At 41.6% G+C, this 288358-nt stretch overlaps 6 protein-coding genes across 8 annotated transcripts; 3 read left to right on the forward strand and 3 right to left on the reverse strand.

Moving 5' to 3' along the window:
* Positions 1-10412: 10412 nt before the first annotated feature.
* On the reverse strand, positions 10413-11492 carry LOC137279133 (zinc finger CCHC domain-containing protein 12-like). Its single transcript, XM_067811609.1, has one exon. It carries the CDS (start codon positions 11490-11492, stop codon positions 10413-10415), a length of 1080 nt encoding a protein of 359 aa, XP_067667710.1.
* A 4683-nt stretch (positions 11493-16175) lies between these two features.
* Positions 16176-47075, reverse strand: LOC137278709 (gelsolin-related protein of 125 kDa-like). Its single transcript, XM_067811223.1, has 6 exons — positions 46939-47075; positions 36847-36946; positions 35458-35916; positions 24130-24267; positions 19041-19301; positions 16176-18708 (listed from the first exon to the last, which is right to left on the reverse strand). The coding sequence occupies exons 1-6, from the start codon at positions 46939-46941 to the stop codon at positions 18671-18673; spliced, it is 999 nt and encodes a 332-aa protein (XP_067667324.1). The 5' UTR covers positions 46942-47075; the 3' UTR covers positions 16176-18670.
* Positions 47076-54501: 7426 nt separating this feature from the next.
* On the reverse strand, positions 54502-159738 carry LOC137278710 (ankyrin repeat domain-containing protein 6-like). Of its 3 annotated transcripts, none has more exons than XM_067811224.1 (11): positions 159659-159728; positions 98248-98302; positions 97152-97276; positions 94757-94852; positions 85850-85948; positions 85147-85245; positions 77482-77610; positions 73118-73216; positions 70934-71032; positions 68944-69045; positions 54502-55540 (listed from the first exon to the last, which is right to left on the reverse strand). In XM_067811224.1, exons 3-11 carry the CDS (start codon positions 97266-97268, stop codon positions 54911-54913), a joined length of 1470 nt encoding a protein of 489 aa, XP_067667325.1. In that variant the 5' UTR covers positions 97269-97276; positions 98248-98302; positions 159659-159728; the 3' UTR covers positions 54502-54910. The 3 variants fall into 3 exon arrangements, with proteins under 3 accessions (XP_067667325.1, XP_067667327.1, XP_067667326.1); XM_067811226.1 differs by having other exon boundaries at positions 159663-159704; XM_067811225.1 differs by lacking the exon at positions 98248-98302 and having other exon boundaries at positions 54508-55540; positions 159663-159738.
* A 22-nt stretch (positions 159739-159760) lies between these two features.
* Positions 159761-231398, forward strand: LOC137278712 (survival of motor neuron-related-splicing factor 30-like). Its single transcript, XM_067811227.1, has 7 exons — positions 159761-160029; positions 170655-170720; positions 195579-195742; positions 202461-202548; positions 226404-226474; positions 228250-228376; positions 230906-231398. The coding sequence occupies exons 1-7, from the start codon at positions 159976-159978 to the stop codon at positions 231050-231052; spliced, it is 717 nt and encodes a 238-aa protein (XP_067667328.1). The 5' UTR covers positions 159761-159975; the 3' UTR covers positions 231053-231398.
* Positions 231399-259601: 28203 nt separating this feature from the next.
* LOC137279134 (ankyrin repeat domain-containing protein 50-like) lies at positions 259602-260851 on the forward strand. The gene is made up of 2 exons (XM_067811611.1): positions 259602-259635; positions 260046-260851. The coding sequence occupies exons 1-2, from the start codon at positions 259602-259604 to the stop codon at positions 260849-260851; spliced, it is 840 nt and encodes a 279-aa protein (XP_067667712.1).
* An 8355-nt stretch (positions 260852-269206) lies between these two features.
* Positions 269207-270456, forward strand: LOC137279135 (ankyrin repeat domain-containing protein 50-like). Its single transcript, XM_067811612.1, has 2 exons — positions 269207-269240; positions 269651-270456. The coding sequence occupies exons 1-2, from the start codon at positions 269207-269209 to the stop codon at positions 270454-270456; spliced, it is 840 nt and encodes a 279-aa protein (XP_067667713.1).
* Positions 270457-288358: the final 17902 nt, after the last annotated feature.

Below are 288358 nucleotides of genomic sequence, written 5' to 3' on the forward strand. Positions count from 1 at the left end.
ATACGTGAAAGGTTACGATCCTAACAAACCAACCAATCACATTCTCTACCTCGACGCAAACAACCTGTACGGCTGGGCCATGAGTCAGTATCTACCTACAGGGGGATTCGAATGGGTACCCCACGTTGATGTTATGGGGATTGCACCAGATTCGAACAAAGGTTATATCCTCGAGGTTGACTTAGAGTATCCCAAGGAATTACACACATCGCACAACAGCTACCCCCTGGCCCCCGAACGTATGAGGGTTAACCCAGACTGGATGTCTGAGTACCAACATAACTTGTCAGGTGGTCGTGTGACAGACGTTGAAAAACTCGTGCCTAACTTAATGAATAAGACCAAGTACATCGTTCACTATCGCAACCTACAGCTGTACCTGTCGTTGGGTATGAGGCTGACCAAAATACACAGGGTGCTCATGTTCGACCAGAGTCCATGGATGGAGCCCTACATCAGAATGAACACAGACCTACGAAAAAAAGCCACCAGTGATTTTGAGAAAAATCTCTACAAGCTCATGAACAACTCGGTGTTTGGTAAGACTATGGAGAACCTGAGGAAACGCGTGACCGTGAAGCTGGTTCGGTCGAGTGAGGAAGACAAGCTCAGGAGATTGATAGCCAGTCCGGCATTCAACCGTAGTAAGATATTCACAGACAACCTGGTTGCCCTACACATGAAGAAAAGTCACATAAAATTCAACCGGCCTGTTTACGTGGGGATGAGCATCCTCGATTTATCCAAACACCTGATGTACGACTTTTACTACAACGAGCTCAAGAAACAGTACGGCGACAGGTGTGAAGTGCTGTACACTGACACGGATTCCCTGCTGATGGAGATTCGAACCGAGGACGTGTACGAGGACATGAAAAAACACCTCGATTTATACGACACCAGCGATTACCCTAAGACCCATGCCATACACAGTACGGTAAATAAAAAGGTCCTAGGTAAGATGAAGGACGAGTGTGCTGGCACGCCCATAGCCGAGTACATAGGTTTGAGACCTAAGATGTACTCCATACTGAAAGCCGACAATAGTGAGATCCGGAAGGCTAAGGGAGTTAAGAAGTATGTGGTGAAACAACACATCAAACACGCCAGATTCAAGGAAGCCCTGTTCAAGACCCGTACCTTTAGGCATAAAATGAACACACTTAGAAGTGATGGACATAAGATATACGGACTGACTATAAACAAGACGTCCCTGTCGCCTATGGACACGAAACGTTGGATAGCTATTGATGGGATAAACACATATGCATATGGACATGAAAAAATTTGAGGCTATTTACTACAGCCCGCGTGGGTACTGGAAAGGAGCTAGCGCAGTAGATAAGCTAGCTAAAATAGCGCGAGTACCCCCGGAGGAAGCCAAAGCGTGGCTTGAAAAACAAGCCCTGTGGCAGATCTATTTGCCGGCACCACGCTACGTGCCTAGAAGGAGGTTCGGTATTAACATAGCTAATAGCGTTCACCAGGCAGACCTACTGTTCCTACCCCACGACAAGAGGTACAAGTATGCCTTAACCGTAGTGGACGTAGCCAGTCGTTACAAGGAAGCCGAACCCTTGACCACGAAAGATTCGGCCCAGGTAGCCAGAGGATTCGAACGCATATACAAACGCAGCCCGCTGACGTGGCCAACAGAGCTGCAAGTTGACCCCGGACGGGAGTTCATGGGTGCCGTGTCACAACTGCTAGCCAAACACGATACAAAGGTCAGGCGTGGCACGGCCGGAGCCCATCGCAGCCAAGCCATAGTTGAGAGATTTAATAGGACTTTGGCTGAGCGCTTGTTCGGCTATCAGTATGCTAGGGAGATGGCCACCCCTGGAAAACGATCGACTGAATGGGTCACGAGGTTACCCAAGGTGGTGTCGGCAATCAACCATGAAGTCACCCGTCTCACCGGTAAGAAACCGGCAGACGCTATCAAACTAAAATCAATAGTTGCAGAGTCGGCCGCTCCATTGCGTGGGAAGGAGAAACAGATACCAGATAGGGCCCTAGTGAGGTATCTATACCAGCTGGGGGAACACGAGGGCGATAACCGTAAGCGAGCCACCGATCCTATATGGTCAGTCAAAACTTACAACATAGATAAAGTGGATATGAAAGCCGACGAACCTAACTTGTACTACTTGAGGGGTGGGCCGGGTAGGGGATTTGTAAGAGAAGAATTATTGATCGTACCGTACGGCACAGTGTTACCTCCTACCAACACAAAGTAGGCATAGTAATTACCGCCAACTTTTTTGTAGTAGGGGTAATAGTAGCAAGAGCTAATGACCCAACCAAAGCCTTATTTACTAAATAAGGCTTTGTAGAGACATTTCTTGAAAGTGGTCCAGAACCCCTATTCCCTATACTACTCCATTCGTATTGAAGTCCCTGTACAGTGTGCCAAGATAATATTGGATGACAACACATTCTGGCCAGAGAACGTGAACTGCAGAGAAAGGGTTCCCCGGAATACATGGTACTCTAATGCTAAACACAGCGGCGAGAGTGAGTATTGACCATGATGGCTCATCTTGCAACTCTGACCATCAATGTATGTACACTGATGACCCTACTTAACCTAGCGACATGGAACATTCGTGGTATAAAACATGGAACGCCTGAGCTCTGCAACAAACTAGGCATATGTGACGTCATGCTGGTTACAGAGCACTGGCTTGACATGGAAACATCACAGTCTATGGAAACTCTACACGACAACTTTAATGTGTATTCTAAAACCAGTTGTGACTTAAACCAACACCAGCGAGGTTATGGAGGTATAGCCATATTTGTACGAAAAGGCGACTGGTGTAAAGTGACCCTTATCGACACCCACTACAACTGCCACATACTGTGTATCAAACTGCACATTTGTACCAGTCATGTGTACATACTTGGGACAAGACTGCCCTCAACTAAGGTTCTAGACAGTGTGTACTATGAACAACTGTACTATGTTATGGAACTTTATGATATTCTGTCTCAAGAATACCCAACCTATCTTCTAGGGGACTTTAATACTGATATCAGTCATGGTATTAATATGAAACCCAGGGCTAGGTGTTTATTACGACTGCTTACTGAACGCCACCTCTACTCTGTGGTTCCACTTGATGAGTCCAAATACACCTTCCACAGTAAATGTAACAAAGTAAAAACATTAATTGACTATGTGTTTATAGATATTGACTCACTAAGCAGTATTACTGGATATGTCATTGACACTAGCATTCCATATAACATTTCAGACCACCTACCAATACTTGTCTGTATGCTTCTTCCAGCTCATGTTGGGTACTGTCATGGAGAGAACTTAAATTGGACTAAGGCAAGCGAGACTGACCTAATGTTGTATCGATACGAAACAGAAAACTACTTTCGTGACACTGAAATTAACACTACTCATTTCGAGAACAATGAGGACTACATAGAGTACTATTGTGACTATATCACAGGCTCCTTACATGCTTCTGCTGCATGTAGTATCCCTTCCACACGCTTTAGACCCTATCTTAAACCTTACTGGAAGGAAAATGGTCTTAATAATCTGCATGAAGAAATGCGAAATTGTTGACGTCAGTGGGTTACAAATGGGAAAGTGAGAGACAAAAACGATGCTGCGTATGCAAAATATAAGGAAAGTAAACGGCTCTTTCGTAAAAAACATCGCCATGCAAAACGGCAGTCATCTAAAAACAGATTTGATGAAATCTACGAAGCATCAGAAGTAGATGTTAAAGAAGTTTTTAAAATTACAAAACGATACAAACGCTACAAGGGTAATACTGAAAAACTTACCTATGAATCTCAAACTTGTTACAAGGGGAAGGATATTTGCAGTCTGTTTGGACGCTACTTGCATTCACTAGCTACTCCTTGCCCGGATGTAAAATGTGACTATGTACATGCCCAGAATGTGAAAGATCGAATTTTAAATATTGTAGCAACAGATGATATACAGAACGACGCCGGGTCGCCTCTACAATGTCCATTCACTGAAGACGAAATCCATTATACAGTAAAACGACTTAAAGAATACATCCCTAAATCATTTTCTTTAGGACAAATTCTTCCAATACACTTAAGGGCCACGGTAAACCAAAACATGACCCCGCCAATTATAGGGGAATAACTATGACGTCTGTATTAAGTAAACTCTTTGAAAGACTTCTCCTTAACAGAATAGAGTCCTGGATAGATTCTAAGACAGAATTCCCCCATCCTCTGCAATTTGGGTTTAGGCGTCACTACGGTGCTGAAACGGCCGTACTTACGTTAACAGAAAATATTGCATATTATAACAAAAGGATGTCGCCTGTATATTGTGCCTTCTTAGATAACGAAAAGGCATTTGATCGGGTATGGCTTGATGGGTTATTTATTAAACTGTATGATATTGGAATTACGGGTAAACTATGGAGAATACTAAGACTCTCCTATAGCTCCATGAAATCATGTGTATGCTTTGAGGGATTTAAATCGGATGTATTCCCCGTGAATCAAGGAGTAGGTCAAAGTAGAGTAATGTCATCCTGGCTCTTCACATTATTCATTAATGATCTCCTATACGAACTCGGGAATTCAGACTCAGGTTTAACCCTGCCATGGGGCAAATGCCCTGGAATACTTCTTGCTGACGACACTACTTTGATGAGTTCCTCTACCAAAGGCCTGCAAAATCTCCTCAGTGTCGCTGAAAATTATGCTCATATGTGGCAGCTAAAATACAATGTCTGCAAGAGTGCGGTTCTACACTTTGAATGCCTAAACGATAACGTTAAAACCAATAATGTATCAATTAGTGATGTGCATGTTCCACACAAAAAATCTATTAAATATGCAGGTGTATATATAAGTACAGGCAAATCATCACTTGAACGTACTAAATCTGCATGTGAAAAGCTACGAGTGCTCATGAACACTAACCATAAAAATGGCTTGTATTTTGGTAGTCTTAACCCTATATCTGCAGCACGTATCTGGGAAAGGGTGATCTTAGCATGTGGCCTGTATGGATGCAACGTATGGGGCAAACTTTCTCTTAAAGAGCATGAAATGCTCGAAGTTGTACAACGACAATTTTGTAAAAACGTTCAGGGATTACACAAACGCGCTCCCAGTATTGTTGTACTGGATGCCATTGGGATTATGCCACTACAGTGCTACATAGACAAAAGAGCATTCTACCTGTTAGGAAGGTTATGTAATGCAAAGTATAACTATGTTTTTATAGTAATGTTTCTAGTTCGCCTTGGCCAATCCATGTGTTCGGATAGCTCTACATGCAACGTATGTAGTAGAAAATCCCCGATATATAATATGCTGCAACTTGTACATAAGTATAACCTAAACGATATACTAGCAAACTATATCAATAATAGTCAACTTATTAATAAGGAAACTGGTCCAGGGCCGTGAATGATGCCATTAAATCTCATAGAGACAATCTATTCTATGTCCATCTTAACTCCAGACTAAGTCTGTCAAGATATGTTAATATAAAATCCAGTAAGGAACATTATCTCTGGATGCTAGCCACAGAGAAGAATGACCAGTTCACTGACATTGCAAGACTTGTATTCTATGGATCAGCTGAAATAGTTTCAAGAGAATGTTATTGTAAAACTGTCGCCAACGATATTGTAAAGCACGTGTTTATGTCATGTACAATTAATATGAATGACAGAAATGAACTCTATATGTGATATTTTAGATGTAGATACTTTTATTAAGATCTGGGATCAAGATGACGATGTTATTCTTGCATTTCTACTCGGTGGATGTCCAATAGAATGTATTATGGAACTAGAGAGGGATGTGTGGGCAAACGTAATAATTATTGTAAGCCGTTTTATAAGAAATGGCGACACTTGTTAAAACACGTGTATGTACGTGAACAATCCTGACTGAAACACCCATTCATCATAATCATTTAACGTAAAATATATCATAACTGCACACTGTAATCTTCATCCAACTGGAGGAAATAAAAATTATCTATCTATCTATCTAACGTATAGAGATGCGTCGTCTGTAGCTACGTCAGGATCATCACTTATAACGTAGAGATGTGACGTTTGTAGCAACGTCAGGATCGTCACTTATAACGTATAGAGATGTGTCGTCTGTAGCTACGTCAGGATCATCACTTATAACGTATAGAGATGCGTCGTCTGCAGCTACCGTATAGAGATGTGACGTCTGTAGCTACGTCAGGATCATCACTTATAACGTATAGAGATGTGTCGTCTGTAGCTACGTCAGGATCATCACTTATAACGTATAGAGATGCCCATAACAGTTTGCTAATGAGTCTGTAGCCGCCTCAGACTGGAGTGGTATGTCTACAGTTGTATCAGTCTGCTATGGTATGAAATTAGGTGTATCAGTCTCCTGGTATGCCTGCAAATGTATAGGCGTTTTCATGCATGTCAATAGGTGCCTCAGTACTGGTATGTCTATAGACGATTCAGTCTGTACCGGTATGACTACAGACACATCAGCGTGTTCATGTATGTCTGTTGGTGTATCAATCTGTTCATGCATGTCAATAGATGTATCAGTCTATTCTGGACCGTCTGTAGGCGAATCACTCTGCTTTGTGTGTCAACCTGTTGTGGTAAATACTTGGATGTGGTATCTAATTTCCTTCTAAATGTATTTTCCGTGGTATACCAATAGGCACTTAAAGTTGCATTGATACAAATTGTGTGAGATTATGCCAGGAGGACTCATCCTCTTCATCATTCATGTCTTACTGTATTGGCGTATCCGACGGTTTATCAGATTGTGCTGGGGATATCCAGGGACGCGCCGTGTGGCTCATGTGTAACAGACTGATATGGTCTGATATGGTCAGCGGTAAGTGACCAGCGTGTGTGTGTGGCAAAGTCAGACTGAATTAATTCATCTTCTTCTGCGTCGGACCAAGGTCATTATGCATACAAATTTAAAAACAGAGAACTAAACTAAAGCTCTGGGTAATATCACTCTCTGAATTTGATAATAGTAACATTCAATATTTAATTAATTAAGCTTCAACTTTAGATACTGTTGGCAAATAACTTTTATACTGACAGCACCCCTTGTAAGTGAAGTACAAGTATCCTCCCACGCTGATGTGTCTTATAATTAATGTTACAGCTGGGATAAAGCGCCAAGAATCACATGACTCGCTGTAGGGGAGTGAGGGGTGGTTTATTCAGTTCATATTGGTAATCGTAAGCCCTGGAATGACGTAACATTCTTATTAAAATTTGTACAATACATGATGTTTAGCATAGGCAGCACAAGCAGTTTACCACAATAAATGCTGTAATCCAACAATGAAGTTATTCAACAGAACTGAGCAAGTGAAATAATTACATGACACATTGGTTGTACCACCAAGGGAAATAATTCATGGTCCAGTAACTTAGTTTGCCCAAGAAACTGTTAAACTTAGCAATATGTACACATATATTGCTAGGCAATAAAGTTCACAACTATAAAAACATACAGTCAGATAAATATTTGATAACCCTTCGTAGATACTAGAAAACTGTACATAACAAATAGACATATGTGGACAAATGAGAATACATCTTACCCATTTGTGGAATACAGCCTAGTATGTGATCTTGATAATCTGGACCATGTGTTCACATGTGACCTGCCAAGTGCAAACATCATTTATCATTGTGACATCACATTCACAATCCTGTTTGATGATCTCCATTCATACAATGCAAAGAAACCCATTGCATGCATAAACTCAGGGAAAGCTGAAGACAATGGAAGCAGATACCAATCATTCAGAAATATAATAAAACGCTTTCATCTATATCTCTGCTCTCCACTCACAAAACAAACAATAAACCTATTGCACATATACATCTAAACAACCGTGAACCATGGTTGTAGAAAAATGAAACAATACTTGCAATACTGTTTGATTTTACACCTGAGCTATAATACAATACGACATGAACTTTGGGTTTAAACATAAGTTATCACCTTTGTCTAGTTTACAACATTACCATATGTTACAAATTACCAAATAACATTTATAATGTAATTAAATTAATGAAGTTATTAAAAAATCCAATGCACTTGAACTTAGCATCATGTTAAAGTATCAAACTGACCTGTCTGATGAAAACTACAGCTGTATGCCTGGGGGACCTTGTTCCTTGTTGTTGTACTGTGCTATATTGAAGTATTGTTAGATGAGTACCCGGATTGGTGCATAGGAATTATGGGAATTTTTAAAATTAGCCAATTGGGAGCTATAAACTAGGGTCATGTGATACACAATATTCCAAAGTGAGACAATACTCTTGATCCAGCACTTTTCTGAACCACAAATGCAATAGAAACTTTTCAGAAGAATAAAATGCATCTGGAATACTTTCCATACCGTACTAAATGTCAGTATGATTGACATATGCATAAAACCACAAACTTTAGAACCAACCTTCCATATTTTTAGTGACCTTTTTATGACTTATATAATATTTTTCTTCCTATTTTCTTTGTAAAGAATAAAACACTGTAACACCAATTTATATAAGATAGTTATAAAATAGTTCACAGCAAACAAACCAAACTGATTTATGAAAAGCATGAAAATATCACTGCTACACACTACCCTCCTATCAAGTAATGACGTCATCGTCATCACTCAATTATCCTTGACAACCGACAAAAGAACATCTGATACTTTTGAGGGTAATGTGTAGTATGTTCCACTGGTTGCAAGATGTTCCAAAAACCTTGCTTTCTCCAACCAATCTGGTGGTCGACCTGCTTGTGACATTATAAACTCGCCACCAGTTTGCCATGCAGGTTTCCGCCTTGCTCGAGCACAACGTCATCAACATGGAATAAACTACCTTCATCCTGTTTCTTTGTTGTCATCTGTTCAACTTCAAAACCATTCATGTTACCTGTGAGAGTATCAGTGCGTGTAACAGACAAAATGACTTCATCTTCATCATCCTGTTGTTGCAGATTAGTCAGGCTGGTCGGAACAGTTTGAGGCCGGCTTCTTTTCCGCGGTTTTGGTTGTGGTCTGAGTGGTCCTGCGTCCACACTGCCAATGGGAAGAAGGTGATTACGATGCAAAGTTCTTATCCGACCCTTTCCACCCTCAGGTTCCACAACAAATACCGGTATAGTAGGGTTTGGGTGGTCTCTGACAATATAAGCATCCTCTTCCCATCGGTCCGCTAGCTTATGCTTACCGTCAAATGCAAGAGCTCTCACTAGCACTCTATCACCAATATGTACAGCTGCTCCCCTTGCTCTTTGATCATAGTGCTGTTTCTGTTTTCCTTTAGACGTTTGAGTGGTATTACGAGCTATTTCATAGGACTTTTTCAGTCTGCCACGAAGAGACTTTGTATAGGATTGCAGTGACTGGTTCGTGTGCCCCCTGTCAATCCCAAATGCAAGGTCTATAGGCAATCGGGGATGACGTCCGAACATCAAATAGAATGGAGAATACCCAGTAGTTTCATGCTTGGTACAATAGTATGCATGAACTAGAGGAGACACGTGGATTTTCCAATCCTTCTTTGGTTCAGGTTGAAGAGTACCCAGCATGTTCAAAAGTGTTCTGTTGAAACGCTCAGTTTGACCATTGCCTATGGGATGATATGGTGTTGTTCTTGACTTCTTCATTCCGGTAATAGCACAAAGTTCTTCTATCAAACGACTTTCAAAGTTGGCACCTTGATCCGAATGGATTCGTGCTGGTAGACCATAGTGTACCACAAAATGGTTCAGAAATGCTTCCGCTGTTGTACGAGCAGTCATATTTCTAATGGGAATGGCTTGGGAATATTTAGTGAAGTGATCAGTGATCACAAGGACGTGCTGATAGTTTCCCTTTGAAGGTTCCAACGTGAGAAAATCCATAGCAACTAGTTCCAGTGGATAGGTGGTTTCAATGTTAACTAAAGGAGCTCTTGTATTAGTTGCTGACTTTCGACGTAAACATCTCTGACAATCCTTGACCCACTTTTCAACTTGGCTGGTCATTCCAGGCCAAAAGAACCTCTCTCTCACCAAAGCCATCGTTCTGTCACGTCCTAAATGACCCATGTTATCATGAAGACTTCTGAGAACGTGTGGACGGAGATGATAAGGTATTACCAGCTGTTCTGTAAGCTCATCATTTGTAGTAGTTATTCTGTATAACACACCTTGCTTGAGTTTCAGATTGTCAAAACTGCGAGATAGGGCTGTAAATTCACTAGACTGCATATATTCATGCCTTGACTTCCGTCCTGTTCTGATCCACTTGATGACATCTGCCAGGGTTGGATCATGGAACTGTTCCCGTCTCCAATCCCTTGGTGACATGTTCTTCAGATTCTGACTTGCGTCATCAATGTCAGCTAACTCCGGGGACATGCTTAAACACTCAACATAATTGGATGCAGAAGCAGAAGCAGAGAGAAATTAGATCTGCCTGGACGAGGGAATGAGCCTCGATTAGATATGCCTGTTCCTCTAACTCTGGAAGGAGACGGATTCTGAGCTACTGAGGGAATGCTAGCTAGTTGCTTTTTAATGGCACCAAAATCTGATGTTAATTGTTGAACCATGCCTTTCAGCTCCTGGTAATCTCTGTCTGAAGAATTAGAAGCCATTTTAGAGGGGATTGGCTTCTTAGGACATTCTTGGGGTTTCCTCTGATTCAACTCAAATTCAATCCTCCTAATTGCTACACGCAACTCATCAAAGTCCTCAATAGTATCATACTTGTGACCAGACACATCCTTCAAACTTGGTTTTAGACCCTGCCAGAAAACACTTCTAAGAGCTTGATTAGTTTTGCTAGGTGATGACTTGCTACTCTGTATAGCCTTAGCATATAGGTCTTCAAGCCTGCAACCCCAAGACGAGACATCCTCTTCTGCCATCTGTTTAGTACTATAGAATCTTGCCATTAGGGATTCACTTTCCTCACAACTACCATAAACACTTGCAAGTTTAGCTAACAATGAATCAATGGTAGACTGTGGACCTTGAAGTGAAGCTACCTTACCAGCTTTTCCCTTCAGAGAACGGTGCACTGCCTCAAATATGACATTCTTAGGATAAGCACTCTCAACCAAGAGACACTCTACCTCATAGCGCCACAGATCGTAAGATGCTTCACCTTTATCAGCTTCACCAAAGAAGGATGACAATTTAGGAGTCTGACTTAAAGTAACCACTGATTTACTATCAGGCTTGAACCCTTTGACACCTACAGCACCCTCAGGGTTAGACTGATAATCACCTGGCAATTTCCCTATTGACTTTAAGTAGGAAACCATCCAATCCTGAAAATGTTCAGGGCAATCCACCACAGGCACTGCACCCATTTGCTTCAACGTGTCACTAAGACCAGTAAGACATGGATCACCTTCTAAATCTGGCACTGCATCTGACCCTTTTAGATCAACCTGTTCTGGATCCTCCTCCTTGATACCTCCAAGTCCCTCCATGCCTAGAGGACTGGTATATAAAAAAAAAAACAGCCGACAAACCACAAAGGACACTCACCAATTTGAATGGTATTAAAAACGACCCCTTAAATGAGACAACCAAAACTTAAAAGTGGGCTCAACTGTACAGACTTGGTATCATGTGAAACATTAATTCAGCAGAGGGTGCCTAACTACATCAGCAACAATTAGTTTACTATAGCAGTAACTTACCTAAACTAGAAAGTGTTACTATGGAGTTAACACTACATTGAATTAGTTAAAGTGACTAAGTACTGTTTTAGGTATTGAGGTACTTAGTTAATATAACCCAAGTTTGGAGCTGATATTTAACTAATTAAGACATGGCAGTAGGAACTGAGTTAACTAACCAAAGATCACCGAAGGACTTTACAACAAAATCTCTGCTCAAGCTCGATTCATCATGCAATCATCCAGTCATGTCACCAGATGAACATACATAAACTACACATTACAGAGGCAAAGTGAACCTATAAAGCAAACATGGACAAAATCTGGCAAATCTTGTCAACTACTAAATTACTGTTATGTTTCACCACCCCTAAAATAGACAAACATCACAATGTTAAGATACAGGTATATGTACGAAAACATACTATAAATCAGATGAAGTACAATATCACAGAATCTGTAAATTGCTAGTACCACAGATCAACATCTCTGTAGGCTGCACTGCTGCACTGAATCCGTTATGTTTATTCAGACATCCGAGGGCAAATACCCTGTAAACTTTGCATGGATATATGAAAGATCACAATATGTAAGTAAGTGTCACAAGGGTATACACGTATATCACAGAGTCATCTGTACCATTTATGAGAAGAAGGGAGACAGTTGAGTACACATACATCATGGTCACATGAATATGCACATTAAAATGATAAAAAAATAAATAAATGCATTGATAACATAGCTTTCCTATCATGATTTCACAATTAAAACCACAATGAGTTTGAAACATAAACTCATCAATTTTGGTTAAAATAAATAGCAGAAACTATATTTAACACGTTCAGGTTTTACAGGCAATAACTGCTCACCCAGCTAGAAGACGAAGCTGCTCCTAGATGCGAGATAACCGATGGTAGCCTGCCGTCAGAATACGTCACTACAACATGAAACACAAGAACCTAAGCACAAGCACACACAGGAGAATATCATAGTATCAACACTCATCACCATAGCGCGCACAGCATACACGCTCGACAACCATACACATGAGATGAAAATATAGAAAATAACAAATGCTATGAAAGCCATACACACTGCACAGCCTAACTCGTTTTTGCGCAACATAATTACATCTTCTAACTGCAAACTGTATATAACAGACGTTTATTATCTAAAACTTTATTTTATACATAACTGAAGTAATACAACCTAAACTATAAAGTATTTCACAGCAAAATGCAACTAACCTGGTGACTTCTCCAACTCTACCTCACATCATCAGCTCTCAGAATGCAGTGAAAACCACGAGACACGAGATATGATCATATCAAAGCAGATCACCTCATCAACCAGTCAAATCTTCCGTGTGGACAAAAATTCTCAAACATGAAATGCACGTGAAATGCAGGTTAACCTGGCCTACCCAGAAGAAAAACAATACTGTTGGCCACAAAACTGTATGACACCAAGAAATGCTTTTGTACGTTCGAGGTCTTAACGAACGCTACGGAGCAAATTGTGTACAGGAAGTGGAGAGATTTGGTGGTGGGGTGGGAGTGCCATGGTTCGGAGTTGATATCTCATACAGTGGCAGGACAGAACACATTCAGGTCCAGGGCAAATTGACAGCTCGACGTTACCGTGATGAAATCATCAGGCCTTCCTTTCATGAACCCCCTGAACGTCATCTTTCGGCATGATAACGCTCGGCCGCATACAGCAAGAATAACGAGGGATTTCCTTGCCCTGAACAACGTTCAGGTTCTTGATTGGCCCTGACAAATTGACGAATTGGATCGTCGTGTGCGACAGCATGACCCTCAGCCATTGGTCATGACGTTACATACTCTGTTTGTGGCCTTAGGGGAAGAGTACCAACTCATTCCCAAGCACTTCATCCGGAGTCTGACCCAGTCTATGGAACGCCGATGCCAAGCAGCCATTGGTACTAATGGTGGCCACACAACATACTGACTGCTCTGCGACCTTGATCTTGGAACACTTGTCATTTGTGACGTGCAGTTTCTGCAGCATTGGACCGTTAATGTTCATTCAGGTTTTGTTCATGACTGCGCTGTATTACTGAACCTTATGTGTATAAACTGGTAACAATTTTCAGCTATGCATTTCTTTCTTGAGTAGCATATTTGGGAAATTGGTTGCTGTACATCTTAAAGAAAAAAATCTATCTTGCAAGGAATGAAGTTTGGTTGCAGGATAAAGTTTGTTATGACCACATATAGTTCTCAGAGCATCGCGATGTAAATGATTGCTCAGGCGTTCTGTTATCCCAAATATGCTAACAATAGTCAAATCTTGGCAAGATATACGACTTATACATTATATAATATTACTTAAAACACCTCAGACAACTGATCACAGGGCGAACATTACGGACAATATCATTAATGTGATCATTCCATGTACAATCGAGTGGAGTGTTAATCCTAACTGTTTATTACTTTTGACTCCTTTAACGATTGTTCTCGCCATTAATAAGTTCGGTTTAGATTTTCGTGAAAACTGGATTGTTTTCACTCTATTTGGACGAAATGTAACCTGGCACTTTGTGAAATTCTACCTAGGTCATTGTTAAGACAGGTAACGGATGGATCGTCTATGATAACATATAATGAGGTGTTGTCCAGAAGGAGACGAATGTTACTTTCAGTATCACATACAATATCATTGATGTATATGAGAAAACGAAGCTGTCGAAGGACAGAGCCCCGATGTACTCCTGCTAGTACAGTTTTCCTGTCAGAAACTTCTGTCGCCAAACTGTACTGTCCGAGTCCTCGGAACTGTCAGTTGAAGTGATGCTGAATACCCCAACGATCTGGCTGGTTCATTACTTGCGGATAAGGTCCTCAAAACATGATCGGGTTTGGTGATATGTGGCTTTGAACACAAGCATAAGAATTTTGTACTCAATGCGGTACTGACGTGGAATCTAGTGGAGTTGTTACAAGATTGGTGTAATATGTTCATGCTTGCAAATAGGTCTGGCTGCCAAATTCTGAATTCGTTGTAGCTTGACTAAGCACTGTTGACTGGAAACATATGGCTAGGAATTGCAGTGGTCCATGTGTGAGGTAACAAATGCATGGATTAGAGTCTTTGTTGTCTCAGTGCGGATATACCGTCAAATTTGCCCGATGTTACAAAGACAAAAGTATGCAATTTGGCATACTGCATCAGTGTATTCGTTCATAACTAGCGAAGATTGGGAGATGACACCAAGATTCCTAGCTTTTTCCCTTCGTTGGACCAAACGGTTCCCGATTTGTAGACCTGGGGTTTATAATCGAGGAATCATATTTTGGAGCTAATGATGATGTAACTTTCAGCCATCCAATGTCGAATGTCCTCAGTACATGTTGGGATTGACTGAAGAGCATCTACGGCTGAAGAGGGGGCAAGAGGTCTAAATCCAATACATATCTGAGTATTATCTGCATACAGATGAAATGATAGATTGTATATGGTGAACAAAAGAGGTCCAAGGACTGAACCTCGAGGAACTCTGTACTTCAGATGATGACGTCTTGATTTGGAGCCATGTGTAATCACAGCCTGGTATCGGTCAGTGAGATAGCGCTACCTTGGATGCCAATGCGCTCTTCAAGCAGGGAGGGGAGGATACCATGGTCGATGGTATCAAGGACCGCAGAACCACGACTTCACTGAGAAGATCGTTCTGTACACGGAGCAGAGGGGATTCCCTGCTGTGGCCACTTTTGTAGGCTGATTGTAGGTTGGAGAACTTCTGGTGATGCAGCCGGCTAGATGCCACGGCACGCTCAATCAACTTTGAGAGGAAGGGTACATGCGATACGCACCGGTTAATTGCCCGTTAACTGCTGCCCGTTGTACTCTAGTTTCTATGTAACTTTCAAACCATTTTAATAGTGCGCCTTGGATATCACAAATTTTCAGTTTATGAATAATTCCTCTATGCCAGACCTTATCAAAGGTTTTACTTATATCGCAGAAGATTGTTCTAACCTCTTTTTCTTTGTCAAGAGCTTTAGCTATGAAGTTATACATGTACAGGAAGGTTAACTGATTTGTTGTGAAGTATCCTGGCATAAAACCCGATTTCAATTTTGTCATTTAGTCAGCTGATATGTGTAGATCTACTGTGTGACTGAAACATACCTGCTACGCTGTTGTGTTTAGATCTACTATGTGATTGAAACATACCTGCTACCTTCTCATGTTTAGATCTGCTGTAACTGAATCATGGCTGCTACACTATTGTGCTTGTATCTACAATGTGATGCAAACATACCTGATGCACTGTTGTGTTTAGACCTAATATGAAGTTTAACATAGCTCATACAGTATTGTGTTTATATGTACCATGTGGTGGAAACAGCTGTAACGCTGTTTTGTTTATTAATCTTTTATTCTTGTCAACACAATCGGACACTCGTCCAATGATACTTAAGGCTGGCAATTCTCAGCTCTTTAGAAAGTGAAAAACGCTTTTGCTCTTTTGTGATTTTGCGATTCTTTATTGAAATTGTAACTAACACACACACACACACACACACATATATATATATATGCATATATATATGCATATGTATATATGTGTGTGTATGTATGTATGTATATATGTATGTATATATGTATGTATATATGTATGTATATATATGTATATATATATATATATGTGTGTGTGTGTGTATATATATAAACATAAACAATCCCTTTAATATATATGTGTGTGTGTGTATCATCATCATCATATATATGTGTACATACATACATACATACATACATACATACATACATACATACATACATACATACATACATACATACATACATACATACATACATACATACATACATACATACATACATACATACATACATACATACATACATACATACATACATACATATCTGATGTTGAAACAAAATAGAAAAGGTTGTGATGGTATTATTGCGATTAGAAAATAATCATACTAGACAGATATGGCCACTGGCGTACAGTGTGAACCCTCACATCTCCCCTGTTACAAGGGTGGGATAGTTTCTTTTGCAATGAAACTACTGGGAATGTCTCACAATGAAAGTTGGAGATTCCTGTGATGATCGACGCCGCTCTGGACTACCACATGCACCAGTAATACATTGCCGTAATAATTCGCACGTTGATATTTCACTTGACAACGGTTTTACGTGATACTAAATAGCTTAATTAATAATATCCCTAAGAGGTGAAAGGAATGTCGGCACTGGAATAACCTACCCATGGCTTATGTTGTGTTTTCTGACATGGAAGTTCACTCTCGCCATATAAACTCACGAACCAAGTTTGGATAAGTCGCGTCACATGCTGATATGTTATAGTGTTGGACTGACAGGACGAAATACGCTCCATGTTGATCCTTGTAGTCACAGGTAAACACAACAGGGACAATTTCATTGCACACAGCGCATTGGGACACTTGTCTTCTTTAGAGCATCGTATCAGGGCTATTACCAACTTCCTCCGACACCAAAACGGCACTGGCCTTTCCAGTTGGACACGTGTAGGGAGACAATGTCAACGTCGAAGTTAACCCACCATTTTCAGTAACCTTCATGCTGCTCTGATGCGACATGAGCGATAATGCTGCATACTGCCCAGCAGATCTGATGATATTCCATCTGTCAGTACGATAGGGACCTGTATGTGAGAGTTGGAATCAGCGTCCATGGTATACTCATAAGTGTGTATACATGCTTTCCCCAAGTTCACTGTGGTAGGAGAGACGGCAGAGATCTGGACACGGGAGAATGTGATATAGACTGTGTTAAATTACAATAACTGGGACATTTTATGCTTCAGCAGGCCAAAGCGAACTAACCCCTGTATCGCATGACGTTTTTAGTCAAGTTGCAACTGCAGTCACGTGATATATGACGAAGCATGCGTAGTATACATATTTTACCACATCCTGTTGTTTTTCTACACTCAGGTACCAACCCTTCGGCTGCTGCACTGCACACTTGAGGAAAAAACCGCCGCTGTTAAAGTATATACAAATACGACTTCAGTTTAGCAGTACATTGCGTATATCACTGATTACAGTATATTGGACTATATATAACACACATTCATGAACAGACACATGGTACAGATAAGGTTAGATGTGTGCCGAAGTCTGGTATTTATATTTTGACATTTTCGGAATTTTGACAAGCGATCTTTACTGTACAGTTAAGTCGCATTTAACAATTACCATAGCATGATCTGATGGATCTCTCCTGAATTGCGACTATTGTTCATGAGCTGGTAGATCTCTTAGAGATACCGACTATTGTTCAAAAGGTAATGGATCTCTCCGGGATAACGACTTGTCCAGGATGTTGCGGTCTCTCAAGCATAGTGACTATTGTACAGGGGGTGGCGGATCTCTCCTGGATAGCGACTATAGTTCAGGAGGTGGTGGATTTCTCCGTTATAGCGACTATACTTCATTAGGTGGCAGACATCTACGGGATAGTGACTATAGTTCAGAAGATAGTGGATCTCTCCGGGATAGCGACAGTTGTTCAGGGGGTGGTGGATCACTCCATGATAGCGAATATTGTTCAGAAGATAGTGGATCTCAGGATAGCGACTATTGTTCCAGATGTGTCGGTCTCTTCATTCCATTTGATCTCTCGGGGATAGCGACTATTGTTCAGAAGGTATTATATCTATCTGGGATAGCGACTATTGTCCAGGATGTGGCGGTCTCTCCAGCATAGCGACTATTGTCCATGAGGTGCGGATCTATCCGCGATAGCGACTGTTGTCCGGAATGTGGCAGTCTGTCAGAGATATCAACTATTGCTGTGAATGTGACAGGAACGTGGCTATTGTTCAGAATGGGATGGGCCTCTCCTGAATATTGAGCACTGTTACAGAAAGTGACGTTGCCCAGGGGTGAAAGTGAAGTTGATGAATACAATGCGCTGCAGATGGAACGTCACGTGACTCCCTATGAACTGTCACGTGCAATCAACATTCTTGCGAATTCTGCAAAACAAGAAAGTGCATATATATTCTGCTAAATATAACACAGAAAAAAGAAGAACGTCAGTTTGCAATTGCATGATCATATATCTACCTGTCATATATGTTGTCACATCGTGTTTGTTGACGTGTGTTGGTTAGACCTACATGGTTGTAAAATGTGTTGTTAGATATATCTAAATGTTTGTACACATGTGTTGTTTGATAGACTTAGATGTCTCTACACGTGTGTAGTTTCACATACCTAGATGTTTGTGCATGTGTGTAGATAGACAGACCTAGACCTGTTAGTACAATGATATGTATTTTTGACAGGACTGAATGCTTCTACACACCTATTCTGTCGACCATGCCGTTGCCGTTTCTGTCTAGGTCGGTCACCAAACTATGGAGATCATCTTTTGTGAGGCAGCTCTCGTCACGCTGCAGACTGACTCGCTCCATGATCTGCTGCACCTTGCGCAGTGGGATCTCCTCCTGATCCCCGGGGAACACTTTGTTGATGCAGTTTACTATCTCTGTCTCCTGTTGTTCCAGAGGCACGTCATGGGCCGCGTGTAGGCGACAGAACTCCTCAAAGTTAACTGTACCGTTATCTGGAAAGATATACAAAGTAAAAAACAAAGGAGAGGCACATTGACACATCCTGTTTTGAATATTCTAGGACATAGAACTATGCTGTTGGTTCATTTCATCCTCTCATACTACAGGATCATTCCATCCGCTCATGCTACATGATCAATGCATCCTCTCATACGACAGGTTTATTCCATCCTCTCATACTACAGGTTCATTCTATCCTCTCATACTACAGGATGATTCTATCCTCTCACACTACAGCATCATTCCATCCTCCCATACGACAGGATCATTCCATCCTCCCATACGACAGGGTCATTCTATCCTCTCATACTACAGGATCATTCCATCCTCTCATACTACAGGGTCATTCTATCCTCTCACAGCTACAGCATCATTCCATCCTCTCATACGACAGGGTCATTCTATCCTCTCACCTCTCATACTACAGGATCATTCCATCCTCTCATACGACAGGATCATTCCATCCTCTCATACGACAGGATCATTCCATCCTCTCATACGACAGGGTCATTCTATCCTCTCACCTCTCATACTACAGGATCATTCCATCCGCTCATACTACAGGATCATCCCATTCTCTCTTACGACAGGGTCATTCCATCCTCTCTTACGACAGGGTCATTCCATCCTCTCATACGACAGAATCATTCCATCCGCTCATGCTACAGAATCAATGCATCCTCTCATACTACAGGTACATTCTATCCTCTCATATTACAAGGTCATTATTTCCTCTCATACTACAGGGTCATTCTATCCTGTCATACTACAGGATGACTCTATCCTCTCACACTACAGCATCATTCCATCCTCTCATACGACAGGATCATTCCATCCTCTCATACTACAGGATCATTCTATCCTCTCATACTACAGGTACATTCTATCCTCTCATATTACAGGGTCATTCTATCCACTCATACTACAGAATAATTGCATCCCCTCATACTACAGGGTCATTCTATCCACTCATACTACAGGATCATTCTATCCTCTCATACTACAGGATCATTCGATCCTCTCATACGACATTATCATTCCATCCTCCCATACGACAGGGTCATTCTATCCTCTCATACTACAGGATCATTCCATCCTCTCATACTACAGGATCATTCTATCCTCTCACAGCTACAGCATCATTCCATCCTCTCACACTACAGGGTCATTCTATCCTCTCACCTCTCATACTACAGGATCATTCCATCCTCTCATACGACAGGATCAATCCATCCTCTCATACGACAGGATCATTCCATCCTCTCATACGACAGGGTCATTCTATCCTCTCACCTCTCATACTACAGGATCATTCCATCCGCTCATACGACAGGATCATCCCATTCTCTTACATTGCAGGATCATTCCATCCTCTCATATGACAGGGTCATTCCATCCTCTCTTACGACAGGGTCATTCCATCCTCTCTTACGACAGGGTCATTCCATCCTCTCATACGACAGAATCATTCCATCCTCTCTTACGATAGGGTCATTCCATCCTCTCATACGACAGAATCATTCCATCCGCTCATGCTACAGGATCAATGCATCCTCTCATACTACAGGTACATTCTATCCTCTCATACTACAGGATCATTCTATCCTCTCATACGACAGGGTCATTCTATCCTCTCATACTACAGGTACATTCTATCCTCTCATATTACAAGGTCATTATTTCCTCTCATATTACAGGGTCATTCTATCCTCTCATACTACAGGATGACTCTATCCTCTCACACTACAGCATCATTCCATCCTCTCATACGACAGGATCATTCCATCCTCTCATACTACAGGATCATTCTATCCTCTCATACTACAGGTACATTCTACCCTCTCATATTACAGGGTCATTATTTCCTCTCATACTACAGGGTCATTCTATCCTCTCATACTACAGGATGACTCTATCCTCTCACACTACAGCATCATTCCATCCTCTCATACGACAGGATCATTCCATCCTCTCATATTACAGGGTCATTCTATCCACTCATGCCACAGGATGATTGCATCCTCTCATACTACAGGGTCATTCTATCCACTCATACTACAGGTTCATTCTATCCTCTCATACTACAGGATCATTCCATACTCTCATACGACAGGATCATTCCATCCTCTCATACGACAGGGTCATTCTATCCTCTCACCTCTCATACTACAGGATCATTCCATCCGCTCATACGACAGGATCATCCCATTCTCTTACATTGCAGGATCATTCCATCCTCTCATACGACAGGGTCATTCCATCCTCTCTTACGACAGGGTCATTCCATCCTCTCTTACGACAGGGTCATTCCATCCTCTCATACGACAGAATCATTCCATCCGCTCATGCTACAGAATCAATGCATCCTCTCATACTACATGTACATTCTATCCTCTCATACTACAGGATCATTCTATCCTCTCATACTACAGGGTCATTCCATCCTCTCTTACGACAGAATCATTCCATCCTCTCTTACGACAGGGTCATTCCATCCTCTCATACGACAGAATCATTCCATCCGCTCATGCTACAGAATCAATGCATCCTCTCATACTACATGTACATTCTATCCTCTCATACTACAGGATCATTCTATCCTCTCATACTACAGGGTCATTCTATCCTCTCATACTACAGGTACATTCTATCCTCTCATATTACAGGGTCATTATTTCCTCTCATACTACAGGGTCATTCTATCCTCTCATATTACAGGGTCATTCTATGCACTCACACTACAGGATGATTGCATCCCGTCATACTACAGGGTCATTCTATCCACTCATACTACAGGATCATTCTATCCTCTCATACTACAGGATCATTCCATCCTCTCATACGACAGGATCATTCCATCCTCTCATACGACAGGGTCATTCCATCCTCTCATATTACAGGTTCATTCCATCCTCTCATACGACAGAATCATTCCATCCTCTCATGCTACAGAATCAATGCATCCTCTCATACTACAGGTTCATTCCATCCTCTCATACTACAGGGTCATTCCATCCTCTCATACTACAGGATGATTCCATCCTCTCATACTACATGATGATTCCATCCTCTCATACTACAGGTTCATTCCATCCTCTCATACTACAGGGTCATTCCATCCTCTCATACGACAGGGTCATTCCATCCTCTCATACGACAGGGTCATTCCATCCTCTCATACGACAGGTTCATTCCATTCTCTCATACGACAGGTTCATTCCATCCTCTCATACGACAGGTTCATTCCATCCTCTCATACTACAGGATGATTCCATCCTCTCATACTACATGATGATTCTATCCTCTCATACTACAGGGTCATTCTATCCTCCCATACTACATGATGATTCCATCCCCTCATACTACAGGGTCATGCCTTCGTTTCACACACAAGGACCATACCTTCGTCTCTCCTAGCAGTTTCACACCATCTTCTCACCAATCTGGTTCAGACTTTTCTGACACAACAAGTTCACTGTCACATACCAGGTTTATTACTTCCACTCACACATCAGGTTTATTACTTCCACTCACACACCAGGTTTATTACTTCCACTCACACACCAGGTTTATTACTTCCACTCACACACCAGGTTTATTACTTCCACTCGCACACCAGGTTTATTACTTCCACTCACACACCAGCTTTATACCTTCGCCTCAGGTTCGTTCCATCCTCTCGTTGTCCATGTTCATATCTTTGTTTCACATATTTCTTTCATCCGCAGTCTCCTATTGTATAAACCAAAGACCCCCCCCCCCCGACACACACACACACACACACACACACACACACACACTGTATTAAAACCAATCTCACACTGTATTAACACCGACCTCTCACACTGTATTGACACCGACCTCTCACACTGTATTGACACCAATCTCTCACACTGTATTGACACCGACCTCTCACACTGTATTAACACCGACCTCTCACACTGTATTAACACCGACCTCTCACACTGTATTAACACCGACCTCTCACACTGTATTAACACCGACCTCTCAAACTGTATTAACACCGACCTCTCACACTGTATTAACACCGACCTCTCACACTGTATTAACACTGACCTCTCACACTGTATTAACACCGACCTCTCACACTGTATTAACACCAACCTCTCACACTTTATTAACACCGACCTCTCACACTGTATTAACACCGACCTCTCACACTGTATCAACACCGACCTCTCACACTGTATTAACACCAATCTCTCACAAAGTATTACCACCGACCTCTCACACTGTATTGACACCGACCTCTCACACTGTATTAACACCCACCTCTCACACTGTATTAACACCGACCTTTCACACTGTATTAACACCGACCTTTCACATTGTATTAACACCGACCTCTCACACTGTATTAACACCGACCTCTCACACTGTATGAACACTGACCTCTCACACTGTATTAACACCGACCTTTCACACTGTATTAACACTGACCTCTCACACTGTATTAACACCGACCTCTCACACTGTATTAACACCCACCTCTCACACTGTATTAACACTGACTTCTCACACTGTATTAGCACCGACCTTTCACACTGTATTAACACCGACCTCTCACACTATATGAACACTGACCTCTCACACTGTATTAACACCGACCTTTCACACTGTATTAACACCGACCTCTCACACTGTATTAACACTGACCTCTCACACTGTATTGCCATCCTCTCACGACAATATGTATAACATCTGTTCACACTGTATTGAGGCCATCCTCTCAGTGTGTGTAACCAGTCTCAACCAATCAAAGTCCTGTCTCTGACAGATGTCGACTGATCCACTGCCTACCGTCTTTGTCAGCCTCGTCGAAGATCGCCTGTGCATCAGCAGATGTAGGGTTGTGTCCAGCACACCGCAGGAGTCGTTTGAACTGCTCGAAGTTGATTCGATCGTTTTCTGAATGGATCCTGAACATGTAGCGGAAAGCTGCAAATAGACAGCATTAAGGTCAAAGCATTAACAACCCTACCGAAACACGGAGCATCCGAACGACACTAAATCAGTAATAGCACTGTGATTCAATATCAAACAAAACAAGCACCGACATTTTATCGAAATATATAATTTGGAAGTCATAAGGATTTTGTTTCTTAACAAAGACGGAAAAATCGATATGATGTATTATGTACGGCATCGTGTGCTGGAGCGAAGACACTGATTAGAAATAGATCCCGATCAATGTACTTCTATGATTTGTAATTAACTTCCTGATTGTGTTGTCTTATGTCTGGATAGGTAGCCAGCAGTAGGATATCCATTGACTGCTGGAGATACCTTCCATTGGTAACTAATATTCAAAGTAAAAAGTTCCAGGGGAATTATTGTCCAAGGACATGTTTATGCCAACTGCAGATTCTGGTCTCTTTTATATGAATATTCTTTTTCCCGGACACTAAATGGCCCAAAGGCAATCATACATAACACGTCAAGACAGCTGTAAGGTCTCTGCAGCTTCTAGGGCATATTCGTTCTGTTAAATTTGCCCTGAAAGTTAATTTCGTAGTCTAGTGAGATGATTAACTGGCTTGCACTTGTGAAAGTTGTATACGTTCTTCTGTAAGGTGGTTAACACGCCCTTCTGTTGTTAAAGTTGTATACGTTCTTCTCTTAGGTGGTTAACTCGCCCTACTGTGGTGAAAGTTGTATACGTTATCCTGTAAGATGGTTAACTCGCCCTACTGTTGTGAAAGTTGTATACGTTCTTCTGTAAGGTGGTTAACACGCCCTACTGTTCTTAAAGTTGTATACGTTCTTCTCTTAGGTGGTTAACACGCCCTACTGTGGTGAAAGTTGAATGCGTTATCCTGTAAGATGGTTAACTCGCCCTACTGTTGTGAAAGTTGTATACGTTCTTCTGTAAGGTCGTTAACACGCCCTACTGTTGTTAAAGTTGTATACGGTCTTCTGTAAGGTGGTTAACACGCCCTACTGTTGTTAAAGTTGTATACGTTCTTCTCTTAGGTGGTTAACACGCCCTACTGTGGTGAAAGTTGAATATGTCATCCTGTAAGATGGTTAACTCGCCCTACTGTTGTGAAAGTTGTATACGTTCTTCTGTAAGGTGGTTAACTAGCCCTACTGTTGTGAAAGTTGTATACGTTCTTCTCTTAGGTGGTTAACTCGCCCTCCTGTTGTGAAAGTTTTATACGTTATCCTGTAAGATGGTTAACTCGCCCTACTGTTGTGAAAGTTGTATACGTTATCCTGTAAGATGGTTAACTCGCCCTACTGTTGTTAAAGTTGTATACGTTCTTCTGTAAGGTGGTTAACACGCCCTACTGTTGTTAAAATTGTATACGTTCTTCTGTAAGATGGTTAACTCGCCCTACTGTTGTGAAAGTTGTATACGTTCTTCTGTAAGGTGGTTAACTCGAACTACTGTTGTTAAAGTTGTATACGTTCTTCTCTTAGGTGGTTAACTCGCCCTACTGTTGTGAAAGTTGTATACGTTATCCTGTAAGATGTTTAACTCGCCCTACTGTTGTGAAAGTTGTATACGTTCTTCTGAAAGGGGGTTAACACGCCCTACTGTTGTTAAAATTGTATACGTTCTTCTGTAAGGTGGTTAACACGCCCTACTGTTGTCAAAATTGTATACGTTCTTCTGTAAGGTGCTTAACACGCCCTACTGTTGTGAAAGTTGTATACGTTCTTCTCTTAGGTGGTTAACTCGCCCTACTGTTGTGAAAGTTGTATACGTTATCCTGAAAGATGATTAACTCGCCATACTGTTGTGACAGTTGTATACGTTACCCTGTAAGATGGTTAACTCGCCCTACTGTTGTGAAAGTTTTATACGTTCTTCTGTAAGGTGGTTAACACGCCCTACTGTTGTTAAAATTGTATACGTTCTTCTGTAAGGTGGTTAACACGCCCTACTGTTGTTAAAGTTGTATACGTTCTTCTCTTAGGTGGTTAACACGCCCTACTGTGGTGAAAGTTGAATACGTCATCCTGTAAGATGGTTAACTCGCCCTACTGTTGTGAAAGTTGTATACGTTCTTCTGTAAGATGGTTAACTCGCCCTACTGTTGTGAAAGTTGTATACGTTCTTCTCTTAGGTGGTTAACTCGCCCTCCTGTTGTGCAAGTTTTATACGTTAACCTGCAAGATGGTTAACTCGCCCTACTGTTGTGAAAGTTGTATACGTTATCCTGTAAGATGGTTAACTCGCCCTACTGTTGTGAAAGTTGTATACGTTCTTCTGTTAGGTGGTTAACTCGAACTACTGTTGTTAAAGTTGTAAACGTTCTTCTCTTAGGTGGTTAACTCGCCCTACTGTGGTGAAAGTTGTATACGTTATCCTGTAAGATGGTTAACTCGCCCTACTGTTGTGAAAGTTGTATACGTTCTTCTGTAAGGTGGTTAACACGCCCTACTGTTGTTAAAGTTGTATACGTTCTTCTCTTAGGTGGTTAACACGCCCTACTGTGGTGAAAGTTGAATGCGTTATCCTGTAAGATGGTTAACTCGCCCTACTGTTGTGAAAAGTTGTATACGTTCTTCTGTAAGGTGGTTAACACGGCCTACTGTTGTTAAAATTGTATGCGTTCTTCTGTAAGATGGTTAACACGCCCTACTGTTGTCAAAATTGTATACGTTCTTCTGTAAGGTGCTTAATACGCCCTACTGTTGTGAAAGTTGTATACGTTCTTCTCTTAGGTGGTTTACTCGCCCTACTGTTGTGAAAGTTGTATACGTTACCCTGTAAGATGATTAACTCGCCCTACTGTTGTGAAAGTTGTATACGTTACCCTGTAAGATGGTTAACTTGCCCTACTGTGGTGAAAGTTTTATACGTTCTTCTGCAAGGTGGTTAACACGCCCTACTGATGTAAAAATTGTATACGTTCTTGTGTAAGGTGGTTAACACGCCCTACTGTTGTTAAAGTTGTATACGTTCTTCTCTTAGGTGGTTAACTCGCCCTACTGTTGTGAAAGTTTTATACGTTATCCTGTAAGATGGTTAACTCGCCCTACTGTTGTGAAAGTTGTATACGTTCTTCTGTAAGGTGGTTAACACACCCTACTGTTGCTAAAATTGTATACGTTCTTCTGTAAGGTGGTTAACACGCCCTACTGTTGTTAAAATTGTATACGCTCTTCTGTAAGATGACTAACTCGCCCTACTGTTGTGAGAGTTGTATACGTTCTTCTGTAAGGTGGTTAACTCGCCCTACTGTTGTTAAAGTTGTATACGTTCTTCTCTTAGGTCGTTAACTCGCCCTACAGTTGTGAAAGTTTTATACGTTATCCTGAAAGATGATTAACCCGCCCTACTGTGGTGAAAGCTGTATACGTTATCCTGTAAGATGGTTAACTCGCCCTACTGTTGTTAAAGTTGTATACGTTCTTCTCTTAGGTCGTTAACTCGCCCTACAGTTGTGAAAGTTTTATACGTTATCCTGAAAGATGATTAACTCGCCCTACTGTGGTGAAAGCTGTATACGTTATCCTGTAAGATGGTTAACTTGCCCTACTCTGGTGAAAGTTTTATACGTTATCCTGTAAGATGGTTAACTCGCCCTACTGTGGTGAAAGCTGTATACGTTATCCTGTAAGATGGTTAACTCGAACTACTGTTGTTAAAATTGTATACGTTACCCTGTCAGATGGTTAACTAGCCCTACTGTGGTGAAAGTTTTATACGTTTTCCTGTAAGATGGTTACCGCGCCCTACTGTGGTGAAAGTTGAATACGTTTTCCTGTAAGATGGTTAAGTCGCCCTACTGTTGTGAAAGTTGTATACGTTATCCTGTAAGATGGTTAACTCGCCCTACTGTGGTGAAAGTTTTATACGTTATCCTGTAAGATGATTAACTCGCCCTACTGTTGTGAAAGTTGTATACGTTATCCTGTAAGATGATTAACTCGCCCTTCTGTTGTGAAAGTTGCATACGTTATCCTGTAAGATGGTTAACTCGCCCTACTGTTGTGAAAGTTTTATACGTTATCCTGTAAGATGATTAACTCGCCCTACTGTTGTGAAAGTTGTATACGTTATCCTGTAAGATGGTTAACTCGCCTTACTATTGTGAAAGTTGTATAAGTTATCCTGTAAGATGGTTAACTCACCCTTCTGTGGTGAAAGTTGTATACGTTACCCTGTAAGATGGTTAACTCGCCCTCCTGTTTTGAAAGTTGTATACGTTAACCTGTAAGATGGTTAACTCGCCCTACTGTGGTGAAAGTTTTATACGTTATCCTGAAGGATGATTAACTCGCCCTACTGTTGTGAAAGTTGTATACGTTTTCCTGTCAGATGGTTAACTCGCCCTACTGTTGTTAAAGTTGTATACGTTCTTGTCTTAGGTGGTTAACACGCCCTACTGTGGTGAAAGTTGTATACGTTATCCTGTGAGATGGTCAACTCGCCCTACTGTTGTGAAAGTTGTATACGTTACCCTGTAAGATGGTTAACTCGCCCTACTGTGGTGAAAGTTTTATACGTTATCCTGAAGGATGATTAACTCGCCCTACTGTTGTGAAAGTTGTATACGTTATCCTGAAAGATGGTTAACTCGCCCTACTGTGGTGAAAGTTGTATACGTTATCCTGTAAGATGGTTAACTCACCCTTCTGTGGTGAAAGTTGTATACGTTATCCTGAAAGATGGTTAACTCGCCCTACTGTTGTGAGAGTTGTATACGTTCTTCTGTAAGGTGGTTAACTCGCCCTACTGTTGTTAAAGTTGTATACGTTCTTCTCTTAGGTCGTTAACTCGCCCTACAGTTGTGAAAGTTTTATACGTTATCCTGAAAGATGATTAACCCGCCCTACTGTGGTGAAAGCTGTATACGTTATCCTGTAAGATGGTTAACTCGCCCTACTGTTGTTAAAGTTGTATACGTTCTTCTCTTAGGTCGTTAACTCGCCCTACAGTTGTGAAAGTTTTATACGTTATCCTGAAAGATGATTAACTCGCCCTACTGTGGTGAAAGCTGTATACGTTATCCTGTAAGATGGTTAACTTGCCCTACTCTGGTGAAAGTTTTATACGTTATCCTGTAAGATGGTTAACTCGCCCTACTGTGGTGAAAGCTGTATACGTTATCCTGTAAGATGGTTAACTCGAACTACTGTTGTTAAAATTGTATACGTTACCCTGTCAGATGGTTAACTAGCCCTACTGTGGTGAAAGTTTTATACGTTTTCCTGTAAGATGGTTACCGCGCCCTACTGTGGTGAAAGTTGAATACGTTTTCCTGTAAGATGGTTAAGTCGCCCTACTGTTGTGAAAGTTGTATACGTTATCCTGTAAGATGGTTAACTCGCCCTACTGTGGTGAAAGTTTTATACGTTATCCTGTAAGATGATTAACTCGCCCTACAGTTGTGAAAGTTTTATACGTTATCCTGAAAGATGATTAACTCGCCCTACTGTGGTGAAAGCTGTATACGTTATCCTGTAAGATGGTTAACTCGAACTACTGTTGTTAAAATTGTATACGTTACCCTGTCAGATGGTTAACTAGCCCTACTGTGGTGAAAGTTTTATACGTTTTCCTGTAAGATGGTTACCGCGCCCTACTGTGGTGAAAGTTGAATACGTTTTCCTGTAAGATGGTTAAGTCGCCCTACTGTTGTGAAAGTTGTATACGTTATCCTGTAAGATGGTTAACTCGCCCTACTGTGGTGAAAGTTTTATACGTTATCCTGTAAGATGATTAACTCGCCCTACTGTTGTGAAAGTTGTATACGTTATCCTGTAAGATGATTAACTCGCCCTTCTGTTGTGAAAGTTGCATACGTTATCCTGTAAGATGGTTAACTCGCCCTACTGTTGTGAAAGTTTTATACGTTATCCTGTAAGATGATTAACTCGCCCTACTGTTGTGAAAGTTGTATACGTTATCCTGTAAGATGGTTAACTCGCCTTACTATTGTGAAAGTTGTATAAGTTATCCTGTAAGATGGTTAACTCACCCTTCTGTGGTGAAAGTTGTATACGTTACCCTGTAAGATGGTTAACTCGCCCTCCTGTTTTGAAAGTTGTATACGTTAACCTGTAAGATGGTTAACTCGCCCTCCTGTTGTGAAAGTTTTATACGTTTTCCTGTCAGATGGTTAACTCGCCCTACTGTTGTTAAAGTTGTATACGTTCTTGTCTTAGGTGGTTAACACGCCCTACTGTGGTGAAAGTTGTATACGTTATCCTGTGAGATGGTCAACTCGCCCTACTGTTGTGAAAGTTGTATACGTTACCCTGTAAGATGGTTAACTCGCCCTACTGTGGTGAAAGTTTTATACGTTATCCTGAAGGATGATTAACTCGCCCTACTGTTGTGAAAGTTGTATACGTTATCCTGAAAGATGGTTAACTCGCCCTACTGTGGTGAAAGTTGTATACGTTATCCTGTAAGATGGTTAACTCACCCTTCTGTGGTGAAAGTTGTATACGTTATCCTGAAAGATGGTTAACTCGCCCTACTGTTGTGAGAGTTGTATACGTTCTTCTGTAAGGTGGTTAACTCGCCCTACTGTTGTTAAAGTTGTATACGTTCTTCTCTTAGGTCGTTAACTCGCCCTACAGTTGTGAAAGTTTTATACGTTATCCTGAAAGATGATTAACCCGCCCTACTGTGGTGAAAGCTGTATACGTTATCCTGTAAGATGGTTAACTCGCCCTACTGTTGTTAAAGTTGTATACGTTCTTCTCTTAGGTCGTTAACTCGCCCTACAGTTGTGAAAGTTTTATACGTTATCCTGAAAGATGATTAACTCGCCCTACTGTGGTGAAAGCTGTATACGTTATCCTGTAAGATGGTTAACTTGCCCTACTCTGGTGAAAGTTTTATACGTTATCCTGTAAGATGGTTAACTCGCCCTACTGTGGTGAAAGCTGTATACGTTATCCTGTAAGATGGTTAACTCGAACTACTGTTGTTAAAATTGTATACGTTACCCTGTCAGATGGTTAACTAGCCCTACTGTGGTGAAAGTTTTATACGTTTTCCTGTAAGATGGTTACCGCGCCCTACTGTGGTGAAAGTTGAATACGTTCTTCTGTAAGATGGTTAAGTCGCCCTACTGTTGTGAAAGTTGTATACGTTATCCTGAAAGATGATTAACTCGCCATACTGTTGTGACAGTTGTATACGTTACCCTGTAAGATGGTTAACTCGCCCTACTGTTGTGAAAGTTTTATACGTTCTTCTGTAAGGTGGTTAACACGCCCTACTGTTGTTAAAATTGTATACGTTCTTCTGTAAGGTGGTTAACACGCCCTACTGTTGTTAAAGTTGTATACGTTCTTCTCTTAGGTGGTTAACACGCCCTACTGTGGTGAAAGTTGAATACGTCATCCTGTAAGATGGTTAACTCGCCCTACTGTTGTGAAAGTTGTATACGTTCTTCTGTAAGATGGTTAACTCGCCCTACTGTTGTGAAAGTTGTATACGTTCTTCTCTTAGGTGGTTAACTCGCCCTCCTGTTGTGCAAGTTTTATACGTTAACCTGCAAGATGGTTAACTCGCCCTACTGTTGTGAAAGTTGTATACGTTATCCTGTAAGATGGTTAACTCGCCCTACTGTTGTGAAAGTTGTATACGTTCTTCTGTTAGGTGGTTTACTCGCCCTACTGTGGTGAAAGTTGTATACGTTCTTCTCTTAGGTGGTTAACTCGCCCTACTGTGGTGAAAGTTGTATACGTTATCCTGTAAGATGGTTAACTCGCCCTACTGTTGTGAAAGTTGTATACGTTCTTCTGTAAGGTGGTTAACACGCCCTACTGTTGTTAAAGTTGTATACGTTCTTCTCTTAGGTGGTTAACACGCCCTACTGTGGTGAAAGTTGAATGCGTTATCCTGTAAGATGGTTAACTCGCCCTACTGTTGTGAAAAGTTGTATACGTTCTTCTGTAAGGTGGTTAACACGGCCTACTGTTGTTAAAATTGTATGCGTTCTTCTGTAAGATGGTTAACACGCCCTACTGTTGTCAAAATTGTATACGTTCTTCTGTAAGGTGCTTAATACGCCCTACTGTTGTGAAAGTTGTATACGTTCTTCTCTTAGGTGGTTTACTCGCCCTACTGTTGTGAAAGTTGTATACGTTACCCTGTAAGATGATTAACTCGCCCTACTGTTGTGAAAGTTGTATACGTTACCCTGTAAGATGGTTAACTTGCCCTACTGTGGTGAAAGTTTTATACGTTCTTCTGCAAGGTGGTTAACACGCCCTACTGATGTAAAAATTGTATACGTTCTTGTGTAAGGTGGTTAACACGCCCTACTGTTGTTAAATTGTATACGCTCTTCTGTAAGATGACTAACTCGCCCTACTGTTGTGAGAGTTGTATACGTTCTTCTGTAAGGTGGTTAACTCGCCCTACTGTTGTTAAAGTTGTATACGTTCTTCTCTTAGGTCGTTAACTCGCCCTACAGTTGTGAAAGTTTTATACGTTATCCTGAAAGATGATTAACCCGCCCTACTGTGGTGAAAGCTGTATACGTTATCCTGTAAGATGGTTAACTCGCCCTACTGTTGTTAAAGTTGTATACGTTCTTCTCTTAGGTCGTTAACTCGCCCTACAGTTGTGAAAGTTTTATACGTTATCCTGAAAGATGATTAACTCGCCCTACTGTGGTGAAAGCTGTATACGTTATCCTGTAAGATGGTTAACTTGACCTACTCTGGTGAAAGTTTTATACGTTATCCTGTAAGATGGTTAACTCGCCCTACTGTGGTGAAAGCTGTATACGTTATCCTGCAAGATGGTTAACTCGAACTACTGTTGTTAAAATTGTATACGTTACCCTGTCAGATGGTTAACTAGCCCTACTGTGGTGAAAGTTTTATACGTTTTCCTGTAAGATGGTTACCGCGCCCTACTGTGGTGAAAGTTGAATACGTTTTCCTGTAAGATGGTTAAGTCGCCCTACTGTTGTGAAAGTTGTATACGTTATCCTGTAAGATGGTTAACTCGCCCTACTGTGGTGAAAGTTTTATACGTTATCCTGTAAGATGATTAACTCGCCCTACTGTTGTGAAAGTTGTATACGTTATCCTGTAAGATGATTAACTCGCCCTACTGTTGTGAAAGTTGTATACGTTATCCTGTAAGATGGTTAACTCGCCTTACTATTGTGAAAGTTGTATAAGTTATCCTGTAAGATGGTTAACTCACCCTTCTGTGGTGAAAGTTGTATACGTTACCCTGTAAGATGGTTAACTCGCCCTCCTGTTTTGAAAGTTGTATACGTTAACCTGTAAGATGGTTAACTCGCCCTCCTGTTGTGAAAGTTTTATACGTTTTCCTGTCAGATGGTTAACTCGCCCTACTGTTGTTAAAGTTGTATACGTTCTTGTCTTAGGTGGTTAACACGCCCTACTGTGGTGAAAGTTGTATACGTTATCCTGTGAGATGGTCAACTCGCCCTACTGTTGTGAAAGTTGTATACGTTACCCTGTAAGATGGTTAACTCGCCCTACTGTGGTGAAAGTTTTATACGTTATCCTGAAGGATGATTAACTCACCCTACTGTTGTGAAAGTTGTATACGTTATCCTGTAAGATGGTTAACTCGCCCTACTGTGGTGAAAGTTGTATACGTTATCCTGTAAGATGGTTAACTCACCCTTCTGTGGTGAAAGTTGTATACGTTATCCTGAAAGATGGTTAACTCGCCCTACTGTTGTGAAAGTTGTATACGTTATCTTGTAAGATGGTTAACTCGCCCTACTGTTGTTAAAGTTTTATATGTTATCCTGTAAGATGATTAACTCGCCCTACTGTTGTGAAAGTTGTATACGTTATCCTGTAAGATGGTCAACTCGCCCTACTGTTGTTAAAGTTGTATACGTTATCCTGTAAGATGGTTAACACGCCCTCCTGTTGTGAAAGTTGTATACGTTATCCTGTAAGATGGTTAACACGCCCTACTGTTGTTAAAGTTGTATACGTTATCCTGTAAGATGGTTAACTCGCCCTACTGTTGTGAAAGTTGTATACGTCATCCTGTAAGATGGTCAACTCGCCCTACTGTTGTGAAAGTTGTGTACGTTATCCTGTAAGATGATTAACTCGCCCTACTGTTGTTAAAGTTGTATACGTTATCCTGAAAGATGGTTAACTCGCCCTTCTGTTGTTAAAGTTGTATACGTTACCCTGTAAGATGATTAACTCGCCCTACTGTGTGAAAGTTGTATACGTTATCCTGTAAGATGGTTAACTCGCCCTACTGTGGTGAAAGTTGTATACGTTATCCTGTAAGATGGTTAACTCGCCCTACTGTGGTGAATGTTGTATACGTTATCCTGTAAGATGATTAACTCGCCCTACTGTTGTGAAAGTTGTATACGTCATCCTGTAAGATGGTCAACTCGCCCTACTGTGGTGAAAGTTGTATACGTTATCCTGTAAGATGGTTAACTCGCCCTACTGTGGTGAAAGTTGTATACGTTATCCTGTAAGGTGGTTAACTCGCCCTCCTGTTGTGAAAGTTGTATACGTTATCCTGTAAGATGGTTCACTCGCCCTACTGTTGTGAAAGTTGTATACGTTATCCTGTAAGATGGTTCACTCGCCCTACTGTGGTGAAAGTTGTATACGTTACCCTGTAAGATGGTTAACTCGCCCTACTGTTGTGAAAGTTGTATACGTTACCCTGTAAGATGGTTTACTCGCCCTACTGTTGTGATAGTTGTATACGTTATCCTGTAAGATGGTTAACTCGCCCTACTGTGGTGAAAGTTGTATACGTTGCCCTGTAAGATGGTTAACTCGCCCTACTGTTCTGAAAGTTGTATACGTTTTCCTGTAAGGTGGTTAACTCGCCCTCCTGTTGTGAAAGTTGTATACGTTATCCTGTAAGATGGTTGACTCGCCCTTCTGTTGTGAAAGTTGTATACGTTTTCCTGTAAGATGGTCAACTCGCCCTACTGTGGTGAAAGTTGTATACGTTACCCTGTAAGATGGTTAAGTCGTCATTCTCTTGTGAAAGTTTTATACGTTATCCTGTAAGATGGTTAACTCGCCCTTCTGTTGTGAAAGTTGTATACGTTATCCTGTAAGATGGTTAACTCGCCCTACTGTTGTGAAAGTTGTATACGTTATTCTATCTTACAACGTTCTATAGTCGGTCTACTACTATCTGAATCAGGAATAATATTTACTTACTTTCCAACTGGTCCTCGGACAGATTGAGTTCCGAGACAGAACCATTTTCAACAATCTGTCGGTGAACAGCAGATTCCTGCTCTAGTGTCGCCTCCTCAGACGTTTCCTGCTCTGGTGTCACTTCCTCAGCGGCTTCTTGCTCTGGTGTCACTTCCTCAGCAACTTCCTGCTCTGGTGTCACTTCCTCAGCTTCCTGCTCTGGCGTCACTTCCTCAGCAACTTCCTGCTCTGGTGTCACTTCCTCAGCAACTTCCTGCTCTGGCGTCACTTCCTCAGCAACTTCCTGCTTTGGTGTCACTTCCTCAGCGGCTTCCTGCTCTGGTGTCACTTCCTCAGCGGCTTCCTGCTCTGGTGTGTCATTTGCAATAACTTGAGCAGTTTTCTCAGAATTGACGTTTTCTCCGCTGACTTTGTTCTCCGCTCCTTCAACGGGCTGAGTCTGACCACCCTCCAGAGATGCTGCAGAAAATCATAAATCAAGAGTCTGAGCCTAGTTTCACTAACCGATCGTAGCTAATGCCGCAAGTCTATGCTTAGTAGCGAAGTTAAGATCCCCTTAGCTCTACGATAGCTTTGTGGAACAAGACCCAGGTACATGTTCTGCGAACGTCTTTTTCTCGGTGATCATTCATCATGGCTATACATGCAATAAACACCCATTATGTGTATAATTTTGCTTTCCGATATACATGGCAATCTTAAACGTAACACACCTAGATGACTTTGTACCTTCCGCCTTTATGGTTGACATGACGTGACGACCAGCATCTTTGATTGTAAGGCATGGTCTATCACTCTGATAACCCTCTATTGAATGCAGTGACTTCTCACACTTTTTGTTTGCATGAAATACCCGTCTCTGGTTATTGGTGTATTGCTAAGGGAAACGACAGATTAGGGCTGTGACGGATAACTGGTTTATCCTGGACGGGTGAGTGAAAAGCTGGACGCGGGTAGCCATCTCAGTACCTGGTCTCGTTATGATCATGTGACTATATAATGTGACTAATAGATTAAAACCATTTAATATGTGATTCTTTTATTGTTAAAGTTTGCATTGTTGTTGTTTTTAGATTCAGACATCACTTACAGTCCCCTATTTTGAGTATTATACATGTTTAAGATATTCAGCCTCCGAGCTGAAGACTATACTGCCAGAGTCGATGTCAGGAATCAGCATACCGTGTATCATAGTAGGTAAGGTAAAAAGGATGTCCCCGAGAAGGAAATTTGGACCCGTTCCAGCCCTTTTACACATCTTGTTTGTTTGCATACGAAAACGACCAATCCTGCTCCTCTGGACGCTTGACTACCCTGTAAGATTGAATTTAGTCATTACCCACCCTGTTTACCAACCCGTGGCTGCTACCGAACTGACGGCTTACATACGTTGTTGAGTGTCCGCTGCTCCAACTTGACCGACTCCATCGTCGGGCCGGTCGGTCTGACTCGCCGCCAGCTGGGTCACATCCTGAGTGTCTTGGTCTGCCTGCGTTATAAATACATTCGGTGAATTCACGTGTCAGGGTTATAGAAAAACTTATCGGAAATAGTAAAACATCACATGGTGATGGTGTGTGGAGGGGTTAGTTAAAAAATACTGTGATCGTGTAGCACACATAGACCTTGAACCTGACGGTTGCTTGCTCCAAGTATCAGTTCTATGTTCTTCTTTCAACGATAACAGTAATGGCTGCATAATCTGTTACCAAACGGCTATATGTACTTCCCTGACATTTCTGTGTAACGGTTGTATGTACTTCCCTGACATTTCTGTGTAACGGTTGTATGTACTTCCCTGACATTTATGTGTGACGGTTGTATGTACTTCCCAGGTCCCGGGGTAGAATAGGCCTTCAGCAACCCATGCTTGCCATAAAAGGTGACTATGCTTGTCGTAAGAGGCGACTAATGGGATCGGGTGGTCAGACTAGCTGACTTGGTTGACACATGTCATCGGTTCCCAATGCGCAAATCGATGCTCATGTTGTTGATCACTGGATTGTCTGGTCCAGACTCGATTATTTACAGACCGTCGCCATATAGCTGGAATATTGCTAAGTGCGACGTAAACCTAAACTCACTCACTCACTCACTGTATGTACTTCCCTGACACGCTCTGTTACCTATCAAGCAACGGTTGTTCTACACTCACCCTAAATGTCACGATTGTATGTACTTCCCTGACATTTCTGTGTGACGGTTGTAGGTACTTCCCTGACATTTCAGCGTGACGGTTGTAGGTACTTCCCTGACATTTCAGTGTGACGGTTGTATGTACTTCCCTGACATTTCAGTGTGACGGTTGTATGTACACCCTGACACGCTCTGTTACCTATCAAGCAACGGTTGTATATTCTACACTCACCCTAAATGTGACGGTTGTATGTTCTTCTGATACCTATCAAAGTAGCAGCTGTATGATCCTCCCAGACCTTCGATGGTTCCGTTGTATATTCTACTCTGACCATTCAGTTCTTCTGTTACTTAACAAAATAATGGCGGTACGTTTTCCCTCATCTTTCAGTGTTTCATGTTCTTCACTGTCTCTTCAATGTAAAGGTAGTGTGGTTCTCCCTGAGCTTTAACGATTCTAGTTTCTTCCTGCCGATTAATGTAACAGTTGTATGTTCTTCCTGGAACTATCGGAATGACGGTTGCATGCTCTTCAAGGGCCCTTCTGTGTGTAGATTATCTGTCATTCACTGAACTACCATTATGATCTTACTGGCCGTTCAGTGCGAAATGCTATGGGTTTTTTTCTTCATTTTATGTTTATCTATGTTTATCTAAAAGCGATCGCCAGTGTATCTCATCTCAGAGCGATCGCCAGTGTATCTCATCTCAGAGCGATCGCCAGTGTATCTCATCTCAGAGCGATCGCCAGTGTATCTCATGTCAGAGCGATTGCCTTTGTATCTCATCTCAGAGCGATTGCCAGTGTATCTCATCTCAGAGCGATTGCCTTTGTATCTCATCTCAGAGCGATCGCCAGTGTATCTCATCTCAGAGCGATCGCCAGTGTATCTCATCTCAGAGCGATCGCCAGTGTATCTCATCTCAGAGCGATCGCCAGTGTATCTCATCTCAGAGCGATCGCCAGTGTATCTCATCTCAGAGCGATCGCCAGTGTATCTCATCTCAGAGCGATCGCCAGTGTATCTCATCTCAGAGCGATCGCCAGTGTATCTCATCTCAGAGTGATTGCCAGTGTATCTAATCTCAGAGCGATCGCCAGTGTATCTCATCTCAGAGCGATCGCCAGTGTATCTCATCTCAGAGCGATCGCCAGTGTATCTCATCTCAGAGCGATCGCCAGTGTATCTCATCTCAGAGCGATTGCCTTTGTATCTCATCTCAGAGCGATCGCCAGTGTATCTCATCTCAGAGCGATCGCCAGTGTATCTCATCTCAGAGCGATTGCCAGTGTATCTCATCTCAGAGCGATTGCCTTTGTATCTCATCTCAGAGCGATCGCCAGTGTATCTCATCTCAGAGCGATCGCCAGTGTATCTCATCTCAGAGCGATCGCCAGTGTATCTCATCTCAGAGCGATCGCCAGTGTATCTCATCTCAGAGCGATCGCCAGTGTATCTCATCTCAGAGCGATTGCCTTTGTATCTCATCTCAGAGCGATCGCCAGTGTATCTCATCTCAGAGCGATTGCCTTTGTATCTCATCTCAAAGCGATCGCCAGTGTATCTCATCTCAGAGCGATCGCCAGTGTATCTCATCTCAGAGCGATTGCCTTTGTATCTCATCTCAAAGTGATTGCCTGTGTATCTAATCTGAAACCCACTGCCTCTGTCTCTCATCTGAAAGCGACTGCCTCTGTATCTCACTTAATGCGATTGCCTCTAAAAGTGAAATTGTTCTTTGGCCACAGATCAGTGGAAGGACTTCAGTGCTATCAGCCTGTCGCCCACGTCCAGCTTATCAATATACGACCTGCTTTATAGCCGACTACAACAAATAACTCCTCCAGTGGTGTACAGCTCTCCACGCCAGGGCGTTGTCGACATTCAAGACCCTTCAGAGCGGCGTCCACCCTGAATGTGCTGTTAAAACATTGTCTTGTCAATATGCCCCTCCTCACAGTGTCATGCAGATCTACCTATATCGGATGGAAGGTCTTAGGATCCCTAAGCAGCACGTCTGACGTGTGAGGAATGTGGTGGCGATAGGAGCACGTTACAAATGAAAGTCATATGCGCTCTGCGGGAGATCATTTCAAAATACAGGGCATATATAAGTAGTATACAACAAAATCCTCACGTATATAGAAAATGTGTATCCTCAAAACATCCAGTTTCTATATGGGTTACCCATTCACAACATACAGGGCTTCAATAGAAACATTCCGCCGTATGTATAGATCACACTGCACACACGAGTACCTGTCTCTCGTTCGCATTGCTTATCTATCTCACCCGAACACATGGGTAGTTTATATCACACCCACAGATGGGCAGTCAATGTCACACCCATACATAGGTAGTCTATATCACACCCAAATTTGGGCAGTGAATGTCACACCCACAGATGGGTAGTGAATGTCACACCCACAGATGGGTAGTGAATGTCACACCCACACATGGGTAGTCTACATCACACGCACACAGGGTAGTCTACATCATACCCACACATAGGTAGTCTATTCACATTCATTCATTGCACGAGTGTAGTTTACAAACCTCTGGTGGAGATCACACATAGTTTCTCGAGTTCCTCTTTTATGCACCGTTGATAAAATACTCATGGAGTTTGGATTCAATAGTTTTGTGTGGCTCGCACAAGGAGATGTTTATGCTTATTGCAACGGATGTTGTTCTCCTCCCTCACAGGTTTTATCAGAGAGCTGATCCTGAGGTTGGTATTTATAACATGGTGGTAGTTTAGAATTCCGCATACTTATCAGTGCCGTAAGTAATCGTCACCTCACACCTACCTCACATAGTATTGCCTTCAACGGTCCTGTTCTGGCTTTCATAAAACCGTTCAAGGTCTACCTTGTCACTCTGCACAGTATTGCCTTCAACGGTCCTGTTCTGGCTTTCATAAAACCGTTCAAGGTCTACCTTGTCACTCTGCACAGTATTGCCTTCAACGGCCCTGTTCTGGCTTTCATAAAACCGTTCAAGGTCTACCTTGTCACTCTGCACAGTATTGCCTTCAACGGTCCTGTTCTGGCTTTCATAAAACCGTTCAAGGTCTACCTTGTCACTCTGCACAGTATTGCCTTCAACGGTCCTGTTCTGGCTATCATAAAACCGTTCAAGGTCTACCTTGTCACTCTGCACAGTATTGCCTTCAACGGTCCTGTTCTGGCTTTCATAAAACCGTTCAAGGTCTACCTTGTCACTCTGCACAGTATTGCCTTCAACGGTCCTGTTCTGGCTTTCATAAAACCGTTCAAGGTCTACCTTGTCACTCTGCACAGTATTGCCTTCAACGGTCCTGTTCTGGCTTTCATAAAACCGTTCAAGGTCTACCTTGTCACTCTGCACAGTATTGCCTTCAACGGTTCTGTTCTGGCTATCATAAAACCGTTCAAGGTCTACCTTGTCACTCTGCACAGTATTGCCTTCAACGGTCCTGTTCTGGCTATCATAAAACCGTTCAAGGTCTACCTTGTCACTCTGCACAGTATTGCCTTCAACGGTCCTGTTCTGGCTTTCATAAAACCGTTCAAGGTCTACCTTGTCACTCTGCACAGTATTGCCTTCAACGGTCCTGTTCTGGCTATCATAAAACCGTTCAAGGTCTACCTTGTCACTCTGCACAGTATTGCCTTCAACGGTCCTGTTCTGGCTTTCATAAAACCGTTCAAGGTCTACCTTGTCACTCTGCACAGTATTGCCTTCAACGGTCCTGTTCTGGCTATCATAAAACCGTTCAAGGTCTACCTTGTCACTCTGCACAGTATTGCCTTCAACGGTCCTGTTCTGGCTATCATAAAACCGTTCAAGGTCTACCTTGTCACTCTGCACAGTCTATATATCACAGTATATTTTCAGTCTATAATACCCCTAAAACACAAAATAATCACACTATTAATGTCACACAGCATTTTCTTCATTACCAGCGTCAAACATAATTGTCGATATTATCTATATGATATCACGGATTATAGAGTCGATATATTCTAAAATGAAATGCTATACAAACTATCTCAAATTGCACACCCATATTATATATATCACACACCACGCACTCAATACAATCTGTCTCACATCACACACCCATATTACATATATCATAAACCACGCACTAAATACAAACTATCTCACATCCACACACATATATAATTTATTACTCGCCCGTTGAAGATGCTGCAGTGTAATATTTTCACTTCAATATTACACTAGTGTAAGACCGCTTGACGTATGATGTCAAAATGGTTCAAAGGTGTGACGTCACAATGCTAATGTTGATGTCTCGAGTTTACTAGACCTTGCTTGACTTGAAAGCTGAGTGTCCTCCCACTATAGGCAATTTCGCCGCAGTTTCTGTCAATTTATGTTGGCGAGTAATAAACAGAATACTAAACTCGCTTCCGTAAAATACCATTTTCATTAAACACATTAATGAATAAAAATGGTATTACACGGAAGCGAGTTTAGTATCCTCTATAGCTCACACAACATAGCATATATCATCTATCTCACAAAACACAGCATATATAATCTCTCTCACAAAACATAGTCTATATCATCCATCTCACAAAACATAGTCTATATCACCTATCTCACACAACATAGTCTATATCTCAAGCAACACAGCACATATCATCTATCTCACACAACACAGTATATACCATCTATTTCACACAACCTCGTATATACCATGTATTCCTCCCTACATAGCCTATTCAACTATCTCACACAACACAGTATATACCATCTATTTCACACAACCTCGTATATACCATGTATTCCTCCCTACATAGCCTATTCAACTATCTCACACAACACAGTATATACCATCTATTTCACACAACCTCGTATATACCATGCATTCCTCCCTACATAGCCTATTCAACTATCTCACACAACACAGTATATACCATCTATTTCACACAACCTCGTATATACCATGTATTCCTCCCTACATAGCCTATTCAACTATCTCACACAACACAGTATATACCATCTATTTCACACAACACAGTATATACCATGCATTCCTCCCTACATAGCCTATTCAACTATCTCACATAACACAGTATATACCATCTATTTCACACAACACAGTATATACCATCTATTTCACACAACCTCGTATATACCATGTATTCCTCCCTACATAGCCTATTCAACTATCTCACACAACACAGTATATACCATCTATTTCACACAACACAGTATATACCATGCATTCCTCCCTACATAGCCTATTCAACTATCTCACACAACACAGTATATACCATCTATTTCACACAACACAGTATATACCATGCATTCCTCCCTACATAGCCTATTCAACTATCTCACATAACACAGTATATACCATCTATTTCACACAACACAGTATATACCATGCATTCCTCCCTACATAGCCTATTCAACTATCTCACACAACACAGTATATACCATCTATTTCACACAACACAGTATATACCATGCATTCCTCCCTACATAGCCTATTCAACTATCTCACACAACACAGTATATACCATCTATTTCACACAACACAGTATATACCATGCATTCCTCCCTACATAGCCTATTCAACTATCTCACACAACACAGTATATACCATCTATTTCACACAACACAGTATATACCATGCATTCCTCCCTACATAGCCTATTCAACTATCTCACACAACACAGTATATACCATCTATTTCACACAACCTCGTATATACCATGTATTCCTCCCTACATAGCCTATTCAACTATCTCACACAACACAGTATATACCATCTATTTCACACAACCTCGTATATACCATGTATTCCTCCCTACATAGCCTTTTCAACTATCTCACACAACACAGTATATACCATCTATTTCACACAACACAGTATATACCATCTATTTCACACAACACAGTATATACCATCTATCTCACACAACACAGTATATACCATCTATTTCACACAACACAGTATATACCAACTATCTCACACAACACAGTATATACCATCTATCTCACACAACACAGTATATACCATGTATTCCTCCCTACATAGCCTATTCAACTATCTCACACAACACAGTATATACCATCTATTTCACACAACCTCGTATATACCATGTATTCCTCCCTACATAGCCTATTCAACTATCTCACACAACACAGTATATACCATCTATTTCACACAACCTCGTATATACCATGTATTCCTCCCTACATAGCCTATTCAACTATCTCACACAACACAGTATATACCATCTATTTCACACAACACAGTATATACCATGTATTCCTCCCTACATAGCCTATTCAACTATCTCACACAACACAGTATATACCATCTATTTCACACAACACAGTATATACCATGTATTCCTCCCTACATAGCCTATTCAACTATCTCACACAACACAGTATATACCATCTATTTCACACAACACAGTATATACCATGTATTCCTCCCTACATAGCCTATTCAACTATCTCACACAACACAGTATATACCATCTATTTCACACAACCTCGCATATACCATGTATTCCTCCCTACATAGCCTATTCAACTATCTCACACAACACAGTATATACCATCTATTTCACACAACACAGTATATACCATGTATTCCTCCCTACATAGCCTATTCAACTATCTCACACAACACAGTATATACCATCTATTTCACACAACACAGTATATACCATGTATTCCTCCCTACATAGCCTATTCAACTATCTCACACAACACAGTATATACCATCTATTTCACACAACACAGTATATACCATGCATTCCTCCCTACATAGCCTATTCAACTATCTCACACAACACAGTATATACCATCTATTTCACACAACACAGTATATACCATGTATTCCTCCCTACATAGCCTATTCAACTATCTCACACAACACAGTATATACCATCTATTTCACACAACCTCGTATATACCATGTATTCCTCCCTACATAGCCTATTCAACTATCTCACACAACACAGTATATACCATCTATTTCACACAACCTCGTATATACCATGTATTCCTCCCTACATAGCCTATTCAACTATTTCACACAACACAGTATATACCATCTATTTCACACAACACAGTATATACCATGCATTCCTCCCTACATAGCCTATTCAACTATCTCACACAACACAGTATATACCATCTATTTCACACAACACAGTATATACCATGTATTCCTCCCTACATAGCCTATTCAACTATCTCACACAACACAGTATATACCATCTATTTCACACAACCTCGTATATACCATGTATTCCTCCCTACATAGCCTATTCAACTATCTCACACAACACAGTATATACCATCTATTTCACACAACCTCGTATATACCATGTATTCCTCCCTACATAGCCTATTCAACTATCTCACACAACACAGTATATACCATCTATTTCACACAACACAGTATATACCATGTATTCCTCCCTACATAGCCTATTCAACTATCTCACACAACACAGTATATACCATCTATTTCACACAACCTCGTATATACCATGTATTCCTCCCTACATAGCCTATTCATCTATCTCACACAACACAGTATATACCATCTATTTCACACAACCTCGTATATACCATGTATTCCTCCCTACATAGCCTATTCAACTATCTCACACAACACAGTATATACCATCTATTTCACACAACCTCGTATATACCATGTATTCCTCCCTACATAGCCTATTCAACTATCTCACACAACACAGTATATACCATCTATTTCACACAACACAGTATATACCATCTATTTCACACAACACAATATATACCATGCATTCCTCCCTACATAGCCTATTCAACTATCTCACACAACACAGTATATACCATCTATTTCACACAACACAGTATATACCATGCATTCCTCCCTACATAGCCTATTCAACTATCTCACACAACACAGTATATACCATCTATTTCACACAACACAGTATATACCATGTATTCCTCCCTACATAGCCTATTCAACTATCTCACACAACACAGTATATACCATCTATTTCACACAACCTCGTATATACCATGTATTCCTCCCTACATAGCCTATTCAACTATCTCACACAACACAGTATATACCATCTATTTCACACAACCTCGTATATACCATGTATTCCTCCCTACATAGCCTATTCAACTATCTCACACAACACAGTATATACCATCTATTTCACACAACACAGTATATACCATGCATTCCTCCCTACATAGCCTATTCAACTATCTCACACAACACAGTATATACCATCTATTTCACACAACCTCGTATATACCATGTATTCCTCCCTACATAGCCTATTCAACTATCTCACACAACACAGTATATACCATCTATTTCACACAACACAGTATATACCATCTATTTCACACAACACAATATATACCATGCATTCCTCCCTACATAGCCTATTCAACTATCTCACACAACACAGTATATACCATCTATTTCACACAACCTCGTATATACCATGTATTCCTCCCTACATAGCCTTTTCAACTATCTCACACAACACAGTATATACCATCTATTTCACACAACACAGTATATACCATGCATTCCTCCCTACATAGCCTATTCAACTATTTCACACAACATTCCTTATTATCTCACCCCGCATAGCCTGTATCATTTATTTTACACAAACTGGTCTGTTTGTTCTACGTCAGCCCATACAGTTAATCTTATCTCTATCTTACCACAGCATAAAGCGTTTGCTAATCACGCCAAAGGCCAGAGTTTGTCAGAAGAAAATGCAACTGTGTAACAACAGTTAATTTCATTCTGCACGCACGGATAAATACCCTACGTAATAACACGATTTCTACCAAGAAGCGTATGTATTGTTCACGGAGGTCGCTTCCCCATGGTAAACAGCCACACTAAATCTCATCACATAGCATCTCGGGTTTTATTGTCGGAGTTTACGAGGCTGCTTATATCAATGTTAGTTTCGACTGCAGTTACTATAGGTTATGCAGAAATCTTCCGAACTCAGCCATGGCGAATAGTATATACATCAGCGATATGCAACATGTTACATGTATCAAGACAGTAACTCAATCTCACTGCCATTCCAGGCGTGTGGAGTCGCCTGCAGCACCAGTTGTTCACAAGTCAGTGTTGGAGACCTACATTCAAAGATCGATCACGCTGATCAGGTATTACACGGCGTACAGTTGGTGCTGTTGAGACAGTTTATATCGAGTCCAACAAAAACACTTCCGACTAAACTAGCATAATATTCAACAATTAAATCAGTTGGTCAGTTTACTGTGGATATGTTTGATTTACAATGATCAGGCTACTTACCATACTGACTGAGACGATAGTCGGTAGAGTTGAACTGGTCGTCAGCTGTGTATGTTTGGCGATCGAAATACACAGAGTGGGTAACGAGGGCCACAGGGCCGTTCCCCTGCATGGTTACTATGTTTGTTGTTAGAGGCGCTGCACGACAGCCTCTGTTGAGCATACGGCCTGTGTATTTGGGCAATGGGGTCTGTAAACTTTACTGTTGTACGACCGGTTGCCTGGGCCGCCTGGAGTCCTGTTAGTTTTAACCGGTGTCTACGGGTCTAATAACTATCATTGTACGCAGTCAGGTAGTGTAGGGATATAGCAAGAATATGTTCGAGTAGTGGAGAAGTAAATTTACGGGTAGTTGCCTGAAACAACGTCGGATAGTGAAATGGTACAGGTTCAGATAGGAAGGTGGTACATAGAGAACAGGCGCGTGGTCATGTAGTGGAGTACATCGTCGGGTAGTGAAGGATTCTGGTAGTGGAGGGGTATATCGTCAGTCAGTGGATGGATTCATTGTCAAACAATGAAGAGGCGCGTTGTCAGGTAGTGGATGTTTACATTGTCAGGAAGTGAAGGGTTATTATAGTGTAGGGGGATATGGTCGGGTTGTGTATGGATACATCGCTGGGTTGTTTGGGGATAGATTGTCATATAGTGGAAGTGTATATAGTCGGGTAGTGGATGAATACATTGTCAAGAGGTGAAGGGGTACGTTGTCAGGTAGTGGATGTTTACATTGTCAGGTAGTGAAGGGTTGGGGGATAGGTAGGGTGGGGTAGACAGTCAGGTAGTGAATGGTTCTGGTACTAAACAGATACATTGTCAGGCAGTGAATGGGGTAGCTTGTAAGATGGTAGATGCATGCATTGTCAGGTGGTGGATGGACAGATTGTCAGGTAGTGGAGATGAGCGTTGTCGGGTAGTGAGGAGTATATCGTCGATAGTCTATGGATGCATTGTCGGGTAGTGGAGGGTTCTGGTAGTGGATGAATACATTGTCGTGTAGGGAAGGGGTCGGTTGTGAGACACAACCCATCTCAATGGCCCCATGACGTTGAGACACAACTCATCTCAATAGCCTCATGACATTGAGACATGACGCCGAGGCATAACCCATCTAAATACCCTCATGACATTGTGACACAACCCGTCTCAATAGCATCATGCCGTTGAGACACAACCCTTCTCAGTGGCTTCATGACGTTGTGAACAACCCATCTCAATAGTCTCTTGACGTTGAGACACAACTCATCTAAATACCCTCATGACGCTAAGACACAACTCATCTCATGACGCTGAGACACAACCCATCTAAATACCCCCATGACGTTGTGACACAACCCGTCTCAATAGCATCATGACGTTGTTACACAACCCATCTCAATGACCTCATGACGTTGAGACACAACCCATCTCAATAGCCTCACGACGTTGAGACACAACCCATCTCAATAGCCTCACGACGTTGAGACACAACCCATCTCAATAACCTCATGACGTTGAGACACAACTCATCTAAATACCCTCATGACGTTGAGACACAACCCGTCTCAATGGATTCATCACATTGAGACAAAACCCATCTCAATGGTCTCATGACGTTGAGACACAACCCGTCTCAATGGCCTCATGACATTGAGACACAACCCATCTCAATAGCCTCATGACGTTGAGACACAACCCGTCTCAATAGCCTCATGACGTTGAGACACAACCCATCCCAATGACCTCATGACGTTGAAACAAAACCCATCTCAATAGTTTCACGATGTTGAGACACAACCCATCTCAACAGCCTGATGACGTTGAGACACAACCCATCTCATGACGTTGAGACAGAACCTATCTAAATACCCGCATGACGTTGTGACACAACCCGTCTCACAGACCGCATGACGTTGAGACACAACCCATCTAAATACCCGCATGACGTTGAGACACAACCCATCTCAATAGCCTCACGACGTTGAGACACAACCCATCTCAATAGCCTCACGACGTTGAGACACAACCCGTCTCAATAGCCTCATGACGTTGAGACACAACCCATCCCAATGACCTCATGACGTTGAAACAAAACCCATCTCAATAGTTTCACGACGTTGAGACACAACCCATCTCAACAGCCTGATGACGTTGAGACACAACCCATCTCATGACGTTGAGACAGAACCTATCTAAATACCCGCATGACGTTGTGACACAACCCGTCTCACAGACCGCATGACGTTGAGACACAACCCATCTCAATAGCCTCACGACGTTGAGACACAACCCATCTCAATAACCTCATGACGTTGAGACACAACTCATCTAAATACCCTCATGACGTTGAGACACAACCCGTCTCAATGGATTCATCACATTGAGACAAAACCCATCTCAATGGTCTCATGACGTTGAGACATAACCCGTCTCAATGGCCTCATGACATTGAGACACAACCCATCTCAATAGCCTCATGACGTTGAGACACAACCCGTCTCAATAGCCTCATGACGTTGAGACACAACCCATCCCAATGACCTCATGACGTTGAAACAAAACCCATCTCAATAGTTTCACGACGTTGAGACACAACCCATCTCAACAGCCTGATGACGTTGAGACACAACCCATCTCATGACGTTGAGACAGAACCTATCTAAATACCCGCATGACGTTGTGACACAACCCGTCTCACAGACCGTATGACGTTGAGACACAACCCATCTAAATACCCGCATGACGTTGAGACACAACCCATCTCAATAACCTCACGACGTTGAGACACAACCCATCTCAATAGCCTCACGACGTTGAGACACAACCCATCTCAATGGCCTCATGACGTTGTGCAATCGTGAGTTTCAAAGTACCTTTAACATTCGCGTGCTTAACGCGACTTATCGAGATGCACAAACACAACCCGGTCATCACAAAACGTAGCCTATGGATGTGTTCAATCGAACTCGCCAATCACTGTGTCTACTAGCATTTATATTTATTTACATATCTAGTTCCAATACAGTATTCATTTCTCACGTGGATACATTCCTTGTGGCTAGTGTATTAACTGTTTTGAGACTAGAGATTCTGATGAAGACAGTTGTGAGGGGATCTCTTGGGCCTAATGACCCCTGTCTGTTGAGAAACTTCGTATTGTTTCCAGTTCCTTATGGTCCCTAATGTAGAAGGTGTCGCGGTCAATGTGCTACTGAAAGGAAAGTTCGACAGATAAAGCTTTGTCACGTGAATATTAGAAGAAAGAAATAACATGCTACTTGCGGTGATGTTACTTTTTCTTTGGTAGGTATTGTCCCAGAGTATTTGTAATATTGATCAGAACTGTGACTTTGATGGCATTGCTGACAAGATGAACATTTCTGAACTTTCAGGTAACCCAGATACCCATGCCACTCGCAGAACCCAATATAGCTGTAAAACAGTGAAATACGAAAACCAGGTTCAGCGTTCTGAAACAAGAAATATTTATTGGTATGGTCAAAGTTCTCTCGCATTGAAGCCCCATGAATTTCCTTCCTTACCAATGAGTGGAATTTGTTCGGAGAGTAACTGTTGTTCACTATAGTTGTAACTTTCTGAAAGGTCATTACCTGAATATGAGCCAGTCTGTTACGTCATTGTAATTATGTAGTAGTAAATAAGGAACTAAGAAATGCAGCAAAGGTTGCGTTACCGTAGCGTTGTAGCCGAACGCAACATCCAATGACAATGAAATTCCACACGATGCATTACCAACACGTGATGCATGTGCGCACTGACGTTAACCTTTGTAAACGTATTGGAGAACTCATAAATACCTAATGTAACAGAGCGGAACACATGCTGAAAAATTCTTCCGAGGCAGTATCTTGATGAATAAACAAAATGGAGAATTGTGGGGATGACAGAGGTGGGAGCACATCATTGTGTCAAGTTGCCCGAATGTAAGGTAAATCAAAATGACTAATTTCACGCCTGTGGGACAAGTGCCGTCAAACAGGTAGGGTTGCAATGAGACGAGGGCGCGGTAGACCAAAATCAACACCTCTACAAGATCGCCTCATTATATTAATGGCCCTGCGCAGTAGGTTCAAATCAGCACCTGCCACCTATAGGGAATTCCGTACAATCACACACGGATACTTCCCACTCAACCGTTGAAAACCGGCTCTATCATAGGCGCCAAGTTTGGCATGGGCTAGGCAGCATCAACGATGGGGGGTTATGGTTTTGGCTCAGATTCACAGATGGCAGAAAACGTTGTTGGCGCCGTAGCGGTGAGCGGTATGCCAAACGGCAATTATTGACCATGATCTATATGGAGGTGGTAGTGTCATGGCAGGCGATCAGTCCTGGTCATCGTTAATGGATCCTTGACTTTGCGTCCTGTCCTGGCTCCACTAGCTAGAATCCTCAGCAGGATTTTTCGGTTCCAAGATGATAATGTCACATCGGGCCCAAAGTGTCACAGCTTATCTCCGACGAGAGGACATACAGGCACTGGACTAGTCCTTTAAGTCCCCAGACCCGTCCCCAATTGAACATGAATGGGACATTCTCGGTCAAAGTGTGAATGCCAAGGACCCTGTCCCCGTCAACCAGTGGGGCCCAGCTTGGTGCAGCTCTTCAGGAGGAATGGTGGGCAATATCACATGCATCCATCCGTAAATTAATCAACAGTATGACATCAAGGTATCGTGAATGTGTTGCCCAACATGGTTGACACACCAGATGTTGAACATCACGCCTAAAATTTATTTAGTGGACATTCAGACCAATTTCACGTTCACTGTCATTTCATCAGTTCACTTATTTTGTGTGGGTAGTATTTAATTTTGTAGTGATAAACTAGATGATTTTAAAATACAATTCTTATGAAAAATGTCTTTGTAATTTCCTGATTTCACATTAAAGTCTTTTGCATGTTTCAGATTGTTTCTTCAATTTGACCCTTGACGGGGTAAAAGTGTGACACCTCCTTGCATTTGAATTCAGTGTGACACTCACAAAGGAAAAGATAACGATTAAACAACAAAATCAATATAGGTTTGGTCAGTGGCAAACTGGCAAGTGTTAGAAATCTACATGCACGTGTGTGAGGCATGTTGCGTATTTGGCCATAGTAATAATAATAATGATAAGCAAGATTCAGGAAAAACATGGAAAAAAGCGGACCTCGCATTTGAAATGTCTCGCTTGCATCCAAAGTACACTGTCGTCAGGCTTCCCGTTGTTCTCAGTGCCCTTGGTTTGGTACGTCCTGAACTCTTGGTGCACATCAGGAGAGTTCCCGGGTTCTCCAACGGGAGCACAGCCCTTCTGACAATCGGGTTAAGGCAGAAGTCTGCAGTTTGGGGAGCCTTCATATTCTCTGGAAAGTACTTGGTGTGTCCGACTAGGCAGCATTTCCTGGGAGAAGTCCTATTCACTGTCTGGTCTGCGAGTTGAGGGGGCGAGGGCCCTAAGCTGATGATGAGCCTTACCAGCTTGACTGTGCCAGGATCACCTGAACTCTCCCTGCTGCATTTCTGTCTTAATCTGTAAAACATAATAATAGGTAGCTAATGATGGATCGATCAAGTTACAAGGGGAAGGAGTTATTGAGCATCTTGTGGAAGATTGGGCCTACACCTCTCTTAGAATGCATGTTCGAGACAAGCACCAGAATGGTCAGATTCTTCATAAACATCTAGGCCGACGATAAATCTTGTTTAAAAAAATTCTGAAGTTCAGCACTGAAAGCTCGAAACAAAGTCAAAGCCACCAATACTTCAGTTACGCCAGTCCTGTCCTATTCCTTTGGAGTAACCGATTGGACAAAACAAGACATCCAACAGTCGTGACCGCCTGACCAGAAGGATCATGTCTTGATAACAGATCCCACCACCCTGGTGCCTCTCTTAATCGTTTATATATGCCAGTCATTTCTGGAGGTCAAATATTGATTAATGCTGATTTTGTCTTCACGACAAAAAAATGATTGTTTACTTTTTCACATATATATTTTTCAGATGCTCCTCTGGTGATGCATGTTAAGACGATAAACACAAGGAATTCCACTGCTATTTTAAGCATGCCAAGGATGTTTGGCACAATCTGAAATTTTGTTGATAGTGATTTCCTGCTGGACAGTACAGCGATTGGAGTAAACCAGGTGAAATCCCTTATGAAGTCTGCTCAGAGTCTGTCCTTTGTGGAGAAGCTTTCTGAGAAGCCATTGCAACGTGTGTACCTGCAGTGTGTGGAAGAGAACAGCAATCAAACCGACTCCTTCACCTGGTTGAAGTCGTCTGGTCTTAATTGTGAAACTGAGCGCTTCCTATTGGCAGCTCAACACCAGTCACTTCCCACTTGCAATCGCCAGAATGTTAATATGAAATGTCAATTCTTCAATGAATTTACAAACACTGTCCAACAACTTTTCAGTGGATGCAACTCCTTGACACAAACAGCATTTGCTGTCTGGGCTGCATGTACAGGAGGCAAAGGCCCCGAGCTGATGATGAGCCATACCAGCTGACTGTGCCAGGATCACCCAAACCCTCTTTGCTACATATTATCTTTAATCTGTAAAACATAGTAATAATGTGGGCATTTGTTATGTGCTGAATTCCATACCACAGAGGGGCGTGCTCAAACACTACAATCAGATTATTATTACTCCGAATAAGCCAAGCTGCCTGTGAGGCGCTAGAAGGTTAATAGTACGTTAATGACTTATCCTCACCTGGTACCCATTTTCTGCAGGATGAACAGAGGCAATTTTGAATAAACTCACTTGTCTAAGGTGAGACAACATGTGTCTTGTGCATTGTTGTGGGGAAGGACTGAAGTCCTATAAACTCTCAGGAATCAAGCTGCTGGTCACCCACTGAGCACTGTCCGCCCATCAATGCTTAACTTCATCTGATTGTAATCTGAGCTCTATGACAGGACCACACACTACCACTGATATCTGCTTGGAATGAAAGGAACTACTACTAATTGAGTTAATAGGGAAGGAATTAAACTTTACACAAAATACCAACATGTTTCAATGTAAATTCTTACATTCTGATCAAGCTTAAATTGCATTTTGAAAATCAATAATGACAGTCAAAAACATTTAATGCCTCTTGGAGATCTCTTGGTAGTGAGTGGCATCTAATATATGTAGTTTGGGACATCAGTTGAGTGTGAGCAACACTTGCTGGGCAGTGGCAAACTTAGCCCAGGGTCAGCTGTCACCATTTCACATGCCTGACTGAAAGTTAGCTCAGCATAATAGAGGGTTTGCTGCCACATCCCCTAAAAACTAATGCAGGGTCAGCTGCCACATCACCTAAAGCCTAACTGAGGTTTAGCACCCACTGCTTAACTCGGGGCTAGCTGACCCAGCCCCTAAAATTTAACTTTGGGATTGTTGAAAGACCATCACAACCACACCTCCGAAACAGCTGGGAGAAGTTGAGAAGTTTCCAGAGGTCCACATCTGTAAACTTTGGCTACCTTCCAGAGGACCACATGCCAAACCCAAGACTAGCTGTAAACTCTACATCACAAACCTTGTATGCAATTTGTTCAATGAAATCTTGAAGACACCCGAAACATTTTCACCACATGTATGTTTTATTAATCCAAATTTCAGAGACAATAAAACACTTAGGTTGGATAGTTGGATGAGTCACTCAGATTCATATCAATACCTGCAAATGAGTAAAAAGAGAGATCTACATTCCTTATATTGTACAAATGTCTAAAACTAGAAGTGTTCACTCAAAATATCACATATTCTTAAGCATGTAAAACATTATTTATATTCTTGAAACAAAATGAACATTATGTACAAGAAGCAATAAGTGACAGGATTTGGTTGAGTGATCATGTTGCAGGATGGCCGATTTGCCACGAAGGACATCTATCACAAAACTTGAATCGCATGATGTCAATTTTACAATGCATTTGTACTCAGCAGGTTTAGTAAAACAATGCTCCATTACACGCCTGTGACGTGTCATATCTTAGTTTCCCTTTTTTGCGTGTCTTGCTGGTCGTTTTTTTTATTATGATTCTCCATCTTACACTCTGGCACGATATGTAGGCCCTTTCCTTGTTGAGCAAAACCTTTTTCTGACTCTCCTTCCCCTTCCACAGAGACACATGTATCTTCATACATTTCCTCGATATCTCCTCTGCTGCATTTACTAACATCAACATGGATAGTTGAAATGTCTGGTCTTGAGGATCTTTGATGATCAGTACTTGGGAGTGATGCATTTTCAGCATTAGTATGACAAGGGTCTGGTCTTACAGCATTTTGATTATCACTGCCCAAAGTGTCTGGTCTCGGGGAATCTTGTGGGATGCTGTCTCCACCATCCAGTTTTGATGTCTTCATGTCTTCAGGCCTGTTCCCAGCCTGCCTGCATTTATCATGCCTTGCTGCTTGTTGTAGCTTCACTGTTGTCTGATTGATCTTTTCAATCAGAGAAGCAAGGTCACTCTGTTTTGATGGACTCAGAGGTGGTGAGAGTTGCCCTTTTTCAACTAGACCATGAGGCCCCAAATTGCTGGGTGAGTGGTTGAGGCTAGATGTACTACAAAAGCTTGTTTGTGAAAGGCGATGTGAGGAATCGGGGACATTCTGCAAAGAATGAGAAACTCATCTTTATGTACACAACAAAATCAAATTAACTGAAAGGGACAATGCAAAACACAACTTTGCAGATTCTGACAGAAACTGATGCATTAGAAATGCTACTTTCTTTGTTAAAAAATGTTCAACTTGATAACAATTTCTGTATGGAGCCTTATACCATTATCACTCTTGCTTGACAACACTATAAGTATCCACACTGAAATGAACTTGCATCATATGTAATAAAGAAGTTGTTATCCATACAAAATCTTACTTTCTTCTTATGCATCAACTTCTAATAATGCCAATCAAATAAATGTATATACAAAGCCAAAGTCTACACACAAACAGCCCTGAGTGTATCAGCAAAGGAACCAGCCAGTGCATGCCCATCCGCTCTGACTGGTATCCCAGCTGCTCATTTTTGAGAGTAGTAAACCGAAGTACAAGGTACTGCACCTTTGATTTGCAAATGGGGCGGTGGGGTAGCCTAATGGTTAAAGTGTTCGCTCGTCACGCCGAAGACCCGGGTTCGATTCCCCATATGGGTACAATGTGTGAAGCCCATTTTCTGGTGTCCCCCGCCGTGATATTGCTGGAATATTGCTAAAAAGCGGCGTAAAACTAAACTCACTCACTCACTCACTCACTGATTTGCAAATGTACGCTTATGATTTTGTGTATTTGTTTTTTTCACAATCAGCAGTGTATATTACATGTCAAGAATAAATGATAAATGTGGTATAAACATGTTCATTGTTTGGTTGCATCTAATCTTTAAGTATGCTCCATGATGACATGTCTGAATGTACCCTTTGCAGGAAAAGGAAGATGTATGTTTGTGTTTAAGGATTAGTGAAGCCTTATCATCTAGCCTCATGTAAGAATGTCGAGTTTTGATTGGTCCACGTGACTCTGATAAAATACCATGTACATCCATCACAATCCGCCAGTGCGAGTATAAAAGTCGTATACTCCTGCTGCAAAAGTCATATCGCCCTGCTACGCCTCGGTGACGATGCGAAGTGAGAAAAGCGTGCCTTCAATAACGAGTGGTGCATTGGTCAAACGATCAGCTGGTTTCAACATGGCAGCAAGTCGATTCGATGCGTGTTGTTTTGTTTTGATTTAGTGAAAACATTCAGATAGATAAATGAGTTATCACATCGTGTCTCGGGAAATATGGGGTTTTATCAGTCCTTCGTAAGGTTGTGAGAGAGGAACAGTTAGTATGTAGGAAGAGAGATATAATTTTAGTTTCCAATAAATTCAATATTTATAATTCATAGACTTTATCCTAAAAATCATGTAATATTTATGGTACATTTGATATTTTATACTTATCCTGACTCATACATTATTGCTTCTTCCTGATTTCTTCCAAGGTACAGTGGCAACCTCTGTTCTTTTCTTCTCTACTGGACAGTCTAAAAATAGCTCACCCAAATGGTTCTTCCCTTCATTAGCCACCATCCCATGTGATCACTAGCTAGGTGTCACTATCTCCAAAAATGCCCTACCATGATGACTGCAGCCAAACAGAGTATGAGAGGGGACGGTTGGGAGGGCCTTCAAGTCATGAGTCAGGATAAGTATAAAATATCAATTTTATAATAAAAAATACATATTTTCCTTATTTTGACTCATATACTATTGCTTCAATCTGACGGACAGGTGGGGGGTCAGTCACTTATTATGATCACTGTTTGACCCACCTCTGTGAACTCCTATCCAATCTTCTTTTCACACTATGTCTGTAGATGATGGACAAATTTTAAAAGAAGTGAATCCTAAGATTTTGCAGATTTTAAGATTCGCATGGAATTAGATACCTGATATCTTGAAGTCTATGTGATCATGGGCAAGTAAATATCAAATGGCTGGAACTGTCAACTGCTATGCCACAACTAACAGGCCAAACTGATGGATATTGGACACATCTGTACCAGTGTTCCTCCGGTACTGGTTTGCTAAGACAACATCCTTCCCTGATGTGTCTAAACGAAGCAGTTACCATGCAGGTCTAGGGTGAATGAATGGCTCTCACTTCATGACCCACTTCTGGACAGATCCTTTCCTACTGCTTTGTATGCCCCCAGGATTGCTGCTTTCAACCAGAAGGAGAATGTCGTTCTGGAAACGTCTGTAGTTGTACCAGGTGATAGAGGGATGATGAGTCTCTTAAATTCTCTTTTCACAGCAGGTAGATTCTCAAGGCTCTCACTGGGCATATGGACAGGTCCTGCATGTTGTCTGCTCTGAATTCAGAGCATCTAGGCTAGTGGATCTGCAACTGGTACGACAAAGTTCTATATCTGCTTCTTGAACATTGTCACAAGGAGGTCAACAAATGAGCAGCCCTGACCTTTTACTACAAGTACAGGGTGAGATTTATACTCAGTGTCTTTGTGGAATCATTAGTTGGCCCCACTTGTGAATGTCAGAGACATCCTTGGTGGTGATTTCTCTCAGGTAGTGGTTGGTACACAATACCATATCCGTCTTCCAGAAGCAGCCATCCATTATTGATGTGATCGAGTAGTTCCTTCGTAGAACGAGTGTAGACGCCAAGACTCAGACTTTGTGTGGATTGAATGCTTGTGGAGATAGTAGCCCTGCTAGGTAGGTCCTCAGTATAGCGACTCTCAACCATTCTGATATTGTAATTCTTGAAACTTCGTTAGAAATCTCTGTAGACAAAGGGAGGAATAGGCGCTTGAATTTTCTTGTCCTTGTTTTCATCCAGTGCAGGAAGATCTTCAATACTATGACTGGACACATGGATAAATCCTCCAGGCTGAGGATCGTTGATAGTCTGGGGATGTGGAACTGTCTATCTGGTAGACCAGGTTCTTGATTCTTTGCACCAAATTCCCATCAAAGTCCTACATGTGCTGCTGCATGATGTCTCGTGTCGAACCAAGTTCGTCCGAAGTCCCATGCATGTATCTCTGACATCTCAACAACAGTTGCAAAGATGAGAAAAAAAGGCATCTTCTCAGTAGCTCGAAGGTTGCTTGCTCTAAAGGCTTGTATGCATCACTGGTGAATTGTTCTAGTAATAAGTTGAGATCCCAAACAGATGCTTTGAAGTTCTTTTGCTGATCTTCCTGCTTAAAGTAGTGCATAAGAGCACATTTGTCAGCTTGATGCAGGTCTTCATTGTGACGACTGTGCTGATTGCTGTCATATATGTAGGTAGGGTCAAACTTTTCAGTCGCTTCATCTGCTGCAGGTGACATAGGTACTCCGCCACTTGAGGATGAGATGCTTTCACTGCTTTGAAGCTTTTCTGCCATGTGTAGAGTTGATCTGCCTAGAGCTAAGTGAGGTAATATCAAACAGGTGCACACATCTTCTGCTATGAAGATGTTGCTACCAGAAACTCGAGGATATGCAGCAAAGGTCCATGAACCATGACCACATTCTTCACACGGTGTTGTGCGCAGATTCTAGATATGTGACATCACCGGTGTTGCAGCAAATGATCATCGAGAAATTCTGTGCAGTAAATGATTTCTTTGTCAGCAATCGGCCTTGTCTATAACCTTGGTGTTCAGCTTGTCCCAGAGTTACACGAGTGAAGAAGTTTACAGATCACAGAGTGGAAGCGTGTGAAAACTTCGCCGCTCAATACTGACATAAGTAGGTTGTCCCCCTGGCAGGTGCATCTGCATTCTTCAACTCCTTGGACCTTATTGAAGATAATGTGGTTGTCATCTTGTACAGATTTTGTGATGACGTTACCACACTTCGTTGACATTGGCACTAGCTGATTGTAGTAATTGGTCTCAATGAAGTGTTGCAAACTCTTACCTGAAAATGTTATAAAAATATTCTTGAAGACTATAAAGGTTACTGAATTCGTGCACTGTTGACACCATCTTCTTCATGCAGGTAAATTTCATCTATCCAGTCTGCTATCTACATTATGTTCACAGCTGTATGCATGATGAAACTTCATCTGTGGAGCTTTCTTGGATGTTACCTAACATTGTTTGATTCTGGTGTGTGCCTCTTTCTTCAGTCACACATTGATCATGACTTCCCTCAAGTCATCCACGACTTCTGTGGGAACCTCTTCAATTCTAAAGATGGTAGTCTTCTGGGTAAGTAGCACTGAAAGGATCATCCTCTCTACCTCTTTACATGGGTTCTGGAACCTTGAGATCAGCACTCGCAGACTGCCATGGATTTTGTTAAGACGAAGAATAATTGTCTGGTCGTGGCATGAAGCTGCGCAATCTTCTTATTTTCTACTTTATAAGAAATGTTGTGACTCTTGCTGATTATCCAGGTCCGGCGCTTCCATGAATGCCTTATGTGGTGCAGAGGAATTCTTTGTGCATTAAATGCTGTGGGCAATTTAATGTGTTGACTTTATTACCACAGGGGAGTGTATTGCTTAGAAAAAGTGTTAGAAAGACATATAGGTGTATAGACCCTGCCCTAGTACTATACAAAAAGAAAAGAGATGTAATGACGAAACCACCCCCTCCTCAGTCAAAGTTAGATTTCAGCATGTAAAATATTTTAAAGCCCCATTGAGGCCTACTGATTGAAAGATTTCCCTACAAAATGAACAACAAATGGTTAGAATCAGATCATTACAAAAGTTATACCAAGACAGCAAAAACTCACCTTTTACAGTTGTTTATGAATTCCAGCCATATTGAAAGCACCTATGTAGGGCTAGATTCGATTGGCAGCAGTGTAACACAGGTCTGAAAACATATTGCAACACCTACATATCAATTTCTCAACAGTAAGCAGGCATTTTCTCCAAAATAATGGCAATCACACGACACCTATATGTCTTTCTAACACTGTTTCTAAGTGATACACATTTCTGTGGAATCTTGGGGGGGATCGTGGTGGCGCTGTAGCTGCCCCTACAGGGTACCTGACGTCTGCATAGATGATGAGTAATCTGCTGTGCTGTTGAAGATGCTAGAGACACAGATCTAATTGATGGCGATCACTGTGATGCTCTGCTGATGACTGTGACTTCTGGCAACTGTGACGAAGCTGCGGTCATGTTGACTCTTGGTACCTGATATCTGTGTTGATGCTGTGGCTTCATCTGTGATTTAATACAACTGAAATGAAGCTATGCCGATGCTGACTCTGGTATCTGACATCTATGTTGCTGGAGAGAGATGTTCAACCTCTGAAGAATTGTCGTGGTTGCCGAAGACATTGATCTTGCTCTGAAGATGAGCTGCAACAACACACTGGTAACTGGAACTTCAGACAGCAAAATAAACAGGTCAGCAAGAACGCCTGCTTCAGAAGGAGGCACAGTGTCCTGATAAAATAACCTCTGATACTAGTTGGCGTGAGATGACTTTGACGAGGTTCTGGATGCAGATGACTTCTTCAAAGGACTGCAGTGACAACTTTTGTCATGACAGACCTCTACTATGACTTGGCTAAGTTGTAATCTGTGACGAAGACCTGTTCCTGCAACGTCTTTGGCTATTTACTTTAAGAAGAACTTCAGGAACAAGTAGCAACACACGCTTATGGACAATATATACAGGTTTATGACCCGTGACATGTAAGGACCTCCTCACTCAGTTTGTGTTACATCTATAGATGAAAAACAAATAAGTATTACCTTGGTAAATTAACACAATGTCTGAAACGAGGACTGAACAACATGGATTAAAGGACAACTGGCATAGGAGGTGAGGATCAGCCACTGATAACTGATACCTGCAAACAAATAAACAAATTTATTTGCCTGACCATCCGCTAGATCGAGGAAGGAGAGAATGGCAAGCATTGCTGATCAGGTGACTGTTTGCACAGGAAAAGGCAACTTATGGGTCAGCGAACTTTTACATCCTCTTCAGGGAACTACAATAGGTTCAAGTGTTCCACTGTCATTTGCATAGAGGAAGGAGAATAGCTTAGGAAGTCAGGATAAAGACAAAAATTCATCCTTCTTTTCCAAGATAATTCTGAAAGAAGGGCATGTGAGGATGAAGGACCATCTGTCAAAATATTTTCTGCTTGAGGAATTCCAGTCAGCATGTCAGCAATACTATAGTATGGAGACTGCCCTACTGCAGATAATGAATGAGCTTCCTTGTTCTGTTGGTGATGGTAGCGTTGCTGCTTCAGTGTTGTTGGATCTCTCAGAGGTCTCTGACAGTTGAAGACCACATACTCTTCTCTAGGGCGATCTTACCTGTCTGACCAAGAGCAATCTGTTGTCGTTGGTAGGGAGAGATCAAAAGATGCTGTATAACCAGGACATTTAGAGTTAAAAAGTTTATAAAACATTTGATAAATTACATAAGGAGAAATTGAAGTCAAGTTAGGAACGGTCAAAGTACTGGAAAAGTGCATTGACCAAGTAATCAAATTTTATGGATTCACTTTTCTTGGGGGAAATGGCAATTTCTCTGAACTGACATAAACTAGGACCTTGTGATTCTACATGTTTAGGCGAATGGACATTCGGATACTAATGGTCAGTGTGTCAATAAAAGGGACACAAAAGGGTTCTGAAATAATTTGTTTAAGTATCTTCTGGCGCCTACCAGTCTGAAAAATTATTTGACATTTTGTCAGATATGTCAATGTTTGGTTGATGAATGGTTAAAAGTTGATTAACAAAGATATTTTATACTGTAAGAATTTGATGTTACCGATAAAGTCTCGGAAAGGGACTAATGAAAGTAACTAATTATTAAGATTGGGTATGAGTCATTTTTTTATGACGTAGGACATTATTTCGGGGGGGAGGAGCCTAAATTGTCATGACTTCTATTTTGTTAGTTGTCCTGTGAGTGGTGCGCGATTCTGGGCCCCACTGTTGACTTGAGAGGTTCTCTCTGTATATTGAGATGAACTTCAGATGAACTTATAGTATCAGAAGTTGTGCAAGAAACCAACAAGTTCTTCCAGGACATTGTAAACTAATGTTGTGCTTAGACCAGAAACTAGGAAATATTCGAGGACCTTTGTTTGTGAAAAACAATACCAAAAATAAAATGACTTGAATGCCAAACTGGACTTATCCTTGAGTTTACCATCTAGCTACATCATCCCCAAACAAAGAGTGGAGGAAATACAGATTGCCTAGGGAGAAGGGTATAACACCCGACACCCTCAGGTAACAGCTGTAATCACATGTGATATGCCCCAAAGATCACTCCTTGGTCCAGTCCTGTTTGTGTTGTATACTGGGTATGTTGGAAAGATTACTACAGACCACACAGTTTCTCTCCATACCAATGCTAACACAAATTGTAATTGTAACACAAATAGGTTGCGCAGCATAGAGAAAATGACCAGTCTTCTTATATGCAAGCAAAGCAAGAAAAAGGTTGGCAATGTACTATCCTCTCTTCAGTTCGAAAAATATTTTTAAGGTCAAAATAAAATATCACCACCATCAAAAGTAAATACCCATTTCTTCAATGGGTTGTGCTTTCACATTTCCAACCCAATGTTGATCATTTACTCTTGCTTGAAACATTATTTATTCAACGTTTTAACTTGTGGTATATCAGACCGTTCCTCACCTCCATTCTCCCTTCCACTTCTGGTTCAACGGAGTGAAGGAACAGGAGGGTATTATTCCATATGGAATACTTACAGTTACCTCCCCTGCTTCATTCACCCATTACGCCAGAAGTGTTTTTATGTAGAATCAGTGTTACGAAAATACTAACAATAGTGATGACAGAAATGACAAATAAACTCAAACAGGTTCATGATAAAATTAGGCAATATGGTATTTCTTTTTAATTTCTGCTTATTCTTGTTCCATCACTCCATTCAAATGGAGCTGGCAGGGGTAATGGAGGTGAAGGACGGCGCTTAAAATGTTTAATAAAACATATTTCACTTGAGCCATTATCAAATATGGGGGTTGAAATCTGAAACCACAACCAAGTGAGGAAATAGGAGTGTACCTTTGATGGTGGTAACAGATTTTGACATGAAAAGTATTTTTCAAATCGAAGCGAGGGAAGTACGCTGCCAACCTTTGCTTGCTTCGCTCGCATATAAGAAGACTTGTCATATTCTCTATGCTGAACTGTTCCATTTGCGCTACAGTTTGCCTGTGGTTGAAAACACCCACTTCAGATCTTTCCATATCTCTTCACTGCATATCTGAATGTGCTGGATCACAACAAATATCCTTTTTCTGTTGTCATTAAGACAACAGAAAAAGGAAGCAGTTCTCATTGGTACAAAGCAACAACTTAACAAAGTCAAAAACAACTTATTTACGACTGCAAAAGCAGATGTAAATTTCTTTGATGTTGTTAAGGATTTGGGTGTCCACATAGACTCTCTCTTGATAGCTGAACAGACTCTGCTACTTTCACCTGAGATACATTGGTAACATTCGGTGATACCTGCTGCAATGGAAGCCCTTCTTCAAGCGAGTTTTACATCGAGTCTTGAATACTGCAACAGCATCCTTTCAGGCCTCAGTTCTAACCTCCTTGATAAGCTTCAAAAGATCCAAAACACTTGCGCCTGCATCATCAGCAAGACTTCTATATGTTCCCATAAAACAATCATGTTTAAATGGATTCATTCTGACGGAATATCCCTGAATGTTACTAATCAAGTGTACAGATACATATACACTCATAGTCACAGTTGTCAACCACAAGTCATGTATGATTTATCGCCACTAGGAAATATTACAGTTCACAGTTTATTTAATGTTCAACAGTCACTGATGTCTTCGCAATCTGGGGATGTCAAAGGTCATAAGACATGCCATGTTTACATTATCAAGTTACAGTCTCTCCTGAGGGTTTCTTACACGGGGTTTATTGGAATCGTCTCACTCCAAGACGTATGTTTTTCAGTGGAAGCTATAATTGGGATTTAGCTTCATTCTAACTAGTATCACATTTTGACATTGTCATTCATTCCGGGTCTTGTGACTTCGGGAATGTGTTGTTGACATTATCTGGATTCACTTCTGGCTGTTGCAAGTTCATATACTTTCAAGGTTTGAAGTTTACTGTACAGTTAATTCATTTAACAACAAAGATACAGTATTGCAAGGCTGATACAGCCATGAGTACACAGGATGATGAGCAAGGTATCCAGTCCAGATGACAGTCGGTATTGTTTTATTAAGCTAAAACGAGCAAGTTATACAAAGTCACAAGTCAATTCCACAATACAAATTTGGAATACAATGCACACGCGACAAAACCTAAGGCAATGGGTCACAAAATATATAGCAAACTCACCTAAGTCTTGATCACACAGACAGTGAGTGACGGTTATGCAGAATTTAACACAGTGAACAGTCAGGCAGCAGTTATGCAGATCAAGCATTGACGCAGAGGCAGAATTATGTACTATAGTAAATGTGTATAACCATGTCCCTCTAACATGGCAACTAGCCTTTATATATACATTCAGTCATTTCCTGAAAGTTTGAGCACATATGACCACTGCCACTAACTTGGAATGCTCTAGAACAGTCTCCCGGAAGTCAACAAATAGAAAGCCAAGGGCAGATAACTCCAAAGTACTGCCTTAGAGGCATGCTGCTTAAATATTCTCTGTAGGAAATGTGACCCATAATAACTAACACTAAAACCCTAAATATCCTTACCCAATTACAACTACCATAATAATAATTAATAACAACTCAAATCACAGAAAATACACTCTCGTAACAGCTTGATTTTCTGTACAACTTGAGGCAGTAGTATTGGAGGCAGAAACACGTACGCGTTTAGTCCCTCCCTGAGAGTGTCTGTAGCCCAGGCTTGTGGATCTGGTATTGAAGACACAGATGTCTGTAATTGTTTGGTGAACTTGGCCACAAACATGTCTATTATCGGGGATCCTAATGTCTTTTTTATGAACCAAAATGCCTCTGGATGTATCATGCATTCTGTTGGAAACTGCTGTAGTGGTTGTGACAGAGCATCGGCTATGACACCCTTTTCTCCTTGAATGTGGCATGCCTTCATGAAGATGTTTAACGTTTTGACAATGCTGTACAGGTGAAATGTGAGCTGTAACAAACTTGGTGACCTTGTTGAACCCTGTTTGTTGATGTAGAAAGCTACTGTGGAGTTGTCTGTGTGAACTCTGAGCTTGGCATTCTTGAGAAGGCTTGACCAGTGTTGTATAGCGCTGATCACTGCTTTCATCTCTAAGAGACTGATGTGTAGAGCTTGATCTTTTCTTGACCACTTCCCCAAAGGTACTTTGCTGTCGAGGTGAACATCGAGAGATGCATCTCCTCACAGATGAATGCTGCAGTCCGTCTCTGTTAGTTACCTTGCCCCGCTGTCATTACCTCTGTGCATCCACCAAAGCAGATATTCCTTGAGACAATCTGGTAGAATGGTATTGTTCAGGTGATTGTTGACAAATCTCTGTAACAAGCGTACAGTAATCTCCCCCTGCAAGTCATGTCTTGGGCTGACATCAGTAGATCAAGAAAACACAGCCAACTGTGCAGTGTCAATGGAGAGAGTATTGCTTATGGTATCAAGGCTTAAACCATATCACATCAAACTTCCGGTAGGAAGATGTCATTCATGCAGAATACTCGTTGCTGCCAAAGTGCTCCAATCAACTGATAACTTATGTAAACAGTCATATGGCTGTGGTAGAATCAACTATGCATATGCTTCAACTGTAATGAAGATGTTGTTACCAGAATCTCGGCAATATGCAGTGCTGCATCAATCATCGACTTCAAATCAAGCATGATGCGACCCATTATAGCTGACTTTATTGCGATGGAGACTGGCTGCCACGCGCCAAAACTATGTGTTGCTTGTTGCTGCAAGTCCCAGATATATATCCTTTCAACTTCTAGTACTTTTTTGGTTAAGTCCCATTCGGGATATGAACCCGCACCATCAGAGTCAGGCACCTAATTGCCAGCACACAAAGTCAGCCGCCTAGCCCGTTCAGTCACTGCGACTTTAAACTGCTAACAGGAGACCTCTATGACCCACGAAGATAGTCGAACAATGCTATACACTGCTATGTGGACTGTAAATCTGTAAATGAAGCCTTTCCCATGTTGACAGTATAGGTCTGTAGATGACTTCCCGATATGTGAACTGTGACCGAGTTCGATGGGAACAATGGACAAGTCAGATTCCAGAAAATGACATCACCAGTGTTGCAGTCAAATGATCATCGTGGAATCGTGTGCTGTCACTCATTTTGTTCGCCAACACTCTGACTTCTCTGTAATCTTACTATTTGGCTTGTTACAGAGTTATACGAGTGAACATGTGTATATGTGGCTCAATGGAAGCGTGCACAAAACCTTCACTGTATAGTATGGATATAATAAGACAGTTGTGTCTGTTCTTCCACTTTTTAATTTTTATTGAAAATACTGCAGTTGCCATCAAATAGAGATGATGTGATGAGGTTTCCACGCTTCCTTAATGTTGTTACTGGGTAACTGTAGAAACCAGTCTCACTGAAGTGCCGTAAAATCCTCTTCAAGAACCAAATTATGTTGTAATGCACAAGAAGGTGACTGCAGAGATGATATCTTCACTGAAACGACTATACATGAAAGACTGTTAGTCTGATCTTAGGCTAGTGATGACTGCCAAACTGTCCCCTTGATCTATATGTAGCTGCAATCTTGTGAAGATGACATAATATTCCTTGAAGGATAACTTTGTGTACTGTTTCTGCCATGTATGAATGTTGCATTTGCAACAGTCCTGTGAGGAGGATCAAACTTTCACTGAAAACACTAAGGTGCAGTCTACAACTTCCTGAAACTGTAATTTCGTGGAACCTCCCTAGATGACTGCACTTGCTTTTGTGGAATGTGCCTTTGTGGAACCTGAATATGTAAAACTAGCTGCATTCCTAGAATCTGTGTTTCTGGCGTCCTCCTGACTTCTAATAGTTGAGATGACTAACCAATGTGAACGTTCGTGCCGGTCCTCTTCTTCATCTGAGAGATCATTCATGTGTGCATGGGTGACTACTGTATGAAGCCTGATGATAGGAATTCATTTGCACAGGCCTGCGTGCAAGTGAATGATCTTGATAAATTTCCCTCGAAGAGTTTGAATGCCTTCATGCAGGCTGGTCTCATGATGATGAGTTTTGGTGATAACCCCTGTGTGCAAGATAGAGACAATCCTCCTGGTCCGACGATGACTAATCATGCCTGCAGCATCTGTATGGGACTGAGCAGCAGTCTGCTCCATGTTTGTATGGAGAAACCCTATGGTGTTGATTTCTGGTGATAGTTGAATCTTCCTGGATGGTAGCAATGGCCGAGCTAGCGTTTTTGGCAGACTGTAAACTTCTACTGGCATGCAGTGAAGCTTTAGGCTGTGCACTTGCGCGTAGATGTCTGCGCATGTCTTCGTGCAGGTCTTCATCTTCAACTAGTCACTGAGCTTCAGATCGGCCTTCACTCAAGTCTTCGTGCTGGTCATCATGAAGATCTTCTTGAAGACTGTAAACTTGGTCCGAGTGCACCGAAGTAGCTGCTGTGCTGCAGCGCAGGGATGCTCATATCAGAGTTGAAGACTTGAAGATTTGGCCAAGCTTTGCTCCATCATCTTCTCGGGAAACTGTTTGATATAAACAGGCCCGTGTCAAAGTTCTCGGTAATAGTTGAGGTTTTTTTTGTTTTTTCTTCAAACAAAGGATACAACAGGAGCTGAAAGAGCAAACCTTAGCGCCAAAAGGACATTATACATGCGGATCAACAGTAGACAACCAGTACTTACAACCCAAGTTTTCATCAAATGTTAGCACACATACAATGATGAAATACAACATAACTAACTAGAAAATACGCACATTTTGGTAAGAAGTGTGCTACATAATGTAAATATAAAGACCAAAACCCAGATACAGCTGAAATTAACATGATATAAGGTAGAAACTAGAAGGATATGGCGCTGTATTGTGACCCGGGTGCCCTCACATCCGTCCTCTAGGGCGATGAAGGAGAGAGTGTGGCCGGTCATGTGATTGATTTGCACGCCAATGTATGGGCTACTGGGAGGCTACTTGTGGGTGAGTGTTAATTTTACGTCCTTTTCATTCAATGAACTTCAAGGATTTCAAGTGCTCCACTATGTTCGCATAGAAGAAGGAGACAAGCATAGTAAGCATGAGTCAGGATAAGGAAAACTTTCTAATAAATGGTTGTATGCTAATCAGATGGCCATAAAAGTCTGTAAGTTTGTAAATGCATCTGCATAATTCCATTCAATCATGTCATTTAAATCAAAGTTAAATTTCATTCCAAGTAATTTAAATGTCTTCTGATCTATTTCTGTGCACTGTATTAACACAAAGATTTGAAATGTACCTCACTGTTAAATATCTACAGTGTACAAGATCAAAGAAAGATCAAAGTGTACATTGGGCCTTGTGTGTCTGAAATTCCTAACCTGTTTTTCTAAAGCCTTCAGTTCCTCATACATGTTGGCAGCATTGTGCAGGATTTCCTTCAAGTCCTCAGTTCTGGCACGGTCTGCAGCAAGTTCTCCTCTCTGAGGAACAATATGACAGTCAGACGTATTCAGCTGATAATCTGATAATGTAAACTGTAATAAAATCTGTTGCCACTGATTGTTTTTAATAACAATCTGTGCTTGATTACACTAAACACCAGAATGGATACAGTAGTTAGAGCATAACAGGAACTGGAAGTTGTGGTCAGGGTCAGGGCCAGGGTCACTGCTGATTAAAAGCAGACTATGATAGAATCAGGGCTACTTGTAGACTCACAGCAGTCACTAGGTACATGGGATAGCATCAGGGTTACTTGTAGACTCACAACAGTCACTAGGTACATGGGATAGCATCAGGGTTATTTGTAGACTCACAGCAGTCACTAGGTACATGGGATAGCATCAGGGTTACTTGTAGACTCACAACTGAGTCACTAGGTACATGGGATAGCATCAGGGTTACTTGTAGACTCACAGCAGTCACTAGGTACATGGGATAGCATCAGGGTTACTTGTAGACTCACAACAGTCACTAGGTACAAGGGATAGCATCAGGGTTATTTGTAGACTAACAGCAGTCACTAGGTACACGGGATAGCATCAGGGTTACTTGTAGACTCACAACTGAGTCACTAGGTACATGGGATAGCATCAGGGCTACTTGTAGACTCACAGCAGTCACTAGGTACATGGGATAGCATCAGGGTTACTTGTAGACTCACAGCAGTCACTAGGTACATGGGATAGCATCAGGGTTACTTGTAGACTCACAACAGTCACTAGGTACATGGGATAGCATCAGGGTTATTTGTAGACACAACAGTCACTAGGTACATGGGATAGCATCAGGGTTACTTGTAGACTCACAACAGTCACTAGGTACATGGGATAGCATCAGGGTTACTTGTAGACTCACAACAGTCACTAGGTACATGGGATAGCATCAGGGTTACTTGTAGACTCACAGCAGTCACTAGGTACATGGGATAGCATCAGGGTTACTTGTAGACTCACAGCAGTCACTAGGTACATGGGATAGCATCAGGGTTACTTGTAGACTCACAACAGTCACTAGGTACATGGGATAGCATCAGGGTTACTTGTAGACTCACAGCAGTCACTAGGTACATGGGATAGCATCAGGGTTATTTGTAGACACAACAGTCACTAGGTACATGGGATAGCATCAGGGTTACTTGTAGACTCACAACAGTCACTAGGTACATGGGATAGCATCAGGGTTACTTGTAGACTCACAACAGTCACTAGGTACATGGGATAGCATCAGGGTTACTTGTAGACTCACAGCAGTCACTAGGTACATGGGATAGCATCAGGGTTACTTGTAGACTCACAACAGTCACTAGGTACATGGGATAGCATCAGGGCTACTTGTAGACTCACAACAGTCACTAGGTACATGGGATAGCATCAGGGTTACTTGTAGACTCACAGCAGTCACTAGGTACATGGGATAGCATCAGGGTTACTTGTAGACTCACTGCAGTCACTAGGTACACTGAGAAAAATAAGCGTTACTTTTTGGCTCATACCAGCTACTAGGTAAATGGGATAGGATCTGGGTTAGTTGTTGACTCACAGCAATCACTAGTTACATGGACAATGTCAGTATGCAAAATAGTTGCTATTTTGCACACTAGGTAATGTGATGTTGACTGGTATTAAGAGTACTAGATCATACGGTTATGGGTCTGGATTTGATACAAGAGTATTATTTTCATTCTTTAGATAAGGTTGCATACCTTGTTGGATAACAGTTGATTTGGGTTAGACTTTCCATTCCTTTTTTCATGTCGTTTGATGTGGTTTCTTTTTTCCATAAAGTTGGTAGTGTTACTTACACTTCCTTTGTGCATAGCTTCAGTAGAGGTACTTGCATGTTCTTTTCTCCAGGAGAGATACTTACCGTTCCTTTCCTTGTGGGGTCAGCACCGGCCTCAAGTAGGATGTACACTAATTCCTCTTGACCACGGTCAGCTGCCCAATGAAGTGATGTCCACCAGTTCTAAAGTACATATCATAACAGTGTCATACAGTCTCCTGAATACACAGAGGGACATTCCTAAACAGAGGTTCAATCAGTCAGTGAACAGTCATTTCAGATCTCTCTGACCAAAAGAATGTAGACCATGAAGAAATCTTGCTGTACAGTCTCTGTTGTCCTCTCTGATGTAATGTAGATATCTGTTTTGTATAGTGGGAGACCGAGTCCCTCTTATGCATTTTGGTTTCTGTTGGCTTTAGTAGTTCCCTCATCCTTGTGGTTTGGTTGACTGTCAGCATTGCATACTATAGAAAGGATCACTAAAACTATGTTCTCATGGTACGTTGGATGCTATTATATTCAGTGATGGAAATAATTTTTCAGCTCAACCTGACAGCTGGGCTGGTGGCCCATAAATGTTGGCTGCCCATCTTGATAGTTGCCTGCCCACCTTTAAGTAACCCTGATTGGTTCTTAATGAACCATGTGACTACAGATATCCAATCATAGCGTAGCTTACCAAGCCAGCTAGTTTTAGTGTCCTATTGCTATCTTCACTGGCTGAAGAGTTGTCCATGTATAATCATGGAATATACTCGTAACTTTCATTCATCTTTCTTAAGTCAACATATGACATGACAATTAAAATGGAATGATCGTCCTGAGAGCGAACTGAAAGTAGGTCAACCTCAAAAGTTTCAGCCAGACAATCGGGCTGGTGGAGAGAATTTCCTGGCAGCCTAACTCAAAATTTACCGGCCACGGGCAGTCGGGCAGGCCGTTGTTTCAATCACTGATTATATTAGAGAACTGTCCTTTCATATGTACACAGGATGTTGTTTGTTTTGTGACATACAGAGGTTCTTTTAAATTAATCTAGACATCCACTGTTGGATGACAGCTTAGGTTAATATCTCCGTCCACTTTATGTTATCTAAATATGTGTGATGGAATGACTAGGCAGTCTAAGTAAATATAGTCTCAGTATTGCTTGTTACATTCTGCTAAGTCTAAAATACCCTGTTGGGAGGTCGCACCATACGTAGCCTTTAAGACTGACCAATGAGAACACAGCTTACCAAATCATGAAAGTGGACATTCACCCATATCTTTTGAGCTTCTTATATCTTTAAAACGATTCTTTAAAACGATTTTCCATACAGTGGTCGTGCCCATGTTTTGTCAATTTTCATGAAAATATTGGCAAATGGTAACCAAGTCATCAGAAAGCCGTCAGCATATATAGTATATACTGAAGGTCACTTATTTGTAATTCATGTAGATTTTCATTTCTTGAGAAAAAATGTGTCAGCGACTAGGGAATTTTGTAAGTCCCGCTAAACCCTAAAAAGTAGTCATTGTCAGATGGGTAAATCCATTCGGCCGTCTCCCATTTGATTGGACAGTCATGGGTCGCTCAAGGGTTACCTGACGTGAACTCCTACTAGGGTTTGTTAGATTCAATAAACAATAATACTGAGACTGGATGACTGGGTGACTTTCCCTTAAGTAATGTAAATGTCTGTGTGATGGGGTTGATGGATGAACTTCTCCAATGCAATTTAAAACTCTTGGTGATGGGGAGAGTGTGCGGTCTGCCATAATGTAATGTAGAACATTGTGTGAAGCGGTGAGTATGTAGTTCTCCATAATGTAATGTAGAACTCTGTGTGTTGAGGTGAGTATGTGGTTCTCTAATGCAGAATACTGTGTGGTGGGGTGAGTAAGTGGTTCTCTAATGTAACGTAGAATACTGTGTGATGGGGTGAGTAGGTGGTTCTTTAATGTAATGTAGAACTCTGTGGGATAGGGTGAGTAGGTGGTTCTCTAATGCAGAACTCTGTGTGATGGGGTGAGTAAGTGGTTCTCTAATGTAATGTAGAACTCTATGTGATGGGGTGAGTAAGTGATTCTCTAATGTAATGTAGAACTCTGTGTGATGGGGTGAGTAAGTGATTCTCTAATGTAATGTAGAACTCTGTGTGATGGGGTGAGTAAGTGATTCTCTAATGTAACACAGAACTGTGTGTGATCGGGTGAGTAAGTGGTCCTCCATAACGTAATGTAGAAGTCTGTGATATGGGAGTGCTACTCCATGATACTCACTGAGCCACAGTCATTGAGGTGACACCCTGTCTCTATCAGCACTGTGGCCACCTCTGGATGCCCATGGTAGGAAGCAAACATTAGTGCAGTGAAATCAACCTGCAGAAAAGATGCTTTACTTGATCACCTGAAGACACATTTTAGACTTTAGACATGAACTGGCGGATAGGAAACTGTCTTGAAATGTCCCCATATCCTTGTGTAACCACTTCATTGCATTCCTACATTCCTTATACTTCCCGTTGTGCCTGCATTACTGTACTCATACATCACATCTATATCCTTGTATGTCAGTGTGTGCCAATATGCCTGCATCCCTCACGTCTACAACCTAGGCCTACATCTCCATCCCTGTATACCCTATATCCCAGGGTACTGCAGTGTTAGATTTGGGTGAAATTTTGAGTGGGTCCAAATTGATGAAAATAATGTTTCTGGACCCCCCTCCAATGTTAAATAGATGGGCAGATGTAAAATAGAGGGGGTCCTCACTGAATTTGATGAGTCAAAACACTCCAAAACCCTCTCTTGAGCCAACACTGGTACTGTGTATCAAAGTGCTGGGAATTGGAAACCAAATCCTCTACTGATTATTGGAGGACCTGTGGTGAATGACTACTGTTTATAATCGAAACATAAGTACATTTTTATTGTATTCACCAAACATAAGGGGTTTCCCCAGATTCTTTTGCAGTGATCTTCTTTTTTACTCATAATCTCATGCTGTAAAATCCATGAGTGCAAGAGAGACACTGGAATTGCAATTCCATGTTGTGTGTTTGTTCGTGAATATTCATCATATTTATGGGTAGTTTACTTCATTCAAATACAGAAACAACAAAATTCCATTTAATCAAAAATATGTTTTCCACAATCAGTACATCTCAGTATAACTATGTCCTTATACACTTACATCTCTGTATTCCTCTATCCCTGTATACCTACATCCCTGTATACCTACATCTCTGAACATCTATTGTTAAGATCTGGGATCAAGATGATGATGTAATTTTTGCATTTTTACTTGGTTGATGTCCAGCAGGATGTATTATGGAACTAAAATGGGATGTGTGGGCAAAAGCAATACTGTAAACAGCCAAATTTTCACAACTGTTTAATTTTCGCGAACTTCACGTCAGACTTCATGACGCGAGAATAGAATAATAGAATAATATATAGATAGATATATCATTCACTCTACTAACATAAGTCAAGAACACAAAAACGATACAGGTGTCATTGCTCAATCAAGTGTCAGTGCTGGGCTAATCTGGATTAACACAGCTCAATCATGTTCTATTTTCATTGCTCTAACAATCTAAGGATAAATTTTGAAATCAATTACATTTGTTTTTAGATCACTACGTTACAACAACTCAATGGTCACACACCTGTTTTATAAACAGTGCGTGAGTGAGTTTAGCATGATATATGCCAATCAAGTCAGCGAGCCTGACCACCCAATCCCGTTAGTCGCCTCCTAAGACAAGCAGAGTCACCTTTTATGGCAAGCATGGGTTGCTGAAGGCCTATTCTACCACGGACCTTCACGGGTCTTGAACAGACGGAAACGGATGTTTTTGTTTTTAGTGTGGGTCAGCACGCCCAAATGCACCCATAGCCATGCGTATATGCATGTGGATTAACAAATCCCGTGCTTTTTGTGGTTATAGCTGGTGACAACATTAATGAGTTGAACACTGGCAGTTGGTTAGATGTATGTTGAGGGACTAAGATGAGAAATCTCACACATATCAATGCATGGGTATACAGATTCTCATATAACTGTTCAACTACAGGTGAATACAGAATAAAAGGTGAACATACAGCAGAAGAAATAGAAGTGTCTGAACACAGAATCACTGCCCATGCAGAGGAGGAGCCATTTTCAGTAGAATACAGTATACTTACATCTCTGTATACCTACGTCTCTGTATACTTACATCTCTGTATACCTACGTCTCTGTATACTTACATCTCTGCATACCTACATCCCCGTATACCTACACCTCTGCATACCTACATCCCCGTATACCTACACCTCTGCATACCTACATCCCCGTATACCTACACCTCTGCATACCTACATCCCCGTATACCTACATCTCTGCATACCTACATCCCCGTATACCTACATCTCTGCATACCTACATCCCCGTATACCTACATCTCTGCATACCTACATCCCCGTATACCTACATCTCTGCATACCTACATCCCCGTATACCTACATCTCTGCATACCTACATCCCCGTATACCTACATCTCTGCATACCTACATCCCTGTATACCTACATCTCTGTATACCTACATCCCCGTATACCTACATCTCTGTATACCTACATCCCCGTATACCTACATCTCTGCATACCTACATCCCCGTATACCTACATCTCTGTATACCTACATCCCAGTATACCTACACCTCTGCATACCTACATCCCCGTATACCTACATCTCTGCATACCTACATCCCCGTATACCTACATCTCTGCATACCTACATCCCCGTATACCTACATCTCTGCATACCTACATCCCCGTATACCTACATCTCTGCATACCTACATCCCCGTATACCTACATCTCTGCATACCTACATCCCAGTATACCTACATCTCTGTATACCTACATCCCCGTATACCTACATCTCTGTATACCTACATCCCCGTATACCTACATCTCTGCATACCTACATCCCCGTATACCTACATCTCTGCATACCTACATCCCCGTATACCTACATCTCTGCATACCTACATCCCCGTATACCTACATCTCTGCATACCTACATCCCCGTATACCTACATCTCTGCATACCTACATCCCCGTATACCTACATCTCTGTATACCTACATCCCAGTATGCCTACATCCCCGTATATACCTATATCCCTGTTTACCTACATCTCAGTATACCTAAATCTTAGTATACCTACATCTCAGTATACGTACATTTCAATATACATACATCCCTGTATACCTACAGCTCAGTATACCTACATCTCTGTATACCTACATCCCCGTATACCTACATCTCTGTATACCTACATCCCAGTATACCTACATCCCCGTATATACCTATATCCCTGTTTACCTACATCTCAGTATACCTAAATCTTAGTATACCTACATCTCAGTATACGTACATTTCAATATACATACATCCCTGTATACCTACAGCTCAGTATACCTACATCTCCGTATTCCTTCATCTCAGTATACCTACATCTCTGCATATGTATGTCTCTGTATACCTACATCCCTGTATAACATCTCTGTATACCTACATCTCTGTATAACATCTAAGTATACCTACATCTCTGTATGCCTACATCTCAGTATACCTACATCTCTGTATATCTACATCTCTGTATACCTGCTTCCCTGTATAACATTCCTGTATACCTACATCTCTCTACACCTACATTTCTGTATACCTACATCTCATTATACCTACATCTCTGTGTACCTACATCTCAGTATGCTTACATCTCTAGATCTGTATACCTACATCCTCGTATATATCTACATCTCAGTATACCTACATCTCTGTATACCTACATCTCTGTATTCCTCTATCTCTGTATACCTACATCTCTGTATTCCTCTATCTCTGTATACCTACATCTCAGTATACCTACATCTCTGTATACCTACATCTCTGTATTCCTCTATCTCTGTATACCTACATCTCTGTATTCCTCTATCTCTGTATACCTACATCTCTGTATTCCTCTATCTCGCTATACTTACATTTCTGTGTTCCTACATCTCTGTATTCCTACATCTCGCTATACTTACATTTCTGTGTTCCTACATCTCTGTATTCCTACATCTCGCTATACCTACATTTCTGTGTTCCTACATCTCTGTATTCCTCTATCCCTGTATACCTACATATATGTATTCGCATATCTTAGTATACCTACATCTTGGTATACTTACATCTCTCTATTCCTCTATCCCTGTATACCTACATCTCAGTATACCTACATCCATTAATTCGTATATCTCTGCATACCCGCATAATAACATTTTTTCTGTATACCTATATTTCTGTATACCTGCTTCCCTGTATACATTCATTCCTGGGGACCTATACCCCTGTATTCCTATATCCCTGTATCTATGTATAACTCTATCTCTGTACACCTACACCCCTGTATAACCTACATCCCTATATCTCTACATCAATGTATACCTACATCCCAGAATTTCAACATCCCTGTATACCTTCATCTCTGTATACCTACATCCATGTATACCTACATCCCTGTATAACACTGGTCACAGTATCTGGCAAGTCTCATAGACACAAATGTTCTTGCATGACCTGCATATTAACTACATGGAAGACACATACCTCCCCAAGGTCACTGCCCTTTGCATTGACATCACTCCCTGCTGCCACAAGCTGTTGGGTGATAGCTTTCAATTTGCGGCCATCAGTGCACTTTGACCGTGCTGTTTCATGAAGAGCTGTTCGGTTATCCTGCAGACAGACACATAATTTATGGGATTGGGTGTGGAGTTTTATGGAGAAGCATGAATAATGAGAATGCCCCCCCCCCCCCCCGCCAACCATCCCTAAAATGTATGCACAAAGTGAGCCCCATGCATGTCATGTACAAAATCAATCACCCGCCCCCATCTTCTGATAATTTTTAAGTATAATTTCTAAATATGTACAAAAATGCTGACACCAACTCCCCAGAACAAAATTGATGACCCATTGTTGACTTCTGATTAGAATAATCAGTCTTGATAAGCAGCCTTGACAAATTCCATGGGGTCAGTGAAAAATCATGGTAAACATTTGAGGAATTACCAATAATATCTTTGAATACCACCTTTAACACTTGATTGCTTTATTTCCAGAATCATGATTCTGATCCATAGGTTTAACGGGAATAAATTTTTTATACAACCTTCATGATTTGTGTTGTCATAACTTTCTTGTGAGAATATTATAACTGTTAATAATGCTACAAAACTCTTACACATACATACATACCTCTAAAACTTGATTTCAGAACCATTCCACTCAAATACCTGAATGTTCACTGACAAGACCAGTCCTGCATTTGGGTTGTTGCAACACTTAATGATACCTCAGACGATAACATAGGGAATTCTGATGACATCATTAATGACATCACTCCCAGTTAATGGTACTTGGAATGACATCATCATAACGCCATTTCCGGTTTGTATCACTAATAATCCTGGAAGAACAAGTGATATCACTTATTACATATGACTAGCTTCCAGATTTTGCTGTAGTCTACCATTTAAGGCATTCGACTCACTTAGTAATGTACAGAAAAATTTTCTGGTATCGCAATAATCAAACTCAGGTCCGAACTAATGTGGAGGCATCCTCAGTGATGACTGTTTTCTTCTTATTCATGGTATCTCTTCTCAAATGACTAACACTGTTAGGTTTTTAGGCTTCTATCAATCAAGGAGACAAAATTTTCTGGTGGTTGTCCACTGACAATGTCATCGTGTATGATCTGTTAATGGACACTGTCTTCCATGAGGTTAAAGATGATGTAACCAGAATGACCCATAAAGGGGAAGGTGGACTTCCATCATGACATAAGCAGAGGTGGTACTTTTCTTGATCCACGTTGAGACTGTACTTTAATATCTGTGTCAGACTGATCCTGGAGAATATCCATAGTCTTCAATGTCTTCAGCCAAAAGCCTCTGTCTTGTCAAGATTATAACCACTTTTGAGCTCTAAATGGGCATAAGAATCCAAGTCTAGCTTAGAAGCTAGAGAAGGGATAGAAAACATTTGTTGCCGTACAGGTCCCTAAAGCAGATTCTGATATCTGATTCTTGGCAAGGAAAACAGGTAATGCTCTGATCATAACGCTGAAGAGATGCCTTGGGAATGTAATGGACCTGACATAAGATGCATGTAGCTCTGACACCCTTGAGGCTATGGTTAAAGCCTTAGGGATACAATCTTCCAAGCAAAATGAGAGAGTGTTACTTTGACCATGTGTTCAAACATATGATGCAAAAGTGTTGATAAAACCACTTACAAATTCCACTTTATAGTCATTCACTGTGTGTGGATATCCTCCAGTTGAAATGAGCACTATCTGCTGGCAAAGCATAGGGTGTTTTTCAGCAAATGTTTCTGGCTTAGTATGATGGTGTCAGTTCTGTAAGTACTTTGGCTGGTGATGTGGTGTGTAGCTTCTTACTAACCTTTGCCATCTTCTTTTCTTGCCCTATCTTGATTATTAATGTATAATTCTCAACTGCTGACAATGACAAGGCTGACATGTCTGGCAGTGGGAAACAAATCATCTATCAACTCATACACAGGCATCAGCTGGAAGATCCTTGGGAAATATGAGCTTCCTGCATAACATTTTTTGAACAATTTTGAGCATCCAAAGGGGAGAAACATGTATATTTATTCCCTTTGATGTTTCCATTTTGAAAACAGAAAACAGGATAATTCTTGCAGACAGTGTTTGGAGGATGAATGACAACACAAATCCTTAGAAATTTATTCACACAAAAACTGGTGGATTCAGCAACAGGTTTCAGGAAAATTGAAAACTTTAACCCTAAACTGTATGTATATATATGTATCCTATTCTTATGGTATGCACCTTTCTCTTTTCCTGTGACCGTACATGGAAATATGCTGTAGGCTCAGTTGAATGAAAACTTCTGAGGCCTCTATACCACCTGACCTCTGCCCCAACTCCAATAGCAGGACCTGTCAATCTTCTCAATAAGCATGCAGATTGCTGAAATGATCAAATGAAATTCCATTATTGTCATTCTCTTGTTGGAGCTTCTAGTAATCTGTGATGTCACATTGGGCAGGTCGGGTGAGTATCCATGGCACGAGATAGGATATGTACATATAAAAATACAATTTATGATAAAATTTCCTAAGTACAAGAGACTTCTGTACATGTATAACAGTAAAGCAGCTAGGCAGATCTACAGTCCCCGACCAGGACAAAGGGAAAGATCTGTGTCGTCAGGGCCCAAGTTGGTGGACAACGTTGGAATAGTGAGAGTTTGATAAAGCTGGCCTGGTAAATGATATTTTGGCAACAAAAACCAACCACAAACCAAGAAAAATTTTAGAATGTCTGGACCTCTCAAACCTCACATGGGACACATCCAGGACGCGAAGCTCGCAAGTGACTGATTCAGTTACCAGAGCCAGGAGGAAGAAGGTCTTAAATATGACATGCTCAAAATCCTTCTCCACCAGGGGTTTGTAGTCTCCTGGTGTGAGATGGTCAAGAACCATGGAAAGGTCCAAGAGTGGTGGCTGGAACTTCAGGGATTTATCATCAACAATGTAAGATATGAGGAGAGATTATGGTTCAGGGAGAGTGGACACCTTCACACCTGTAGCCAGTGAAATAACTGTGTTAAGTGCAGCCAGGTATGTAGAAGGTACACTATGGTTGAAACTTTCAATTTCTTTGAAGTTCTAAGATGCTGGAGATACTCCGCTACCATCTGCGGCGAAACTGTAGTAGGAGATGCTATACCCCTCATCCTAAAGTGAGCTTCAAAATTCTTCTGTTTGTCATCATAGAGTGACCTGGTGGAAGTTTGGTGTGCCATGGTAATCACCATGGTCCCTTGCTGGGAAAAACCCTTTGCACTTTATGTAAATACAAAAGACGTGAAGATGGAGTGTGACAGAGACCAATGCAGCTGATCTGCTTGAGGATGAACCAGAAGATCAGTGCTATTGGGAAGTTGTACTGGATTTGAATTGGCCATGTCTTGCAGATCTACGAACTAACTTCTGGCTGGCCCATAAGGTGAGACCAAAATCAGTGTCATTCGCTGTGTAATGTGTAACTTGAGCACTATGCGTGGAAGTAGTGCAACCGGTGGAAATGCGTATGCACTAAATTAGTCCCACGGAATGGCCAGAGCACCGTGTTCACAGGCTATAGGATCCAGGATTGAGGATTGACTGACTTCAATAAACCCTGAAGCTCTTGCCTTTGATGGATAGTCCTGGGTTGAGATAGCACAAGGGGAACTAAGGCTTGATCTTGCAGAAACGGACTTTCGGAATAAAATGCTTGTTGAGCTAAGTGTCAAACACCAGCCCAACAAGCTGCAGGTGGCATGTGTGGACTAGGTCTGATTTCTGCATATTCACAAGCCAACCTAACAAAGGTTAGGTTGCCAACCTGGCAAAGGAGCTGAAGCAATAGGGCATGATTGCTCTGTGCCTGAATGCAATTGTTAATGTATGCCTTGAAGACTATCCCTTTGCTATGTACAAATCTGGTGATGGACTTTTCACTTATGAAAATAGCCAAGTGGACAAAGAAATGCCAAACAGGAGGACACGCCACTGGAAGTAGGTGCCCTCTAAGACAAAGCAAAGAAACATGCAATGGTCCTTGAAAGCTTGGGACATGAAGGGAAGCATCCTGTGAGTCGACGTTCATCTTATGTAAACTCCTGGCTTGATAATAGTCTTGAAGAGCGCCATGACACCAACTTGTTGCAAGTACATCTCATTGAAGATCTTCATGTCGAAGATGAGTCTCAGATTTTCGGAGTCCTTCTTTGGTACCAGGAATATGGGTGAGTAGAATCTTGAATCTGACTGGGTGCTGATCCAAGGGATTCTAACGCATGTTCCTGAGCCACAGTTTCTAAGGTGGACAGTTAGGACAGCCGTCTGACGAGTGGGATACGTCTGTCGGTCCAGGTGAAACATGAAAGGTGGGTTGTCGATTAATGGGAGTCGAAGCACAACTAGGGGTCGAAGGTCTGTGTCATGCTGAGACATCAGCGAGTCATTGTTTGCCAGCTCCTCATGCAAAGGGTTGGTCAGGTCTGGGTGTTCATTTGGGAGTTTTCACTCAAATATGAATCAGACGCCCCTTCTAAAAGGTTTTCATCCAATGACAGTGATCATGGCTCGAAAATTCCACTCATCCACTTGTATTGATGAGAAAAATTTGTTTCGGGCAAGTGGAAAACATAAATTGCTTGTCCTAGAGGACAAGTATGTTTTCTGACGGTTTCTATTTTTCAAAATAATATGCTAAAGTTTTGACATCGCCAATCTCGATAAGCAATATTTTAACATTACCTGACAACTAACCGCAATTTGAGAATAAGTCTTGATGGCCGTTTGGTCCATATTTTTAACACATATTGTGCACCGTGGTTGTTGTACCCTAAAAGCTTCAAATGTCATGATTGGCTGCTGTAAATAAACTGACCAATGAGAAAAATCATTACAACATGAATGTTGCCACTGTCCAATCAGAATACTAGTAAGCTTTACTGTAAGGAATTCCCTCTTGTGATCGTTTACCATCAACTTTTCCTCTTGGGTGATTAGTTTTTGTTATTATAAATATGCAATTTCCAGGTTAGATGAAATACTTGATACTTATTTTATCACTTATGCTAGACTGAAAATTGGATTAAACTGACGAGGTAGTAACTTTGCTTTTCACTAATGTTTTAACAATCATAACATTGAGTAAATGCATTTAATTACCAGGTGACACAGATATTTTCAACCAGGCATGTTCACTAACTCATACTTCATTCTGTTTTCGATATCACTTACGGTGAATTGTAATCGGCTAGTTTTCTCAAATATTTCAAATCTTAACTGCATATCATCTTGCAAAGCCAAGGGCAGTAACTAGGGCTAGTGTTGATGTTGTAAGCAGCTTCTTGCTATTCACCCTGAACTGTCACTGATAACGAATTGTCGACGACGATGTCAGATATTAGGAAATTTCTTGTTGGTGGAGGTGATGTTGAGAGGAAAAAGGAGAGTGTGTTTGCAAAACAAGTGGAAAAAAAGAAACATAGTCAAAAGAAATATGACACTGGAAAAAAAAGCTCTCTGTTCAAAAAGCATAGCTGACTGCATTTGAGTTCAATAAAGATGATGATGGATACGAGCTTTTTTGCACTGTGTCACAAATATCCAAAGTTATTGGATCCTAAATCAAGTCTTATAGTGGGATTGAAAGGAAAGAGAGTTTAAGATTTCACCATAAAAGCAAAAAACATATTCAATGTTGTGAACATGATACATTTTGGAAAAACCTGAAAGTGCACAATATGTCAAGGTCATGTGCAGAGTTGACGAAAAAAATACTTTGGCTCATGAAAAACTTGGAAGAGGATCTATTTTCCAAATTTGTCAGCTACAGATAAAGGAATAACAGAACAAGAGGTTGTGTTTGTGCGATACGTGAGTTCTGAAGGTGAAGTGAAGACAAAGTTTGCAGATATAGTCAACCTTGAACATGGTCATGCTAGGGGTGTGAAAGCAGGAATTCTACAGGCATTAAATACTGCAGGTCTGTCGGAAAAAAAAACCTTTCCTAAAACTTGTTGGAATAAACAGAGATGGCACAGCTGTGAATCTAGGAAAGAAGTGGGAAGCAATGAAGCTGCTCATTGATAACTCCAAGGGAAACCTGATGCAGAAGACTGTGACAAATATATCACTGTGGTACACTGAATTGCACACAATTTGGAGCAGGCAGTGTGTGACACAAAAATGACTGCAAATATCTCAAGAAATCTGAAGAAGTTTTGAAAGGAATTTTCAAACTCTACTTCTGTTCACCTAAAAGGAGATGGGAACTTTATACAATTGCTGAGAGTGATCTGAAGCATCATGGGGGAGTGAAAGAAGTAGGGCCTTGAAGTCACTGCTTGCAAACTATGAAGTTACGCTTGTTCACTTGGATGAAATAGCTGATGATGCTTCTGCTAAAGCAAGAAACTACATGGCTGAGATTAAAACAGAATGTCTTCTAAGGGTGTTGCACTTCATGATTGACTTTACAGATTTTGTATCAGAGGTTTCCAAGGCCTTTCAGCTGAGGAAGACCCTCGTATCGGAGGTCCAGAGACGGATAGAATCTCTCAGGCAGAAGTTGGTGAAGATGAAAACAAAGAAAGGCAAGACATTTCAGGCATTCTTAGAGAAAAGCAAAGATGGAAAGTTTAAAGGTCAAGAGATTAGAATTCCAAAGCAAAGAGCAGCTTCACTAAAGTCAGAAGATGTAGACAGAAACATTGACAAGGACATCAACAGCATCTTGGACACAGCAGCGGTTGTTCTTCAAGAGTGATTTATCAAACATCTGGGTGGAGAACAACATTCTTTGTTTAATGTCTTCGACTTCAACATGTGGCCAAAACTGGTTACCCAACCAGACGAGTTCAGATGCTATGGAGACCAACAGATTCAACAGTTCTTCTTGATCCAACCCGTCGATATGCTGAAAATTCATCATCATCCATGTTACGAGCACAATGCTGTGACCAGTTACACCAGCCTGAGCAAACCAAAAACATAGCATGTAGATCCAGCGCTGAAGAATAACTCTTGCATATGTCACAGTGTTTCCACTTTCTAAAGGAACTTTGATTTGATTTACCCATGATTAACAATCAACTATTGTGCCTGAGGGAACAGCACTCATCTATTTGGTGTAGCGACAAGAAAGAGAATGACAGTAATGGGATGTCATGCGATCAACTGAGTGATCTGCATGCTTATTATGATGATTGACAGGTCCTGCTATTGAAGTGGGGGCAGAGGTCAGGCAGAGCCAGAAGATCTGATTCACGTTAGCCTAAAGCAAGTTTCCACGCATGGTCGTAGAAGAAGAGAAAGGAGCATACCGTGAGGTAGGATAAGTTTAAAAATTGGCATTCAAGTGTTAGAGGGATGTATTCATAAAAACTTTGTTATGATATATAACAGCAAATGATTTAATTACAATAGTCCATGGATTGTGATTCTAAACTGCACGGTCATGCTCAGAGTGGCAAAGTTACAAAACATCAACCAAACAACTGTATTTGACCCCAGAAAATCTCACACCAAAACACTGAAACATTTTGGATGTGTGAACTGTTATAGTTTGTCTGAGTTGATCTGTGTAAACATAGTTGTAGGATGAAGCTGATAGTCAACTGGAAATACTAAGATAGTAGTTGAAAAAAGTCTAACCTTATTTTTCAGATTAATATCACATCCATGCTGGATTAGCACCTTGACTGCTTCAGGGTAGTTCCAATAACAGGCGTTGTGCAGGGCTGTCCAACCATTCTCATGTAGACAGGTGAAGAGAGTAAACATAGTCTTACACTAGCCATAAACATATGAAAATATACTATGACTTACAATTTCCATTGGTAAGTCAAAGTAAACAGACATCCCACTGTTAGCATGGAGTCACATGGAGTCACTGCAACATCTTTGTCTTCAACAGATCTCATTAAGGTGAGAGTAAGGTAAGGTGTTATACCACTGTCATTAATCAGTCAGAGTAAAGTAAGGTGACCTACCACTGTCATCGATCAGTCAGTGTAAGGTATGTTGATTTACCACAATCATTGATAAGTGAGAGTAAAATAAGGTGACATACCACTGTCATTGATCAGGCAGAGCAAAGTAAGTTAACCTACCACTGTCATCAGTAAGTCAATGAAAGGAAAGGTACCCCACTGTCATTGATCAGTCAGTGTAAGGTAAAGTGACATACCACTGTCACTGATCAGTCAGTGTAAGGTAAAGTGACATACCACTGTCATTGATCAGTCAGTGTACGGTAAGGTGACCTAACACTGTCACTGATCAGTCAGTGTAAGATAAAGTGACCTATCAATGTCATCGGTCAGTCAGTGAAAGGGGTTGAAAATATATCACTTACTTTGTCCTGAGCATCAAGCTGTATTCCTGCCTCGAGAAGTGTCTCCATGATGTCAGCATGTCCCTTCATAGCTGCATGATGCAGAGCAGTGTTTCCTCGCTGTAACACAAGTCAACAATAACAATGATTAGATGTAACCTAACAGTTATCTGTAACAATGGTTAGCTGTTATACAACAGTATACTGTAAGTAACAATGCTTAAGTTTAATACAAGAATCAACTGTTACAACTGGTTAGATAATGGTAAGCTGTACTGTGGAGGCTGTCTAAACCGGCACTCGTTGGGACTGAAGAAATAATCCTCTTTAGAAAACGTGCAGGGTCCCGTTTCACAAAACTCTCGTAGGCCTAAGGTCTCGTAACTTTTCTCATAGCATTTGTACCTAGCATACTGTAACATCGGAGGTGCAAAGGCTACGGGAAAAGTTACGAGACCTTAGGCTTACGAGAGTTTTGTGAAACGGGGCCCTGGATTGTAGAGCTGATGATAAATGTGCAAACCATCTATGAAGAAAATTCAGTGAATGGTTCTTGAGATATCTTGCTGACAAGCTTAACATGCAGGTTAAGATGCTAAAATCTTTGAAGTGGCGCTGTGACCTAGAGAATAAGACCCTAGATAAATATGAAGAAAATCCAGCTAATGCTTCTTGAGATATCTCAATGACAAGTGTAAAACGTTAAAATTCAATTGTGACCTTGAAATTAAGGTCAGTGTAACCAGTCCTGACTATGTCCTTTCCTATACTGTGATGAAGCTAGGTACCAAATGCGAAAGAATGCAGTTAACAGTTCATAAGATGAACCAATTTCTACATACTTCTGGATTGAGCCTATTAATCTATGCCCTGCTTCTAACTAAACATGTGGCGGGGGATAACAATGGTCAGCTGTAACAATAGTAAGGTGCAACACAACAGTCAACTGTAACAACTGTTAGCTGTAATACCACTGTCAGCTGTAACAATGGTTAAGTGTAACACAACAGTCAACTGTAACAATGGTTAACTGTGATACAAAAGTCAACTGTAACAATGGGTAGGTGTTACAGTCAGCTTTAACAATGGCTAGCTGGATCATAACCATCAGCTGTAATAATGGTCAGCTGTAACACAGTTCAACTGTAACAATGAACCAAACAGACAAACTTTATAGAAAACTTAACTTGTTTGAATTTTGATTACAGTGAAAGTATATCCTTTGTGATAATCAGCAGGGTGAGGTGCAATAAATGCCCTTTAGATGTCAAAAAAAAACCAACTTAATAATGAAAAAAATTCAAACAATATGGTGTATTTCACTTGTAATACAAACCAATATTACTATAATATGTATCATCGCCAAGACACTTTGACAAATCACAAAGACTCTGTGAAAAAGCAAAGACTTCAATCTCACTGCAACTTACATTTCCATAGAGATTCTTGTACCATTGTCAAACAGGGATGGAACATCAAGTGTATGCAAAGTATATACAGTTTTCACAGAAATTATTGAGAAAATCTTAGATTCTAAATACTGGTTGTTGCTTCTTTCCTCAGTGAGCTTCTGGTAACATCAGGGTTGTTGCTTCTTGCCTCAATATGCTTCTAGTAACATAAGGATTGTTACTTCTTTCTCGTGTGTGCTTATTGTAACATCAAGGCTGTTCCTTCCTTCTTCTGTGAGCTTCTAGTGACATTAAGATTGTTACTTCCTTCTTCTGTGTGCTTATGGTAACATCAGGTTGTTACTTCTTTCTTCCATGAGCTTATGGTTATATAAACATAGTGGTTGTTTCTTCTTTCTCCTGTGTGCTTACGACAACACCAAGGTTGTTGCTTCTTTCCTCAATGTACTTCTGTTATAACATAAGGATTGTTACTTCTTTCCTCAATGTACTTCTGGTAACGTCAATGGTGTTCTTTCTGTTTTCTTTGAGCTTCTGGTAACATCAACATAAGGGTTGTTTCTTCTTTCTCCTGTGTGCTTAAGGCAACATAAGGGTTGTTGCTTCTTTTCTCCATGTACTTCTGGTAACATAAGGATTGTTCCTTCTTTCTTCTATGTGCCTATGGTAACATAAAAGTTGTTGCATCTTTCCTCAATGTGCTTCTGGTAACATATGGGTTGTTACGTCTTTGTTCTGTTAGGAGTATTTTCCATGATTTGAGTTGTTATTAATCATTACTGCGGTAGTTGTAATTGGGTCACTATATTAAAGGCTTTAGCATTAGTTATTATGGGTCACATTTCCTATAGACAATTATTTTAGCGGCATGAGTCTAAGGCTGTACTTTAGAGTTATCTCCCTTTGAAAACAAATAAACACTATTCGAGGGCATTCCATGTGAGTGGCGATAGTCGTATGTGCTCGAACTTTCAGGAAATGACTGAATATATATATAAAGGATAGTTGCAGTGTTGAAGGGGGACACATTCACAATTCACTGGAATATACATCATTGCCAACAAATCCATCAACGCCTGAATCTACATTAGCCACAGACAGACATTCTGCATGACTGTTTCTCCCTCGCACTAAGTCTTTGGTGATATATAAGACTAGGGTGATACCTTAGCCGACTATCTTATCATTGAGGCCTTGCAGGGCGAACGTGTGGAGTCTAAATATCCAGCTTAATTCGAATGATCTCCTCTTTTGGGTGGTGCTAACAAGCTCAGGGTCCTCTCTGAGTTGTGCGATGATCTCGTAAGTAAGATCAGATTTGCCATGTTTTTCCGAGTTGAAGTGAATTGCAACAGGTTTAGCTCTGTTGTGTGTGATGTCAAGATAGTGTTCATTCAATCTCGTTTTGAAACATATTCTGCTTTCCCCTACATATTGTTTTTTCCATTTTTTGCAGGTGAGCAGGTAGACCATATTTTTGTTGGTGCATTTATACTGTCGTTTACGGTATTTGACACCAGATACTGTGCTGTAAAAAGTGTCTGATTGATTGATTATGATGCACATTTTGCAGTTTTGTTTGTTACATGGGTCGTCAAAGAATGTGACTACCCGGCCACTGACTTGTTACGTGTTCTTGGGGTATTCTAGTGAAGCGCGTACTAGGTAATCCTTCAGGGTTTTGTTCCTCCTGTAGGCCGTAATGTGGGGAGTGTCCAACACTTTTTGGCATGTTTCTGATCCGGATGGCAGATGCTATCGCTTCCGGATAATGGCACTGAGCTCCATGCTCATTGGCTTGAAATCGCAAACAAAGACCATAACTTTTTGTTTGGTCTTCGACGAACTTGTAGGGTTTGTCAGGAGGGTCCTCCTGTCCTTGCTGTCAGCCTTGTGTTTATTCTGTTGTATCAGACGCAAAACTGTTGAGGACCACCAAAAGCACCCAGCCATAACACCAGGGACAGTACAGTTCCTGTATAAGGCCATAGTCGAGGCAAACGCCCGAAGCTCGTTCAGGTTGTTAGACGATGGGTGAGCTAGATTCTGTGCTTCTTAAGCCGCCAGGATGGTCTGCCTCAACCATAAGGCTATTGTGTTCCTGGTGACTTCCCCTCTAGCGGTCGTAGAATAAAGCAGGAACAAACTGTTCCTAGATCCCCGACGAGGAGAGGACTTCTTGATATACAATCTGATACCCCGAACCGGACAAAGCAACTGCTCATCCCGATCCTATGGTCCGATAATGGGCGTAAGGGGCAGGATGGTGAACAATCTGTCTGGTTGACCTGTCAGTTGGTTCTTTGCCAGGAAATCCAAGAGGAGGCCCAAGTGTACAGCACTGAGTCTGGTCTGTTCAAATCTGATCCTGGTCACATCCAACGCGTGAATCTCGCTCACCCTCGCCGCTATCGCTAATGCCAACAGAAACACCGTTTTCCTTAAGTTAGATTGTCAAACGATGCCCTATCCAGCGGCTCGTAAGGGTGACCTCTCAGGTGTTGTAGCACAACGTTCAGGTCCCACGCTGGCAGTCAGAATTAACCTTTGGTCCTCCAGCTTAAACGCTTTAACATAGCGACTAACTTGGGGATCTCTGAGACCTCCTATCTCCTCTGGCAGCTAAAGCTGAATTCAGTGCTGACAGGTAGGTCCCAATAGTACTGCCTCTGAGCTTCCTTGAACACCACAAGTAATGTAAACACTCCGCCAGGAATTGGGGTGACGCAAACAACGGGTCTTGCAACTTTTGGGCACAGAACTTCTCGAAAGTAGCCCACTTGTCATCACAGAGTGATCGAGTGGAAGCTCTGTGTGCCCAGGCAATGACCTTTGCCACTTGAGATGAGTATCTCTTGGCACTCAAAGTCCCTTGCAAATGGTCCAGCCTCATAGATGGAAACGCGCCAGGTCTGGTTGCAGTGTCTGACTATGGGGATGGCGCAGCAACTGATCCCACTCTGGAGGTCAGAGCGGATCTCTTTCTGCGAGGCAGCATAACTCTGGGAACCACGTCCTCACAGGCCACCAGGGCGTGACCAAAAGCAGATGGATCCGAGCCATGAGTCTGAGTTTCGCCACGACCGAAAGGTACTGGACATTTATACTTGAAACTGAGCACTGAACTTCATGGCGAATAGGTCTATCAGCGGGTGGCAGTGATTCTGACATTTGAGCCGAAGTATCTCTGGGTGAAGCATCCACTGGGTCGGGGACAGCTTCCCTGGTTGTGAGTACATCGGCTAGTACATTCCTGCGCTCTGGAATATGACGAGTTCTGGCTTCAATGTCGTTTACATCTAAGATGCTGGCTAAATGAAACATCTGGCCCAGTAGGGACTTGGATCTGGTTGTCCCTTGTCTCAAAATCAGCCACACCACCATCACATTGTCTGAGACAATTAGTAGGTTGGGGCAGTATCGACGCCCAGTGACTTACAACTAGAATCACTGCTTCCAGCTCGAGGTTGCTGATGTGCCAGTATGCTAAGCTGTGTCACACCAGAGCCCCGAGGCACAAATAGTTCGTGGTCCTGCACAAACTTGGTCAGACTCCGTTGCAGATGTTCGACTCGATCGTCCGCCAGCGCAGGTATTGGTACAGATGTACCAGAAGCAACAGGAGTTGTTGAAAGCTGGCTCTAATATGTAAGTTCCTGCGCAAACATTGACTGGCGAGTCTACGAAAGCAGGTGTGGTCTCAAGACGCCCAATGTCGTAAACTGGTCAGGACATAAAACCATGACCCAGAAACCACTGTCATAGACGTAATAGTAGACGTCTTCGTCTGAACATATCCTCAGGTGACGTGAGCAGATCGAGTAGACAATATCACTGAGAAAGTAGAACTTGTTTAAATCATCGGCTTGAACTTCAACCCCCCGAACCTGGGACAGCGATGTGATGATTCAAATCCTGCGGAGTTAGATCCACAAGTCATCCAAGCTGAGTTAACACCCTGATAGTGAAGGCCAACTGTAAACTAAGTTGACTTCTCTCAAGAAAAGCTTGTATGCCTTGAAGATGCGTCATTCTTCGACTTCAGATCATCAACGCTGTTCATTATGAATGTGTTGACATTCCAAGGAAGTCTATTTATAGCCAACTGTCTGTGTGATCAGAAACTGCCATTCATTGCTGCATGCCTCCTGATAGGCAGCATCGAGTCTGCTGTTAGAAGATCTCTATGCCGTCCGAAGAAACCAATGACGCTGTAGACTGCTAGTCTAGTGTGTAAACGACATCCCTCCATCATAAAAATGACTCAAAGTCAAATCTACGCCACTTCCCAACACTGGAATAATAACAACACATTCTGCGCAGGGCGTTGTCCCTCGAGGACCAATCAGAATGTAGATGTAACGTCACTGGCTTCCTTTGCAGGGCGTTGTCTCTCGGGGACCAGTCAGATCTATGTGACGTCATCGGTGTAGCAGATAACTGATCATCGTGAAATCTTGTTCACGATGCTACCCTTGCTAGCATTTAGGCTTGTCCGTAGCCAGGCTGTTTGGCGAGCATGTGTGTAGATGAGTAAAGCGTGCGAAAAAACTTTCGTCGCTTAAGCTGATGTAGACAAATTGTAATGTAAGGATCTTCGAGGATGGACCAGTACCTCCAACAGATGCCCAGCCCGGCGTAGGAAAAACTGGCTCTGTTGGTGGCGGGAGGTTCCAGTTGTGACAGGTAACACCCCCAATGTCTTGAATAGAGGAGGGGGCGTCTCTTGCCTCTGTCGTGTGTTCCCATTTTATCACGTAAGGCAGATAAGAGGGCTTCAAATGCTGACAAAGATAACGCCGTGTTCGTTAATACAGCATGTTCTTTGTACACCTCAGGAATGGCATTCCCAAGTTGGCTTATGAGGAGAAAGGAGTTCTAATCAGACGCCGTTTTAACTCTTCCTGCCATAAACAAGCATCCAAAAAACCCCATCCTGTCGTCATTGTCAGCACTGTCCGGACATGCCCTAACAGGTCATGTAACACATTGCCTTGCCATAGGAATAGTGAAAACAGATGTTCCAATTGGAACTCGTTAAGTTACGTTAAGTCTACATCCGCTGCTGAAGTAGCTGATGCTATTGCTGATATAGGTTTTAGGATGCGCCGCAACTTCATGTCAATTGCTTGTAATATGGAGTCCTGAACCAACATCGCCGAAATGGCATCAGCCACCATAGCATGAGGCGGAATCATCAGTTCAGGTTCCACCCTAACAGCCCAGGCACTGTCTACCCCTGACGTCGGGGAGGGGCACTCCCGGAGCCTATCAGCTATCAATCATAAATAGCGGACAATGGCAGGTACGATACCTCTTCCTCCTTCAATTGTGCAGGGTCCTCCTCATAGTCTGGTGAGAAGTATTGTTCAGAATTCCAAGAAATTGTTGACTTGCACTTCCTATGTGTCGACTGTCTGACACGAGGTGGTGACGCAGAACAGGACCGCGAATGCCAACTCCTGCGACTGCGGTGGAGGGATCTGCCCAAACGATCCGGTGACCTGAATGGCGAAAGACGGCGCCGACAAAACACTGGATGAACTACTCCATGGACTTCTGAATCGACACCTGACGCCTAATCGTCACAGTGCCTCGTGGCGCTTCAAATGCTAGTGCGCCTGAACCTGGCGCCGACTTCTCTAAGCTTGGAGTGACAGTAGCTTGGGATGCGCCCGTAGCAGCAGTGTCTGACGCCACTCCAGGTATCTCCAATGTAGACTGAATCTCAGGAGTACACGGAAGAGATAACCTCGAACCAGACGAGGATGCAGGAGATCTGTGACTTCCTCTTCCTCACTGATGCCAAGTATGCCTAGAATTCTGGAATAGATAGACTCAAGCACACTGCACACTGACGCTCCAGGTATCTCCAATGGAGACTGAATCTCCGGAGTACACGGAAGAGATAAGCTCGAACCAGATGAGGATGCAGGAGATCTGTGACTTCCTCTTCCTCACTGATGCCAAGTATGCCTAGAATTCTGGAATAGATAGACTCAAGCACACTGCACACTGCCGCTCCAGGTATCTCCAATGGAGACTGAATCTCCGGAGTACACGGAAGAGATAACCTTGAACCAGACGAGGATGCAGGAGATCTGTGACTTCCTCTTCCTCACTGATGCCAAGTATGCCTAGAATTCTGGAATAGATAGACTCAAGCACACTGCACACTGACGCTCCAGGTATCTCCAATGGAGACTGAATCTCCGGAGTACACGGAAGAGATAACCTTGAACCAGACGAGGATGCAGGAGATCTGTGACTTCCTCTTCCTCACTGATGCCAAGTATGCCTAGAATTCTGGTATAGATAGACTCGAGCACACTGCACAACGCTGCAGTAGGGAGCAGGCCACAGCAGCACAGTCCGAGCAGTGCGTGTACCGGACCTTGCCGGACTTCAAGCCTTTAGAAACCTCACAAAAGAGGTGTGTCATGCACAAAAACTGTAATATATCGAGATAACCGTGTGAAAATAAGGGTAGAAGAAAAACACCCCTTACCACATAATGGACTGTTCCACTCTGCGTGCAACAGCATAGACAAGTAAAATAGGTGCCACTTGAAAAAGAGCAACCAAATTTACACTAAATACCGCGCTAAGTAATAAAAAACTTAGATACCGCGGACAAAAATATCAGTAGACGCAGTGCATTAACAAATGAAACCGAACCGGTAACAAATTACGGAGGCAACAACGAAATAGGAGACACGCTAACGTGCCTCGTACGAGGTAGCCCACAAGTGAACAATAACGTAAATATACGTTAGAAATCGACTCAAAGATTGAAAAATATACATACCACGCACAAAACCCCTGAAAGGAATCAGTGTAAAAAAAGCAGAAACATAAAAGTTTATTAGTTCTAAAAAACAAAAGTATAGCAACTCAAACACGTCTAGATCAGACGACGCTTGAAGTAAAACTGAAGTTTTTCGTGGAGTCTGTACGCATGTGCAGTGGGGAGATCCAGATACTTCCGTATCCTGACAGTAGTCGATTGCGAGGGAGCCATTCAAGATTGAATAGCAATTCAACACCTTGAGATCTCCTACTAAGTGAAGCTTGAGGTAATATTCTATAGACCTATGGTAAGGTATGTAAAAAATTGTTTTTATCATGGATTTCAGTTTATCTGTCCCAAATGAATTTTACTGGTGATTTTCAGGTATATACTGGAGAACGGAAACATGTGGATGATATCAAGAAACATGGAAACAAATGTGCGTGATGTATTTAAAATTTTACTGCCTTCAGAATGGGGGTTGAAGAGGAAGGGCAAATATGTCCCTTTAGCATTCAGGGCGTTAACACTGGTGAACACTGTACAATAAATATCTGCTGTCTCATCCATGCATGTTACAGCTAATAGGACTTATTACACTGACATCTGAATTGATGTAATCATTTACAATAATTTTTGCATCATTCCTGCAATTTCTGAAACATAGACCTCTCACAACATTATAAATCAAAAGATTTATTAAACAATTAAAATGTTACAACTTACAATATCTGTTACGTTGACATCACATTTGGCCTCTAACAGGAGTTCGACAATCTCAGGCTTCCCCTGGGAGGCGACATGGATTGGACAACAGTCATGCTGAAAAGGAGTAAAGAGCGTAATGTAGAGATATGTAATAATCATGGAGAATACAGAGAAAGATGAAACACTATAGGAGACTACAGAGAATGATATAACAGTCAAGGAGAATACAGACATGTTGCTGTCAAGGAGAATATAGACAGGAGGTAAGTGTCAAGGAGAGTACAGAGAGTGATGTAACAATGAATAGGAATAAAGGCAGATAAGCTGCTGTCAACGGGAATATAGAGAGGTATGTAAGTGTCAAGGGGAATGCAGAGGGGGATGCAACAATGAAGGGGAATACAGGCACACAAGCCGCTGTCAATGGGAATATAGAGAGGGGGATGCAACAATGAAGGGGAATACAGGCACACAAGCCGCTGTCAATGGGAATATAGAGAGGGAAGTAAGTGTCAGCAGGAATACAGAGAGGGATGTAACAATGAAGGGGAATAAAGGCACACAAGCCGCTGTCAATGGGAATATAGAGAGGGAGGTAAGTGTCAGCAGGAATACAGAGAGGGATGTAACAATGAATAGGAATAAAGGCAGATAAGCTGCTGTCAACGGGAATATAGAGAGGTATGTAAGTGTCAAGGGGGATGCAACAATGAAGGGGAATACAGGCACACAAGCCGCTGTCAATGGGAATATAGAGAGCGAGGTAAGTGTCAGCAGGAATACAGAGAGGGATGTAACAATGAAGGGGAATACAGGCACACAAGTAGCTGTCAATGGGAATATAGAGAGGGAGGTAAGTGTCAGCAGGAATACAGAGAGGGATGTAACAATGAAGGGGAATAAAGGCACACAGGCAGCTGTCAATGGGAATATAGAGAGGGAGGTCTCAATGCACAAAAATCTAAAACAGTTTAGCTGTAAAGGAGAATACATAAATACATGCTACTGCCAAGGATATAGAGGGAAGTGTAACTATCAAGGGGAATACACTCTAAATTGTAATAGTCAAGGAGAATACATACAGACATGTAACTGTGGAGATTACAGGTGGTGGTGGGTAACTGTAAAATACACACACTCTTCCAAATGTCAAAGTGAACACAGATGAGAATGCATCTGTAAAGATGAAAACAGACAGACATGTACTTGCCATAGTGAATATAAAGGGTGTGTAACTGCTAAGGGGACTACACCATAAGTTGTTCAGATATTTGAATCAAGGGTACATCAACTCATGGACCCCAAGCAAACACCTCAGTGTTAATTTTGAACTGTTTTCAGCATGGGTATCAGATTGTACACTTCAGTTAACCTGTGTAAATAAAATGATTCGAATCTTGCAACTTGTTTTTCTCACAGGTATTGTCTTAGTAAAGTCGCCGCAGTGTAATTTTTCTTCTTAGTATTCACACGGAGTAAATTTGAACATTTTGTCAAAATGTATTTATTGGATTGTAAGGCAAATCTTTTTGCAGCCATCACTAGATTTTGCATGACATAAGAAAAAACAGATTTAGAGTTAACTCCCTTCCACTTGACTTGAATTTGCAAAACAACAGTAATTTCTGCACATCATACGTGAGTCAATGTTATTCGAGACAAAGAAGTACTACCACGAAGTACCGAATGAGTTGCCATTGGCAATGGGGTGCATTGCAAAACACCTTGTTTGTCAGCAGGAAACACTGAAAATAATTAGAAAGAGACCTATCTGTGGTTGGTTAGACAATATAAATCGTACACTGGCCCCTTGGAGCCCATGGTTTGATGTACCAACTATGTTTGTGTATGTTCCCTGAGCCAAACACCTCAATGTTAATTCTGAACTGTCTAAAGCATGGGTCGTGAATGGTACACTTCAGCCAACCTGTGTGAATCAAACAATTTGAATCTTGCTGGTTTTCCTGCAGGATTTGTCTTAGTTGCTGCAGTGTAATTCCACTACTAATATTCACAGGGACTACATTTGAATGGTTTGTCAAAAATCATTTATTGGAATGCGAGGCAAATCAATTCGTAGCCATTGCTACATTTTATACAGACAGACGTGTAACTGTAAGAGCGAATATAGAGGGGAGTGTAACTGCACACGAGATACAGACAGAATTTTAACTGTCAAAGGAGAATAGGGAATGGGATGCAACATTCAGGGAAAACAAAGACCAACACTTCACAGTCAACAAGAATAGTCAACAAAATAACTGTCAATGCAGTCAAAATACAGAGGGGAATGTAACTGTAAAGGAGCATGCAGACAAGCACTAACTGTCAAGAAAAATATAGATGGGGGTGTAACAATCAAAGAGATTGTTGGACAGTCATGCAAATTACAGATACTACACCAATATCTTACAGTGTAGGATCTCCAGTTTACATCAATGCCCTCCTGAATGAACTGCTTGACAATGTGTGGTCGGCCAAACCCACAGGCTTCCCAAAACTCTTCTTGCTTTGATGCAGCCTGCCCCATGATAAACTCTGTAAGTAGAATATATAACATGACCATTTTTGCACAAGGAAAACATATCATGATAGTGTCTGTAGTAAGAATGGACATATTACACTTTGCACTATCCAGTTAAAGCTTACACGCAACACAAAACACAATTTTGCAGATTCTGAGACCTTTCACCATGGATTTACAGTAACAAATTATCAAAACAGCAAATTCAGCTTATAAAGCAATGAAAAAAATTCCACAAAATCAAAATTCAAACAATTCACTAATATCTCCCCATGCCACCCTAAAATGAAAAGTGTTTTCAACAACTGTGCTGTGCTGCACACATAGTACATACACACAGCTTGAACCAGGTTGCCTTGATGGTTTACTCCCAAGAAGGACATTCATAGACAGCCAGTCAGACAAACCAGTTCATTTATGTGTCACATGAATGTCAAAAATGGCTGTGGCAAAATATCATAGTACAATACAAACACCAGGCCAGATAGCCAGTGAGACACATTAAACAATATGTGCATGGAAAGTATAGAATATAAGTTTAAAACATAAAGGAGCATAACACATATTTAAAAAAACAAGAAAGAAAATTATTGGGATATTGGGATGTGAGTTTACGATGATACATATGGCTAACAGTAATAAAGAGGCCAGTGGATTAGCAAAACATAACCTATTCAATGGTTGTCAAATGAGCAAAATTTTGGTGTAAGATACATAATTTCCTAAACATACCAAAGATCAGAATAATAAACACAGCTGACTAAGAAATGGACTTTGTCTTTGAAAGCCTGACTACTACAGTGACGACAAAGCCTGTCTTCAAGTTGTGTCTTAGGATGAGCAAATCTGTCACATTCTCTTTCTAATGGTAGTGTACCACAGCATAGTTTACCTACAACACTACAGTGCCAGAAGTTGTGTATGGTTCTGGTGTTACAGCATACTTAAATGTCTTTATGTGTGTAGCTTATTACTGTTGGCTTACCCTTGTTGTTCCACAGTTCCTGTAACCACTTCTGATGATCTAGCGGCTGTATATGCTGGAATGACAAAGTCAATGCACTACTTGACATATGCTGCAGATTCCACACTGGGAGATGCAACAATTGCAATAAAGATGACACTGCGTCATGCTATGATTTGGCCAAATGACATGAGGGGGCATGGTGGGCGAGCTGGCTAAGGCGCCAGACTAGTGGTCCAGCGAGGCTGAGGTGTCGGGATCAAGCCCACCTGTGACCAGGTATAAAAACCTTGGAGTCAACTTTGTGTGCAAACTCTGTGTTGTCACAGCCCCTAGTATGCAGTACACAACCCTGTGCACTCAAAAGAGTCCATGAATCCGTTGGTATATGACCAGATGGTGGACCCATGAATACGTGCATACACCTAGTTGCGGGTACAGTAACGTACAGTAAACTTGGACATGGACAAAGTACCGTGACTATGTGTCCCAGTCCACCCAGCTGTGAATGGGTACCTCGTTAGGATGAGAGAGAGCCTCAATAAACTCGGTGCGCCAAGTGGCAGCAAGAGTTGTATACTCCCCAGTGAGTTGAGATTGAAATACAATGGGCTGTTGAGATTGACATCCACTGATCGAGGGAAAACTACCAGCGCCTTGAGCAGGTGCGTGGATATGTGCGCTATATAATATTCCATATCTATGACCTGCTATTAATAACAGAAGGCAATCTATCGGGTGTCCAACAGTGATGCTTATCCAAAAATCGTAATACTTCTGCACTCTGTTTCAACAAAGTATTAGTCCATCCCATGTCCCCACTCTAACTGCCAAAATTGGGGTTTTGCTATTTACGCCAATCAACAATCTACAAACAAACTTCTGTACTGCACTCATACAACTAAAATCCTTGGTTCCCCAAAGTGCTACCCTGTAAAAATAGAATAGGTTGCACTAAGTTGTTATGATATGTATTTAAGACACTATATGCCATGCCTTCCACAAACGTAAATGTACACATCACCAACCCAGTGCATGATTCGCAGACCTTGCTATTTCCTTAGCTGCGTAATTTAAATCAAGATTCTCCTCAAGTCAAAGTCCCAAACATTTATAAGCATTAGTGTAATCAACACAATCATCGCCAATCATTAAAACAAGAGTCATCAGAAGATGACATATCCCCCCGGCCCCCACATATTTGAAAGGACAAATCATCTGAGAATTGTTTCAGTGGAAACCAGGAAAAATAAAAATACCAAAATTTTGTAAAGAGAAAAAGGCACCACTTTGTGGTCTGCCTCAAATATCTGTCACGTTTTGTTGTAAGATATTAAATAGTTTTCGACTTGTGCTCCGAAAACGAAGCCCATCCCTCCATTTTGTGCACCACAGTTGGCCCATGAATTGCAACATGCTACAGGCACTATAGTTCACCCTCAAACTGTCATGAATTGCCTACACGCCGCCAGACTTCATGCCCGATGCCCAGTGGTTGGGGTAACCCTTGACTCAACGTCACAAACTGGCACATTTACAATGGGCACGCATTCATCAATGATGGCGTCGTGCACAGTGGAACAGGACATTATTCACGGACAAATCACGATTCTGCGTTGATCTTGCTGACAGGTTGGGTATGGCGTCGAGCAGGTGAATGTTATGATGTGAATAACGTCATTGAACATGACCGATATGGCGGAGGGAGCATTATGGTTTGGGCTGGGATCCATGCTGGGGGTAAAACAGACTTGATTGTTGTCTGGGGAAACCTCAATGCACAATGATATTGTGATGAAATCATCAGACCTGTTGTTATTCCGTTTTTGCAACAAAATCATGGCTTTATGTTTCAGCAGGATAACGCTAGGCCACACACTGCCATGCTAACCAGGAACCTTCTTCAACAGCACAATGTTCAACCTCTGCAGTGGCCAGCAAGATCCCCAGACCTCTCTCGCACAGAGCATGGTTCGGATATTCTTGGCAGGAGGGTCCAAGAATTTCACCTCCATATTGATGATAACCTCAAAGACCTTGAACTTGCACTCGTATGGAAATGGGGTGACATTAACATCGGTGAGGTCAGAGCAGTTGTTGACAGCATGAACGTCAATGCACATCTGTGATTCAGGCCAATGGAGGTCACACACGATACTGACATTTGTGGCCTCAGGCACCCTGCTCGAGTTTGGGAGTGTGGAGATGTTGTTGGAAACACTGAACATGGCACTAATACAAATAATCATGGGTTGCTAAAACGCGACATAACTTTTCAAAATTGAACAATCTTTAGAATCGAGTATGATATCCTGACATTTGTCTAAAAGCGGCATCCTAATGTGATTGCATGTAAAAGGGACAATGTAATAAAACATGCGTCATCCTCAGTGTTATCCTTACAGTTGAAGCATCATCGTTTTTCTATGAGCAGATTTTCCAATCTTCCAGTTTCCCTCTTAAAGGGGCTAACCCCCATCGAAAAAGTGCAAGAGCTCGCCAGTTTGCATGATTCATATTACACATAACTTTCACATGAATATGTCCTTTTATTAGTTTAAAAGTCTTGTACAGTCATTGTGCATTTTTACCTTTCGCATGCTGCCCACTTTCTTTCTGTAGCTTCTCCTTCCATTCACTTGTAAACCTATTCATTTCACAGTTCGCAATCACATGACTCATAAGTCGTTTACAATATTTTACACTAGTGTTTAAAAAGTGGGAAAGTTTGTACTCTCTATATTGTCTGTGTACTTTTTTATTCCAGTTCCACTTCAGCTTCCAAGTAGAGTCATCTTCCGATACAAATACTGCTCTGTTGGTCCTGGTTTCCTCTATGTTGACTAACCATCAGCACTGTCTTCCCACTGTTTTCCCCTGTCTCATGATAGGTGGGGTCCAGCCTAGCTCTCCTTGTACTGCTGCACTGTACTGCTGCATTGTGTATCTAACAATTCAGAGGAAGCGTCTCATAGCTCTGTACTGCACTGTGTTCATAGATGAATGGTCTGCTATGCTCCATAATCAAGTGTATACCAAACCACTGCATCATACAACTTTTTTAAGGTTTGATGATGCATAATCAAGGCTTTAGATTTTGTGAGAGAGACCAAGCGCCAAATTTGTAGATTTTCCTGTTGCTTTTGCCATTTTGTCGTTGTCTAAACATTCTGAAGGCCCGGATGCTTGTAACAGTTAGTTATCTCCAATGTTTTATTTCCACAGGCGAATTCAAAAGATGATGCAATTTGAACTTAACACCTATCAGGCTACACAATATAAAGAAAATACATTGATTTATGGCTCCTGCGGAGTTTTGTCTCCGTCACATTATGTAATTACAGACAGGCATGGGTGATACTTGTACACATGACATGCTATGATGTCTGTTAATTGACAACAAACAGCATTCATTTTTCTCAGATAAATGGATCGGACAGAAACCAATGCAAACTCAGATTCAGTTTCAAGTCAGTTTCAAGTCTGGCTTTGCACATTGATGAACATCAATTTCCAGCCTTCAGTAGTTCACCATAACAATAGTTTAATCCATTTTTGAAAGAAGATTCTGAAGTTAAAGGAATCTAATGCTTTATCTATAAAATTCCATTCAAAAGTATCCAATGCTTTTTCAAAGTCAACTAGAACCAGAAGGCTAGATATTTTATTTCATTCACAATAGTCTAGCAGATTAATTGGATTCTTGTGTTTTCTCTAATCACTGCTACTGAATATACCTTTCAAAAAGCCTGTTTTGGTATTACTTATTATTTCTGGTAGTACTTTTTTCATTCTGTATGCAATAGAGCACGCAGCAATCTTGTAATCTCCATTACACTTATCGACCGCCAATGTTTAAATAATGTTCATCACATCTTATATCAGGAGCATGTTATTATACCTTGGCACTGAAATTCCGATAGACTACCATTTCCAAATGCACAATGGATTGATTTCAATAAGAGGATACATGAATCCTTCCAAAAGAATATATATATTCTGTAGTAAAGCCTTTGGAGCCAAGGCTTTTCCCATTATATATTTATTTTTAGGTTTGAACTTATTCATTAATGAAATGTCGCTTCACAAGTTTCTTGCTTTTTAAAAAGTCAAGCTAATGCCTGATTCTGCAAGACGTCAAGGTCTTTTTTTCCAATTGATATTGTGTTTAGGGCGGTAATATAATTAAAAGCTGAGCTGTAGATGCAGCCAGGGTATAGTGGAGATATATCAGAAAGTATACCCTGGAGATCGCCAATGTGGATGGCTATAACTGGTAGGGGTACATGGCGATTGTTATGGTTAATAATTTTCTGTGACAAAAAGTATAAGATATCCAGTCAGAACCAGCAAAATATAACACTGACAAGTCTAAAATATCCAACATTATGTATTGACCAAAGAGCAAGATACAAAGATTCACAATAGAGGTTTCTAGTACAATGCAACTGAGACAAATCATAAAGTAATGGGTCACAAATATAATACCAGCTCACTAAAGTTTTCTTTTTCAGTGTGAAGCATTCTACTAAATCTTTCACAGTGAGTGGTCAGGCACAGCTGTGTTGATCGTGAATGTAGGTTACCTTGACGAAGAGGCAGACAGATGGACATGATGACACAACTCCGGTGTGTGTTTGTGTGTGTGTGTGTGTGAGTATGTGTGTGAGTGTGTGTGTTAACACACAAACCAGCCTTATATGTACAGTCACTGACTCTTGAGCACTCAAATGAAGTATGGAACCTTCAAGATCGACTCGTGTTTGCATTCAGTCAAAACACACCAAAGAGAGGCAACTCTAAGTGTTACCTTAAAGGGGCACTGATGTGGAGCGAATAATGTTTCTCACCAACAGTCTAATTTTGAAACCAAGCAGCAAATTGGTCAGCACCTGCTCCCTTGACTGCGACGGACAAAGGGACTGGGCTCCTGGCCACATTAGCAGAATTTCTTCACCCTAAAAAGTGAGGAGGCCGGATGTCCATCACATGCCGTTATTTAAAAATATCCATGGTATTCCCCATCGTATTGTAACAAAATATCCCAGCAGTGTAGTTTTTTTTCTGATGTCTGGATGGTATAGTGGCTGATCCAATTTGATCCTATTTCTCTTTTTTTTAACCTCGATATTTAATCGTGTCATGTGAAAATATGATGTCTACATTCACTTAGCAAGCCCTTTGTTTCATATAGGTCCGAAAGATTGCAAAGCTCTATATTAGATAGTTTTAAGGTTTGGCCTAGCTGTCATAGCAAACATCATACGTAAATTTTGGTAGCTACGACCCTGGTTTATTATCTACGATAATAAAAAAACACACAGTTGATTTATCTGAATTCGTAAATTAATAACAACCACTTTGCCACTGGTAGAGAAATCTGAAAATTTTCTTACGTAAAAATCCCTGATTATACCCATTTACCCAAGTACACAGCATTTTTTATATAATAACCAAGTTCTGTTGGTATCGTCAGAACAGTTTCGGCCCAAAAGAGTTTTCGGGCTGCATGCGACACAGAGATTACATCTTCCTAGCTGTAACTCGCGTTTGATGGTATAAACCTACACGTGTTATTTGTCATCATTCACTTGATGGTCAGTTAATGAATTTATAATGGGTATAAATGGTGGTAACCACTAAAATTACTCTACATAGGTTCCCATTAGGCATTTCTCCTGTCTGGAGTAAATACTCAACATTATAAATTAAGGTCTGTAATGGCAAATGTATTGCATGTTATGTAATATGTGCATGTAAGTGATGCAAGAGGGTTTATCAGCTGAGTTACAAAAACAAACATCGATCAAAGGATTAACCGATAACACACTGATTGATTAATTACTTCCACAGCGGATTTGTCAAAAAGGCAGTGTTTATGAGGGTATATTTTATGTAATCTATACTGAATACACCCTGTCTGTCGTAAAGTACGAATGTAAAATCAACAGCCTCCCTACAAAGAATTAACCGCCACTGCCTTGATTGATTGTTTGTTGCTCATTATTGGCCAACTAATGGAGGACATCCTACAGATAGTTGCCAGGTGTGCTGTCTTGGGTGACCAGTGAGATTATGTATATACCAGTGTGAAAATTTTGTCAAACGATGTGTCACTTTTTCATATATTAGACTGTTGAAAGACATAGTGCAGGATTATTTACCAGCTGCAGATGAATGCAATATCGTTCTGTCGTCTGTCTTAAATTAAATATTTGCATTTTGTTTTAATCTTTTTCTTGCAGCATTCGCCAGAATCTGTATTACAGAAAACATGCACTAGGTCGCGAATAGGGTGTGTGTGAAATATGATTCACCTTGGCAATCTATACAATGTTTAGATATTAAAATCATGTTAGAAATTCACTGTAGTATACGCAGACTGTGTGGGTATTTTTATTAACTTTCAAAATACATACAAATGTGACAAGGAACTAATTAGGTTTATAAGACAAAATATAAAGACCTACACTGACTTCGATATTTTTCAGTCCTAACGTTTTTTTCACATCACTGGTAGATGAGTAAACTTCAAGGTGTTTGATTTGTTTTCATAATAATGAAGTAAAATGACTTCATCTTTTTTGATCAGTCTACACATAAACTATCAATTCCGCATATGGGAGGCGCAGTAGAAATCACGAACCAGTCACAAATTCTGGGATATCATCTGGGTACTCACGGGAGAAAAACAATAACAAAAGAAATCACCAGGCCATCAGTGCTCCTTTAAAGGCCTGCCACTAAAACACTATTACCAGTGATATGAAATATGATCCATAATAACTGTCACTCAAAACTCTAAGCATTGTGACCCAATAATAACAACTATAGCTTGATCAATAACATACAAATTACTGAAAATGCACTCTTGTACGAGGGTTGGCTGAAAAGTTCTCAGTCTGAGTGGTTTTTCCCCACCAGGTAGAGACAGGTGTTTGCCACCAATGAGGACAATCATTTAGTGAATCATAGACACAAGAACTACAAACGTACTAATACTTTTATCTCAACTACAGCTCTTTTGGTAAACCTACCCTCTGAAATCATCAGAAATGGACAAAACGGAATACAGGGCAGTCATCAAGTACTTGCAAAAGAAAGGGATGTCCCCAACACAGATACATGCTGACATGGTCTCCACTCTAGGGGATGATGCTCCTTCATTTTCCACAGTAAAGAAGTGGGCTGCAGAATTTAAGCGTGGCAGACAAAGCCTTGATGATGACCCACGCTCAGGAAGGCCTTCAACAGCAACCACTCCAGAAAACATCACGCGAGTGCTCGATATGTTGATGGATGATCGACGATTGACTACTCGACATATTGCTAGTGTAGTGGGCATCTCTCATGAGAGGGTTGAGCATATTATCACCAACGAATTAGGAATGACTAAAGTTTCTGCAAGATGGGTGCCAAAGCTCTTGACAGCAGAACAGAAACATGTCAGGTTCCAGACGTCCCTTGACAATTTGCGTCGTCTTGAAGCAGATCCCGATGATTTTGTGGCACGATTTGTAACCATGGATGAGACCTGGATACATCACTTTCAACCAGAAACAAAACTACAGTCAAAACAGTGGAAGCATCCTGATTCAACCCTCCGAAGAAAGCCAAGTCTGTTCCTTCAGCTGGAAAGGTGATGGCATCAGTCTTTTTGGATTCCAGGGGTATTCTGCTCATTGATTATCTTGAAAAAGGTCAAACTATCAATGGCAGATACTATGCTGATCTCCTGAACCAGTTGCGAGAAGCAATCAAAGCCAAACAACGAGGGATGATTGCTAAAGGTGTCCTCTTCCACAAAGACAATGCGCCTGTTCACAAATCGGTGGTGGCCATGTCAACAATCCGCCCGCGATTGTGGCTTTGAACTCATTGACCATCCTCCTTATTCACCTGATTTGGCTCCTTCTGACTTCCACCTGTTCCCCAAAATGAAAAAGGAACTCGCCGGTCGCCATTTTGCAAGTAATGATGACGTCATTTCCGCTGTGACTGATTTTTTAGGGTAGCTGAAGAGGATTTCTTCCTGACCGGGATTCGGGCCTTGCAGCATCGCTGGCAAAAGTGTGTGAACTTGGAAGGGGACTATGTAGAAAAATAAATTACAAACGTGGACTTTGTAACTTTTTTCACAGTGAGGCTTAGAACTTTTCAACCAACCCTCGTAACACGATAACTGGTCACTAGCAAGCATCTTTATTTCGTGGTTTATTGTTTGTCTGCTTAATTAGTCAGTGCTTATCAGTTGCCTTGAATCCTTAATATGGCGTTTGAAATAGCTGCAAATGTTTCACTGCATTATTATTATTCCACATAATGTTTGTTAGAACCTGCTCATAAGGTCCCCCCTGAAGTTAGTTGGATAATCATTCATTGAAACCTTGAAGGTCACATGCAATGTAAAACACAACTTTACAGATTCTGATACCATTAAGTATGCCTTTACCGAAACAAATCATCCAAAACACCAACTCAACCAATAAAGTTGAAAAAAATGTGATTCAAACAAGCCCATGAAATCAGAGTTCAAACAATTCAATAAATTTCCCCAAGCGCTGAGGGAAAAAGTGGTTTCACTTACAGCATACGCATGCGCAGTGAATAGGTTCGTGGAGTTTGAAACAGTATGCATGCCTGCCCAGAGCATGAGGGTGTGAGCAGTTGTCTAATATTGGTTGTGTACACAAACAAGTAAATAATCTACTCATTACATCAAAAAAAGCATGTTAATTGTGATAAGCAGACTGACTCTGTCACAGATAAAACTCAATGTCTGGGTCATTGACACCTCCATGTATTTGTCTGCCTGTCTGTCTGCCAATGACAATATGCAGCACTGGAAAAAAAGTCCACCTTTACAAGCTTGTAAATCTCTTGTAAAGATGATGTTTACAAGACATTTACAAGCTTGGAAAGATGATGTTTACAAGACATTTACAACTTGTAAAGATCCACAAGGGGAGATAACTGGTGGGTGATGGTAAAACGGTCCGCAAGGCCTCAAATTCACACCTAATAAATCCCAAAGGCTAATTACAGTTTGACCCCTGGACATAATTAATGAGGTAATTGGGGCGTGAAATGAGAGTGGGACAGACCACTGTTCAGTGGAGAGTGGTCACTCTGTTACGGGTAGGATACTGATGCTCTTACCACAGTGTTCGGTGGAGTGAAGATGCATGGGTGTTTCTTTCACTATGCGCAAGCTGTTTAGAAAAGAATTCTGACTCAGTATCCCACTTATTTTGTGTTTGGGAACAGTGAATAACAATGCCATAAACAATATCACCTTGTCACCTGTGATAATATGCTAAATGATACAGATTGTGTTGTGATAACATAACACATGACAGTATATGTTGCTATGAATCATGTGGTCGATCCAACCTTTACCAATAGTACCAGTGATACAGATGGGATAGGTCACCTTTTGAAATACTTTACAATCATATTTGATTTCTGTTGTTTCTGTTGATTCTTCCTTTCTGTGGTCAGTCAAGCAACAATCCACCATAATCCCATACAATCATTGAGGCATGAAGTCCAATAAGCCGAGTGAACTGTACCTAACTGAATAATTTTAGGCTTCGTGGGACTACACCTGTTGTACACGGGCTAGTTGCAGTTAACACATACTGCTATATTTAACGTAACTAAACAACAACCTTCAGGAATGGAACTCCATGACAGAAATGTGCCCTGGACAAATAACAGGTAAGAGGCTGGCATGGGAGGTTAAAGTAACTTGTTCGAAAAACCCATCCCAACGTTTTCGAGGTGATAAATTTAATGTTGGACTGGGGACGCAAATTAATAAACTGAACATGGTACAACATAGTGCTGGCCAGGCACTGTCCCAAAGAAAAAGAAAGATCAAGACCTCCAGAGAGAACTGCCCACCCTGGAACATAGGGCATTATTGATATGTTGTATTATTTAGACAGGGTATCTCATGGAACGAAACTTTCTAAAAGGTCACATAAAAAAGGAAAACACAACTTTGTAGATTCTGATACCTTTCAGTATGCAGTTACCGAAACAAATCATAGAAAATGCCAATTCAGCCTATAAAGAAAGAAAACCGCAATGGAAAATAAATCAGCGAATTCGGAGTTCAAGCGATTCACTAAATTTCACCCAGCGCTGAGGGAAGAAGTTGTTTCAACAGTTGTGCTGCGCTGCGCCCATAACGCATACGCAGTGAATAGGTTCGCGGAGCTTGAAACAGTATGCATGCCCGGAGTATGAGGTCGTGAGCAGTAGTCTAATCTTGGTTGTGTACACAAACAAGTAAATAATCTACTCGTTACATAAAAAAACATGTTGATTGTGGCAAGCAGCCTCTATCACAGAGAAAGCTTAATGTCTGGTTTATTGACACCTATATGTATGGCTGCCCGTCTGCTAAAAACAATATGCAATACACAGCTTCAATTATTGACCACATGCCATTTAAACTTAACACCTATCAGGCTATACGCCATAAACAAAATAAATTGATTGATGACATGCACCCGAGTCCTGTCTCAGCCACATTATGCAATAAAGCAGGTGTGATACTTGCACATATTACATGTTTTTTATGTCTCTGGGTTGCAAACAAACTACATCCGTTTTTCATGGATGACTGGATCTCACGGAAACTGGTGCAGACGCTTGTCAGTTTCAAGTCCTGCTTTGTACTTGGACGAATGACAGTTTCCAGTAGTTCACCATCTCTACTGAGATGATTTTTGATTGGATCGAACGCAAATTCAGAGATGGATTTACAAAACCCAACATCTCTACATATATTCTTTAGGGATAACAACATAGTGTATATGATTTTGTTTGACAACGGTATATCAATCCATACTGAAACAATGCATCATATACAATACAAAAAGTTGATATCCACAAAGAATCTTACTTTCTTATGACTCGCCATACTTCTAAAATGCCCATCAAATACATCTTTCTGAACACATTATGGGACCACCTTATGAGCGCTCGGCGTATCAGCAAATGAAGCAGACGATCGGTTGCCGTCGTTACACTTGAGTGCACATCCACCAGCTATGACTGGGTTTGGTCTCCCGCGGGCTTCCTTACGAGGGACGTAAGTCCAAGTACAACCAGGGATAATCTACAATACTCTATATAGGCTCCATGGTACAACATATTGCACTTCTGAATCGTGATTGTACGCTTGTAATTTTATTTATTTTCTTACAAACAGCAGAACTGATATAATGGAATACATGTTACTAGTACTAGTACTTATAGTGGTGGAATATTTGGCATGTTGATATTTCATATGTTTTGGGGTTTTTTTCATCTCGTGATCAATACTAGTAAGTTCTTATCCACCTTGTGCCTGTAAAATACACAGAATGGCCTTCGTTCGGCTTTGTGCATTGTCATTTTATTCATATGGCATAGGAACCATATTTGAGGTGTGGCGAGTCACACTGCTTCCATTTCCCCCGCAACTCTACTGCATCTTTCTTGGATAAAAAATTGGATAAAAAAAAACATTTTGAAATTGTTTCTGCTGAGTTGTAGGCTGGTTTGACATCTTGCAGTGTCATCATCGCGATAATGCGCCGAGAAGTGGGTTGTTTAGGTGGTGACAGTTGTAATGTGCTGAATTTGTTTCATGACGCGTGAACAAGGAATTTAGCATATCATAACATTGAAATAAATTTGATGTTCGCTTGCTAGTGCTCCGTGGTCAATACTGCAGTGTTGATGGAAATGGTATTCTATAATGCGGAATTTGTTTCACTTTTTATAATACACATGTCTTTCATGTGAATGAAATTACCCCAAAACAAATAGACAGTGTCAAGCTTACACTAGATGTTTATTTACAGATTACAACAAGAAAGAGGAAGATTAAATTTCATACAAACACATTCCATTTACAAATTTACGGAAAACATGTTACACATTATTATCAAATATACAATAAAAAACAATGGGGTAGCATATATACGTAGTTGTGCATTCTTTAATACTGGTTCATATTTTGCTTTCTTATGGCTTGGGAGGTCTGCCTGTCGCATCCCTTCGACTCGATTTCTGAAGAAAACAGTCAATATGATTATACTTGCATTAAGTGAATGGTAAACCAATGTGAAAATAGAATCAATGGTTATTCTCATAATCTCATAGCAAGTATTATTGATACTTGCGTATTTAGTGCATTAGAACACAGGTGTTGTATGGTACAACCTTTTTTCTCCTTTGAAAGATCACACGGAATAATATAGACTAACAGCTAGTCTCTGAAATGAACATATTTTACTGAAAAACGTTCATAGTGACTTTCTTCATTTTCTGAAGCTAAGGAAATCTAGACTTGCGACATTTTCTAGACTTGCGTGGGCTTTCTTGGATATATATACTTCAGGGTCTGTACGACAGACTAGGATTAATACTGTGGGGTGATTGTTACTGTATCTCCCAGCCTTGAACAAAGCCTCAACACATAACAAGGCCTAATCCCTTGTTCATTGATGAGCAACTCATGCCAGTAAGGGTTCATTAATTAACAAGGCCTAATGCCTTGATATCATCTCAGTTGAGATTCATCAATTAACATGCCTTCTTCCTTGTTAATTGATGGTAAGCTAAGTTACATAGTGCATCACGTTTGGAGCTCAAGAAATGAGCATTCTTATTTATATGACAGTAGGTTGTGCTCATTTTTTGCTGTGCACTGATGCATATAGGACAGAGCATTAAACAGAACTGCAATACCTTGAAACTCAGCGTGCGGAGTAACAGGGAGAGCTGCCTTAGCGTCCTTATTCTGTCCTGTTTCCAACCTGAAAAAATACAATTCAAAATTTATTGCACAATGAAGATAAATTCATGTCGAGGTTATTGTAGAAACACCAGATGTTTTATTTGTTGAATTGTTTAATGCATTGAAACTCTTGCAGTTACTGTATTTAAATCATATTAAATTATATTCTTACATCTGTTGTGGATTTAGGGTCATTCCTCTTACAGACTCAGCATTCCGTGGAGCCTGCCTCACAGTTGTCTGTGAAAGAAAATTCATGGGAAAAATGCAATTAGCATTTTGAAAAACCTAACAAAATGACTAGCAGGTATTACAACTACAGTCTTAAATAAAGTCGAATTACTGCTAATACAACATCGTATAAGAATTTCCTGTCTGAAAACGTTACAAACATTTACAAAGAGACAAACAATCAATTTAGTTTTAAAAATATATTTGTGTTAAATTTGATTTGCCTCAGCGATTATGAAAAGGATATATCTATTCAGGTCACTATTCCATCCATATAATGACGTGTGATATTGGAACCCAAAATACGTATATGCATAAATACTGGGATTAGTCTGTATTGCTCCGTCATTGTTGTTTTTGATGAGACCTATGTATTAAAACATAAAACAGAACGTTTTGCGTCTGTAAGAATACGTCCAAAATCAGTCTTATACCGGTACTAATTATACAATATAATTGAAATTACATGCAACAGGTAATCCTTCAGCTCAACCACAAAAAAAACAGCTGGTGTTACCTGGGGAATATATTCCACCCCCATAGCCTGATTAAGTCCCAGGAAGGATATTTATGACATGAAGCAAACCTCTGATCAGCCAATTAGTCGGGCTGTTGTTCTCATATCGTGATTCAATATACTAAACACTTACTGAATGGCAGGGATACTCTACGACTCTGTGTATTGAGCTCCCTGCTAAATGATATGGTAGTCTTGAGTGTAAGATTTCTCAACAACCATGCTGCTGAAGGAACACATGGCGTCATCAGGATTGCCATACTGATTTTACAAATAATATACTTGCATCATCTGCAATATACTCACCTGAGCTGAATGTGCCCTCTGAAGAAATATCGCTGACAGACATTCTGAACGGCTTTGTAGATGTAAAGTCTCAAATGCACGACAGCAAAAATGTCCGTATGTAGGTGTGCAATGATCAGCTGCATTTTCCCATCGGTAGTTCATATATTTATTTAGATCTCAAGAGGTCATGAAATTACTTGAGTTACTCTTCCTCTCTGTTACTTCTCCAACTTTCTGCTGATTTCAGACAGACACACAGATACTTTTTTCTGCTGATTTCATCTGCCTTGAATTACCTGTTAACAGCCTGGATGTTACTACTTAAAATCCCTTTCTCAAAATGCTTAGATTCACCAGCATACATATCCGTGTGAGTCTACATCATTAATTCTTGTTAACGCATGTCACGAGCTAGTAGTATTCCTATTGTATGCTTTGGTACAAGAAATACAATGGACAGTGCATGTGTACACAACGGTTTGTGAAACATGTAAATAAAGGTATGTCACTTTAACACGAATTTTACCAATTGACCATGTTGTTGAAATAGACTATCTTTCATCAAGACTAAGCATTATCAAAACACTAACCCAAATCAGCCAAATAATCGCACTAGTGGTATCCTCTTTGCCAGTGGACTGAACTAATCCCACACAGCTATCACCAGCAGAGGGAATGATTCACACATCTCCATTGTTTGTGCTTATTTATTGTGTTTGTTTTTCATTGATAAAATGAAATGAGATTGTGAACAGCTTTACAATTTATATCAACACCGGAACCATACAACATACAATACAAAATTTTAATGCAGCATTTGCTGTCACATATGTATATAAATTTGAATTACAAACATGGGTAATGCTTGAAGACAATCTTATACGGAAATAGTGAATTATCTGATCTTAATAATCTGTCCATCTTAAGACCTGCCTACCTCTTTGTCACTGTTTCTTTTAGATTTGATAATACATATGATTGAAGAATTAAGCTCGTGGTTTGTCATATGATAATCTTGTATCAGAATTTTGGTTTATTTACCTTTGTAAAGTGCATTAGAGAGGTATTAACATAAGCTTCTAGCTTGTTTGCCAATCCATTTTCGACTGCACGTTTAAATATGTTTTAACCATATATATATGTGTGTATTACATCTGACTTTCCCCTTCTAAAGATTCCACACATAAAAACTAATTGACATGTATCAATGTAGAGCATTTATGAGAATGTTATTGGTAAGATAATTATTTTTGGTGTCTTGATGGTAAAATTGTGGATGCTCACCGAAGTAACCACAGACTTAAGACAAAAAACATCTTCAAGCAGAAGGAAGACCATGACAGAGTATGGAACAGTTTTTTCCCATCTTTTCGAATCAGTTGTGTATGAAATGAACTATCACTGTTGACACTGATGATGTATGATTGTGCAGCACTTTAAGAATTTCTTATATTTACGCAGTTACGAAATGCAAAGCACAGTGTACATTTATGTAAGTTATGTTTTATGTATGAATGATAAAATTTATGTCCGCCGAACATAAACAAACAAATGATAGACCGGCACGCACCATTTAAATATTCTGTAACATACTTGTTGTAAATGATTATATAAACCTTGTTACACAATGATTTGTTAATTCATTTGAGTATTTGCTCCAATCCACACATACTGACAACAGAACCAATTATCTATTGACATGTTTATGAGATTTCTTGAATACACCAATTGCATAACACCGTTAATGAGCACCAACATAAATGGTCTAGTGACAGGTGTTATTTAGAGAATGCATATAGTTCCCCTGGAGTAGAGTGGTAAAATCACTGGAATGAGATTGGGATGATGATCTCGAAGACATCTGTTTTAATGGGCACAAGTATTTGATATATAGATCAATGCTGGCCGTACACATCAACTTTCATGTCTTCACGCACCAGACGCAGTTGCATTGATATAAAGCACAAATGGACTATACAAAATATGGCTTATTCCATCAGTTTTCATGAATAAATATGTCTCATGCAAGATCCATTATGCATATCAACACTAAGAACACTAACAGAACAAAAGAAATGATAAAATAGTAAGTTTACAGAGTCATGGGGATTCTTGAGAAATGGCAAAATTGAAAGAAGTAGTGGTAAAATCTTTCCTAAATTTACAATCGTTGTAAATGTTTGTAAATATGACATTTACATTTTGTAAATTTTTGTAAATCACCATTTTTTTTTTTGTGCAGTGCACAACTTCAATCACTGACCACATGTAATTGACACCTATCAGGCTTATAGGCCATAAAAAAAGAGCTGGCTAAGTGTATCGGCAAATGAACCAGTGGCCAATGAAAAAGCTGTGTTACACTTTAGTGCACACCCACCAGCTCTAACTAGGTTCGGAATCGTGACTGCTTCGTTTCGAGGAAGGTAAACCCAAGTACAAAATACTGATTTGCGATTATATGCTTATAATTTTGTTTATTTGTTTTTTTCTAATCAGCAATGCATTTTATATATCATGAATAAGTGATAACTGTGTTGTAATTGTTTGATATTTTTGGTTGTATGTGACCTTTAAGGTGTGCTTACGACTGAAATTTTCCTAGATACACCCCGATAGAGAGTTGGTTCAATTTCCGCTTAAAACAAGACAATTAGCATTGCTGCAATTTTCATATTAAATGAGTTGGAAGTATGTGTCACATTATTTGTGACAGAAACAAATATTAAACATCAGTCAACTGAACATATAAATAAAATGCGAAATGTTAGTAGCCATTCATTATCCTTATGGCAACATTACAGTCTCTTAGGCTCAAAGGTGAACCAATAAACTGCAATATAACTCGAAAGCTAATAAATACAAAATGCTCAATGAAATGCTGATCATAATGAAAACATCAACAGGGATCACTTTGGGCAGGGATTTGGGGATTTTTACCCAGTGAGATACAAAATAGACATACCCGATAATTATTATGGAGTGAGTGAGTGAGTGAGTTTAGTTTTACGCCGCACTCAGCAATATTACAGCTATATGGCGGCAGTATGTAAATAATCGAGTCTGGACCAGACAATCCAGTGATCAACAACATGAGCATCGATCTGCGCAATTGGGAACCGATGACACGCGTCAACCAAGTCAGCGAGCCTGACCACCCGATCCCGTTAGTCGCCTCTTACGACAAGCTGAGTCGCCTTTTATGGCAAGCATGGGTTGCTGAAGGCCTATTCTACCCCGGGACCTTCACGGGTCAATTATTATGGAAGTGATTTTCCTACACTGACCATTTGCTCCAAAGTGTTCCCTGTATTAGACCAACTCTGTGTTGTTTTTTTTTTTCATAACAAATAGGTAACTGCCTCAATAACCTGGCGGAGATTGTAGTGAAAGCAGCGAGCCATGCCATCATGTCTCTTAAGATATGCTGTTTGTGCCAAGGAAGGGCATCCACTGACAAGGTGTTGGACAGTCTCTGTGAATTCATTACACAGACATTTTATGTTCACATTTTGGTTAAGAATCACATTCTGGCGATTGCAAGTGGGAAGTGACTTTTCCTGAAGAGCAAAAGGAAGCCCTCAGTTTCACATTTGAGACCAGCCGTCATCATCCAAGCAAAGGAGTCGGTTGGATTGCTGTTATGTTCCACACACTACATATACACATGATGTAATGCCTTCTCAGAAAGCTTCACCATAAAGGACAGACTCTGGGCAGAGTAAGTTAAGAATAACCTGGACATTTAGAATTGAAAATTTTTATAATACATTTGATAAATATTCAAGGAAAACATGAAGCAAAACTGGGAAGTGTCCATGTACATAGAAATGGCAATGACCAAGTAATTGATTCATTTCCCTTAGGGAATAACAATTTCTGAGAATTGTCATGTTTGATCAAATCTTGTGATTCCACATAATTATTATGTGATCACAATTAGGTGGATGGACTTTTATATCATTAAATGGTCAGTTTGTCAACAGATGGACTAGTGTGATATCTGAAAACTTTGATTAAGTATTTTGTGGCGCCTACCAGTCTAGAATATTAGTTAGATAGGAAAGGGACTAATGAAAGTAACTAATTATTAAGATTGGATTTGAATCATTTTTGTATGACGTAGGACATTATTTCAGGGGGAGGGACTAAACTGTCATGACTTCTATCTTGTTAGTTGTCCGGTGAGTTGTGCACGATTCTGGGCCCTACCGTTGACCTGACAGGTTCTCTCTGTATATTGAGAGAATAGCTCAGATGAACTTATAGTATCAGCAGTTGTACGAGAAACCAACAAGTTCTTCCAAGAAGTTGTGAACTAATGTTGTGCATAGACTAGAAAAACTAGGAAATATCTGAGGACCTTTCCTTGTGAAAAATCATTCTAAAATAAATGGGATTGAAAGCCATACTGGGCGTCTCTTTAAGTATTTCATTTAGTTACATCATCCCCAGACCAAGAGTGGAAGAAATACAGATTGCCTAGGGAGAAAGGTATACCCTCAGGTAACAGTAGGACTGGTTTATTCCCATCACTGTATCGTCCAGCAATACATCACCAACAGCAAAATCAACCTCAAATTTCAGATTGTGCCCAACAACCTTGGCACGTTTAAAATAGTTGTATAATTCCTTGCTTTCATCATGAAACTTGACATTCAACACCAGAGGATCATCTGATGAATAGATATGTGCAAAAGTACGCAATAAAATTCTGTCATGAAGAGCATGCAAATTCATCAAACCCTGACCTCCAGAACTGATTGGCACATATAAAAAAGGGTGGTATGGTTTGTTATCAGACATGATACTTCTGGGCATGCAGTCATGACTCTGGATGTCCTATTTGGTCCAATCAAGGGGACACCCTAAAAAGAATGACAAAGGACATGGAATGATGAATGACAAAATATTTCTTTATACAATGAATGGTCCCTTGTCATTCAGTTTCTCATGGTATAGAATGACAGATAATAATAATAATAATAATAACTAGGATTGCCTCAAGGGCAATACTGACGGTCTTCAGACTTCCTCCATACACCCTCCGAGGCTATCTTCACTTGAACAGTTTCTTTGGACGCCAGCTGGTCGATGCTCATGCTGTTGATCACTGGATTGTCTGGTCCAGACTCGATCAATGACAGACTGTAGCCATATACCTCGAATACTGTTAAGTGCGGTGTAAAACAATATGCAAACTAATAGGTTCCCAATTGCGCATGTCGATGCTCATGCTGTTGATCATTGGATTGTCTGGCCCAGACTCGATCAATGACAGCCCACAGCCATATAGTTGGAATAATACTGAGTGCGGCGTAAAACAATATACAAACTCATAGGTTCCAAATTGTGCAGATCGATGCTCATACTGTTGATCACTGGATTGTTTGGTCCATACTCAATCAATGACAGACCGCAGCCATATAGTTGAAATACTGATGAGTGCGGCATAAAACAATATGCAAACTAATAGGTTCCAAATTGTGCAGATTGATGCTCGTGCTGTTGATCACTGGATTGTCTGGCCCAGACTCGATCAATGACAGACCGCAGCCATGTAGTTGGAATGCTGCTGAGTGCAGCGTAAAACAATATACAAACTACTGGAAAGATTAGAGCCTGGCATTTCCACAACACCAACACAGCTGAGTGCGGCGTAAAACAATATACAAACTAATAGGTTCCAAACTGTGCATGTAGATGCTCATGCTGTTGATCACTGGATTGTCTGGTCCAGATTCGACCATTTAGAGACCACAGCCATATAGTTGGAATACTACTGAGTGCTAAGGAGAACAGTTACGGCCTGTTAAAGAATCGACTGTTTCCCTGAATATTAGAACCCCGGGAAGTGGTCAGTGTTGCTAGATTTTACGAAAGCTTCCTTCACTTATCTGTGAAAAATGCCAAAATCCGAAGCACACACCCCCTCTAAGTCTTAGTGGCGTAATTGTGGCCTAACTATTGACTTTTACATGACCATAATGTGAAGCAAAAATGTTCTCCAGTTAATCATCTACCGTTTGATACTTTCAAACATCAAAGTCATTATGTTTTCGCATAAAGTTCCAAAGTGCACAGATCGATGCCCATGCTGTTGATCACTAGATTGTCTGGTCCACACTCGATCAATGACAGACTGCAGCCATATACTTGGAATACTACTGAGTGTGGAGTAAAATTCAACTCACTCACTGTAACAGAATCGACTATTTCCTTAACCCTTATGTATTTCTGTGAACATTCACTGCTATGCCTGTGTAGCACAGCAATACGGCTGAATGCGGCGTAAAGCAACGTACAAACTAATAGGTTCCCAACTGAGCAGATCGATGCTCATGCTGTTGATCACTGGCTGGAATGAGGCTGAGTGCGGCGTAAAACTCACTGACTTTCACACAATCAACTATTTCCTTGACCCTCCATTCAGTGTCAACCCAGTGTAATGCAGTTGAAGGGAAACTCGAGTTCTAATTTGACTGTGCTATAGCGGCGTTATAAATAGATTTCTGCCTCTCAGAGCTGGACGCGAGCATTTTGTTCAAACTTGAGTTGATTTTGGCTAGAAATGGGCAATTTTTCTTTCCGTTGTAATTGTGACGTAAGTATTGATTTTTACATAACCATAATGTGAAGCAAAGATGTTCCCCATTCAATTAGCTACAGTTTGGTACCATCAACGATGAAATCTGATGTGTTTTGACAGAGTTATGACATTTTAATGAACCCCACCAAAATGCGTCTTTGAAAATTTGACCATCTTTGAAGGGCGATAACTCCGAAACTATTTAAGATAGCACGATGCCTTGAACAAATTAAGCTTTCCAGGGTATGGGCTTTCTAATGGTGTATCAAACACGACTGTGCCATATGCCGTTCTGGAGAAGAAGATTTTCAAAGACAGGCACTGTCAAAACGCGAAAATCGGCGAAAATTTCAGTTTTTTCAAAATAGCGGAAAGTCTATCATGGCGACCAACTTCCTCTATGCTTTGTGTCGATGGAGAATGATGTTGTCTACATTGTGTGAAAATTTGGTTAATTTATCTCTTATAGGTTCCGAGATATTCAGGGTGGAAGAAAATCACATTTTGGGTTACCTGCCCTTACCGGAAGCCGGAAGTCGGGATTTTTTTTCCATTGTATACCTTTCAGCATATAGGCTATCATCCCTGAAAGTTTCATCAAAATCAGCCCAGTGGTTAGGTCAGGAGAGCTGGTACAAAAATCGTACAAATAAAAAGAATAATAATAATAAGAATCGGATAATAACAATATGTCTTCCGACTTTCAGTCTGAAGACCTAATAATAATAAGAAGGATCATGTCTGATAACAGAGCACACCACCCTCGTTCCTCTCTTAATCGTTTATATATGCCAATCAATTCTGGAGGTCGGGGTTTGATTAATGTGGAAGCTCTTCATGACAGAATGTTATTGTGTACTTTTGCACATATTTATTTGTCAGATGATCCTCTGGTGATGCACGTCAAGATTCATGATGAAAGCAAGGAATTCCACAGCTACTTTAAGCGTGCCAAGGTTGTTGGACACAATTTGAAATTTGAAGTTGATTTTGTTGATGGCGATGTACTGCTGGACGGTACAGTGATGGGAGTAAACCAGGTGAAGTCTTTCACCAAGTCTGCTCAGAGTCGGTCCTTTGTGGAGAAGCTTTCTGAGAAATCATTGCATCGAGTGTACATGCAGTGTGTGGAACAGAACAGCAATCCAACCGACTCCTTCGCCTGGATGAAGTCGGCTGGTCTCAAATGTGAAACTGAGGGCTTCCTTTTTGCTGCTCAGGACCAGTCACTTCCCACTCGCAATCGCCAGAATGTGATTCTTAAAGAGAATATCAATATGAAATGTCGTCTTTGCAATAAATTTACAGAGACTGTCCAACACCTTGTCAGTGGATGCCCTTCCTTGGCACAAACAGCATATCTTAAAAGACATGATGGCATGGCTCGCTGCTTTTATTATCGTCTCCGCCATGCCTGTGGCTTTGACTCCGAGGTCCATCCATGGTACGACCCTGAACATGTCCAGGGCGTCCTGGAAAATTCCAGCTACAAACTTCTCTGGAATAGGCCAATATACAGCCTGAGACGAATTCCAGCCAACAAACCTGATCTTGTCCTTTTTGATAAAGCCAATGAAATTATTTATATCATAGAATTTTCTGTCCCTTTTGACAGCAATGTGATTGGCAAGATTCAGGGAAAGCATGATAAATATGCGGACCTCGCCTTTGAAATGTCTCGCTTGCATCCCAAGTACACTGTCGTCAGGCTCCCCATTGTCCTCGGTGCCCTTGGTTTGGTACCTCCTGATCTCTTGATGCAGATCAGGAGAGTGCCCGGGTTCTCCACCGGGAGCACAGCCCTTCTGACAATCTGGGTAATGCAGAAGGCTGCAGTGTTGGGGAGCCTCCATATTCTCCGGAAAGTTCTTGGTGGGTTCGACTAGGCAGTGTTTCCTGGGAGAAGTCCCATTCGCTGTCTGGGCTGCGTGTAGAGGGGGCGAGGGCCCTGAGCTGATGATGAGCTTGACCAGCCTGACTGTGCCAGGATCACCCGAACCCTCTCTGCTGCATTTTCATTCTAATCTGTAAATAATAATAATAATACTACAGAGAGCAGAAGGGGGTGAGAAAGGGATGTTGGGGGTGCAAGGATCAACTTCTTGTACAGAAAATGATTTTGGAAGAGGCTAAAACATACCACTGCAACCTCTCCATGTGCTGGATAGACTACAAAAAGGCATACGACTCTGTCCCTCACGAATGGATTCTGAAGTCTCTTCAGTGTATTGACCTCCCTGAGCGACTACTTGATTTACTCAAGTCTTTAATGAGTTGCTGGTCGACTCAACTTGAGATGTACTCGCAAGGAGAGGTGCAGACATCGGAATCTATTCCAATCAGAAGGGGAATATTTCAGGGGGACTCCTTCAGTCCATTGCTCTTTTGTCTGTCTCTAAATCCTTTGAGTTTCCTGCTCAACGGGGAGAAAGGGTACCATCCCGGACCTCCTCAGCACAGATCCCCAACACCTCTCACTCATCTCCTCTATATGGATGACATCGAGCTCCTTGCCAAAGGAGAGACCAATTTGAAAGAACAGGTTCTCCTTGTCGAGTCCTTCTCTAATGATATTGGCATGACATTTGGACTCGACAAATGTAATACTCTTCATCTGAAACGTGGCAAGGTAACTAATGATGGATCGGTCAAGTTACAAGGGGGAGGAGTTATTGAGCATCTTGTGGAAGATCAGGCCTACACTTATCTTGGAATGCAAGTTCGAGACAAGCTCCAGAATGCCCTGATTCAAGATAAACTTCGGGCCGAGTATAAATCTCGTTTAAAGAAAATCTGGAGTTCAGAGCTAAATGCTCGAAACAAAGTCAAAGCCACCAATACTTTTGCTGTGCCAGTCCTCTCCTACTCCTTTGGAGTAGTTGATTGGACAAAACAAGACATCCAGAGTCTTGACCGCCTGACCAGAAGGATCATGTCTGATAACAGAGCACACCACCCTCGCTCCTCTCTTAATCGTTTATATATGCCAATCAATTCGGGAGGTCGGGGTTTGATTAATGTGGAAGCTCTTCATGACAGAATGTTATTGTGTACTTTCGCACATATTTATTTGTCAGATGATCCTCTGGTGATGCACGTCAAGATTCATGATGAAAGCAAGGAATTCCACAGCTACTTTAAGCGTGCCAAGGTTGTTGGAGACAATTTGAAATTTGAAGTTGATTTTGTTGATGGCGATGTACTGCTGGACGGTACAGTGATGGGAGTAAACCAGGTGAAGTCTTTCACCAAGTCTGCCCAGAGTCGGTCCTTTGTGGAGAAGCTGTCTGAGAAGCCATTGCATCGTGTGTATATGCAGTGTGTGGAACAGAACAGCAATCCAAGCGACTCCTTCGCCTGGATGAAGTCGGCTGGTCTGAAATGTGAAACTGAGGGCTTCCTTTTTGCTGCTCAGGACCAGTCACTTCCCACTCGCAATCGCCAGAATGTGATTCTTAAAGAAAACATCAATATGAAATGTCGTCTTTGCAATCAATTTACAGAGACTGTCCAACACCTTGTTAGTGGATGCCCTTCCTTGGCACAAACAGCATATCTTAAAAGACATGATGGCATGGCTCGCTGCTTTTATTATCGTCTCCGCCATGCCTGTGGCTTTGACTCCGAGGTCCATCCATGGTACGACCCTGAGCATGTCCAGGGCGTCCTGGAAAATGACAGCTACAAACTTCTCTGGAATAGGCCAATATACAGCCTGAGATGAATTCCAGCCAACAAACCTGATCTTGTCCTTTTTGATAAAGCCAATGAAATTATTTATATCATAGAATTTTCTGTCCCTTTTGACAGCAATGTGATTGGCAAGATTCAGGAAAAGCATGATAAATATGCGGACCTCGCCTTTGAAATGTCTCGCTTACTTCCCAAGTACACTGTCGTCAGGCTCCCCATTGTTCTCGGTGCCCTTGGTTTCGTACCTCCTGATCTCTTGGCGCAGATGAGGAGAGTGCCCGGGTTCTCCACCGGGAGCACAGCCCTTCTGACAATCTGGGTAATGCAGAAGGCTGCAGTGTTGGGGAGCCTTCATATTCTCCGGAAAGTTCTTGGTGGGTTCGACTAGGCAGTGTTTCCTGGGAGAAGTCCCATTCGCTGTCTGGGCTGCGTGTAGAGGGGGTGAGGGCCCTGAGCTGATGATGAGCTTGACCAGCCTGACTGTGCCAGGATCACCCGAACCCTCTCTGCTGCATTTCAATTTTTAATCTGTAAAAAATAATAATAATAATAATAATAATAATGATATAGGCAACTTAAAACAAGTGGTGATGGTGAGCATGATAAACGGCCTCCCATGGTTGCCAATGAAAGGTTCTGGAAACAGTTGTGGTCTGTACCCGGCAACTGTAACCTGGAGGCACCATGGGTCAGTGATTATGACCATGCAATGCATGAGAAAGTAACTAGGTCGTTTGTCTGTTACATCTCACCAGATTGCCTGAAAAGTGTCATTAAAAAGTCCAAATCTAATACAGCTCCAGGGCCTGATGGCATTCGAAACCGGTATTGGAAACTGTTTCCCTGTGTCCAAGCACCACTCCTTCACTGTTTCAATTCTCTTGTGGATACAGGTGATGTTCCTCCATGGTTCTGCAAAGGTCGCACAATACTCCTTCCCAAAAAAGGAGACTTGACGGATCCCAAAAACTTCCGCCCTATCACATGTCTAAATACTCAATATAAATTATTCACAGGGTGTTTGTCAAACCTCGTGTCATCTTACTGCTCTTCCAATGAGATAATTTACAGAGAGCAGAAGGGGGCGAGAAAGGGATGTTGGGGGTGCAAGGATCAACTTCTTGTACAGAAAATGATTTTGGAAGAGGCTAAAACATACCACCGCAACCTCTCCATGTGCTGGATAGACTACAAAAAGGCATACGACTCTGTCCCTCACGAATGGATTCTGAAGTCTCTTCAGTGTATTGACCTCCCTGAGCAACTACTTGATTTACTCAAGTCTTTAATGAGTTGCTGGTCGACTCAACTTGAGATGTACTCGCAAGGAGAGGTGCAGACATCGGAATCTATTCCAATCAGAAGGGGAATATTTCAGGGGGACTCCTTCAGTCCATTGCTCTTTTGTCTGTCTCTAAATCCTTTGAGTTTCCTGCTCAACGGGGAGAAAGGGTACCATCCCGGACCTCCTCAGCACAGATCCCCAACACCTCTCACTCATCTCCTCTATATGGATGACATCGAGCTCCTTGCCAAAGGAGAGACCAATTTGAAAGAACAGGTTCTCCTTGTCGAGTCCTTCTCTAATGATATTGGCATGACATTTGGACTCGACAAATGTAATACTCTTCATCTGAAACGTGGCAAGGTAACTAATGATGGATCGGTCAAGTTACAAGGGGGAGGAGTTATTGAGCATCTTGTGGAAGATCAGGCCTACACTTATCTTGGAATGCAAGTTCGAGACAAGCTCCAGAATGCCCTGATTCAAGATAAACTTCGGGCCGAGTATAAATCTCGTTTAAAGAAAATCTGGAGTTCAGAGCTAAATGCTCGAAACAAAGTCAAAGCCACCAATACTTTTGCTGTGCCAGTCCTCTCCTACTCCTTTGGAGTAGTTGATTGGACAAAACAAGACATCCAGAGTCTTGACCGCCTGACCAGAAGGATCATGTCTGATAACAGAGCACACCACCCTCGCTCCTCTCTTAATCGTTTATATATGCCAATCAATTCGGGAGGTCGGGGTTTGATTAATGTGGAAGCTCTTCATGACAGAATGTTATTGTGTACTTTTGCACATATTTATTTGTCAGATGATCCTCTGGTGATGCACGTCAAGATTCATGATGAAAGCAAGGAATTCCACAGCTACTTTAAGCGTGCCAAGGTTGTTGGAGACAATTTGAAATTTGAAGTTGATTTTGTTGATGGCGATGTACTGCTGGACGGTACAGTGATGGGAGTAAACCAGGTGAAGTCTTTCACCAAGTCTGCCCAGAGTCGGTCCTTTGTGGAGAAGCTGTCTGAGAAGCCATTGCATCGTGTGTATATGCAGTGTGTGGAACAGAACAGCAATCCAAGCGACTCCTTCGCCTGGATGCAGTCGGCTGGTCTCAAATGTGAAACTGAGGGCTTCCTTTTTGCTGCTCAGGACCAGTCACTTCCCACTCGCAATCGCCAGAATGTGATTCTTAAAGAAAACATCAATATGAAATGTCGTCTTTGCAATCAATTTACAGAGACTGTCCAACACCTTGTTAGTGGATGCCCTTCCTTGGCACAAACAGCATATCTTAAAAGACATGATGGCATGGCTCGCTGCTTTTATTATCGTCTCCGCCATGCCTGTGGCTTTGACTCCGAGGTCCATCCATGGTACGACCCTGAGCATGTCCAGGGCGTCCTGGAAAATGACAGCTACAAACTTCTCTGGAATAGGCCAATATACAGCCTGAGACGAATTCCAGCCAACAAACCTGATCTTGTCCTTTTTGATAAAGCCAATGAAATTATTTATATCATAGAATTTTCTGTCCCTTTTGACAGCAATGTGATTGGCAAGATTCAGGAAAAGCATGATAAATATGCGGACCTCGCCTTTGAAATGTCTCGCTTACATCCCAAGTACACTGTCGTCAGGCTCCCCATTGTTCTCGGTGCCCTTGGTTTCGTACCTCCTGATCTCTTGGCGCAGATCAGGAGAGTGCCCGGGTTCTCCACCGGGAGCACAGCCCTTCTGACAATCTGGGTAATGCAGAAGGCTGCAGTGTTGGGGAGCCTTCATATTCTCCGGAAAGTTCTTGGTGGGTTCGACTAGGCAGTGTTTCCTGGGAGAAGTCCCATTCGCTGTCTGGGCTGCGTGTAGAGGGGGTGAGGGCCCTGAGCTGATGATGAGCTTGACCAGCCTGACTGTGCCAGGATCACCCGAACCCTCTCTGCTGCATTTCAATTTTTAATCTGTAAAACATAATAATGAACTTCCGCCCTATCACATGTCTAAATACTCAATATAAATTATTCACAGGGTGTTTGACAAACCTCGTGTCATGTTACTGCTCTTCCAATGAGATAATTTACAGAGAGCAGAAGGGGGCGAGAAAGGGATGTTGGGGGTGCAAGGATCAACTTCTTGTACAGAAAATGATTTTGGAAGAGGCTAAAACCTATCACCGCAACCTCTCCATGTGCTGGATAGACTACAAAAAGGCATACGACTCTGTCCCTCACGAATGGATTCTGAAGTCTCTTCAGTGTATTGACCTCCCTGAGCGACTACTTGATTTACTCAAGTCTTTAATGAGTTGCTGGTCGACTCAACTTGAGATGTACTCACAAGGGCAGGTGCAGACATCGGAATCTATTCCAATTAGAAGGGGAATTTTCCAGGGGGACTCCTTTAGTCCTTTGCTTTTTTGTCTGTCTCTGAATCCTTTGAGTTTTCTGCTCAATATTGAGGAAGGGTACCATCCCGGACCTCCTCAGCACAGATCTCCAACACCTCTTACTCATCTCCTCTACATGGATGACATCGAGCTCCTTGCCAAGGGAGAGACCAATTTGAAAGAACAGATTCTCCTTGTTGAGTCCTTTTCTAATGATATAGGCATGACATTTGGGCTCTACAAATGTAATACTCTTCATTTGAAACGTGGCAAGGTAACTAATGATGGATCAGTCAAGTTACAAGGGGGAGGAGTTATTGAGCATCTTGTGGAAGATCAGGCCTACACCTATCTTGGAATGCAAGTTCGAGACAAGCTCCAGAATGCCCAGATTCAAGATAAACTTCGGGCCGAGTATAAATCTCGTTTAAAGAAAATCTGGAGCTCCGAGCTAAATGCTCGAAACAAAGTCAAAGCCACCAATACTTTTGCTGTGCCAGTCCTCTCCTACTCCTTTGGAGTAGTTGATTGGACAAAACAAGACATCCAGGGTCTTGACCGCCTGACCAGAAGGATCATGTCAGATAACACAGCACACCACCCTCGTTCCTCTCTTAATCGTTTATATATGCCAATCAATTCTGGAGGTCGGGGTTTGATTAATGTGGAAGCTCTTCATGACAGAATTTTATTGTGTTCTTTTGCACATATTTATCTATCGGATGATCCTCTGGTGAAGCACGTCAAGACTCATGATGAAAGCAAGGAATTCCACAGCTATTTTAAGTGTGCCAGGGTTGTTGGAGACAATTCGAAATTTGAAGTTGATTTTGTTGATGGCGATGTACTGCTGGACGGTACAGTGATGGGAGTAAACCAGGTGAAGTCCTTCACCAAGTCTGCTCAGAGTCGGTCCTTTGTGGAGAAGCTGTCTGAGAAACCATTGCATCGAGTGTACATGCAGTGTGTGGAACAGAACAGCAATCCAACCGACTCCTTCGCCTGGATGAAGTCGGCTGGTCTGAAATGTGAAACTGAGGGCTTCCTTTTTGCTGCTCAGGACCAGTCACTTCCCACTCGCAATCGCCAGAATGTGATTCTTAAAGAAAACATCAATATGAAATGTCGTCTTTGCAATCAATTTACAGAGACTGTCCAACACCTTGTCAGTGGATGCCCTTCCTTGGCACAAACAGCATATCTTAAAAGACATGATGGCATGGCTCACTGCTTTTACTATCGTCTCCGCCATGCCTGTGGCTATGACTGCGAGGTCCATCCATGGTACGACCCTGAACATGTCCAGGGCGTCCTGGAAAATGCCAGCTACAAACTTCTCTGGAATAGGCCAATATACAGCCTGAGACGAATTCCAGCCAACAAACCTGATCTTGTCCTTTTTGATAAAACCAATGAAATTATTTACATCACTGAATTTTCTGTCCCTTTTGACAGCAAAGTGATTGGCAAGATTCAGGAAAAGCATGATAAATATGCAGACCTCGCCTTTGAAATGTCTCGCTTGCATCCCAAGTACACTGTCGTCAGGCTCCCCATTGTTCTCGGTGCCCTTGTTTTCGTACCTCCTGATCTCTTGGCGCAGATCAGGAGGGTGCCCAGGTTCTCCACCGGGAGCACAGCCCTTCTGACAATCTGGGCAATGCAGAAGGCTGCAGTGTTGGGGAGCCTTCATATTCCCCGGAAAGTTCTTGGTAGGTTCGACTAGGCAGTGTTTCCTGGGAGAAGTCCCATTCGCTGTCTGGGCTGCATGTTGATGGGGCGAGGGCTCTGAGCTGATGATGAGCTTGACCAGCCTGTGCCAGGATCACCCAAACCCTCTCTGCTGCATTTCTATCTTAATCTGTAAATAATAACAATAATGCATTTGTTAAGTGCCTAATGTCCAACCAATGCTGCTCAGTGGCGCTGTGCAAACAAAGTGGAGAAACTAGTAGGTAGCTAGGAAAAGATGGATTTTAGTTGGCTCCTAAGTGTTTCCAAGGAAGATACTGATCTCAGTTCAACTGGCAGAGAGTTCCACAAAGCTGGTGCAGCAGAACTGAAAGCTCTGTCTCCCTTTTTGTTGCTGGCATTTTCCGGATGCCTCTTTTCTCAGACCTCAAGCCACAAGTTGGATGATAGATTTCGATGATGTCTTTCAGGCAAGCTGGGGAATTGAAGTCATAGAGGGTTGAGTAGGTGATGCAAATTATTTTGTACTGTATTCTCCTCTTTATCGGGAGCCAATGCAGCGACCGCAGAACTGGGGTGATGTGTTCCTGACATTTTGTCTTGGTTATGATCCTGGCAGCTCTGTTTTGCACAAGCTGGAGATGTTGAATTGCTGCTGCTATTAGATATTTCTTTTCCTGTATTTTGCCCAAAATCATATTGAATGACATGACACTATTTATCCTATTTTGATTACTATATAATGTTCCCAAATATTACCGTATAGAATTGGAATGACCCTGTTAAAAGATGGAATGGCACCATTTCAGTTGATATAACATGGAATGAGAGCGAAATAAGGACAAAACTGAAGCATTTGTATTAACATTATCAGTCATATTACCTAACAGAATACAAGGTAGAATGACCCCATTTTCACTTATACTACTGCCAATAATACCTTACAAAAATAAAATGAGAAAATATTGACTGAGTATATCCCCAAAATAACCTTTGTGGAATGTATGCCACTGACAAGGTGCAAATTGATACTGACATTGTGTCATCTATCAAAGAAGAGCGTGTCATTAGTGCAGGTGTTGAAAAGGGTATTTCTTTAAGAATGATCCAAAAAGCACTGGCTAAAATATGCATACAGAAAGGACACATTGGCATTTCATCCGAAACTTCCACATTCACAGTTTTAAATGTTGATGGAAAAGGTGCCTGTGCAGTTTGTTAAAATCTAAATATTATAGATATTTAAATACTTACCTTACCATAGGACTATGCATATTACCTCAAACTTCGCTTAAATGAGAAAAGACAGTCATTGATTCACCATTCTCATGAATGGCTACCTCATGTATCGATGAATGTGTAGGCATGGAACCTGAACCACGCAAGCGCAGACTTTTCAAAATTAATTTTTATGGAAGAAAACACCTGTTCCGAAGAACCAAGAGAGGGGAGGAGCATCCAGCGTTGGGAAGGAAATCACTGTCCTATGGTAAGTATTTAAATGTCTAAAATATTCAGATTTTAACCATTTTTTAACTCACCTCACCACAGGACTATGCATATGGCTTTGATAGTAGCTTGGCGATGTCAGGCTCCAGAGGACCATGTCAACTCACTCCAGCGCATGTTATGTGGTCCTGAGAAACTACTGCAGTCAAGCACAGGAACAACTCTGTAGCGAAAAAAAACCAGATAGTAACTCAAGGTACTCGATGGAGCCGATCATAGCACAATATGAAAGAGAACCATGAGACCTAATGGTAAGTATAAGTAGTTACCTAATGACTGGCAGGCCGGGTCAGCAGTTGGGTAACCACTAAAGGACCAAAGAACAGTAGACATTCTATGTCTTCCACTGCCAACTCTTGTAGGTAGTGGTTGGCGAAAACCATAGATCTCCAAAAATAACCCTTTATGATAGCTGGGATGGTACAGTTCCTATGGAGAACCATCATGGAAGCCAGTGCTCTAATCTCATGTGTGTTGTGAGCCGCAGGATGAGCATCGTAGGTGACCAGAATCATAGATTGCAACCATCAGGCAATGGTATTCCTGTTTACCTCATCCTTGCACGCAGAGGAGAAGGGGATGAACAATCTCTTCCGGACCCATCTCTTAGGAACTGATTTGGCGATGTAAAAATTTAAAGCAGGAACAGAGCAAAGCAATTCTTCCTCAACATCGTCTGGTGCCAAGATTGCTGAGAGAGGAGGATTATGGAGAACACCTACCGAGCTGATAGTTCAGCGCTGACAATGGTACCTCCGATAGTTCCGGTAGTTCCGATGGTACCTCCCTTGAGATGTCTAGAGGAACGGAGGAAAATAAGGAACTCAGGAAAAAACTGGAAGCCGACCAGAGACTGCCACTCTCTGAGAGTCAGAGGTTGAGAGAGACCCAAGTTCGCATACTTGAGAATCTTTGGACTGGAGGGACATTGACCAGGCGGGAATGTGTTACGAACAGACCTCCGATAAACGTCAGTTCTTGTGATGGCACTAGATGCGACTTTCCGAGGTTGATTACCCACCCCAGTTGCTGAAGAAGGCGAGTGGTGAAGTCCAAATGTCTGCGACGCAACTGTGGCTCAAAGTCGTTCAGGGGGCAATCCTCTATGCAGGAGGAGTCGAAGTCTATCCCTCTCAGATGCAGGAATCGGGCGATCGGAGAAGTGATCCGTGTATATAGCCACTAAGCCGTAGAAATTCCAAACAGCAGGACCTTCCACTGGTACCATAATGCTTCCCCCTTTGAAGATGAACCGAAGGTACTTCCAGTGGTGGCTGAATATTGGAACATGGAGGTACATATCCTGCATGGTGAGGCTGGGTAACCATGTCCCGGGCAGCAGCTTGGCACGCGGTAGATCTAGGGTAACCATAAGGAAGTGAGGCGGATCTGAAAGGTATAGACGATTGAAAACTACCATGTTGTGAATCATCCGAAGTTTGTCCCAATGCTTCATGGGGACAAGGAAGATGGGTGAGTAGAACACTGTCTCTATTGCTTGCTTTTCCAAAAGCAACTGAATATTTGCTTGAAGTAGGACGTGCTGCTCCTGAGAATACACTCGTGACTAAGGTGCAGATGTTAGTGGTGGCGGAGCGACAATCAGTAGTTTGTAACCGGTTCTCAAGACGTTCGTGACGTAGGTTTCTTCCAGGATTGTCCAGCTGGGCCAGAAGATCCCAAGTCTCCCACCTTCGGGTGTTGGGTAAACAGGCACGACGGGTTGGGAGGACCCAGTTGTGAACATTCCCATCTTCAGCGGGAAAATAGGGACGCTTGCCCTTCCCCCTTCAAGAAGTAGAGGCAGCATCCCAAAGACGGTCCTGGGGCCTTGCTTGGGCACCAGAATCCGGACATCCATGGCCTTGGCCTCTGGCAAACAGAGATCTAATAGACTCTCTGCGGGGAATGTAGTGGTGTTTTCCTCTTCCAAGAGAAGACTGCCTGCCATGAAAGGCAGAACCCAGAGCCTCGAAAGTAGATAAGGAGACCTCCGTGTTTGTGAGCTCTGCATGTTGGCAGTAAACTTCTGGAATTTTGTCGTCAAACAAAAACTTTGACGCAAAAGGAGCCCGTAATAGTTGCCTTTTGAACTCCTCTTGCTATGCGCACGGGTCCAAGTGGCCAGTACGTCGCACCATGGTGGTCATCGCTAATGCCGCATTGCAGATGAGCGAGTAGGTCGTGTAATAACTTGCCTTGCCGTTGAAATAACATTGCGCAGTGATCGATACGAGACGGATTATCCTCCGTGAGGGGTAGGCCTCGGCGCAGACAGCAGAGCTGTCGAGTCATAAACAGCTACACTACAGCAACATACAAACAAGCTAGAAAACCATAAAACTTGCCTAGCAAAACACCCCTACACAAAGAATGCGACAAAAACCCCTAAATGAAATAATAGGCATGCCCAAGGGCGGGGCAGTAGACAACAACAAAAATGGCTGCCCCCACAACCAAAGACAAGCTATGAGAGAAAATTTACGAAATACATCCACCATAAGGATAAAAAATGGTGAAAAGCAAGTATAAGATGGTGTAGGAACCAACCAAAACTACATACACCATGCAGAGACCACATAAAATCAGCTGGGATGTGGGAAAAACACCCACATCAAAAACCAAGCGAAGAGTGAACATGAGGTAGTCAGGTAAGTGAAGTTAATTCTTATCTTCACTCACACAACATCAAACAAACAAACATACCTACCGTTTAGTAACAACCTAAGCACAAGGTAGTCGGTAGGAATTTTAACTATAGCGAACCAAACGAAATGTCCGATCGCAAGGACGCTTGAAGTAAAAGTGAATTTCGAATGGTCCGCACTTGCACGGTTCAGGAGATCACGCCACTTCCGTGCCTATACATCCGTTGATACATGAGATAGCCATTCATGGGAATGGCGAATAAACGACTGTCTTATCTCATTTAAGTGAAGCATGAGGTAATATGCATAGTCCTGTGGTAAGGTAAGTTAAAAATTTGTGTATAAAAAGGCAAGAAAGCAGGATTATGACTATGTATTTTTTTTCCTCTGCTGTAAGTGTCGGATATATTACTCAGTGTGTCCTTCCATTATTTTCAATACTGTTTTTATCTTCTTTTTTATAACTATTATTCAAAATTCAATATTCTTCAGTAGGAGTAGAAATGCATGTTCTATATCTAGATATCTCATTTCATTTGCAAATGTATGTACATTTTTCAGGATTAATTTCTTATTCAATTAACATTTCAAACATTACTCATCACAATGCAACTTTTTTCAAAAGCATGTAATTTTCTGAATAAACTTGATACTTTATACTATCCTGACTCATGCTAATTGCTTATCTCCTCTTCCTTGGCGAAGGTAGTGGAACACCTGAAAATCCCTTAAAGTTCCCTTCTAGAAAGTAGCGGACATAAAATACACTCACCCATGTGTACCCTCCCCTTTCCCGCACACCCAACCACATGACCGGATATGCTTGTTACTCTCTCCTTGTATATCACCTGACACACAAATATAGGACTTCAGTGTGCCTGGGTGTGTTGGCTGGGAAGGCTTTTGTCATGAGTCAGGATAAGTATAAGATATCAATTTTATTCAGAAAATTACATATTTTTCCCTTATGCTGACTCATGCTCATTGCTTACAGAATCCGACGGAAACGGCGGTGGGTCAGGCCACGCTGGATTCTGCTGGCTGTCAAGAATTACTTCCAATAATTTCCCCCCCCCAAACGGGAACTTGTAATGGCGATAATATGGTCCTGCTCTTCTAATATGCATTGTAGATTCTGGGGAGGATCACATCCAGTTGAGTTTGTCTTCAGTCAAGGATTTCGTTGACCGGGATATGTGACATCGAAAGTAACTAGCGTCCTGTTAGTTTCTGATGCAACTAAATGTCAAGATATTGTAATCAAGACTAGTTGCAACCCTTCCTCATGTACAAGTATCTATATTACGAGTAAAGGGTCCTAATCACTCATGCTAGTCTACTTAAAACGCGGGCATGGACTTTCCACCATTATACTCCGCAGAGCGTCTGGCTTCCACAAGTCACGTGATAAAACAGGTGAGTGAACTTAACGTCCTCAGGGAACTGTTAGTTGCTGAGCAATTGCAAGTGGCCCAAACTGACGAATGCCAGAGACGTCCTCTGTGGCTATGTCTCATAGGTAATGGTTGGTAAACACTGTGTTTGACTTCCAAAAGCAGACCTCTATAATAGTTGCTAGTGAGCAATTCCCATGTCGCACTAGTGTAGAGACTAAAGCTCTAACTTCGTGTGGGTTGGAGGCTCGCGGAGGTTCCAATCCTGCTGCTTCATAAGCTCTCAGTATAGCAGCTCTGATCCACACTGAGACAGTGTTGCAGGATACTTCCGTAGGTGTCTCAGTGGACATAGGGATAAACAGATGCTTGAACCGTTGCCTTCTAGACTTAGTACCTGCGATGCATATCTTCAAGGATCTCACTGGACAGAACGATAAATCTTGAGTATCCTGTGGTCCTAATATTGAAGATAATGCTGGTATGTGAAATTGCCTATCCGGTTGACCTGGCTTTTGATTTTTCCCAATAAAATCCCATCGTAAATCCAGATGGGTTGTCTGTTGATTATTTGCATCAGATCTTGTGTGATTAAAGTCTTGCATGAGCATGAATTTCTGACATTCGTGCAGATGTAGCCAAGGCAACTAAAAATAATGTCTTCTGAGTTAGCAGTTCGATTGAGGTCCGGTCAAGCGGTTCGTACACATCACTTTTGAGATGTTGAAGTACGATGTTTAGATCCCATGCTGGAGCTCTAAATCTACGTTGTTGATCTTGAATTTGAAAGAGCTTAGTAATTAAGGCAAGTAACTCAGGTACTTTAGTCAACTTGGTACCTGTTTCCATAGTGACGACTGAGCTAAGAGCTGCTAAATATGTAGATAATGTGGAACCTTCCAGACCTCTGGACTGTTGTAGGTGACATAGATATTCTGCTATCTGCAGATATGTAACCTTCATCGCTGTGAGACCCTTCTTCTTGGCGTATGTCTGAAACCGCTTCCATTTGACATCATAAAGGGTACAAGTAGATTTCCGTAAAGCTAAAGTAACTGCTTTAGCTGCTCTCGCCTAGTATTCTCTGTGTTTTAAACAGTTTTTAATACGCTCCACACCTGAAGTCAGAATACAGATGGATTTCCGTGCACCTGTTTCATGTATGGGTGAACGTGAAGATTTTTCCAATCTGGTAGTTGTAGTACTGGTTGTCGTAACTCTCCCATGAGTGTTGGAAACCAAGGTCTCATTGGCCAACAAGGCGCGACCAAAGTCAGTTGTAGACTCTTGGTCTGTTTTAATTTCTCGATGACTTTTGGTAGCAGCACTGGAGGGGAAAATGCAAAAGCGTTTAGTCCTTCCCATGGGATGCTGAGAGCGTCTGTTGCCCACGCTAACGGATCCGGTACTGGAGATACAAACAGTGTTGTCTGTTTGTTGAACCTTGTTGCAAATAACTCTATTTGCGGCGATCCGAATGTCTGGCTGATTAGTTGAAACGCCTCCCGATGAAACATCCACTCTGTTGGTGATGGACAAAGCTCCTGGTATGTGACACGTTTTTATTTGGAGATTCACACTGTTGACTAGATTGAAGAGTTGAAATGTTAGGTGTAGAAGAGATGGTGATCTCGTTGACCCCTGTTTGTTTATGTAAAAGTCCACTGTTGAGTTGTCTGTGTGTATCATCAGTAGTTTGTCTTTCAACATTGTTGCCCAGTGATGGATTGCATGAATGACCGCTTTCATCTCCAGCTGGTTGATATGAAGAGCTTGCAGCTACTTTGTTGTTTAGATGGGCTCCGCATCCTTGCATCGATGCATCTACGTAGAGATGGTTGTTGAATGTCGGCTCTATCACATAAGTCCCTGTGGAAACGTTCGATCAGTGAGTCCACCAAAGTTAAACAGGCGTCAGGTAGTCTGGGAGTGGAATTTGATCTCTGTTGTTGAGATGAAGATTCATGAAACCTTGTAAGGGGCGTAGTTGTAGTCTTCCTCTTCTGGTCATGTCTTGTGCTGACCTGAGGAGACCCAATAGACACTGCCATTGTCGAAGTGTCAGCAGAGAGAGTAGAGCTTGTTTTATCATGTCTTGAATCTTGACCCACCAGTTCTCTGGGAGGACAATCTGATTTGATGTTGTGATGAAACGAATCCAGAGGAAATTAAGATCTCGTTGAGGTTCTAACTCCGACTTCATGTGGTATACTAACCACCCCAGTTGTGTTAATAGCCTGATAGTGAAATCTAACTGCAATTTGAGTTGACTTTTCTCTTGATGCGCTTGTATGCCATCGTCCAGATAAAAGGCATTGTGTAACCCCTCAGGTGTAGATAGTTGACTATGGGCTTGGATACCCGTGTAAACAGCCACGGAGACGAAGGTATTCCAAATGGTAGGATTTTCCATTGGTAGTGTTGACCGTTGAAAAGGAAGCGTAGATATTTCTTGGACTCTCGATGTATCGGGATGTGCAGGTATGCATCTTGTAAATCGATGCTGGCGAGATAATCTCCTGGACGAATAAGGAGTCTTAGTTGAGGTAGATGTACCATCTTGAAACACTCTGGTTTCTGAAGGAAGTTCTTGTTGAATACCTTCATGTTGTATATAAGTCAACATTTCTCTTTGAAATTCTTCTTGGGTACCAGGAAGATTGGGGAATAGAAACGGGGCGTCAGACTCTGGCTCTATAACTTATACTGCTCCTTTTTTTAACAATGTTGCTATGGCAACGGTTAACTTGTCCAGTTGATGTTGTTATGAGTATGTATTTTCTAATACAAGACACTGTTATGGATGACAACTTCTTTAATTCTTTTAACACGACGTTTCAAGGCTAATTCTTGCATTAGCCTTGAAACGTCGTGTTAAAAGAATTAAAGAAGTTGTCATCCATAATGGTGTTTTGTATTACCTCACCAACTTCTAAATGCCTTTGAAGAATTTCAAATATGTATTTTCTGTATATTTTTGTTATTAATTCAGTAATAATTATTATTGGGTCACAACATTTAGTGTTTTGAATACTAAATATGATGGGTCACATTTCGTTTTACCAGCTGGTCAACACTTTTTAGCATTCTGGTTTTCCAGAATTTATCTACTCCTAGTTTTCAATGTTTACTTCCAGGAGACTTATTCTAGGGCATTCTACAGTGTTGACGATATTCATTTGTGCCCGATCTTTCGGGAAATGACTCAGTAAATATATATAAAGGCTGATTGCTGTGTTGAGGAGGACACTCATATTCATTCATACTTTACTGGAGTTACTGCCAATACTCTTGGTCATCAAAATCCCGTCAACGCCTGAATCTACATTATCTGCTGTCGCACCGATCACTGTGTTGACATTCTGCCATAGTTGATTCTCTCTTACACCAAGATTTTGGTGAGTTTGCTATATTGTATTTTGTGACCCATTGACTTAGATTTTGTCTCTCTTGAATTGTACCTGAAATCTGCATTGTTATATTGACTTGTGGCTTTGTATACCTTGCTCTCATAACAACAGAATTTGAATGTAAACAACTTGTCTTTGTTCTGTTTTGCTGGTTTACAAAGGTATTTCTAAAATTGTTGTCATGTTAAATTCTTAACCGTAACAATGTGTTGCATAGATAAAGGAGTTGGTGTTTTTGTGAGCAGTGGAATGGTCATCTTTGAGGCTTCTCCAGTTTGCCTAGTACAGTTGAAGACGTCAACCCACTTGAGACGGTTGAACGGGAATGACTGGGGTGGGGGGGGGAGGGGGGAGAAGACTCCAGTCATTTGGAACATGATCTTCAATAATGTCCTCTTCTCCCACCCCTAGACGTACTGCTGGATGTTTGGGGGCGCTTGTTTCCTCCACCGGTGCAATAAAAAGAAGATGTCCTCTCTTCACGCGTATTGAACTTTTTATTTCTTGCTCTTTGAACCCTGGAGAAATTGGACTTAAGGGTGTACCGTTAATTAGTCTGCTTAAGTACTGATGTCAGAGTGTCGATACACTTTATCATCTGGAGTCTTGAGCAACCGTCTCAGCTACCTCTTCGATCTTCCCGTCGAAAAGAGTAGGTGCTGACCATGGAACTTGTCACAAAGGTTTGGTAAAGTTCTCACCCCATGACACTGTAGATAGGAGACCTTGTCGACGAAGTAAATTCAATCCCGCCGTAGTAGACGATAAGTGATTGGCCATAAATTGCTGATCCTTCTTCTGAGTTACCAACGCTGACAGGATCATCCTGTGCAAGTCTCTTGTCATCTACCTTGTAAGATTTATTGTGGGCTGGACTGATGATTTTATAAGCTTCATCCACTTCCGGTGCTTTGATGAATGGCTCCATATGATGTAGAGGGAAGCGATGCGCATTAAACGATGGCACATGCTGTTGTTGAAACTTAGTTGCTGACTTAATTATCGTAGATAACATCTCAGGAATTGTAGATATCGGAGGTATCGGCGGGAAAATAACTGTATCAAAGTCGTCCTCCTTCATCATATAGGTATTAGCTTCATTAGCGTCCTTGGATGGAGAAGCTATATAAGTCAGGTCCATTTGCGATCAATAATGTAACTTCAGTGTCCGAAAATAGGGCTTCCTCTGATGATGACACTTGATAATGTCAATCTTCATCCTTCCACGAGTGTGAAGCATTCATTCCGTGTTGACGATCTCTCCTATAAGAGTCCTATTTTTGACAGCTCCTTCGATGAATTGGGGATAGCGACGAAGACCTTCTGCGTTGATGAGTGAACCCGCGAGTGCACTCACACGAGCGGGAATCCTCATCAGCACAAGTGCACCCACGCAAGCGTGACTCCTCCTTAGCGAGAGTGCACCAGCACAAATCCCCACTCCCGTGAGTACACTCACTCGTCATGGTTGGTTCTCTCTCTCCACTGCGACGTGAAGAGGGGGATGCTGATGACAATCTTCCTCGTGTGTGTGCATACACGTCCTCTTCATCCTCTGGCGTGAGTGCTGCTCTAGGTGAGAGCTCATGCCGAGCTGATGATGTTGAGTGCAGTTGTCTCTCCTCTTCTAAACATCACACCATGAGATTCATCATCTGCGTTGCATGAAGGCACATGAACTGTTGCATGAAGGCGCCTGGGTCAAATTGCTGCAAAGTTTGTAGCAGCAGTTGATCTACATCTACTGTTGATGAAGTTTGCGTTGTCTGACGATTCTGCGTTGTTTGACGACTTTCCTCTGGGTTGAGAGGAGCAGAAGATGTCGTCGGGGTAGATCTAGAAAATGTCATCCGTTGACTGTGTTGGTTGATATCTACCTTGTCGTGTAGAATCAATGGTGGTTCATTGAAGATAAGTTGTTCATGTAGAGGGACGATTTCTTCTCCACATGATTTCTGCGATGATTTCAAAGAAGATGATTTCGTCTTCGATGACCAAGACTTCTTCGGTTGAGACGGTTCTACTTCTGAGGAACATCTCTTCTGAGATACAGGGGACGACACACCAGACCCCAGACATAGACAGAGAGAACCCAGACACTTCACTGGAATGAATCTCAGCAGACGTGGTAAACAAATTACCCGAATTTAAATCACTTGTTTTAGACAAGCCGTCATGGCTTGTCCCTAGCACGTCTGTAAACAGACCGTGTATAGAGGGTAGATTCTGAATCAGACAATTCTATACAATATTTACAACGATCGTAAGAAGAACATATGGGTTTGCACGTCGGGCAAATTAAATGAGGATCAACCGCCGACAGCCGCAACCTACATAGTAGACAGGATGTCATCAATTGGGACTAAGCCTCAATTGAAGAAATACATGCTTAATACTGACATAATTACGACAAATTTGATAATATATAATGCATATACATATCCAAATACCATATATGAACAGAATTTAACTTAAAAACCAAAATAAAGAAAGAACTTATCGCTGTATCAGGACCCTCAGGTACCTCCAGCCACCCACGTTGGGCGATAAGGAGAGAGTGACAAGCATGGTCGGTCACGTGGACAGGAGCATGGGAAAGGGGAGGCTACACATAGGTTAGTGTATTTTACGTCCGCTTCTTTCTAGAAGGGAACTTCAAGGGATTTCAGGTGTTCCACTACCTTCGCCAGGGAAGAGGAGATAAGCAATTAGCATGAGTCAGGATAAGGAAAAATATATATTATAGAAAGTGAAGATATGCATGTTTGAGATATTTAAGTTTACTTGCAAATCTTCTTTTGCAAGATGGTCTAGAAGGTGACACAGACCCAGTACCAAACAACGCGATAGTCCAGTCACAGCAGAATTACCCCTCCTAAGGTGATTACTCTTGCACTTGCTCAGGCAGGTTTATCAAGCATCACAAATACCTTGAAGAATAACATACATAAGGGACATTGCTAGAGTTCAGAATTAGTGTTGCCATTCCATTTTACGGCTTTTGTTATCAAAATCATCATATGCATGTTAAGATGTAACATTCCATTTCATTTTCAAATTAGAGGTAAATGCACTACATGATAGCCCATTTGCATAACTGCTGTAGAATCTCTGTAATAGGGACATTTGCCATTTGTCTGATCCATTAAGGACTCAAACTTGTTATACATTATTGAGTCAAACCTTGTCCATTATCTATACATTCAGTGGCAATTAACATAATATAAAAAAAAAATGGCGTGTGAACAGATGAATTAAGCTCTATTAGAACTACTTCCCACCCTTGTTTATCAGCTGCTGAACAAATATGTATATGCTTCTGGTTGACTGGTTGATGGGAACAGAACTACGAGTACTCCTCATGTGTATCTGTGCTTATATGAGAACATTATGGTAAACTGTGACCTCTTATTACAGTTATAAGTCTTATGCTCAATACTAAAAATATCAATTCAAAGAGTTTTAATTAAAGTTTCAGAAGAAATCCTTGTGTTATAGTTATTTGTCCTTGAAATTACTCCCATACCTCATATCTTTTGTACTTAATTACATGATATGCTCTCTTGTTTCCAAATATCATAAGCTTACGTTTAATAGATCCACACAATATGTACTTGTCAAATTCAAACATTAATCTACAATCTGTTTCTGTCTTAAAATTATTTGATGGTGAATTGTCCAGAGCAATGAAAGTATAAACAAACTCACCGTTACAAGCAGAGAATTGTGTGTGTACATCCGAAATGTCTCTACGACAAAACATAGTAAGTAAGTTAACATTGACTGGTGTACATTATTTGAGCAACGACTGGGTAATACCTGAACACAGATAATGTGAACCAGGTACCACAAAAGGAGCAAAAATAGCTGACTAACCGTTATAGCATATCTTACATTTTTCAGTATAGCTACAACAAAGACCACATGTTGGAGATTGGATTCGAACCCTATGAACAAATTCAGATATGCTCATCGGTAGGAACAGTGACTGAATGATTTTAGAGAGGATATAACTTTAATCAGAACATCACATCATGCTGCAGGTACCCTCGTCTTTCAGTCAGATGGGCTAAATATGTACTGCTCAAAAGAAGTGGCTTAAGTGTGACGTTTTGAATGAGTTTTTCTTTCAATCAACATGGTGTCATTCCACCAGACATGAGTGTCATTCCATTTTCCTACGGTAATTTTGGACATAAGATCAGTCAAAATGATGCCATTCCATCTAATATCAGAGTCTTTCCATCTGATATTATTGTCATTTGTCTTTTCCTAGGTAAGGCCTGACATAAATTCAGCCTGATATGTCTTTCTATTTCTCTAAGATAATACTGAACATAAAATTAGTCAAAAATAATGTCATTCCACCTGATATCATTGTCATTCCATTTCTCTAAAGTTATACTAGACATGAAACCAATGAACTTGCTGCCATGTATCCTTGTATCAGTATCATTGCACCTTGTCAGTGGCATACATTCCACAAAAGCCATTTTGGGGATATACTTGGTCAATATTTTCTCATTTCATTTTTGTAAGGTATTATTGGCGGTAGTATAAGTGAAAACAGTGTCACTCTACCTTGTATTCTGTTAGGTAATATGACTGATAATGTTAATACAAATGCTTCAGTTTTGTCCTTATTTCGTTCTCATTCCATGTTATATCAACTGAAATGGTGCCATTCCATCTTTTAACAGGGTCATTCCAATTCTATACAGTAATATTTGGGAATATGATACAGTGACAAAAATCGGATAAATGATGTCATTCTACCTTGTACCTATGTCATTCAATACGTTTGGGGGCAAAATACAGGAAAAGAAATATCTAATTTCTTTCATTCCACATTGTGAAAAACAGAATGACAAGGGATCATTAATTATATAAAAAAGTATACTCGGACCTTGTTGTATCTCTTCATTCATGGTATCACAGCAAATCGGTATTTCCAGTTTTACGCACTACACATGCTTCTTAGACGTGATTTTGTAAATAAGTGGACAGCCTAATGTCAGTGGATTGTTTACTTTTTTAAAACCGACAGGATGTATCAAATCCCCGTCCGTAAGTTTTATCAAGCAGAATCATTAACATGTAATTCTGGAGTCTGTCTGACCCCCATCCATGAAATACCTTCTATAATATTTGACCCTCCCCACTTCATCTGAACAGGCATACTCTACAACAGGGATAGGTCACTCGCTTGTTTTCTTTACCATTTGTATTAATTAACGTGTACCTTGTCATGCTTCAAAGCACACAGTGACTTGGTTTGTTCTCAGCACAACTTCACTTAATTTTTTAAGTCATAAAACTGTCATTATTACTTGCAAACACATTTCACCTGATAGTATATTCTCCTCATATGAATTAAGGGTGTATGGGAAAGATGTTTTTGAGGAAGTAACTAGGAATACTTAAACAATGGCGTATAGCATTTTAATGGCGGATCACATCAGATCGGCAATATGTCATATTTTTCACACACCTCAAATGCACCTAACAATCTTTCTTAGATTATGAAAGTACCACTATTAGTACTACTTGCAAACACATTTCACCTGATAGTATATTCCCCTCATATGAATTACAGGTGTATGTGAAAGATGTTTTTGAAGAAATAACTAGAAACACTCAAACAACGACATGTAGCATTTCAATAGCAGAGCAGAACAGATCGGCGAAATGTCATATTTTTCACACACTTCAATTACGCCCTAACCATTTTTAAAGTCATAAAACTGTCACTATTACTTGCAAATACCTTTCAAATAAAGGTATGATTTCCTTCTAAAAATCAAAGGAATGTGTGAAAGAAATTTTTATCGGCACAATTTAGTCTATCTTCGCTCTGAATCGAGAATTGAAGCCAGTGAGCCATAACATACCGACTTGAAACTTGAAACTTCACTACAAATCTACTGTCCTAATACGGACACTAATACCCATTATTTCACTTAAACTGAAGTGACAAAATAGTTAACCTATCTCCTACATTTCAGTTGTTAAACACTCAGCAAACTTAATCAGCTGTTAAAAATAAACCAGGCTCAATCTTAAATACTATGCTGAAACCATATTGGCTACACTGATTATGTAACGACCCAAGACATATGTTCAGCGGCTTTTTGAGGAGTTTCTTCTCCCCTCAAATGTAGGTTCCCTGATCTGAACTATGTGGTCTGCAAATCCTTGCTGCCAAAAAGTGATGTCATGAGCTATATTTACCTCCTGGGGAATGAATTTTATCGTTTACCGCAATACGCTGGAGTTCTCTCCTTTGGTAAATGTCAATCGTCTCAGTTTGTCTAATGGTTTTAGCTAAAACATCATCAAAGATACAATGATAATTTTTTCAAAGATGTGTTGATTAAATGTTATCTTAATCGGATTTTGCAAAAAAATAGGCCGCATAAGTTCAGAATTTCATTTCCGATTACTGAACTGTCAAGTACCGCGATACAACCAGGTCGCAAGCTGCTTTGTCATTCGTCATTCCATGTGATTCGTCATTCTCTTTAAGTTTTAAAGGGGCACTGATGCGGAGCGAATAATGTTTCTCGCCAACGGCCGAATTACGAAACCAAACCGCAAATTGGTCAGCGCCTGCTCCTTCGACCGTGACGGACAAAGGAACTGGGCTCCTGTCCACATTAGCAGAATTTCTTCACCTAATCAGTCAGGAGGCCGGATGCCCATCATATGCCATTTGTTTAAAAATATCCATGGTATTCCTTGTCTGATCGTAACCAAATATCCCAGCAGTGTAGTTCTTTTCGGATGCTTGGACGGTGTAGTTACTGATCCAATTTGATCCTATTTCTGTGTTTTTAACCTCGATATTTAATCATGTTACATGAAAATATGATGTCTACAGGCACGTAGCAAGCCATTTCTTTCAGTACGGAAGATTGCAAAGCTTTATATATAAAGGTAGTTTTGAGTGTTGGTTCAGCTGTGATAGCAAATACCATACGTAAATTTTGGTAGCTATGGTAGCAACAATGGTTTATTATTTATGATAATAAAAACACACAGTTGATTTATTTGAATTCGTAAACAAAGAACGATGACTTTGCCTTTGGTGGAGAAATCTGAAAATTTTCTTACGTAAAAAAACCCTTATTTCACCTATTTACCCAAGTACACAGCAAATGCCTGTGTGTATTCCTTATGTAACGAAATTCTGTTGGCATCCTCAAAACAGTTTTGGCCCATAAGTGTTTTCAGGCTGCATGCGACATAGAGATTACATCTTCCTTGCTGTAACTCGCGTTTGATGGTGTAAACCTACACGTGTTATTTGTCATCATTCTCTGGATGGTCAATTAATGAATTTATAACAGGTATAATTAGTAGTAACACCACTTCGGTTACTCAACAATGATTCCCATTTGGCATTTCTCCTGTCTGGAGTAAATACTCAACATTATAAATTAAGGTCTGTAATGGCAAATGCATTGTATGTTATGTAATATGTGCATGTAGGTGATGCAAGAGGCTTTATAAGCTGAGTTACAAAAACAAACATCGATCAAAGGATTAACCGATAACACACTGATTGATTAATTACTTTTATCTTCTAGCGGATTTGTCAAAAGGCAGTGTGTGTAGATGACTACACTCTGTCGTAAAGAGTGAGTGCAAAAACAACATCTTCCCTTCAAAGAATTAACCACCCTTGCGTTGATTGATTGATTGCAGTAGTATAGGGAATGACAGTTCTGGACCACTTTCAAGAAATGTCTCTACAAAGCCTTATTTACTAAATAAGGCTTTGGTTGGGTCATTAGCTCTTGCTACTATTACCCCTACTACAAAAAAGTTGGCGGTAATTACTATGCCTACTTTGTGTTGGTAGGAGGTAACACTGTGCCGTACGGTACGATCAATAATTCTTCTCTTACAAACCCCCTACCCGGCCCATCCCTCAAGTAGTACAAGTTAGGTTCGTCGGCTTTCATATCCACTTTATCTATGTTGTAAGTTTTGACTGACCATATAGGATCGGTGGCTCGCTTACGACTATCGCCCTCGTGTTCCCCCGGCTGGTATAGATACCTCACTAGGGCCCTATCTGGTATCTGTTTCTCCTTCCCACGCAATGGAGCGGCCGACTCTGCAACTATTGATTTTAGTTTGATAGCGTCTGCCGGTTTCTTACCGGTGAGACGGGTGACTTCATGGTTGATTGCCGACACCACCTTGGGTAACCTCGTGACCCATTCAGTCGATCGTTTTCCAGGGGTGGCCATCTCCCTAGCATACTGATAGCCGAACAAGCGCTCAGCCAAAGTCCTATTAAATCTCTCAACTATGGCTTGGCTGCGATGGGCTCCGGCCGTGCCACGCCTGACCTTTGTATCGTGTTTGGCTAGCAGTTGTGACACGGCACCCATGAACTCCCGTCCAGGGTCAACTTGCAGCTCTGTTGGCCACGTCAGCGGGCTGCGTTTGTATATGCGTTCGAATCCTCTGGCTACCTGGGCCGAATCTTTCGTGGTCAAGGGTTCGGCTTCCTTGTAACGACTGGCTACGTCCACTACGGTTAAGGCATACTTGTACCTCTTGTCGTGGGGTAGGAACAGTAGGTCTGCCTGGTGAACGCTATTAGGTATGTTAATACCGAACCTCCTTCTAGGCACGTAGCGTGGTGCCGGCAAATAGATCTGCCACAGGGCTTGTTTTTCAAGCCATGCTTTGGCTTCCTCCGGGGGTACTCGCGCTATTTTAGCTAGCTTATCTACTGCGCTAGCTCCTTTCCAGTACCCACGCGGGCTGTAGTAAATAGCCTCAAATTTTTTCATGTCCATATGCATATGTGTTTATCCCATCAATAGCTATCCAACGTTTCGTGTCCATAGGCGACAGGGACGTCTTGTTTATAGTCAGTCCGTATATCTTATGTCCATCACTTCTAAGTGTGTTCATTTTATGCCTAAAGGTACGGGTCTTGAACAGGGCTTCCTTGAATCTGGCGTGTTTGATGTGTTGTTTCACCACATACTTCTTAACTCCCTTAGCCTTCCGGATCTCACTATTGTCGGCTTTCAGTATGGAGTACATCTTCGGTCTCAAACCTATGTACTCGGCTATGGGCGTGCCAGCACACTCGTCCTTCATCTTACCTAGGACCTTTTTATTTACAGTACTGTGTATGGCATGGGTCTTAGGGTAATCGCTGGTGTCGTATAAATCAAGGTGTTTTTTCATGTCCTCGTACACGTCCTCGGTTCGAATCTCCATCAGCAGGGAATCCGTGTCAGTGTACAGCACTTCACACCTGTCACCGTACTGTTTCTTGAGCTCGTTGTAGTAAAAGTCGTACATCAGGTGTTTGGATAAATCGAGGATGCTCATCCCCACGTAAACAGGCCGGTTGAATTTTATGTGGCTTTTCTTCATGTGTAAGGCAACCAGGTTGTCTGTGAATATCTTACTACGGTTGAATGCCGGACTGGCTATCAATCTCCTGAGCTTGTCTTCCTCACTCGACCGAACCAGCTTCACGGTCACGCGTTTCCTCAGGTTCTCCATAGTCTTACCAAACACCGAGTTGTTCATGAGCTTGTAGAGATTTTTCTCAAAATCACTGGTGGCTTTTTTTCGTAGGTCTGTGTTCATTCTGATGTAGGGCTCCATCCATGGGCTCTGGTCGAACATGAGCACCCTGTGTATTTTGGTCAGCCTCATACCCAACGACAGGTACAGCTGTAGGTTGCGATAGTGAACGATGTACTTGGTCTTATTCATTAAGTTAGGCACGAGTTTTTCAACGTCTGTCACACGCCCACCTAACAAGTTATGTTGGTACTCAGACATCCAGTCTGGGTTAACCCTCATACGTTCGGGGGCCAGGGGGTAGCTGTTGTGCGATGTGTGTAATTCCTTGGTATACTCTAAGTCAACCTCGAGGATATACCCTTTGTTCGAATCTGGTGCAACCCCCATAACATCAACGTGGGGTACCCATTCGAATCCCCCTGTAGGTAGATACTGACTCATGGCCCAGCCGTACAGGTTGTTTGCGTCGAGGTAGAGAATGTGATTGGTTGGCTTGTTAGGATCGTAACCTTTCACGTATTGATTATTTGCTTTCGCGTATCGTTTGGATGCCATGGAAATCCCACCTCGCAAGCCTTTCTCAATGAATAGGTGCATGTCGTAATCTGTGAGCAATTCCAAATTAACTCCGGTCTTTTTAAGCAAGGCGTCCCACGACAGACCTGGGCTGGTGTAATACCATGCGGGGTCGAGTTTATACTGCTTGAAACACGTCCGCCTCACGTCTCAAACACGTCGGCTAACAGCAGTACATCTGTCCTCAAGTACAGGTCGTGATAATCACCCAGGTTCTTACAACCCAGTTTATTCCATACGTTAGTCGCGTGCGAGTAATCATCTCGTGAGACGGACGCCTCATTCAGCTTGCTATAAAAGCAGTCAATAGGGGGTAGTCTGGTCTCGGTGAACTTGGCCCAACTATCCATGTACTCATAGGGGTACACACCCTTCCTCATAAGCAGGGGTCTAGTCTCGGTGTCTGTGTATCGATCGGTGATAGGGAAAGTATTGTTGGCCTTGACCAGACTGTCGAGTGACGACAAGAGGAACTGAAACGAGTCAATGAACCTAAGTCCGTTTAAGCTGAAGGAGATGTATCTCTCCATGTTGTTGGGTATGCACGTTATATTACCATCGATTTTCGCGATGGCCTGCATGATCAAGTGTGAGTCGTACCCTCTCAAGTTGTGAAAGACAACGGGGATGTTTATTGTCTTAGGGTTGATTTTAAGCTTGAGGTTGCACGCGCTGTGAGCGGCGCCTCTATACTTACCAGTTATGTGGCAGTGATCTCTCACCGAATCACCGTTAAGTGGTGAGTCACACACGTGACAGTTAGTGCTACTAGCGTGAGCTAGCCTGTCAACTCGGGTCATACGCATGGGAGCGATTCTATACAATGCATTCCTAATAATTTTTTCTTCCTCCTGCAAACATTTTAGAAACCTTTCAGCCGCGTCAGGGCCCCTATACACTACCGGAGCTTTCGTTTCCCCGTCACAACGGACGACAATGTATCCAAACGAACAGGCTTTATGCTCTTGTGTCTTGTGGGTGAAGGGAGCCTCGCCGGCGGCACCACTGAGGGAATCCCCCACAACCAAGGCTTCGAAGTCGGCGTATATGATATAAGGCACAGACATTTGGTTCTTGTGGTTACTGAATTTTAGGATATTATCACCTTCCTTAGGCATGTCGACTCGTATGGCCGTCTGCCCCACACCTTGGCAATCCTCCCGGTGGGATTCTAATAAATCAGCTCGACTGAAACCGTGTAGGCATCGTACACAAGTGTTTTTCCCCATCGTGTTTCGACTGGTCGTGCAACAACCGGCTGAGATGTTTTATCCACGTGTAGTGATACTTGTCACCTCGCTGGATCATGAATATATTGATAACTTGGCGATCCTTCACCGGGCTGACCCTGTGTACTATTGTTGTGTTACCTTCGTGCCCAAAGACATTTATAGCCAGATTATTCTGTTTTTCTATTTTAGTGATCTGGGATATGGGGGTGGGTTCATCTATACCATCCCAGTTGAGCCCATCGTCTTGGGGATAGCTAGAAAGCCTATCTGAATGAGTGCCAGCTGGAAATAAGGCTGACCTGATAGCTAACCTCAGGCAATCGTTTCCTCTATTCTTAACGTTTACTATGGCATGTTTGTTTCTATAGTAGGGAGGCAAGGCTAGGTATGACCCGCCTCTGAACGGCGCGTAGTTAGCTATGTCTAGATAGACATTATCGATTTTATCTACAACCCACCCGGACCCCAAGTGTGTGTAGCGTTCTAGGTATTCTCGTATCTGCTGAAAACTGGTATCGATTGATGTATCAATGGTCTCTGTATGTGTGGCGACCTCTTGTTGACCTCGGAAGTAAGGCTGAACATACTCAGTGGTACTCCCAACCTGCTTATCGAGCGACATTTTCACTGTGATCTGAAACTTGATACTTCCTAGATTATTTAGTTCCTGGTTGACCTTATCAGCTATCAGAGGCTTGATATCTGTAATGTCTATGTTTCTATCAACGTGCATGCGCCAACCTCTCAAAAAGTTGCCTACAGCGCGCTCAGTGCGCACGAACTGTAGGTCAATAGCTCTATTCTGTCGTAATAATTCTACAAGCTGTGGTTTTCTCATACGGGAATACCCGCCTAAACCCAAATCGTGTGCCTCGACTTTCAGTTGTTTTACAGTGGGACGTGCTACGGGGGCATGTGATAACAATGCGGTTAACCCGGCTCTCCCCAGGTTTGAATAACCCGTGTATCCAAGCTGTTTTGCTTGAGCTTTTAATTGTTTTACTGTAGGAGGGGCTTCTAAACCTAGTAATCTCAACAATGCTGACTTCCGCATTCTAGAATACCCGATCACACCTCTCTGTTTTGCGACCCGCTTGAGCTCGCTTACAGTAGACATCGTGTTTACACCTAAGAGAACCAATGTCTAATTGGTTCACAGTAAGGGGAGGTAACCCTTAAGTGGCTATCTTGAGCAGTCGCCTACGTTCTTTTATGTAGCCTTTTTTATTCTCGTAGATGAGTTGATGTCTGACTACGTTCGCTCCGTGAGCTTTACATAGACAGTAGTGTCCTTTAACACCGATACCACACACAGAACACGTGTAGTTAGGACTTCCCATATGGAAACAACAGAACCCCTGATTCCTGCATTTCCTACCACAGGCCTCGGTCTTCCCCATAAGTATATATTCGCATCGGTATGGAGCGGGTCTCATGTTTACTTATATAGGTATTTTAATTTAATTGCTTCGCAACCAACGCAGTAGCTGCTATACCCAACACTATGAAGCCCAGTTCACGATTCATTTGTCCCTTGGATGGTGTGTAGTACTGAGCGAGTGTGGGTTTATTGAGCGGTTCCAATTGTTTACCAGTTAGTAGGTAGTATTCTTTCATTGCTTCATCGACATCGTAGAATGTTTTAATGGCATGGTTTTCACGCTTGAGTTGTTCGTTAATAAAATCGATCCTCTGGAGGCGTTTTTTAACGTACTCGTCCTGTGCTCTTTGTAATTTCTCAGTAGCGAGATCGTGTCTCTTCCTTTCTTCCTGTATTTCAGCCGCGTGATCATCTCGTAGTTTAGAGAAGAGGAAATTACTCCCGGAAAATGCCAGGGCATTCACTAACGCCCCACCGACCATCATAGCTATCGTGGCCATCCCTATATTTATTTCATTATATTATCAGGTATTATTCCTTGTTTTACTAGGATGTCTTTTGTGGCCATCGCCATACCAAGGTTCATTATGAGCATACCCATATCCTGCAGGTTGAAATCTAGCTTGATAGTTGGTTGTTTAAGCGCCATTTTAGTCAACCGAGCGTACCCTACGGCTAGACTGGCGACCACTGTGGCGTGGTATGCGTCGTTGACGAACGTTTTCCCCTCAGACATTATGTATATGATATAAAATATTAAAATTATAACATGATATGCGGGTCAATAGTGGGGGATACCCCCACACCCCCACTGTTGGGGGTTACCTCACTGTTGGGTGGTGGCTCACTGTGGGAGGGTACCCCCACGTATAACCATGTTATAACCACGGCAGCAGTTACGCCTACAGCCAACAACAGTCGGGGGTTGGTCACTTTATGTTGGTTACACCACCGTTTTTTACCGGCAGCTACTCTCTTAGGATTCTTCTGCCTGGTTACTGTGGGGGTCACTTCCCTCACTGGTTCCTGTGAACTCACTGTTGGGGGTACCTCCACTGGTTCCTGTGCAGCATCCATCTATACTATTATTATTATTCTTTCTCTCAAATTGACAATGTTTTGCCGTGATAATCGCCGCCGTCACTGGAGCCAACAACATGCCATATTTGTGGTACAGCCCGCAGCTGATAGAGCTCACGGCGTGTTCGATAAAAGGGTCTTTATCTAGGTCCTCCCACAGGTAAAGTCGGCGCTCTGGTGGAATGGGAAGGAAGTGTGATACAATACCGGTGTATATCTGGGTCATAGCCGATCCTATTGTCTTTGTCATTTCTGCTCCGAGCCGGGACTCGTATCTAGCGTACAGCTTATCGATTTCTTCGGCTGACATTTTGTGAATTTTATCCGGAGTGTAGTCTCCAAAGTAATGTTTGGCTTTGCCGCCAACAGCCAACGCCACCAGTTTCTCTCGCTTGTCATCAGTGGGGCCTGCCGGCGTGGGGGAACCCTCCACAGACAATTGTTCGAGCAATTCCTCACACTCCATCTTATAATATAACAAGTAAGATTTAGTTTTAACTATATAATACCCGATGCAGACAAAACACAGAGAAATGAAGGTTAAGTTGCACACGACAAATACTTCAAATATCATAGCTTTGCTTAGCTTTGCTTAGCTTTGCTTAGCTTTGCTTAGCTTTAGCATACTATATATGCTACTGGTTGGTCGGTCTTTAGAACGAGCTTAGCGTGTTTAGTTTCAGCGAGCTGTTTCTTCACCCGTTCCCGTTCTAATTTGCTCATCACATCGTTCTCTCTCAAACACTCCTCGAATGAATCCCTGTCCTTGCAGTGAAATAAGGCCACCCATCGCGTCTGCTCCCTGAGGTCTTTCAACACCGAGTTGAACTTCTGCGTTAGCACCCAGACGCTGTGATTTGCATGCCGGCCGGAGAAGGCCAGGTACGATAGCATGTCTCTCTTTTTTGTTATCTCGCGATTAGCACTGCAGTCGTCCAGTATAAACAGCGTCGGTTCCCCTTTAAATTTCTCGTGAAGAGCTTTCAACCAGTCCTGCAGGCGTGTTCCAGGGTCGATTTTGTGTACGCCCGGGTCCGTCATCACCCAAGGTCGCGCGTACGTTTTATTCATGCTCAGAGTAGGGCACATGATAACGATGTTATCGAACACATCCTTGTAGTAACTCTCCAACATATCCAACACGAAAACGGTCTTCCCACAGCCAGTCTGCCCGCACACTATAGCGCAGTGTGGGTCAGTGGGCAGTTGGGGGTACCCCCGGGGGTCTCCCCCACTAGTAGATGGCTTGCACGAATCTCCCATTGTCTATATTAAGTTGCGCGTCCATAATAGCGTACAGATATAATTTCAACTTACCAGCGGTTTGAGCCTTCTTAGTAATCTGGATGGTTATCCCTTCGCTGCCGTTATCTATACGGCGTCCGCTACCGTGCAGTTTATCATCATCCGTGGATCGCATGTCCAACCATAGGGCGTACTTGGTGGTCAGATATTCACCGATCTGCACGGAGCCTAGGTCCAGGTCCTTTGTTATGTAATCCCCCACTGGTAGCTTTTTTATCTCATCCCACTGCTGGTGTGGTCTCATACCATGACTGAACAGCTGGTTGGGCACGCCCTCGATGGTCACTTCCACCTTTTCAATCTCGGGGTTGAAAAACTTCTCGCTGTCCCTCCGGAATGGATCGTAATCCTCCACGGGGACGACCAGGATACCTTTCATCGATCGCGCCGGCACGTTCAGGTTGATATTCCACACAGTGTCGCTCTTATCTCGCACGACTGATCTATGCCTCAGTACGCGATCGTACAGGATAGCCATCTTCCCAGAGTACTGGCTTCGAACCTGCCTGGCCAGCTCAGGGCTAGTGACCATGTCGAACTCCAGAGAGATGTTGTCTATGGTATAACTAGCCTCATCACCGTTCGGCGTACGCACTACTTTGCTATAGTCGTTAAACGTGAGCTCGTATTCGAGTCTATCACCCAGCGCGGCCTGGTAAAACGGCGCGTGTCCCGTGAGCAACTCAAAGTCGAGCGGCACGCAGAATCGATTCCCGTATGCTAGAGCGATGGCCTTTTCACCGTCCGATAGCTTGTCTTGCTGGTCTTGCGTGAAGACATACCCTATGCGCGCCCGGGTTGATTTGCTGATGCCCTGGTACACATCATTGACTCGTTCTCTCTCGCTTTTCCAGAGATCCTTGTCGCAGTGAAACACGTCGCTGTCGTCGATGCTCAGCACCTCGTTACCGCTGATCTTGACGGTCGTTTTCTTGATGATGGCTCGACCCACGTTCCGCACTAGCTCGCGTTTGTCGTTGTCGGAGGTCAACGTGATATTGAACGCCAGTCGAACAGTGCCTGGTACAATGAGGTCATTCTCACCAAGGTTTGGAAATCTAACCAGCAGAGTTTGATTCTGGTCTATCTTGCTGGGATTGTTGGTGATGGTCACCGACTGTCGCACGGCTCTGGCCCCTAATGGCTCTCTCAATCTTCTGAAAGGATCTAATTTTCTGCCGTACATTGTTATATAAAAGAAAGATATTTTTAATACTAATGGATGAAGACATAGATATGACGGAGATGCCGGGCGCTAGTGCCCAGGCATTCGATGATGAGCAGGAGACCTCATTTACTAGTTCACCATTGAACCAAGAACTCTTGGAAACAACGGTAAATGATTATTACGAAAGTTTAAGAAGAGATAAAAACTACGTTGAACCACAGGGTCGATACCATAAGAATTTTTTTATTGATATAAAGGGTGTTCTTAAGTCTGATCCAGGGGTTGACCTCTTTAACAAGAGCAATAAAAAACCACTGGCCTTGTCAACTCTAGCCAGCCGCCATGGTGTTGAATTTATCCGTACAAATCTAAACATGAATGATTACGGTGGTGCAATACCTAAGGCCGTTAAAGAAGATCTGCAAGCTACCAGATCCCACCTCACCACTAGAGATGAAATGACACCACAGCGTGCTACAGAAGCCTCGGACAGCATAGAAAAACTGTTGAGCACCTACTGGGACAAACCGTTACCGGGGTTTGACTTTCCGGTAAGGGAACTGCACGGCTTAGACGAAGCCGTGAAACGCGTGCGTGGAGAACTCGTGAACAACATGGGGAAACTGAACGAAATCGACGAGCACATCGCTAGGGAAAAAACCAAACTCAACGAAACTGAAAACGATGATATGAAGCGCCGTATCAATGAACGACTACGTGATTTAGAAGACGAGAGACGTACACGATTGGAATCCGCTTCCTCGAATCGTGAACAGCTTCGATCCCAGATCAGTCGTATTCGGGAAACAATAGATAGAATACTGAATGAGGATACAACTTTAGCCAACAGGATTCGGATATTGTTCCGGGAGCAAGGGATCACCATCGCCAGTATTCTGACTGCATTGGGTTTCATCATATCAACCCTGGTGGTGTCACTGGTGGGAGGAACCCCTGTGGGGCCTGCCGGCGGCGGGGGAACTCCAAGTGGCGGTGGGGGTGTTAAAGACTGGATAAAAAAACTCGGGGAAGGCCTAGCTAAACTGGCTGGTAAAGCCGCCGAAGCCCTTCCCGGCATCCTGGGTAGCATCGTCTCATGGTTGTTGGGCGCTCTGTCTAAAACTGCCATGTGGCTCAGTCAAAACCTGTGGGCAGCCATCGTCGCCGTGGCGGGTCTGGTGTACGTAGCGGCTAAGAAATCTTTAACCAAATAAGTCCCAAAGTTACCCCACCAACCACTAAGGCTGTTTTATTATCAATATGCTGCTGATAGGGGGGTACCCCCACATGCATATGGGGGTGTGGTGTTGGTTGAACTTTAGGCTCCGGGGGCGGCGCAACTATACCCGTTTCACGTGGTGGGATGTGTGGGATATAGGGGGTGTTAATATCGGGGTTGATACCCAATTTTTGGTCCGCCGTGGCTATGACTATTTTGTTGTTATAACCCACCACTTTTTTTATTCTCAGTTGCATATCACTCGGCGCCATGTACAGCCCCACGGCGAACACGTAATTGACTTTCGATCTGGCGTATTCTAACACGTTTTGGTAACGGTCGATGGCCCTCGGGAGATCAACTGGAGAATTGATAGCATCATCAACGTTGGAAACGAACTGTTTCTGAGCGTCGTAAGCAGTTCCCTTACCGAGGATGTTGGAACGCGTCATCGACTGCGCACCCAACAGCGCCCACACGTACGTTCGAATCGAGTCGTTCAAGCGTATTGTACCAGCACGAGTGAATTCTTTAGATGTTTTTGAGATCATTTTAGTCCAGGCTGTGGCTGCATCAGGATTGGTTTGCTTTATACAGCTGACATGGATCTTTTCATTCGTCGTGGGGCCTGTAAATGTATGCCGGTTTGGGTTGTATGAACCATCTTTAGAACCGGCATAATATGTTCCGGACCTGTAGAAGTACACGAGAACTATACCGAGACCATGGTTCACACCAGGAAGGCGAAAGTCTTTATTCGTTGGAATCTCAAACTCCCCACAAACACGTTCATAAGCGCGCCTATCATAGGGGTTATTCGTCATACTCCACGCTTTATCTTGGGGAAGAGGAGCACTTATTTCCTTCAATATTCGTCTCGTTTGATAATAAATATGAAACAAAATAACCGCCTTACTCAGTTCGTCTATACCGTAGTCTGGTGTCACACCCGACCCTGTCGTCGCACACCACACAGCAAAGTTGAGTTGGTTCTGCCAAAACTGCATTGGGTTTTGATTCCAGTTTACCACCGCCTGCGCGTTATTAACGGACACGATATAGTTTTCAAAGATATCAATAAAGGTTGTTTTAAACCCCGTACCATCTGCATTCACCACGATTTTCAAGTGTGCTAAATCCATATTATAATATATAATTTATATATTATAATATGTACATAACACTTCCAGGGATAACGAGCGGTGAGGCCATTCAGCTGACGCACGCGATCGATAACACGTCAGGTCAACTCGAAGTCGCACTCTGCGATATCACCTACCTACCGCAATGGACTAACATTAATATCAGCAACAATAAGCTGTTCGTCAGTGGAACTCGCAGCCAGATAACTGACGGCTACTACAGCGTGTGCTCTCTCAACGACGAGGTCTTCAAACCCCTGGGAGCCGAACTCAAGATGAACGACTCAAACGGCACAGTGGTGTTAATCAACAACGGAAGAACCTCCTTGAGGCTCGGCCGACCATTAGCGAGGATACTCGGTATGTCTCCTGACGAGATAAAACCAACAACAACCGTCACAGGCACGAAGTTACCCGACCTAGTACCGTACCGAGAGCTGTACATTCATCTCGATCAGGTGAGCACAACGTATAACATTCAAGGAGGTCACCCTTCCACTATACTGAGAGCAGTGCCGGTGAAAACTGAGAAATTCAACGACGGTAGAACCGAGTCGTTTTCACCACGGCAGTATAAGAGATTAACCCAGGGCAACATACCTGAGCTGACAATATCGGTGTTAGATATAAATCATAATCCTGTAAATATAGGATACCTCAGCTTAACGCTTCATGTAAAATGACCAGCGCACAAGGGCCCGGAGTGAAAAAATGCGTTAATATCGGGATCTCCGACCTCGGAGACACGCGCGGTTTCGACGCTCCCGGAGTAGATGGTAAATCGTACGCCTTGCAACTGAAAAACAACATTTACAAACGCGTTGAAATCCCCTCCGGTGGAACCCTAAGTGATATGATAGATACCACAAGAGCAACAGTCAACACTAAGTACGCCCTTGTCAACACCGGTGATAATAATTGGATAATATACCCATCGTTCGGGGGTAAACTGTTCGACTTAAACGATGTTGAGAGCACTACCGTCGTCCAAAACAAACCATATATGCTCGTCTTCACCGAAGATGACAAGTGGGTGTTGTTACCCGATAACGACGACTGGTTTCTCAATATTAGACTCGTCTCCCCTTACGTGTTTACGGATAACAAAGACAACCACCTAAACAAAGTCGTGAACAATGGAACCCTGCTCGTGGCTTATGTCCCAACTCAGAGACGTAGCGTAGTCGTCAGCCCAGTCAACACTATGGCAGCCCACATGCTATCGAGTAAACCGGCCATACAAAACGTGACATTGCAGTTGGTGTCTGAATTCGAAGGCGTGGTCAAGATACTAGAGAGTCTACCGGCAAACTCAACACTGATCATCAAAGTCTACCTAGGGGAACCATCGGGGAATGATGTCGAGATCGTGAAGGGAATCAAACTCGGGTGGGTGAAACGACACCAGTATCAAGTTTGCAACGTTTACGTGCGGGTGGGTGTTGGAGCCGACACCAGTATGGAGGGGGTCAACGTGATCGTGGAAAACAAGATATCACTAACCAAGATCTTCCTGCCTGACAACATACACTTCATGGGTATGAAGTTAACCCCTGAATTATTATAAAAAAACCAGTTGGAAATTATATCGTAATAGTATAATAATGACCAGTCATCGTCCCAACACTACGCTTAACGACCTAGGAGACACGGAGGGCTTCGATCAGCCTGGTGAGGAAGATGAATTATACATCCTGCACTTCAAAGACAACGTGTACAGACGGGTGTCGTTATCAGATTTAAAAGAGCCTAAATGGCTGCTCAACTTAACAATCACCTCACCTTATATCACATTAAAAGAAGAAAAGTGGGGGTACATCTCTAAGATTAGGAATAACGGTATCTGGCCCGGGGATTTCATTACGGAAAATAAAGCAACAGTCTCGATAGATTCTCGTATTGGAGAAAAAAGTGGGTTAAGTTCTGACACAGAAAGTAAATTAACATTTAGCAGTAAGTTTTTTTTACCCAAGGAGCATCTTGATCAAATAAACAACCTCTACACAATCATCATAGAAGTCGTCTTTACGTATTTTAACCAGGAAAACTCCTCGAAAGGACGCCAAATTTTACCCGGGTTGACAGTACACTGGTATAACGAACACGCAGGTCAATATTGCCGTATTGTTATACAACGGGATACCACGGGTCCTATAAACCGCTTAATAAGCCTCCCTGGGGTTTTTATTACAACAGAAAAGTCTATTGGCTTAACACCTATTATCATTAATTATGATCTATCCCTTGTAGGCTTCAAATTCATTCGTGAAATATTAACTGAAACCCAATTAAAATATTTTTCAAAATATATATTATAGATGGGTCTGTACCCAGTCGCAGAGGAAGTAGCGAAGACGCTGGAAACCGTAGATGGGTTCCGCTTGAGGCAGTTATGTGATGTGAAACGTCAACTAGAACAAGACCGTGACACGCGGAAAGCACTATGTAAAAAGTACAATAGAGCTTTCAATATCGTGGACGGGGCTGACACTACCCTTATGGCAACCAGCATGGGATTAGGGGCGGCAGGCGTTGGGTTGTTAGCTACCATCGTGGCTGCACCTATAGTGCTAGGTATTGAAATAACAGCTGGGGTGGCAGGGTTGGCAGGATTGGCGCTTAAATTAGTATCACGCAGACTTAATCGTAAGGCATTGAAACACGACGAGATCAGGGTTCTGGCCGAAGCAAAGCTGAACACAGTGAGTGAGCGTATTTCCACGGCACTCTCTGATAGTAAGATCTCAGAAGAGGAGTTTCGTTCAATCCTCTCTGAACTCAAAAAATAGAACGGAATGAAACAAGATATTCGATCCAAGTCTCGTAAGTCTGCTATCAGCGAGGACGAGAAAAAAAAGTACATAGAACAGGGGATACAAAAAGCCCAGCAAGCCTTTATTATGAACACCAAAGAGATCGTAGGCGGTTCACGTTAAACTGTTTCATCGATATAAACATGACATAGGGGAACACGAGGACGATAGCCGTAAGCGAGCCACCGATCCTATATGGTCAGTCAAAACTTACAACATAGATAAAGTGGATATGAAAGCCGACGAACCTAACTTGTACTACTTGAGGGATGGGCCGGGTAGGGGGTTTGTAAGAGAAGAATTATTGATCGTACCGTACGGCACAGTGTTACCTCCTACCAACACAAAGTAGGCATAGTAATTACCGCCAACTTTTTTGTAGTAGGGGTAATAGTAGCAAGAGCTAATGACCCAACCAAAGCCTTATTTAGTAAATAAGGCTTTGTAGAGACATTTCTTGAAAGTGGTCCAGAACTGTCATTCCCTATACTGCTATTGCTCATTATTGGTTAACTAAATTACTTAGAATAGTGGACATCATATAATTAGTTTGCCAGGTGTTCTATCTTGGGAGACCAATGAGAGGTTTATCTGGTTTTCACCAACGAAAGACGTGAAACGATGTGTTACTTTTTCGCAAACTAGACAGTTGTAAGACACGCGACATAGAGCAGGATTATTTACCAGCTGCAGATGAATGGAATACGATTTCTTTTACGTGGATATTGATGGGTACATTCCTGAACAAGGTAGTAGCCTGACATTGTTGCTATAAAATTAGTCTGTTTTACATTCATTATTTGCATTTTGTTTTAATTTATTTGTTGTAGCATTCAGCAGAATCTGTATGACAGAAAACACACACTAGATCGCGTATGTGTGTGAAATAGGATCCACATTGGCAATCTACACAATGTATAAATGTTGCTGTTATGTTAGAAATTTACTATGAGTATAAGCAGATCATGTGTTCTTTTATTAATTTTCAGAATCATACAAATATGACAATAAACTAATTAGGGTTTAATATGGAGACGTACATTGGCTTCGTTATTTTTCCGTCCTCAGAGTTTTTTACCATTTCTACCACTGGCAGATGATTAACCTTCAAAGTGTTTCATTTGTTTTCATCATATATTTGTTATGAAGTAAAAATGACTTCACCTAGGTTGATCTGTCTATAATTAAACTATCAATTGCGCTTACGGAATGCGCAGCAGAGGTCATGAACCAGTCACGAATTCTGGGATATCATCCGGGTACTCACGGGAGAAGAACAATAACAAAAGTTTACACCAGTCCACGGAAATTGCTCCGCATCAGTGCCCCTTTAAGTTTAGGCTGCCACCCGATCAGCTACTCCAATGGAATAGGAGAGGACTGGCACAGTAAATCTAAATGTATTGGTGTAAATTTCGTGAATTGAAAATTTTAGAGATCGCACCAATGTAATACACCATCCAATAATATATCTCGTCGCTCGTTCCACAGGCGTAACCCAAGTAAATAAATACCTACGGCGACTTCTATTTCCGCAAAGTCAAGAACGCTGGCTTTCAACGATTCTTCTAGAGTTGCGTCCCTTATCGGAATTGTAGGTGCGCAGACAATATTTCGAATTAATAATGTGTTTAATATATGAAAACACCAGTTTTTAGGATGGGTTCTGGGATTATTATCTTCTGCATTTAGGCAAAACAGTATAAGTACACACTAAGGTTATTTATCATACTAACTCCGTAGAATTCTTAACTTCCGGTAACACTGTCTGGGATGGTATCGTTGTTGTTCGTTGAACAGCGTCGACTGAGTTGAACACAGTGCCGAAAAAATGGCGGAAGACATTCAAGAAAATCTGAAGACATACAAACTACAACTTCAACAAGTAACGTTTCTTATTTAACCTGTAGCTATTATTAACTGGAGAGCCTCCCTTTTCTCCAGAAGATCAGGTTCGGTTCACTTCAGCGTTCTTTTTCTTGTCACACGAGGAACCGCATAAAACCGAAGTAATTAGGATATTTGAGTATGTTCATAAAGATTTTTCGTCTGAGGATTTCAGTGTTTCTTGAAAGTGTACGTTCTCAAATTCTATCCTCAACTTTTGAATCACTGTCACAGTCACTCACACCTTTACCAGATTTTGGGCTGTTCAACGATATATCCTAGCGTTTCCTATTCTCGCGATACTTACGGATATCAGCTAAAAAAGTAATACGAACAGTTTTTTTTATATGAATGCTTGTTGTTTTTAAATGAAGTCATTCCCCCTCTAACATCTGCATCTGGCAACTTCTTGATCTTCTTCTACAAGTGTATTACCACTGGAGCGCGATGAAAAACAAGGTCGTCCGCCACTAGCCGAGAGCCGCGATGCGGTCCTATACAGTCAAGACATGACCCTGCATCGCGGCCGAGAACACCACCTTCATAAATCCTATTCAGATTCTAGCGGCCGATTACCCCTCGTATTTTCTTGAGATTTTTAAAATATACTTCCCGTGGGTTTTGACTGAAAAGTCGATATCGATCTACTCCCAGATAATTTCCCTACACATACACGTAACTGTCATGTTTTTATGATCATACATTTATATATTAATGGGCATGTTACCTGTAAACTTCGTGTTTCAACGATAGCGAGCTGACATGTTGACATACTATGTGCATGCGCCAAATTTCTATAGTCTGTATCGGAAGATGTTCTGCATTAGTGGTACGCAAAACTCACTCTCGCGCGCTCGTACTTCAGTTACAATCACTCTTATGTATAACATATTTATCTGCTTTTGTGCCATGATTTATAGCTTTTCTTTGCAGAGGATTCCATCCACATCCAAACGAAAAAGACGTTTAGTTGGGATCAAGCACATTTATTTTTGTGCAATATAGTGCTCAGGACACTTAAGGAAGCACGATCTTGTCGTTTTCACTATGATTTTTCACTTCGACACATGTCCAAGAATTTCAAACATTCTCCAAAATTACATTCTTGTATTGTTAACAAAATCCAAGCAGGCCTAAGTGTAAGATAAGAATGTTGTTACTAGTATTAGTTTTTACACTTATAAATAATATTTTGCCGGATAATATGAATGTTTGAACTTAATCTGTGACTGAATTTGATCGTGTTTGTGCAGACGTATTGCTTGTTGCAAGGTGATTTGAATTCAGACGTCATTACATTTTTCTTTTAATCATAAAAAATGAGGATGTTCTATTATGCATTTTGTTTAGTACCGAAATAATTTTCTATCCATTTTATAAGGTTGAGCACCCGTAAAGATCCGGGATAGATTTAATTTTCAGCATCACATGTATGTCGCAAGAGGCGACTAACTGAATCGGGTGGTTAGGCTCGCTGACTTTGTCCACACATATCATCGTATTCCATTTGCGATGTTCACGCTGTTGATCTCTGGATTGTCTGGTCCAAGCTCGATTATTTACAGACCGGCGCCATATGGTTGGAATATTGCTGAGTGCAGCTTAAAACTAAGCTCACTCACTCAATTATACTTGGTTGTTCCTCAATGATTTTACATGTGTAGGTTTAAATAAAATATGAATGATATTTTCAGGTTCAGTTTTGCAGAAAGAATACAGAGAAACTACAATTTTAAATTTGAACGACTTTATCAGTTGTCAGCATTCTAATTTCTGTGAATAATACGTTGTTGTAGTCATCTTAGCTTTGTCTTCTTCGTTGCTATTACTTACTGACATTGTCAAATTATCTTTCGATATTTATGTATCAGTATCATTTTGCCATTTTGATTAACTAATTTTTGTCTATTTTTCCCCTTTAAACATCATCCTCTAAGCAACAGCATAAATTAACCTGCATCCTCCCCCTGTAGTATGAAGTTCTGAGGTTTCATGTATATGGATTTAATGCTTTCCCCAATATGCAATCAAATGATACAGATTCAGTTTCCTCATCATAGGATTTTTTATGGATTTGATAATGTTTTCCAAGAAAAATACTTGAAAGGAGATATTAGAACAACAGATTGGTACAATGTTTCACTGTAGGAAAGTTATTCATATTCAGACATATTCATAAGAAATTATCCTGGTTATGAAATTTATATTACGTACATGTTATATGACGTATATATTATTATGGACAAAGGCGTTTAATGACTCTAGGTGTGCGTTCGTTACTAACTTTTAATGATATAATCGTTTTTTGTTCTTTTTTCCTGTTTTTGTTTGTTTTGGGGGGTTTTGTTTATAATATATACGGCGTAATCACTTTCAATTGCCAAAGACATGATATTAAGCTGGTTATGAAACTTTACTTCTGCAAAAACTGTACCAAAAATTAAAAAGAAAACAAAACAAAACAAAAACAAAAACAAAACGACCCAAGAACACAAAACCGCGTAATTTACGTTTAGACATTGAAACACATGGTAAATTATTCCGTTGTTTATCTGTCAGGACACTCAAATGGTGAGTGATTGATAACTACACTGGCAATATTTCAGCCATACGGTGACTAAAACAATTCATTTATTAAACCCGTGGAAGCGATTTGAAGTTGTCAAACAACAATCAAGCTTCAGGTAATCTCAGATTTGTTCTTTTATATGTAAGAAGCGAGGGCCGGTGGTATATGTCATCTTCTAATGAGTGAGTTAATATTTAACGTCACATTGGCAATATTGCAGCCATATCGTGACGAGAACATACATGATATAAAAACGAAATATATATGCATAGTATGAAGAACGTTTAACCTGTCGACCAAAGGACAGTAAAACCACTAGACTATCACAGTTAGTATTTAAAACTAGCGCGTCTTCTAAGCGTCTTCTACTGACTCATAAAAACAGATAAAGTTATATTATAGAAAGGACAGGAATATAACTAGATTATCACTGATAGATAATTAAATTAAAATAAAGAAGAGAAATTAAGAAAAGGACTGGGAATATGCGCCAACTAAAGGTAGATCACTGGGTATCTTGGTGACTTACAGTAATTTGTCTGCCTGCATGGACCTTATCTTATCTCGATTTACATGATCTCTTGTACCGCTGGCGATAGTATTCAGATCTAGCCATATTTGGAAACCACAAAAATCACACGTTTAAAAAATCTGGTAAGTTTGCATTTACTTAAGTTCGTGAGGTAGGAACTGTCACAGGACAATACTTTTACACTACTTCAACATCCTTTGAGGACAGAGCCGCAAACAATCTCAGTTGCTAATTTAAACTACCAATTACAAAGGAAATAAATATAGCTAACAACAACAACCCTCTCTGCAAAGAAAAGCTATAAATCATGGCACAAAAACAGATAAATACGTTATACATAAGAGTGATTGTAACTGAAGTACGAGCGCGCGAAACAGGAGACGAGAGTGAGTTTTGCGTACCACTAATGCAGAACATCTTCCGATACAGACTATAGAAATTTGGCGCATGCGCTTAGTATGTCAACATGTCAGCTCGCTATCTTTGAAACACGAAGTTTACTGGTAACATGCCCATTGATATATAAACGTATGATCATAAAAACATGACAGTTACGTGTATGTGTAGGGAAATTATCTGGGAGTAGATCGGTATCGACTTTTCAGTCAAAAACCCACGGGAAGTATATTTTAAAAATCTCAAGAAAATACGAGGGGTAATCGGCCGCTAGAATCTGAATAGGATTTATGAAGGTGGTGTTCTCGGCCGCGATGCAGGGTCATGTCCTGACTGTATAGGACCGCATCGCGGCTCTCGGCTAGTGCGCCACTGACTTCACCTCACAGCAAATCGAGGAAGTAACATTATTAAAGGTTACATGCAACATAAAACACAACTTTGCAGATTCTGATACCTTTCGCTATGCACTTACCGAAACAAATCATCATAAATGGTGATGCAACCTACGAAATCTTAGTTCAAACGATTCACTAATTTTCCCCCGGCACAGGAGGGAAAAGTTTTTGTTTTACAGCTGTGCTGCACTGCGCTTGTGCATGTATAGATTCATTGAGCTTGAAACTGTGTGCCTGTCCGGAGTATGAGAGCATGAACAGTAGTCTAATCTTGGTCATGTATATGAACAGGTAAATAATCTACTCGTTACATAAGAAAAGATGTTGATTGTGAAAAGCAGACTCTGTCACAGAGAAGACTCAATGTCTGGTTTGTTGGTACTTATATGTCTGCCTGTCTGATAACAATATGCAATGCACAACTTCAGTCACTGACCACATGCAGTTAACACCTATCAGGCTTAATAGCCATAAACAAAGAGACGGCTAAACGTGTCGTCAATTGAACCAGTGGCTAATGAAAAAGCTGTGTTACACCTGAGTGCACACCCACCAGCTCTGACTTGGTTTGGTAGTCCGACTGCTTCGTTTTGAGGGAGGTAAACCCAAGCACAAAATATTGCACTTTTGATTCGCAATTATATGCTTTAAATTTTGTATATTTGTTTTTTCTTAATCAGCAATGCACCTTGTATATCATGAATAAGTGATAACTGTGTTTAAATTATGTTATATTTTTTGTTTGTATGTGACCTTTAAGTGGAAGGAAGAGAAATCCTATCATAGCTATGAGGAAAGCACATGACACATGTGGTCTCACCCTAAGCAAGTGAGTTTGTTCAAAATTGCCTCTGTTCACCCAGCAGAAAATGGATACCCGGTGGAATAAGTCATGTAACTATTACCTTCTAGCACCTAACAAGCAGCTTGGGTTATCCAGGGTAATAATATGCTTGCAATGTCTGTTAGCATTCACCTAGTGAGTAGAGTTTGGCGCAATATAAATGCTTATATTATTATTATTATGAAAAGCTATGATTTGTTCAGGTTGGTAAATTGCAAAATTTTTATCATTCGCAGACTTGGGACACTTCCTACTTACAAGTCAGTAATGTAAATAATCACTAAGTATCGCACATCAGCAGTTTACCATAAGAATAGGAAACCCCCAAGAATAGGAGACGGCCCTACTCACCTTTGTGATAATTTTGAATTATGGCTTGGATACAGCCAAAATACAATACAGCCGTGACATACAAAATACATTTTTAGCTGATTGTAGAAAAAGCAAATAAACAAAATTATAGGCATACAATAGCTAATCAAAAGTGCAATAGTTTGCATTTTGGTTTACTACCTTCGAAATGATGCAGCCAGGATACCGAACATTTGCTGATACGCTCATGGCTCTTTGTGTAAAGAGATGTTGGCTTTTGTCCATTCTTGCTCATGTTTTTTTCTGCATTTGCGTTCAATCCAATCAACAAATACTGAGATGGTGGACTTTTGCATGGCTGGAAATTGTTGTTTGTCCAAAACAGGACTTGAAACTGACAATCTGAGTTTGCACCGGTTTGGCTGTCCAATCCAGTCATCCAAGAAAAATGAATGCAGTTTGTTAGCAATCAGCACACATCATAACGTGTCATGTACAAGTGTCACTCACACCTGCCAGTCTGTGTGGCATAATGGGACAGAGAACAAGCTATAAACTGATGTCTTTTGTTTATGGTGTATGGCATATTATCACACTCAAACACTGGTTAGTTAGTTTTGAATTACATGCACTCTTATCAGGCATGCACAGAACCAACTGAACTGGCGAACATAAGTCACATGGGACTGTGATAAATGAAAAAGAGGGTGAGCACAGCAAACTGTGAAACCGTCTGGAATTATAGTTATTGAATTTCTGCCATGAAAACGGGTTACCAGCAGCATAACAAGCTTCTCACTCCAAACAGGCCATACACACCATGACATTTCAATTCATGAACAGTGAATAAAGGTGACAATGTATATGTTACAGTAAAAAAATTCAGTCATTTCATGGAACAAGTAAGAGGGTCAGCCATTTAACATCATTTTGTGAAACAACAGTCAATATACTTCAGTCTTTTCACGAAATTTCACTTACAAACATTCTACAAAAGTGAAGGAACACATCGTGACTTTTTGAATGTGAATGTGAGTGAAGTTAACGCAGATTAGCACATCATCTTGACAGCATGTCAGTAGTGTATTTCTTGTGTATCAGCTGCCAAAATAAACCCTAATTCACAGCCTCATTTCTGAATTCGTCATGTTCTTTGTTTTGTTATGAAATATGAACGCACAGTAATGAATGAGGAAGCACAAATGAAGCTTGATAAACTGAAACACAGTAGAAGCTGACTTGACTATTGTTATCAGTTGTGCCAGGCAGTATATCACTAACAAGCCACCCAAGCATGGGCGGTTAAGAAAATCGAGGCTGCAGTAAAATCACTTTGTGTCGCGCATGCGTCTTATGTGTCTGTGTTGGAGAACAGCAATGAACATGAACAGAGTGCAGGTTGGGAGAATACAAACTGCTAGTCAGAGCACTTAGCAGCTATTGTGACGAGCAAATCTCTGAATCAGAACTGCTATACTTACAGCATATATAAAGCAGCAGGATTAGACCCTCCACGAGCCTCTAACCCACATGAAGTCAGAGCTCTAACCTCTACACTAGCGCTACATGGTAACTGTGCGCTATCTACTATTATGGAAGGCTGTGTTTGGAAGTCAAATACAGTATTCACCAACAATTACCTGCAAGACATAGCCACGGAGGACGTCACTGGCATTCATAGTTTGGACCACTTGTTGTTGCTCAGCAACTAACAGTTCCCCGACGACACTAACTTAACTCACCCGATTTATCACGTGACTTGTGGAAGCCAGACACTGTGGAGTATATTGGTGGAAAGTCTATGCACACGTCTTGAACAGACTAGCATATGTGATCATGACCTTTTATTCATTATGAAAATAATTAACATGAAGAAAGGTCAAAACTAGCTTCGATTGTTATATCGTGATATTTAGTTGCATCAGAAACTAACAAGACACTAGCTAAATTAGTGTCATCAAGTACCAGTCCATGAAGCCTTTTCGACTGGATGTGATTCCCCCCAATAATCTACAACACATATGAGAAGAATAAGATTTAATTATCGCCGTTACAAGGTCCCGTTAGGGGGAGAATTATTGGACGTAATTTACAACAAACAGCATAATCCAGCGTGGTCCAATCCGTTTCCATCGGATTCTGTAAGCAATTAAGCATGGGTCAGGATAAGGAAAAATATGTAATTTTCTGAATAAATTTGATATTTTATACTTATCCTGACTCATGGCGAAAGCCCTCCCAGCTACCCCTCACAGACACGCTGAATTCTTGTATTCTCATCTGTTGTGATTAAAGGAGAGAATGAAGTATCATGGCAGTCAGCTGACCATGTGGAGGGAAAGTGAGGTTATACATTAAGAAAATTACGTATTGGGTCACAACGTTTAGTGTTTTTAATAATAATTATGATGGGTCACATTTCGTATAATAGATGGTCAGCATTTTTAAGATTTTGGTAGCAGGCTGTCTGGAAATTATCTGCCCTTGGTTTCCTATTTGTTACTTACGGGAGACTGCTAGAGATTTCTACAGTGTTGTTGATGGTGAAGTGTGTGGGTGGGTGGGTGGTGGTGGTGGTGAAATGTGCTCAAACTGTCCGGGAAATGCCTGTAGGTAGGTAGGTAGCTACATACGTACGTATCACCAACAAATCCGCCAGTGCCTGAATCTTCATAGCTGCCGTCAGACAGCTCGCTGTGTTACATCCTGCATAACTGTTTCCCTCTCGCACTAAGAGTTTGGTGAGTTAGCTATATATTTTGTGACCCATTGCCTTGTATTTTGTCTCCTTTGTATTGTATTTGAAATCAGTATTGTGAATTTGACTTGTGACCTTGTGTAACTTGCTCTCTTGCTTAGATCTAATAGTACAGTATTTGAATGTTTTAGACTAGTCTTTGTTCTGGTTTGCTGGTTCACAGGGGGTTTCTTACATCGTTAGTCACGGCAAATTCTTAACCATAACAGTCATGTTTTCTCACAAACTATTTTGGCAGCCACTGTTGCACTTCCGTTTGGCTTTGAAGCACTTACTCCTATTTGTTTGACACTTGCTGTGTCCAGAGTGGTCACACCTCACAAATCCCTGCCCATCATATGCCCATCATATATAGATGAAATTTCATGAAATGACGTAAGTATATTGGTATATTGGTTGTTGTTTCACAAATTGATACAATATGGCTGACACTCTTATTCTTTTCATGAAATGACTGAAAGTTTTAGTCATTTCATGAAACGAATGATTTCACACTCTGACTGTAACATGTATACATGTATTAAATTTTCTGGACTGCAGTGTACACTCAGTGGACTGACGGGAACAAGGGAGAGTGGGGAGGGAGCGCGATTTAATAACTGCATAACATTCAAGCGTTAATGCGTGCCAGTGTACTTGGAGTTGAATATTATGTTCTGCTGTAGCTGCAACTACTGCCATGACTTTCTTGTTTGTGGATGATTGCTTGTTGATGACACGTATGACTTCTTGGTTGTTACATGTGAAGATAACTTTTCTGTTGGTAAAATGACTTCCCCACAGTTTTAAAGCTACCACAATAGGAAATAATTCATGGAATGTCATATCCTTGGTATTGCCTATTTGTATCCATGTTTAAGGCAGGGATGCATATGTCCAGCTGCCTTGGAAATACACTATGAAGCTATGTGCACTATGTGCTTCCATGAAGAGCTGCAAATGTTGACCAGTAAGCCAAACAGAATCATGAAACACAGATACACCATTGTAGTGCTGCATGAACTGTAACCATACTTGCAGGTCCTGTTTCATATGTGAGGTCCTTTTTGATGATTGGGATGGATTTTTCTGCAAAGGGTTCAGTCATGCATCTCTGAGAGGTCCTCCTGCACCACACACAAAATACCGCTTGCCTGATAGCGATTGTTATTGGTGAACTGTTGGCTTACTTGTTTGTGATTGCAGTAAGGTGACAGTTTCCTGACACGGCTGATTGATTTTTTCTGGTGGTATTCTAACCTCCATGGAGACGATTTCTATGTTTAGGCCCAGGAAATAGATGGTCGTGGTTGAAACTCTTTTTCTTCTGCTGAGGGAATACCGAATTGTTGAAAAAAGATGAATGCTCAAATCTAACAGGTATTTTACATTTACCTGTTTGGGCAGAACCTCCCACCAGGAAGTCATCCAAATAGTGCATGATGGATGTACTGTGGGTATATTTGGTTTTTTACCACCGCAAGAAATGGCTAAATGTTTCAAACAAGATGCATAGTATAGAATAGCTGAAATGGAGACCTATGTCCAAATAATAATTTCCCTCAAAGTATATAGATAACAGGGGGAAATTTTCTGGACACACTGTGAGCAAACAGAAGGCTGCCTTAACATCACATTTTTACAAACTGAGCGCCCTTGCCTAAACGTTGGACTAAACTTACCACCTCATTGAATTGTGGAACTGCCATCTTTGACTGACGACCTCCAGTGTTGGGAGAGATGGTGTCTACGACAGTACCTATCTGCGACTGTGGAGACATTTCATGTGTCGGATTTCCTTTAGGTTTTGAATCGGACATGGGAGGAAAGGCCTGGTGATGCAACCAAGAGAGATTCCTTTCTGTAGCTTTATACTTACAATATGAAGAAGTTGCCTTGCTGATCTAAGGTTGGGAACATTGTTATGAAGGAACGAATCAGAGAACTGTCAATTAAAACCTGACATAAAACCTACCTGTAGTAGACTGGCATCTTTTAGGAATACTGCATAAACGCCATGATCCATGGAATCAGTGTGTTACATTTTATGGGTACCGGAGCCAATGACACTGGCTGTTGGAGGCAAGCTGGCCTTGTTTCGGAGTTGCACTTGAGCGTTCTTTGTTGTTTTCATGCGAAAAGAGTTGCATTGCGGGGCACTGTGGTTTTAACTTTTGCATTTGGAACATTTGCGGGGATGCTTGCAAGATAAATATTGGTAAAAACTATCCCAGCAGACTTGCACATGAGTGATGGCGGTTATGGGACTAGCAATACTAGTCTTTGTGTTTGTTGGAGTATAGTACTGCCAACAAGAGAATGTGTAAAAAGTGTTGAGACTGACCCGGACAATGATGTGAATGCAGCTGTTTTTATGTTTTATTTTCCTACATAATGTGCCAACCTTGAGCAAATTGCAATTGCTCTGTCCCAGCCTCATAATCCCCATTTTGTTTGACTTTTTATTTTGGTACCACCCCAGAAGCAAAATCTGCAATAAATCACAAACTCCAGGAAACAAAATATGCATGAAACATTTTTGGGGTTTGAGATAGGTAGAATCTGCTAGGATCAAACTTAGATTTTAAAGTGTGTAAAAAGCAGTGTGAAACTAAAATCGCTTGTTGAGATAGGTAGAATCTGATTCAATCAAACTTATAGGGCTTGGATATGATTTGGGAGTGAGTGACACTGACAGGATCGGCTCTTCAGAGAATTGTGCATTCTGCAAGGATATCCTACTGACTGCAAAATATCATTCATGATGAAAGCATCTCCCATTTCAGCTGAATTGTAAATCATAATGATTAACTCACCTTTTGTTATGTATTGCAGGTAGAGGCCTCCTTGACTACTGATGCAGAAAATGAAGACTTACTCAAATTGAAGAAAGACTTGCAAGTGGGTATTTGTTAAGTTTTCATAGCATATCTTAAGTGCATATCATATTGTTCTTTGACCCCATTACCCCAGGCAACTTTTGTTTCAAAAGAGTGAAGGAACAGGGGAGTTTACTCTAAATATAACTCTATATGAAAAAGTAAGTAATTTTTCGCTGACCTGCTTATGCGGAGAAGAATTGACCTACCCTTTACTAAAAGTACATTCAGATTGGACTACATGGCAATTAGCTTTGTAATGCTGAGGCTATGTCAAATTTTCGATTGACAAAGGAATACTAATCTTTCGGTAAGAGTTTACTGTCGACATTAGTTCTAGCACTTAAATATCAATACCGCAGTACTCCATCCTTACCTTCTTTTATGTGTTATTTATTTATATTTTTTGTATTTCCCCGGCATGTAATGCAGGGTTATATAGTCAATGCCTCATCTGTCTATGTGTCTGTCTGTTCGTACACCCGCCCGTCTGTCCCTCTTTCCATCCTTAATAATTTTGTTTCCGGAGCATTTTCAAAGTTCATTGCTTGTCACTCAAATTCCATAATACTACCTTGATATATGTAACTTACAATTTCTGTGGTCACTGTAGCTCCAAACTGAAGAACAGGGTGTCAGTGCTGTCAGTTTTGTGTAGGGTAACAAAAAAAAAAATTAAGTAAACAGATTCTTTGAATAGTATCTGAAATCGTAAAAATGTACCTCACTTCGAGTGTTTTTGTTTGCACAATTTGATTTATGCATATTTTACTTTAATACATGGGCAGAATAACTCTATTTTGATGAACAATGGTCTTGTTTATCTGTCTACTAACAGACACATGTCTTCATTAATTTAGTCTTGCAGGTTTACTCCATGCCAAAGAACTCATTTTTTGTTTCTTTTATATATTTGCTATCAGAACTGAGTAAAACTTTCTCTGTTTTTTGCATCATACAAAACAGAAACCGGTTTGTTTATCCCTAAGTAGGAATTATGATGAAGCATACATTATTGGACGTACAAATTCAGAAGTCATACTAACTTACAATGCATATGTCACTTGTAACCTACATGAACTCTGTAGTTCCAGATTGATCATGATGAACACTATGCCAGCTCCTCCAAACTTTGTTTTTATTGTGTTTATTGATTCTGTGTAATGGCTTCAGAGAATGTTTGCTGCTTGACGGCAGAAATATATTTCTTTGCTACTTTGTACTATACAAAGTTGAATTTTGATGATACCTGCATTACATCAAGGAAATATCAATATTTAGGAAGAAAAATTAAAGGAACTTACAAAACTTCATGAAAAAATTGAAAAATTCAATGGAGAATTAAAGAATTCCTCTCCAAAGTTCCTGTCCCTTCACTACATAAATAACTAAGAGACAGTCTGGGAAAAGAAATTACTTTGAACAAGGTTTCAGTGGCAGTAGAGGAAATGAGAAACAATAACAGCCAAAGGAGCAGGTGGCTTTCCAACAGTTTTAATATACACATGAGCATTAATTAAGCACCACCAAAAATAATTGTCGATTGTAACAAAAAGGGATCAAAACAGAGAAGTCAACCAGTTATATCTAAATACACATGCAGTTAGCATGAAATTCAAGTGCTGACTCAAATGCATGCTTTTCATGCAAAAGTTCTGTCATGGTACAAGCGACTGAAGGGTATAAAAAGGTTAAATGAAGTATTCTCATTGCTTTCTTATCGACGCATCAATAAGTGAACAGTGCTGAAATTAAACTTTTTTGGACATGCCGAGGCGTATGCTTTCTGAAAATACCAGATGGCAGATTATTCGTATGCATGAAGCTGGTTTGTCCTGTCACAGCATATTGGGTCCAGATAGAATATCAATCACACTGTCATTAGTCGCTCTCAACTTTCACCATCCGAAGGAGGCTGAGGTCTTCTGGAAGCTGCTGTTGTCCCGCATTTTGACAACATCCCCTCGCCAGTCAGCCAGTATTTATGGACGATAATGCTAGGCCCCATCATTCCAGAGCTGTTATCGCATACTTGCAGAGCAACAATTCCAATGATGCGTATTCGACGTTTGATTTTCAGCATGAGGAGGAGGGTTGCAGCAGTTATCCGTGTGAGGGGAGGATACACCAAGTACTGATGTCACCATTACTGTTGGCTTAGGATTGGACAGTGAATGTTTTTTGAGAATTTTGTGTGTGTTGGACCACAGACATTGTCTGTGTGACCATAGTTTTGCACATGATTATTGATCATGTTTTTAGTACCCCGACATGAACATCAATAAATTACTGACAAAAGTAGCAGCAGTGCTGGTAGTTGATGGATTGACACTTTAGATGGTTCCGTTAACGGAAGTATAGCCATATGTTTGGTTTCCATATCATGAATGACCAGTGTCTTGTGTTAAACACAATCTTAGCATGAAAATGGGTGGTGCTTAATTAATTCTCATGTGTATATTATTTTGAATGAACTAAAGGTGTGGGTTCACCAATTTATTACTGAATCATTTAATATGGGTTGTTTGAGTTTAAACATTAATAGAGGAATTATGACTTGCTTGCCTAAGGAAACAAAGGTAGGTCCTGTCTTAAAAACTGGCAACCACCCTTTTAAATTGTTTATACAAGATTATTAGGACATGTATTACCATGAGAATTAAGATTGTTTTGGATTTTTTGATACACAAAAATCAAACAGGATTCATTCCAGGGAGATCTCTAGCAGATAACATGAGACTAATGTATGGCATAATCCTAGAAACTATATCTAAGGATAAGAAAGGTATGTTAGTTTCTGTGGAATTCGATTTTGTATCACAAATAGCAATACTTACAGTTTTGGACAGATTTGGTTTTGGCCCTCATATGATAAATTGGATACATATTTTGACAAGCAATGCAACCTCCTCTGTTATACAAAATGGCCATCTTTCTTCATTCTTTGACAATGGTAGAGGCTGCAGACAGGGACCCTATCACCCCTTAGTTATTTCTCGCAGAAATATTGGCCACAATGATTAGAGACAATACCATGAATAAAGGCATTTATCTAAAAAATATAGAGCACAAATTAGGGCAGTATGCTGACGATCCCCAGCTTTATTTGGATTGCTCAGAAGAAAGTTTAACAGCTGCACTGAATACTTTGGACAGCTTTTACAATTAGTCAGGGATGAGAATGAACATAGATATAACCACGGCTTGGGTCAATGATTGGAAAGAATCTTAAAATCTACTAAGATGTTAATTTAGACTGGGTTCACAGTGATTTTTAATTTCTTGACATTAAGTTAAATGCTAAATTGGAAAGACTATGGATTATTATCAATACCAGAAATCCACTAGAAAACATTAACCTTTGCCATATCACACATTGAAACTTACAGAACCGATGATCTGGGTCCTATGCAACCCATATATTTTATATAGGCTTCTAAAGGTTATTCCTCTACCTAAAAACAATAGTATTATTTAAGATCAGTTTCAGCAGCTTTATTTAAGATCAGTTTGAGTAAATTTATGCAAGATCAGTTTCAGCAGCTTTATTTAAGATCAGTTTCAGCAACGCTGTCAGTAGCATTGCTATTATTTCCTACTCAACGAGCAACTTTGAAACAATCTCTTTTTTATTGCTTATTCTAATAGTGCAACATATGTCATATTTGGGATTTCACTTTCTTAGTAAAGTACAAATTCTAGTACTTTTTTTCGGTTGAGTCCCATCCGGGATTCGAACCCGCACCCTCAGAGTCAGGCACCTAATCGCCAGCACACAAAGTCAGCCGCCTAGCCCGCTCAGCCACCGCGACTTCCATGTGGAAGTCGCGGTGGCTGAGCGGGCTAGGCGGCTGATGTGGAAGTCGCGGTGGCTGAGCGGGCTAGGCGGCTGACTTTGTGTGCTGGCGATTAGGTGCCTGACTCTGAGGGTGCGGGTTCGAATCCCGGATGGGACTCAACCGAAAAAAAGTACTAGAATTTGTACTTTACTAAGAAAGTGAAATCCCAAATATGACATATGTTGCATTTGACCACTTTCTAAATGGCATCGTGTAATCATATTCTAATAGTGTACATAAAGTAAGGTCTTTGTTTAGACCATAATCAACACAATTACTTTCTTCAATACTTAAACTTTCTATATATTTATCTCTTGAAAGATATTAGTCGTATCTAGCAATTTGTTGTACATCATACACATACTGACTCAACCTTTCCCATATATCTTACACTGCACGTTCACTGACTCGAATAAACTTCCGGAGGTTCCAAGGGACACTCATTGTTGTGATCGCCAGTATATTTCAGCAACGAGGAGAAGGAGATAAGATAAAGATGAAATAGGTCTATCGGGAGCTCCCGTACAAGCGTTTAACTTCGTGCTTAGCAGTACAACTAATAATTGTACTTAGGTGAATATTGTTATTTGGAATTCTTCTAAGAAATGGCCTCTATCGGTCTCCGACAGACTCCTAAAACTGTGTTTGTTTCTTTGTCAGTGAACACGAAAATGTAATAAACAGGTTACATTACTTACAAACCTGCTGTTTAAAACACACGTGCAATTATATTATAGGATGAACTTTAGTGATAGAGATAATGAGTGAGAGACAGAGAAATATCTATCTATCTATCTATCTGTCTATCTGTCTATCTATCTATCTATCTATCTATCTATCTATCTATCTATCTATCTATCTGTTTATCGAGTACTCCTCATTTATAACATTCCACCAAGCAAAAACTTTGAAGTTTAGAGTGCATTCTAATTCAAATCCTCAAAGCAGAAACTGCAGATATTTGAAGAATCGGGGTTGTTATAGATACATGGAAGACTGGAAATCACAATAATTCTCAGGTCGCATGTTACGGTTGCCACCAGTTTCCATCTCCCAAAGTCTCCTGTGCTAACCGACATTTGTTCACGGTCCATATGTTTCCAGGCATGTACTACTTGTTGGATTATTACAACTCACTATTACAGATCTTTCTTGCCATTGTTGCATGTTTGCTTTCCTTCCGTTCCCAAAAAGGAAGCAATGACAGCTGTGTTATGATCAGAGAAAATGACCAAAACTGATTCTGTAAGTTTCAATGTGTGATCCGGCGGAGGTGAAAGCAGTTGATTCTCAGAAATAACACATACGGATGCCAATTAAGTCCAAGACATGACTAAAAGCGAAAGTAGAGCAATTAGTTAAAAGAAATTCCAAACCAAAAGCAGCTGATTGTTTCCAAGAATTTCAAAAGAACTGTTAGTGTTATTACAGAATGTCTACTAATGTAACTATCATGAGATTTTGAATAAGGCACACCCCTCCTCTACTTAGAACAATGTGTTTCGTTGATGGTCCACTTTGCAGGAGAAAAATAACCGGTGTTTTGTCGCTTTAGATATTACGGGTCCTGAGCGACCCGTGGAGTACAATTCAGGAATAATCACCTATATTTTTACAGGGGGTAAATGATAAAAATGTAACACCCCTGCACCGAAAATGGACTCTTTATTCTTGGAAATTTAATTTTAGCACTTATGCAATCGGTGCATCATTACCAACAGTCTTGTCCACTTTGAAGAAGTGAAAATGCCACTAAAGCAGAAGTGTTCGCGAGGTAATTCATGGTGCGATGATAGCACAAAGTGCCTTCTAAGTATCTGGGGTGATTTGAAAGCACAATCCCATCTGGATAGTCCTTCGAAAACTGACAATGCTGTATACACAAATATCAGCAATGCTTTACATGACATGGGCTATGAGAAAACCAGATCTCAGTGTAAGGAAAGGATGAAAACTCCCAAAAAGTCGTACAGACAATGCCGAGATGCATTGAAGAAAAGTGGGCAATCACGCAGAACGTGTGAATTCTTCAAGGAAATGAATGAAATACTGGAGATGAGGCCAGCCACATCTCCTGGAAAGGTAATCCAGAGTCTTGAGCCACCAGTATCAGATGCAGAAAACTCTGAAGCTGCTGCTGCTGATCTTGCTGAAGAGGAGATGGAGGATGTTATACCTCTGCTTGAGGGTGAGGATTTGGATATAGATGTCTCAAGAACCGAAAACAAAGATGGTACATTATATGCTGAACCACAAGCAAAAGAAAAGGCAATAATCGAAACTAAAGCATCAAAGCAGAAGGGAAAACAAAGAAAAAGCCGCTTTCAAGCTTCTTTGGAGAGTGTAATTGACAGATTCAATAAGTCAAATGAAAGTATTGAAGCAAGTCAGATTGAATTAAAAAAGAAGAGGATTGAACTTGAAATGAAGAAAATACACGACGAGGCCCACAGGAGAGAGTTTGAACTGAAGAAACTTGACAGAGAGGAGAAACACCGAACAGCAGACAGAGACCACCAGCTGCGAATGCTCTAACTGATCATGAGCAGCAGACCACAGCTTCCTCTGCAGGCAGCTGTGCTTCCAGGTCAAGGTTCAGTCTACCCAGTGCCATCTTACAATCATGGCTTTGATGACTACATACAGCCAGTACCCAGCACAAGCACTGCAACTCAACCAGGCATCTCAGATTACTCAGAAGTAGAAATCCCCCCCATTCATGGTACCAGGAGAAGCCCTGGTGGTGTTACCCACAACACTGATGGAAGCAGTTTCTTAACCCGTGATACACGTGCTCACTGACTGATTTGTTTTAGAAAACAACTAAAAGTGTAACCGGTCTAAGGAAGTTAGATTTTGTTTCTTTTTGTTCGTAATGCAACTTAACTCTTGTTTACAAACTACATATTGTTCAAAGCTTCAAGTGAAGCCTTGTGTTGATGACAACTTAATTTTAGCTTTAGATTAAATTCTGGTTAACAAGGAATTCCTAGATTTCAAACTGCGAAAGTCATCTTTACTTATCCATTGTTGGATTGAACTGAGAAAACACTATATAACTGATGGCAGCAGTCTTTTTTAAAACTTTATGACGGACGTTTTTATCTACTTTAAATTTAAACAAAGAGTGTTCTGTTTGCAGCAGCAGTTTATTTCATTAATTAATTGATGTTTGCAAAACAAAACTCTTGTTCTGAAGTCATGTGTTCTTCACTTATGAGCTTCAAATAAAGAAATATTGTGAGTACAACGTATTTGTTCATTTAATAAACATGGATAGAGTAATCACTGTTTCAAATGTTCATCCGAAAATCTTCATTGTCTTTCACTGGCAAATTGTGCAGTCAGTGCTTCTCGAAGAGCTGACCCAGTGACTGGATCTGGATGAACTTGTTGTCCGCACTCTCCTGTTTCAGCATCTACCTCCTGCGGCCAGTCTGGGTCAAACAACTCGTGCTCATTCTCACACATGTTGTGCAAGGCAACTGAAGGTGCAGTGAGTACTGGCACAAATTCCACATCCACATCCATGCGCTTAGATAAACGTCTCCATCGCCCCTTGAAGCGACCAAATGTGTTTTCAATAGTCATGCGTGCACTGCTCAGTCTGTAGTTGAAGTAACTGTTACTATATGGTTTCAGTAGGCAAGGACACATAGGGTATGCAGGGTCTGTGATGATGACAACGGACATATCCACTTCCTCATCAGTAGGACCTACACTGACCATCATCTCTGCCGTCTGCGGTAATATCTCGCCACCATCTACCAAAGTCCTCAGCTTAGAGTTTGAGAACACCCTTGCATCGTGAACTCGACCTGGCCACCCTATGCAGACATCAGTGAACCTATACTTATCATCACAAACAGCTTGCATGATAAATGAGTAGAACCCTTTTCTATTCACATAATCAGAGTGGAATTGCTGAGGGGCCACAATTGGAATATGCATTGCATCAATAGCACCTCCACAGTTTGGAAAGTTCCATTTCTTTTGCAATCCTGAAATAACCCTTTTAAGTTCTTCGCCTTCAGAGAACTTGACAGCCGGAAATGTGTATGTGTAAATGGCATTACATACCTCATGCACAATGCAGCAGACAGTGGACTTGTGTATTCCAAAGAGATTGGCAATGGTGCGATATTCTCCTGTTGTAGCGAGAAAATATACTGCAACTGCGACTCTGTGTTCAAGACAGATTGCTTGGCGAATTCTGGACTGCTTTTCAAGATGTCGTCTAAGTTTTTGACAGAGAAGATTGAACATTGCTTTTGACATTCAGAAGTTCTCTCTCCACCGAGTATCATCAAATGTTTGTACGGGCACTTCCCACCAATGTCGACATCGTCCTCGTTCCCATACACTTCGCTCTCTGTATAATGTGGATGTCACACATAACACCATAACTTGCAAAAATCTGTTTCTTCTCCTTTTCCTTGACAGCCGCCTGTACTTGTCCATGGTCAGATTGAAATGAGAATGATGAATACCCACCCCTGTCTTAAAACCCATGTAAACGCAAATCCTTTTGCCCCTTTGCCCCTGGGGGTAAATTAACCCCCGGGAGGTAAAATACCCCGGGGGCAAACAGGTGTCATGTAAACGCAGCTATAAAAAGCGTTTACATGACATGTTTGCCCCCGGGGGTAAATATACCCATGGGGGTAAACAGATTTGCCCTACCTCATGACCTGGGGCAAACTTTGCCTCAATACCCCCTAGGGGGTAAATATTTACCCCCTTTATGTACCATTTACATGACGAAATTTGCCTCCAGGAGGCAAATTCGCCCCTAGGGGTATCTTACCCCAGGGGGTAAACGGTGCATGTAAACGCGGCTTAGACACTCTTTAAATTGTATGGGTCCTACATGACCCGCATCATCGATTCCGTTATGATCAAATTAACACCTTAATAACTTAATTACCACTTATCATTTTTCAGTATCATTTTGCTTATGTGTGCCCAACTAGGTTTTCAACACATATCTGAAATTTCAATGATTTCCGGACAGTGGTTAATTAGACATCTTTCATTAAGTGTGTCTCTGGATCGTGTACGACCCACATTCAACGGCGAAGGTTAAGAGAGCAAATTGACGTAAATGTAAATTGACATGAATTGGCAAATAACTGTGATAAAACCTTTAGCATTAGCTGCACTTGCTCTTATATTTTCTGCCTTCTGCCACCTAAAGACTTTGTTGATGAACTAAATTTAACTTTCTTTCAGTTGATCTCTAACTGTAAACCAGACAAAAATTAAATGTGTGAGTTTGACCAAAAGCTGTGAAAATAGGGGACTGAGAATGGTAGATATAAATGTGTTTATATCATCAATTAAGCTTTGTATTCTTAAAAAAAAAAGCAGGTATAAGAATCTGTACAATAGCTACTTTCAATTAAAACGTCTTTTCACTGTACCCTTGCCAAGAGTATTTACTGATTTGTAAGAAACGATCTTTAATTGGGTAAAATTTATTTCTAATGACCCTTCTTTGTCACAGTCTGCTATAAGGATCGTGAATGGTCAAAATGAAACATGTGACCAAAGGCAGCCAATTGTGGATATAGAAAGGACAAAAAGCACAGATTTTTAGGTTAATGGTCGTTATAATCTTTATTAGATATTATTCTCACTTATCACACTTTCGTTTTACTTCCAATACTGTAACTACCAGATGTCTTGTGATGTGAGTTGTCCATCACCATACTTACATTTTACATCAAAGATTGTAACTGCCAGATGTCTCTTGGTGTGAGTTTAACCACAATCCATCGCAGGCGTGTTGGCTTATGCACCAAACATACCATTTTGACAAGTTAGAGGGTCGGCTTATCTATGGAGCTGGTTTATACACAGTAATATAAGGTATACAAATTGAAGATTTGCCGGTTATGTGTAGTAAATGACAGCAAATGTTGTTAAGTGACTTAAATTGGAAGGAAATATTTAGACTTCCCAAACAATGCTGTAGAGATAATAAGCTACAAGACTTTCAATATACATTCTTGCATCACATTTTATATCTGTTTAAAATGAAGTTAATCAATAATAGTCTCTGTAATAACGAAAATGAATCCATTGTGCAAGTCTATTTTCAATGTCCATTGGTTGGTTATTTTGGGTACAAACTTGAACAAGAAGGAATGCCTATCAAAGATATCAAACTCTAACACTTTTGAAACAAAATCTGGATTTTGAGATCGAACTAAATCTCAAATCCATCATATTTGGTATCCAGCGGACATCAAACTTTAAGTAATAGTTAATATGGGTCACATTTTGTAATCTTAAATATTCAGTGCTATTAGTATTTTATTTGCAGGCCTTTAAAGTAGTTCTCTAGAGTTACCTGTCTTTGAGAATGTTTTGACTGAGTTCAACAGGAGACTACGAGAAGGTTCTAAGTTAATGGCGATGGTAGTATCGTCCTTGAATGTCAGGAATCATTGACTTTGTATATAAAGGTTGGTTATTGTGGGGACACACACGGATAATTGGAGTGCATCAGTCAGCATCAGCCTGCCTCTCCATCAATGCTTGACCTACATAACCACTGCCTGACCGCTTGCTGTGTTACATTCAGTATAACTGTTACTCAGTTTCAAACCAAGACTTTGGTGAGCTGACATTATATTTGTGACCCATTACTTTAGATTTGGCTCAATTAGGTTGTACATAAAACCTCTATTGTGAATATTTGTATCTTGTTTTTGTACTGTTCAGTACATAATATTGAAAACTTGTCAATGTTATATTTTGCTGGTTCTGAGGGGATTTCTGATACCTTTTGTCACAACAAATTATTTACCGTATCAAAAGTGGGACCTTGTCTGGGGTAGAATTCATTTGACATTTGAGACCTATTGTGACATTTATTTGACATATATTTCAAATTTTTCAGTTTTGCAACAACTTAATTGTGGAACCAGCAAAATGGTGTTTGAACTTAAAACGTTTGTATTGACCCCTGACCCCAGGACAGTCAGTCAATCAGATTTGTTTCAAATTTCTTCACATCTCAAACTTGATGCCAAACCTGCAGTGAGGAAATTTCAGATTTTGGAAATTGTGTTGAATCATCATAATGATGTTATTCAACATGATGTTTTGGAAATAGTACAAGAGGAATGTTCAGATCAGTTGGATTTAAAGAAACTTGAAATTCAGTTACAAATTCAAAAAGAGGAAAATAGAAAACAGAACTGAAAAGGATGGAAATGGAAAAGGAAATGAAAAAGTTCAAGAGGGAAAAAGAAATAGAAAAGAAATGGAACGAGACAAAGACAAAAGGGAAAGATAATTAAGAAAATTAGAAATTGACAGAGAAATTCTACTGAAAAGTTTAACAACCCTTCTCCACCCCCAGATTCTTCCTCTTTTGATATCACAAGGCTTCCTAGACTGGTACCCCCTTTAATGAGTGTAGCGCAGTGGAAATTAAACTAACTTATTAAGATAAATTTTGACTTACCTTTTAACGAACTAAATGTGAAATCCCCTTGTAACCAACTAAACGTGAAATTCCCTTGTAATCTATATAAACTAATAAATCATGAACTTTAGACTGAATATGAAACTGTTGTCTATTTAGATACTGTCAAATTGTCAATGGGTAACTTTCTCCAGCTATGTTTCTATTTCTAATATTTCTAATACTTGGGGAAAGCAACCCATCAACACCCTTTCACTCCCTTACACTCAAAGTATATTATTAACCTTGTTAACGATGCACAGTCAGTCGGACCTTGCACAAAATCTCGGGCAGCATGAAATTCCATGACCTGGCCGTGAAGCGGATGTGTTTATGCTATCAAACTCTTCAGAACAATGAGAAAGAAATAGACAAATAGTTAGTTTTGATAGGAGATTTCAAGCACAGTGTGCTTCGTCTTAAGACTATTTGGATGAACAAAAGGTTGATGACTTACATAAGGCAGCAATGTTAGCAGATGATTGTTTCTTGACACACAAGAGTTCTTTTAGGTCTCTGGGTAATACAAAGTTTTCTGGCCAGGCTTTTCCCCAGGTAAGACTTCAGGACAATTCAAAGTTAGTCTAAAAGAACATAAAATAACTGTCAGATTTGTCCTTTCAAATATGTTGCGTCAGGGTTTATGTCATCTTCTGATGACTTTTGTCATATTTTCCGGTTTTCATGAAAATGATTCAGACTTAGTCTCAAAAGGTAGGGATGGGCTCCGTTTCTGGAGCACAACTTGAAAACTTCTTAATGTCTTAATATCTTAATAATTTCTTAAGATGATTTGTCCTTTGAAATATGCAGGGGCCGGGGGGATATGTCATCTTCTGATGACTCTTGTCTAAACTAATTCAAATTGCCATAAGATCCAAACTGTACACCAGAATTAACCTTTCAGTCATCTTCAGTTGCTCACTGTTAGTTGTGTTCGCTAGCACTAATGACTGTTGTCATTTTTGCTTGTCTTGTAGTATTTTTCCACCTTTAAAGACAAATAATGTCTCGAAATTCTGGGTGCTGGTCTAGATCAAGTTTGTTCATAATTACTGGAAAATCAAAAAACAATTCCAAAACTTTGCTGTTTTTGGGTGTATTTAAACAAAATTTGATACTTACGGTAATTGGATACCCCTGATTTCATTTTTGGCATCAGAATTCACATACTTGTAATGGATTAAGAGTTATTTTATAAATTTAAGCAAAAAATTAAATTTGTAACAAGTGCCCTAGTAATGTGGACCATGACTTCAGGGGAAGTACACTGTCTACAACTCTGGAATTCAAAGATGACTCCTAAATATAATTAAATATACAACAAACACACTCATACTTATTAAACATTCTGATTCATATACTTGACATACTCCATTAAACATTTCCAATGCCTGATAAAAATATCACAGTCAAAACCTATGAATTATTTTAACTGATATAAGTAGAAATTATTTAATATCAATGTGTAAAGTGACAAAAGACGTTTTATCAGGCAAAACTTGATGTTTATTACACATGTATTGCTAAATAATTTTCAACAAATAACAAGTATATGTATGTTCTTAAAGATCAGAATCAGTGAACACTTATCATCTTTGGCAAAATCAGATCGAAAATCAACAATATCAGACCACATCATCAAATGTTCCAATCACAACATAATTTGGGACTATATGAAGATATTATCCCAAAACCACCAGGATTTCATCAAAAGAACACTTACAGAAGCAGTTCAAATCCGGAGACACAAGCCATCAATCAACAGAGATCAAGGATATCTCATCCCAACTGCATACAACGAACTGATGAAAACAACAGATTACTGGTAAACACATATAAGATGATCCACGACCTGACAAATGACCCCAATTTGCATACTTTGGAACGCCCCACAGAACGATCCACTTGAAACAAGAGGGAGACAGGTTGTCTGATAAATATCGAGAAGTTCATTTTCCCGGTGCGTTTCACGCATGAATTGTTATAGCACACTTGATTTGGGAACAGGTACAATCCTAACGAATTGAATCAACACAAGATACTGAGCAAATATGTTTAGGACCACCGATCCATTTCACGAAGCAAATGACATTTTTCTGGGTTTTTTTTAACAAAATTGTTGAATATCTAAAATGCTTGTCAATGCCCCAATCATCTATTTGTCTTCATCCTAACTAAAGGTTAGCGTGGAATATCAGTATCTTATGCCTGAAATTGCAGTCTTATCATTCGAAGGATTTGCAGTGTTATTTTACTGGGTAAAGTTGACTTTTCGTCTGCTAAATATTAAATTGATGATAACTACATATAGTTAATTGTGTTTCAGTTAACTTTTTAATATGTTAAAAGTTACTGAATGGTGGTGGCTAAATCAGTGTAGCAGGGGGGAAATATTTTTATCCCATAATTTTGTTCCTATTTCTCTGTTCTCGTCCATAATTCTGCTGGTAATAGACCGAGAATATAGGTCTTGGAAATTTATATAACAGGTTCCAGAGAAATGGTTAGTATTCAAACAATATTTCCAAATTTCTGTCATATTTTTATTATGGTCACCAAAATTGTTTACTGAAAACTGAAAATACCTTTTGACATTGATAAGTCAGTGAGAAATATCTTTGTACACAAACTTGCCGATTTGGGGACTACTCAGTACCAGACTCAGTAGATTTATCAGTGACTAAAAAAATATGAAATACAGACAACTCACCAAAGATTACTCTCTTTTTATGACAAATATGGGAACAGTAAAAACCTGATATAGTATGTGTCAATTATTATACAAGACACAAAAATGCTGGAAAATTAGGCAGACTTACTGATTTATGCTTTAATTATCACTCTCTGAATCAGTCTCAGTGTCTGAATCACTTGCAAGTCCTAACTCAATCACTAATCTGTCAATTTCCCTTTCTACTGCAATTTCACATTGCCAGTAACCATCTTCAATTGTTTTAACATGTTTACAGCATTCCGACCATTCTTTTGCACCGATTGCAGACATCCTTTCATTTATGGCAACTCTTAAAGAACTTTTTGTGAACTGCAAGTTTTGTGAAGCGACATAATTTTTCACATTTGCCCAAATTAAGTCAATCGGGTTTAGTTCTGAATGGTATGGAGGGAGACGTAGTACATCATGACTATGTTGCTTCAACATTGTGTCTACTCTGTAGACAGGGCCCGATTTGTTGGGTTTCGCAAGAAACAATAGTTCGGCTTTAAGCATTTTCTCATCAAATGAGATATTGTGCCTTTGTAGTCACGCTTTTATGTCATCTTTTCTGTCGGCGGTTGTCAGACATTTGTCCACTTGCTTGCTATGATATGGTGTATTATCCATAACAATGACAGAGTGCAGTGGAAGGTTTGGGATCAACTTTTCCTTGAGCCATTTGGAAAAATTATCAAAGTTCATCTCGTCATGATAGTCTGCTGATTTGAGTTTGGAATCAAAAACAAGCAAAGCATTTGGAACAAAACCGTTTTCACCCCCTGCATGAACCACAATAAGCCGAGGTCCAGTGCCAGATGGAGGTTGAACCCCATTTATTACGACTTCACCCTCAATGTGGTGTACATGCAACCATGTTTCATCGATAAAGATGAGTGTTCGATTTTCTTCTCTGTATTTCTTTTTTGCACACAGGTATTGCAAACGCTTGGAAACAATGTCTTTATGTTCCATTAAAAGTTTACAGTTTGACTGCGTTTTTCGCCACCTAAACCCCATGTCTTTGAGATTTTTTCGAAAACTTTCCTTAGAACCCTTGTAGTTCAATTGGCACTTTGCCATAACATACATCGTATCCAGTTGTTTTTTATGCCATATAAACTTTGTACAAATTGACGGACTGCACACCATTCGAAATCATCAAGTTTGTAACTGCAAGTTTTTGGGTTTGCGCAACTTGGTGGGACTGATAAATGTAGGTCCACTGGCACTCCTGCCACCTTCTGCCTTAATGCACTTTGAAGTTGCCATTGAGAGTCCAGTAGTAAGGCTACTTTGTAAAAGAGAATCTGCTTTGGTTGCACAATCTTTGTCCATATACATGATAACATTGTATGCTATCTCCCTTGCCTGAGAAGGAACTATTTGCCAATGTTTTCCTAACTTGGACATTTTTTACTACAACTGAAATCTGTTTAACAGTATTGAGACAGGTGTTACACATTAGCGAGACAGGTGTTAAAGAGTAGCGGTGTTGATTTCATGTCACAGTCAGCATGTATTGCACGTGCATAATTGTCAAGCTATCTGTAGCAGCCAAGTGTACTCACCCAATTCGTTGTACCGCCTCTCTTGTCACAAATGCGTTTAGTGCGCAGGATCATCTAATATGTGTCTAGCAGTAGAGCTCACCAGCCATCATTACTAATTTCCTCATCAGCCATGTATACTTTGTTTCGGCCTCAGTTACCATTGGCTTCCCCTTATTGTCACATCATTACCACCATTCACTGTTGTTGTTGATCCCTTTGATTCATACCTACATGTTGTAGTAAAGAAGCTGTTGTCCATAAAGAATCTTACTTTCTCATTGCTCATCAACTTCTAATAATGCTAATCAAAGAAACAAGCTCCACGGGGCTAAGCTTTCTATCCTTGTAGAGGCCGTAGGCCTTGAAGATCTCCTGATTACGGGTAGCTGTCCTTCTTGTGAACTTTCTTAGTTTGCTGTCATGGATGCTGTTGTGTGGATGTTGACATACTTGACAGCCATGATAGAGATAAGTGTTATCCAGTTCATATCTGTCCATCATTATATTAAGTAAAGTATAATGACACTGAGTTAAGTCCATTAACATACACTGTAAGTTTTGTGTGATATAACTTCATTTGAAGACTTTAATATCAAATCATATAAATGTTATGAGTATTAAAACATTAATATATAAATCAAATATTGCATGGCCGTTTTGACTTTTGTGTGTGGCCATTTTGACTTTTTGGTGTGGCCATTTTGACTACAGGTTGTGACCATTTTGACTTTTTTGTGTGGCCATTTTGACCTGTTCCCCTAATATGCTGGGTGACTTTGCATACGGATACCCAGAATAAGTATGGATTTGGATTTCGATGGAATACCCAGCTAGTTGTTAATAAACTTGGATTTCCTACATCATTTAGTCTTAGAATTAAGGATTTATATGAGCAAATATGGAGACACAATTTAGCTTCATTAAAGATCACATATACACTATGGGGTGCAAATCAATAAATCACTCATTGACATCATTATAAATGAAAGCCCATCATTAAAACTGCTCACTTCGATCTTTAATTACCTTAAATCAACCTTTTTGACAACAGTGCACAATTCTCAGCCGCAAACGAAATTTCAACCAATCAGAGCGGTGCGTCTCCGTGAGGTAATAGTAGGTATAGACATGAGGGTCTGTGCGGATTTCATCTACATTTTAGGGGGTAAACTATTTAGTTACCTGTACAAACCTGAAATCACAACAGCTGCTGTAAAAAATGAAAGCTACATGTTCTCACAATCTACTATCATTTAGTTTTGTTTCCTACTTTGTCTGACCCGTGAAGGTCCCGGGGTAGAATAGGCCTTCAACAACCCATGTTTGCCATAAGAGGTGACTCAGCTTGTCGTAAGAGGCGACTAATGGGATCGGGTGGTCAGACTCACTGACTTGGTTGACACATGTCATCGGTTCCCAATTGCGCGGATCGATGCTCATGTTGTTGATCACTGGATTGTCTGGTCCAGACTCAATTATTTACAGACCGCCGCCATATAGCTGGAATATTGCTGAGTGCGGCGTAAAACTAAACTCACTCACTCACTCCTGCTTTGCCTAGTTTCCAAGTTACAACACAGTGTAAGGTGGTATAAACCTACACGTTATTTGTCATCATTCACTTGATCCTCAGTTAATGAATTTATAACAGGTATAATTTGTGGTAATGCCACTTAGATTACCCGACAACTGTCCCCATTTGGCATTTCTTGCGTCTGGATCGATCAAAGGATTAACCTATAACACGCTGATTGATTAATTACTTTTATGCGGATTTAAATGGGGATTTGTCTAAAGGTAGTGTTTATGTATGTACATTTACTAATCTATACTGAATACACTGTGTCGTGTCTGTGTCTATTTAAAAACAACACCCTTCTTTCAAAGTATTAACCGCCAATACATTGGTTGATTGCTCATTATTGGCTAACTAAATTACTTTTTTAAAAGAATGACGCACATTATGCAATTAGTTGCGAGGTGTGCTATTTTGGGTGACCAATGAGACTATACAGCAATGTGAAAAACGTGAAATGATACATCACGTTTTCATATTTTAGACTGTTAAAAGACACATCACTTGGGAAATCTGCAAATGAATTATATATAACTTGTTTTTTGCAATTGACGGATACATTCCTCGAGCAAGGTAATAGCCTGGCATTGCTCCTATAACTTTAATTTGTTATAATTTCAATATTTGCATTTTGTTTTGTACTAAGTTGTCTTAGCTTTCAAGAGAATCATTGTTTTCGTCTTGAAGTGTAATGATACACATTCGCACATCGCTTCTTTTTATTAAGTTTGAAAATGCATACAAGTATGATTATTATAAAGTAATTAGGATTATGATACCAAATATAAAGACGTATGTTGACAAGTGTCTACATACTGGTGAGTGAACGTTTACAAGCCAAGTAAATTCAGCATGTGAAGAAATTTATCACGCAGTATTTTCACTTCGACCCTGACCTCGCTTATGTTATGTTACAGGTTGAGTCATACAAATTTGGTCATGATTCAAATACATATGTAACTACTAGTAGAAAGTAGTTTTGATTTTCTAACTTGATGATAATTTCATTAATTCCAGTGGACTTTATTCCATGACTTCACGATTTTCAAAACTGGTGGCGCCCTGTCTGAGGAGGAATGCTATTTAAGTTTGTTTTCACTAACTTACAAAATCAAAATTACTTTCTACTGGTAGTAAAATCTGTATTTTATTGATGGACAATAGGATTTTACATGACATTGCTTATAACGGAGGCGAGGTGGAGGTCAATATTATATTACTTGCAATGTTAATGTCACTTCGACACCTACCTTGCTTCCATGGAAGAAGTCGATATGTTACAAGTTGTCATGCAAAATCCTTTTGGCCATGATTCAAATACATATTTAACTACTAGTAAAAAGTAGTTTTGATTTTCTAACTTGATAAAAACAAACCATAATCTCAATAATTCTAACGGACTTCAGCCCGTGACTTAACAATTTTCAAAAATGGCGGCGCACTGTCTGAGGATAAATGCTATTTAAGTTTGTTTTCATTGACTTTCAAAATCAAAATTACTTTTCACTTGTAGTAAAATATGTATTTCATTGATGGGCATTAGGATTTTACATGACATTGCTTATAACATAACAATATCACTCTTGGAAGCGAAGCGGGGGTCGATATGATATTACTTACTTCCGCTTCCGAGAAAAAAGTATTATATTCATCCAAAATCCTTTTGGTCAGCAAGGTGTAGTAAGCAGGCTTGATTTTATAAACTCGATGAAATTTGAACTCCCCTTTCTATCTTGGAAGCACGGAAGGGGGCGAACCATCCGATTTAGTATATGCCACAGGCTTCCACAACGCTCGCTTCAAACACACAAACAAACAATTTAAGCACAAACTACGGGTTCCGGTGGAAATCTGCATAGTTACACCATCACCCATTTTTTTACCTCAAGGAACAATTGATGGCAACACAACAGTTCGCCATGTCTTTGGTGACGTCGATAAATCAGCAAAATGATGAGCTTCCTACACATTTTCTATACAACTAACTGAAAATCGTTCCTTCTATGACATCACTGCAGGGCTCTAGCAACAAAGGTACGTAACCTGTCTGTGGTGTCGTTTGCAGGCGAGAGAGAAGCAGACGGCTTTTTAGCAACTTTTAAGCACTTGGTATTAATTAACCATAAGTTTCTTTAAGTTGTTTCGAAGGCATTTAGAAGTTGGAGGAATCTAACTAAAAGTGCTTTATGGTTCAACTTCTTTATTATACAAGGTCACAACGTTTCGAGACAGATTCTCGATTCTGTCTCGAAACGTTGTGACCTTGTATAATAATGAAGTTGAACCATAAAGCACTTTTAGTAATAAGTTTCTTTTTAAAAAAAATGGTGTTCCGTTTATGACTTACCAGAAGTCTTTCATATGCACTGGTAAAAAGGGCACCAAAAAATTGAGTTAAGTCATTTTTTAAATGAATTTATGTTTCAAAAGATACTTGGTAGATATTGACATTGTTAACTGTTTTAAGTAGCTTCAGAATAAATTCTCATAATCTAATGGTTGAAAAGGGTAAATAGTTAACTCCCCAATTTCAGTTCATCGAACGGTTATGTCCATTTTGCTTTAAGGATATTGAAGACAAATGCCATGTTGTGTTTGTCCAGAATATGAACTGTACAGAAAAAGATATATTTCATGGTCAGTTTAATATATCCAAGCATGGCAAAATTTGTTGAGCTGATGCAAGACGAACATACTTGAGTTCTACTTAATTTGTCAAAGTGTGTGTATCATATACTGATAGAGAAAGCAATAATTGAATTTGTTTGAACCTTTATACATCTTACGGGTCTGCCATCCTTGGGGGATGGGAGTTGGACAGGATGACAAATGTCATACACGTGTACATGTTAAAATATTTTTGAATGTATAAGCAATTGACCTTTATGTCTAAACAAACATTCATCATCATCAATATAAAACTTGTGAATTATTTTTTTCTTTTGAATAAAAGTTAATTATAGCTTCTAAAGAATAGAAAAACACATCTGTCTTGACTGAAAAATCACTTATAACTCAAAGAAAAGAGCAATTGGTGGATCGGTGTTTGAAAGGATAGTAATGGTTGGGACATTGTTGGTAACTGTAAGGACATCAGTGTAACAAATGAATGTTATCCCTCTAAAAACATGCAAAAGATTAAATTCTTAAAGGTAGTGCAACACCTGTGATATTAAGCACAGACGGTCTTGCTACATACGCAAATGCATAGATATCATTTTGCTGTTGCCTTACCTGTCTCACAGTAAAAGTGAAAACAGACAACTAAAAAAAAAAATCTTTAAAGGTTGGAATACAAGGCAGTCACATGGATTTTGTGTATGTCTGAAATATCTCCAGACAGTTACTATGACATGTATGTATGATCAGAGACCATATAATAGAGGGACGGCCCTCAAGCCAATGCACGAAACCATCCGCGCTACGGCTTGTACTGCGCAGCCTATCCGGAAGCTTCGCGGAACGTGTGTTCACCTCAGTCATAGATTTTGCGTATTTTCATAACAAAGGTAAGATTTAGTTTTTCTCATTTATTCTCATGTACATACATATATTTGTAAGAGTGCATCTGAGGTTTTTAGTGGTGCTAAAGCGTATACATGTCTTTGTATTTGATGAATGCTCTCATGTGTGATCGTTGGTCTGTGAGGGCAATGTCGGCGGTGCAAAATCGGCGAAAGTCCCGATTTTGATTTTCAAGAACAGCTACTAATTTTCAATACCAATCCTTAGTTACCGGGGTGTAATAAAAGCAGATTAGATAAAGTTTGGTTTAGTGGAATTTATAAATTTGTGGAGGACGTGTAATTCCTTATTTTGACTCCTGCAATACGACGAAATGTGAATGTTTTCTGAAATATTTACTCCACAACACTTAATTTCCGCACGCTTTCACAATAACAGCTTACTACTAGCATTTTTAAAATAAGTATGTGAACATTTATGGCGAATTCCTCTTTTGCTTGGTACTAAATTTATATGGCTATGATCGGTAGTTTATTTTTTATGATTTTTTACGTAAACCCGCATTTGCATCATGTACTGCACATTTCAGATACCATGTAGCAGACGACACAACATTAATTTTGTTTGTTAATATGACCCGAATATATGTTTAATCCATTCTTCAAAAGTCTCATGCACATATGGGTTGTAAATAATTGTACATATTTCCATTTTTGTTCATTGTGATGATTATGCTTGTAGCAAATATCCTTATTTTTCATGAAATAATACATTTTTCTGTTTTGATCATTTTTCTTCTTAATGAAGTTTAATTATGATTTAAAGTACCTTATTCAATCATTACACCAATCATAGCATAAACTTATTAGTTTGTCTTGTAGATGCCCAGGAAAAAGAAAGTTCAATGAACAGTTCTTGATTGCAGGTAAGTAATAATGGAAGTAATATTCAAAATGGTGTCTTTGTTAACTAAGGGTGCACACCAAAGAAATCATTTCATTGGATGAAAAATTGTTGATAAAAAGTTGATAATTTGTAGTTATTGGTATTTATTTATTCTATAGGTGTTTGTATTATCCGTTATCTGCAGAAAAAAAGTTTGAAATATTTTGCTTCTTTTCTTATGTAAGGAAAGATACAGTGTTAATTAAGTGCAATATTCCCATCTTGAGAGTAAGTAAACAGATCTTGTTTGAAAGAGCATTGACAACCAGCTATCATATAATTTCAACAAGTATTTAGAGCATTGAATTCATGTTATTATTTCTTTAATATCAAAATTGTTCCTCTCCTTTTTTCAGTTCAATAGATGTACCATGTGACAAACAGTGGAAGTCATTCTTCATTGACCTCACTGATGAACGCACAGACACCCCATGCCAGCAGGAACAGACAGATTATGATGGCTGTTCTGCCATTAATTCTGCGGTTTAGCAAAAACTGGGTGAAGATGTGAATAAGTCTGTGATGGCTGCTGACTTTCTATACAGGTGTGCATACTCTAAATAACATCTTCCTGTATGCACATCTGATCATATATGATCCAAAGTACCTCTCGAGAGCTTGATAATGAGCTTCAATGGCAAAACCCATTGAACACACAGTGTAACTGTATTGTCACAATAACTATGAAATAAAGAAATTGACTGTCCAGATAACTTGGTTTTTTCTTCAACTATAAAATCGTTTGTGACATGGGAATCTCTACTAAGGGCTTTTACAGTTTGAATCAGATCATGACCAAGTTTTGAACCTGACTGTGATGCATCCATCATAGGGTTGCAAATACACTATCTTTCAGGCATCCATCATTTGAACATCACTTGCAAGACGCAAGACCTTTGAACTGTGTTTTTCATCAGGTTTGAAACTGTGGTTTGATTGTTATTCTCTTAAAGATATCCGTGGACGAAGTTGTGTACAGATTTGATATTTTTCATTTACAATATCATGTTTTAATATTTTTAAAAATTAGTGTATTCTTTAGTGTTAGTCTCAATTTCAAACAGTTGACATTCATATTTGTTTTTAATGAAAGCTTGAAAGAATAGTATCTAAATAGTTGTATTTAGCAATACATATACAGTCAGTTGCAATTCCGGTATTTTCGGAAAGGTATGTGACAAAGTTTTCATGGTAAGTGTCATGATAAAATTAAAGTTATGAACCCTATGAAAATAATTAATTTCATTGGGTGGTGTGTTTGGGGGGGATGCCTCACGATCTTTATATCATGACAACTTCAAGTTCTCAAGTCATTGCTTCATTCCCTCTCAATCTACTGTGAAAGAAACGGTCAAATGGTCACAAAATCAACTATACACGGTTACTGTATGTAATGTTGTACATTGACGTTTGTGAAAATGGTCCTCGTGGTTTTAGTAGTTCTGAGTAGCTTTCCTTTGCAAAAAAAAAACATATTATAATGTGCCTCTGTCTCCGTACGGCTCCGAAAGCGTTATCACTGTCAGCCGCAAACTGGCATTCAAACAAACATTACTATAACGTTAGTGGATAACGTGTAATCGTGTTTCGTTTCGACTATCAGCTTCATAAAGTTACGCAAATTAATATGAAATCAAAATCAGAGACTAATAGCGTCATTTAGTGAACCACGAACCAGTGGCAACGGATACTTAAAACAAAATCTAGAGGTTATGTGATGAAGTTCAGCTAACATCGGGGATATTGACAACAGTACTGTTACGTGACTGGCCTAAAACGGCACGGATTTCGCGAACAATACACATTTTCAGCGATTTTGTCAGTTGACATGTGCGACAGTTGAAAAGTTGACATCTTCTGAGAGACAAGATAGAGATTACGATTATTGTAATCAGTTTATTGGAGCTGTTCATGTAATCTTTGACTGTCAGTCGCAGCCGGTGAAATCCAGCTAAGGAATTAACTCTCGGTCCGGATATTACGCAATATTGTTTACGTGGTTACCAGAGTGTTCATTTGCGAATGTCTGCGCATCTGCTGCGCATGTGTTCCGGTAACCGGAAGTTAGCAGCAGGGTGTCGATGTGTATCAGTTACATGCCAGACCGTAGCGCTGATGTTTAATGATGAACTGTTGGAGAGGGCAGTCCCTCTATTATATGGTCTCTGGTATGATGTATCTCCAGGCAGTAAAATTGATGTTGTGTTTATTTCATGTATCTCCATGTAGTTACATTGACGTGTACATTTGATGTATCTCCAGGAAGTCTCACTGACATGTATATCTGATGTATCAAAAGACAGTAACTTTGATGTTGTGTATATCTGATGTATCAACAGTCAGTAACATTGATGTTGTGTATATCTGATGTATCAACAGTCAGTAACATTCACGTTGTGTATATCTGATGTATCAACAGTCAGTAACATTGACGTTGTGTATATCTTATGTATCAACAGTCAGTAACTTTGATGTTGTGTATGTCTGATATATCAACAGTCGGTAACTTTAATGTTGTGTATATCTGATGTATCAACAGTCAGTAACACTGATGTTGTGTATATCTGATGTATCAACAGTCAGTAACTTTGATGTTGTGTATGTCTGATATATCAACAGTCAGTAACATTGATGTTGTGTATGTCTGATATATCAACAGTCAGTAACATTGACGTTGTGTATATCTGATGTATCAACAGTCAGTAACATTGATGTTGTGTATATCTGATGTATCAACAGTCAGTAACATTGACGTTGTGTATATCTGATGTATGAACAGTCAGTAACATTGACGTTGTGTATATCTGATGTATCAACAGTCAGTAACATTGACGTTGTGTATATCTGATATATCAACAGTCAGTAACTTTGATGTTGTGTATATCTGATATATCAACAGTCAGTAACATTGACATTGTGTATCTCTGATGTATGAACAGGCAGTTACATTGACATTGTGTATGTCTGATGTTTCTAACGGCAGTTACTTTTGCATTTATGATGTGACATGTGTGGTTGCATAGTGCCCATTTGTGGTGATGGACCAAATGTATATCATGCACAGGCCTTGTAGATTTACAGCTTAATTGTAGGCACAGGAAAGTATGATAGTTTCAGTGAATTTAATTCAAAAGAAATATTGGTAAATTGACAGTTTCATCTTAATCTGTATCTGAGAAGTGCATAGCAACTGTTCCCCCTTGTATTAGCCGACAACTTAGTTTTCTGAGTCAAGCCTTGTGTCAGTGCTCTGTAATGCTGTTCTGTACAACTCACTTCAGTAAAATGTTTTTGTTTTTCCCTGTGCAGGAAGTGATAGACCTGACAACAGAGCTGATAGTTGGCAAACTAACAGCTGCAGCTGATGGGGATGAAGGCCATCATGATGGTGTTGGTGAAGGAGAAGCTATTGTGTCAGAACACAGCTGGAGTGTAGGGGACAAGTGCTCAGCACTCTACTCTCAGGATGGCATGTGAGTACACTAGCAAAGCTTGCCATCAGAAAACCCTTTGTTCTGAATATGTGTTTTGTACAGTGTTTGCTGATTAAAACTTTGTCAATTAATTGTCAATTATTGTCAATGACGCAATGCTTCTTGACAATAATTGTTAATGACAATGCTTCTTGACAGTAATTGGCAATGTCACAGTGCTTCTTGATAGGAATTGCTAGTGATGTTTACCTTCAGATATATAGCAGATTATCAATCATTTAGACAGCCTTATCATATTGGATTATAGCTGAATGAATGTCACCTTTTCAGAAACCTCAGCATTCTTGCTTCTTTGACATCATTTCACCCAAAATGCCTGCATTAATGTATGCTTATTCTCTTGGTATCTGCATTGCAGACATTATTTCACCAAAAACCCCTGCACAAATATATTCATGCTTTCTAGACTTCATATCACCAGAAACTTCTTCACTTGAGTATGCTTGTTTTCTAGACATCAGTTGATCAGAAACTTCTGCATTGAAGTACCGTTGCATTGCTAATGACATTCCACCAGAAACTCCTTCTCCTAATGTATTCAGTGTTCCTGCTGACTTAATTATTTATCAGACTCTGTGTTGGACATCCTAGAATTTTATTGGTCATGGATGAAATTTGCAGGTCATATCCTGTTGCAGTCATCCCTCCCAATAACGGTCTTCACGATACTGTGGATTCGGTTAAACCAAAAACCAATCACACCCCCGTCACTTCATCAGAAAAATCAACAAATCCACTGTTGAGCTCTTATTTATCTACATTGTAAACTAGTGAAAATCAGTGTGGATACCAATTAACAGTGTTTATCGTATATATCCATGGTTTTCGCAGATGCTAAAAACATGCAGTTTTCTCAATAATAATCAGACAAACAGCAGAGCACCATGATAACTTATAAAAGACAACATTATCAAAAAGACTTGCCATCAGCAAAGAATTTACAGTGTTTGCTGTAATGCAACACACTCCTGTATAACAAGTGTAGCAGGTAATCACTGCCATTAGGGAATGCATGATGATCGAAAACGCATTTTATTCGATTCATTTCAATTTAATACAGGGCAGTAATGAAAAAAACCTGAATGAACATTAAGGGTCCAATGCTGCAAGAAACTGTGTGTCAGAAATGACAAGTGTTCCAAGGTCAAGGTCGCAGAGCAGTCAGTATCTTGTTTGGCCACCATTAGCATCAATGGTTGCTTGGCATTGGCCACAAGTCAAGACCACAAACACTGCAGGTAATGTCTGTGGCTGAGGGTCACGTCGAACACAACAATCCAATTCATCCCACAAATGTTCTATAGGGTTAAGATTCGGTGATTTTGAGGGTCAATGAAAAACCTGAAAGTTGTTCTGGGCAAGGAAATCCCTGGTTATTCTTGCTGTATGCGCCCGAAAAATCATGTTCTGGCGTTTCATGAAAGGAAGGACATGAGGCCAGATGATTTCATCATGGTTATGTCGAGGTTTCAAATTGCCCTGGACCTAAATGAGATCTGTCCTGCCCTGTATGAGATGCCTGCCAAAACCATGACACAGCTACCATCAAATCTGTCCACTTCCTGTACACAATTTGCATCGTAGTGTTCATTACGACGTTGATACACACATGCTCTTCCATAGGGATGTTGCAGCATGTAACGTGACTCATCACTGAAGATAACAGTTCTCCACCTTTGCACTGGCCATGGGAGATGTTGGTCAGTGCAGAGAGTGAGAAACAGTTATGCAGAAAGCAACACAGCGAGTGATCAGGCAGTGAGTATGTAGATCAAGTGTTGATGATGAGGCAGAGTTATGTACTCCGGTTAATCTGTGTGTGTCTGTATCGACAACACAGCAACTAGCCTTTATCTATACAATCAATATTTCCTGAAAGTTCGATCACGTGTTGACCCTTGCTGCTGGTACCGATACCAAAGTCTTGCCATGGTACTCTGTGACACAGTCAGTTGCCTTGTAATCGCAGACTGAGACTCCCCAGCCTCCAAACGACCAATATCATTGTTGCGCTGAGCCTCAGTAAGTCCAGGCATATTTAAGATCGTCAACTGTTGCAAGAGCATTGAAATCCCCCAACTTTTATTGAAAATGATGCATGGAATGTGCATGCAAAAGGAAACGCATGAATTTCCCCCCATTCACTATTTATTGCATTTATTGAGGAAAACAGATTTTGGTGCATTTTGGCAAATTGTCCTCAGTGACAATATATTCAAAGTCAGAAAGTAGACAGCGTTCACCATAGATATGCTGATTTCATAGACACCAATGATTCAAATTCGAAAAGTTACATGGAAAAATACCACCTATGCGTTTCTTTTTTTGAGTAGTTTATTTTCATTCATTAAAACCGCTTACAGTAACAGCATCACCTTATTCCATATGCGTACAACTTCTGCTTACCACATTCGTGAGGGTCAATTTTTCTCACGTACTGCAATAACACCAATTTCACTTTATTCTTAGCAATCATAAACATATTACAGCCTCATATCCTTGGACCCCAAGGCCTCCGTTATTGATTCATTGAAGTCAATTACTTGCCAACATTTTGTATTTATAATCAAAGGGAAGTCAACAGTGACTTGTCAACCTCTCTTCTATGTAAAATGTATCAAACTAGGTAACCAAATATGTTCCTAGAAACCATGACCCATGAATATCCGGGGTAGAATAGGTGTTCAGCAGCCCATGCTTTTTACAAAAGGTGACTATGCATGTCGTGACAGGCAACTAATGGGATCAGCACTGATGTATTCTTGCTTTGCAGACATCATTTCAGCCGAACCTCCTGCACTAATGCATGTTTAGGTTCTTAAAAGACATGTAGTTGGTATTGAGGTATTGAGGTAAATGTTACGGATGTCAACTTCTTCCTTTTTGTTTATCCATCCCAAAAACATTAAGTAAACAATAAGAGGTTGACGTCCAGGACATTTTGTCTAATACCTAATGTATTCCTGCTTTGTAGACATCATTTAAGCAGATACAGTTATGTCAAAAACATTCCCTGTGGATTATGGTTGCCAGTTTCCTGTAGGAGACACAGATATAAAGAATGAAAGATGTTAAATTTGTTCTTCTAAGTCATAGCTATGATTACACAATGCCATCTGTCATATATGAGATTTCACTTTCTTGGTAGAGTACCAATTCTAGAAATTTTTAGTTTGCAGTCCCATCTTGGAATCGAACCCACACCCTCAGAGTCGGGCACCTAATTGACAGCACACAAAGTCAGCTGTCTAGCAGTCTAAACTGCCAGTTGTCCCAATTCCATTTTTGTGGAAGTCATGGTGGCTGAGCGAGCTAGGCAGCTGACTTCGGCGTTCCCGGCATGGTGTGGTGTAGATCCTGTTCGTGGGGTTAAGGTGATTGGCATGGGTACTACTCAGCCTTTCCTCAACCCTGATTCCACAGCGTCCACACAGCATGGACTAGCTTGCCCTGCAGGGAATGCAATGTTTGGTGCACACTCTTCCTCAGTTATGGCTATGCTTAACCAGGAATTCATAAATACGGACAACCCGCCAATTTTTCCGTTTGTCCCTGACTTCTCAGATTTGGACAGATACAAGATTTACCAAGAGACTATTCTACTGATATCATGGAAGGGAATATTCCTGTTGAATTGGGATCATCTGGATGTTTGCCCCCGGAATGTGCGCGTCCTCCACCGACGTATTATCTTAAGTAAATTGGTCTGCAGCTGGTGTCTGGGTGCTGCTGCCGCCGGTGTCAAGGATTATTGTTATAATTATTCATGAGTTAAAAATGATACCTTAGTGGCTATGTCGGTGCACGAAATTGCTCTAGCTCATTCCTTTCTGGATGTGTTATATCAGGGTGTATCGGATGCTACTCAAAAGCAGATTTATTCACTCGGCAGACTCACTGCTATGGAGAGAATGCATAAGATGAGCTCAGTCCAGATTCTACCAGAGCCTACGAAGGAGTTGATGTTCCAACAGCCATTGAATTTGGAGGAGATTTTCAATGGTTAGCGATGGAAGCTAAGGACGCTGTTACTTCCAGGAATCTTAATCAATGTTTAGCTTTGGCTCCACTGAACTAGAACAGATTTAGACAGGCTCCAAGGGGTAGGAGAGAGATCATAGTCCAACTCAGGCTCTCACTCACAGTCCTTGAATCATCATGCTCCTTTACATCATTCAGCATCTGACAGGGCCATGGATAAGAGGATGCATACATGTACTCCATCTCAGTGGAGGAGCTCCTTTGGGTTTTAGGGGTAGAGCAAAAGGGGCTAGGTCCTTACGCCCCTAAAGGGCTAGGAAGTTTGACTGTGTACCAAGTGCTCATGTTACACCTTACGATTTGGATCTGTCCCTGGATTTTTAGTTGGATTTCAATTTTGATCAGCCGGTAAATCTTTCTTCAGTAGGGGGTCGTCTGGTACAGTATTACGGAAACTGGGAGCAAATTACAAAGGACACATGGATTTTATCGGTGATTTGTTGGGGGTTCATCTTGCCTTGGCAGGTCGACCGTCACTTGTCGTCCAAATGGATGCAGATTTCATGTTCAAAGTCATTGTCTGGTTGCGACAGAGAAAGCTGTCTATCAATTATTGGAAAAGCAAGCAATGAGACATCCCCACAGGACTTTTCGGAGTTCTCTTCTCCCATATTCCCTGTTCCCAAGAAAGACACAACTGAGATGCGCATGATTTTGGTTTTGAAAATTCTCAACAAGAACTTCCTACAGAAACCACCGAAGTTCAAGATGGAATCCTTGAGCAATTTGGGCAACCTAATTCAACCGGAAGCAAAATTTGTAAGCCTAGATCTCAAGGATGCTTATCTCCAACTGCCTATACACCCTTGATCACAGAGATACCTGAGAAAGGTTGCGGGTATCAGTTCAGAATACCTTTGCTCCATGGCTGTTTATGGCGGTGATGACCCCATCGTATCAAGTCCTCATCAGAGACGTATATCCATCTACAGGTATCTGGACAATTTCTTAGTTATGAACACAATTACAAGCAAGCAGTTAAGGCAGACAAGAATGGTGATTTCAGGGGTTAACCCCGGGTTAATAGACCCCCGGACAAATGCCCCCCCCAAAGAAGTAGTCGATTACTGGCTGGAGGACCTCTGGAAGCTTATGTTCAAGGGTCTCAAAGGCATCAATGATATCAGTCTCGGCTTCTCTTAAGTCTGGTGCGTGTGTGTGATCGTGCAGACGACCAACTACTTTCCCATCTTTAACTTTAACCTTAGCCTTACACTGACTGCATCTTCTCTGCACACATTCATAAGAGATAACATGAGATTTATAAACATTTTGAACATGTGAACTCTAAGTGAATCTGAAGACTGATATATTGTGTGGTATATAGGGGTATCAATTACATGTATTAGTTGGTGTGTTGTTATTATGGGGGGCAGTTGTCCCAGGGGGCAATTAGCCTAGGGGACAGTTGTTCTGGGGGCACAATGGACAGGGGGCAGTTGTCTGGGGGCCAGTTAGCCTAGACCCAGGTATTCCACATCAATGTTTTGGAGATGCCAGCCATTGTAAAAGCATTGGCTTACTGGAGTTGGAAACTGCACGGCAAGAATGTCATGCTAGCTACAGGCAATTCTTTGGTAGTGGCTTATGTCAACAAGCAGGAAGGAACCAGATCTATGAGTCGTGTACGAGTCACACAACACCTGTTGCCATTGCCAAACGTACAAGATGTCGTAAGGCCTTGTCATATTCCGGGACGTTTCAGTGTTCTTGTGGACTCTTTATTAAGGCAGGACAGCATCGTTCCCACGGAGTAGGCTCTACACGGGGAGGCCTTTGATTTAATCGGGAAAAAATGGGCAACTCCTTTGATAGACCTCTGTGCAACCTGCAGGAACAATCATCTTCCAGCATATGTCAGTCCAGTGCCAGATCCAATGGCATGGGCAGTGGATGCCATGGTGGTAACTTGGGAGAATATGACTGCTTGAGCCTTGACCCCATTCAAAATACTATCAGTTCTGGCCAAGTTTCGGTCGCAAGGTGAGGAATTGGAAAGTATATCTATTAACATCTAACAGTAAAGGTGATTGTTTTGTCACGGAGCATATTATTTGGAGAGAACTATTAGACTTTTGGAAGTCAGGTAGAGGTTACAGGATTAAGGAAGAATTTATCAAGGAGTGGCATAGTATCATTGACAAGCAACATAATGTCTGGAATTTATGTTGTAAAGCGGAAGTGACATCATGGGACTGTGTGGGGTGGTGGGAGGGAGGGAGAGAGAGAGCTATCAGGGCTTTGAGCTCACTGCCAAGATATAAACCATGTAGATATTTAGGGATACCACTAGCGATAGCTATGCCTTAGAGAGAAACATTGAACCTCTTTCATTCTGTATATCTGTGTCTCCCACAGGAAACTGGCAAGCATAATCCACACAATATCTCGAATTGTTCTTTTTGCCACTAATGTATTGTTGCTTTGTAGACATCATTTCACCATTAAATTCCAGACTAATGTTTTCTTGTTTTGTAGACATCAGTTGACCAGAACACTCTGCACAATTAAAACTCACTTCCTGGACTTGTTCTCACCATACATGTCAGCTCCACAGAGAATCCTGCATTTGTTTATTCAGTAGTCAGCTTGTTAAGTAACTAGTGTATGTTACTATTGTTTGACTGACTTCAGCACATCTGCTTTCTTTTTCAAGGTACTATGAGGCCTTGATTGATGAGATCCTGGATGATGGAACATGCACTATCACATTTGATGACTATGGAAACACAGACGTTACGCAAGTTGGTCAATTTTGCCTTATTCCTACTCATACTTACTGTTTATCTCCCCTTTCTCCTGAGGTACAGTGGAAATCTCTGTCCCAAGAATGGTTTTAAGATTAGCTCACCCCCCAAATTGGCCTTTCCTCGTCTGCACACCAGCGACCCACGTGACTGCTAGCATCTTGTCACTCTCCATTCTCCCCATCATGGATGGTTGGGTGAATATCTCTCCTCCTTATACACCTACCTCTCTCTTTTTCAAAATTAATGCTTGTATACTCATTCCAAATCCTTTGTACATCATAATTATGGGTTACTTTTGCAAAAGTGTGGTTAATTGATTAAGATTTTCTGACTTTGTCAAAGTGGTGTTTGTGTATGAAAGCATCATAACAGTTCTTTGTGCAAAACAGAATGTCCATTCATGATACTCCTCCTGTGTGCTCTTCATATTGTATGTATGCTTGCAATTTAGATTCTAGGTGTATTTTTTATGCCCATTTATGAGTATCACAGTATCATGTGAGTTCACCCTTAAAGTCCAATGATGATGCACACAGACAACGCAGCAATGGCTTGCTACAGAAATCTGCAAGGCATGACAAGATTGGTGCAACAGTGTAAACACATTGCGACTCAGTCGACCGTTGAAGATGCAAGGGCTGCCACCAGAAGAAATAAACCCTAAGATTACCGCTACTGGTACAAAGCTACCAGCGCTCGTTCCATACCATGAGATGTGCGTTTATCTCGATCAGCTTAGCACAACTGATAATGTACAAGACAAACGTCCTTCCACGTTGTAGAGGGCTGTCCAGACTAAAACGTAAAAATACGACAGCCGCAAAAATTCGTTTTCATCACAACATTACCAAAAATTGATAATTGGTAATATTTCATAGTTAAAAATATCAATTTTTAGAGACAAAAAGTAATTCTATAAATATAGGATACCTCAGCATAACACTACGCATACAATAATGACTAGCGCTCAAGGTCCAGGAATGCAAGTAAGAAAATGCTTTAATATAGGGTTAACAGATCTATGTGATACTAGGGGGTTTGATGACCCAGGAATAGATGGTAAAATATACGCTTTTCAGCTTAAACACAGCATTTACAAATGCATTGAACTTCCTGCCATCAGTGGATCTGGTAGCAACTTTAACCTTGATTCATCAAAATCTAACAGCAACACTCGATACGATCTAGTCCGCAATGACAAGGATTAATGGAGGATATACCCATCATTCGGTTGTAAATTATTCGATCTAGAAGACTTCCACAGAACAAACGTTGATTAAAACAAACCATACTATCTAATGCTCACTGACGACAACAAGTGGATGATGTTACCATCTCAAATCAACTGGACTTTCTCAACAGCACACTAGGTTCCCCATACATATTCACAGGCAACAGTGACCACTTCCTAAACAAAGACATTAGCAACGGAACCCTGCTCGTGACTTACATCCCAAAGGAGAGATGCAGTGCAATTGTCATCCCATTATCAACTATGCCAGCCCACATGCTATCGAGTCAAACCAGGGAGAATTCCACTTGGTGTCTGAATTCGACGAACTGTTCACCATCCTGGAAAGTCTACAGGGTGTCACCTTTAACGTAGAAGACACTATCTCTAACAAAGATTTTTCTACCCTATAACATGAATTTCATAGGAATGATGTGCACGCCTGAGAAACTATCAGAAAAACAATTGGAAACTATTTTGTAACATTTTATATTACGAGGGTTGGCTGAGAAGTTCTAAGCCTCACTGTGAAAAAGAGTGACAAAGTCCACGTTTGTAATTTATTTTTCTACATAGTCCCCTTCCAAGTTCACACACTTTTGCCAGCGATGCTGCAAGGCCCGAATCCCGGTCAGGAAGAAATCTTCTTCAGCTACCCTAAAAAAATCAGTCACAGCGGAAATGACGTCATCATTACTTGCAAAATGGCGACCGGCGAGTTCCTTTTTCATTTTGGGGAACAGGTGGAAGTCAGAAGGAGCCAAATCAGGTGAATAAGGAGGATGGTCAATGAGTTCAAAGCCACAATCGCGGGCGGATTGTTGACATGGCCACCACCGATTTGTGAACAGGCGCATTGTCTTGGTGGAAGAGGACACCTTTAGCAATCATCCCTCGTCGTTTGGCTTTGATTGCTTCTCGCAACTGGTTCAGTAGATCAGCATAGTATCTGCCGTTGATAGTTTGACCTTTTTCAAGATAATCAATGAGCAGAATACCCCTGGAATCCAAAAAGACTGATGCCATCATCTTTCCAGCTGAAGGAACAGACTTGGCTTTCTTCGGAGCTGGTGAATCAGGATGCTTCCACTGTTTTGACTGTAGTTTTGTTTCTGGTTGAAAGTGATGTATCCAGGTCTCATCCATGGTTACAAATCGTGCCACAAAATCATCGGGATCTGCTTCAAAACGAGGCAAATTGTCAAGGGACACGTTTCTGTTCTGCTGTCAAGAGCTTTGGCACCCATCTTGCAGAAACTTTAGTCATTCCTAATTCGTTGGTGATAATATGCTCAACCCTCTCATGAGAGATGCCCACTACACTAGCAATATGTCGAGTAGTTAATCGTCGATCATCCATCAACATATCGAGCACTCGTGTGATGTTTTCTGGAGTGGTTGCTGTTGAAGGCCTTCCTGAGCGTGGGTCATCATCAAGGCTTTGTCTGCCACGCTTAAATTCTGCAGCCCACTTCTTTACTGTGGAAAATGAAGGAGCATCATCCCCCTAGAGTGGAGACCATGTCAGCATGTATCTGTGTTGGGGACATCCCTTTCTTTTGCAAGTATTTGATGACTGTCCTGTATTCCGTTTTGTCCATTTCTGATGATTTCAGAGGGTAGGTTTACCAAAAGAGCTGTAGTTGAGATAAAAGTATTAGTACGTTTGTAGTTCTTGTGTCTATGATTCACTAAATGATTGTCCTCATTGGTGGCAAACACCTGTCTCTACCTGGTGGGGAAAAACCACTCAGGCTGAGAACTTTTCAACCAACCCTCGTAAGAATAGCAAGTCATCACCCCAACGTCACACTCAGTGATCTTGGAGACACAAAGTGGTTCAATTTACCTGGTGAGGAAAACACCCCATACCTCTTATACTATATAAACAACATGTACAAACTGATGTTGCTGGCAGACTTTAAAGAGCCTGAATGGTTGATCAACATAACCCTCACCTCAACTTACATCTCTTTTAATGAAAATGATTCCGTTTCCAAAGTTACTAACAATGGGATCCTTTTCCTTTAATCCCTTCAGAGATAATACCATACAAGTATTACGAATATCAGGTCACACTAGCAGCATGTTAGCACCAGTCAACTCGAATGCCACTTTAGTCATTTGCAGCATATGGGATTACCAGCAAGGTTTTTTTTAATATTCAAATCATGATATGAAATCACACACCACGCTCATTATAGACTTATATCTCGCAGAGAATTCCAGTCTAAGAACACTTTTAGAAGGACTGATAATACACTGGTTCAACAGACACAAGAATAAACGTTGCTACATCATAAAAAGACAAGGCTATAATCCATCAGTAAGCCTTGATGGGGTTCACGTTATATTCCAAACCAGACCTATTCATGTCTCACCTATTTACCTGTACGACAGTGAAAACCTTATAAGCATCAAATATATCAATCAAACACTAAATGAAAGACACTTCAAAAATATTTTATAAAATATATTATGGACACAGGATGGGGCTGTATCCAGCCATAGATGAAGAAGGAAATACAGTGGGAAGTGTAGAAGGGGTTTGGCATAAACAGATATGTGAAATAAAATGCCAGCTAGAACAAGACTGTGATATTCCTTCATCAATATACAAAAAATACAATAGAGCTTTAAAGTACATGAAAGAAGCTGATACCACCCTTATGACAACGAGCATGGGATTCGGAGCAGTAGCAGGTAAAAATCAGGGCAAGTGAAAAATTAGTCAGGACAAGTTACTTTCTAAAAGTCATGTGCCCTGTGGTTTGAACCCCTGGTCTTCATGCCTACGCATGCCTGCTAGCTGTACTTCTAACCAAGTCTAACACTTCCAAAGTAAGTAAAATTCTTTGAAGTGAAGTAATACAGCTCAGAACAGACTCATATACATGAACAAGGATAAAGGTGTTGCCTTCAGTTACCATTGGTTTCCTCTTCCTCACATCATTACCACCATCCACTGTTCTTAATCACTTTGATTCATACCTACATGTTGTTATTGTTTTATCCCTGTTCTTGTATATAAGTCTGTTCTGTGCTGTATTACTTCACTCTTGCTTGACAAGGGTTTAAGAATCCATACCGAAACGTTGCATCATGTAATGAAGAAGTTGTTATCCATAAAGAATGTTACTTTCTTTTTACTTATCAACTTCTAATAATGCCAGTCAAACAAAACTTCCTAAGTGGCCCAACCTGCTCATACAAGCCTACGCAAGGGAAGCTCATGCCAAAACTTCTTCCTGTTACTGTTAATCATGAAATTATTGCATCACGAATATAATGTGAGTGTGAGGGTCTAGTCAAAAATGTGTCATGAAATTAACGTGAGCTCAGGAATCTGTGTTGTTGATAAAATGTGACACACTGCATCTTTGTTGTTCATTTCCTTTTCACACTTGTTATTTACCAAATAACATGAATTCAGCTTGTTAAACAATGCATGGAAATGAACAGACAATGTTTTGATTTCACCTCCATGTTTAAGGACGTGATTGCATGCTACTACTTGTTATATGACAACATGGATGAATGGATTTCAAAGGTGAGCAAAGATCGCGAAATGATCCTGTGTGGATGGAGAATGTCTGGTCTGGCTTATGTGCTTGAGTGATTTTAAGCAATGACCAGTGATTGTAAGCAGTGATAATTAGATGTGACCTGAGATACCTGTAATGATGAAGTCCCCTGTAATGGTGTAATGTGTAGTGTCAACATGTACGCTGTTGTTACATAATTAGCTGATGAATAGGTTCAATGAATATCAGTTAGCATCACAGAAATTGATGCTCATTTGTCAATTAATTTTCTGACAGCTGTCTTAATTGTTGCTGTATTCTGTTTTGTTTTGATGAATGCTAACCTGAAGATTAGAGATTTACGTTTTTTTGTCTTTTATTAAGTTCTGAAAAGCAGCAATATTCAGACTGAAATGTATCATTATGATAATGCGAGAAAAGTACAGACACACTGTTCGTATTAACATGCTTGCATTAAATGCATGATTTACAGTAAATATACATAACGTTTTGCAAATGGCCTTAACAGAAGAAGGTGTTCAGCTTGGGCAGTCAAGTGCATCACCTTAGGTTGTATACAATCTGCATGAAATCTTTGTGATAACAAGTGGTAAAGCTTTGACCAGTTGGTGACTTGGAAAGGGTTCTCCGGGCTACTCATGCCACTGTCTTCAAGGCTACACAGTGATCATCAAGACAAGGGATTGGCTCACATCAATCAATCTCAAAGTCACTTAACTACATTGACTTTGAAAAGTACCTTCATTTCCCCTTTACCAGGAAGTGTTAACAGTTTCGTGTGCTCCCCATCAGCATCTCCACGGTGCCAAAAGTGTTCACCAAGCTTAGGCAAATCCCAGCTCAGTTAGCCAGGTCAGAGGGCAGGTTTTTAGACCCAAAGTTCAGAGAACTGTTTTATGGTTTCTAGCTTCAGCTAGGTCATGGCTCCATTTGCTGGGCAACATGGCAGCGATCGTGGACATGGTGTGGTATGAGTGTCTGAGGATGAGACCTATACAGCAAGTACTGACTCAGCTGTGTATATACCTGTCAACGGAGCATTCTTGGGGCAGCACCCTACTGCAGCGTTTTTTAGCAAGCGTTGAGAGGTCCCCTGTAGGACTCGACTGTTGTCCTTGATTGGCTGTCCAGTCCTCTCTTTTACGATCTGTCAACTCTTTCACTCCAGCTGTGGATATTGAAGGCAACCTTATTGCGACAGTAACTTCCTGCAGGCCAGTAGGTAATATTCCTTTGACTTCTGTAGCAACCCTATATTTGTTTTCACATCATCCAGGCTATCAACAGCCATTCCATGTACATATGGCTACAGTCTAGCTTTACACTACAATTAAGTACAAATCCTGTCCAACTTGTTAAGCAAATTTTCCGAGCACAGGAAGCGGAACTCATCAAACCTCCATTCCACACAAGACGTCACCTACTTGAAAATATTTGCGCACACATAAGCATAAGTCATGATGATAAAGATGACAGCACAAAATACTTAAAATTGTGGTCAGTTTTAATTACTGGGTGGATGTGCTTTAAAAACACATAAACAATTCTTACACTATTTCATCCAGTCACAACTGTCACAGGCCTCTGTCCATAGGAGGTGTTTCCATACGGCCCTTGCTCAGGGAGCATCTGATTCTGATATAGTGTAGTGGAACCGTTAGTGTGCCAGATATTTACTGTCCTAAGAGAGACAGTGCCGTTCATGTCACAGCGCCTATTGAGCTCCAAGCTTTCAGTCAGCCTTCCCCACCGGATACCTCTCTTTGGTGTGTTCAGGTCTGCTGGTTGTGTGCAAGACCCTCAATGCCTATAGCAAGTGGACATTGGCCATCTTGAGAGGTAACAAATTGTTTTGATGGAGGTAAGGCTAGTCTTCCGGTGAACAAGCAGACCATATCTTGGTGGCTTATCTCTGCCATTTGCATGAGCTACACAGAAATGGTTAACACCACCTACAGAGTTAAAAGAAAGTATATTTAGAACACTATCCACATCTAACGCTTATGCCGTGGCTCTGCCAATTGAGGAGATCTGCTCCATGGCTGTTTGGAGCGAACCGAGTAGTACCTTCATACAGCATTATCAAGCTGACAGACAGTGCAGTGAGCATGCACGGTTACAGCCAGTCAGTTCTCTCCACTGGGCAGAGTTGTTGTAACTCTCTAGCAGATTGAGCTTTAGATTTATGATTTTATCTGGAGGGTTTGCAGTCAACTTTTCCTTCCCTTTTTACCCTAACAGTGAGTGAGCTGTATGGCGACGATCTTTAAATAATCGAGTCTGAACCGGACAATCCAGTGATCAACAGCATGCGCATTGATCTGCACAGTTGGGAAACGATGACGTGTCAACCAATCCCATTAGTCGTCTCTTACAACAAGCATAGTCGCCTTTTATGGCAAGCATGGGTTGCTGTGTGAAATTCCACTTTTTGGGAACTTAGTTTATCAGACAGAATGCCATACTGAGACTCTTAGAAGTCGGTCTTATGCTTGTGTGTACCCCAAGGAGGATTCATGAGAAAGAATTAAACAAACCTGAAGAAGTTGCTGATTCTTTTATGAGATTCCTCCTTGGGTTACCCACCTCCCCACATTCTGTTTTTCTTCAGCATGGAACGTGGGGTACGTGGGGTTAGTGCCTACAGTTACCCGTTCTTGGCGTACGGGTCAATTCTGGGTACTTTAAGGGTGGTCAAAGAAGACAGAAATGTTTTGTGTTTTGTAAATATTTTAAAACTCAAATATAGTTACAACTGTTGTAGGGATGAAATATGGACATTTTAATGCTATATGAGGAGGACTCTCATCGGAGAATCAGGGCCCACTTCATCTGAAAAGTAAAGCAGACACTGGATTGAAATACCACTGAAGACATTTAAAGCACCAGCAATGAGTACAAACCTGGTTACGTCAAGCAGACTTTGGGCTTCTCACACTTGCTCAGAAAATGCTGTTCCTCCTTGCACTTGACACAACTGCCAGGATGTCTGAGGTCCATGCAGTCGACTACAGTCGAACTGGATTCAATACATGTAATCATTCAGCATTTAGTCTAAGACTCAGATGGGACTGAATTGCAGAGAACCAACTACAAGGACAACCAGATAGACAATTCCACATACCTGTGTTATCATCCATGCTGTGGCTGAGTAGTATAGGGAATGACAGTTCTAAAACACTTTCAAGAAAAGTCTCTACAAAGCCTTATTTACTAAATAAGGCTTTGGTTGGGCCCTTAGCTCTTGCTATTATTACCCCTACTACTTAACGTGTGTTGGAGGTAACACTGTGCCGTACGGTACGATCAATAATTCTTCTCTTACAAACCCCCTACCCGGCCCATCCCTCAAGTAGTACAAGTTAGGTTCGTCGGCTTTCATATCCACTTTATCTATGTTGTAAGTTTTGACTGACCATATAGGATCGGTGGCCCGCTTACGGCTATCACCCTCGTGTTCCCCCGGCTGGTATAGATACATTACCCCTACTACTTAACGTGTGTTGGAGGTAACACTGTGCCTATGTCACGTTTATATCGATGAAACAGTTTAATGTGAACCGCCTACGATCACTTTGGTGTTCGTAATAAAGGCTTGCTGGGCTTTTTGTATCCCCTGTTCTATGTACTTTTTTTTCTCGTCCTCGCTGATAGCAGACTTACGAGACTTGGACCGAATATCTTGTTTCATTCCGTTATATTTTGTGAGTTCAGAGAGGATTGAACGAAACTCCTCTTCTGAGATCTTACTATCAGAGAGTGCCGTGGAAATACGCTCACTCACTGTGTTGAGCTTTGCTTCGGCCAGAACCCTGATCTCGTCGTGTTTCAATGCCTTACGATGCAGTCTGCGTGATACTAACTTAAGCGCCAACCCTGCCAACCCTGCCACCCCTGCCGTTATTTCAATACCTAGCACTATAGGTGCAGCCACGATGGTAGCCAACAACCCAACACCTGCCGCCCCTAGTCCCATGCTGGTTGCCATAAGGGTAGTGTCAGCCCCGTCCACGATATTGAAAGCTCTATTGTACTTCTTACATAGTGCTTTCCGCGTGTCACGGTCTTGTTCTAGTTGACGTTTCACATCACATAACTGCCTCAAGCGGAACCCATCTACGGTTTCCAGCGTCTTCGCTACTTCCTCTACGACTGGGTACAGACCCATCCTATAATGTATATTTTGAAAGATATTTTAATTGGGTTTCAGTTAAAAATCTATCAATGAATTTGAAGTCTACAAGTTCTAGACTACTAGTCAGGGCAATAGGTGAGAGGCTAATAGAATTTCCTGTTGTAATAGAAACCCCACGGAGGCTTATTAAGTGGTTTATAGGACCCGTGGTATCCCGTTGTATAACAATACGACAATATTGGTCTATGTAAGACCAGCGTATTGACACCCCGGGTAAAATTTGGTGTACTATTGGGGAGGTTCCATGGAATAAAGACGTAAAGAAGACTTCTATGATGAGGGTGAAAGGGGAGGATATTCTATCAAGATTACTGCTAAATGTTAATTTATTGTTTGGATAAGGACTTAACCCCTTTTTTTCGTAACCAGTAGATGCTATGTGTACTAATGCATTCTCCGGAATGAAATCCCCGGCCCAGATACCGTTGTTCTTAATCTTAGAGACAACCCCATTATTTAATGTGATATAAGGTGAGGTGAATGTTAAGTTGATCAGCCATTTGGGCTCTTTTAAATCTGGTAACGGCACCCGTCTGTACACGTTGTCTTTGAAGTGCAGGATGTATAATTCATCTTCCTCACCAGGCTGATCGAATCCCTCCGTATCTCCTAGGTCGTTAAGCGTAGTGTTGGGACGATGACTGGTCATTATTATACTATTACGATATAATTTCCAACTGGTTTTTAGATAATAATTCAGGGGTTAACTTCATACCCATGAAGTGTATGTTGTCAGGCAGGAAGATCTTGGTTAGTGATATCTTGTTTTCCACGATCACGTTGACCCCCTCCATACTGGTGTCGGCTCCAACACCCACCCGCACGTAAACGTTGCAAACTTGATACTGGTGTTGTTTCACCCACCCGAGTTTGATCCCCTTCACGATCTCGACATCATTCCCCGATGGTTCCCCTAGGTAGACTTTGATGATCAGTGTTGAGTTTGCCGGTAGACTCTCTAGTATCTTAACCACGCCTTCGAATTCAGACACCAACTGCAATGTCACGTTTTGTATGGTCAGTTTACTCGATAGCATGTGGGCTGCCATAGTGTTGACTGGGCTGATGACTACGCTACGTCTCTGAGTTGGGACGTAAGCCACGAGCAGGGTTCCATTGTTCACGACTTTGTTTAGGTGGTTGTCTTTGTTATCAGTAAACACGTAAGGGGAGACGAGTCTAATATTGAGAAACCAGTCGTTATCGGGTAACAACACCCACTTGTCATCTTCGGTGAAGACGAGCATATATGGCTTGTTTCGGGCGACGGTAGTGCTCTCAACATCGTCTAAGTCGAACAGTTTACCCCCAAACGATGGGTATATTATCCAATTATTATTACCGGTGTTGACAAGGGCGTACTTAGTGTTGACTGTTGCTCTTGTGGTATCTACTATATCACTTAGGGTTCCACCCGAGGGGATTTCAACGCGTTTGTAAATGTTGTTTTTCAGTTGCAAGGCGTACGATTTACCATCTACTCCGGGAGCGTCGAAACTGCGCGTGTCTCCGAGGTCGGAGAGCCCGATATTGACGCATTTTTTCACTCCGGGCCCTTGTGCGCTTGTCATTTTACATGAAGCGTTAAGCTGAGGTATCCTATATTTACAGGATTATGATTTATATCTAACACCGATATTATCAGCTCAGATATGTTGCCCTGGGTTAATCTCTTATACTGCCGTGGTGAAAACGACTCGGTTCTACCGTCGTTGTATTTCTCAGTTTTCACCGGCACTGCTCTCAGTATAGTGGAAGGGTGACCTCCTTGAATGTTGTACGTTGTGCTCACCTGACCGAGATGAATGTACAGCTCTCGGTACGGTACTAGGTCGGGTAACTTCGTGCCTGTGACGGTTGTTGTTGGTTTTATCTCGTGAGGAGACATACCGAGTATCCTCGCTAATGGTCGGCCGAGCCTCAAGGAGGTTCTTCCGTTGTTGATTAACACCACTGTGCCGTTTGAGTCGTTCATCTTGAGTTCGGCTCCCAGGGGTTTGAAGACCTCGTCGTTTAGAGAGCGCACGCTGTAGTAGCCGTCAGTTATCTGACTGCGAGTTCCACTGACGAACAGCTTATTGTTGCTGGCGTTGATGTTAGTCCATTGCGGTAGGTAGGTGATATCGCAGAGTGCGACTTCGAGTTGACCTGACGTGTTATCGATGGCGTGCGTCAGCTGAACAGCCACACCGCTCGTTATTCCTGGAAGTGTTATGTACATGTTAGAGTATATATGCTCATTATATAATAGTTCTAAAATGTATTCCCCTGGTGTGTTTTACCCTAAACTGGACGTAGATTTCTCCCCCATGAAGATCGTGGTTGCTCCTGGGTTGTATTTCAATGCCCAGCTTTTAGATGTGTTCGATAAGTATAAGCTTTCGGTGACTAACGTCAAGGCAGTCCACGCTTGGTTCAACAACCCTATGCAGTTCTGGCAGAATCAATTCAACTTTGCCGTGTGGTGCGCTACAACGGGATGTGGTGTGACATTGACCGACACTCGGCGTGGACCGCTGAGTCAGTCTGTGTTCAAGTTCCACGTGTACTACCAGGTCAGACGTATCCTTAAAGAGATCAGCGCCCCCCTCCCACAGGACAAAGCATGGGACGCAACAAACAACCCGTACGATAGACGGGTCTACGAAAGTATTTGCAATGAATTCGAAATAAACCCGAAGACGGATTGGCGTTTGCCGGGGCCGAACCACGGGTTGGGTATTCCTTATGATGGCGCGCGACCAGTGAAAGAAGTCAGTGATGATTTACTGAAACGAGATATACTACGCCAGGACTTTGCTTTGTCGAGTAATGAATGGAGGGATGATCGTATGAACTTTAAAGGTGGTGTTGCTTTCACAGTCCAGAAAGTGGAGCAGTCACCCGCAGACGGGTGGAAAATGTTCATGCTGGACACGTCGAAAGGATTCACTCGTGCCGGGGTAGTCAGGTTGAACGACTCGATTCGAACGTACGTGTGGGCGCTGTTGGGTGCGCAGTCGCAAACGCGTTCCAACATCATCGGTAAGGGAACAGCTTACGACGCTCAGAAACAGTTCGTTTCCAACGTTGAGGATGCTATCAATTCTCCAGTTGATCTCCCGCGGGCCATCGAACGCCACCAAAACGTGTTAGAATACGCCAGATCGAAAGTCAACTACGTGTTCGGAGTGGGGCTGTACATGGCTCCGAGTGATATGCAACTGAGAGTAAAAAAAGTGGTGGGTTATAACAACAAAATAGTCATAGCCACGGCGGATCAAAAGTTGGGTATCAACCCCGATATTAACACCCCCTATATCCCACACATCCCACCACGTGAAACGGGTATAGTGGCGCCACCCCCGGAGCCTAAAGTTCATGTGCCCCCCACACACCCCCATATTCAGACCACCAATCATATTGATAATAAAACGGCCCTGGTGGTTGGTGGGGTAGCTTTTGGTTTAATTTGGTTAAAAATTTCTTAGCCGCTATGTACACCAGACCCGCCACGGCGACGATGGCTGCCCACAGGTTTTGACTGAGCCACATGGTAGTTTTAGCCAGAGCGCCCAACAACCACGAGACGATGCTACCCAGGATGCCGGGAAGGGCTTCGGCGGCTTTACCAGCTAGTTTAGCTAGGCGTTCCCCGAGTTTTTTTATCCAGTCTTTAACACCCCTGCCTGTGGGAGTTCCGCCGCCGGCAGGCCCAACAGGGGTATCCCCTGTCAGTGACACCACCAGGGTTGATATGATGAAACCCAATGCAGTCAGAATGCTGGCGATGGTGATCCCTTGCTCCCGGAACAATATCCGAATCCTGTCTGCTAACGTGGTGTCTCGGTAGAGGACTTGATTTATGGTTTCCCGTATACGGTTGACCTGGGATCGAAGCTTTTCTTTGAAGGAGGATGCTGTCTCCAGCCAGGCCTGCCTTTCATCTTCCAACTTACGTATTTCTTTCTCGATGTGGGCTTTCAGAGCCTCGTCATCAGCTTTACCGAGTTCTTTCTTTTCATAGCCGATGTTGTCGTCTATCTCACTCATTCTGGCCGTGCTTTTCCAGAGCTGGCCGCGAATGGTTTGCATCGTCAGATCCAACCCCCGCAGTTCCCGAACGGTAAATTCGAGCCCCGGGAAGGGTTTGTTCTCGTAGTCGGCCAACACCTTTTTAATATCATAAGTCATGTTTTGATCTGATATGGCGTCCCTGATGTCTTGCAGACCTTGAACTAACTTCGGAGGAATCTTAGGTCGCGCGCCACCGTAATCTCTGAAACCTAGTTCCTTTTGGACAAAGTCAATCCCATATCGACTGCTCAGTGTTGATAAAGCAAGCGGTTCTCTCTTGCGTTTTGTCACGAGATCGGCATCCGGGCGAGACTTCAAACGCAGCGTGCCATTGCCATCAACAAAAAACTTGGAATCGTCTCGCTCCAACGGATATACGTAATGTTTATCCTTTTTTAAACCTTCATAAAATCCGTCGATGGCGCCCTTAAGGAGCTCGTCATCCAGCTGTAGGCCAGTACTGAATGAGGTCTCCTGGTCATCATCGAATGCCTGGGCACTAGCGCCCCGCATATCATCCATAGGTATGTCTTCATCCATTAGTATTAAAAATATATTTCCTTTATATAACAATGTACGGCAGAAAATTAGATCCTTTCAGAAGATTGAGAGAGCCATTAGGAGCCAGAGCCGTGCGCCAGTCGGTGACCATCACCAACAATCCCAGCAAGATAGACCAGAATCAAACTCTGCTGGTTAGATTTCCAAACCTTGGTGAGAATGACCTCATTGTACCAGGCACTGTTCGACTGGCGTTCAATATCACGTTGACCTCCGACAACGACAAACGCGAGCTAGTGCGGAACGTGGGTCGAGCTATCATCAAGAAAACGACCGTCAAGATCAGCGGTAACGAGGTGCTGAGCATCGACGACAGCGACGTGTTTCACTGCTACGGGGATCTCTGGAAAAGCGAGGGAGAACGAGTCAATGATGTGTACCAGGGCATCAGTAAATCAACCCGGTCGCGTATAGGGTATGCCTTCACGCCAGACCAGCTAGACAAGCTATCGGACGGTGAAAAGGCCATCGCTCGAGCATACGGGAATCGATTCTGCGTGCCACTCGACTTCGAGTTGCTCACGGGACACGCGCCATTTTACCAGGCCGCGCTGGGTGATAGGCTCGAATACGAGCTCACGTTTAACGACTGTAGCAAAGTAGTGCGTACGCCGAACGGTGATGAGGCCAGTTATACCATAGACAACATCTCTCTGGAGTTCGACATGGTCACTAGCCCGGAGCTGGCCAGGCAGGTTCGAAGCCAGTACTCTGGGAAGATGGCTATCCTATACGATCGCGTACTGAGGCATAGATCAGTCGTGCGAGATAAGAGCGACACTGTGTGGAATATCAACCTGAACGTGCCGGCGCGATCGATGAAAGGTATCCTGGTCGTCCCCGTGGAGGATTACGAGCCATTCCGGAGGGACAGCGAGAAGTTTTTCAACCCCGAGATTGAAAAGGTGGAAGTGACTATCGAGGGCGTGCCCAACCAGCTGTTCAGTCATGGTATGAGACCACACCAGCAGTGGGATGAGATAAAAAAGCTACCAGTGGGGGACCAACATTATATAACAAAGGACCTGGACCTCGACTCCGTGCAGATCGGTGAATACCTGACCACCAAGTACGCCCTATGGTTGGACATGCGATCCACGGATGATGATAAACTGCACGGTAGCGGGCGCCGTATAGATAACGGCAGCGAAGGGATAACCATCCAGATTACTAAGAAGGCTCAACCCGCTGGTAAGTTGAAATTATATCTGTACGTTATTATGGACGCGCAACTTAATATAGACAATGGGAGATTCGTGCAAGCCATCTACTAGTGGGGGAGACCCCCACACCCCCCGGGGGTACCCACAACTACCCACTGACCCACACTGCGCCATAGTGTGCGGGCAGACTGGCTGTGGGAAGACAGTTTTCGTGTTGGATATGTTGGAGGGTTACTACAAGGATGTGTTCGATAACATCGTTATCATGTGCCCTACTCTGAGCATGAATAAAACGTACGCGCGACCTTGGGTGATGACGGACCCGGACGTACACAAAATCGACCCTGGAACACGCCTGCAGGACTGGTTGAAAGCTCTTCAAGAGAAATTTAAAGGGGAACCGACGCTGTTTATACTGGACGACTGCAGCGCTAATCGCGAGATAACAAAAAAGAGAGACATGCTATCGTACCTGGCCTTCTCCGGCCGGCATGCAAATCACAGCGTCTGGGTGCTAACGCAGAAGTTCAACTCGGTGTTGAAAGACCTCAGGGAGCAGACGCGATGGGTGGCCTTATTTCACTGCAAGGACAGGGATTCGTTCGAGGAGTGTTTGAGAGAGAACGATGTGATGAGCAAATTAGAACGGGAACGGGTGAAGAAACAGCTCGCTGAAACTAAACACGCTAAGCTCGTGCTCAAGACCGACCAACCAGTAGCATATATAGTATGCTAAGCAAAGCTAAGCAAAGCTAAGCAAATGCTAAGCATAGCTTTGATATTTGAAGTGTTTGTCGTGTGCAACTTAACTTTCATTTCTCTGTGTTTTGTCTGCATCGGGTATTATATAGTTAAAACTAAATCTTACTTGTTATATTATAAGATGGAGTGTGAGGAATTGCTCGAACAGTTGGGGGTCTCCCCCACACCGCCGGCAGGCCCCACTGATGACAAGCGAGAGAAACTGGTGGCGTTGGCTGTTGGCGGCAAAGTCAAACATTACTTTGGAGACTACACTCCGGATAAAATTCACAAAATGTCAGCCGAAGAAATCGATAAGCTGTACGCTAGATACGAGTCCCGGCTCGGAGCAGAAATGACAAAGACAATAGGATCGGCTATGACCCAGATATACACCGGTATTGTATCACACTTCCTTCCCATTCCACCAGAGCGCCGACTTTACCTGTGGGAAGACCTCGAGAAAGACCCTTTTATCGAACACGCCGTGAGCTCTATCAGCTGCGGGCTGTACCACAAATATGGTATGTTGTTGGCTCCAGTGACGGCGGCGATTATCACGGCAAAACATTGTCAATTTGAGAGAAAGAATAATAATAATAGTATAGATGGATGCTGCACAGGAAACCCCAGTGGGGGAACTGAGGGAAACCCCTCCCGAGGTGACGGTGGAGACCCCTTCACAGGAACCAGTGAGGGAAGTGACCCCAGTGGGGGTACCCCCAACAGTAACCAGACAGAAGAATCCTAAGAGAGTAGCTGCCGGTAAAAAACGGTGGTGTAACCAACATAAAGTGGCCAACCCAACCCGACTGTTGTTGGTTGTAGGCGTAACTGCTGCCGTGGTTATAACATGGTTATACGTGGGGGTACCCTCCCACAGTGAGGGAAACCCTGGGGGTGTGGGGGGTACCCCCACGCCGCCGGCAGGCCCCACTATTGACCCGCATATCATGTTATAATTTTAATATTTTATATCATATACATAATGTCTGAGGGGAAAACGTTCGTCAACGACGCATACCACGCCACAGTGGTCGCCAGTCTAGCAGTAGGGTACGCTCGGTTGACTAAAATGGTGCTTAAACAACCAACTATCAAGCTAGATTTCAACCTGCAGGATATGGGTATGCTCATAATGAACCTTGGTATGGCGATGGCCACAAAAGACATCCTAGTAAAACAAGGGATCATACCTGAAAATATAATGAAATAAATATAGGGATGGCCACGATAGCTATGATGGTCGGTGGGGCGTTAGTGAATGCCCTGGCATTTTCCGGGAGTAATTTCCTCTTCTCGAAACTACGAGATGATCACGCGGCTGAAATACAGGAAGAAAGGAAGCGGCACGATCTCGCTACTGAGAAATTACAAAGAGCACAGGCCGAGTACGCTAAAAAACGTCTCCAGAGGATCGATTTTATTAACGAACAACTCCAGCGTGAAAACCATGCCGTTCAAACATTCAACGATATTGATGAAGCAATGAAAGAATACTACCTACTAACTGGTAAACCCACACTCGCTCAGTACTACACACCATCCAAGGGACAAATGAATCGTGAACTGGGCTTCATAGTGTTGGGTATAGCAGCTACTGCGTTGGTTGCTAAGCAATTAAATTAAAATACCTATATAAGTAAACATGAGACCCGCTCCATACCGATGCGAATACATACTTATGGGGAAGACCGAGGCCTGTGGTAGGAAATGCAGGAATCAGGGGTTCTGTTGTTTCCATATGGGAAGTCCTAACTACACGTGTTCTGTGTGTGGTATCGGGGTTAAAGGGCACTACTGTCTATGTAAAGCTCACGGAGCGAACGTAGTCAGACATCAACTCATCTACGAGAATAAAAAAGGCTACATAAAAGAACGTAGGCGACTGCTCAAGATAGACTCCAGTGCGTGAAACAGCCACTTAAGGGTTACCTCCCTTTACTGTGAACCAATTAGACATTGGTTCTCTTAGGTGTAAACACTATGGCTACTGTGCGCGAGCTGAAGCGGGTCGCAAAACAGAGAGGTGTGATCGGGTATTCTCGAATGCGGAAGTCAGCATTGTTGAGATTACTAGGTTTAGAAGCCCCTCCTACGGTAAAACAATTAAAAGCTCAAGCAAAACAGCTTGGATACACGGGTTATTCAAACCTGGGGAGAGCCGGGTTAACAGCATTGTTATCACATGCCCCCGTAGCACGCCCCACTATAAAACAACTGAAAGCCGAGGCACACGATTTGGGTTTAGGCGGGTATTCCCGTATGAGAAAACCACAGATTGTAGAATTATTACGACAGAATAGAGCTATTGACCTACAGTTCGTGCGCACTGAGCGCGCTGTAGGCAACTATTTGAGAGGTTGGCGCATGCACGTTGATAGAAACATAGACATTACAGATATCAAGCCTCTGATAGCTGATGTCAACCAGGAACTAAATAACCTAGGAAGTATCAAGTTTCAGATCACAGTGAAAATGTCGCTCGATAAGCAGGTTGGGGGCCCCACAGGGGCCACTGAATATGTTCAGCCTTACTTCCGAGGTCAACAAGAGGTCGTCACACATACAGAGACCATTGACGCATCAATCGATACCAGTTTTCAGCAGATACGAGAATACCTAGAACGCTACACACACTTGGGGTCCGGGTGGGCTGTAGATAAAATCGATAATGTCTATCTAGACATAGCTAACTACGTGCCGTTCAGAGGCGGGTCACACCTAGCCTTGCCTCCCTACTATAGGAACAAACATGCCATAGTAAACGTTAAGAATAGAGGAAACGATTGCCTGAGGTTAGCTATCAGGTCAGCCTTATTTCCAGCTGACACTAATCCGAACAGGCCTTCTAATTATCCTCAGGATGATGGGCTCAACTGGGATGGTATAGATGAACCCACCCCCATATCCCAGATCACTAAAGTAGAAAAACAGAATAATCTGGCTATAAATGTCTTTGGGCACGAAGGTAACAAAACAATAGTACACAGGGTCAGCGAAGTGAAGGATCGCCAAGTTATCAATATATTCATGATCCAACGAGGTGAAAAGTATCACTACACATGGATAAAACATCTCAGCCGGTTGTTGCACGACCAGTCGAAACACGATGGGGAAAAACACTTTTGTGTACGATGCCTACACGGTTTCAGTCGAGCTGATTTATTAGAATCCCACCGGGAGGATTGCCAAGGTGTGGGGCAGACGGCCATACGAGTCGACATGCCTAAGGAAGGTGATAATATCCTAAAATTCAGTAACCACAAGAACCAAATGTCTGTGCCTTATATCATATACGCCGACTTCGAAGCCTTAGTTGTGGGTGGGGATTCCACCAGTGATACCGCCGGCGAGGCTCCCTTCACCCACAAGACACAAGAGCATAAAGCCTGTGGGTTTGGATACATTGTCGTCCGTTGTGACGGGGAAACGAAAGCTCCGGTAGTGTATAGGGGCCCTGACGCGGCTGAAAGGTTTCTAAAGTGTTTGCAGGAAGAAGAAAAAATTATTAGGAATGCATTGTATAGAATCGCTCCCATGCGTATGACCCGAGTCGACAGGCTAGCTCACGCTAGTAGCACTAACTGTCACGTGTGTGACTCACCACTTAACGGTGATTCGGTGAGAGATCACTGCCACATAACTGGTAAGTATAGAGGCGCCGCTCACAACGCGTGCAACCTCAAGCTTAAAATCAACCCTAAGACAATAAACATCCCCGTTGTCTTTCACAACTTGAGAGGGTACGACTCACACTTGATCATGCAGGCCATCGCGAAAATCGATGGTAATATAACGTGCATCCCCAACAACATGGAGAGATACATCTCCTTCAGCTTAAACGGACTTAGGTTCATTGACTCGTTTCAGTTCCTCCTGTCGTCACTCGACAGTCTGGTCAAGGCCAACAATACCTTCCCTATCACCGATCGATACACAGACGCCGAGACTAGACCCCTGCTTATGAGGAAGGGTGTGTACCCCTATGAGTACATGGATAGTTGGGCCAAGTTCACCGAGACCAGACTACCCCCTATTGACTGCTTTTATAGCAAGCTGAATGAGGCGTCCGTCTCACGAGATGATTACTCGCACGCAACTAACGTATGGAATAAACTGGGTTGTAAGAACCTGGGTGATTATCACGACCTGTACTTGAGGACAGATGTACTGCTGTTAGCCGACGTGTTTGAGACGTTTAGGCGGACGTGTTTCAAGCAGTATAAACTCGACCCCGCATGGTATTACACCAGCCCAGGTCTGTCGTGGGACGCCTTGCTTAAAAAGGCCGGAGTTAATTTGGAATTGCTCACAGATTACGACATGCACCTATTCATTGAGAAAGGCTTGCGAGGTGGGATTTCCATGGCATCCAAACGATACGCGAAAGCAAATAATCAATACGTGAAAGGTTACGATCCTAACAAGCCAACCAATCACATTCTCTACCTCGACGCAAACAACCTGTACGGCTGGGCCATGAGCCAGTATCTACCTACAGGGGGATTCGAATGGGTACCCCACGTTGATGTTATGGGGATTGCACCAGATTCGAACAAAGGTTATATCCTCGAGGTTGACTTAGAGTATACCAAGGAATTACACACATCACACAACAGCTACCCCCTGGCCCCCGAACGTATGAGGGTTAACCCAGACTGGATGTCTGAGTACCAACATAACTTGTTAGGTGGGCGTGTGACAGACGTTGAAAAACTCGTGCCTAACTTAATGAATAAGACCAAGTACATCGTTCACTATCGCAACCTACAGCTGTACCTGTCGTTGGGTATGAGGCTGGCCAAAATACACAGGGTGCTCATGTTCGACCAGAGCCCATGGATGGAGCCCTACATCAGAATGAACACAGACCTATGAAAAAAAGCCACCAGTGATTTTGAGAAAAATCTCTACAAGCTCATGAACAACTCGGTGTTTGGTAAGACTATGGAGAACCTGAGGAAACGCGTGACCGTGAAGCTGGTTCGGTCGAGTGAGGAAGACAAACTCAGGAGATTGATAGCCAGTCCGGCATTCAACCGTAGTAAGATATTCACAGACAACCTGGTTGCCCTACACATGAAGAAAAGCCACATAAAATTCAACCGGCCTGTTTACGTGGGGATGAGCATCCTCGATTTATCCAAACACCTGATGTACGAGTTTTACTACAACGAGCTCAAGAAACAGTACGGTGACAGGTGTGAAGTGCTGTACACTGACACGGATTCCCTGCTGATGGAGATTCGAACCGAGGACGTGTACGAGGACATGAAAAAACACCTCGATTTATACAACACCAGCGACTACCCTAAGACCCATGCCATACACAGTACGGTAAATAAAAAGGTCCTAGGTAAGATGAAGGACGAGTGTGCTGGCACGCCCATAGCCGAGTACATAGGTTTGAGACCTAAGATGTACTCCATACTGAAAGCCGACAATAGTGAGATCCGGAAGGCTAAGGGGGTTAAGAAGTATGTGGTGAAACTACACATCAAACACGCCAGATTCAAGGAAGCCCTGTTCAAGACCCGTACCTTTAGGCATAAAATGAACACACTTAGAAGTGATGGACATAAGATATACGGACTGACTATAAACAAGACGTCCCTGTCGCCTATGGACACGAAACGTTGGATAGCTATTGATGGGATAAACACATACGCGTATGGACATGACAAAATTTGAGGCTATTTACTACAGCCCGCGTGGGTACTGGAAAGGAGCTAGCGCAGTAGATAAGCTAGCTAAAATAGTGCGAGTACCCCCGGAGGAAGCCAAAGCGTGGCTTGAAAAACAAGCCCTGTGGCAGATCTATTTGCCGGCACCACGCTACGTGCCTAGAAGGAGGTTCGGTATTAACATACCTAATAGCGTTCACCAGGCAGACCTACTGTTCCTACCCCACGACAAGAGGTACAAGTATGCCTTAACCGTAGTGGACGTAGCCAGTCGTTACAAGGAAGCCGAACCCTTGACCACGAAAGATTCGGCCCAGGTAGCCAGAGGATTCGAACGCATATACAAACGCAGTCCGCTGACGTGGCCAACAGAGCTGCAAGTTGACCCCGGACGGGAGTTCATGGGTGCCGTGTCACAACTGCTAGCCAAACACGATACAAAGGTCAGGCGTGGCACGGCCGGAGCCCATCGCAGCCAAGCCATAGTTGAGAGATTTAATAGGACTTTGGCTGAGCGCTTGTTCGGCCATCAGTATGCTAGGGAGATGGTCACCCCTGGAAAACGATCGACTGAATGGGTCACGAGGTTACCCAAGGTGGTGTCGGCAATCAACCATGAAGTCACCCGTCTCACCGGTAAGAAACCGGCAGACGCTATCAAACTAAAATCAATAGTTGCAGAGTCGGCCGCTCCATTGCGTGGGAAGGAGAAACAGATACCAGATAGGGCCCTAGTGAGGTATCTATACCAGCCGGGGGAACACGAGGGTGATAGCCGTAAGCGGGCCACCGATCCTATATGGTCAGTCAAAACTTACAACATAGATAAAGTGGATATGAAAGCCGACGAACCTAACTTGTACTACTTGAGGGATGGGCCGGGTAGGGGGTTTGTAAGAGAAGAATTATTGATCGTACCCTAAGGCACAGTGTTACCTCCAACACACGTTAAGTAGTAGGGGTAATAGTAGCAAGAGCTAAGGGTCCAACCAAAGCCTTATTTAGTAAATAAGGCTTTGTAGAGACTTTTCTTGAAAGTGTTTTAGAACTGTCATTCCCTATACTACTGGCTGAAAGATATTCAAGACTTGCCCTTATGTCTGTCATAACATATCCAGAACAACAGTCTTCTTTTGACTGAGAGCAGGGATTTTGAGATCTGGCTGAGGACTACATCTATCAGGAACCTCCAATGCTCAAGAAGTCATAGCTATAGCATAGGTGATAGCTCAACACAGCAATTGTTTTTTCTTTTCAGTTATGGAAGAATGTTTCTAGAGATAGGACACTGTCTTTGCTAACTTAGGGGACTTAGCTACAGAGGATCATTCCAGATGTTTTGGTCCCTTGGGTATAGTGCAACTGTTAACAGTTCCATTTAGAAGATAACTACTTACCCATAATCCCCACTTCTCCACTGTTTGGTTTATGTCAAATTTCCATGCTCTTGGAAAATGAAGAGAGTGACAAGTTGCTGGCAGTCACATGGGTCACTGGTGTGCAGGTGAGGGAAAGGCCCATTTGGACCTATTTTCAATAGGACAGAGGGTTCGGGAGAAAGGTCAGATACAAAATGAGTCAGAGAGTGAATGAGTTTATTTTTACGCTGCAGTCAGCAATATTCTAGCTTTATGGGGATGGTCTAAATAACTGAGTCAGACCAGATCCTCTTACTGAAGATCAATCCAAACATGAATCTTCATATCTTCTTGAAGTCATCTGGTTCACTCCTGAAGTACTTAAACTTGCAGCATCCTGATTCAGCACTAAAGTAACTGTGCTTGTAGCATCCTGGTTCAGAACTAATGGAGTTTGTACTTGCAGTATCCTGGTTCACTGCTCAAGTAGTTGTACTTGTATCCTGGTTCAGTACTAAAGTACATGTGCTTGTAGTATCCTGGTTCAGTACTAAAGTACCTGTGTTTGTAGTATCCTGGCTCAGTACTAAAGTAGTAGTGCTAGTACTGTCCCGGTTCAGAGCTAAAGTAGTTCTACTTGTAGTGTCCTGGTTCAGTACTGAAATACTTGTGCTTGTAGTAATCTGCTTCAGTACTAAAGTAGTTGTCCTTGCAGTATCCTTGTGCAGTACTAAAGTAGTTGTACTTGCAGTATCCTGGTTCATTGCTCAAGTAGTTGTACTTGCAGTATCCTGGTTCAGTACTAAAGTACTTGTGCTTGTAGTATCCTGGTTCAGTATTAAAGTACTTGTGCTTGTAGTATCCTGGTTCAGTACTAAAGTAGTAGTGCTAGTACTGTCCCGGTTCAGAGCTAAAGTAGTTCTACTTGTAATGTTCTGGTTCAGTAATAAAATACTTGTGCTTGTAGTAATCTGCTTCAGTACTAAAGTAGTTGTCCTTGCAGTATCCTGCTTCAGTACTAAAGTAGTCGTGCTTGTAGTATCCTGGTTCAGTACTAAAGTAGTTGTACTTGCAGTATCCTGGTTCACTGCTCAAGTACTTGTGCTTGTAGTATCCCGGTTCAGTACTTAAGTAGTTGTGCCTGTAGTAATCTGCTCCAGTAATAAAGTAGTTGTACTTGTAGAATCCAGGCTCAGTACTGAAGTATTTGTACCTGTAGTATACTAGTTCAGCGCTAAAGGTAATGTATTTGTAGTATCATGGTTCATCGCAATATTTCTTGTCACTCACAGACTGATATTTTCACATCCAGATATCTTCACTGAAGCCAGCTGATCCAAGTCAGTCACTGGACAGACAGGCAGACAACAAGCCAAAGTCAAAGTATGTCTAAATCTTCTGAAAGACCTGTGAAACAGGATTGCTTTAAGGTTTTCTTCAATAAGATCACTGACTCTGCCACTATGATATGCTGCTGATATGCTGCTATCAATTGTCAGTGTGTAGTGAACAGCTGAAGAAACACGGGTTTCAAAAACATAAAATCTCATAACAGCAAGGGTTAATGTTTATGTCTGAAAAATGACCTGAAAAATCCAGTTGTGTTTCTTTTGCTGTTCAGGATAGATACAGCTCAAAGCTCACTAATCCAGCAAATTTGAGCAACCATTGTTGTGGAGTGTAATTGGATATTACTTGTATTTCTCAGAATTTGTTATATATTGGCAAAAGATTTCTGTCCTACAATAGTTCCTTTACAGTGAACTGAGTGTATTGATTCACTTCCAGGCTATATATAGATTGCCTTCAAGAACTGCTGGTAAGCACTTATTTGTAGTTAAAGCCTTCTAAGTGTCATCTCTCAGTCTCTCATGTTGTATCAACAAGATGATATTGGGTATTAACTAAGGCTGTTACGATACTCCTACATATTCGGTGAATCGAACCATAGTCCTTCACTAACTCAATTCATTATTTGTGGTCACCAGAACCGAGTATGAATGAATATTTACAATATTTTATCAGGGCAACTTTTACTACAGCCCCATGTCAGATCACTAGTTCTTACTCAAACAAATTAACAGTCAACCTGGGGGTTCCATATTGTGCATTAGTCACTTAACTACAATATTATATTTGTAATTATTTGTATTCACTACCCAACATTTGTGATACATTTCATATTCGCCACATAGTGTATTCATTGCAGCCCGAGTATTTGATCTCTATATAGACTCTTAAGTCCTACAAGTCCCGCTAAGCGAATTTAGGTATGGTGTTCAAAGTAATTGTCAACCAATAGGTATTATTGATTTATGATGTCATTTGTCAGTCATGGGCTGTACAGGATAGTATATTTATGGCGGGGCTAAACCGTGACATGTTTATGTCCATAACTTGTTTATAGACATGCACTGAAACATTACCGGTACATCTAGACATGTAGTGAAACATTACCTGTATGTAGACATGGACTAAAACATTACCTGTATGTAGACATGCACTGAAACATTACCTGTATGTACACTTGTACTGAGACATTACTGGTACATCAAGACATGTACTGAAACATTAAGTGTATGTAAACATCTACTGAAACATTACCTGAATATAGATATAGATATGTAATGAAATATTACCTCTGCATCTAGACATGTAGTGAAACATGACCTTAATAGAGACATGTACGGAAACAATACCTGTATGTAGACAAGTACTGAAACGTTACCTCTGTGCAGACAAGTGCTGAAACATTACCTGTATGTAGACATGTACTAAAACATGACCTGTAAGTAGGCATATACTGAAACATTACCTGTACATAGATGAGTATTGAAACATTACCTGTATGTACACATGTACAGAAACATTACCCGTGTGTAAACATGTACTGAATATGTACTAAAACATGACCTGTATGTAGACAAGTACTGAAACATAACCACTATGTAGACGTACTAAAACATGACCTGCATGTAAACAAGTACTGAAACATGACCTATACATCTAAACATGTAGTGAAACATTACCTGTATATATATAGACATGTCCTGAAACATTATCTACATATAATCATCACTGAACTTTTGCCTGTATATTTAGACATGTACCAAAACATTACTGACACGATTTTATTATTGACACGATTTATGTTTCAGGAAGGATTTAGCAGTACAACAGAGGGAATATAAGAGGAAGAAAGCTCAGAAGAAAGCTCTGCGAATGAAGATGTTAGAAGAAGAACGTGAGCAGGAGAAGAGCAAGTGGCAGTCATTCAATGCCAAGGTGATTTCAGGGCAAAACATGATTCCACACATATCATGTACTTCACTGGTCCTAAACCAAAAGAAAATCTGAAATGATCTAAAAACTATAACAACTGTTTTCCCATTGGCACCAACTGTTTATCTTTCAGTTTTTAGATGTGAAACAGCGTTCCCTCTAAGCTTAAGCCACTAGTGATTTACTGACACGACCTCCCATAAGGTTTTGTTTGACCCAGTGGTGGAGTGTAACGAAATACACTGAGACTAAGTTTCCTTAGACTGATATTAGGCCATTTCTTTGAGGTGAAGGTCGGATAACACTTTCAGTATATTTTGTGTATGGTCCAGATATTTTTTCATGAAACCAGTTTCAGTATCTACCTTTATTTAGCCTTGTTCAGTGTTACATCAAACGTGGATATAGGGTGTACGTTTTTATTCTTTGAAAGTTTTTGGTTGATTGAATAAAAGTTACGAAAGAAGTTGACACATAGAGAGTAGCAGACCATATTTAAACCTTGTTAGTGTTAGTAGATCAAAAGTAGTCATAACAGCAACAAGTACTTAAGTTCCTCTGATGTACTTTGGGACTAATATTGCAGTTTTATATGAACAGGTTAATTGACAGTGATTGAATCAAACATTGTACATAAACTGATAATATTAATGGAAATGATTTATACATTTTATCTCTTAATTTTCAATGTAATTTAGTGAGAGAATTCAATTATTATGATAAGATTACCTGTACTTTCAATTAAAAAACATATTACTGTTAAACATTTTGCCATGACAAAAGGTGTAAGAAATCCCCTGTGAAAATGCAAAACAGAACAAAGACAAGTCTGAAACATTCAAATATTGTATTACAAAGCACAGAAAGCAAGTTATACAAAGTCACAAGTCAATTTCATGATACCGATTTCAAATACAATACAAATGAGACATAATCTACGGCAATGGGTCACAAAATATATAGCAAACTCACCAAAGTCTTCATTTACAGAGTGAGAAACAGTTATGCAGAATGTAACAAAGCGAGCGGTCAGGCATCAGTTACATAGATCAAGCGTTGTTGGAAGCAGGAAGAAACGTATGCTCCTCAAGTCTGTGTCCGTCCCAACACTGCAACTGGCATTTATGTATACTGTCATAGTTTCATAAACTTTCGAGCACCTATGACCATCGCCACTAACGTGGAAAGCTCTAGAATAATTGTAGTCTCATTTAGAGGTAACTCTAAAGTAACAACAAAGTACATCTTAAACGATGTGCGACATAGATTTAGGACCCTGTAGTATAACATGCATACATCGTCTTTGTGAAACGGTGGTAAAGGAGGTCAGAAGAAGTTCATAAACAAGGTCGTATGGGCTACGACCTCCTAAATTTCTGAGGCTTTTGTGAAAAGCAGTCCAAGGACTTAGATGGATGGCATAAAGCCAAGGGCCATTGTCAAGGTTTTCCCCACATGTACACCTCTGTACCATGTGAAGGCCAGGGCCACTGTCAAGGTTTTCCACATCTCACCGCTGTTTCCATGTGAAGGCCAGGGTCATTGTCACGGTTTTCCCTGCATATACACCTCTGTACCATGTGAAGGCCAGGGCCATTGTCAAGGTTTTCCCCATCTCACCGCTGTTTCCATATGAAGGCAGGGTCATTGTCAAGGTTTTCCCCGCATATACACCTCTGTACCATGTGAAGACCAGGGCCATTTTCAAGGTTCTATTCAGGTGTACATTTCTGGTTCATTATTAAACCTTTTGGTTTCTCTAATGGTTTTCTACACTCAAAAATAAACATTCATCACACATATGATTCCCATTAGTATGTGATCAAAATTGTCACTCTTAACCAAGTTATAACCCTCTAAAACACAATGAAAATGTTGACTTATGACCACTGCTATCAGAGGCATTCAGAAGTTGGAGCAGCAAAGAAGGATAACAATATATGGACGAACAACATATTTATTACACTGTAATAAAGATGTCATTCATCCACATATTGTTATCCTTCTTTATAACAATACAATTTTCTATGACTTCAGTGAAGTAAGTTTCAAATTTTTACTCTCTCAGTCAGTTACATGTCTTTTTTAAATCGAATTATGTGAAATCAGTCACTGAAAATCCATTGAATCTTCGGTATTTAGCGAAACCATCATTTGCAAAAATTGATTCGGTGTTGTTATGACATGTTTATGGTTGGATAAATGGTTTCCTGAAAATGTCACTTCTGATGTAATTCTTATTGTCTGTATGAATGGATTTGAGTGGACCATTACATTTCAGTTAAATATGAGTGTGGAATATGACTGAAATGAAATCGATCTTGTCTTTCCAAAAATGTATCACAAAAGTGTTCAGGAGATAAAAATAGCCTGTTGTTTCCAAGTGGGTTCAAGTTTATTTGCAAACAGTTTTACTTGGCCTATCCTTATACCCAGTGTGTATATCAATGATTCAGGTGAACTTGTTTACCTGTATTACTCAAGGTTGCCCCCTTATTATTTTTACAATATTATGACCTTTTTCTTTTCCAGACATTTTCCAAGACAAACAAGGGTCGTGTCAAGAAGAGCATATTTGCCACTCCTGATGGTGACAAAGGCAAGGTTGGAGTGGGAACATGTGGAGTAGGGGGCAAACCTATGACTGCATATCAACACCAGGAAAAATGGAAGAAATGACACCCTTTCAGATATTAAGGGAACTTTTGTCTGCTCTCACAATCTATGAAGAAAAAGAATTCATGACCCTGTTCAGTTATGACTGTAATACATGAAACTGTTCATTTTTCAGCAATTGTGAGATATGAGACATCTTCAGTAGCAAACAGACTGTGACAACTGAGGATATTCTGCGACACAACACATCCACTGTCCTGGTGGTGTGTTATAGTGTGGTGATCCTGAGTGTTTGGACCTACTGAGGAACCAATCCATGTGATGTACTAATCACGTGTGTACAGTCATCTTTTTATGCTAGACACAGATCATTTCACTGGATTAATCATTAAAAATGAACTGAAATAAATTGATTTTTGTACTTATTTGTTTTTGGAATATAATTATCATTGAATATCATTACTGCCCCGGTACTTGAAAAAGTACATACTTTCAGATGTTTATGAAAATGCATTGAAGGAAAAGTTCTTACAATGTTGATATGCAGTACTTGATTTAAGAGATGTTAACCTACTTGCACCAGGCACAATCTAAGATAAAAACCTAGTTGCACCAGCCAAGTTCCATTTGCAATGTAGTGTGTTAAAACATCAGAGGTTTCAGTGAACATGAACATGTTTCTGTGATGTAGTATCCATGGAATCATAGCAATGCACAGACTCCACTGATCCATGTTTACAAGAACTGTCATTTTGGAGCTCAGTCTATAAAATAGCAATGTTTTGGTGGGACAGCTATTCAAAGATTAGAAGAAAATCAGTCACATCAGCAAATATCTCAGCCATATCATGACTGAAACAAGTACTAAGTACAGATTATATATTTATAACATGTACGAGGGTTGGCTGAAAAAATCTCAGCCTGAGTGGTTTTTCCCCACCAGGTAGAGACAGGTGTTTACCACCAATGAGGACAATCATTTAGTGAATCATAGACACAAGAACTACAAACGTACTAATACTTTTATCTCAACTACAGCTCTTTTGGTAAACCTACCCTCTGAAATCATCAGAAATGGACAAAACGGAATACAGGGCAGTCATCAAGTACTTGCAAAAGAAAGGGATGTCCCCAACACAGATACATGCTGACATGGTCTCCACTCTAGGGGATGATGCTCCTTCATTTTCCACAGTAAAGAAGTGGGCTGCAGAATTTAAGCGTGGCAGACAAAGCCTTGATGATGACCCACGCTCAGGAAGGCCTTCAACAGCAACCACTCCAGAAAACATCACACGAGTGCTCGATATGTTGATGGATGATCGACGATTGACTACTCGACATATTGCTAGTGTAGTGGGCATCTCTCATGAGAGGGTTGAGCATATTATCACCAACAAATTAGGAATGACTAAAGTTTCTGCAAGATGGGTGCCAAAGCTCTTGACAACAGAACAGAAACGTCCCTTGACAATTTGCGTCGTTTTGAAGCAGATCCCGATGATTTTGTGGCACGATTTGTAACCATGGATGAGACCTGGATACATCACTTTCAACCAGAAACAAAACTACAGTCAAAACAGTGGAAGCATCCTGATTCACCAGCTCCGAAGAAAGCCAAGTCTGTTCCTTCAGCTGGAAAGATGATGGCATCAGTCTTTTTGGATTCCAGGGGTATTCTGCTCATTGATTATCTTGAAAAAGGTCAAACTATCAACGGCAGATACTATGCTGATCTACTGAACCAGTTGCGAGAATGACGAGGGATGATCGCTAAAGGTGTCCTCTTCCACCAAGACAATGCGTCTGTTCACAAATCGGTGGTGGCCATGTCAACAATCCGCCCGCGATTGTGGCTTTGAACTCATTGACCATCCTCCTTATTCACCTGATTTGGCTCCTTCTGACTTCCACCTGTTCCCCAAAATGAAAAAGGACTCGCCGGTTGCAAGTAATGATGACGTCATTTCCGCTGTGACTGATTTTTTTAGGGTAGCTGAAGAAGATTTCTTCCTGACCGGGATTCGGGCCTTGCAGCATCGCTGGCAAAAGTGTGTGAACTTGGAAGGGGACTATGTAGAAAAATAAATTACAAACGTGGATTTGTCACTTTTTTTCACAGTGAGGCTTAGAACTTTTCAGCCAACCCTCGTAAAACCCTGTCAACGAAAGACAGTAAAAGTACTAGAGTATCACAAAATGATTTGAGACTAGGAAGCAAAAATCTTAAAAACTAGAAAACTATATTTTGGACAATAACATATAAAGATGGGCTATTTATCGCCAACAATTGAAGAATGATCACCACAGTAGGGTCCATGGGGACTTACATTACGTTTGCTTCCTGCATCCACCCTAGCTGGATTTACACCATCCCATCAGCCATTTGTGTTTATGCTTAGATTTAGCCATACAGAAAAATGACAGAAATACTATGATTAAAAACCTGGTAGACATAATTTACGTCAACTGTTTTGGGGCTTGAGTACCCTCTTTGAAGCATAATAATTTTACAACACATTTTGAGGGCACAACCGTAAACTGTATCAGTTACTATTCTAAACTACCAACAGAAGACCCATGAAGGTCGCGGGGTAGAATAGGCCTTCAGCAACCCATGCTTGCCATAAAAGGCGATTATGATTATCAAAAGATGCGACTAACGGGATCGGGTGGTCAGGCTCGCTAACTTGGTTGACACATGTCATCAGTTCCCAATTGCGCAGATCAATGCTCATGTTGTTGATCAGTGGATTGTCTGGACTTGATTATTTTCAGGCCGCCGCCATACAGCTGGAATATTGATGAGTGCAGTGTAAAACAAAACCCACTTACTCACCAATAGTAAAATCTAAGTATTGAATAGGAAGTGGTGTCACTGATTTGTTGAGTTCTGCCTTAGCAGCAAATTCGGTCATTCTGTTACCAGAAAAGCCAACATGGCTGGGTAACAAGAGATGATATCGAATTGGCCAGTTGTAAAGATCATTATGTGTACTGAACTGCAGAAGAAATGCTAGCCTACGGAAGCGTATTAGGGCCACGGTGAAATACTTTTTTGGTGTCACTATCTCCTACGTAGAAGTTAATATCTCCTACATGGGACTTACAATCTCCTAGTAGGACTTACTACTTAGTATCTCCCACGTAGGACTTAGTACTTAACTTCTCCTACATAGGACTTAGTATCTTTCCTAAGTAGGACTTACTATCTCCTACGTAGGACTTAGTATCTATATAGCAGTATAGTAGGAGATAGTAAGTCCAACGTAGGAGATAGTGACACCATTTTTTTTTTACCGTGGCCCTAATACGCCGCCGTACTAGGCACATAGAGAAAGTGCATACAAAAATTTAAAATCTAAATTGATCAAACCTGTGTACACGCACAGGGATTCCAGCATGCATGCACGTGCCACAATCCATGATATGAGACGTTTCGTCCTCGAGACATGCTATACATTGTTGCATGTGTATTCCGAGAAAGAGAAGCAGAGCAAATGAATGCTGCACAATACTGTCACTTTGGAAAGCTCAACCCCAGCTCTTGCGATCATTCAAAAAATTACACGGCTATTGAAATTCATAGCATGCCAAGGCTAACATCTGCATAAGGTCATGAGGCCACTGGGATGGTCCTTGTGGGGAATGTCTCAACAACAAGTGGCTGCACATTCACTGCCACCAGAACGTCATTTCTGCACTGGTGAGATGCTACCAGAACACAAAAGACGTCCTCTATCTGGCGCCGCTTTCTCCAAACTTAAGTCTGAGTTTTGACTTAAGTCTGGGATTTTTTTCAAATTAGAGAAAACGCATTTCACAGAATGAACTGAAATTGGCACAAAACTCAAAGTATAAGAAACAATTGAGTTTCGTGGATTTTTATATTTCAAAAATGCAGTTGAGTTAAAAATTCAGCTGTGTCAAATTGTGAAACTCAGTCTGAGATTTGAGTAAAAACTTAAGTTTGTTTCAAGAAATCGGGGCCTGGATGCCAAGACAGGACAGATGGATAAGGGTGACTCATCTTCGGCACAGTTTTCAGACTGCAGTGATGACTGCCCGGACCATCCCAGGACTTTGCTCTGTTCACCCCAACACAGTTAGACAATGTTTATGTCATAAGATCAGACCACAACGTCACACCATACGACCTACCCTGACACAACATCATCGACAAGCTCACCGAAAGTGGTGCAGAATCATGTCCGCAGATCCTTGTTTTAGTGGAGAAATGTGTTTACAGATGAGTCCAGGTTTAACATTTCCCATAGTGATGGACATCAACATGCCTACAGACAGGCCTGTTTCTTGGAGAAGACTCACTTTGGTGGTGGCAGTTCCGTGATGATTTGGGGTGGTATAACAGCACGCCAAAGAACTCCAATGGTGATGGTTCAGGGCAACGTAACTGGTGTGGGCTCCAGGGATCAGATTCTTATATAGTCGACTCCTCGTCTGTCTGTCCGTCCATCCGTTTCCAGACCATAACTTAAAACCGTTCAGTATTTTTAGATATATTGGTAGATATATCAATCAGAACCTATAGTGGTGCCTTTTGGTATTTACACGTTTTTGTGATTGGTTATTTTCTCGGTTTCGATGAAAACATTTCAGACTTAGTCTCAGTCTCAAAAGAGAGGGATGGGCTTCCTTTCCAGAGCAGAACTACAAAAACGTTCAATATTTTTTGACAAAACTTGGTATATATGTGTGGCAGACCCTAAAGTGGTGCATTTTGCTATTTACATGTTTTTGTGATTTCGTATTTCCTTGGTTTCCATGGAAATGTTTCGGTCTCAAGAGTGAGAGGAGTGTTTCGTTTCCGCAGCACAACTCAGAAACTACCTAATATCTGTCAGAAAACCTTGGCGGATATATGTGGCAGACCCCAACGTGGTGCCTTTTGCTATTTGCAGATTTTTGTAATCTATCATTTTCCCAGTTTCCACAGAAACAATTTTGACTTAATTTCCAAATGGAGGGATGGGTTTCGTTTCCAGAGCACAACTCGAAAACTGTTTAATGTCTTTCAGCAAAACTTGGCAGATATGTGAGACTGACGACAAAGTGGTGCCTTTTGCAATTTACAAAGTTTTTGGCATTAATAGATTTCATTACTTCCATGGGAACTATTCAAACTTATTCAAAACAAAACATCAAGTAACTGTCAGATGATTTGTCCTTTCAAATATCTGGGGACCGGGGGGATATTTCATCTGATGACTCTTGTCTGCAAGGTCATGGCCCAGGGTTAACATTCAAACAGGGCAATGCCCGCTCTCATACGGCAAGGGTTGCTATGGATTTCTCGCAACACCACAATGTTGACTTACTGCCTTGGCCTGCAAATTCACCAGATCTCTCCCCCTGATAGAGCTTGTTTGGGACGAGATGGGTCGACATCTATGCCGTCTTCCTGATCTGCCAGATAATGTCCTTGACCTTGCAACAGAACTCAATGCATCGTCGACACATTGCTGTTCTCAATGTCGATGATGGACATATCCACTGTTGAACTTGTGACAAAGTCGTTTGACCCCTGTCATGCTTGTAGACTCGTGACGTCATTGTGACTGACTTTTTAGTTGAAATTCTCTTGACCTCTTATGGTATCATGATCCATCCATTATCCATGATCCATCTAAGTTTATATCTACCATTAACATTGTTATTGTATGTTGTTGTATAGGGGCTCAAATAGTAGAAAAATGTTACCCCACTATGACCTTAGAAAACACCTGCGTGACCTCATTTCGTCAATGGCCTTGGAAAACGCTAACCTTATTTTTCACCACGATCTTGAGCAGTCCTCACAGCCATGGGTGTATTTTTAGGTCAGATGCATAGCAACCATACAGACAGATCAACCGGTTTCATCCGGTTTCACGTCTTACCTATATAAAAACCCCTTTCATTTCGGATCATGCATCAGTTTCATTCCTGAATACATATCACATCCAGGTCTCTCTCTCCCTCTTGAAAATGGAAGACCTTCACCGTGATCATCTGAGGAAGAATTATTCTGGCCTCGTGCAAGCGATACAGAGAGTAGCAGAGGTGGTCGACAGACTGGTTCAGTATGGAGTGCTTACCATCTTCATGAAAGCTGAGATTACTGAGGAACCACAGACGTCTTTTGATCGGGTCAGAGAACTCCTGTTCATATTACCTAGACGAGGCCCCCGAGCATACACCCTGTTCTGCAAAGCCCTGGAGGAATGTAGAGAGATACAGGCCATGGCATTGCTGGGACTAGAGACAGACAAGACCGAATATGATGTTGGCCGTTTCCTATGTACGGACAGTATCCCTCTCAAACTTCAAACACAGTTCCAAGAACGGCTGAATTCCTGTCAGTCTTGGCCTGTGCAGATGAAACAGAGTCCTAGTCAAATGGCATGGGCAGAATTTGTGCACTTGTTCAGAGGAGATGATTGCAAGTGTGTTCAGTGTGGTGTCATTCTCAAGAACTGGGAAGTCGATGATGATCCCTTGGTCGAGCATGAAAAGTGATCTCCAAACTGTCCGTACTTGGCCCTGGTAGGAGTAACTCAGACAGAGATGGGCTGCTGGGGTAGTCATATGGATTTACATGTTTAAGAGACAGACTGTATGTATTTGTGCCTATTTGGTGTCATTGGTTGATGTAAATATCCTAACACAAAGTAGATGCAAGTATAGCAGAGTGGCGCAGTGGAAGCGCACTAGGCTCATAACCCAGAGGACCGTGGATCGAAACCATGCTCTGCTCTTTTTTGAACACGAAGGGAGTTCTTAATAAACGGCTAAAGGGCAATCTAGCTTCAATATATAAAGGGCAATCTAGCTTCATTTAGCCGTGGACCTGTGATCGTGACACTTTATCTGCCAGTATTCAACTGGAACAAGAAAATGAACAGGAGATACTGGAGACCCTATCTGGACGATCCAAAGTAATGAACCAAATATTACTACTTGCAGGCCAAAGGCTATCTCAATCCTTTTACGAATATAGATGATTATGTTATCTATTACGAGAAACAAGGGGTCAAGATGGACTTACCTACTTCTAGAGACATGTTTGCACTCACGTCTCCCACCCAACAAGCCGTTCAACAAGCGAAAGCCAAGTTGAAGGAAAAAAGTGTCGTCCATAGCGAAAACACAATGGAAGCAGTGCCCACAAAACGAATGAAAACAGATTTTTAAATAGAGACAAAAGGCTAAATGTGTCATTTGTAGTAGGACTGTCGCCGTGTGAACATGTATTCCTGTCCAGTATGGTCCAAACAATACGTTTGGGCTCATGACTTGTCCCGTCTTATTCGAACAAAACATTCAGGAGAGGATCCCAAACAGCAGCAGCAGCAGCTCCATGTGGGTGATGAATTTAGGTTGCAACACCCATTTACCATGATTGTCTCTGGGCTGACCTCCTGTGGAAAAACCTACTTAGTGAGCCAGTTTCTAGAACGGATGAACATTAAACCTTATCCTGAACGTCTTATATGGCTCTACAAACGATGGAAACCCTTGTATAATGCCATTCAAACCTGTGTTTATCCCTACATTGAATTCCATCAAGGCATTCCTTCTGACCTGGAAAAGGATGTGTTTCTGGACCCCCAGGTGGTGAACGTCGTTGTGATAGATGACTTAATGTCCACAGTCAGCAAAGATCCACGCATTACAGATCTGTTTACGGAAGGAAGTCTTCATCGGAATCTCTCAGTAATTGCCTTGAACCGAAACTTCAATAATCCTATTCATCAACAACCCATCATGACTTTGGCGAGACAGATGTTTCCAGGAAAATATAAATATTTCATGGACAAAGGGCAACTCAGTACCCGTATGGATAATTGCTGGTTGATCTAAAACCCCAAACACCTCCCCATTTGCGACTTTGTCCCAATGTGTTCAGTTTAAGAGGACATCTCTAAGCTAGGACGATTCAGTCAGAGTTCAACGTTCATCGTGAGCAGACGCGTGAAGAACAGCTCTCAGCCATGCCATCTTGTGATGACTGTGGACTCATGTTTCAAGATCCTTCTGATTTGCAAAAACACAAGCGAAACTGGTGTCCCGAAAAGTCCAATAGGGCCCTCCTGGAATACACCAAGTTAAAGGGAAATGGGAGGAAGACAACTCTGATGTGAAGAGACCACGTCGTCTGTCAGAATGTGCCTATTGTGGTCAAGTGTTTAGCAGTAAGCATAACGTACAACGGCATTTACACGACAAGCTGTGTCCTGAAATGGAACCGGATGATTATGATAATGATGAATCATTAAGCAGTGTCAACAACAGGAAAAGTAAGATGGCTGATCTCGAAGAACAAGGTATCTGGCAAATGTATTCACGTACACGTGAGCTGAATAGAGATGTACTGGATGAGAAACGCCAGCTGTACACGAACAGAGGTTTTAGCAAGAACGTAATTCAAACCAGACTGAAAAACTTAACCTGGATCGCGTTTAAGGAGACGAATGCTCGCTTTATTACTTTTATGTATCATATGCAGTGGGGTCCAAAGACACAAGGAATATTAACAGAAGTAAAAGATAGCAATAATATGTATGATGATATGTTTTCCAAATTGTTTAAATACAAGGCTTGGGTGGAAGGGTTGACTGAGGATGATGATGATGATACAGACACCCTATCTGAGACAGAGAGCGCAGGACAGGAGGATGATGAAGGACAATGACATGTACAGTAGACTATTGGGCGTGCTCCTATCCCATAGTTTTACTCATTTGAAATCGGAGCTAAGAAACCATGAAATCTATTTATCTTTTGTGTTTCTTAATGTGTGGTACCCACCTTTAGTCACAAGGTGTGTGCCAAGTGGATGATCCCCATGGAGTTGTCCATTGAGCATGGGAACATGCAACTATTTACACCAATGCGTGATCTGACACTATAAAACTTTCCTGATGGAGGTCTAAGGAAGCGCACGTACACAGCAGCTTAGAACAAAAGTTAGAACAAAAGCTATACATCACTGTGTGAGTATATTCAAGTTATTCATTTATGTTTGTTTTAAAATGTTTTATCATAAGGCATTCATTCCTCTTTAGCCAGTGCAAATTCATAATTCAATCCTAGTAACACTGCGAACAGCCTCGTACGCATACACTCAATGCTGCCTATCGCAAGAGTAACAGTCGACAGAGACATGGTAGCCCCTCTTCGCTAGAGCAATGTGGGTCACCACATGTTTAAATGCAGCCTAGCATTGCTTTAAGCCGACCCTAAAGGTTAAACTAGTTGAAACTCGTAATTTATGGCAATTCTATCTGGTTAGGCAGGGGCAGTGCATCAACGGTTTGTGAATCAGATAAAACTTATTAGAGACTTGGGCCAGTCTACCCAAAACTTGTAATATGTGGCGATGACTAAGAGATACACAGATATGTATTTTCATCTCATGTGCTTTGGTTGTTGATTCATTCCATAAAATCACAAACATATGAGGATTGGGTTTTACATGTCAATATCATCCTTGAATTCGCACATCCCGCATTGGATATTATGGTTTAGTATGAAACAAACATGTTGACATTCCCTGGCACGAGACCATAAGGATACGGAAAGTAACCATGGCAAAACGGTAAGTCATTTTGATTCGTTTAAACATATAATATGGCAAATGTGTCCTTAAACCGGCGAACTATTTACATATGTGTATGTTTCATCTCTGAATGTGTATGAATCCAAACAAACCATAACAGGCAGAAAATATAACACCAGAGAGAACGATTTGAGGAGATATCACATGACACCTTGGTTGAGTGAGCTCTCTCGGCTGCATACTGAGAGTGCACCATGCCTCAACGTAGCACACTTTGAGATATGCGACAGAAAAGGTGATTGAGTATGGAAACAAGTAAACATGGTGTAAAGACAAGTCAAGTGGTTATTGTCAGCGGAGTTCAAATGAAAACCGGAAGAAACTGGGTTGTAAACCAGTAAGTATCGATACTTGCTGATTCTTCCAAATCAATGGGGTGATGCCATGGGGGTGTGAGCCAGGTGTTTATTTAGGTCATTGGAGCGCCCGAGTGAGTTCGATACTATACGGTGATTGGTCCAAATGAATGGCGTGATGTGATGGTATGACGTGTCATACCAATTCCCATGGTCATTGACTTCCGCGAAATGAGGGCACACTGGTGTTTGATGACGTCATTTTTTTCTGCTATTTGAGCCCCTATATAACAATTGTACTTATCAACTAGGATACTTTTTTGACAAAGCACAGTTTCTTTATGTGTCGAATATATGTTACCTAGACCTGTTTCATAGCCAAAGTTCAAGAGGATTGGTTTCACATTCTGTATTTGATACAAACCATGTCGTCACAAATGCAGTTAATTATTACCATACGGTATTTATGGGACAGGGTATTTGTGCTTATTTCATGAAAATCAATATGAACATGCATCCCGAGGTGACATCCCTATAAGAAGAGCCACCAAACATGCATTGAAGCATTCACTGTTCGACAGTAGCAACACGCCACGATTATCAAGGGAACAGAAGGACCAAGCTTTAGGTGGACTGAATGCTAGACAGACATGTTGCAAATCATTTTCCTGTTCATGATGGAACAATATACTGCATGCAGCAACAAGTCCAAGTCACTGGAGGCACAACCAATCGTGACAATTTTGACCGCCTGTGACAAGTTTAAGGCCAACTCGTCAGATTGTCCATCATCATCTGCAAATTGTTTTCAGTAGGGTTAGGGGAAACTGCACGGACAACCATTAGCAATCACCAGAGACCAATCAGCACCAACTCTGGGGCCGAGAAACGTCAGATGTTGCAGGCCTTACCGCGGTCCAATGCTCAATGTTCGACCTCGTCATGTTCATCTCCAGTGGGCCACACATCATTAGAATTGGCGTTACCGAGAGTGGTAAATTGTAGTCTTCTCCGGTAGTGCATCTTGACAGCTGATGGCAGAGTAAGAGTATGACAACTACGTGGTTGGTGTAACATCTGCCTGCTACATTGATCAAATGCTGAAATCCTTCATCACGCCACATTTTGATCGTCATGGAAACCACCTCTTCCAGCAGGACAAGGCATGGGCCCCCATCAACATGGCATACAAACTCTTCAATGGCCTGTCCTCAGTCCAGATTTAAACCTGAAAGAACATCTGTGGGACAAGATTCAGAGGAGGCTCAATGATGTGCGACCAAGGTTGACAATTGCAGCTGAACTCTCTCAGGTGTATCACCTAGTCTGGGCGCAGGTTCCTATGGCCTTTATCAACCATCTCATCCACTCCATGTACTAATGATGCAACACTGTTGTCATGCTTAAAGAGGCCATACACGTTATTGACTTATGGAGCACACGGTGATGCCACCTGTCCTCATTTTAACTCGTGACTGTCTGAAATTTGTCTTTAAGTATTGATGATCAAACATGTCAATCTTTAAACCGTTCTGACAATTATTATATTATTAACATGTGTTTGAAGTTACCAGTTACAAAAAGGGAGTGGTGTTTCTTTTGTGTTCCAGTGTAATTCAATAATTTCAGCGAAACTGCATTATCAGTGGTTCGAGTTGCGAGGGGAGCTAACTCTACAGACTGGAGCTATGACGTTTAGTTTAGTGTCTGAGGAAAACATGACATTGTCAAAGCAATGTATGATATATCTGTCATCTGATTAATTATTAAAAACGTCAGGAAATTCTATTTAGAGAACAATTTCCATCTATAAATATAGCATTATTTTGCATCATATTTGTCAAGTATTACCAAATTCTGAATCTTCTGCTAGTTACTTGAGGGACTCAGGTTTTGGCTCACATTCTGTAGGGAGAGGTTAAATAACTTTCTTAGTAATCCTACTCGAGTTATCGAATCACAAGAGTACCCCATGAGATTGAAATAATCAATGTCTTAGCCAGGGAAAGGTAGACCATTTCATCATGGGTATTTACTAGACTGAGACTCTGGGTTTATTCAATACTGCAGGCCATGTGACCTAGGGTACAATTACACCACAACATATTATTTTGCCATGTGGATTTGATATGAAGAAACAAAACTAATAATTAAGAAAGGCATGCTTCAAATACAGGCTTTAAAAATAATGATAGGAATTCGATTGTTTGTGGATTTTGTGAACAAATAAATTTGATTAAGTTAGATTTGTTTGGCACAAAAGAGGCTAACCATAGTAAATATGTCGTTCGGTATGCAGAATATTTTGGACAGGTAAATAGTATGTGGACTTCATCTTCGATGTAGAGATCCATACAATATTCACAGCAGATGTTATAGTCGCAATGTCGTTTCTCCTTCCTGTATGCATTTACCTTCAGATTGTTCAATGCTATTCTAAATTTACAGAATGCACGTACCAAAGACTTGTATTGAAGACAAGTAATATATCTTTCTGTGCTAAAATCAGTTTTAAATCTAAGTCCATGCAAAACCCTTTGAAAAGAGCAGCAATCTAACCTCCGAAACCCAGTTGTCTTCCATTACACTCTGGTATAAACAAATACACTGCACTGACCTGTTTCACTTAATATTACTTTGTTTGATGCGAATTTCCCAAAGGATAGGAATCGTTTCAGGGATGAAGTATGGACCTTTTCAATTGCTTCATTGTACATTGTTCCCCATATCTCGGAGCCATACAGGAGGATTGGTAAAATTTTGCAGTCAAAGATATTCATTGCTGTGGAGAACATCATTGCATGATTACGTTTAAATAGCTGGTACACTGGCCTTAATTCTTTTGATGCCTGTGAGGACAAATTGTTACATGCAGCTGACCACTTTAGCCTAGATGAGAATAGCAGACCAAGATATTTGTAGTATGTTGTGCGCCCAAGTTGTTCTAACGCACAGAACCACTCCTCGTCCTTGCGTATAATTCCACCATTACGAAAAACAATGCTTGATTTATTCATATTGACAGACAGTCCCCAAGTCTTGCAATACTGGTATAATACGTCTAATTGTTGTTACAAACCAATAACCGTATACGAAAACATGTTGACATCATCAGCAAATAACAGCATCTTAACATCCTCGATGTCTTGAGAAACAAAGATTCCGTGTTTGCAGGTCTGGTAGATTTCAGTAGCTAATTCATTGATGAAAATAGTAAACAAAAGAGAACTTAGCATGCTCCCTTGCCATAGTCCAGAACTTGTCAAAAAGGCGTCAGTTTTCCTGTTGTCAACTTTTACACATGCTTTGACTGAAGTATACATATTCACCAGAACATCATATTTTTACCATGGCATCCGTGAATTAAAAGCGAGTAAAGTAGTTTGTCCTTTGTCCCTATCTACCAGATCAAACGCTTTTTGTAAATCAATAAATGCGCAGTAGAAATGACCTCCCTTTTTTCACATGAATTTGGAACATAAAGCTTGAAGTGTGAAGATATTATCAACTGTTCCATATCGTGGTTGAAAGCCAACTTGAGCTTCAAGGAGAATTTCATTTAAATCAGACCATGTTCGTAATCTGGTTTCCAGCATAGATGAGAATATGCTTCTAATAAGCAACGAAATTCCCCTGTATCTATTGGGGTCAAGAGTAGATCCAGTCTTGAATGTCGGCAGTATCACGCCTACATCTGAAAACAGTCCCGTATCTAACATTTTGTTGAAAAGTGAATTCAGAAGTGCTAAAAGTGACGTCTGAGTTGCTTTAAAGAACTCAATATTTAAGATGTTTTATAGCTTGCAGGATCTCATCATCAGTGATTGCATCAGAGAGCAGATTACTCCCAAGAGAATGTTCACAGTGCTACTAGATATTTACCTTGTGGATAAGAATGAAGATTTTATGGATATCAACTTCTTTATATGAGAACACAACGTTTCGGAGTTAATGCTTACTCCTTCATCAGGTGATTGAAAATGGGGTACAGAGCCATATTTATATGTACAGATAAAACAATAACAAAGTAACAAGTGGAATGAATTAACGAAAGCTGGAAGCCAGTATAAACAAGCACTGATAGGAAGCCGACAGTTCTGAAAAAATGATGGAAGCCAAAGGTAATACATTTTAGGTGATTAATATATGTTTACATAACACAGATAGGAGATAAGCACGATGTACATGATTGGGGATAAGGATGGAAGCCAATGGTGATACATTACGCATGATTGGATGATGTTTACATAACACATGATAGGGGATTAAGGATGATGATGCCACGTTAGTCCGGACCCCGACAATCCGATTCCCGCGATATCCGAACAATAACTACCTGTCACCAATCTTGTTTACTATGTAAACTCATTATCTGTTGATTCGGTAATCCGGTGCTTCACTCTCCGTATCCGGATGCTAATCAGTGGTAACAGATTAGCTAATTACACACAGTTTTGCTTCATTAATCCGGCGGTACATCAAAAAGGTTCGGATAATCCCTTCACACCATGCTCCCCATTCAGTGGTAATTGTTAAGTGACACTTCCGAGTTGAACATGTCGTTAGTTTGTGATTTTGATCATTTAGTAGGTCTCACTTTTTGAGATACAAAGAGAAAACCCGAAAGCCAGTTTTGATCTTATGTGAAACATTTTGGTCAAGAATTCGGACATTCTATTGGCAAGAGCACAATTTCGAACATCAGATATGGTTTGTGATTGGCTACGACCATTTGACAGACAGATGCAATCACGTGGTTCACACGTGATCTTACTTTGTGACAATGCTGCCAGGCACAAGTGTGCCAATGACCAACGTGAAAGTTCATTTCATTCACTGCATTTCATCCAGTGTGCCACCGGCCGCAAATGCTTAATCTTCGAGAAGCACCGAGAAAACTGCCTGGTCCAAAGTAAAAATCTCCACCATTCAGAACTGTTACCTTCATGTAGATTTCTATCACAAGTGAGTTTTGTTACATGAATGTATAATCTATCCAGACATGATTATACTTGTTGATTGGTTATTATATGAATATTCAAGTTATTATGTCTACAAACTGTAATAAAGTCTTTTGAAACTTGTAAACATTCGTATATTTTTGTATTGCCATGTCAAATGGAAGTAACTCTACTGTAGTTGTGTTCATAAAAGTTCGTTTCAGTAGTCCGTACGCTTCACTATCCGAACGTTTTTGATGAAAAACAGAAGTGTCCAAATTATCGAGGCCTGACTGTACATGATTGATAAGCATGTTTACATGAGAGTTGATGATGTACAAACACAAGTAGATTGGCTATACATGAATACATAGATAGAACGTACACAGATAGGTGAGATCAATTTATCAGTAACTCCCAGGTAGTTACACTCCTTGGTCACGGTTGATTGCTGGTTTCTGTCTCCGGATCTCGATGGCCTGTTGCAGTTTCCTTTGGCGCCATTTGTTGTTGTTGGTAGATAGTATCCTAGTGTCCTCCCATCGAATTGAATGTTCAGGGTTCTTGAGAATGTGTTCAGACTGACGGGGTGTAGGGGAGACAGCCACAAGGGTGGATATGCCAACTGAAAACAGCAATATCTTGAAAATTATCAAGCAGAAAAATCTGATGTCAGTACTATATATTATCTACGCTGACTTGAAGCTATCATTAAACCAGTCAATATGGTGGCTCCATCCCCTTAAGTTACACAGAAAAATCAAGAACATGAGGCGTGTGGTTTTGGATTTGTGGTTGTCCGTTGTGATGGCCAAACTAACCCTTCCATTATTTATAGAGGCCCAGGCGTGGCTGAAAATTTCTCCAGTGTTTACAACATGAGGAGGGAGAGATCTGGAAGAAATTGCATAATATAACACCAATGCGTTTGACCCAAGCAGACAGGGAGGCCTACATCAAAAGCATATATTGTCATGTATGCTGTAAACCTCTGAATGGTGATTCAGTGAGAGACCACTGTCATGCTCACAACTTGAAGCTTCAGATTAACCCCAGGCTTATTCATATCCCAATGGTATTTCACAATTTACAAGGTTATGATTCACACTTGATTATGCAGGCTATTTCAAAGGTGAAAGGCAACATATCCTGTATCCCAAACAATGTGGAGAGATATATATCCTTTTCGCTAAATGGGTTGAGATTCATAGATAGTGTTCAGTTCCTGTTGTCATCTCTATGCAGCTTGGTAAAGGCTAATAACCCAGAAGACTTGGCTATAATTAATCGATACACAGAAGAGAAAACTAGAGCCTTACTGCTACGTATGGGTATATACCCATATGAATATATGGATGACTGGTCCAGGTTTAATGAGACAGAGTTACCTCCTACTGACTGCTTCTACAGCAAGCTGTCAGACGCGTTTGTCTCACAAGATGATTACAAACATGCTAAAAATGTACAACTAGGCTGTAAGAGTCTAGGTGATTACGACGATTTATATTTGAAAACGGATGTGTTGTTGCTGGCAGATGTGTTTGAGATATTCAGGAAACCATGTTCAAAGCAATACAATCTGGACACGGCATGGTATTATTCAAGACCTCGGCTATCGTGGGATGCCTTACTGAATAAAACAGGTGTGGAGTTAAAATTATTCACTGATTATGATATTCACCTGTTTGTTGAGAAAGAGTTATGTGGTGGTATTTCTATGATTTCAAAACGTTATGCTAAAGCAAACAATAAGTATGTGGAAGGATACAACCCAAATAAGCCTTCGAGCCACCTACTCTACCTGGATGCTAACAACCTATATGGCTGGGCTATGAGTCAATATTTACCAACAGGTGGATTTGAATGGGTCCAGCCGACTCCAAGTTCCCACAGCGATGTTATGAGTATAGCTCCAGATCAAACAAGGGTTATATACTCGAAGTGGACTTAGAATACCCGGTAGAATTACATCAGTCTCATAACAGCTACCCCCTGGCACCTGAGCATTTGAGGGTTAATCCCGACTGGATGTCTGAGTACCAACATAACTTGCTGGGGGTATGGGGGTGTCCCCTATTGAAAAATTGGCACCGAATTTGATGAATAAAACAAAGTATTTAGTTCACTTTCGTAATTTACAGATGTATCTATCACTTGGTATGAAGCTTACTAAAGTACATGGAATACTGAAGTTCGATCAAAACCCAAGGATGGAACCATACATCAGGATGAACACAGATATGCGAAAGCTGGCTACCAACGACTTCGAGAAAAAGCTATACAAACTCATGAACAACTCTGTATTCGGTAAAACGATGGAGAATTTATGAAAACGTGTCAGCTTGACGCTAGTCAGGTCGAATGAGGAAGACAAGCTCAGGAAACTGATAGCGAGCCCCGCGTACAATAGAAGTACTATACTTGATGATGATCTGGCGGCCATATGAAAAAGAGCCACATTAAACTTAATCGACTGGTATATGTTGGCATGAGTATTCTAGACCTTTCTAAACACCTGATGTATGACTTTTACTACAAAAAGCTAAAGAAACAATATCCAGATAGGGGTGCCCCCACGTGTGAGGTGTTGTACATGGATACTGACTCCCTGCTTATGGAAATTCAAACCGACGATGTGTACGAGGATATGACAACAAATATACACATGTACGACACCAGTGATTATCCAAGAGACCACCCCATGCACAGTCAAACCTATAAGAAAGTTTTGGGTGAGGTGAAAGACGAATGTGCAGACACACCAATGGCTGAATATGTGGTGCTGAGACCTAAGATGTATTCTATCAAGAAGGCAGACGACACTAAAATAAGAAAGGCTAAGGGTGTGAAAAAGAATGTGGTGAAACGCCATATCAAGCATACCTGTACAAACAGGCCCTATTCGAGAAAAAAGATTCAAACACCAGATGAACATACTCCGTAGTGACGGGCATAAGATATTTGGACTGACATTAAACAAGACATCTCTATCACCACTGGACACAAAAAGATGGACAGCCCCTGACGGTGTCAATACCTATGCTTACGTCCACATGGGGGTGTTCCGACCGCAGGACCCAAGTAAATATTTAAGTAAGTAACATATAATGGAGAAAGTTTACTCCAGCCTGTGGGGATGTTGGAAAAGGGCAGACACTAATAAAAAATTAGCTAAAGCCGCATGCATTTCGGGAGAGGAGGCTAAAGCCTGGTTACAAAAACAAGCTATATGTACACCTTGATAGTTGTAGACGTAGCCAGTTGATATAAGCAAGCCAAACCATTGACAGCGAAGGATGCGACGCAAGTAGCATGTGGTTTTTAGTGCATATACAAATGCAGTCTGCTGACGTGGCCTTTCGAGTTGCAAGTCGACTCAGGCCATGACTTTATGAGTGTCGTATCACAGCTGTTTGCCAAACACAATGTCGAGATAAGGAAGGGTCCGGCCGGAGAACATCGAAGTCAAGCCATAGTCGAGAGATTCAATCGCTCCTTAGCCGAACATTGTTTGCTCACCAATACTCACGTGAGCTGCAGACAGCCGACCGCAACAGTGAATGGGTAGTACGACTTCCACGGGTGGTTGATTTTATGAATCATGAAGCAACCAGACTACTAGGGTGTGTGTTCTTTAGATAAACAATAATGGCCTTTCACCCCTATCCCACACAAGTGTAGTTGATACTATCTTTATATATGGTGATAAGATCAATAACCCTGGCTGTGGCTCATTTTACAACAAATGTTCGTTTTCCCCAGAAGTACCCAGTTGCAATCGTGTCTCATTTTGTGATATACTAATATGTATGATTAGTCTAATTGTTTCATGATTAACACTGTCACCACTAAACCAAGTGTGGCGAAAATCAATTTCTGACCCTCTGAAGGATTGTAATACTGTGTCACCATTGGTTCATTTAATGGTTCCAGTTGCTTACCCGTTAATACGTAGTATTCTTTCATACCTTCATCGACGTCATAGAATGGTTTTCGTGACCATCTCTTAGTGTATTCAGCCTGTGCGGCTTGCAGTTTATCTACAGCTATATTGTGTCGCTTTCTCTTCTCCTCTTTCTCAGTCGCGTTTGACGCTCTCAATTGTGAAACCAGGAAATTACTCCCGGAAAACGCTAGGGTATTCACGAGAGCTCCACCAACCATCATTGCTACCATAGCCATGTTATATACAGTACTTTAAAATATTTTCAGGTATAATATTTTGCCTTAAGAGAATATCCATGGTGGCCATCGACATACCAATGTTCATAGTAAGCATAAACATATCTTGCATGTCAAAGTCGAGTTTTATAGTCCGTTGTTTATAATCATTTTAGTCAACCGAGCGTACCCTACTGCTAACCCGGAAACCACCAATGCATGGTACACATCATTAACAAATGTTTTTTCCCTCAGACATAATAATATAATAATAGAGATATAATTTTAATTAATTTTAATTAATAATATGAGGGTTGATAGGGGTTCCTTGACTTGAAGTACTGGCTGCGCTTGCAGTTGACTTTCTACAGGGGGTGTGGCATATAATGAAGCAACAGCAGTGGCTACTTCACCACCTATGGCTATCCACGTGGGGACTTGCAGTTGACTTTCTACAGGGGGTGTGGCATATAATGAAGCAACAGCAGTGGCTACTTCACCACCTACAGCTATCCACGTGGGGACTTGCAGTTGACTTTCTACAGGGGGTGTGGCATATAATGAAGCAACAGCAGTGGCTACTTCACCACCTACTGCTATCCACGTGGGGACTTGCAGTTGACTTTCTACAGGGGGTGTGGCATATAATGAAGCAACAGCAGTGGCTACTTCACCACCTACAGCTATCCACGTGGGGACTTGCAGTTGACTTTCTACAGGGGGTGTGGCATATAATGAAGCAACAGCAGTGGCTACTTCACCACCTATGGCTATCCACGTGGGGACTTGCAGTTGACTTTCTACAGGGGGTGTGGCATATAATGAAGCAACAGCAGTGGCTACTTCACCACCTATGGCTATCCACGTGGGGACTTGCAGTTGACTTTCTACAGGGGGTGTGGCATATAATGAAGCAACAGCAGTGGCTACTTCACCACCTATGGCTATCCACGTGGGGACTTGCAGTTGACTTTCTACAGGGGGTGTGGCATATAATGAAGCAACAGCAGTGGCTACTTCACCACCTATGGCTATCCACGTGGGGACTTGCAGTTGACTTTCTACAGGGGGTGTGGCATATAATGAAGCAACAGCAGTGGCTACTTCACCACCTACAGCTATCCACGTGGGGACTTGCAGTTGACTTTCTACAGGGGGTGTGGCATATAATGAAGCAACAGCAGTGGCTACTTCACCACCTACAGCTATCCACGTGGGGACTTGCAGTTGACTTTCTACAGGGGGTGTGGCATATAATGAAGCAACAGCAGTGGCTACTTCACCACCTATGGCTATCCACGTGGGGACTTGCAGTCGGCTGTCCACTGGACCCCACATGTTATGTTCATTATGTCTTAGTAAGACATTTTTTCTACCGGCCTCAACTCTTTTGGGGTTCTTCTTCTTGGTAACTTGCATCACTGGCGCCTGTCGGCTGTCCATCTGGCTCTCCACCGGGGTGTGGGGTGTCCCATCTCCACTTGGCTGGCCGCAATCTTTTATAATATTATTGTTGTTATTTTTTTTTTTAAATTTACAATGCTTTGCCGTGATTCGCATGCTGGCCAGAGAAGGCTAAATATGAAAGCATGTCTCTCTTTTTTGTTATCTCTCTGTTAGCGCTACAGTCATCAAGGATGAACAACGTTGGTATTCCTTTAAATCGATTGTGAAACAAGGTTAAATACTCTTACAATCGTGAACCCGGGTGAACTCTGTATACGTCTGGGTCCATCATCACCCAAACTCTTTGATTGAAAGTCTTGTTCATGTTTATAGTAGGGCACAATATGACGATTTTTTCAAATACTTTGATATGATATCCTTCCAACAAATCCAGCATGAAAATAGTCTTACCACAACACGTCTGCCCACATATAATAGCACAGTGCGGATTATGGAGGAGAGTGGGGAGTCCAGCGGATGGCTGACCCCCGGGAGTGTGGGAGTGTCCCCCACTAAAGAATGGCTTGCACGAATCTCCCATTGTCTATGTTAGGTTGTGCGTCCATAATTACATATAAATACAATTTCAATTTCCCATGTGATTGGGCCTTCTTTGTTATTTGAATTGTTATCCCCTCGCTTCCGTTGTCGATGCGACGCCCACTACCGTGTAGACTGTTATCATCCGTCGATCTCATATCCAAACATAATGCGTACTTTGTTGTAAAGCAACCCCCGATATTCACGGAGTATAGATCAAGGTCACTGGTCACGTTTTCTACTACTGAGTTTCGTCTGATCGCCAGCAGTTTCTTTATTTCACCCCACTGCTTGTATGCTTTCATTCATGGCTAAATAACTGATTAGGCACTCCCTCTATGGTTACTTCTACTTTGGTGATTTCTGGATTGAAACATTTCTCGCTGTCTCTTTCGAATGCATCGTATTCCTCAACGGGTACGATCAATATACCAATGTACCTTTCATTGATCGTGCCGGCACATTCATATTGATATTCCAAATGGTGTTGCTTTTATCACGCAGTACCATACTGTGACACAGTATCCTATAGTACAGGAAGGTTATTTTTCCAGAGTACTGATTTTGAATCTGCCTGGCAAGATCTGGACTAGTAACCATGTCGAACTCCAACGATATGTTGTCTATCTTATAACTACCCTCATCACCGTTTTGCGTACACACAACTTTGCTGTAATCTTTGAACGTGAGTTCATATTCTAGCTGGTCACCCAAAGCGGCCTGGTAAAATGGTGCGTGTGAGGTTAGCAACTTAAAGTCAAGTGGATACATAACCTGTTCCCATACGCTTTGGTGACTGCTTTTTCACTATTTGGCAGTCTGGACGTTTCATCTGGTGTGGTGTGAATGCGTACCCAGTTCGTAACCTATTTCCATCTTTGGCTGCTTAGTCCCTGGTATAGGCTGTTTTCACATTCTTCCTCGCTTTTCCACAGATCTGTGTAACAGTAATATATATTGCTGTTGTCTATGCTAAGTACTTCGCTGCCACTAATTTTCATAATGACCTTCTTGAATACAGCACGACTCATATTATTCACTAGCTCGCGTTTGTCATTGCCTGAAGTCAAAGTGATGTTAAACGCCAACCGTGCCGAACCAGGTACTATGATGTCGTTCTGGTCTGTCTTGCTGGGGTTGTTCTTAATAGTAACCAACATACGCACTGCTTTGACTCCTAGCGGTTCTCTTAATAAAAAAGATTTAACTTTCTACCGTATGACATCATTATATATTTATATCAATATAATATAATTTCAAAAATATGGACGATTTTTAGATGGATAATTTTTTATCTACTTTCCTTCCTGATTTTGAGTACTATGAAGATACTTCGTTCACTAGTCCATCAAAGTTCAACGAACTTGTGAATATAGCAGTAGATGATTATTACAACGTATTAAAAAGAGATAAAAACTATGTCGAGCCTCTGGGCCGAGACTATTCAAAGTTTACCTTAGATGAAAGTGGCATTCTGCATCTTAAGGATAACCCGGAGGTTGACCTCTTTAACAAGTGCACTAGAAAACTGTGTGCCTTGTTAACCCTAGCCGGTGTCCATGGAGCTGATTTTATCGGTGAAAAACTAAACATGCCGGATTACTGTGGCACAAAACCAAAGGTGGGGCGTCCTTAAGACAGCCGAGTTGAAGCCCTACACCCCTTACCCCACCAGATCGTTCAAGATCTTCAAGATACCAGATCCCAAATTGTGGCGGACAGCCGTCTGCAGGACCCCATGCAGCATGCTAGAGAAGCGTCTGACAGCATCGAAAAACTGTTGGGTTTAAATTTCCAACGAGGGAAATGTACGGCCTAGACAAAGCCTTGAAATGCGTACATGGAGAACTTTTGAACAACATGGGAAAACTAAACGAACTCGACGAGCACATTGCTGACAAACCAAACTCAATGAAACGGAAGACAAGGATATGAAGCGTCGTATCACGGAGCGAATTAGTAATTTAGAAGAGAGGCATGTGCGATTGGAATCTGCTTCCTTGAATCGTGAACAGCTTTGAACTCAGATCAGCTGCATTTGGGAAACGATCGACAGAATACTGAACGAGGATACAACTTTAGCCAACAGGATTCGACTATTGTTCCGAGAGCAAGGCATCACCATTGCCAGCGTTCTGATGGCATTGGGGCTCATCATATCGACTATTGTTTTGGGGGTGTGCCAACCACACTCCCAGGGGGTTCCCTTCGTGGAGGCACCACACCTGGTGGTGATGTCAGAGACTGGATAAAAAAAACCATCTGAAATCGCTCAAGGAAGCCCTGGCTAAACTCGCTGGTAAGGCTGCAGAAGCCCTGGCTAAACTCGCTGGTAAGGCTGCAGAAGCCCTGCCCAGTGTCATAGGTAGTATCGTGTCGTGGTTGCTCAACGCGCTTGGTAAAACTGTCATGTGGCTTGGTCAAAATTTGTGTACATTCATCGTCGCCGTGGCTGGCCTGGTATACGTTGCAGTTATGGAATTTTGAACTAAATAAGGTGGGGTTTCACCCGCTTAACCAAACAAGACACAAACCGACCGCGACACCAGAGCTGTTTTACGTTCGATATGTTGCTGGTTGACTGCCTGCACAATGGGGTTGACCTGCCGGTCGGGCAATGTCTGTACCATTGGCACCGGTGCACTACAAAAAACCTCTTTAACAAGCGCACTAGAAACCTGGAAACCACCTGTAACGTGGGTAATTGCGGAATCCAGTTGGTTTCCATTCCCTCAAACTCACTAAATGAGTTTCGAACTAGATTCCATTTTGGAATCTGTGATTTTGGTATTTCTGTAAATGGAAACCAAAATGAAACTAAGTTCAGAGGTTTCCTGTTGGTTTCCATATCCGGAATTTGCAATTCTCAGATCTCACTAAATGGAAACCAACATAAAAGCAGAAAATGTAGTTTCATGTTGGTTTCCATTGCGCTGTTTTGAACTAAGTAACATAAAATGTGTAATTGTTTGCCATCCTGGCATCCAGTTGGTATCCATTCAATGAAACTGGGTTACCTAGTTTTCCAAATAGAATCCATAATGGATACTCTAAGCTCCGGAGATGGAAACTGACACGAAGCTATGGTCATGTGTATACTGTTGGTTTCCATTCCTGACTTAGGACACTTAGCTTTCACGAGGTGTTATAATTCAATCTGAATGTGCCTGGGGAAGGAATAGCAGATTCATATCATTGCTTAGATGAACAAGACAACAAAAGTAAATTGTTGATGCATCATTCGGTGGACATCACAATATCAAATGTGGCTTCAAACTGATGATACAAACTGATGAACAAACGACACGCTTTGTTCTTTCACATTGTTGTTGAGTGAGTGAGTGAGGTTAGTTTTACGCCGCACTCAGTAATATTCCAGCTATATGGCGGCGGTCTGTAAATAATCGAGTCTGGACCAGACAATCCAGTGATCAACAACATGAGCATCGATCTGCGCAATTGGGAACCGATGACATGTGTAACCAAGTCAGCGAGTCTGACCACCCGATCCCGTTAGTCGCCTCTTATGACAATCTGAGTCGCCTTTTATGGCAAGCATGGGTTGTTGAAGGCCTTTTCTACCCCGGGACCTTCACGGGTCCATTGTTGTTTATTCATCATGTAATGAAGCATCATTTTCCAACTACCATGCACACAAACTTCACAATAACCGTACTAAACATGCAAATGGTGAAGTAAAGGACGAATGGCTATAAATAGCCTTTGTCCAGCTATGTGTGTGAGGCACACTTAGTCTGGCTTCTCTAGATTGGGATGAATGAGGCAAGTCCATGTTTCGGTTGTCTACTTTGTCAAATTGAGGATCAGACGCTTTCTTTATCTGAAAAGAAATAATAAAACAGTCATATCTGTATACAAGAATAAAAGGTGAGTTGACTCTGCATAGGTACATTGCTCAAACTTTTATTATATATTGATTATGACTTATTGGATCGTTGAGTTGTGTACGGGCTTGTATTCCTTTCAGTAAATATATTACATCTTTGATAGGCATTCTAGAAGTTGAGTAGCCCTCATCTCTGTTGACTGAACCAGCGATCAACAGAGATGAGGGCTACCAAACCGGTCCCGCATATCATCACTTGATAAAATAATTCTGTACTTCAATCCACTTTGTTACAACAACACTCTACTGGCTTCCAGTCTCCTATACACTACTCCTTATTGACTTCTGGCTTCCATCAGCTTTTGTACATCGGCCCCATTAATTGTATAAACAACTCATCGTCTTCCCATCCTTGTAACAACAATTCATCTATATATTCCTCCACAATGTATTACCCTGTACCATTTGCTTGACAACGACATTAGTATCTATGGCGAAACGTCGCACTCACTGAATAAAAGAAGTTGTATATCCATATCCATTAGTCCTCATTCTTCACTAAATATATCGTATAAAAATAACGAAGTCAAGCCACTTCGGCAATAGTTCAGATATATATTAATAATTTAAAGGTAAATGATGCAATATATAAAAAAGCAGGCTATAGACTGCCAACTCCTGGGAATCTGAAAGAATATAAGCATTTAGGAAGATTAGTATAAGTCAATAAACAATTGTCAGTTCGGTACTTACATGATGATATTTCTCAATATCCAGAATATACGTGAATTATATAATAAACTGAGACAGTGCGTAAAGTTTAGCATTAAAAGCATTTATAGTTGGCATGCTTTGACACTGAGTTCAAATACTTGACAATTAATCAGTGTCAGGTCATTAGTGTGTCGTGTGGGTTCGTGTGTCGGCTTCATTGGGGCAGTCCCCACTTAACAGGCTCCTATTATCAAAAATAGCTTGCTGTGAAAACAATGGATTTTAACTGAGTCAGGTGTTGACAGACGAAACCGAAAGTAATGAACCGGTAATCCATGGGCACGCGAACTCGTGACATTTTATAAAAGCAACAGTTATATGCACTGAAGTGGTCGTTTTCAGTCTTTGTCTTAAAATCACATCCAAATTGGGTCAGAGAAGGATTTCATGCCTGCCAATCGAAAAAGGATGAGGTATTTGTTGTTACCCACAATGCCCCTACGCACAGTTGCCGCCATTTTGTAACTTGATCCCAAGTTGTTTTGAGACGACTACTAGTATTTTGAAAGCAGTTCTCAATCGGTATGTCCAGTAACGACGACAAGGAACTCAACACAATGCAGTATTCCTATGCTTGCCCGTGTTTTATGATTCAAGAGACTGACAATGAGATTTGCAATAGAAGCTTTGGAGATTCGGATACGTGAAAAATTGAGAACAGCAGCAGTCGTCGATCGCAGCGGGAGAAAAGGAACATTCCACGATCTGGTCAGGTACGGTGTTATTTTCTTGAAATAAGCAATGGCACATGTTATTCGTAATGTTTAACGTAAATAAGTAACTACTACAATACATATGAAATTTTAGACTTGATGGACCTCGGTAAACAAATCCGTGTCGAATTCATAGCAAGAGAGACGGCTTCCTTCACTCAGCACTCGGTTAATTCAAGAACTCAATATTACTGTGATTTGGATCAGGTCACACACGATTAAAATGGTTAATTGTGTTAATGAAGGAAAAATTATCTTTGAAAGAAAAAAATGAATCACAAATATGTCTAGTATATTATTGCTAATGTGCTTGTCACGACTCAAAATAACTTCAAACATATTTATAAATACGAATATTTATTGCACCACTGAAAACAATGTAGTTGGGGATAGTGAGTCATTTTACATTTATAGGTTAGGGATTCTCTTACCAGGTTTGGTGTAATGTTTTCAAACTAATATTGAATATTTTTATATTACTGACTTATGAGGTAATTTAGGTTTGCCATCTGATGTAAGTAGTATTATGCTTATCATATCAAGATTGAACGAACTCTGAATGAAGAAATGTGGATTGTGTTAGGCCCACAGAAAAGGAGTTTTTGATATAAAGAATATATGGGTATACAATGATAGATTGCCAACCCAAAATAGTATATGAATTTGTTGACCTGGATTCCTTTCCTCTAGCATATTCTACACTTTGCAAATTGATATTTATTCTATTATTTGACACTTTATTGTTATCAAGAGTGCAATATGACAAGTTCCTGACTTTTTTATCGATGCATTTCTACGTTTTCAGCATAAAGGAGGGCAGTGTTGGAAAAACTGAAGAAGGCAGCCAGGACCAACACATTTTCACATACAAAAGTCTGAGTCGTCCAGTACATAATATAAATGCAACATAACCAAATAATGTAAATCCTGGGAATCAGTAAAAGTACATGACACAGTCACTATTCTTGTAACCTCCAACTGGAAACATGTTTCACTTGCAGTTATGCATCATGCACATGTCTCCCTTCAGAAGTTTTTTGATGGGTTTGGATGAACATGATGGATCACTTAAGAAGGTGTGGGGAACGCAGAGGCCCACGACTTGCACGCAAAGAACGGCAAAAAGTTCAGAGTAAATAAACGTTTTCTAGTCATTTTACATCTTGCAGAGATTAAAAATTTAAAGGAAACCTTTAAAATATCAGGTTAATTTGGATTATTTCTATGTACATTCAAGGAATTTCAAAACGGACACTGTTTAAAAAGTGCAATTTATCCTTTGAAATATACAGCTTAAAAAGTTTTAAATAGCACATATTTTGGTGCAGTGTGTGCTTGTGACCCATATTCATAGCTTGTCTCCCTGAATGACTCCACATTATTGGTTAAGAAAACATGTCTTTTCACAATAACGGATAAATCGTAGTTCTATACACATAATGTGTATTGTAAGTAACATTCAGAAATAAATTATGGCTTTCAAAGGAGAATTTCTTCATGTCTCTGCACTTTATATTAATCTGCAAATATTAATAAGCTTTTCTGCAATTGAAACTTTGGTCACTTTTGATGTCAAATGCTCAGTTTATACTTTTTGAACTCTTCGCTTATTGGACAGCGGGTTGAGTGTATTTCACCTCAAGCAATGTTTGACAGTTTTCTTTCCTCTAGCCATAGATATCGTTGACGAATGCTTCTTTGTATTGGTAGTTTGTTTTCTAAATTTCAGACGCTGGAAAGCAGGGAGGCTGTGAAACGATTGACTGGACGAAGGAGAAGAAGCACACAGTTCTTCCTCTCTTGGGGAAAGAGCTAACATTTCTCAAACTAGGAAACCAAGTGATATGGGCTGATCTACACTGATGTGTTTAAGAAAAATATTCTATACTCACTGCTAATTATTCCCTTGCTTTTGTTTCATTTACTAATTTGAATATTCCGAATATTATTTGTTTACAAACAGATTGTTGAATATAATAAACTTTTAATGAAATTGTGTTTTATTCCATTATTTGTTATCCTGAAGCCTTTTACCATTATGCAATTGTATGAAATACGTGATTTGCTTCATGTGAGACATGAAACAACCTTTTTTCCGGAGAACCAGGTAAAGGGTCGGCACAAGCAAGTTTCAGTTCATGGAAACTAGATTGGAAACTAGATTGGAAACTAGTTTGGAAACTAGTTTGGAAACTAGGTTGAAAACTACAACACTGAAACCTACAGTAAACTCATACATGGAAACCAGATTGAAACCTACAATAAACTCGAACATGGAAACCAACTGGATCCCGCTTGGAGGAGTGGGTAATGAAACGAACTGGAAACCATCATGAAATGTGCAGTATCAGTTGCATGGAAACCACAATGAAACTGTAGGATACTCCCTGGAAACCAACTGGAAATGTTGGTTTCCATGACGTTTCTTCTCGGTTTCAGTGTTCCGGAAACCAGCTTATTTTTTTTAGTGAAGAAATAATAGTATAAATATAGGTTACCTAAGCATAACACTGTATATACAGTAATGGCTTGTAATCAAGGACAAGGAACGCGAATGAAATGTTGTATTAATGTTGGTTTATCAGATCTAGGTGATATTAGAGGGTTTGATGATGCAGGAATAGATGGTAAAACATACGCTTTTAAGCTTATGAACAACATTTATAACATCCACATACGAAAGATGACAACGATCTACCGGTAAAATTGTGTTACAGTGACCTCTTTCTGTGACCTTCATGGCGCCTCAAAAACTGGAGACCTGGGAAAGGTGAAGGACATCTTATCTGAGGGACGGGCGGACATTGACTGTAAAGAGTGGAAAAGTAGAACACCGGTGTTGTTGGCAGCTGGTCAAGGACATACAGACATAGTTCACCTACTCGTGAGTAATGGAGCTAGTGTGTCAGTTGTAGATGACTTCGGTTTCAACCTCCTTCACTCTGTCTGCCAGGGAGGAGATGTGGCGCTGGTGAAATATGTCCTTTCACTTCATAAACATGACATCAATGGAAAGGTATTATGTGGGGGAACACCACTTATGCTGGCTGCAGAGAATGGACACAGGAACGTGGTGGAGTTACTTGTGGGTCAAGGGGCCAATGTGTCGCTCCATGATAACAAAGGTAACAATGTCCTCCATTTTGCCTGTCGTGGTGGAGATGTGGAGGTGGTGAAGTATATCTTATCAGAGAACATGGTGAACATCGACAGTAGAGGCTGGAAGAGAATGACACCTGTGATGATGGCAGCAAGAACAGGCCATAGAGATGTGGTGGAGTCTCTTGTGAGAAAAGGGGCTAATGTGTTACTCCGGGGTGCAAGTAAAAACACTATCCTTCATTTTGCCTGTCGTGGTGGAGATGTGGAGGTGGTGAAGTACGTCCTTGCACAGAACATGGTGGACATCAACAGTAGAGGCTGGAAGAGAATGACACCCGTGATGATGGCAGCAACAAAAGGGTATAAAGATGTGGTGGAGTTGCTTGTAAGGAAAGGAGCCAATGTGACTCTCCAGGGTTGAAAATGTAAAAATATCCTTCACTTTGCCTGTGAAGGGGGAAGTGTGGAGGTGGTGAAGTATTTACTCTCACAGAACATCAACATCAACAGTAGAATGAGGAATGGAAGGACACCATTGGTGATTGCAGAAATATCAGGACACAAGGATGTGGTGGAGTTACTTGTGAGTAGAGGGGCTGACAGGTCATTTTAGTACAACAAATAGTAACAAAACCTTGAGTGTCAGCTGAGAGAAGGGGAGGTTGTGAAGAATCTCACTGGATGTTCATTGTAAATGTTTTGGACTGTGGTGTGTGTATTTGTACAAAATGAATATAATCCAATAAATGCAGCCTGTAAAATATGATCGAAACATATTTGCTATTAAACATACTATCGAGCAGAAATAAACGAGACTTTTCACAGTGCTGTCTATGTTGTATTTTATAGTAAAATTTCATAAAATTTGTCACAGATGTGTCTGATGCCCTGTCCTTAAAAGGAAATATATCTTGGTAGTCGGTCAGTCCTCCGTTTCTCTGTATGCACTGCTGAATTCGGTGCGGCATGGAATCTATTAAATTATATAGGTAAGTTTGGAGTAGGTCCATCCATGTTTGGTCAGTAACATGACGCCACTCGCGGATGCTTTTGGGTTCCAACTTCTCAACTTTGTCCTTTATGATCTGCCACACATTTTCAACTGGATTTAAGTCTGGTGACGCAGCGGAAAATTAATAAGGTCATGTGATTGGCTTCCAGCCATGTCAAGGTATGAACTGATTTGTGGATCGTTGCATTGTCTTGCTGAAGTTGGAATCTGATTCCTCTTTGACCTATGTGGGAATCTAGTACGCCTTGCTGTAAAATATCATAATATTTGCGAGAATCAAATCTGCTCTCCATCTTCAGCAGAGGCGTCACAACGAGTTTACTGATGCCACCCCACACCATGACACTTAAAAAGACTTCAGTACCATTTTCAAACACTTTCCTCCCTGAGACCAGCTCTTCCTCATTATTCTGTAAAACTGAAATTTACTCTCGTCTGTGAAAATCACAAAGGCCTATATCAGGGGGCAAGAGACGTAGGGTGCCGTCACTTAACGGCCGCCTGGGCCCTGACCATGCACGGCCCATTCCTATGTTGCACATCGACGTAAAGCTGGTTTCCAGGCCTATCTGGCGGTGTCATCAGAAATGACCTGTCGTCGACAGGTTCGACGTCGGGACGATGTAACTCGATTTTTGGCAGCTTTTCACGCTGCGGGTACTTGTCATGTTTCGTACATCGACCCCAGGGTTTTGATTTGACTCTGGATCGGAAGCCCTGTGTCTTGGCTTTCACGTCATGTGCGACACATGCGGGTGCAGTCATGTTTTCCCACCCTTAAAGCCACCCAAAGCTAAGCCCCGTGCGCGTAACGGGGGCCAAAACAGCTCAGATTTGATATCACCAGGGTTTGATCTATGCATCCTGCGTTCACTAATTGTCCCATCCCGGGAGAAAGAGACATACTGCACACATATCATACATGAAAATTCGGCCACGTGCATGAAGCACCTGGGGTTATCACGGGGTCGACATGGGGTGCCTGGTTGGGCGTCAACGCCCATTTTCCCAACACCATCCAAACCTCTGTCTATCGTAAACCCACTCACACTGACCAATACCTCCACTTTGACTCAAACCACTCACTCCGAACTAAAACGGGCATCATCTCTACCCTCACCCGCCGTGCCCTAAACCTATCCTCTGTCTCCCCTCAACCCGAACTAAACCATCTCAAGCATGTCTTCACTCAACTAAACAACTACCCTCCCCAACTTGTTAACCGTGTCATTAACTCCACTGTCAACCCACCTCCCAAACCCACTACTACCAAGCCTGATCCCGCTCCCATACGCATCTCACTACCATACACCGGCAAAACATCACACCACATCAGTCGCCTACTCAAGCAACAAGCAGGCATTGACACCTACTTTACAACAGGAACACCCCTCAAAACAATCATTAAGGCCAACGGTAGGAAACACAGTACACAACAACAACACCCTAAAGGCGTCATCTACAACATCAGCTGCAGCTGCGGCAGCAACTACATTGGGGAAACATCCAGACCACTCAACATACGCATCAAAGAACACAAAACCTCCACAAACAAAGGTGACACAAAATCAGCCATTTCGGAACACATCACCAAATTTCCTGACCACAACATCAACTGGGACACTGTCACAACACTTGCTAGCAACAAACATGACTTCAAACAACGCAAACTTGCTGAAGCAGTACAAATCCGCAGACACAACCCAACAATCAACAGGGATCAAGGCGTCTTTGTCTCTCCGGCATTCAACTGCATCATTAACACTAATTAATCAACCCACTCTGGCCCCCAGTCTCAATTTGTCCACTCAACTCACCCTGGCTTCCACCAATTAATCCACTCATCTCACTCTGGCTTCTGTCAACTCACCCGCTGGCTTCAGTCCTTTATCAGCTTACCTCAACACTTCTCTAATGTATTGTTACCTCAAATAGTTATTGTTAATCCTGTTATTGTTGTATTGTCATCACATGCTCATCTCTGCTGTATATATATTGTACTCCCCCTGCCATTCCCCACACGCTTGAAAACGGTATAAGAATCTATACCGAAACGTCGCTACCCTGCAATAAAGAAGTTGATCATCCATAAAAAAGTCTTGTCATCTTTATCTCAGCAACTTCTAGAATGCCTCTCAAACAGTTCAAACAGCCCATTTTCCCATCTGTTATAGACCTGTAATTTTACCAAGACAAAAGCCTTACTCGGAGAGCATCTTTTAAACGTCACTCGAACGTTGAATATTCACATCCTATTGACAGGTTTCACATCGACGTGAAGCTGGTCCCCAGGGCTATCTGGTGGTAACATCAGAAGTGACAAATCTTTACCGGGTTCGACGCCGGGGCGCTTTTAAGCCCGATTTATCCCGATTTATGGCAGTTTTTTCACGCTGTAGGTACTTGTCATGTTTCGTACATCGACCCCAGGGTTTTGTCTTCGACATGGGTCGGAAGCCCTGTGTCTTGACTTTCGCGTCATGTGCGACACGTGTGGCTGCCGTTATGTTTTCCCACCCTTAAAGCCACCCAAAGCCAAAGCCTTTGCGTGCGGCGGGATGCAAAACAGCTTATTTGATATCACGCGAGTGAGTGAGTGAGTGAGTGAGTGAGTGAGTGAGTGAGTGAGTGAGTGAGTGAGTGAGTGAGTGAGTGAGTGAGTGAGTGAGTGAGTGAGTGAGTGAGTGAGTGAGTGAGTGAGTGAGTGAGTGAGTGAGTGAGTGAGTGAGTGAGTGAGTGAGTGAGTGAGTGAGTGAGTGAGTGAGTGAGTGAGTGAGTGAGTGAGTGAGTGAGTGAGTGAGTGAGTGAGTGAGTGAGTGAGTGAGTGAGTGAGTGAGTGAGTGAGTGAGTGAGTGAGTGAGTGAGTGAGTCGCCCTGGAGCCTGGCCGTTTCCACCGAAGGTAGTCCAGAAGATCCGGCAGGTCTTCGACCAGGTCCCGAGGATCAGTAGAGGCCACCCAGATTGTATCACCTATTGCAGCACGGCTCCCTTGGGAGCTGCATTCGCCGCCTTACACGCGCATCCTGCACGTCATTGGATAGCGGGACCCTTGCGCGTCACGTAGAATTTTTCCGTTTCTTTTTTGGCAAATTTATAGCCCAGCAATTAAGGTTTCCGTGATTTGTTTGCCATCCTGGCATCCAGTTGGTATCCATTCAATGAAACTGGGTTACCTAGTTTTCCAAATAGAATCCATAATGGATACTCTAAGCTCCGGAGATGGAAACTGACACGAAGCTATGGTCATGTGTATACTGTTGGTTTCCATTCCTGACTTAGGACACTTAGCTTTCACGAGGTGTTATAATTCAATCTGAATGTGCCTGGGGAAGGAATAGCAGATTCATATCATTGCTTAGATGAACAAGACAACAAAAGTAAATTGTTGATGCATCATTCGGTGGACATCACAATATCAAATGTGGCTTCAAACTGATGATACAAACTGATGAACAAACGATACGCTTTGTTCTTTCACATTGTTGTTGAGTGAGTGAGTGAGGTTAGTTTTACGCCGCACTCAGTAATATTCCAGCTATATGGCGGCGGTCTGTAAATAATCGAGTCTGGACCAGACAATCCAGTGATCAACAACATGAGCATCGATCTGCGCAATTGGGAACCGATGACATGTGTAACCAAGTCAGCGAGTCTGACCACCCGATCCCGTTAGTCGCCTCTTATGACAATCTGAGTCGCCTTTTATGGCAAGCATGGGTTGTTGAAGGCCTTTTCTACCCCGGGACCTTCACGGGTCCATTGTTGTTTATTCATCATGTAATGAAGCATCATTTTCCAACTACCATGCACACAAACTTCACAATAACCGTACTAAACATGCAAATGGTGAAGTAAAGGACGAATGGCTATAAATAGCCTTTGTCCAGCTATGTGTGTGAGGCACACTTAGTCTGGCTTCTCTAGATTGGGATGAATGAGGCAAGTCCATGTTTCGGTTGTCTACTTTGTCAAATTGAGGATCAGACGCTTTCTTTATCTGAAAAGAAATAATAAAACAGTCATATCTGTATACAAGAATAAAAGGTGAGTTGACTCTGCATAGGTACATTGCTCAAACTTTTATTATATATTGATTATGACTTATTGGATCGTTGAGTTGTGTACGGGCTTGTATTCCTTTCAGTAAATATATTACATCTTTGATAGGCATTCTAGAAGTTGAGTAGCCCTCATCTCTGTTGACTGAACCAGCGATCAACAGAGATGAGGGCTACCAAACCGGTCCCGCATATCATCACTTGATAAAATAATTCTGTACTTCAATCCACTTTGTTACAACAACACTCTACTGGCTTCCAGTCTCCTATACACTACTCCTTATTAACTTCTGGCTTCCATCAGCTTTTGTACATCGGCCCCATTAATTGTATAAACAACTCATCGTCTTCCCATCCTTGTAACAACAATTCATCTATATATTCCTCCACAATGTATTACCCTGTACCATTTGCTTGACAACGACATTAGTATCTATGGCGAAACGTCGCACTCACTGAATAAAAGAAGTTGTATATCCATATCCATTAGTCCTCATTCTTCACTAAATATATCGTATAAAAATAACGAAGTCAAGCCACTTCGGCAATAGTTCAGATATATATTAATAATTTAAAGGTAAATGATGCAATATATAAAAAAGCAGGCTATAGACTGCCAACTCCTGGGAATCTGAAAGAATATAAGCATTTAGGAAGATTAGTATAAGTCAATAAACAATTGTCAGTTCGGTACTTACATGATGATATTTCTCAATATCCAGAATATACGTGAATTATATAATAAACTGAGACAGTGCGTAAAGTTTAGCATTAAAAGCATTTATAGTTGGCATGCTTTGACACTGAGTTCAAATACTTGACAATTAATCAGTGTCAGGTCATTAGTGTGTCGTGTGGGTTCGTGTGTCGGCTTCATTGGGGCAGTCCCCACTTAACAGGCTCCTATTATCAAAAATAGCTTGCTGTGAAAACAATGGATTTTAACTGAGTCAGGTGTTGACAGACGAAACCGAAAGTAATGAACCGGTAATCCATGGGCACGCGAACTCGTGACATTTTATAAAAGCAACAGTTATATGCACTGAAGTGGTCGTTTTCAGTCTTTGTCTTAAAATCACATCCAAATTGGGTCAGAGAAGGATTTCATGCCTGCCAATCGAAAAAGGATGAGGTATTTGTTGTTACCCACAATGCCCCTACGCACAGTTGCCGCCATTTTGTAACTTGATCCCAAGTTGTTTTGAGACGACTACTAGTATTTTGAAAGCAGTTCTCAATCGGTATGTCCAGTAACGACGACAAGGAACTCAACACAATGCAGTATTCCTATGCTTGCCCGTGTTTTATGATTCAAGAGACTGACAATGAGATTTGCAATAGAAGCTTTGGAGATTCGGATACGTGAAAAATTGAGAACAGCAGCAGTCGTCGATCGCAGCGGGAGAAAAGGAACATTCCACGATCTGGTCAGGTACGGTGTTATTTTCTTGAAATAAGCAATGGCACATGTTATTCGTAATGTTTAACGTAAATAAGTAACTACTACAATACATATGAAATTTTAGACTTGATGGACCTCGGTAAACAAATCCGTGTCGAATTCATAGCAAGAGAGACGGCTTCCTTCACTCAGCACTCGGTTAATTCAAGAACTCAATATTACTGTGATTTGGATCAGGTCACACACGATTAAAATGGTTAATTGTGTTAATGAAGGAAAAATTATCTTTGAAAGAAAAAAATGAATCACAAATATGTCTAGTATATTATTGCTAATGTGCTTGTCACGACTCAAAATAACTTCAAACATATTTATAAATACGAATATTTATTGCACCACTGAAAACAATGTAGTTGGGGATAGTGAGTCATTTTACATTTATAGGTTAGGGATTCTCTTACCAGGTTTGGTGTAATGTTTTCAAACTAATATTGAATATTTTTATATTACTGACTTATGAGGTAATTTAGGTTTGCCATCTGATGTAAGTAGTATTATGCTTATCATATCAAGATTGAACGAACTCTGAATGAAGAAATGTGGATTGTGTTAGGCCCACAGAAAAGGAGTTTTTGATATAAAGAATATATGGGTATACAATGATAGATTGCCAACCCAAAATAGTATATGAATTTGTTGACCTGGATTCCTTTCCTCTAGCATATTCTACACTTTGCAAATTGATATTTATTCTATTATTTGACACTTTATTGTTATCAAGAGTGCAATATGACAAGTTCCTGACTTTTTTATCGATGCATTTCTACGTTTTCAGCATAAAGGAGGGCAGTGTTGGAAAAACTGAAGAAGGCAGCCAGGACCAACACATTTTCACATACAAAAGTCTGAGTCGTCCAGTACATAATATAAATGCAACATAACCAAATAATGTAAATCCTGGGAATCAGTAAAAGTACATGACACAGTCACTATTCTTGTAACCTCCAACTGGAAACATGTTTCACTTGCAGTTATGCATCATGCACATGTCTCCCTTCAGAAGTTTTTTGATGGGTTTGGATGAACATGATGGATCACTTAAGAAGGTGTGGGGAACGCAGAGGCCCACGACTTGCACGCAAAGAACGGCAAAAAGTTCAGAGTAAATAAACGTTTTCTAGTCATTTTACATCTTGCAGAGATTAAAAATTTAAAGGAAACCTTTAAAATATCAGGTTAATTTGGATTATTTCTATGTACATTCAAGGAATTTCAAAACGGACACTGTTTAAAAAGTGCAATTTATCCTTTGAAATATACAGCTTAAAAAGTTTTAAATAGCACATATTTTGGTGCAGTGTGTGCTTGTGACCCATATTCATAGCTTGTCTCCCTGAATGACTCCACATTATTGGTTAAGAAAACATGTCTTTTCACAATAACGGATAAATCGTAGTTCTATACACATAATGTGTATTGTAAGTAACATTCAGAAATAAATTATGGCTTTCAAAGGAGAATTTCTTCATGTCTCTGCACTTTATATTAATCTGCAAATATTAATAAGCTTTTCTGCAATTGAAACTTTGGTCACTTTTGATGTCAAATGCTCAGTTTATACTTTTTGAACTCTTCGCTTATTGGACAGCGGGTTGAGTGTATTTCACCTCAAGCAATGTTTGACAGTTTTCTTTCCTCTAGCCATAGATATCGTTGACGAATGCTTCTTTGTATTGGTAGTTTGTTTTCTAAATTTCAGACGCTGGAAAGCAGGGAGGCTGTGAAACGATTGACTGGACGAAGGAGAAGAAGCACACAGTTCTTCCTCTCTTGGGGAAAGAGCTAACATTTCTCAAACTAGGAAACCAAGTGATATGGGCTGATCTACACTGATGTGTTTAAGAAAAATATTCTATACTCACTGCTAATTATTCCCTTGCTTTTGTTTCATTTACTAATTTGAATATTCCGAATATTATTTGTTTACAAACAGATTGTTGAATATAATAAACTTTTAATGAAATTGTGTTTTATTCCATTATTTGTTATCCTGAAGCCTTTTACCATTATGCAATTGTATGAAATACGTGATTTGCTTCATGTGAGACATGAAACAACCTTTTTTCCGGAGAACCAGGTAAAGGGTCGGCACAAGCAAGTTTCAGTTCATGGAAACTAGATTGGAAACTAGATTGGAAACTAGTTTGGAAACTAGTTTGGAAACTAGGTTGAAAACTACAACACTGAAACCTACAGTAAACTCATACATGGAAACCAGATTGAAACCTACAATAAACTCGAACATGGAAACCAACTGGATCCCGCTTGGAGGAGTGGGTAATGAAACGAACTGGAAACCATCATGAAATGTGCAGTATCAGTTGCATGGAAACCACAATGAAACTGTAGGATACTCCCTGGAAACCAACTGGAAATGTTGGTTTCCATGACGTTTCTTCTCGGTTTCAGTGTTCCGGAAACCAGCTTATTTTTTTTAGTGAAGAAATAATAGTATAAATATAGGTTACCTAAGCATAACACTGTATATACAGTAATGGCTTGTAATCAAGGACAAGGAACGCGAATGAAATGTTGTATTAATGTTGGTTTATCAGATCTAGGTGATATTAGAGGGTTTGATGATGCAGGAATAGATGGTAAAACATACGCTTTTAAGCTTATGAACAACATTTATAACATCCACATACGAAAGATGACAACGATCTACCGGTAAAATTGTGTTACAGTGACCTCTTTCTGTGACCTTCATGGCGCCTCAAAAACTGGAGACCTGGGAAAGGTGAAGGACATCTTATCTGAGGGACGGGCGGACATTGACTGTAAAGAGTGGAAAAGTAGAACACCGGTGTTGTTGGCAGCTGGTCAAGGACATACAGACATAGTTCACCTACTCGTGAGTAATGGAGCTAGTGTGTCAGTTGTAGATGACTTCGGTTTCAACCTCCTTCACTCTGTCTGCCAGGGAGGAGATGTGGCGCTGGTGAAATATGTCCTTTCACTTCATAAACATGACATCAATGGAAAGGTATTATGTGGGGGAACACCACTTATGCTGGCTGCAGAGAATGGACACAGGAACGTGGTGGAGTTACTTGTGGGTCAAGGGGCCAATGTGTCGCTCCATGATAACAAAGGTAACAATGTCCTCCATTTTGCCTGTCGTGGTGGAGATGTGGAGGTGGTGAAGTATATCTTATCAGAGAACATGGTGAACATCGACAGTAGAGGCTGGAAGAGAATGACACCTGTGATGATGGCAGCAAGAACAGGCCATAGAGATGTGGTGGAGTCTCTTGTGAGAAAAGGGGCTAATGTGTTACTCCGGGGTGCAAGTAAAAACACTATCCTTCATTTTGCCTGTCGTGGTGGAGATGTGGAGGTGGTGAAGTACGTCCTTGCACAGAACATGGTGGACATCAACAGTAGAGGCTGGAAGAGAATGACACCCGTGATGATGGCAGCAACAAAAGGGTATAAAGATGTGGTGGAGTTGCTTGTAAGGAAAGGAGCCAATGTGACTCTCCAGGGTTGAAAATGTAAAAATATCCTTCACTTTGCCTGTGAAGGGGGAAGTGTGGAGGTGGTGAAGTATTTACTCTCACAGAACATCAACATCAACAGTAGAATGAGGAATGGAAGGACACCATTGGTGATTGCAGAAATATCAGGACACAAGGATGTGGTGGAGTTACTTGTGAGTAGAGGGGCTGACAGGTCATTTTAGTACAACAAATAGTAACAAAACCTTGAGTGTCAGCTGAGAGAAGGGGAGGTTGTGAAGAATCTCACTGGATGTTCATTGTAAATGTTTTGGACTGTGGTGTGTGTATTTGTACAAAATGAATATAATCCAATAAATGCAGCCTGTAAAATATGATCGAAACATATTTGCTATTAAACATACTATCGAGCAGAAATAAACGAGACTTTTCACAGTGCTGTCTATGTTGTATTTTATAGTAAAATTTCATAAAATTTGTCACAGATGTGTCTGATGCCCTGTCCTTAAAAGGAAATATATCTTGGTAGTCGGTCAGTCCTCCGTTTCTCTGTATGCACTGCTGAATTCGGTGCGGCATGGAATCTATTAAATTATATAGGTAAGTTTGGAGTAGGTCCATCCATGTTTGGTCAGTAACATGACGCCACTCGCGGATGCTTTTGGGTTCCAACTTCTCAACTTTGTCCTTTATGATCTGCCACACATTTTCAACTGGATTTAAGTCTGGTGACGCAGCGGAAAATTAATAAGGTCATGTGATTGGCTTCCAGCCATGTCAAGGTATGAACTGATTTGTGGATCGTTGCATTGTCTTGCTGAAGTTGGAATCTGATTCCTCTTTGACCTATGTGGGAATCTAGTACGCCTTGCTGTAAAATATCATAATATTTGCGAGAATCAAATCTGCTCTCCATCTTCAGCAGAGGCGTCACAACGAGTTTACTGATGCCACCCCACACCATGACACTTAAAAAGACTTCAGTACCATTTTCAAACACTTTCCTCCCTGAGACCAGCTCTTCCTCATTATTCTGTAAAACTGAAATTTACTCTCGTCTGTGAAAATCACAAAGGCCTATATCAGGGGGCAAGAGACGTAGGGTGCCGTCACTTAACGGCCGCCTGGGCCCTGACCATGCACGGCCCATTCCTATGTTGCACATCGACGTAAAGCTGGTTTCCAGGCCTATCTGGCGGTGTCATCAGAAATGACCTGTCGTCGACAGGTTCGACGTCGGGACGATGTAACTCGATTTTTGGCAGCTTTTCACGCTGCGGGTACTTGTCATGTTTCGTACATCGACCCCAGGGTTTTGATTTGACTCTGGATCGGAAGCCCTGTGTCTTGGCTTTCACGTCATGTGCGACACATGCGGGTGCAGTCATGTTTTCCCACCCTTAAAGCCACCCAAAGCTAAGCCCCGTGCGCGTAACGGGGGCCAAAACAGCTCAGATTTGATATCACCAGGGTTTGATCTATGCATCCTGCGTTCACTAATTGTCCCATCCCGGGAGAAAGAGACATACTGCACACATATCATACATGAAAATTCGGCCACGTGCATGAAGCACCTGGGGTTATCACGGGGTCGACATGGGGTGCCTGGTTGGGCGTCAACGCCCATTTTCCCAACACCATCCAAACCTCTGTCTATCGTAAACCCACTCACACTGACCAATACCTCCACTTTGACTCAAACCACTCACTCCGAACTAAAACGGGCATCATCTCTACCCTCACCCGCCGTGCCCTAAACCTATCCTCTGTCTCCCCTCAACCCGAACTAAACCATCTCAAGCATGTCTTCACTCAACTAAACAACTACCCTCCCCAACTTGTTAACCGTGTCATTAACTCCACTGTCAACCCACCTCCCAAACCCACTACTACCAAGCCTGATCCCGCTCCCATACGCATCTCACTACCATACACCGGCAAAACATCACACCACATCAGTCGCCTACTCAAGCAACAAGCAGGCATTGACACCTACTTTACAACAGGAACACCCCTCAAAACAATCATTAAGGCCAACGGTAGGAAACACAGTACACAACAACAACACCCTAAAGGCGTCATCTACAACATCAGCTGCAGCTGCGGCAGCAACTACATTGGGGAAACATCCAGACCACTCAACATACGCATCAAAGAACACAAAACCTCCACAAACAAAGGTGACACAAAATCAGCCATTTCGGAACACATCACCAAATTTCCTGACCACAACATCAACTGGGACACTGTCACAACACTTGCTAGCAACAAACATGACTTCAAACAACGCAAACTTGCTGAAGCAGTACAAATCCGCAGACACAACCCAACAATCAACAGGGATCAAGGCGTCTTTGTCTCTCCGGCATTCAACTGCATCATTAACACTAATTAATCAACCCACTCTGGCCCCCAGTCTCAATTTGTCCACTCAACTCACCCTGGCTTCCACCAATTAATCCACTCATCTCACTCTGGCTTCTGTCAACTCACCCGCTGGCTTCAGTCCTTTATCAGCTTACCTCAACACTTCTCTAATGTATTGTTACCTCAAATAGTTATTGTTAATCCTGTTATTGTTGTATTGTCATCACATGCTCATCTCTGCTGTATATATATTGTACTCCCCCTGCCATTCCCCACACGCTTGAAAACGGTATAAGAATCTATACCGAAACGTCGCTACCCTGCAATAAAGAAGTTGATCATCCATAAAAAATTCTTGTCATCTTTATCTCAGCAACTTCTAGAATGCCTCTCAAACAGTTCAAACAGCCCATTTTCCCATCTGTTATAGACCTGTAATTTTACCAAGACAAAAGCCTTACTCGGAGAGCATCTTTTAAACGTCACTCGAACGTTGAATATTCACATCCTATTGACAGGTTTCACATCGACGTGAAGCTGGTCCCCAGGGCTATCTGGTGGTAACATCAGAAGTGACAAATCTTTACCGGGTTCGACGCCGGGGCGCTTTTAAGCCCGATTTATCCCGATTTATGGCAGTTTTTTCACGCTGTAGGTACTTGTCATGTTTCGTACATCGACCCCAGGGTTTTGTCTTCGACATGGGTCGGAAGCCCTGTGTCTTGACTTTCGCGTCATGTGCGACACGTGTGGCTGCCGTTATGTTTTCCCACCCTTAAAGCCACCCAAAGCCAAAGCCTTTGCGTGCGGCGGGATGCAAAACAGCTTATTTGATATCACGCGAGTGAGTGAGTGAGTGAGTGAGTGAGTGAGTGAGTGAGTGAGTGAGTGAGTGAGTGAGTGAGTGAGTGAGTGAGTGAGTGAGTGAGTGAGTGAGTGAGTGAGTGAGTGAGTGAGTGAGTGAGTGAGTGAGTGAGTGAGTGAGTGAGTGAGTGAGTGAGTGAGTGAGTGAGTGAGTGAGTGAGTGAGTGAGTGAGTGAGTGAGTGAGTGAGTGAGTGAGTGAGTGAGTGAGTGAGTGAGTGAGTGAGTGAGTGAGTGAGTGAGTGAGTGAGTGAGTGAGTGAGTGAGTGAGTGAGTGAGTGAGTGAGTGAGTGAGTGAGTGAGTGAGTGAGTGAGTGAGTGAGTGAGTGAGTGAGTGAGTGAGTGAGTGAGTCGCCCTGGAGCCTGGCCGTTTCCACCGAAGGTAGTCCAGAAGATCCGGCAGGTCTTCGACCAGGTCCCGAGGATCAGTAGAGGCCACCCAGATTGTATCACCTATTGCAGCACGGCTCCCTTGGGAGCTGCATTCGCCGCCTTACACGCGCATCCTGCACGTCATTGGATAGCGGGACCCTTGCGCGTCACGTAGAATTTTTCCGTTTCTTTTTTGGCAAATTTATAGCCCAGCAATTAAGGTTTCCGTGATTTTAGGCCTTCTGAATTTCTTCCACAGGAGTCTCGGTGGAAGACTTTTCTTCCACCCAGCCTCCGGTGGAAGTCGCTCGCGCCATTGTATTTTGGAAGCCTTTTACTTTGTGATATCTATGCATGTTATACATGGTTGGAAACCCGATCCAACGCTCTCTCCAAAAATGCAAACGTGATTCTAATGGTGCCCCTGGTAACCAGTCCAGATTGAATCTCCGACATGATGGTTTGTGTAATTTTGTTGAACTTCAATTCTTCTATATCACAGTAGTCATCATGCCACCATAGTCCGGTCATGATCTAATGGCAACCACTCTTACGATTCACCTTAGAAAATGCATTTCTATACTGCGTTTGAAAGCCAGTTAAAGCGTGTGTCAGACAGTGTATAAAACGCACACGTTGCGCATTTAGTGGTGGAGCTACATGGGTTTTCATGTGCGAAATGCAACAAATACCGCAGGTGATATAGATTGGCGGAATTTACATAAATCTGTTCACCGGCTATACCGGCGTCGTTAATATTTACAACTACAAAGCATTTGCAAGGGGATTCATGTGGGATTCTGGAAATGTGCAACATGCTGGTGTGCAACATTAGACATTCGCTCTACACAGGAATCAATATACGTGACAGAGCTAAAGTTGCAACGAACTGGAATAAAGCCATAGAAGCAACGCCTGTGGTCTTAATATATAAACTTTTACGGTGGTGGAAAGCCCTTGAAAGTGCGGTTCTGCCAAGGTGTAATGTGCATTCGAGTCGCGTCTGAGAGTCAAGCAATGCGCGCCATTATGTAAATGCATTTGCGCCAATGGCGGGTAAAGTAGTCGGGGATACGGCGCTCGTCTCCCGTCAGTGTTACGGCAGCTATAATTTCACGATCCACCATCCAAAATTTAATGTTTAACATGCATCTGAAAGCCCTTGAAAGTGCGGCTCTGCCAAATTATAACGGGCGTTCGAGCAACATGAGATAATCAGGCAATGCGCGTCATTACGTAACTGTTCTTGTGCGACTGGTAGGTAAAAACGGAGATCTGGCGCGTACCTTCCGCCAGCTATTATTTCATTATCCTTCATCCAAAATGAAAGATTTAAAATGCATCGGAAAGCCCTTGAAAGTGCGGTTGTGCCAAGGTGTGACGTATATTCGTGTCACCTCAGACAGTCAAGCCATGCGCGTCATTATGCAACTGCTGATGGCGGTTAAAGTCGGGGGTCTGGCGCACGTCTCCCGTCAGTGTTACGGCACCTATAATTTCACGATCAATCATCCAACATTTAATGTTTCAAACGCACCTGAAAGCCCTTGAAAGTGCGTCTATGCCAGGTTATAATATGCATTCAAGGAACGTCTTTTAATCAAGGAATGCGCGGCATTATGTAACTGTACTTGTGCGTGTGGCTGGTAGAATTGGGGATCTGGCGCGCATCTTTCCTCAGCTGTTACTTCAGCATCAGAAACCAATGGTGTAAAAGGGGTCGGTAATACCTTGACAATGTGGATGTGCCAAGGTATACTGTGCATTCGAATAAACGTTCCCTTATGTAACGACGCGCATCAAACAGACAAGATGGCGCCATGCTCTGACAACTGTAACTTATCACAAAGGCCGCCTCTGTCTGGCCACTTAGTTACTGAGTTGCGTTCGCAACTCCTTATCATCATTATTTTCATAACTTCTTTCAGATCTGTCCGCATGGACTGATTGTATATACTACGAGTACACGTTCTTCTCTACCTTCCTGTAAACTTAATTACTACGTGATTAGCTGCATATCACTCGTCTGTGTTCACATCTTCGTACCCTGGAGATGCTATTTATCAGCAATTGTAATTTCGTCACCTGCCTTGCTCTCTTATGGTTATAATCACTCAGCTTGGGTCACTTCCTTTTGACATGCCGCTACTTTGTGATTTTAAACCTCGTCGCCCCACTGACTTCAACTTTGCGTATAAAATTCCTTTGGCATGTGCAATTCACACCTTTTGGCATGCTCTTGCCCCTCCAAATGGACATCACGCATGGAATGGAGATGGACAATTTCCAGTTTCCTCCTCCCCCGTAGAAACATCCGGCTTGGCCACGTGAACTTCATCTAAACCATCCCATTGGTTGTCTGACCGCGACATGGTAATATAAGGGAATGCATGTCACTGCAATTTCATCATCACAGACCAAGTGTCTTAGTGGATCACTACCAGTCAGCGCTGGCAATCACCATTGGCAAGTGAACTTTACTTTTATTTCTTCTCGTTTGTTCTTAATTTCTGCATTTTTCAGTCATTTACGTTGCTCACTTTATCAAACTGATACTCAACATTACTAGGTTTATTCCCTAAATAGACATATCGTATAAGCAGTTTATTTCTTAATTTGTTCAAGACTGTGACATCCAGACCAATCATTCCCAGAAAGTAAGTGTCCCAGCACTATCATCAAGTATGCCTTCCACAAACATTTCGGTCGTTTGTCAAAAGTGTAAAACATATTACAAAGGCATCGCGCATTTAAAGCAATGTTATCCTGGTAGCTCTACTCCTGGTCTACACGCCATACACGCCCAAAATCGCCGCCGTAGCGAGTCCTATACTGCTACACAGCTGGTGTCAATGTCGGCTCTACTGGCATTTTGTGGCACATACAGTGTCAACAAAAATCAAATCCCTGATTACATCAGGGTACTTAAACACTTTGGCCACACAATTCAAGGAGAGGACGCATCTGCAGCCTCTCCTTCAACTAGTAATCCAATGCCGAGTACCAGTGCTGGTTTAACTGGGTCTACCAGAAGTGGTACTCGGTATAATTACAAACAAAACACAGTCAGGGCTAATCTTACAAACACTGGCTTATACGATAGGTTCCCTGAAAGTGAGCCGACACTTTCAGGGTTTTATCAATATTTAACCAATATTCTTAAAAAAGCAGGGCGTAATGCTGGTGACACGTGTCGCCGCGTTTCTAAGTTTTTCTATTATATCCAAAAACATGTTTTCCCAAATAGTAATATGGCTTGTATCAACTTTGATATATTTGAGCATGTAGATGAAATTCATTATTTTAACACGGTCCTTTCACAAAATGGGGTATCTGCAGGTGGCATTAAAAATTACATGTCAGCTGTCAAATCCTTTCTCAGCTACTGCCAAACGTACGTTCAAATGTCCCCAAGGGTTTTCGATAATTTGCGTAGGTTTACAAGTGCTACGCATTGTTCATATACAGGTGTCTCTAGCCAGTATAAACGCGAAGAGGTCCGTAAATCTGTTACAGAATTCAGAGATGAAACCAAACAACCGCCGCCCATTTCCGTTGTTCAAAAGGGGTACACCGATCCTGCAACCAGACAAGAGGTGAGGGACATCCTGGACCGGGCCAAGGCAGATCAACTTCCATCTGAGGACGATCAGCGCCTGGTGATGCGGTACTTGTCTTGTGGGATAATTCAACTTGGACATGCCCAAAGACCTTCAGTGCCGTCGTGTATGAAGTTGGCAGATTTCAATAAGGCACGGTGTGTTGCCGGGAGGTACCAACTTTCTTTCATGGACCACAAGACGTCCATGAGCTTCCTGGTCACCCTAAGCTTGTCCAAAGAGGATTACGACATGTTCAGGGATTACCGTCAATATGTACGTGGTGACATGCCTGAAGATGCTCTACCGGACAAATCGCCTTTCTTCAGGAGAGTGGACGGCACTGAAGTGGGGAATATGTGTCTCGAGTTGGCCCGCTATCAGAGGACAAGAGGTTTCCTTAAACCCAACTTCGAAAACGAACGGAGGACATTTACGGCCACGGATGTTCGGAAAGCTTTGGAGACTGAAGTGGCAAGGCAGCATCCCGATGATGCTGCAAAACGTAAGATGGCCAGTGACTATCTTGCACATGGCCAAAAGACTGTCAGTAGGTACTACGCTAAGAAGACTCCCTTACAGGCTGCTAGTGAGTGTGCTTTTGTGCAAGATGTTATCCAACAAGCAGCGGGTACATCAAACGCTGAGGAATCTGCATCGGCGTCAGTTCCAACAGATTCCTCCAGCCAGCTCCAGCCCCAGACCCAACCCCTTGAAGGTAGGGGGAAGGGAAAAGGGAAAAGCAAAGGAAAAGGCAAGCTCATAAAGCCCAAAAGGTGAGAAACAAGTAGATGAAAGTGAAAGTAGACCGGAAAGTTGATAAAGCCAAACCCGTAGGATAGAAGTAGTAGGTTATAGCCTGTAATTCCATAACCTTATGTCAGTTTCGACCCATTAGGTTTATACAGCAGTAGTAAAGGGGTTCGCTGTTCGAACTTGCTGTTGTGGGAATGGTGCAGGAAAAGCTACATGACACTAGACCAGAGAGTAGATCAAACCAAAACCGTAGGATAGAAGTAGTAGGTTATAGCCTGTAATTCCATAACCTAATGTCAGTTTCGACCCATTAGGTTTATACAGCAGTAGTAAAGGGGTTCGCTGTTCGAACTTGCTGTTGTGGGAATGGTGCAGGAGAAGAAAAATGGCACTCTTAAATGAGCAACCTCCACGTGGTGAGTGCTGGTTAACACAAATAGCTCATAATGTATTTGGTTCAGTTATACAATTCTTTATGTATCTAATGTGTTATGTCTTTTTCAGATATATTTTTCTATATCCATTCTGCGCTACATAAGTCAAATTTCAAATGCAATGCAATGTTTCGTTCATGTGGTTTCGCAAAAGTCTATTTCATGATATATTTGGTTCAAACATACAATTCTTTATATATCTAACATACTATATCTTTTTCAGCTATATTTTCTTTCTACCAAAGATGCTAGGCATGTCCGTAGGTGATGCCGCTTGTCCGTTCCGTCGCAACGGCGCCGGTAGCGGAAGTAGACTTTCGTTCTAATTTCGTTATCCCTCATTGGATTTCTAATATCTATGATTCATTTGAAAGGTCTCTTCATGGGGTTTCTGGCGATGCATAACATGCACGTCTGCAATGCTGTGCACAGCTGCAACCGTCTGCATATAGTGCCGCTTTTCTATCCGGCTTGACTTCCGCCGCCGACTCATGTCGACCCCACCAATAACCCCATATAATATCTCTCTCCTTTCGAAGATCGCTATCATCTACAGTGCATGTGAAAGCCCATGCAAATGGGCTTCAAGACGATGTAAGACAAGCCCATGTGCACTGGCATGGCAAGCTACATACGTCTGCGTGTCATGCCGCGTGTCCCGTGCGTCGCCAACACCATCAGTGCGTTATTTCTTGGTTAATCATGTGTACATGTCTGATGCGACTTTCAGTATCTTATATTCATTAGAAAGAGCATTTCAATTCGCTTCTGGTGGTGTATGTCATGTGCATGTGCGACGTTGAGCAAAGATGCTAGGCATGTCCGTAGGTAATGCCGCTTGTCCGTTCCGTCGCAACGGCGCCGGTAGCGGAAGTAGACTTTCGTTCTAATTTCGTTATCCCTCACTGGATTTCTAATATCTATGATTCATTTGAAAGGTCTCTTCATGGGGTTTCTGGCGATGCATAACATGCAAGTCTGCAATGCTGTGCACAGCTGCAACCGTCTGCATATAGTGCCGCTTTTCTATCCGGCTTGACTTCCGCCGCCGACTCATGTCGACCCCACCAATAACCCCTTATAATATCTCTCTCCTTTCGAAGATCGCTATCATCTACAGTGCATGTGAAAGCCCATGCAAATGGGCTTCAAGACGATGTAAGACAAGCCCATGTGCACTGGCATGGCAAGCTACATACGTCTGCGTGTCATGCCGCGTGTCCCGTGCGTCGCCAACACCATCAGTGCGTTATTTCTTGGTTAATCATGTGTACATGTCTGATGCGACTTTCAGTATCTTATATTCATTAGAAAGAGCATTTCAATTCGCTTCTGGTGGTGTATGGCATGTGCATGTGCGACGTTGAGCAAAGATGCTAGGCATGTCCGTAGGTAATGCAGCTTGTCCGTTCCGTCGCAACGGCGCCGGTAGCGGAAGTAGACTTTCGTTCTAATTTCGTTATCCCTCATTGGATTTCTAATATCTATGATTCATTTGAAAGGTCTCTTCATGGGGTTTCTGGCGATGCATAACATGCAAGTCTGCAATGCTGTGCACAGCTGCAACCGTCTGCATATAGTGCCGCTTTTCTATCCGGCTTGACTTCCGCCGCCGACTCATGTCGACCCCACCAATAACCCCTTATAATATCTCTCTCCTTTCGAAGATCGCTATCATCTACAGTGCATGTGAAAGCCCATGCAAATGGGCTTCAAGACGATGTAAGACAAGCCCATGTGCACTGGCATGGCAAGCTACATACGTCTGCGTGTCATGCCGCGTGTCCCGTGCGTCGCCAACACCATCAGTGCGTTATTTCTTGGTTAATCATGTGTACATGTCTGATGCGACTTTCAGTATCTTATATTCATTAGAAAGAGCATTTCAATTCGCTTCTGGTGGTGTATGGCATGTGCATGTGCGACGTTGAGCAAAGATGCTAGGCATGTCCGTAGGTAATGCCGCTTGTCCGTTCCGTCGCAACGGCGCCGGTAGCGGAAGTAGACTTTCGTTCTAATTTCGTTATCCCTCATTGGATTTCTAATATCTATGATTCATTTGAAAGGTCTCTTCATGGGGTTTCTGGCGATGCATAACATGCAAGTCTGCAATGCTGTGCACAGCTGCAACCGTCTGCATATAGTGCCGCTTTTCTATCCGGCTTGACTTCCGCCGCCGACTCATGTCGACCCCACCAATAACCCCTTATAATATCTCTCTCCTTTCGAAGATCGCTATCATCTACAGTGCATGTGAAAGCCCATGCAAATGGGCTTCAAGACGATGTAAGACAAGCCCATGTGCACTGGCATGGCAAGCTACATACGTCTGCGTGTCATGCCGCGTGTCCCGTGCGTCGCCAACACCATCAGTGCGTTATTTCTTGGTTAATCATGTGTACATGTCTGATGCGACTTTCAGTATCTTATATTCATTAGAAAGAGCATTTCAATTCGCTTCTGGTGGTGTATGGCATGTGCATGTGCGACGTTGAGCAAAGATGCTAGGCATGTCCGTAGGTAATGCAGCTTGTCCGTTCCGTCGCAACGGCGCCGGTAGCGGAAGTAGACTTTCGTTCTAATTTCGTTATCCCTCATTGGATTTCTAATATCTATGATTCATTTGAAAGGTCTCTTCATGGGGTTTCTGGCGATGCATAACATGCAAGTCTGCAATGCTGTGCACAGCTGCAACCGTCTGCATATAGTGCCGCTTTTCTATCCGGCTTGACTTCCGCCGCCGACTCATGTCGACCCCACCAATAACCCCTTATAATATCTCTCTCCTTTCGAAGATCGCTATCATCTACAGTGCATGTGAAAGCCCATGCAAATGGGCTTCAAGACGATGTAAGACAAGCCCATGTGCACTGGCATGGCAAGCTACATACGTCTGCGTGTCATGCCGCGTGTCCCGTGCGTCGCCAACACCATCAGTGCGTTATTTCTTGGTTAATCATGTGTACATGTCTGATGCGACTTTCAGTATCTTATATTCATTAGAAAGAGCATTTCAATTCGCTTCTGGTGGTGTATGGCATGTGCATGTGCGACGTTGAGCAAAGATGCTAGGCATGTCCGTAGGTAATGCAGCTTGTCCGTTCCGTCGCAACGGCGCCGGTAGCGGAAGTAGACTTTCGTTCTAATTTCGTTATCCCTCATTGGATTTCTAATATCTATGATTCATTTGAAAGGTCTCTTCATGGGGTTTCTGGCGATGCATAACATGCAAGTCTGCAATGCTGTGCACAGCTGCAACCGTCTGCATATAGTGCCGCTTTTCTATCCGGCTTGACTTCCGCCGCCGACTCATGTCGACCCCACCAATAACCCCTTATAATATCTCTCTCCTTTCGAAGATCGCTATCATCTACAGTGCATGTGAAAGCCCATGCAAATGGGCTTCAAGACGATGTAAGACTAGCCCATGTGCACTGGCATGGCAAGCTACATACGTCTGCGTGTCATGCCGCGTGTCCCGTGCGTCGCCAACACCATCAGTGCGTTATTTCTTGGTTAATCATGTGTACATGTCTGATGCGACTTTCAGTATCTTATATTCATTAGAAAGAGCATTTCAATTCGCTTCTGGTGGTGTATGGCATGTGCATGTGCGACGTTGAGCAAAGATGCTAGGCATGTCCGTAGGTAATGCCGCTTGTCCGTTCCGTCGCAACGGCGCCGGTAGCGGAAGTAGACTTTCGTTCTAATTTCGTTATCCCTCATTGGATTTCTAATATCTATGATTCATTTGAAAGGTCTCTTCATGGGGTTTCTGGCGATGTATGACATGCACGTCTGCAATGTTGTGTATAGCTGTCCAGATTTGATGCCGCATGTTAGTTCCGTCGCAAAGGCGCCGGTAGCGGAAGTAGACTTTCGTTCTAATTTCGTTATCCCTCATTGGATTTCTAATATCTATGATTCATTTGAAAGGTCTTTCCATGGGGTTTCTAGCGATGTATAACATGTACGTCTGCAATGTTGTGTATAGCTGTCCGTATGTAATGCCGCATGTTAGTTCCGTCCCAACGGCGCCGTTAGCGGAAGTAGGCTTTCGTCCTAATTTCGTTATCCCTCATTGGATTTCTTATATCTATGATTCATTTGAAAGGCCTTTCCATGGGGTTTCTAGCGATGTATAACATGCACGTCTGCAATGTTGTGTATAGCTGTCCAGATTTGATGCCGCATGTTAGTTCCGTCGCAACGGCGCCGTTAGCGGAAGTAGACTTTCGTTCTAATTTCGTTATCCCTCATTGGATTTCTTATGTCTATGATTCATTTGAAAGGTCTTTCCATGGGGTTTCTAGCGATGTATAACATGCACGTCTGCAATGTTGTGTATAGCTGTCCGCATGTACTGCCGCATGCTATTTCCGTGTCAACGGATCGGTAATCGGAAGTTAATTTCGTTGATAATTTTTATATCGTTTTCTCGTTCCTAAATGTCCATAATGCGTATGAATGCCCTTTCAAATCTGCTTCTAACGACGTATCACATGTACATATACAATGGTTTTTGGAGAGGCTACACACGTCCGTATATACCGCCGCTTTTCGCGTCTACGGCCTTTCAATGGCGCATTTGCTCTCGTGTTGCCTTATTGCGTCTTTTTTGCTTCTAACTGCAGCACTCTAGTCTGTAGCATACATTTTTTGGTATCATTAGAAAGCTCTTCTGGTGACGGCAACAATGGTGTAAGCAGATTTCATCTATTCTGAAAATTGTAAAGTATATTGCACAATTTGTTCGAAAAAATAGTCGTTTTTTACTGTACTTTTTAAAAAAATACTATGTAACTTCTTTTCTAAAAGTCAGATGTCAAATTGGATGGTATTGCCAGAAAGCCCATTTAATGGCGGAGGTACATGCAAAATTTCGTTGCTCTATCTTTTCAAATAAAGTAAATCTAAACTTTTTAAAATGTGTACTATCGTCAGGTGAAAGTTTAACTATCCAACGTATTTACGTACTTTTCTACACAAGGGGAACCCGAGCCAGCTTGGCCACTGCTCGGAAAATGCCTACGTTCCCCGGGCACGAACGTAGACGGGACGGGAACGGAACGGCGATGCGGAAATTGCGACGCTGCCCTCTACGTCTGCCCACGGAGGTTGGAAAGTATCAAGGTTGTGCATAGGGGGATAATTCCGACCTCCACCATGATCAAGCACTTGGTTGACGTGGTGGTTAGCGTGAGCAACGGCGCGCGACGTTGTTCATACTATTCATCATTCGTTCTGCCGAAGACGCTCGATCCATAAGCGGTCATGGTGTAGCAAAACGGAAAACTATCGAGTCTTGACAGGGGGCTCAATGGCGAGTTTGCGAGAAGCAGAACAATATGCTGGTGTTGCATAGCAGGCGAGGGGACGATCCCGAGAGGAGAGTCGATGATGGTGAAACGGTAGCTGGCGCAGGCAAACCCGTTCGAGTCTTGATTTGCCCGTGAGCAAGTGTAGACTCTGCTGACTTTTGCCTAGAGATGGGTGATAGTGTCGGAAGCAGATCGACATGCTGGTGTTGCATAGGAGGCGAGGGGACGATCCCGAGAGGAGAGTCGATGATGGTGAAACGGTAGCTGGCGCAGGCAAACCCGTTCGAGTCTTGATTTGCCCGTGAGCAAGTGTAGACTCTGCTGACTTTTGCCTAGAGATGGGTGATAGTGTCGGAAGCAGATCGACATGCTGGTGTTGCATAGGAGGCGAGGGGACGATCCCGAGAGGAGAGTCGATGATGGTGAAACGGTAGCTGGCGCAGGCAAACCCGTTCGAGTCTTGATTTGCCCGTGAGCAAGTGTAGACTCTGCTGACTTTTGCCTAGAGATGGGTGATAGTGTCGGAAGCAGAGCGACATACTGGTGTTGCATAGGAGGCGAGGGAATGATCCCGAGAGGATAAGCGATGATGGTGACAGGGTAGCTGGCGCAGCGAACCGGTTCGAGTCTTGATTCGCCCGCAAACAAGTGCATACGCCGGTGATTTTACCTAGAAGCAGGCGATGTCTCAGCCACGAAGCAGGCAAAACACTGGTGTTGCACAGAGGTTGAGAGGGCGACCTCGAGACGAGAGGCGATGATGGTAAAACGGTAGCTGGCGCAGGCAAACCCGTTCGAGTCTTGATTTGCCCGTGAGCAAGTGTAGACTCTGCTGACTTTTGCCTAGAGATGGGTGATAGTGTCGGAAGCAGATCGACAGGCTGGTGTTGCATAGCAGGCGAGGGGACGATCCCGAGAGGAGAGTCGATGATGGTGAAACGGTAGCTGGCGCAGGCAAACCCGTTCGAGTCTTGATTTGCCCGTGAGCAAGTGTAGACTCTGCTGACTTTTGCCTAGAGATGGGTGATAGTGTCGGAAGCAGATCGACATGCTGGTGTTGCATAGCAGGCGAGGGGACGATCCCGAGAGGAGAGTCGATGATGGTGAAACGGTAGCTGGCGCAGGCAAACCCGTTCGAGTCTTGATTTGCCCGTGAGCAAGTGTAGACTCTGCTGACTTTTGCCTAGAGATGGGTGATAGTGTCGGAAGCAGATCGACATGCTGGTGTTGCATAGGAGGCGAGGGGACGATCCCGAGAGGAGAGTCGATGATGGTGAAACGGTAGCTGGCGCAGGCAAACCCGTTCGAGTCTTGATTTGCCCGTGAGCAAGTGTAGACTCTGCTGACTTTTGCCTAGAGATGGGTGATAGTGTCGGAAGCAGAGCGACATACTGGTGTTGCATAGGAGGCGAGGGAATGATCCCGAGAGGATAAGCGATGATGGTGACAGGGTAGCTGGCGCAGCGAACCGGTTCGAGTCTTGATTCGCCCGCAAACAAGTGCATACGCCGGTGATTTTACCTAGAAGCAGGCGATGTCTCAGCCACGAAGCAGGCAAAACACTGGTGTTGCACAGAGGTTGAGGGGGCGACCTCGAGACGAGAGGCGATGATGGTAAAACGGTAGCTGGCGCAGGCAAACCCGTTCGAGTCTTGATTTGCCCGTGAGCAAGTGTAGACTCTGCTGACTTTTGCCTAGAGATGGGTGATAGTGTCGGAAGCAGATCGACAGGCTGGTGTTGCATAGCAGGCGAGGGGACGATCCCGAGAGGAGAGTCGATGATGGTGAAACGGTAGCTGGCGCAGGCAAACCCGTTCGAGTCTTGATTTGCCCGTGAGCAAGTGTAGACTCTGCTGACTTTTGCCTAGAGATGGGTGATAGTGTCGGAAGCAGATCGACATGCTGGTGTTGCATAGCAGGCGAGGGGACGATCCCGAGAGGAGACTCGATGATGGTGAAACGGTAGCTGGCGCAGGCAAACCCGTTCGAGTCTTGATTTGCCCGTGAGCAAGTGTAGACTCTGCTGACTTTTGCCTAGAGATGGGTGATAGTGTCGGAAGCAGATCGACATGCTGGTGTTGCATAGCAGGCGAGGGGACGATCCCGAGAGGAGACTCGATGATGGTGAAACGGTAGCTGGCGCAGGCAAACCCGTTCGAGTCTTGATTTGCCCGTGAGCAAGTGTAGACTCTGCTGACTTTTGCCTAGAGATGGGTGATAGTGTCGGAAGCAGAGCGACAGGTTGGTGTTGCATAGCAGGCGAGGGGACGATCCCGAGAGGATAGGCGATGATGGTGACAGGGTAGCTGGCGCAGCGAACCGGTTCGAGTCTTGATTCGCCCGCAAACAAGTGCATACGCCGGTGATTTTACCTAGAAGCAGGCGATGTCTCAGCCACGAAGCAGGCAAAACACTGGTGTTGCACAGAGGTTGAGAGGGCGACCTCGAGACGAGAGGCGATGATGGTAAAACGGTAGCTGGCGCAGGCAAACCCGTTCGAGTCTTGATTTGCCCGTGAGCAAGTGTAGACTCTGCTGACTTTTGCCTAGAGATGGGTGATAGTGTCGGAAGCAGATCGACAGGCTGGTGTTGCATAGGAGGCGAGGGGACGATCCCGAGAGGAGAGTCGATGATGGTGAAACGGTAGCTGGCGCAGGCAAACCCGTTCGAGTCTTGATTTGCCCGTGAGCAAGTGTAGACTCTGCTGACTTTTGCCTACAGATGGGTGATAGTGTCGGAAGCAGATCGACATGCTGGTGTTGCATAGCAGGCGAGGGGACGATCCCGAGAGGAGAGTCGATGATGGTGAAACGGTAGCTGGCGCAGGCAAACCCGTTCGAGTCTTGATTTGCCCGTGAGCAAGTGTAGACTCTGCTGACTTTTGCCTACAGATGGGTGATAGTGTCGGAAGCAGATCGACATGCTGGTGTTGCATAGGAGGCGAGGGGACGATCCCGAGAGGAGAGTCGATGATGGTGAAACGGTAGCTGGCGCAGGCAAACCCGTTCGAGTCTTGATTTGCCCGTGAGCAAGTGTAGACTCTGCTGACTTTTGCCTAGAGATGGGTGATAGTGTCGGAAGCAGAGCGACATACTGGTGTTGCATAGGAGGCGAGGGAATGATCCCGAGAGGATAAGCGATGATGGTGACAGGGTAGCTGGCGCAGCGAACCGGTTCGAGTCTTGATTCGCCCGCAAACAAGTGCATACGCCGGTGATTTTACCTAGAAGCAGGCGATGTCTCAGCCACGAAGCAGGCAAAACACTGGTGTTGCACAGAGGTTGAGGGGGCGACCTCGAGACGAGAGGCGATGATGGTAAAACGGTAGCTGGCGCAGGCAAACCCGTTCGAGTCTTGATTTGCCCGTGAGCAAGTGTAGACTCTGCTGACTTTTGCCTAGAGATGGGTGATAGTGTCGGAAGCAGATCGACAGGCTGGTGTTGCATAGCAGGCGAGGGGACGATCCCGAGAGGAGAGTCGATGATGGTGAAACGGTAGCTGGCGCAGGCAAACCCGTTCGAGTCTTGATTTGCCCGTGAGCAAGTGTAGACTCTGCTGACTTTTGCCTAGAGATGGGTGATAGTGTCGGAAGCAGATCGACATGCTGGTGTTGCATAGCAGGCGAGGGGACGATCCCGAGAGGAGACTCGATGATGGTGAAACGGTAGCTGGCGCAGGCAAACCCGTTCGAGTCTTGATTTGCCCGTGAGCAAGTGTAGACTCTGCTGACTTTTGCCTAGAGATGGGTGATAGTGTCGGAAGCAGATCGACATGCTGGTGTTGCATAGCAGGCGAGGGGACGATCCCGAGAGGAGACTCGATGATGGTGAAACGGTAGCTGGCGCAGGCAAACCCGTTCGAGTCTTGATTTGCCCGTGAGCAAGTGTAGACTCTGCTGACTTTTGCCTAGAGATGGGTGATAGTGTCGGAAGCAGAGCGACAGGTTGGTGTTGCATAGCAGGCGAGGGGACGATCCCGAGAGGATAGGCGATGATGGTGACAGGGTAGCTGGCGCAGCGAACCGGTTCGAGTCTTGATTCGCCCGCAAGCAAGTGCATACGCCGGTGATTTTACCTAGAAGCAGGCGATGTCTCAGCCACGAAGCAGGCAAAACACTGGTGTTGCACAGAGGTTGAGGGGGCGACCTCGAGACGAGAGGCGATGATGGTAAAACGGTAGCTGGCGCAGGCAAACCCGTTCGAGTCTTGATTTGCCCGTGAGCA

Source organism: Haliotis asinina, chromosome 3 (assembly GCF_037392515.1).
Source record: "Haliotis asinina isolate JCU_RB_2024 chromosome 3, JCU_Hal_asi_v2, whole genome shotgun sequence".
Lineage (NCBI taxonomy): Eukaryota > Metazoa > Mollusca > Gastropoda > Lepetellida > Haliotidae > Haliotis > Haliotis asinina.

Bases quoted from the DNA above. Each gene is read 5' to 3' on its own strand.
- LOC137278712 (XM_067811227.1), top strand. From the start codon at position 159,976: ATGGCGGAAGACATTCAAGAAAATCTGAAGACATACAAACTACAACTT. The intron at 160,030-170,654 runs GTAACGTTTCTT...TATGTATTGCAG, and splicing joins ACAAACTACAACTTCAACAA to GTAGAGGCCTCCTTGACTAC. The intron at 228,377-230,905 runs GTGATTTCAGGG...TTTCTTTTCCAG, and splicing joins GGCAGTCATTCAATGCCAAG to ACATTTTCCAAGACAAACAA.
- LOC137279133 (XM_067811609.1), bottom strand. From the start codon at position 11,492: ATGGAGGGACTTGGAGGTATCAAGGAGGAGGATCCAGAACAGGTTGAT.
- LOC137279134 (XM_067811611.1), top strand. From the start codon at position 259,602: ATGGAAACCAACTGGATCCCGCTTGGAGGAGTGG. The intron at 259,636-260,045 runs GTAATGAAACGA...ATTGTGTTACAG, and splicing joins GATCCCGCTTGGAGGAGTGG to TGACCTCTTTCTGTGACCTT.
- LOC137279135 (XM_067811612.1), top strand. From the start codon at position 269,207: ATGGAAACCAACTGGATCCCGCTTGGAGGAGTGG. The intron at 269,241-269,650 runs GTAATGAAACGA...ATTGTGTTACAG, and splicing joins GATCCCGCTTGGAGGAGTGG to TGACCTCTTTCTGTGACCTT.
- LOC137278709 (XM_067811223.1), bottom strand. The intron at 24,268-35,457 runs GTAAGTAAATAT...GTCTATTTGCAG, and splicing joins GTCCGAGGACCAGTTGGAAA to CTTTCCGCTACATGTTCAGG. The intron at 19,302-24,129 runs GTAGGCAGTGGA...ATATCTTTCCAG, and splicing joins CGACGAGGCTGACAAAGACG to ATAACGGTACAGTTAACTTT.
- LOC137278710 (XM_067811224.1), bottom strand. From the start codon at position 97,268: ATGGGGCAGGCTGCATCAAAGCAAGAAGAGTTTTGGGAAGCCTGTGGG. The intron at 94,853-97,151 runs GTAAGATATTGG...ACTCCTTTTCAG, and splicing joins TAAACTGGAGATCCTACACT to CATGACTGTTGTCCAATCCA. The intron at 71,033-73,117 runs GTGAGTATCATG...TATGTACTTTAG, and splicing joins ACCTCAATGACTGTGGCTCA to AACTGGTGGACATCACTTCA.